The sequence below is a fragment of the Pipistrellus hanaki genome, assembly GCF_964339955.1.
Source record: "Pipistrellus hanaki genome assembly, chromosome: X".
In the NCBI taxonomy this organism is placed as follows: Eukaryota; Metazoa; Chordata; class Mammalia; order Chiroptera; family Vespertilionidae; genus Pipistrellus; species Pipistrellus hanaki.
The window spans coordinates 21,496,065-21,784,422 of NC_140524.1; the positions used below are offsets into that span (position 1 = coordinate 21,496,065).

The 288,358-nt window shown below is 39.6% G+C and overlaps 3 protein-coding genes and 3 pseudogenes across 9 annotated transcripts in view; 2 read left to right on the top strand and 4 right to left on the bottom strand.

Annotated features, from left to right (window-relative positions):
* Nucleotides 1-2,696, bottom strand: part of LOC311614777 (rho GTPase-activating protein 1-like) — a 13,210-nt pseudogene extending 10,514 nt beyond the window's left edge. Inside the window, exon 1 of the transcript in view lies at nucleotides 2,639-2,696. The product of the transcript in view is annotated as a rho GTPase-activating protein 1-like (transcript). The remainder of the gene's footprint in view (nucleotides 1-2,638) is intronic.
* Nucleotides 2,697-15,100: 12,404 nt separating this feature from the next.
* ARHGEF6 (Rac/Cdc42 guanine nucleotide exchange factor 6) lies at nucleotides 15,101-146,068 on the top strand. Of its 4 annotated transcripts, XM_084870206.1 has the most exons (22): nucleotides 15,102-15,542; nucleotides 16,784-16,867; nucleotides 50,461-50,545; nucleotides 54,421-54,545; nucleotides 55,782-55,983; nucleotides 79,560-79,630; nucleotides 98,031-98,125; nucleotides 102,927-103,022; nucleotides 104,744-104,866; nucleotides 118,935-119,073; nucleotides 122,106-122,165; nucleotides 124,249-124,395; nucleotides 127,306-127,392; nucleotides 128,158-128,236; nucleotides 129,705-129,850; nucleotides 130,902-131,027; nucleotides 132,783-132,803; nucleotides 134,154-134,247; nucleotides 135,386-135,475; nucleotides 137,650-137,749; nucleotides 142,548-142,602; nucleotides 143,744-146,068. In XM_084870206.1, the coding sequence occupies exons 1-22, from the start codon at nucleotides 15,378-15,380 to the stop codon at nucleotides 143,882-143,884; spliced, it is 2,331 nt and encodes a 776-aa protein (XP_084726332.1). In that variant the 5' UTR covers nucleotides 15,102-15,377; the 3' UTR covers nucleotides 143,885-146,068. The 4 variants fall into 4 exon arrangements, with proteins under 4 accessions (XP_084726333.1, XP_084726332.1, XP_084726335.1 ...); XM_084870207.1 differs by lacking the exon at nucleotides 132,783-132,803 and having other exon boundaries at nucleotides 15,101-15,542; XM_084870208.1 differs by lacking the exons at nucleotides 15,102-15,542; nucleotides 16,784-16,867 and adding an exon at nucleotides 29,155-29,775.
* Nucleotides 146,069-165,482: 19,414 nt separating this feature from the next.
* CD40LG (CD40 ligand) lies at nucleotides 165,483-179,814 on the bottom strand. Its single transcript, XM_084870029.1, has 5 exons — nucleotides 179,525-179,814; nucleotides 177,618-177,749; nucleotides 171,675-171,729; nucleotides 169,661-169,723; nucleotides 165,483-166,674 (listed from the first exon to the last, which is right to left on the bottom strand). The coding sequence occupies exons 1-5, from the start codon at nucleotides 179,678-179,680 to the stop codon at nucleotides 166,298-166,300; spliced, it is 783 nt and encodes a 260-aa protein (XP_084726155.1). The 5' UTR covers nucleotides 179,681-179,814; the 3' UTR covers nucleotides 165,483-166,297.
* Nucleotides 179,815-241,653: 61,839 nt separating this feature from the next.
* On the bottom strand, nucleotides 241,654-242,351 carry LOC311615597 (ATP synthase F(0) complex subunit C2, mitochondrial-like; annotated as a pseudogene). The gene has a single exon. The product of its transcript is annotated as an ATP synthase F(0) complex subunit C2, mitochondrial-like (transcript).
* A 14,481-nt stretch (nucleotides 242,352-256,832) lies between these two features.
* On the bottom strand, nucleotides 256,833-281,074 carry VGLL1 (vestigial like family member 1). The gene is made up of 5 exons (XM_084870245.1): nucleotides 280,963-281,074; nucleotides 276,359-276,577; nucleotides 265,848-266,267; nucleotides 263,496-263,576; nucleotides 256,833-258,085 (listed from the first exon to the last, which is right to left on the bottom strand). Exons 2-5 carry the CDS (start codon nucleotides 276,558-276,560, stop codon nucleotides 258,042-258,044), a joined length of 747 nt encoding a protein of 248 aa, XP_084726371.1. The 5' UTR covers nucleotides 276,561-276,577; nucleotides 280,963-281,074; the 3' UTR covers nucleotides 256,833-258,041.
* Nucleotides 261,631-261,909, top strand: LOC311614768 (peptidyl-prolyl cis-trans isomerase FKBP1A-like; annotated as a pseudogene). Its single transcript has one exon. The product of its transcript is annotated as a peptidyl-prolyl cis-trans isomerase FKBP1A-like (transcript).
* Nucleotides 281,075-288,358: the final 7,284 nt, after the last annotated feature.

Consider the following 288,358-nt stretch of genomic DNA (forward strand, 5'->3'; position numbering starts at 1 on the left):
CAAATTGGTAAAAATCGGGACTGTCCCTCCAAAAGCAGGACGTCTGGTCACCTTAAATTAGAGGGGATATTGAGGCAGAAAAAAACTGCAGCCTTTATAAACTGTGGAAAAAGGGACTCAGTGGGACGCTTTCCTCCTCCCCACGTTGGGAGTCTGTATTTGTTCTTCAATAAATTTCCACCTTTACTATATCATCTTAACCTGTTGTATCTAACACTATCTTTAGAGTGTCAGAATTGAGTTAAATTATAGGACACCTCGATGGTACTGCAGAATTGCTTGGTCTGGGAAAAACCCTTCACATATTTAGTAACCAGTATTGAGAGTAGTGAGTGTATAAGGGAGAACAGGAGTGTGTTTTTCTATATACTTCTGATCCCTTTAACAATTCCTGAGGGCCAGTTCCCCTGGAATTTCTGTATGTTTGCTTCTCAATGTATGCACCTGTCTCTTTAATTATATTGGAAGCCTGTTTAGGGGTTAATGGAGCTGCTTTCTTGCACATGTAGAGAGATGGCAATGTGTACAAGTTTACAGCCACCCTTACACAACCCCATTCCTCCCCACTTGCAAGCCATGGACCCAATGAAGGTGTGAAAATTTAGTTCCTTTGCTTCAAGCAGGGACAAACTCTGAGGCCAAATTTACACTTAGTGTTCCCCTGTTGCGGTGGTCGGAAAACTGTGGCTCATGAGCCACACGCGGCTCTTTGGCCCCTTGAGTGTGGCTCTTCCACAAAATACTACAGCCTGTGCAAGTCTATTTTGAAGAAGTGACATTAGAAAAAGTTTAAGTTTAAAATTTTGGCTCTCAAAAGAAATTTCAATTGTACTGTTGATATTTGGCTCTGTTGACTGTTGTGGGGTCAAACCCTAGCTTCAAAATAAGACCACCGGAGGCTGATGATTGATTTAAAAAAGCAGGCAAGGATTTATTGAAAAACTGGCCAGGACGGTCGCGAGAGCACCACACACATAGGTGGAATCCACAGGACCGCACTGCTCGAGGTGTAAGCAGTCTTTTTAAAGGTCCAAATCACAGGAATTTTCCTTTATACTAAATTCTAAAGACTGGGAACAACCCGCAGGGTCACTCTCAGCCACATCCTGCCTTGGAATGTGGCCCTATCTTGCAATAGCCAATAATATAGAAGCAGAGCTCAGTGGTTAATCTCTAAAGGTTATCTACAGTTTCTACCCCTGAAGCTACTGAGTCAGTAGGAATCAATCTCCTGTAGTTCTGGTCCCAGGCACAGGAAAATTGCCTTAACCTCCAGGTCTCCACCTAGAAGCTGAGGTAACTATCCTATGATTAAGCAAGTAAGCGAATGCCGAAGCCAGAATAGCAGTGTTAAAATTCAAACAGCAGTTTTTACCCAAGTATGGTTGCTACCATATTTCATTGACTAATGAGTTTGCCGACCACCGCCCTATTCGATCATGCTGAAGCAATCCTTCACAAGATGTTGCCAGAAATTACACAATTGTTGAGTTTCTTCCCTTTCCTGTCCTGCTTCCTCCAGTCTCTTATCAGGTTCTTCTTGGAGCACTTCCTTAAATTAACTGCACGTACACAAGGCCTTATCTCAGCAGCTGCTTACTTGCCCAGGCCGTGGTACTTTGTGGAAGAGCCACACTCAAGGGGCCAAAGAGCCGCATGTGGCTCATGAGCCACAGTTTGCGACCACCACAATAGAGGAACGCTAAGTGTAAATTCGGCCTCAGAGTTTGTCCCTGCTTGAAGCAAAGAAACTAAAAGACAAGGGGTGTTGCTTATTCCTTACTACCGTGTTTCCCAGAAAATAAGATATCCTCCAAAAATAAGACCTAGCGCATGGAAAAATAAGACATCCCCTGAAAATAAGACCTAGCGCATCTTTGGGAGCAAAAAATTAATATAAGACACTGTCTTTGACAGTCTACTTGTTGATATACTGTCTCTATATCTATCTTTTGGTTCATCAGTTTATATGCTATTTGTTATCCACAAATGAGTGAGGTCATGTGGTGTTTCTCTTTCATTGATTGGCTTATTTCACTCAGCATGATGTTCTCCAATTCCATCCAGTTTGAGTAGGGCTTGTAATCTGGAGGAGACAAATTTATAAATTTTAATGTTATTGTGGCAAAAGCTAGAACAAGAATTATGACAAATGATCCAGTGGAAGGAAAAAGTTTTAGTTCTCATTAATTCTAACTCAAAGGATGGGAGAAAAATGAAACATTAGTTTGGAGGGTTGTAATAAAATATTTAAGAACAATAGAAAAATTCAATATTCAGTTCAATTCATAGATGAAAAATAGAACTTTGAAAATAACTAATTGAATTAGAATCTAATATTCACAACTGTGTATTATACAGTCTGTTGAAATAATTTTCCACCCTAAAATCACCCTCATTTTTATTGAAGAGTGAAATTAAGACCAATCTATTTACTACATTAACTCTAATTAATTCAGGTTTGGTCCTGGGAGAGTGTCAATGTAGCTTTCACTTAATTGTCATCATTTTGGAACTTCAGTAAACTTTTTGAGAAACATTTTACTTCTGAATGGAACCTGTTTTTTATTTTCCTTTCTGATGATATGAAAACAATAGATTTGCCCAAATCTGTAGCCAACTACCACTTACCACCTACCAGAGGCTATGTTAATCTGCTCTGCTAAAGATACCACATTCAGCTCAGTCACCGTCATTGGGGCTATTACTGAGCAGGCGCAAGACTGATTAAATGGGTATATAATGGGGACTATGAGTCTTGCATCATTTAATGTTTTGAGGTTGACACTAATCGATCAGTTGCTTCCTGTACACCCCCCACCTGGGGATGTGCCTGCAACCAAGTTACATGCCCTTGACCAGAATCGAACCTGGGACCTTTCAGTCTGCAGGCCGATGCTCTATCCACTGAGCCAAATTGGTTAGGGCACCACTGGAGGTTTTTTTTTGGTGGGGGAAAAGAGTTTCAGGGGCTTCCATGGGGCCTTTTCTATTACAATAACTCTTACTCTATAGATCAAGAAACTGGTATAAGGATTCTGCTAACTGATAATATATTAATTCAAATTATTCATCTGGGAGCCATGGAGATGATTGCTGAACCTATTGTGAAACAGATATAAGTTAATTCTCCTTTTTTAAAATTTATTATTACCTGACCCCCATAAATCCCTCTCTTACAGGGCAGCCATAATTGAGCTCCTGGGTATCAGTGTCTGCTTACTTATTGGTTCCAATAGGCCTCAAAAGTTTTGTGTATCCCCCTTTCCCCAGCTATTTGAGTGAATAATCATAGATCCTTTTAGAGAAGGAATGGGGAAATCACTACTGGATATAATTGCCATATTGTTGTATGATCCTTCCTCATGAGAACCTGGCCTCTCCTTCATTTTATGGGTTCTGGGGTCTGAGAACTGGCTTACTTCTAGAAATTGGAAAAGGGTTGTGCCTTTCTTTTTCTTTCTTTCTTTCTTTCTTTCTTTCTTTCTTTCTAAACATTAAGCCTCTGTAAAAAATGTGTTTCTTATTCTAGGGTACAGGATTGAAGGGCAAGGTGATACAAGTAAGGAAAATTTACATGAAAAAAAGCTTGACAAATTTTTTTCAGTTAAGGTATTGTAACATTAAAACTTGATTTAAAACATAACAAAAGAAACAAAATTGCAAACTAAAATATGTTTATGTATTCCACCCCCCCAAACATAAATGAAATAGTATTTCAGCAATAGGGCTCATGTTGATAGCTATCAGGAAGTAATAAGTATAACCCACTTGGGAAATCATTAATGTACAATAACAAGCCCAAATTATGGACTGCAGTAGTTTAATCATCACTGTCATTTTTCTTACTTCCAAAATAAAGCCTTGATTAAACCATTCATATCCCTATATTATTCATATCTTTACTTCAGAGATTGAAGAACTATATACAACAAATGAATTTATTTTCACCAAAGGGATAACATATTGTACTTTTCTGCTAATGTTACCTGAAAACCTTCCATGTCAAAACAATTTGACAGCAAATATAACAATTCAATAGATGTGCAATGATTTTTCATTATAGTCCATTAAAGATGCATGTTAATTCATGCTGTTAACCTTAGGATAACAGTGCTGAGAATCCAAATAGGAATGAGTTGGGATGACTTTGAAAGTAATGTTGGATTTCTCAGTTTAATTGGTAACATTACAATTGGTAAGTTTATTTCATAGGCCCAATCATGAATTAATTATTGAGTCGCAGGAGAAAATTTTCCTGTTGTGATGTCCATTGCCAACAATAAACAACTCAAAACTGCCAAGGAAATTGTTCTTATTACATAAAACATGAGGACGTGGAACTTTCCCAAAATTTTAAAAAATAAAAAGTGGAATTACATGTTACATTTTTCTGACACTTGCAAATACTACATGATTAATAAAAGCATGTCAATTTCATGGACTGAACCAGCAATCAACATGTGCCCAGAATGCACACAAGTAATAATTCAGTAAAAGGGAGTAGTCTTCATTGCCTGCGAGTCACTTCCAGTCAAAGGTTAAAGTTCAAAGACTGAATGATCAAAGTGCTCATTTTTTCAGTAGGACTATCCTGCTCGGAGGATAACAGTGGCACCAACAAGTACCACCATTTTGTTTTCCTTTTATTCTTGTTACATGTTTGAACTTAAAAAGAATGATCTGCTGGTCATCTCTTTTCTTTGAAGCTGGAAAGCAGGTGAATAACACTAAGACAAACTGACTGACTGAGAGAACTAGGGACTGGTCTTTTGTTAGAATGAATAAACAGATATGACCATTGCTGTAAACATAAGGATGTACAAAGACATTTTCACCAGTAAACATGACCTGAGGAGAATTTTGAGAATATTGACTACTAAATGTACAAAAGAAGTTTACATTTCCCCCTTCGTATAAGGTAGCTGGTGCACCTTCCATGTCTACAATCCACTGTGTAATTGAGCTTCAAATTCTATTTTTTTAAAAATATATTTTTATTGATTTTTCACAGAGAGGAAGAGAGAGGGATAGAGAGTTAGAAACGTCGATGAGAGAGAATCATCAACCAGCTGCCTCCCTCACACCCCCCACTGGGGATGTGCCCGCAACCAAGGTACATGCCCTTGACCGGAATTGAACCCGGGACCTCTCAGCCCGCAGCCGACGCTCTATCCACTGAACCAAACCGGTGCCGGCCAAATTCTATTTTCATTTAAAGACATCCTGGGAGGTGGATCATTTTGCAAATACAACAGTTCTTCCTGAAGTAATTTCTGCATTGACACTATGATGAACCCTTCCCAAATGGGGTTGTGATTTTTCACTGGGGCAACTGACCTCTGTCTTAGGCTGTTTGGGCTGCTAAAACAAAACACCAGAGACTGTGGTGTGTACTTGTAAAAAATAAACATTTATTTATCACAGTTTTGGAGGCTGCAAAGTCCAAGGTCAAGGTGATGGCAGATTTGCTGTATGGTGAGAACATGCTTCATGGTTCATAGAAGGCCATCTTTCTGCTGTAACTTCACATGGCAGAATGGGTGAGGGAGCTCTCTGGGCTTCTTTTAAAATATATATTTTCTATTGATTTCAAAGAGGAAGGGAAAGGGAGAAAGAGATATAAACATCAATGATGAGAGGGAATAATTGATTGGCTTGCTCCTGCGCACCCCCTACTGGGGATCAAGCCCACAACCTGGCCATGTGCCCTGACCAGGAATCAAACCATGACCTCCATAGTTCATTGGTGGACATTCAATCACTGCAGTGATTCCCTCTGAATTTAATTAATTAATTAATTTAGTTTAGCAGGTCTATGAATTTGGGCCTGAGTCCATGTACTGTGCCTGATTTCACTGAATCCTCTCATAATCATGTTCAACACTTAAAAGGGCTTATCTCTTCTCTAGAAACCTTGAGACTTAAGGTAATAGTACCTGTAAGTACCTGCCTTAGTAAGTCTGCTACCCCTATCAACTGAGAAACTTTATTTACATAAAGGTATTCTGGAAGAAAGACAGCTGTCACCCACAGAGTTCAAAGGGACACTTTCAAGTGCTGCTGATCACCCATACAATTATCAAAGTAAAAGAGAAATTTAGCTGGATTCATGCTTTACATGTGAAGCCAGCTTCACATGTGAGCTGCACTGTGATTCCCACAAAGGATTTTTTTATAGAGTAATGAATATTGATACTGAACTCAACTGAAAAGAGATCCTAGAAAATTAATTTCTGTTCTCATAAGCTGCATGGCAGTCCTACTCATGGCAGTAGTTATTCCAATTACTTTTAAGAGTCGCATTTTTAAAGAAAACAAATGTTGTTATGATACTTTTCTATCTGTTCTCCAACCACATATTTTTGATCTGCTCTGAATTATGCTCCTGGCATGAACATGATCTAGATTTATAAATACAGCAATCTGATCATTTGCAGAGTACAAGTGGCACCATCTTTATTAGTAATTAAAAAAAATATATTTTATTGATTTTTTTACAGAGAGGAAGAGAGAGGGACAGAGAGTTAGGAACATCGATGAGAGAGAATCATTTCAGCTGCCTCCTGCACACCCCGTATTGGGGATGTGCCCGCAACCAAGGTACATGCCCTTGACCGCAATCGAACCTGGGACCTCTCAGTCTGCAGGCTTATGCTCTATCCACTGAGCCAAACCAGTTTCAACTATTAGTAATTTTTATTATAACAAAGTAAAAGTAGTTAGTATGCATCTATGTAATCAAGCTCTAAATTTAACACAGAAATGTTTTGATAACTGGTTTGATTGGAAGGTTGATATAGAAAAGAGGAACATTTAATTCCCATACACACAGAAAGATGGCATCTACAGATAGAAGCTGTAGAAGACAGGTTTGGTATCACTAGATTAACATGGGGAGGCAAGCTCTCTGCAATTACAGTATAGGTGAATAAACAAAGATGGATGATTATTATTTATAGAGATTCAGTTGACTGTTATAATAATACTAAAGGCCTGGTGCATGAAATTCGTGTTGGGGGGTGGGTTGTCCCTCAGCTCAGCCTGCACCCTCCCCTATCTGGGACCCCTCAAGGGATGCCCGTTGGGATCGGGCCTAAATGGGCGTCGGACATCCCTCTCACAATTCAGGACTGCTGGCTCCCAACTGTTCGCCTGCCTGCCTTCCTGATTGCCCCAAATTGATTCTGCCTACCAGCCTGATCACTCCCTAACCATTACCCTGCCAGCCTGATTGATGCCTAACTGCTATCCTGACAGCCTGATTGTCCCTAACTGCCCTCCCCTGCAGGACTGGTGCCTTTCAACTGCCCTCCCCTGCTGGCTATCTTGTGGTGGCCATCTTGTGTCCTCATGAATATTTCTTATTGTGCTTATTGGCTATTTGCATAACTTCATTGGAGAAATATCTATTCAGATAATTTCCCCACTTTAATTATTTCACAGAAAAGAAAATATAAGTGACCAATCAATATATGAAAAACTGCTCAACCTTGTTAGTAATCATAGAAAAGTAGACTCACACCCATGAAAACAACAAGATTTATATATTTTTAAAATATATATATATATTATTGATTTTTTACAGAGTGGAAGAGAGAGGGACAGAGAGTTAGAAACACTGATGAGAGAGGATCATTGATCAGCTGCCTCTTGCTCACCCCCCACCGGGGATGTCCCCACAACCAAGGTACATGCCCTTGACTGGAATCGAACCTGGGGCCTTTCAGTCAGCAGGCCGATGCTCTATCCACTGATCCAAATCAGTTTTGGCAAACAACAAGATTTAAAAATTTGAGCTACCAAGTATTACCTACGGTGTGGAGCAATGGGAAATCATACCCTGCTTGTGGGAATGCAAATTTATATAATAATTTTGGGAAACAATGCTTTGAACATCCTGATGAGGTTAAGGACTAGTAGTAGGAGTAATTGAACAAGCAAGGTGAAAAAAAAAAAAGATGGTAGGCTGTGGTTAAAAAAGTGTAGTGTTTGAATTCACTATTTAGGAAGCAGAGAAATTTGTATTATGACAAAAGTACAAGATGTGACCTTATAAGTGTTTGAATCATGTGGAGGAGTGTTCATTGAAGATAATGAGGCATGTCAGTCTGGGTACAATCAGGACAGAGAAATCACAGAGGGATTTGAACAGAAATAATTTAATGTAAAGAATTATTAATGATAACTGGATTGGAGTAATGAGGGGTTGGCTAATAATATGTAAAGGGAACTCTAAAAGGATTTAGAAATAACAGATATACCATCAAATGGCAGGCAATATAAAAATAATACATTATAGCCATTCTCTTAGAACTGATACTCCATATCTCCACCCATAGTTGAGACCCAGGCCTTGTTAGAGAAGTTGCTTTGGTGCTGAGTCAGTGGATATCCCCGGACATCTGCCCTCTTGAACTTGCTGAAAATGTTCCTCTCTAGGGTGTTGGTGCCTGTTACAGGGGATGTGTCTCACCAGAGACACTCACTACAGAACCACCAAAAGGTGGTGTCCAGAGAAGCTTCTATCCACTGTGCATTGAGGAAGCCAATGCCACAAAAGGTGAGCATCAGGAAAGCTGGGAGGTTGTCTGGAGCATGTGGAGTGAACACACAGGAAATAAAAAAATCTCTTTTTCCTGCAATGTCTTTCCACCACTATCTACTGATAAAACATCATGTCATGCCAACTGGCAAAATAAAAAAATATTTAAAGGACCAAATACATTTTTATAGAACAGGCATAAAGAGGGAAGATTCAGGTAGTCAAGGACCTAATATTGTAGTTCTAATCGTGGATTACTGTTCTTGTGGATGACCCAGGTATTGGCAGAAATAAAGTTATTTCTCCAAGTATGACCTTGGTCCACCTGTATCAGGATCAAGTGGGGCACTTTAATAATACAGATTCCTTTGTCCCATTGCAGATCCTTTGAACTAGGGCAGTGGTGGGTAAACTCATTAGTCAGCAGAGCCAAATATCAACAGTACGATTGAAATTTCTTTTGAGAGCCTAATTTTTTAAACTTAAACTTCTTCTAACACCACTTCTTCAAAACAGACTCACCCAGGCCATGGTATTTTGTGGAAGAGCCACACTTAAGGGGCCAAAGAGCCACATGTGGCTCGCAAGCTGCAGTTTGCCAACCACGGAACTAGGGTATTGGGGAGTAAGGCCCCCAAATCTTTCTAACATGTGCCCCAGTAGATTTAAAATTCAATTATGAATATTTCAAACACATAAAAGTAAATAAAATAGTATAATAGGTTCCAGTGTACCTGGCAACCAGTTTTAAGAAATGTTGACATTTACCTTAGTTCTTACAGATCTTTATATCCTATACAATAAAGAGGTGATATGCAAATTGACCATCACTCCAACATACAAAATGGCTGCCCCCATGTGGACAAAAGATGGCTGCCCCAAGATGGTTGGCAGGGGAGGCAGTTAGGGGTGACCTGGCTGGCAGGGGAGGGCAGTTAGGGGCAAACAGGCTTTCATGGGAGGGCAGTTGGAGGAACCAGGCCTGAAGGGGAGGGCAGTTGGGGGCAACCAGGCTGGCAAGGGAGGGCAGTTAGGGGCATTTGGGCTGGCAGGGGAGCAGTTAGGTGTTGATCAGGCTCGCAGGGATGTTGTTAGGGGGCAATCAGGCTGGCAGGCAGGCAAACAGTTGGGAGCCAGCTGTCCTGGATTGTGAGAGGGATGTCTGACTGCCCATTTAGGCCCAATCATTGGAATTGGGCTTAAACAGGCAGTCAGACATCCCTCTAGGAGCCCAAGATTGGAGGGGGTGCGGGCTGGGCTGAGGGACACTTCCCCCCTGCCATGCATGAATTTCATGCACTGGGCCTCTAATTATATATATATATATATATATATATATATATATATATATATATATATATATATATATATATAATCCTAAGCAACTGGAATGACTGGAACAACAGGTAGCTATGATGTGCACTGACCACTAGGGGAAGATGCTCAATGCAGGAGCTGCCCTCTGGTGTCAGTGTGCACCCACAGCCAACCTCCCGTGGTCCTTCCCTCTGACCCCTAGGCTGGGACGGGGAACCAGGGTTGGGTGGCAGCAGACGTGGCTCCTTTCCCAGGGGCCAGCTTCCTCCTTTGGGCTGGTGGCCAACCTCCCATGCCTTGCCCCTCCCCCCATCTGGCAGGCCCTGATCGGCCCACCTCCTGCCCACTGTGGTAGTAGCACAGCATTGAGGGAAGGAGGAGGGGGGAGATGGGGAAGTGTGCCATGGCAGGGTGCTGATGATGGTGGCGTCAGCATCCGGCATCCATTCCTTCCATGCCCAGCCTGGTGACTGTTGCCTCATCTCTGGCCCAGCCCTGATTGGCCTGGCCCCAATTAGTCCTGATCACTGGTCCGGCCTAGGGACTCCACCCATGCATGAAGTTGGTGCACCAGGCCTCTAGTTTTTGTTTTTTTTAAAATATATTTTATTGATTTTGTACAGAGAGGAAGGGAGAGAGATAGAGAGTTAGAAACATCGATGAGAGAGAGTCATCGATCTGCTGCCTCCTGCACACCCCCTACTGGGGATATGCCCGAAACCAAGGTACATACCCTTGACCGGAATCGAACCCGGGACCCTTCAGTCCTCAAGCCGATGCTCTATCCATTGAGCCAAACCGGTTTCGGTGGGGCCTCTAGTTTTTATTAAAATGTTTACCTAATTTGGCTCAAGTTCTATTCATTCCTTTCTCCTTCGCACACGAGGTGATTATTTTTGTACATTGCTGTTTATAAATCATTGCTTTAGGTGATGGAGAATCTTTGATAGTTATTGAGTAGGGATATTAAAGGGGAATTTTGGGAAAATCAACCAAACAGTTGTGCTAGAGAACTCTTTAGGACAAATAGGTGAAGGTAGGAAAGCCAGTGAGGACATAGGTTGTGGCTCATGGTATTAAGGATCTGAAGTAGAGTGAGAGACTTTTGCTTTTTTCACTCATGCCTTTATGTGAAATCTGCCCTTTGTGTTGCTGTGACCTCCAGTATTTCAACCCTCCTTTCTGATTCCCCAGCTCATCAGATTTTTTCTATCATCACTGGCTTCCTTACCCAGCCAGGGTTTCATGGTTACTCATTTTACCCATTTGCTTGCTACTGTCCCAGAATTCCTTGCTTTTTAATATATTTTCTATTGATTTTTTACAGAGAGGAAAGGAGAGGAATAGAGAGCTAGAAACATCAATGAGAGAGAAACATTGACCAGCTGCCTCCTGCCACCCCCTACCGGGGATGTGCCCGCTACCAATGTACATGCCCTTCACCAGAATTGAACCTGGGACCTTTCAGTCCGCAGACCAATGCTCTATCCACTGAGCGAAACTGGTTTCGGCTCCTTGCTTTTTTGACATTTAAACATACTAACCCTGACTGCTAATCTTTATACTAATAGAACTGTTTCTTCTGCCTTGAGGAGGAGGCTTTGCCTTTCTGATTTTACTTTATGACTTAGAGTAATTTGCTACATCCAGTGTCCAAAATGAGGCAGATTTTCATCTAGATGACCTCAGTGGACTCAAGTCTATTTTGAACTAGGCTGAGTTCCTGAAATTACTCAGGCTTCTTTCATCTTCATAAGTGATACCTTAATAATACTGCCAAATTTATTTGTCTCAAAAATACAATTTTGATGAACTATTGTAAAAATTGTCCATATGACATATAAAAATGTACGTAAGCAGGTCAGATTTGGAAGTTTCTTTTATCAACAATGTAGAGAGCATCCTGAGAAGGCACATGGACATTCCTTTAATTCTTATCAGCTTAGCCCGAGGGCACTGGCAGAATCCTGTTATCAGTACTGATTTCTTAATCCATGCGCTTGGAATGAGGAACAAATAGGACCTTGACTCACCCAGGTCTTGATATGCTAAATCTTGTGCCAAAAAATAAGGAGCTTACCCAGATTTTGATGAATAGGATCTGGGCACACCTGAAACTCCTTTTGACCTTAAACTCCCCTTTGGAAGCCAATAAATATGCTGTGTTGTCTGTGGTGAGTGTGACTGTCTCTCCATCAAAGAGATGGCACCCACCTAGCTCCCAGAAACACCACACAGCAAATGGATTTTTATTTTATTTCCATTACATGAACTTGGCATAAGCCAAAAGTCAATTAAAACTTTTGATTGATTATACCTATTTTGCTTATAAGTGTAATTACATCAAACCAAACATTTGGATGTCAAATCTTTGTTATAAAACTATAGATGCAACAACATGAATGAATCTAAAAAGAATGATGTTAATTGAAAAAAGCCTGACAAAAAAAGGTGCCAAGCTGTGTACTTTTATTTATATAAGATCTTAGAAAAGGCAAAATAATACTGTATATGGACACTGAAAATAGATTGGTGGTTGTCTGGGATTTTGGGAGAAGAGAAGGATGAAGGATTAAAAGATTACAAGGACACTTTTGGGGGTGATAGAAAGGTTTATCTGGATTTTGTGTGTGTGTGTGTGTGTGTGTGTGTGTGTGTGTGTCGTTGTATCACAGGTGTATACATGTGTTAAAATTATTGAATTGTACATATTAAATATATGTAGTTTATTATGTCAGTTATCCTATCTAATAAAAGAGTAATATGCAAATTAACCATCACTCTGCCACACCCACAAGCCATGCCCACCAGCCATGCCCACCAGCCAATCAGAGCAAGTGTGTAAATTAACCCCAACCAAAATGACTGTGGCCACAGAGAGCAGGGAGAAAGCTTGGGTTTCCCTGGCAATGGAGGAAGTCAAGCTTTCTACAAACCCTGATGGGCCCGGGCCTCCACTCAAGGGTACAAAGTTTCAATTATAAAAGGTAAATAAATTTCAACAGAAGTGGCAGCAGCCTCGAAACTGGAAGAGCAGGAGGCAAGGGGTGCCTCAGGCGATGGGGAAAGCCAAGCTTCTGCAGCCCTGGCCTGTCTTGGCCTCCGCTTCAGGCTATAAAGTTTCAATTATAGAAGATACATAAATTCCAACAGAAATGGCTGCCACCATGAAGCAAACAGGAGGCTTGGCTCTGCTCCAGGCTACAAAGTTTCAATTGTAGAAGATAAATAAACCCCAGATACCAGGGCCTCTGCTTGGGTTGCGAGTGGGGGGTGGGGTGGGGGTGGTGGTGGTGGTGGTGGCATAGCTGGCCTGCAAACCACCATAGGCTCCTCGCCCAGGCCACCCCACATCCCAAGGGAACCCCCCACCCTGATCCAAGACAACATTTAGGGCAAACCAGCTGGCCCCCACTACTTTCTAATAAAAGAGTAATATGTAGATTGACCATCACTCCAACTCTCAAGATGGCTGCCCCCAGGTGGTCAAAGATCCTTCCCCCATGTGGATACAAAATGGCCACCATAAGATGGCCAGCAGGGGCGGGCATTTGGGAGGGACCAGGCCTGCAAGGCAGGGCAGTTAAGAGGGACCAGGCCTGCAAGGGAGGGCAATTGGGGTCGATCAACCCTGCAGGGGAGGGCAGTTAGGGGTGACCAGGCAGGCAGAGGAGGGAAGTTGGGGGCAAACAGGCTGGTAGGGGAGCAATTATACATCAACCAGGCTGGCATGGGAGTGGTTAGGGGCAATTAGGAAGGCAGGCAGGCGAGCAGTTGGGAGCCAGCAGTTCTGGATTGTGAGAGGGCAGTCGGACATCCCTCAAAGGGTCCCAGATTGGAGAGAGTGCAGGCTGGGCTGAGGGACACCCACCCTGTGCACAAATTTCATACACCAGGCCTCTAGTACCTCAATATGAGTATAAAAATCATTAGCAAGGAAAAATGTTTTAAGACATTAAAACATAAAAAAAAAAAAAATCCTTGTTATAATCAGGTAGTGTCTATACCTGGACATTATATGAGTTCAATCATCCATTCATTCAGCATTTTTTAACATCTGCTGTGTACCAGGAACTCTGCTGGAAACAGTGTTAAACAAGATAGAGAAGACCCCTATGCCAGAGAGGTTACATTCTGACAGAGGAGACAGATCAAAAAGTAATAATAGTAAAGTGTGATGAGTGTTATGACAGGGCAAGAAGGGAAGCTTTGGGAAACATTTAGGAGACTAATATAAGATGATTATTTGGTAGTGTAGTATATGCCTAAAGCTGAGTTGAAAAGGAAGCTTAGGAGGATCCCACATGAGGATGGGTAGTGATGATGAGTTCTGTGCATTTACCAATAGGAGGAGGCTATACTGTACTGTTAAAGTTGGCCTTATAAATTTTTCAGTAGTATGACAATTTCGACTGGTCCTAAAAATGTTCCAGAATAGTTCAAGAATTTTTGTTATAGCCCAGTTTTTATCTTCAGAAAAGCATTTTTAATGTAAAGTGTTTATTGTTTGGAAAACATCAGATTAGTATAGACAGAGGACAAGTGCTTTTTTGTTCTAAAAAATTCTGTTTTCATGAGTCCCCCCCCACCCCACACACACACATTTATGTGACTGCTTGAGCCTCGGTTAAGGGTACTGCAGCTGGATTGTGTAGTGAAATCAGGTCTAGAAAAATAATTGCTCAAGAATGCAAGTAAACAGGATGTCAGATGTTATCCTTAGCCTATTTCCCTAAACATAACTTTTTGGCTGCAAAGTAAAATGCCGTTCCTTTAGCTTCTGACTATATACAGTGATGGCTGACAGCAGGCACAATCTTCATTTGCTTGGCACTGTGTCACCATGCAACTCAACATGTTTTGCAAGCAATGATCATAACACACCATCTCTGTGAGACAGTTTGTGGAGATTCAGCCATTTCGTGGAATAATTTTTATGAACCTACCTTCTTTGAGCCATTTTGTGCCAGCAGAGCTCCCTACGAGGCTCAGATCTGTCTGACCTAAGAGCCAGTTGGCATCTTCCTCCTGACAGAAGCCAGATTTTCACTGGGACTAGACTATTTATTGACAGCATTTTCCCAGACTGGCCCAAGAGTGTCTCATTTCCAAGGTCCCCTGAAGTGCTGGCTCACCTCCCTAGCATCCTCACTTCCTTCCCTTACAGCTTCTTGCACTGTTTTTTTTTTCTCCCCTTGGTGTGTGCTCGTGTGTGTATTTCTTCTTTTTTTTTAGTCTAATGAATTTGTTTTGCAGATTTTGAAAAAGAAAACCAGTGTTATCCAGGTTTTTCCATTAATTCTCTTCCCACATCTTTGAGTGTGATCTCTGTGGCTTTAAAATCCCAAAATTTGAGTGAGTTCCAACGTTGTCCAAGAAAGTTGTTTTAAAGCTTTGCTCTGCAAGCACCAGAAGAGAACTCATAAAAAGGAAGACAACAGCAGATGCAATCGCGGATGTGGCTTCGTCCTTGCAGCTGCCCCAGAGAGCTGTTCCGAGCGTACAGTTCTAAGGAATGAATCCAGAAGAGCAAATCGTGACATGGCTTATATCCCTGGGAGTTTTAGATTCCCCTAAAAAAACTATCTGCGATCCGGAGGAGTTCTTGAAGTCCTCGCTGAAAAATGGGGTAGTGCTGTGCAAACTGATCAACAGACTGAGGCCTGGCTCTGTAGAAAAGGTAAGAAACATTTACAGTATCTTTAGAAGTGCTAACTATGAGAGAGCAGCAATAATATTACGCTTGAGATTTTCTATTGTCCTGATCTTGGGACTCTCCTACTTTAATCTCTTTCTAAGAGTTGGATATTCTTTCTTACTGATTTTGTAGTTTGAAAACGTCAGAAAATGAAATGTTATCGTTTAGTAATTGGCCACCAAGAATAGTATTATTAAAAAAAAAAAAGAAAAAAGCCTGTTAAGCCACTAATACTAAGGGACCAGGAGAACACCCATATCACAAGCTTATTCTAAAAAAACCCAAACCTGACAAGTTTATTCTGTCACAGAGATATGTCCCTGTTTCCCGAGGACATGTTTTAAACATGGGGTACATAATAGTCTGGAACAATGGGGTGATTTCTAACAGATATTGATGGTGTTTAGTGACAGTTTGACTAAAATCAATGTAGATTTTCTTCCTAAAGAAATAAAATATCAATTGAGAGAGAGGCTATTTAGCAATTACAAGAAATAATCCCAATGGCACATAGGTTTGTTAAAACAACAAAAACCAAATATACGTTTCAAGTACAACGTGCGTTCAAAGTGAAACTACCTTATTCTCTTTTAAAAATCCAAAATTTTTAATGTTGGAAACCCATGGTCACGAGAATGGACAATTTTCAAAGCAGGCACTTTAAGTCAGTTTAAAGGTAGAGTGATGCAAGTATGTTCTTAAGGTTAGCAGGAAGTTTTGCCTTCTTGAACTAGTTTGTATTTTTATTGAAAAAGTTGACTTGCTTATAATTTCTTAAACTTAAAAAGCAGTGAGAAAATGGTGGTAAAATGTAGATTTTTGTGATCAGATGCAAAGAAAAACAAAGGGTAAAATATACTTGAATAAATCATCATGAAGAGGAGGGAGCGAGGTAGTAACTTGAAAGCAAAAACAAACTAAAAAAATAAAAATAAAAATCTGGGTTTCTCTGATTTGCTATTACCATATTCAGGCAAAAAGCATGAGAAAAAGTTTATAAGTAGAGATGGCTTGAGACTAAAGGTTTGGTGACATTTGAAACAAAGACCAACCGTTTAGATTTTTGCATCACTTCCTTTGGTGGTTATTTCTCTTCCTGGATTGACAGCAATGTTGTTCCCTGCCTTAAAAAGCCTGCATGTGCAGTTATTAGCAAATGGTGAATATGGCATGTTTGATCTGGGATGACAATCTCCAAGTGACATTTGACCATGTTTCTCTAGTACTGTCTGGATCCCCAAACAGAAGCTGACTGCATCAACAACATCAATGACTTCCTGAAAGGATGTGCAACCCTTCAAGTGGAGGTAAGCCAACCCAGATTGCCTTTCTTGTCATTGTTTTTTTTCACTCTGCAAGTGAAGATGGTATTGTAGTAAAAGTCCTTGGTTTATTTTCACTGTTAAATAGAGGAAGCATTTTACAGAAACCATGGTTAAGACTGGTGACTCCAGTGGTGGCTTGCTAGTTTGGCTTTTCCTGAAACCATTTTCAAAAGAAAAAAAAATTCTTTCAGATACCAAGCCCTGAAAGCAGGCTTCTGGTGACAAAGCTTGCATGGTGTGCTTCCCTACTAAGGGGAAATGGCTGCTATAAGGGTCACTGCATTCCCCCTGAATTGGGGAAAAAAAGTCTTTTGTTACTTTTTTCCATTAACACTTTAGGACAGAGGCTTTGAAACGCTGAGAGAACGTGACCCTGAGATAGAAATTGTATATTAAATTATGTTGCATTATTTTATATTACATGGATCCTTACTGTACTTATAGGGGGTTTACTGAAACTCAGTTGATACTTTTGACTGTGTGCCAAATTACTTCACTTCTCTGGGCCTCAGTATTTTTATTTGTAAAATGGACACAAATAATAGGTACTTCATGGGGTTGTTTTAAAGATCAAATGAGATGCTGCATCATAATTTAGAACTAAAACCTCCAACCTCAAAACATGTCTCTCTATATAAAAGCCTAAGTGACCGGCCGACTGGCTGACCAGTAGCTATGACATGCACTGACCATCAGGGGGTAGACGCTCAACACAGGAGCAGAAATCACAGGCATGGAAACATGGAACAAATTGATAAATATTAGAGGGAAGGGGGGGGGGGAAGGGTGGGAAGAGATCAACCAAAGATCTTATATGCATACTAGAGGCCCAGTGTACTAGTGGGGTCCCTTGGCCTGTGCTCTCTCACAATCCAGGACCCCTTGGGGGATGTTGGAGAGCTGTTTTTGGCCCAATCCCCACAGGCCAGGCTGAGGGACCCCACTGGTGCACAAATCCATGCACCGGGCCTCTAGTATGACACAATGTATGTAGAGTGCTTAGTATAAGACCAGGGATATAAGAAGTGTAGACAATCATTAGTAGTAGTATATCTGGGGAAGTATTAGTAGTTTGAACACGGACTCTGACACTAGAATGCTTGAGTTCAAATTTCAGTTCTTTCTCACCAGTAGCTTTGTGAACTTCAACATGTTGCTTAACAATGCCTTTATGCCTCATTCTTCTCAGCTGTAAAGTGGGAATAATATTAGTACCTATCTCATAGGATTGGTGTGAGATATCAATAAATTCATGTTCATTGCAGGGTTTCTCACACATAGTATTCTCTTAGTATTCTCCAAATGTTAGCTAGTATTATTAATAGCAATACAAGTAGCTTTTGCCCTATATAAACTTTGCTTGCTTTAAAATTTTTCCTAAAGTTACCCATAGCATCAGGCTATGCTTGTCTCAGAATATTTTATTCTAGGTTTCTCAATTGACAAATTTTATTTTATTTTTCTATTTGTTTCCATTGCCCAATTTTAGATCTATGTATGCGTGTGCACACACATGTCTATATGTGCACATGTATGTGCATGGGCACCTGTGTGTATGGCTTTTGAAGTAGTAGGTATGGCCTGAGATAACTCTATATCCCTTATCGAATGATGGCTACTAGGGAATAGGTAATAGTGTTTCCATTTTTATTTGGCAAATAAAAACATGATGAGGTTGCCAATGATTTCTGCATTCTGAAGCTGCCAGAAGGTGTATTAAGCTGCTTCGCAGTTCTAAGAATACTAGATAATACAGAAACACCTCATGGGCATTGTTGGAAAATGAGTTGTTTCATAAAAGTGGATTTGTCTGATAACTAATGTTTACTTCTTTAAGCACTAATGCTTAAAATATTTTTTATCCACTTTGAATAGAAGTATTTCTAAAAAGTATATCATAATTTTCATTTTTTAAATAAAAGGCACTTGGCATATTTTAAATCTCTTTTTGATAATTCAGGCTGGCCTGAACATTATAGGACTATTGTAATAAGGCAATATTGGCATCATAGTTAAGTACATACCTTCTCTAATTGGACAGATTTTGGCCAGTCTTGGCTTAGTCAGTTATTGACTACTAGAGGCCCGAGGCATGAATTTCATGCATGGGGGTGGGAGGGTTGGGGGAATGGGTGTCCCTCGCCCAGCCTGCATCCTCTCCAATCTGGGATGCCTTGAGGGATGTCTGACTGCCCGTTTAGGCCCGATCCTACTGGGATCCTACTGGGATCGGGCCTAAACGGGCAGTTGGACATCGCTCTCACAATCCAGGACTGCTGGCTCCCAACTGCTTGCCTGCCTGCCTTCCTAATTGCCCCTAACCACTTCTTCCTATCAGCCAGTAACCCCCTAAACACTCCCCTGCCAACCTGATTGATGCCTAACTGCTCCCCTGCCAGCCTGATTGCCCCTAACTGCCCTCCCCTGTAGGTCTAGTCACGCCTAACTGCCCTCCCCTACACGCTTGATCACCCCCAACTGCCCTCTCTTGCAGGACTGGTCCCTCCCAATTTCTCTCCCCTGCTGGCCATCTTGTGGTGGCCATCTTTTGTACACATGGGGGCAGCTATCTTGTGTGTTGGAGTGATGGTCAATTTGCATATTACTCTTTTATTAGATAGGATAGAGGCCTGGTACATGGGTGGGGGCCAGCTGGTTTGCCCTGAAGGGTTTCCTGGATCAGGGTGGAGGTTCCCTTGGGGCATGGGCCACCTGGGCGAACGGTGTGTGGTGGTTAGCAGGCTGGCCATGTCTCCTGACATGACAACACAAGCAGAGGCCTTTGTATCTAGGATTTATTTATCTTTATAATTGAAACTTTGTAGCCTTCAGCAGAGGCCAGGGCAGGCTAGGAACTTGGCTTCCTCCATTGCCAGGGAAACCCAAGCGTCCTGCTCACTCTGTGGCCGCAGCCATCTTGGTTAGGTTAATTTGCATACTTGCTCCTGATTGGCTGGTGGACGTGGCTTGGGATTGTAGTGGAGGTATGGTCAATTTGCATATTATTCTTTTATTAGATAGGATGTGTCTCTGAGAAAAGTTACTTGGCCTCTTTTTTTGGGGGGGTGGTGTGGGGAAGAGATGAGGTCTTACTGCCCACTTTGGCTTCTGCAAAGTGCTCTTGGAATGCATGCACTGCTTCCTGGCATGGGGTTGGGGAGTGTGGGGATTGGTAGCTGCTACAATGTAAAAGCTGAAATAGACTGAAATTAACTTTGAATAAACTCCAGACCTCTAAATGGTTACATCAGATTCTGCCAGTACAACTGCTATCTAGGTAGGAAGAAGGATCCAGGATGCTTTCCAATATCCACAGAATTCTCTTACTAAATCAATTATTTGTTTTATGGAGAGGTTGCTATTATGAACAAGGTACTGAAAATAGAGTAATGAATAAGACAGTTACTTGACCTCTTTAAGCTCCAGTTTCCTTATCTGTGTAACGGAGACATTAATCATGTATGACAGCCTGGACAGTGTGACTCAATTGGTTTGAGCATTGTCTTGAGTACTGAAGGGTTGAGGGTCAGGGCACATATCCAGGTTGTGGGTTTGCATAAGGGAGGCAACTGATGGATGTTTCTCTCTCACATCAATATTTCTATCTCTCCGTCTCCCTTCCTCTCTCTCTACAATCAATGAAGAACATATTCTTAGGTGAGGATTAAAAACAATACCAATAATACATATTGCATAGGATTGTTTTAACAATCAAATGAGAAAATCCATCTAAGGCACTTAATATATTACTGTACATAGGCATGCATACTATAATAGCTGTTCAATGTTACTGTTAATATAAGGTAATATTGTATGCAAAATTATGCCTGTGAGGGGTATATAGGAGATGGTTGAGGAACTCCTAGAACCCTGAGGGAAGTCTAATTAAATCAATACATGAGACTGAAAGTTGAGCAGGGATGCATCCAGCAGCCATGAATACTAACCATCAAGTTTTAAGATTCTATATAGCTAAGAGACATGCCTAAACACAAATCTTTGCAAAGTTTTAAACATTAACTTATTTTGCTTTTGTCTTTTCAAATTCAGTTTCTTTTTTTTAAATTTAATAAATCTTTATTATTCAGATTATTACAATTATTTTTCTTTTTTACCCCTATAACTCCCCTCCACCAAGTTTCCACCCCACCCTCTGCCCTTACCTCCATCCCCACTGACCTCATCCATAGGTATACGGTTTTTGTCCAGTCTCTTCCTGCACCCCCATAGAGAATTGTCCCCTGAAAATTGTCAGTCCACTCTCTTTCTATGCCCCTGATTCTATTATATTCACCAGGTTATTCTGTTCATCAGATTTTTAATTCACTTGATTTTTAGATTCACTTGTTGATAGATATGTATTTGTTGTTCATAATTTTTATCTTTACCTTTTTCTTCTTCTTCCTCTTCTTAAAGAATACCTTTCAGCATTTCATATAATACTGGTTTAGTGTTGATGAACTCCTTTAGCTTTTTCTTATCTGTGAAGCTTTTTATCTGACCTTCAATTCTAAATGATAGCTTTGCTGGGTGGAGTAATCCTGGCTGCAGGTTCTTGCTATTCATTACTTTGAATATTTCTTGCCATTCCCTTCTGGCCTGCATAGTTTCTGATGAGAAATCAGCTGACAATCGTATGGGTGCTCCCTTGTAGGTAGGTAACTGTTTTTCTCTTGCTGCTTTTAATACTCTCTCTTTGTATTCTGCCCTTGGCATTTTAATTATGATGTGTCTTGGTGTGGTTCTCTTTGGATTCCTTTTGTTTGGGGTTCTCTGCATTTCCTGGACTTGTAAGTCTATTTCTTTCACCAGGTGGGGGAAGTTTTCAGTCATTATTTCTTCAAATAGGTTTTCAGTATCTTGCTCTTTGTCTTCTTCTGGCACCCCCATAATTCTGAAGTTGGTATGCTTGAAGTTGTCCCAGAGGCTCCTTACACTATCTACAAATTTTTGGATTCTTTTTGCTTTTCCGATTGAGTGTTTTTTGCTTCTTTGTATTTCAAATCTTTGACTTGATTCTTGCATTCCTCTAGTCTGCTGTTGAGTCTCTGTATAATATTTTTTATTTCAATAAGTGTATGTTTAATTTCTAGTTGGTCCTTTTTCATATCCTCGAGAGTCTCGCTAAATTTATCAGCCTTTTCTAGAAAATTCTTGAAAAACCTTGTAACCGTGGTTTTGAACTCTATATCCCATCTTTTGATTTCCTCCATTTTTTCTGTTTGTGATCTGTTTCTTTGTCTCTGCATTTTCATTGCTTCCCTGGATTGGTAGAGTAGCTTTGTGTGATAGGTGTCCTATAGGGCCCAGTGTCTCAGCCTCCCCAGTTACCTGAGGTGGACACTCTTGGTGCACCCCTTAGTAGACTGTGTGCACAGCCTTGTTGTAGTTAAGTCTTGATTGTTGTTGGTGTCACTGGGAGGAATTGTCCTCCAGGCCAATTGGCTGTGAGGATCAGCTGTGTCTGCATTGGGAGAATTTCTGTGCTAGAGACACCTTTATGAGACCAGACTTGCAAAATTGCAAAAGCCTTGTGCTCAGCTTGGATGGGCGGAGTTTCAGGGCGGAGCAGACAGCCTTAGCTTCCCATTAACCCTGCCCTATGAGGCCCCTGAGTCTCAGTGTCCCTTGGTAATCACTGTGAGCACCTCTGAAAGAAAGCCGCCCTCAAGTTTTGCCCACTACCAGACAGTCCAGTTTCTTCCCAAACGAGTCTGGGTTCCTAGATTCTCGCCCGGAACTGGAGTTCAGAACAGTCAGGAGTTTCCGTCTACCTCCCACTAGAGAAAGTCAGCAGCACACTCAGGAGTCAGTCCATTCCATGCGCACTCTGCATGCATGCCTCCAGACCTCTGCCTTTTGTAGCTCCTCTGAGTCTCCATGTGCTTTTCTCTTTCTTTGTAGTTGTAGAATTTCCACTCAGCCAACATTCCTGTGGCTCTGAATGATGTCCGTTTTGTCTTTTAGTTGTAGTTTTGAGATTGTTGTGCGAGGCAGCAGTTTAGGTGTTTGCCTATGCCACCATTTAGGTTTCTCCTCAAAATTAACTTATTTTGAACTGATCATATTTGATATGTAACATTGTATAAATTTAAGGTGTACAATGATTTACTTTGATACATATATACATTGTAATATGCCCAAAGTAATAATTATAGTACAACTAGAGGCCCAGTGCATGAAATTTATGCATGGGGGGTGTGTGCCCCTCAGCCCAGCCTTTCCAAAATGAGACACCTCGAGGGATGTCTGACTGCCCACTTAGGCCTGATCCTGGTAGGACAGTCTCACATTCCTCTCACAATCTGGGACTGCTGCCTCCCAACTGCTCGCCTGTCTGCCTTTCTGATTTTCCCTAACCACTTCTGCCTGTGAGCCTGATCACCCCCTAACCACTCTCCTGCCAGCCTGATTGATGCCTAACTGCTCCCCTGCCAGCCTGATTGCCCATAACTGCCCTCCTCTGGTGGTCTGGTCACCCCTAACTGCCCTCTCCTGCAGGCCTGGTTACTCCTAACTGCCCTCCCCTGCAGTCCTGGTCCCCCCAAATGCCCTCCTCTGCCAACCTGGTCACCCCCCTCAACTGCTCTTCCCTACAGGCCTGCCCCCCCCCCCAACTGCCCTTCCCTGCAGGCCCAGTCGCCCCCAAATTCCTTCCTCTTCAGGCCTGGTCCCCCCCCCCCCAACTACCCTCCCCTTCAGACTTGATAGCCCCCAACTTCCCTCCCCTGTTGGCTATCTTGTGGTGACCAACCTGTTTCCACATGGAGGCAGGATCTTTGACAGCACAGGGGCAGCCATATTGTGTGTCAGAATTATGGTCAATTTTCATATTACTGTTTTATTAGATAGGATTGAAGCTGGGTGCATGGGTGGGATCTGGCTGGTTTGCCCTGAAGGATGTCCCGGATCAGGGTGGGAGTTCCCTTGGGGTATGGGGTCGCCTGAGTGAGGGGCCTGTGGTGGTATGCAGGCTAGCCACACCCCCGGTGTCCCAAGCAGAGACCCTAAGATCTGGGATTTATTTATCTTCTATAATTGAAACTTTGTAGCCTTAAGAGGAGGCCAAGCAGACCAGGGCTGTGGAAACCTTGGCTTTCTCGATCGCTGGAAGCAACTCAAGCTTCCTGCTCTCTCCAGCTCCCTGGCTGCTGCCATTTTTGTTAGGATTTATTTATCTTCTATAATTGAAATTTTTTAGCCTTGAGTGGAAGCCTGGGCCCGCTACAGCATGTGGAAAGCTTGGCTTCCTCCATTGCTAGAGAAATTCAAGCCTCCTGCTTGCTTCATGGCTGCAGCCATCTTGGTTAATTTACATACTCTCTCCTGATTGGCTGTTGTGCGTGGCTTGTGGGTGTAGCAGAGTGATGGTTATTTTGCATATTAATCTTTTATTATATAGGATATTGTTGTCTATATTTATTATACTGTGCATTAGATCACTATGACTCACTGTAAGTTTGTACCCTCAAACAACATCAATTTTTATCCCCTCACTTCATTCCCAGATAACCACCATTTTACTCTCTTTTTTTTAAAAGAATATTTTTTTATTGATTTTTTATTGAGAGGAAGGGAGAGAGATAGAGAGCTAGAAACATCTATGAGGGAGAAACATCGACCAGCTGCCTCCTGCATACCCCCAATTGGGGATGTGCCCGCAATGAATGTACATGCCCTTGACTGGAATCGAACCTGGGACCCTTCAGTTCGCAGACCAACGCTTTAGTCACTGAGCCAAACTGGTTTCGGCTGCTCTCTCTTTTTTTTAAGTTTCACTTTTTTTAGATTGCACATAAGTGATATCATACCCTACTTGTCTTTCTCTGACTTATCTCACTTAGAATAATGTGCTCAAGGTCCACTCATTTTGTTGCAAATGGTAGGATGTCCATCATTTTCATGGCTAAATAATATTCCACCATGTATACTAATATACACCATATCTTTTTTTATCCATTTATCCATTGATGGATACCTATGCCAGTTTAGATAGATTATTTCTCAGGCCTAAAGTACTTTGCATGGTGCTTAGTATAAGGCATGCTTATTAGATTTTTGTTGATGATATAGAACTGTTAATGTATAAAAAATACAAGAACAGGGCTTGAATATTATCCAGAACACACTATTACCTACAGAAAGAGTATCAGTTTGAAATGGTCAGTTTGGAAATGCAAAACAATGACGCTAGATATGCAATAAATAGCACACTGACAGTTTCAATATTGGCTGTGGGACATAGTAATCACTTTAAGGAGCTGCTGCCATGTGACCCTCTGGCTGGCCAGTTGGCCTTTTCAAATGACCTCCATCTTTGTGTTTTCATATGGCTATAGTGTCCTAGGGTCAATCAGGATGGCAGGGGAGTGAATCAGAGAATCACACAGGTAGCAGCTGGTCAGGCTAGTCTGCTGAGACACCTGGGAAACAAAGTACTATCTAAAGCACCTTCTCAAGGTTGACAGTATCCTTTGAAACACAATTTTGGTGAAGTGAAAATCATCTATTTTTGTTGTTGTTGCTTGTGTTTTGGGTATTATATCTAAGAAACAATTGTTTAATACAAGGTCATGAAGTTTTACTCCTATGTTTTTTTCTAAGAGTATTATAGTTTTTTCTCTTACAATTACGTTTTTTTAAATCTATTTTGAGTTAATTTTTTTTGTATGTGATGTGAGGTAAGGTTCCTAATTCATGCTTTTACTTGTGGGTATCCAGTTATATCAACACTATTTGTTCTCCCCATTGAATCGCTTAATGTAGCTTTGTAGGAAGTTTTCAAATCAGAAAGTGTGAGTTTACCAACTTTGTTCTTCATTTTCAAAATCATTCTGGCTATTTTAAATCCCTTTTGTGCCCATATGGATTTTAGGACCTGCCTGTCCATTTCTGCAAAACAAACAAACAAACAAAACAAAAACAGTTGGAATTTTTATAGTGATTGCATTCAATCTGTATATTGCTTTGGAAAGTGTTGCCATCTTAATAATATTAAGTTTTCTGACCCATAACACAGGATGTCTTTCCATTTATTTAGGTCTTTTAAAATTTCATTCAACAATGTTGTGCAGTTTTCAGTGCACATGCCTTGTACGTCCTTGGTGATATTTAATATCTTATCCTATCTAATAAAGAGGTAATATGAAAATTGACTGTCACTCCAACACACAAGATGGCCACCCCCATGTGGACACAAGATGGTCACCACAAGATGGCCTGCAGGGGAGGGCAGTTAGGGGCAACCAGGCCAGTAGGGGAGAGCAGTTAGGGGTGACTGGGCCAGTAGGACAGGGCAGTTAGGGGGGACCAGACCTGCAGGGTAGGGCAGTTGGGGGGGACCAGGCCAGCAGGGTAGGACAGTTAGGGGCAACCAGGCCAGCAGGGAAGGGCAGTTGAGGGAAATCAGGCCAGCAGGGGAGCAGTTAGGCATCAATCAGGCTAGCAGGGGAGTGGTTAGGGGGTGATCAGGCTGGTAGGCAGGCGAGCAGTTGAGAACCAGCTGTCCTGGGTTATGATAGGGATGTCCCAGATTGGAGAGGGTGCAGGCTGGGCTGAGGAACCCCCCCACCCCCCCGTACGAATTTTGTGCCCTGGGCCTCTAGTGTGGTATAATAAAATATTTTGATGGTATTTTGTTCCTTGGTGGTATTTTATTCCTTTTGATGCTACTGTAAGTTGAATTGTTTTATTAATTTTATTCTTCGATTATTCATTTTAAGTGTATAAAAATGCAATTGATTTTTGTATACTGATCTTGTATCCTTCAACTTAGCTGAACTTATTTATTAGTTTTAATAGTTTTTTTAGATTCTTTGTGTTTTTTTTTTTTGTCATCTATTCATAGAGATATTTTTACTTTTTCCTTTCAAATTTGAATGCCCTTTATTTAATTTTCTTCCTAATTTCCCTGGTTAGAACCTTCAGTACAATCTTGAATATAAGTAATGAGAGTGAACATCCTAATCTTGTTTTTATCTTAGGGGAAGTTTTCAGTCTTCCGTCATTAAGTATAGCATTAGCTGTGGGTTTTTCATAGATGCTTTTTATCAGGTTAAAGGAGTTCCCTTCTATTCCTACTTTTTTGTTTGTTTGTTTTTTAATCATGAAAGGATGCTAGATTTTTTCAAAGTTCTTTTCTGCTTCTGCTAAGATGACCATTGGTTTTTGTCTTTTATTATATTGATATGTGGTATTACATTGATTGATTTTGATATGTTAAGTCAATCTTGCATTCCCAGGATAAGTCCCAGTGTGTCATCTTGGATACCCATATAGAGATTTGTGTACATCTGTGATTATTCTTGAAGCATATTTGTTCATAGAATAAAATTACTGAATCAAAATTCTATAGGTACTCTCAAATTTCCCTACAAAAATGCTATATGAAATTCTACTCCCACCGATAGTGTAGAAAGTGCCTTCTTCTTCATGTTCCTGGCAGCCCTCGATATTATCTTTAACGTTTGTTAAACTGCTGTGTGAAAATGGTATTTTATTTATTATTATATTTTGTATTTCATGATTCTTACTGAGTTTGGACATCTTATCAGTCCTTCTTATCCATTTGTACTTCTTTTTCTGTGACCCAAATATGTATATCTGTCCTATTTGTTTACAGAATAGAGAAGGCAGGTGGACACATAAGCCTCAAGAGTAAATATTCCAAAACATATGAAAAAAGTCTTCATGTCTAGGTAGAATGTGATTAGGAAGTCCCTTGACAACAGGAGTCTAGCAATGGTAGTTTTGGTTTGGTTTTGCCTTTGAACTTGGTGGGAATCAGGGACATACACAGTTCTTCTGATCCTTCCGGAGTGGCCTGGATAGTTGGCACCTCTCTGATTGCATTGTTCTGTGGCTAGTTTTCCTTACAGCCAGGCTTCCCCCACCTCATTCCCAGCAGTCTCCTGCCACCCTTACTACCAATCCACTGCCAAGGACCTGCTACCATCTCCTATACTGCTCCTGGGCCATGCCTACTTTGTAAAAGATGTTTTATTCATGAAGCATTTAATTGAATATATATGAGGCTCATTTTGTGCTTCTTTCTCTCTTTCTTTCTCTCTCCCCCCCCCTTTTGTCTCTCTCTCTCTTACCAGCTGGTGTCAGTAAGGGTTTTTCTCTTGGCCCCCACCCCCTCACTGCCTCCTGTTTCCTTCTACTCACTCCCTCTGCCTTGTCACTGGAGCAGCATGGGTGCCCTACCCAAAGTGGGGCCTGTGGGATGGTTGATTTGCTATTTCACAGGGGCTGCTCTGCAGGGAAGAGTTTTGGAAGGAAAGCAGATTTATTAATGATCAGGAGTCAAGGTTAAATTCCGCATAGAAGAGCTCTAGCTCTAGAAGAGTAGGACCTCCCCCGAGGAGTGAGGTGTAAGGGCAGACAACTACTCAGTAACTGTAATGGCTATCAGCAGACCTTCCTTCAAGCCCGGAGCCTGCCACTTGTGTGAAGTCTGAGTACCCTTCTCTAGGCTTCTGTTGACTCATCTGTAAAATGAAGAGACTAGAGTAGAGATTGGTAATGTCTAACTGTTGGACACTATTTTTAATTGGCCCCTTTCCATCAATTTCCACTCTGCAAAACTTTGTATATTTAGCTGCTCAATTTGAACTAGTGGGAAGACTAAAGAGGATTAGGTAAATTTTTCTCTTCTGTTGAACAAATTGGACACTCTTAGTGAGTTTCATGAATTACATTCAATGGCACCCATGATTGGACTTCAACAATGTTGTAAGTATTTTCCATCTATCATGAACCTTTTGAATTATTCTCCCTCAAAAAGACTTTCGATTTGGGGCCTGTTATCAGAGATCCCAGGAAGGGCATCAAGGTTACTTTAGGGAAAGAGGCATCTGGAGGGCCCTTGGAGAATGCTTCCTTACTTGGGTGTCTCCGCTGCTCACCATAGAACCTGGGGTTCAGAGCGGAGTCGGGGGGGGGGGGGGGCGAGGGGGGGTGGAGGAGGACATGGGCCACTGGAACAGGCTAGTCTGTGAGGCCGGGATTCCCGCCTGAGATTCTGGCACTGACAGCCCTGAACTCGGGGCTGACGCGGGAGGCAGCAGCATGCGCAGTGTAGCAGTTGCCGCTACACCGGAGCTTCAGCAGCTGCCGCAGCTACTAGGCGGCTGCTGCTGCTGCTGCTCTGCCATCCGCCGCAGTCACTTCCAGTTCCTACTTGGGTGATCCAGGTCCGGGTCACTGCTTCCCCGCCGCTAGCCCGGCCTCTCGAGGCCTCCCTCCCTCCCAGGCAGGAAGGGGCCAGCGTTGACAGCTGAGCAGGGTCCTGAAGAGCCGCAAAGGCAGGTTCCCAGGCAGCCGATCCAGGCCCGCCGCCGCCGCCCCAGTGCTCTGGCCGGCTCGCCGCCAGCGCCCCCAGCCGGGCTCATCCCCCGCCACCCCCTTCCTCGCATTCGGCCCCTTGGTCCTCAGCCCACCGAGGGGCACCATTCTGGAAGCAAGAACTTGAGGGCAAGAGTCTGGCTTCCCTTTAGATTAAAAAAACAAAAAACAAAAACAAAAAAAACAGAAAGGGATAAAAAAAAATAAAAATCATTCCTGGACTGAGAGGTTCGGGGCGTGGCACAGAGTTTGGAGACTGGCGCCCCCTCCTCGCCGGCGTCTAAGAGCAAAGTTGCAGCCGCCCCTCCCCGCCCGGGGGAGCCGAGCCAAGCTTTCCAGTTTCGCCCTGGTGGCGGCTGCGCTTAGGGCAGGGTCCCAGCTCGGGCTCGGTTGAACGGTTCCCGCAGCCTTGGCACCGGGTAGCCCGCCCGCTCGCTCGCCGGCCGGGTGACTCCGGAGGACGAGCCGCTTCCCGGAGGCGGCGGCGGCGGCGGCTGGAGTCAGCGAGCAGCCGGAGGACAAGCGGGCAGTGGCCGAGCCAGGTGACCTGCCTGGGGGGCAGCGGGTTAGGGGAAAGGGACAGCTCAAGGGTTCGGGGTGGTGCCTAAGGACTGCCCCTTAGCGGGGAGCTGCCCTTCCACTGCCTTGGCTCCCAGCCCCAGTCTTGGGGTTCCTTCTCTGCCAAGGCCTCCCAGGGAACTGAGATCCGGGGTGCCCGGAGGGAGGGAGGGGGCTGAGGGCGCCGAGAGAGGACGCGCCAAACTTAGGGGCGAGTTGTCCGGCTCTGACCGCAAGGTTTGCATCAGACCGGATTCCTTCCCTACAACCCCCCACCAGGGCAAGGAGTCCACAGTACTGTTTGTTTTTTAAAATACGAATTTGATGCCTCCCCTTTCCATCCCCAGCATCCGTACATTTGGGGATATTTTTGGCGATGAGTATACAGGTCTGTCGCAGGAATGGTTTGTGTAAGGGGAAAGACCTATACTCTCTGCAAGATGTTCCAACCTGCCTGTAGTTATTTTCTAGTCATTAAAAAACCCAACAGGTATTTGAGCTATTCGTTTCTTATCTCTAGAGTAGAGAGCCCTTAAGTTTATCTCTGTCTCTTAAAAAAAATCTTATATTTGTGTTTTTGGCTTGTTACTGGCTTTGGATATAAAGGTAACTCACATGACTTTTTTTCCCCCTTTTCTTAATGTGTAATGGGAATAAAAATAGAGTAAAGGAATACATTTTTCTATGCAACTGTGTTTATTTTTGTCAATAAAATCTTTACATGAAACAAACAAATTGTAGACTAGGCTAAATTTCAGTTGATGTTTTGTAAAGTATTTAAAAAATTTGAAGCCACTGCTTTTCTAACTTGTATTTGCTTGGCAACCCCACAATTTGTCCTTGAACTTCCTATCTTAATTTTGACATTGACCACGGTAAGAGGAGCTTCAATGACATCATTTGCTCCAGCAACAGTTCTGGTGTTCCGTGACTGAAAGCACTTCTCTCCAAAATGTTAAGGCCTCGGCCTGCTCTTGTACTTCAGCTGAGGCATTCCCAGGGACTTCTCTTAAGGGAAATATTTTGCTACTTGATGGCGATGCTTCAGTCCCTTCTTACATAAACAGGCTTCGGGCTATTGTCGTCTCCTCCAGGTGTGCTTGAAGCAGTTAATATCAGAGAGTTCTCAGTCTTGAGGGGTGGTGCTGGTTAGAGTTTGGAACAAAGTAAATTTCTAGCTAGAGTTCTCATCTGGCATTTCTTTGCTGCTTAACGTTTTTGGGAATGTTGTCTTATTTCTCTGCAACTTACTGAGCATTTGTAAAGGATGCGGGAAAGATGGCATTGCATTGCTTTCATTTGACAGAGAAACAAAAGTTGAGTTCACCAAAGTCAGGCAGCTTACCAGTAGTAGTATTAAAATTCTGACCTGGATCTCCTGCTTTCAGCTCAAGGTTGTGCTTGTTTTTACTAAAACATGGCATTTTATACAAAAGTGTTTCATTTGGCACATGTTTTATGGATGGTATATCTTCTGAGCTACCAATTTTTTTCCTATTCTTTGTACCAACTCACATCTTGGCCTTGTCTTTGCATAAGGCTGGCTCTGTTCTTAGGAGTACAGGAGCAGAGCTTTCGAAAGGAGGGTCTGTGGTTTGCATTTCCCACGGATGGCCTCCTCTCCATTCATCTTCAGGGATAACAGGTGCTGAATAGAGTGAGTCACTAGGGCCCCAAAAATGTCTGATATTTGTCTGACATCACTAGTTCAAGTATAATATTACTCCAGTCTTTACAAAGAAACTCATTCAGGAGGAGAAATTGGAGAGTATGAGTTTTGTTCATTTAAAGCAATCTGCTCATCACTGTACATAGGGAACTTAGATGTGAAAGAAGAAAAGAAGTTGAGTACCCAGCATTTCTCTATCTCCTGTTTTAAGTACTGTGCTGGGAGATTTATGTTATTCTATTTAATCCTCACGACAATCCCAAGAGGGAGGTGGCATTGTGCTCATCACATAGTGCTGGTTTGTGGATGATCTAGACCAGTGGTCGACAAACTCATTAGTCAGCAGAGCCAAATATCAACAGTACAACGATTGAAATTTCTTTTGAGAGCCCAATTTTTTTAAACTTAAACTTCTTCTAACACCACTTCTTCAAAATAGACTCTCCCAGGCCGTGGTATTTTGTGGAAGAGCCACACTCAAGGGGTCAAAGAGCCGCATGTGGCTCATGATTCGCAGTTTGCCAAACACAGATCTAGACAAATGTCTCAACTGCCAGTCTCACGGTGCCAAAATGTAATCACTGATATACACCTTACTCCAGAAATCATTCTGTTTGCCATGTGTCAGGCTGTCTCTCCAAAGGAACTGATGATAAATACAGGAACACCTAGCCCCTTGGTTTTCAGATATGGCTGTAACTAGAGCATGTCTGGTGTGGTTCAGTAGTTGAGCATTGACCTATGAACCAGGAGGCCATGGTTCGATTCCCAGTCAGAGCACATGCCCAGGTTTTGGGCTTTATCCTCAATTGGGGGAGGAGGGGTAGGAGGAGGAGCAGTGCAGGAGGCAGCTGATCAAGGATTCTCACTCATCATTGATTTTTCTATATCTCTGTCCCTCTCCATTCCTCTCTGAAATCAATAAAAAATTATATATATATGTATATATCCATATCTATATATATATTAAAAATACAAATGTTGCCCTGGCCAGTGTCGCTCAGTTAGTTGGGCATAGTCCCATGCACCAAAAGATCGCTGGTTCAGTTGTTGGTCAAGGCACATGTGCAAGTTATGGGCTCAGTCCCATATGGGGGGGGTCATGTGGGAGGCAGTTGATCCATGTTTTGCTCTTACATGGATGTCTCTCTCTCTTTGTCTCTTTCTCTTCCTCTCTCTCTAAAAATCAATTTTAAAAAATCTTTAAAAAATGCAAATGTTGGGGAGGTTCCCTCCCATTGAGCTTCTGTGTGAATTGGTCTTCAGTGAGGGCCAGGCCTTGGTATTTCTTCTTATTTTAATGTTTAAGTGAACTTTATATTAAATATAACATGAATTCAGGAAATTGTACAAATCCTAAGTATACTAGTATAGTCTGATGAATCTTTACAAATTGAACATATCCATATAATAACCAGCACACCATTTTCAGCACCCATAAGCTACCCTTGTGCCCCTTTTAAGTCACTATCCCTCACCCACAGACACCACTGTCCTGACTTCTACAACACTCAATTCTTTTTTTCTGTTTTGATACTTTATATGAGTGGAATCATATAGTATGTACTTGTTTGTATGTTATCTTTCACTCAAGGTAGCATTTTACAAGTCAGCTATGCTTTTGCAGTAGTAGTAGTTTTTTTTTATTTTTTATTTTTTTGTTTGCTAGTAATATTCCATCATGTGGATGTACCATATTTTGTGTCTCCATTCAACTATTGATGGACATCTAGGTTGTTTCCAGTTTTTGGTTGCTATGAATGAAGCTACCGTGAATATCCTTGTGCATGTCTTCTGGTGCACATTTCTGTTGGAATTTATACATAGGAATGAACTGCTGGATCATAGGGTGTGTACAAGCTTAGCTTGAGTAGGTACTGCCCAACAGTTTTCCAAAGCGACCAGGTGTTATTATTTATTTCATTTTTTAAAGCTCCCCAAGTGATTTTAATGTGCAACCAGAGTTGAGAACCATTTAAAAAATATCTTATTGATTTTTTACAGAGAAGAAGGGAGAGGAATAGAGAGTTAGAAACATTGATCAGCTTCCTCCTGCACACCTCCCCACTGGGGATGTGCCCACAACCAAGGTACATGCCCTTGACCGGAATCGAACCTGGGACCTTTCAGTCCGCAGGCTGATACTCTTATCTACTGAGCCAAACCAGTTTCAGCCAGAGTTGAGAACCATTTTGATGGCTAATCTAGAGTTCAGCAATATAGCAACCTCTAGTGTCTGCTGCCTAAATGAGAACAATAAAGAGACACCAGCTTTCTTCTCAGCCTCAGATCTTCTAGAAAAATCTCTGTAGGATTTGGCAGCTGTTGTTCATTTTCTTATATTCCCTTGTGCCAAGGTACTTTTATTCTGTCTGCCCACTCTCACTATGGTAATCTGTGGACACATTTGTCTCTTTACCAGTCTTGGAACTTCTCAAAGGCAGGAACCAGAGCTTGATAATCCCAGCACTCAGTATTAGAATATGGCATATAGCAATGCTCAGTAAATGTTCATTAAATGAATGATTCATAGTATGACTGAAGGGTCAGAGAAGGTTTGGGCTGCCAAAGAGATGGCACACCTTTGCACTAAGACTTATGCACTTTATTCCTAGAAGACTGCCATGGACCCTTGCTCAGAGTCTAAATTACTTTTATTTACCTGAGCATGTTATAATTATGGGTACTCTCATTGCTCATCCCAAACTGATTAGATTAGACAAGATAAGTTATGTGGAAACACTTTGTAAAGTGGAAAACAGATGTGAATAGAAACTTGTGATAAAGGGAGAAGAGGGGATTCTATAGATTAGATGAATTAGCAATGGCAGAAAGAGTATATATCTAAATAAAACATGGAAGAAGTGAAATAAACAGCACATCAAGAAAAGAGACAAAAAACTATAAAAAACAGACACCCAAACATATAACCATCTGGGACCTTTTGGTGTAGGTTCAGGCAACCCAATACATGTATGGTTGATCTAGTGGCTAGAATTTGTGACTCTCCCTGTCTTGTTCTGAGTTTGATTCCTGTCAAGGAAACTTTGTTCTTGAGAAGTAGTATAGTACTGCGTTGGCTAAGAGCTTGAGCTTTGGATTTGAATTGACCTGGGCTAGCCAATTATTAGGTATACTAGGAGCCCAACGTGAAATTTGAAATCATGTGGCGCTGCTCACTCTTGAGTTGCTGGTCTGGTCCTACCTCCCTCTCCAGCCCTTGAAGTAGCCATGGCTGCTGATCAGGCCTTCCCCCAGCGTAAGCACGTGAAGGATCCTGCCCCCCATGCTTTGCGTGAAACCTCCTCCTGTCTGGTCAACCCGTTAGGGTGTCCTGGTTAATTAGTATATATATGCATATATATATAATTCTTTAAAAATTATATTTTATTGATTTTTTTACAGAGAGGAAGGGAGAGGGATAGAGAGCTAGAAACATTGATGAGAGAGAAACATCAACCAGCTGCCTCCTGCACATCCCCCACAGGGGATGTGCCCGCAACCAATGTACATGCCCTTGACCGGAATTGAACCTGGGACCCCTCAGTCCGCATACCGACGCTCTATCCACTGAGCCAAACCGGTTTTGGCTAAAATTCTTTTTTAATATTAGGTGTATTCTAACTTCCTTGGTGGTAGTGGTATTTATATTAGGTATATGCTACTTTATTGTTAGTTATATGCTTACTAGGTATATGCTACCTCTTAATATTAAATGAGAGAATGCAAGTAAAGCACTTAGCACAGTGCCTGGCACTGGGTAAAGCTAGTTACTAATTGGAATTTTAATATATTTCAGTAGACTAGTGTTCACAAATGATAACATTGCATTATGAAAAAAGTTCACTTAGTACAGTTACGTTATGCAAGCTCCATTTAAAAAGTGAGTTATGCTTTATCGAAAGACTTCCTTTTGAAATCTTAACATTAAAGAAAATTTGAACACAAGAAAGGGTAAATTGTGGACTTTGTGGAGAGATGGCTTCTCCAAGAGTTCTGAGGTTTTACACTAGTTACATTGAGAATTTAGACAGAGATGAAACAGGAAAATAAATCCAACCATATTATTTTTTAGTTCCATGCTTTATTTGGCAGAAACTGCTTCTTTTTGGAAAAACATTCTTAAAAAAATAAAGTTGAAGCTAAAATCCCCCACATATTTTCCAATACTTAATAACCCTCTTCTGAGAACAAAACAAAGTTGATTGTCTTGGGGAATTTTAGATGAATAGTGATGGCAGGCTCTGTTCTCATGTTAACAGCAGAAATTATTCTTTTCAACATTATTAACATCTTTCACTCACAAATGGAAGTGCTTTTTTTTTTTCCTGGACTTGAAATTCTTAGTGCTTCACATAATAGAAAATAATTTAAATTTAAATGAGAGGATGTTGAAATGTGTTTGAAATTATTTATATGTCATATTTAATTTGTTTATATCTTGTATTTGGAAGACTATGTAAACACAGTTTAAATTTCAGTGATATTGTAGCCCAGTGATATCCATGGAACAGAGATAGGAATTTTTAACTATAATTTCTGACAATAAGCATGTAGTCTTAAGAGTTTTATGAATTGGTTATAAAAGTTCATGCTAAGTCTCCAGATGTCTGTCTTGCTGCTGTTGTCAATGCTGAGCATTGCCAATTTTTAACTGCTGAAAACAATTTGTATAACAACTCAGGACTAGAAATACGTTTGGGGATCCAGTTCGAAAGAGGAACTAGAGAAGACAAAGCAACTGAATTCTTCAGAGGCTATGAATTATTCAGTTGTTAACCACAGTAACTTCTTTAGCTACCATTTTGTGATAATAATATAAACAATTTGATAGATTCCTCTTGAAATTGAAAAATCAGGAAAGCTTTCCACTTGTTCTTAGTCTATGCATAAACTAGAAGCATGTGAAAACTGAGTATTTTCAGTTTCTTATGTTTACCAAGATAGAGTGGTTTAATTTTTGTCTTTTAAAGCAAACCTGGTTATTTTATAGTCACAATAACTTGAAATTTGAAAATACACCCCAGAGCAAGATGCATGTTATTTTAAACAATTCAACAAATTGTTTTTGTTGTTGTTTTTTGATGATGACTGACAAAAAACATTCCCCTTTACCCTCGGAAAAAAGTAATAAATCTATTGAATTGGGCATAGTCGGGGGGGTGGAGGGAATAAAAATCAATTGCCTCTATACAAAAAAACCCATAGTATATAACACTTGAAAAGGAATCAGGTTGTTTCTTAATAGGTTGAATGCATACTGATAATACCAAAATAATGTGTTTTGTTAGAAAATTTGATCAAGGAATCTTCCTGACAGAAGATGTAAAAGTTACCTTGTTTTAAATCTAACTCACTCTAATTTTTAAAAAATTATTTTTATTGTTTTTAAATAGGTTTTTGTTGTTGTTGTTTTGTTTTTTGCTTTCAGAGAGTAAGGGAGAGGGGGAGAGACATAGAAACAAGAATGATGAGAGAGAATCATTGATTGGCTGTCTCCTGCATGCCCCTTACTGGGGATTGAGCCTGCCACCTGGGTTTGTGCCCTTGACTGGAATCGAACCCGGGACCCTTCAGTCTGCAGGCCAATGTTCTATCCACTGAGCCAAACTGGCTAGGGCAATAACTTTATTGTTGAAAGTGTTTCAAACATTTCCCTTTTTCCCCCCATTGACCCCCTCCACCTCATTCCCGCCCACCCTCAGGCCTTCATGTTGATTCTAATCCAGGCTGTTTCTGAGGGCAATGGAGCACAATATAGCTCTTATTAAAATCATACAATCTTTGCAAGCTACTCCAGCCACATTCCCCATTCTAATTTGGTCATTTGTTATTACTGAGTTTCCCCCCTCCCCCGCCAAGGATTTGTTGAAGAGGTAAAGAGTTGCCAACGCAGCATAAGGTATGCAAAACCATTGGTGATGACATTGGAGTTAACACCAAAAGGATGTCCAAGGTCTGGCCTTTGAATTGCAAACGAAGAAATATGAGGGACACTTGCCAGTTTTAGGGCCTTTGCTTACCAACTTTTTAGAGGAGATATATGTCCACTCAGTCCAGAAGCTGCTCTGGATTTCAACACTGACAGTGCCACTTCCTCTGCTGTCATCTGGGGGGGAAAAACTCATGACACCAGACATCTGCCTGATTAGCTCTAGGTTTTGTCATACCCTGGCACATTCGACCCTACCACATACAGGGCTGTGTGGGTTCCGAAATGTGGATCATCTAAAATAGCATACACTCACACATCGTTTCTATTTGACTTCTGGCAGAAGATTTACCTTCCTAATTAAGTTCTGCTTAGACAAATAGAGTAAAATCCCAATTTTATACTTTCCTGGGACTTGAATATTATTACAGAGATCAGACATGTCAGTTGAGGGATTGAATAGGGCAATGGGGAAAAGAAGGAATTAAATTAAACTGATACGTAATGCGGCAGTTTGCAAAGCAGTGAGTTATTAAGGACTTGTTTCACCAGAGACAATGACATACAGGTTTCCCTACCCCTTGGAAGCATGGACATTATTTTAAGAGGTGTCATTAAGGTGTCAAGCTCTTAATAACTTTTATGAAGAGCCCAGTCTGTGAAGCAGGCCTGTATGCTAAGGAACATTCTGTCTTGAAATGTGTCTGTTCTTGGCTAGGTCTCCAGCAAACTGGGGATATTTACCAATGATTGCTGAGAAATGTATGTAAATCAAGAGACTTATTTAGGTATAATTAATGTGCACTATCAATAGAATGTAGTATTTTACTAAAATAGAAAATTAACCACTACTTTTGAAAAACGTATGTTGTGAATGAATGTGTCAACAAGCATTTGTACTGTAGGATAACCAGTTTTCATTCTTTGAAGACATGCTGGTGTTTGAGAATGTGTTTTGAATTGAGAAATCTTGATTTGGGATTTAAAAAATCACCTTCAGGTGAACAAACTGTTAAACCATTGCTCCCCACTCTATTATTTAGTCCTCAAGTCACTTGTTATTTCTTATCTTACCAAAAGTCTCTCAATTTCATTGGGTTTTCAAGGTGACATTTGGACATTAGGACTCTGTGACTGTGATTCTAATAGGCAGTAACTTTGCTTCCTTTTGGTGAGGTGCTTTGACAGTGTTCTTAACTTCTCTCAATCATATTCTTCAAAAGGAAGAATGTATTTTACCAAGTGATGGAATATATATAAGCTCTGATTTATCAAGGTCTACCAGAAAAAAATGAGCCCTTTTCTGTCTTCTTTTTTGGGAAAGGCATGCCAAAAGGACAGGTATTTCTGTTGGAAGAAATATCTTTTTAAAAAATATATATTTTATTGATTTTTTTTACAAAGAGGAAGGGAGAGAGATAGTTAGAAACATCAATGAGAGAGAAACATCGATCAGTTGCCTCCTGCAAACCCCCTACTAGGGATGTGCCAGCAACCAAAGTATGTGCCCTTGACAGGAATTGAATCTGGGACCTTTCAGTCCGCAGGCCGACGCTCTATCCATTGAGGAAACCGGTTTCAGTGGAAGAAATATCTTTTTAAATTTTAGGTTGAAAGGAAAGACTGATGGCAAATACTTATTCACCATCTGTATGGTAAATGCTGTGCCTGGCATTGTGGAAAGAGGCAGATGTACATGGGAAATAGTACAATTTAACAGTGTATGGCTAGGTATCCAAGTTAGTGGCTCCAGCGTATAGAACATAATGCTGGTTCAGAAGAAGAGAAGCCCCCTGTTACTGAGGTGTGTTTAGGGAAGAACCCATGGAAAGGAGTGATGCAGGATGGACTCTGAAGGACATCTAGGATTCAAATAGTTGAGGGAACTTTTTCATATAACAGAGAGGCACAGTGAAGAAAGTGAAGGATTGTGGAGCAAACAAGAAGATGATGGTGAGAAATGATGGACTTGCTAAGGGTTGGACCAGGTTGAGAAGAAATAGGAATGCCAGCCTGAGAGTGTGGACTTGAATTTGTAAGTAGTTATCGGCTTGGTTCTATGAGGCTGAGAGACATGGGTAGTAACTAAAAGCACCATTCCTGATGTTATTGGCATCTGAACTCTCAGATACCCACCTTACTGTGTTTGTTTTGTTTGTTAGGTACAAATATTGTTTGTGATCAGATGGAGGAAAGTTAATTAACAAATTAATTAATTAACTAATGTCTGTTAGGCATTGATAAGCAATTCAGAAAATGACATAGTTTTGAAAACGTGAATCACATATAAACAAGGAGTGCCAAAAGTCATTGCCAGATGTATTATTGAAGGTAATCTCCAATTAAGAAAATGGTAGCGACTTTGGCACAACATCTTTCCTACCTGGATTAGCTGGTATAAGAGGGACTTTGTACATGTGGTTTATTGTCTCTTTCAAATTGCCTGTTACACCTTTCTTGCTTCTCATGAGTTAATTTGCCATATTTTCCTGTCCCATTCTGCTCTGGCTGCACCTTGAGCTTGTTTTAGAGCAGAGTATGAGCAGGTGAGTATGACTTAGAGTGTTTGTTATTTAAGCTATCTTACAGTAAAACAGTACAAAAAATATAGCCTGCCCAGCCAGCATGGGTTAGTGGTTGATCGTCAACCTATGAGCCAGTTCATGGTTCGATTCCCGGTCGGGGCATATGTCCAGGTTGTGGGCTTGATCCCCAATGTTGGGGGTGCAGGAGGCAGCCAATCAATGATTCTTTATAATCATCATTGATATTTCTATCTCTCCCCCTCTCCCTTCCTCTCTGAAAAAAAAAATGTAGCCTACTCTAGCAAAGCAATAAACCCCAAAATTCTTCTCTATAATGCTTAGGTCATGGTGCTTTGTGAGATTTAAAGGAGTCTGGGATAGGCCAGCAATTGCAGACTTTGCCCATACTCGCACACAATTCTATGAAATACAAAAGCATGGAGTTTGAAGCACCTTTGGTCACCTCATGGTCATAGGGCTTAATTTTGCTGATGAGTACAAGTGTATGTTATTTTTAGATAATACCTTTCCTGGAAACTTTCATGGAAATTTTTTATCCTTAATAATATATACATATATGTCTTTCAATTTATCTATTTAGGTATAATTGATATGCGATATTATATTAGTTTCAACTGTGCAACATAGTGATTTGGCACTTCTATAGATTGCAAAGTGGTCACCACAATGTCCAGTTACCATATGTCACCTCACAAAATTAATACAATATTATTGACTATATTCCCTATTCCATACATTACATCTCCATGACTTATTTTATAACTGAAAGTATGTACTTATTAATCTCTAAGATCTTATGATTTAATCACTCATTTCACCCCCCTAACCCTTTTCCTCTCTGGCATTCACCAAACTGTTTTGTGTATCTATTAATCTGGGTTTTGTTTTTATTTGTTTTGTGTTGTAGAATCCACATATAAGTGAAATCTGTGGTATTCATCTTTCTGTGTTTGACTTATTTTACTTAGCTCAATACCCTCAAGGTCCATCCATGTTGTCACAGAAGGAAAGATTATTCTTTTTTATTTTACTGTGGTTCCAGCAATACTTTTTCTTTAATTATGATTAATCATGTGTTGGTGAGAGCGTTTAAAGATTTATTAACCCATTAAATAGTTTATGAGCAACTATTATGTGACAAGCATTCTTCTAGTCATTAAGGATACAAAGGTAAAGAAGTTTTCTGAAAACTGGATTTATGGGGCTTATATTCTGGGCACAATTTAATTTTTTCTGACAATACATCCTATTGATCAACCAATAAATGGTTATTTATCAAATGCTTGATCTATCTTACCTAATAATATAAAAACATGCAAATTGACCATACCTCCATTACACCCACAGCCAATCAGAGTGAATATGCAAATTAACCTAACTATGATGGTGGGTTAATTTGTATATGCAGGCGTGGAGCAGCCAGGAGGGGTGGGACACCTGCTATGAGGGGGAGAGGGTGCAGAGGAGGGAGCTATAGAAGCGGTACTCTGGAAAGAAGTGAGGACTTGCTGGCTCCCAGGCGGCTGGGAGTGAAGCCAGGGGAAAGGAGGCATATTATTGCACGAATTTTGTGCAATGGGACTCTAGTGTTGAATATTGAGCCAGGGCTATGGGAGCAATTTGGACTTCAAAGAGTCTGCCTTATAATAGTAAATCCAGGGCTAATCTTAACACCTACAGAATAAATAGGGAATATTACAGTGGTGGATGATTGAGGGCTTAAAAGTGCAACTTCTGTAAAGACTATAAGTGTAACTCTTCAGAAGAAAAATATGTGAGGGTAAGTCAATAGAGGACTTAGGGAGGACTGCAGATGAAACTGCCAGACAAGCTTCTGCTTAAACTTTAAGCCTTAAAGCAACTGTGAGGGGTTCCTTTTTTCTTTATTATTTTTTAAAATATATTTTTATTGATTTCAGAGAGGAAGGAAGGAGAGAGAGAAACATCAATGATGAGAGAGAATAATTGATTGGCTGCCTCCTGCATGCCCTACACTGGGGTTTGAGCCTGCAACCCAGGTATGTGCCCTTGACCAGAATTGAGCCCAGGACCCTTCAACCCTTAGGCCGATGCTCTATCCACTGAGCAAAACTGGCTAGGGCGGGTTCCTTTTTCTCATTGCCCTCCTCCTGCCTTAATTTTGTGTGGAGTTCATTTAACACCAGTATCTCCTGTATGTGGATGTCACAGTGAAGCAGTTGCTTCTGCTAGACTTTCTGGCTCTTACCATAAATTATAGCAGGTTCCTAGGAAAGCACGGACTGCAGGAGCCTTCTTCACAGCTGAGTCTCCCCCTTGACTGCCTGAACTGTTACATATGCAGGGGCTGTCAACTATTATAATTTATGAGGATATTCTCATAATCCTCATATGTATTATTTGGTTCTCTCATCACAAGGAGTTCTAAAATAAATAGCACTTAGAATGTCTATTGTATTTGTTCATCCTTTATGTGATAGGACAAGGAAAAACTATGAAGGATCTGGACATTGATTTGGGACCACACATTCAGGCATTCTTCAATGTAAAAATGGATTATTTTCCAAAAGATCATTTGTAAGTTATTGTTGGGAATACAGAAAACACTTTTCGATAGAAACTAGGGTCTATACAATGATTATGTTTTCTGGCTGGCTCATAATAGCCTATTTAATAACTAATGTTGCTGACTTTAAAACTCTCAGAGACTAAGTAGCAGGTGTGATGCTATGTCTTTGGGAAAATGTGTTCTGCATTCCAATTTGGAACACTAGAAAATAAGTCCCTTTTTTTTGAAGGGGTAGGGTGAGGGGCTTGGGGAGGACATCCAAAGTCTGGCACACAGATGCTCCAGCAGCTGAAGCATCACTCAAAACTGGCAGCCAGTATGGCTCCTGCAAAGGCTCTAGTGACAGGAGCACAGGAGGAGGGGGCGTGGGCAGGCCATATTGACTGGCTGGCTGACAGGCAGCAGGGTCTAGGCCTCCCACTTTCTATCCTTGGCTTGGCAAGCATTATTGATAGGAGAGGTTTTATCTGTCCCTTTCCTTTACGTCTGTTCTCTTTTTGGTCAGATTATCCGAAGCCAATTGTTCTATCTCTTTATCCTTAATCCTGTGACTGTCCCCACCAAGATGCCTGTATCATTCCTCATTCATTCTTTTGAACACTTAATACTCAACTGAAGATGAATCTTTGTTGTGGAGAAAATGTTTTTCTCCTAAAGAACTGTAGCAAGGAAGGATGGAAGTAAAAGTGTGTGAAATATTGATGTTAGTGATGCTGAGGAAGTGGATTTGGTGAGTTTGCAATGAGGAGTGATCAGTGAGGGATTACCATTGGATCTTTGTTCCTGTCATAGGAACTCTATGGAGCTGGATTCTATGAGATTCAAGTAATCTAGAAGCCCATAATAATTATGTACTGATTCTATATAAAGCCACAGAGACAAAAGGACATAAATGGTTAAACCTGCCTACAATAACAGTCCAAGTCCCACCAGGCAGAACCAGCAAGATTGAGCCAGGATTTATAATTAGGTCATTTTAAAATGACATTTTAAAAAAGTAAACTTATAAACAAACAACAATTACGATAGGCTGTGCTACCCCAGACTGCCTTTGCTTTGATTATATACTATCCAACAAATTTCTAATTCTAATTTGGCTTTCCACATAGAATTCTCTATTGGGAGAGAGTGATCTGGTCATAAAATGGGAATGTTTAATATTCTTAATGCTTCATTTTAAAGTAAAAATTAGCACATTGGCATTTTGGTTTATGCATTGACCTTTCATGAACTTGGATGGTGTGAGCCCATTCTCAAGAGTCTTGAGGACTGAAGATCAGATTCTGGACCTTGGGCACACCACCAAGATGCTGCCTTTCAGAGTTCCTATTTAGATGATGGGCCAGCACATCTCTCACTCTCCACATGGGAAACAGAGCCACAAACAAACTGGCATTGCTTTCCTAAATCCTCACAACTACTCAGCAGTGACAAATCTCAGATTGGAGTTAAGGTCTTCTGACCCTCGCACCAGTGCTATCTTCAGTTCATCGATGTTTTTGCAACCACATGCATTCTCTCATTTAATATTAAGAGGTAGCGTATACCTAGTAAGCATATGACTAACAATAAAGTAGCATATAATATACCATTACCACCAAGGAAGTTAGAATACACCTAATATTAAAAAAGCATTATAAATTATTAAACAAGTCAGATCTTGTTTCCTAAATTGCTGAAATGGAGAGAAAGGAAGGAAATACGAGAGGAGTAGAGAGCAAGCAGGGTTTGCCCTCTTAACTTTGCTCCACATCAAATAGGAACAGTTATTATTTAAAACCAGGCAGGTGCAAATGCCATCCACTGCATTCTACGGTAGTAAGTGGAATATAAGTGCCTAGTTGAATCTAATTTCTGAGCTTAGAGCATTATTTGCTGCTGACTTTGTGACTACTTTTCATAGGAGCTATGTGGAAGCATCCAGGTTGCATTCACAGAGCCACGAGCAGTACCACCCAGTGAAATATGACTAAGCAGCTCAGATTTTCTTGCTCTGTTGCCCTATGTAATGGCATTTCCTCCAAAGTTCAGGGATTAACAGAAGCAGCTTGTTCAGTTGTGAGAATTCGAAAATGTGATTCAAGATGGGCTAAGTTAATTTAAGATTTTATTCAGTAAGAACAATAAGAACAAGTGAGAGTTGGAATGCTCCTAAAATATTTGGAATTTTTTTAACTGGCCTGAAACATAAGCTATGTCCATGTGGTTTCACTCAATCCCTTCCTTTTCGGTTGATTGGATTTAACAATTGAGTGATGGAGCCTATTGTGATCACTTCAAACCCTAAATTAACTTTATTTTTTTATTTTTTTTATTTTTTATTTTTAAAAAAATATATTTTATTGATTTTTTACAGAGAGGAAGGGAGAGAGATAGAGAGCCAGAAACATCGATGAGAGAGAAACATCGACCAGCTGCCTCTTGCACACTCCCCACCGGGGATGTGCCCGCAACCAACATACATGCCCTTGACCGGAATCGAACCTGGGACCTTTCAGTCCGCAGACCAACGCTCTACCACTGAGCCAAACCGGTTTCGGCCCTAAATTAACTTTAAATGGAAGTCGATTGAGTGGGACTGAAGCCTCATGACATTAGAGACATGACCTAGTTCTGAATCAGTATATAGTATGGCTTCTCTTAACATAGGTGTGGCTAGGGCTATGACTGTTAACTTAGGTGGTTAGAGCATGATGCCAAGGGAATGTTTAGCTTGGTCCTATAACCATGGGCTGGACCCCCACCCTACCAACAACTTCACAAATATGGATGGTGGCTTATAAGGTGAAACCCAATGAACAAATAAGAGTAGCTCAGTGCATCCCTTCCCCACTTCTGGCAAAAGTTAGCTGCTGGGTCAGGACCATCTTGAAATGAAAAGTATTGCACAGGAATTAGGGAAGACCTTGTGGAAAAAAAGTCTTGTCATTTGGGGTATTTTCTCTTTGCCATGGTTTATTGTATTAGTCATGTTAGAGGTTGTAACAAAGTTCCTGCAGATGGTACAGATGCAGCAAAGGATTTTTTTTTTTGTATGTACAAACCCATGGGTTTCTTTTTCATTTTTAAAAATAGTTCATGAAAACATAAGTATGCATGCAGGACTAAAACGTCCCTCACAACACTTTCTATGAATATTTATTGATTCCATCACTTTTTTGCTTTGTGACTTAAGTACTCTGAATCTCAATTTACTCATTCATAAAGTGAGGGAAATAATTGTACCTACAATACAGGTTTACTGGGAGAATCAAGTGCAATGATGAATATCTATCTATCTATCTATCTATCTATCTATCTATCTATCTATCTATCATCTCTATATCTATTCATCCTCATCAAACATGGTGTCAGCACATAACAAGTGCTCAGTAAATCAGTAAATTATAGCTATAAGATTAGTAAGGGAATGGAACAAGGGGTTGTGGAAGTTTTTCCTCATGTGTTTCCTTGTGTTTGTCAGTTCAGAAAAAAAATGTCCTAAAACAGCATACATGTTGAAAGTGAAAACTACTTCAAAAGGATCTATTTGTAAAGCATAAAAATAGTAACTTCTGTGCAGTTTATACTGGCAGATCCCAACAGTTCAGAATTAACACCTGCTGTTTAGTGGATAGAAAATAGGTTTTGCTGTCATTGTAGATGTTCAAAATGGAAAAATGTGAGGAAATATTGAAAAAGTTAATGCTTTGTCTGATATTAGATGCTGATGTAGGATTGGACCTTAGACAGGCTATATATAAATACTTTAAAAAATCTTCAGTGAAGTTTAATCCCTGTCTCTCCTACTGCTTACCCAGAGTAGAGTAAATGTTTTTGTTGTTTCTGCTGTTATACTTGAGCTTTGCCTCATCCCATTGCAGGAGCGGGACCTTGAAACCATCTAGCGATAGTCCAAGAAGCAGTCATTTTTTGCTGCATTACAGTTGTGGTAAATGGAAGAGAGAATCTTGCTGTTCATTTGACCTTCATAGATCCAACTGGAACTAACCACCTAATTTCTGAACCAAAATAAGTATAGATAAAGTTAGTTTCATATGATATTAAACATGCTATCAAAGTTTACACAATATACCAGAAGAATAGTATTAATATCATCACATGCAGCATAAATATGCAAATATGCATTACCTTTTTATTGGAAACCTTTTTTATTTTTTAAAATATTTTTATTGATATTAGAGAGGAAGGGAGAGGGAGAGAGAGAGATAGAAACATCAATGATAAGGGAGACTCATTGATGGGCTGCCTCCTACATGACCCCTGCTAGGATCAGATCCACAACCCAGGCATGTACCCTTGACTGGAATCGAACCTGAACTCTTCAGTCCACAGGCCAATGTTCTATCCACTTAGCCAAACCAGAAACCTTTTTGTAAATCCTCACCTGAAGATACAGTTTTGTTGACTTTAGAAAGAGAGTAGAAGGGAGAGGGAGAGAGAACATTGATCAGTTGTCTCTCATTGTGCCCCAACTGGTGATCAAACCTGCAACATGGGTATGTGCTCTGACTGAGAATGGGACCCATAACCCTTCAGTGCATGGGATGATGCCCCAATCAACAGAGCCACCTGGTCAGGGCTGAATTACCTTTTAACAAGTCCCAGAGTGCTTTGTCATTTGGAAAAGAGATTGGTTTTCCATTTTATATATATAAATTATTGCGCTTAGTCTTAGGCAAAGGGCCTGTACTATAACTTACTTTTCCTTGTTCTCCTTACACTCCTCTCCACATTGTGGGGTTCTCCCTTGATTTTTCCCAGTTGGACCATGGTGACCTTAGCTTTTCTCCACAGCATCATCTCTAAACTTGGTCTTATTCTCCACATTTCCAGTAAGGTATAAAAGACTGATAATTAAGTTGTTGTGTTCCCTCCAAATAATATTCCCATTTTAGCAGGGGCCAATCTCAAGTGCATAGAAGAATGATCTGGGGTGGAATTCCAATAGCATTCAATTTGAGGCTTGGACGGATATGGTACAGTGGGGAGTGTTCGTGGTTATATATAATCTTCTAACTGGTCTGGAATCATAACCCTTAGGCATTGCCTTCTCTACTAGTCCCTAGAGACCTCTTCCAACTTCTGTGTAGTTTCTAGTGCTACAGAATAGGCTTGCAGTGAGAAGAACAGTGTCTGTGGGTAAACTCTAGTTTTCTAAAAAGGAAACTGCATAGTCCAGGCAACTTCCCTCAAGAAGACACAATGACTTTTGTTGATGCATATTTTATTTTTCCATCAGTTTATTTTTTCCCCATTTATTCAAGTACCAGTACAAGTGAATAATGCCAGTGTTGCCACATATGGGCAGTCAATTAACCTAGATAAGGAGCAACATAAAAAAGGGAAGGTTTTTAAAAATATATATATTTCATTAATTTTTTACAAAGAGGAAGGGAGAGAGAGAGAGCTAGAAACATTGACGAGAGAGAAACATTGATCAGCTGCCTCATGCAACCCCCCCCCCCCCCCACCGGGGATGTGCCCGCAACCAAGGTACATGCCCTTGACCGGAATTGAACCTGGGACCATTCAGTCCGCAGGCCGATGCTCTATCCACTGAGCTAAACAGGTTTTGGAAAAAAAAAAAAAAAGGGAAGGTTTTTAAAATATATATATTTTTTTATTGATTTCAGAGAAGAAGGGAGAGAGAGAGAGAAACATCAATGATGAGAGAGAATCATTGATCAGTTGCCTCCTTCACACCCCCTGCTGGTGTTTGAGCCCATAATCCAGGAATGTGTCCTTGACAGGAATCAAACCTGGGAGCCTTCAGTCCACAGGCCAGCACTCTATCCACTAAGCCAAACCAGCTAGTGCGGGAAGAAGGTTTTTATCAGACCATTTGCTTTCATGCCTTATTCTTCGAATATTTACTTATTATTATTTTAGATTCTACCCATGTCCACTCAACCTACCCAACAAATGTATCCATATATACACACATATTTACATTCCTCTGAGGAATTCAGAGCTAAAAATAAATGACTTTTTTTTTCTTTGTTACTATTTTGGCAAACGTCATTATATTAAGCGAGAGTCAATAAGTCTGGAATCCCTTGGGTTACTAGATACTCTTACCAGCATCTACTGGAACTTCTTCACCTAAGCTTCGACAAACTAAAACAGAATGTCTATCAATTTATTCCTGGAAAACTTTGAAATACGTAGTAACACTCAGAAATATATTTGGATTGTAATATCATTTAACTATTTAGTAATATTGGCATTGGCCCTTTACTAAAAGTATATTAATGCCTCATTTTTTTATTAAATATATATTTATTGATTTCAGAGAGGAATGGAGAGGGAGAGAGAGATAGAAGCATCAATAATGAGAGAGAATCATTGATTGGCTGCCTCCTGCACTCCCCCTACTGGGGATCAAGCCCATAATCCAGGTTTATGCCCTTGATCAGAATTGAACCTGGGACCCTTCAGTCTGCAGGCTGATGCTCTGAGCAAAATTGGCTAGGGATTAATGTTTCATTTTTGATGTGAAAGGGTTCTTTAATCATTTTAAGTTTGAACGCAAAATATTTATTGACTAAGTGAATAGTTGAGCTGTGAATTCCAGAGTAGGCAGACTGCTATAAACTCATATTTGCCTATATTATCTACTGAATGTCCCTTCACTCAAAAAAAAAATCCATATATTTTTATTTTATAGATGATTTTACATCTTCAGTAATATGTATACAAACAAGATAGGGTTAGGGTTAGGGTTGGAAAATTTTCTTTAGATATGGCTCCCAGAAAACAGGCAGATTAGAAATGGAGCAAATGGCTTTACTTAATGGGAAGATAGATATCTCCTTCAAAATGTTAGATCCAGTCATGTTCCGCATGTAAAGGTACATTCTATTCTCATCACCACATTTGTGTGTGTGTGTGGGGGGGCGGGAGAGGCAAAGAGGGATGTAAACTCAGACATCTTGGAACAAAATGTTTTTAGTAGGTGCATTTCCATCCAGAAAGTGGGCATCTGGTTACTTACAGATGCACATATCTAGATCATTGACTGGCAGATTAATAGATTGTGCTTGTACTTGAGAATACTTCTAGTTTCAAATACACATATGTGAGACTAAAAGAAATTTTGATACATTTTAATATATTGAAGACATTTTAAAATTAGTAAATTTTCTTTAAAACAACAACTGACTGGTATCTTCACTAGGAACAGTTTGATATCAGAATTACAGTTAAGAATGGCAAAGTGAAATATTCTCTTTATTTAATGTTTTGTTGCTGACAGTTGAGTAGTATCAGAAAGGCCAAAAATCATATCCAGGAAAGTCACTTAAGGCCAGGAAGAATCTATAAGTTCAGGCAGGCAGGGGTTCAAATTCATGAAGAATGGTTAAGCAGCAGAAATCAGAAACAGGGGCTGGAAGAGAAATGCATATCTGGGTGAAACATTTAGGCAATGTGGAATTGGGATCACAGGCTTTGGGATCCAGTGGGTAGCAGTGGGTAGGACAAAGAGCAGAGAGGAAAACACATCTGACAGTGCTCCTACTGAGTATAATGAATAAACTTTACAAATGAAAAAGTGTCAAAAAGGCTCCACCCCCTTTTTTGTCTACTTTTATGGACATTATGTAGGTGATGTGCATTAACTGTAACCCATGCATACAAGTTTCCTGTAACTAGGTTAGAGTATTGATATGTTCAGATTACAAGAGTGGTCCTGAGTATGCACTGTGCATTTCCTGGTAGGCCCTGCATTCTCATCTGGGCTCTCATTTCCCATTACTGCTTTGTTCTAACTCACTGCTGGCCTGCCAAATGTCGTTAGGCGACTCAGCTGCTGCTTTCATTTCTCCAAAAGGTATACAGAGGTTTGGGTCTTGGGTTTTACTTTTTTTTTTCTTTCTTCTTCTTAGAGCTAAAGGAAATGGTCTTTTGATAGTTGTGTTTGTTGAGTTGAATACTTATGGTATCTTACAGTTTCAATTTCCTTTCTCATAGGTATTTGATCCTGATGACCTTTATTCAGGAGTCAATTTCTCCAAGGTTCTGAGCACTCTTTTAGCTGTTAACAAAGCAACAGAAGGTAAGTAATTTATGAGTTTCTGGTTGACATGTTTGGATCCACATGTTTCTGATTACCCAAGAAGCTAACTATGGCCAGGATTGTTTGATTGGTGCAAAGTTCTCCCCTTCCACCAAATAAACTTAATGGGTGTCAAATGCTTTAATTTTTAATGGTTTTAGGATTTATTATTAATTTTTATTGGAGTGACACTGGTTAAAAAAGTTATACAGGTTTCAGGTGCACAATTCCACAACCCATTGTCTGTATGCTGTATTGTGTGTTCACAAACCAAAGTCAAGTCTCCTTCCATTAGCACTTATCCCCATAGTCCATCCTCCAGCTCCTCCTCTCTCTCTCCCCCAACAATCATCACACTGCTGTTTGTCTACGAGTTCTTTTTCATTTTTCATTTTTTGTTCAATTCCTTCACTCCCCCACCCCAACATCTGTCAACCTAATTTATATCTGAGTCTGTCTCTATATTGCTTGTTAGTTCATTTTATCCATTAGAGTCCACACAAGAGTGAAATCATATGGTACTTCTTTCATTGACTGGCTTATTTCACTCCACATAATGTTCTCCAATTCCATGATCTCACTCATTTATGGATTATAAGGAACATTATAAACTGATGAACAAAAAGATAGATACAGAGACAGTAAAGCAACAAACAGACTGTCAAATTATAGTGGGGAGGGTAGTGAGATATGGGGGAGATAAGAGATCAACATAAGGACTTGTATGCATGCATATAAGCATAACCAATGGGTGAAAAGCTCTGGGGAGGGAGGGCATGTATGGGAGTGGGGGGAATTGGTAAGATATATATACCTTAATAAATATAATACCTTAATAAATAAGATATAATAACTTAATAAAAAAAAGAAAAAAATTATATGGTACTTGTCTTTCTCTGACTGGCTTATTTCACTTATCATAATGCTCTCCAGATCCATTATAGTTTAGAATTTAAACATACCTATCACAGATGTAATTTTAATACCCTTAATATAATGATAAGAATCAAGAAACTATTTCATTCAGCCGGGACCGGTTTGGCTCAGTGGATACAGTGTCGGCCTGCGGACTGAAAGGTCCCCAGTTCGATTCCGGTTGAGGGCATGTACCTTGGTTGTGGGCAATTCCCAGTAGGGGGTGTGCAAGAGGCAGCTGATCGATGATTCTCTCTCATTGATGTTTCTAACTCTCTATCCCTCTCTCTTCCTCTCTGTGAAAAATCAATAAAATATATTTTAAAAAAAGGAAAGTATTTCATTCAAAGTTATTGAATATGCAACTGAGTGTAACAAGACCAAAAAGAAAAAGAAAACAAGTTCCCTTTTCCATAAAGTTTACAAAACTATAGCTGTTACTTCCCTCTCTCCACTAGAGACATTTTTCTTATTTTTTTTTTTGTATGTCTTTGTCCATGTAAAGGAACCCCTTAAGAATCTTGCACTGGAAATGAAGCCTCAGATTCATAGTGAGTGAAAAGAGTATCTTTTATTTAGATCTTAATACCCACCACATTAGAGGCATTAAATATAAATCCTACTAATTGTGAAGAAAATGAAGATTACCTTAGAGCAGCAACTTTCAATCTTTTTTATCTCATGACACATATAAACTAACTACTAGCATTCTGTGGTACATCAAAAATCTATTATATTTTTGCCAATCTGACAAAAATAGGTATAATTTTTAAAAATATATATTTTATTGATTTTTTACAGAGAGGAAGAGAGAGGGATAGAGAGTTAGAAACATCGATGAAAGAGAATCATCAATCAGCTGCCTCTTGTACACCTCCTACTGGGGATGTGCCCACAACCAAGGTACATGCTCTTGACCGGAATCGAACCCGGGACCTTTCAGTCCACAGGCTGACACTCTATCCACTGAGCCAAACAGGTGTCGGCAAATAGGTATAATTTTTATTGATTTACAAAAAAAAAAAAAAAAAAAAAAAAGAAAAAATAGTAATTACATACACTTTTTGCTCCAAAGTGACTTTAAAAAAATCAGGTGCATGTATTTGTATATAAGGATTTCTGGTACCAAGAATTAACCAATCAGATGCAACCTTATTATGCAACATGACCAATAAGATGTAACTTCATTATATGACCTATATATTTATGGTTCAAGACAGAGCATTCACACTGGATGACTATTGTGTTGGCTGTTGTCAGTTTTTTATTTGACAATCTAAGGGAAAAGATGTTAGTAACCCTGACTAGCTTACTAGTTAGGTATTGCAGGTCTTAAAAATTCTTGCAGCACACTGATTGAAAATCACTGCCTTAGAGTATAATGTCACACTTTATGTGATATAGTATCTTACCTTCAAATGGGCAGTAACAATCATAAAGTGCTTTGAGCCCTTACCATGGATCTAGGCTGTCTTATGAGCCTTAAGTAGTCTCATTCAATCTTTGAAACAACCCTGCAAGTAGGTATTATTATTAGACCCATATTACAGATAAGGAAAGTCAGGCCACACTTGCCCCTCTAGAAAGTATGTGGCAGAGTTGGGATTCAAACCCACATCTGACTGATTCCAGAGCTCTTATGCCTAAACACCAAGTCCTGGTGCTCCAGCTATTGGAGAGTCAACAGAGTGTGCCCAGCACTGCCAGATACTACAAAGGAAGTGTAAGATATGGTCCCTGCTATTGAGAAAATTACCATCTATTTAGGGAGATTCAACTTACCCACGTGAGACAATTAGAGAAGAAGAGCAGACAATATAATCAAGTGCCAAATAGGATGGAGTATCTAGGAAGCTATCAAGTAATTATAGTTTTAGTCAATAGAGCTGCATATAATAGCAATAAATGTAAAAATACTTCTCCAAAGTTGTTCTTTTGCTATTTGGAAAAAATACTTTTGCGCTTATTGCAAGGCGTAGAGCAGAAAGTACAGCTAATTCAAGTAACTAAATTTAACACACATGACAACTCTCTAGTTCTGGGCAGGGAGAACCGTATAATTCTAACATATGCCATGAAAATTATATGTTCCTTTGCCAAACACTCCTAGCAAGTTTTATAGTCTCTTCCCTCACCACACAGATATTTATAAAATACAAGGAGCTGAAAGTTAAAACCCACAGTATCAAGAAAACTACTTGGATACTAAGCTTGTCGCCTAGGGAATGTTTGGGCTTTATACTTTTGCAGTTTATATCTTTTAAAAATAAATGGAGAGGAAAAGAACCGTCATTTGAATTTGTCAAGAAGCCAGCTCCTCTCTTTAGTACACTATCAGCATACTGAAAACATCTAGCTCAGCGCTGGTGGGATCAAATTTCATAAGGTCTCAAGGAAGGGAAGACTCGAGTTAGATTTAAAAAAAATTATTCTAGTGTTAAGATTGCATCTTTCCCAGACACACTCACTCATTCTTGTTCTCCCTCCCCGCACCAGGCAAAGGGAGATTTCACATTCTATATGCCACACATATTGTTATATGTGAGGAAGAAAAAAACCACTTAGTTATAGGCCAGAAAACAAAGATAGAAATTTGAAATATTTCAAAGTAATAAGAGCCACAAACAGCTGTCTGGTAACCAATATAGTTCTGCCTGGGCTAACAGGGCATACTGTTGCAATTGGCTCAGGAGGGAAGAGCTGTAGGGAAATGGGTTAAGAGAAAATGTGGCTCTGTCGCTGTTTTTCTTTCTACTGGAGAGCAATGGCCAGTAAGGTTAAGAAAAAGAAGTTGGCCACCAAAAAGGGAGGGGGGATGAAACACACTTGGCACATTCATAATGATGACAGAATTATAGTCAGGTTGCCTTTGATAGTGTTCCATGGAAGATAATGTTATGTTGTCGATGTTTTTCTGACATGAGTGGTTCCCTTTACCATGCCTTTTCCTCTTTTCACAGATCAGCTATCAGAAAGACCATGTGGACGTTCCTCTTCTCTTAGTGCTGCTAATAGTTCTCAGACAAATCCACAGGGAGCAGTTTCTAGCACAGCTCCAAGGCTGCAAAGGCAGTCAAAGGCAGTGGTAAGTATTGTTCCCAATTCCTCCTGCCTGTTTGAAAATCCAACCAATTTGATTGATAACTCGGTTGAATTTCCATATGTAGTAAGATAGCCATCCTGTTTGCTCGGGGCGTCTGGAGAAAACTAATTTTAAACCTAGCACAAATTCAGGCTGGCCCCTGGACAAATCAAAGGTATGCAGAAAATCGAGGTTGAAGCTCCCAAATTCTCTCTCTTCCTAAAATGGAGCAAGTTGTTTAACTATGTATATATGTCATTATGACTACTTCCTGATGGCAGTTTACTGTTATTTTTCCCATCCTTCAGTTTATTAGGGGAACTAAATAGTGCCTGTCATGTAGTAGTAATAATATTACTTGCTATTGTCATTTTATTTTTCTCTTTGTACGTATGTTGGGCCTATAATGAGCTCCTTGGCATTTAGTCTTAACGGGAACTTTTGTTTAGGAAGGAACACCCCATCTTTTGCTCTTTTGAGACATTATTTCTTGTCAAAGCCACCCACTTGCTTTAAGCTATCAAGAGCTATTACTTCCAAAACACTTTAATTACTTCCAAAGCACTTAACCTTTTGAGGTCACAGATCCCTTTGAGAAGTTCCTGAATACAATGGTTCTATATTTCTTGGACCCTCTCAAACTGTGTGCAAAATTTTCTGTGTGTGAACGTAGGGGAATATGTATTTTTGGAAAAGTTCAATTGTGCTCATCAGTTTCTCAAAGGGGCTTGTGATAGATTAAGAACTACTGACGGGGTATTTAATCTATGCCTATGACTAAGTCTCAGCCAATTTAAGATATTCTTAGTAATTGGGATGTGGGAGGCACATGCTATTAAAGTAGGTTAGTAACCTAATCTTGGTCATATAATCACATAAGATAGGTCTATGTATTGGGAAGGGGCAGGATGGACTACTGTACTACTCTCCTTTGTTTCCTGGATTATTTAAAATAAGTATCTTTAGATAATTGATAGGGAGAGAGGGAAATGAAAGCTATAACTCCCTCCAAAATACAAAGTCTCACAAATACAAAAGTTTGCATACAATTTTGAGGAGTTTATTATTTCCCACTGAGGCCTATCCATGTTAGGCCCACTCCTAAATTAAAAACACAAGACTGAGATGGCTCTGGGTTTTATCCTAGGTCACCCCACTCAATTTGCCTACGTTCATATAATTTCTGCCCCTGCCTCATTTAGATGGGTGCTTCATCTGGTATGGCTTTTGTTTCTTTAGGAGATGTCTGAAAATGGAAGTCACCAGTTGATAGTAAAGGCAAGATTCAACTTTAAGCAGACGAATGAAGATGAACTGTCAGTCTGTAAAGGGGACATCATTTATGTCACTAGAGTTGAAGAAGGAGGCTGGTGGGAAGGCACGCTAAATGGGAGAACAGGCTGGTTCCCTAGTAATTATGTACGAGAGATTAAATCCAGTGGTAAGTGAATCTTTTATAAGCCTTTTTGAATGTGACTCTTGTACTTTCTTGGCATTCTACTGAAAATAATTGTAGTTTTAATTGGTTAACAGAAACTGTAATTGTATGTATGTCAAAAAATAAGACTAGAACAGAACTGGGAAAAATCTGTGATTAGATATTTTGAAATGAAGTTGTATTTATATTACAGCAAGGAAGAAAAAACACACCCACAAAACTAAAAAAGCAATAGAATTCAAAGCTAAGACAACTGTTTCACCTTAACTATGAACCCTCTGTCTTCTAATTCTAGCCCATGTCACATTGTCCTTCCTGCTACTCTAAGAATCTGCATGGCAGAATACAATAAGAGAGACCATGTGTTAACTTCCTTTTTTTTAGCCCTAAACTCTTTAAGCAGGCCTAAGTCTGAATGCCTCAGAGATGTGTTCAAGAAATAATAATCATAGGATTGCAGAAAGCTATCTGGCCACTTTGATTCTGGATAAAATTACCCTTAACTCATTGCATACTGCTAACTGCTTACATTTTTCCTTTTCCTTTAAAAATATATATGTATTTTTATTGATTTCAGAGAGGAAGGGAGAGGGAGAGAGAGATAGAAACAGCAATGATGATAGAGAATCATTGATCGGCTGCCTCCTGCATGCCTCCTACTGGGGATTGAGCCAGCAACCCAGGCATATGCCCTTTACCAGAATCAAACCCTTCAGTCTGCCAATGCTCTATCCACCAAGCCAAACTGGATAAGGACATTTTCATAATAATATCCAGAAAGTGAAGTCTAATTGCTCTTCAGTAGTGTTGCTAGAGCTTTCTTAGGTAATTTGCTTTTTATTATTTAAGAAGGTAGGTCCTGCCTATATTATACCCCCTCCGATATATAGAAATATGTTACAATTTAGATAAAATAGTGTTCAGTCATTCACATTATTATATTTCTTCATTTTTCAAAAATATTTACCCAAGGGCTCCTTTGAATAATTCCTCAGTGCATTTTTGGGTATATATCTTTATTGCTTTTTAATGCCTCATAATTAATACTACTAATTAATAAAATTATAACTTCACTGTAAATAAATTAAAACATTACAGATATAGATAATTAAAATTTCTCTTCCTTTTACCCCTTCCCCAGATAACTATTTTTAGGAGCTTTTCCCTAAAGCATTTAAGATAAAATTTAGTTTGCACACTTTTCTGTGCAAATACACTTTCTGTATTGTATGTTGGGTTAAAGGAAGGAGTATCTCCTTTAATGGAATAAATGTTATTAACAGATTTATAATTATATAGGCATGTGTAGACTTCTTAGTATTTTTTATTACTGAGAGTGGAGAAATTTTTGTTGAGCCCTGGAGTAATTTCACAGGCCTTGCCTAGAATTTTCTTGGTTTAGATGATTTTCATAGCTGATTTTTACCTCTGTGCTACATCTTTCAATTGGTATCATTTGATTGTTAGGATATCTACATAACTTTCTAGATTAACTCTGACTTTATTTTCTGATTCAGTGTCATCATCTTCAAAAGGCACAGCACTTGCTGCCTTCCTTGGGAAGTGGGTAAACAGCATGCCCTCATTATAATGTCCATCACTAACAAGCCTCATAGCACATTCTGGCCACTCCCTTATGGATTGCTCTAGGGCCTAGGCTATTTGTCCTGGTTTTGGACCCTTTCCTTGAAGTTTCTCCTATTTTTCTCTTTGGTCTGGAACTCAGTTAAGGACTCACATGGCAAACTCTGGCTCTGATTTGAACACCTATGTAATCCCTAGAAGCATTTTACCCAACTGTTCAGGTTAGGTCTGAACAGCTGGGGCCAGGTAGCCAGTTAAAAAATAGTTAAGTCACCCAGCCAGCATGGCTCAGTGGTTGAGTGTTGACCTATGAACCAGGAGGTCATGATAACCCAACCTCGATCCCCAGTGTGGGGTATACAGGAGGCAGCCAATCAATGATTCTCTCTCATCATTGATGTTTCTATCTCTCTCCTTTTCCTTTCTTTTCTGGAATCAATAAAGATATATTTTTAAAAATAGTAAAGCCAAGGTCCTCCCAATAACCTACAGGGCCATACAGGATTTGGCTTCCCATTGTCCCTCTGATTTCCTCTCTGTGTTCTCTCCCTCTCACTCATTCCATTGCAGCCACTCCAGCCTTCAGCCTCCTGGTTGCCTATGCCAGACAGGTACCTGTCTTACTTGCTGTCTCTCTGCCTGGAACACTGTAATGGCAGAATCATCATGACTGATTCAGTCACTTTCTTTAGGTCTTTGCTTACTTATCAGCTCCACAGTAGGGTCTTCCCTGGCCACCTGAGAGAAGATTGAACTCTATCCTCACTGCCTCACACCCCTTCTCTGCTTTATATTTTTGTTTGCCATTTTATCTAACACAGAGTATACATTTACTTATTTCATGTCTGTATATTACCATTAAAATTTAAGTTCTGTGAGAGTAGAGTTTTTTGTTTAATTTATGCTCAGTAATCATTTGTAAAGTGAATGAATATTGTAGGGTAGTCATTAAGTTCTGTTCAGATTGTTTATTGAGCATCTCCTAAGTACTGGTTTGAAAGGGCTATAATAATCTGTTTTCATGAACCCTACCTTCAAGGACTTGCTACTCTAGTAGTCAAGATAGGTGTGTACAGAATCAACTATAACAAGATATGACAGCATAAGTAATACAGACAAAGCTATAAGTAAGATGCTGTGGAACCAGTAAAGAAATGGTTCAATTACCAATAACCTTAAGGGGTGGGGAAAATGTATTTGAATTGGGTCTTGAAGAATGGAATGAAGATTCTGACTAGTGGAAGATAGTTAGAGAGAGTTAGTAAGTTTAAGCATGAAAGTAGGAGATCATGGGGTGGGTGGTAGGATGATTTAAGAGTAAGGTGAACAAAGGGGAATGGGGCCTTGAGCTGGAGCAACACTAAGAGGGGTGTCAGTGCAGGGGATAATATGTGGTTTAGAAAGATCTTTCTAGTGATAGTGTGGGGGCTGGATTGCAGGGAAGTGGTGAGGATAACCAAGGAGGTTGTGGGGAAACCAGTAGAGATAACTGCTGAGGTCCAGGCAATCCAATAGTGGTGTGGGCTATTTCTGTGAGAGTGGAGAGGAAGAGAAAGTGGATGTATGCAGTAGATACTGTTAAAATGGAATCAAGAAAATGTGCTGATGATTAGTTATGAGAAAAAGGGAAGAGATGAGAATAATTGCAAGTCTAAGGGACCGCCTTGATGGTGAGTTCCTTAGGGACATGCAGTGTTAATCCACTTAGCCAGCCAGCAAAAGTTTTTTCCCTGTGACTTAGATCTTAGTCTTTCCTAGGCACTGGAGAGGCAGAGAAACATAAGACATGAATCTTGCCTTCATGGTGTTCATAATATAGTGAGGGGGAGAAATAAAAATGCAATATGAAAGATTAGTGATAGAGCTAAATACAGGGTGTTTTGAAGAATGGTGAGCAGAAGAGAGGTGACTAATTCATCCTGACAGGGAAGTCAAGGGAGACTAATTCATCTTTGTATACCTCTCTGTGTCCATAGTGCCCAACAGTGGTTTAGACATTGAAAATGTTTGATAAGTGCTGACCTCCATTAATAGAAAAGATAAGGAAAATAGGAGAAGTGTGTGTGTGTGTGTGTGTGTGTGTGTGTGTGTGTGTGTTGACCTCCATTAATAGAGAAAATATAGGGAAAATAGGAGGAGGAGGAGGTGTGTGTGTGTGTGTGTGTGTGTGTGTGTGTTGGGTGGGTTACTGGCACTGAAGATGATGAGTTATTATTTTGGGCATGTTGAGTGGAGGTGCCAGCAAATCATAGTTCTGAAGATTTTCTACAGATAGTTGGCAGTGTGGATTTAGAGCATGTGAGAGATAGAAGAGCTGGAGATGAAACTGACAACTGACAGTATAATGTGGTAGATGATGAAGCATAAAATATATAGCAGATCATCAATGGACAGAGAATGCACTGTGACTGGAGAGGATGGAGAAGGCTTCACAGAGAAGGTAGGGCTTGAGTTGAACCTCAGAGACATGTAAGCTGTGGGTAGGCCTAAAAGAGAGTGGGAGACAATCTAAGTCAGTGATTTATCAGAAAGAACAAAACCACAAAGGATCTGCAGTAGGATTGAGCAGAATGAGTTTGGGGAACAGTGGGAGAGATTAGCTTGATGTAATGAAAATGTCTTGTTAGGAAAGTAGGTATCAGGTCTTTGTTGACTTAAATTCTTCCCATCCCAACTCTTGATACTACAAGAGTGAGTAGAATACTGCTGAGGGACATTTTTATTTATTTATTTATTTATTTATTTATTTATTTATTTATTTTTAAAATTCTTTATTGATTAAGGTATTACATATGTGTCCTTATTCCCCCATTACCCCCACCCCTCATTCATGTTCCCACTCTCCTGTTGTCTGTGTCCATCGATTAGGCTTATATGCATGCATATAAGTCCTTTGGTTGATCTCTTCCCCTTACCTCCACCGTCCCCTACCTTCCCTGAGGTTTGACGTTCTGATTGATGTCTCTCTGTCTCTGGATCTTTTTTGTTCATCAGTTTATGTTGTTCATTATATTCCATAAATGAGTGAGATCATGTGATATTTATCTTTCTCTGCCTGGCTTATTTCACTTAGCATAATGGCTTCCATCCCCATTCATGTTGTTGCAAATGGTAAGAACTTCTTTTTTACTGCAGCATAGTATTCCATTGTGTAGATGTACTATAGTTTTTTATCATTTAATTTTTTAAATTTTGTGTTATTGTTTAAAGTATTAAAGTAGTACATATATCTATGTACTACTTTAAACACATTAAAGTTTAAAGTAGTACATATATCTCCTCCCCCCCTCCAATAGATCTTCCCCCAGCTTCCCCCACCCCCTGTCAAATACCCTCATCCCAACCTACAGTTTTTTAATCCACTCATCAGCTGATGGGCACTTAGGCTGTTTCCAAATCTTAGCTATGGTGAATTGTGCTGCTATGAACATAAGGGTGCATATATTCTTTCTGATTCGTGTTTCTAGTTACTTGGGATATATTCCTAGAAGTGGGATCACTCGGTTAAATGGGAGTTCCGTTTTTAGTATTTTGAGGAAACTCCATACTGTTCTCCACAATGGCTACACCAGTCTGCATTCCCACCAGGAGTGTATGAGGGTTCCTTTTTCTCAGAATCCTCACCAACACTTGTCGTTTGTTGATTTGTTGATCATAGCCATTCTGATAGGTGTGAGAAGATACCTCATTGTTGTTTTGATTTGCATCTCTCTGATGATTAGTGACTTTGAGCAGGTTTTCATATGTCTCTCTTTTTTATATTTTATTGATTTTTCACAGAGAGGAAGAGAGAGGGATAGAGAGTTAGAAACACCAATGAGAGAGAATCATCGATCAGCTGCCTCCTGCACACCCCCTACTGGGGATGTGCCCGCAACCAAGGTACATGCCCTTGACCAGAATCGAACCTGGGACATTTCAGTCCGCAGGCCGACGCTCTATCCACTGAGCCAAACCGGTTTTGGCAGGTTTTCATATGTCTCTTGACCTTCCTTCTGTCTTTCAAAAAGTGTCTCTGTAGATCAGTTGACCATTTTTTGATTGGGTTGTTTATCTTCTTTTTGTTAAGTTGTATGAGTTCCCTGTAAATGTTGGAGATTAAACCCTTATTGGCAAATATGTTTTTCCATGCAGTGGGCTTTCTTGTTGTAATATTGATGGTTTCCTTTGCTGTGCAAAAGCTTTTTATTTTGATGTAGTCCTATTTCTTTATTTTCTCTTTAGTTTCCATTGCCCTAGGACAGTGGTCGGCAAACTCATTAGTCAACAGAGCCAAATATCAACAGTACCATTGAAATTTCTTTTGAGAGCCAAATTTTTTAAACTTAAACTTCTTCTAATGCCACTTCTTCAAAATAGACTCGCCCAGGCCGTGGTATTTTGTGGAAGAGCCACACTCAAGGGACAAAAGAGCCACGAGCCACAATTTGCAGACCACGGCCCTAGGAGGAGTATCAGTGAAGAAATTGCTTCAGCATATGTCTGAAATTTCTCTGCCTGTGGATTCCTCTAGTATTTTTTATGGCTTCCCATTGTATGTTTAAGTCCTTGATCCATTTTGAGTTTATTTTTGTGTATGGTGTAAGTTGGTGGTCTAGATTCATTTTTTTGCATGTATCTGTCCAATTTTCCCAGCACCATTTATTAAAGAGACTGTCTTGATTCCATTGTATGTTCATGGCTCCTTGTCAAATATTGATCGAGCGTAGTGATTTGGGTCAATTTCTGGGCTCTCTATTCTATTTCATTGATCTATAAGTCTGTTCTTGTGCCAGTACCAGGTTGTTTTGAGAACAGTGGCTTTGTAATACAGCTTGATATCTGGTATTGAGATCTCACCTACTTTGTTCTTCTTTCACTGAGGGACATTTTAAACTCAATGCTATGCTTTTTTATGTTTGGTCTAGAAAATACTTATCAACTTTTATTTCTTTCCAGGAAGTTCATACCAATGTATAAGCTTAGGAAAGAAGATTTCTCTTTAATGAGTTTAAAAAAAGATTCATAGATTAAATGCACATCTCATTGAAATGAAACCTTCAATTTAGAGTTTTAAATCCCATGTCATACAACTGATTCAATTAAGGGGTCATTAAATCCTTCTTCTAAAACTTATTAGAAGGTAAATACAGATATCAAACGAGGGAATTAGGTATATGGCTAATTAAATTTGTATTAAGGCAGATTAAGAAATGATTATACTGATTATATACCAAAACTTGGATTGAGATTTATATTTAGACTTCCTGTTTTAATCCCCCAGGTATATCACCCAGATGTTTCATATCCAGAGAAACTGGTTGTCACTAGATTTCTTTTTGTCGTGTCACCACCAATAGGGGATGGACTCTGAATATCAGTAAGAGAAGGGAAAGAATAAAAAGTTAATTAGAAATAAATCTTTATATCAGTATTTGAAGTGCTCCATACATATCTACTAGAGGCCCAGTGCACAAAATTCATGCACAGGAGGGGGGAATCCCTTAGCCGGCCTGTACCTTCTCCAATCCAGGAACTCTTGAGGGATGGCCTATTGCTAGTTTAGGCCCAATTCCATGATCCGGGACCACTGGCTCCTAACTATTCGCTTGCCTGCCTGCCTAATCACCCCTAACTGCCTCTGCCTGCCATCCTGATCACCTCTACCTGCCTCTGCCCGCCAGACTGATTGCCCCCTAACTGCTCCCCTGACGGCCTGATCACCCCTAATGACCTCTACCTCGGCCCCTGCCACCGTGACTTTGTCCAGAAGATGTCTGGTCTAATTAGCATATTACCCTTTTATTAGAATAGATTAGTATAGATGTGACACTGTTGTTATTTGAGTTATATTATGCCAAATAACCCATTTGAATTCTACATTACACTGATGTTTTTTCAGTGATTAAATTTAATTGAGCAATCTTTTCATTGCCTTAGAATCACCACCTAAAATGTTTATGTTTTAATGTTAGTTCCAGTTAGGTTACATTGAAATACCCCCAGGAATTGAACATGTCTCCTCTGAACCTGCACATCTTTGCTCCTTCTCTGCAGGATGTTCAGTGTAGGTTTCATAGATAAATGCACATGGCAGGAGTAAGCAATGGTAGCAGTGGAGGTGGAAAGCAAAGAGGAATGAGAGGTAGGAAACTCACTGAGGCACAGTGCTGGTGATTTTCTTTTTGTAGCCACCCTTTGATTCCCTACCCCCAATAAGATAATCATTTACAAGGGCTATATGTTTTTAGACTTCCCAAGTCTGTACTGCCAAATTTGTCTTCCTTCCACCCCCCCCCCCCACATTTTTATTAAGGTATTTTTTTAAATAAATCTTTATTGTTCATATTATTACAAATGTTCCTCTTCCCCCCCCCCTCCATTGCTCTCCTCCACCAAGTTCCCACCCCACCCTTTGCCCTTTCCCCAACCCCCATTGTCCTCATCCATAGGTGCACAGTTTATGTTCAGTCTCTTCCCACACCCCCCTCTCCCCTTTTACCCGAGAATCATCAGTTCACTCCCCTTCCATACCTCTGATTCTATTATATTCACCAGTTAATATTGTTCATCAGATTTTTTTTAATCCTCCCTTGGTTTTTAGATTCACTTGTTGATAGTTACGTATTTGTTGTTCATAGTTTTTATCTTTATTTACTTTCTCTTCCGAAAGAACCCCCTTCAGCAATTCATATATTTCTGGTTTGGTGGTGATGAACTCCTTTAGCTTTTTTTTTTATTAGTGAAGCTCTTTATCTGGCCTTCAATTCTGAGTGATAGCTTTGCTGGGTAGATTATTTTTGGCTGTAGGTTCTTGCTATTCATCACCTTGAATATTTCTTGCCATTCCCATCTGGCCTGCATGGTTTCTGTTGAGAAATCAGCTGACAATCGTATGGGTGCTCCTTTATAGGTAACTACCTGCTTTGCTCTTGCTGCTTTTAATATTCTCTCTGTCTTTTGCTCTTGGAATTTTAATTATGATTTGTCTTGGTGTGGTATTCTTTGGATTCCTTTTGTTTGGAGTTCTGTGTGCTTCCTGGACTTGTAAGTCTAATTCTTTCACCAGGTGGGGGAAGTTTTCTGTCACTATTTCTTTCAATATGTTTTCGATATCTTGCTCTCTCTCATCTTCTGGGACCCCCATAATTCTGATGTTGGTTTGTTTGAAGTTGTCCCAGAGGTTTCTTACATTATCTTCAACTTTCTGGATTCTCTTGTCTTCTTGCTTCTGCAGAGGAGTGTCTTCTGGCTCTTTATGTTCCAAATCTTTGACTTGATTCTTGCGATCTTCCATTCTGTTTTTAGGACTCTGTATAATATCTTTTATTTCAGACAATGAATTATTTATTTCTTGTTGATCCCTTATTATTTCTTATTGATCCCTTATTATTTCTAGTTGATCCCTTTTCATATCCTCATAGGTCTTATCGGCCTTTTCTAGGAAATTCTTGAAAAACCTTATAAGTGTGGTTTTGAACTCTATATCCAGTCGCTTTTTGTCCTCCATTTCTTTCGTTTGTGATCTGTTTCCTTGTCTTGGCATTTTCGCAGCTTCCCTGAGTTGGTAGCCTTAAAAGTCTCTGTGTTCAGCTTGGATGGGGTGAAGTTTCAGGGTGGAGCCTACAGCCTTGGCTTCCGTCAGCCACGCCTTATGCGGCTCCTGAGTCTCAGTGTTCCTCAGGGTCCTTTGGTACTCGCTGCAAGCACCTCTGAGAGAAAGGTGCCCTTGAGTTTCGCCTGCTACCAAGCAGTCTAGGCTCTCCCCCAATGAGCCCGGAACTGGGGTTCAGTTCAGTTGGAAGTAGGGTTGGAAGTGGGGTTCAGAGCAGTCTGGAGCTTTTGTCTCCTTCCCGCCAGGGCAATCCAGCAGCACAGTCAACCGTCCGTTCTCTGTGCATAATGTGCGCGCCTCTGGGACCTCCTTTCGCCGCTCCCCCGGGGTTTCCCCCTTACAGCCCAGGCTCCCTCTGTATGGGCCTGGGTCCCCGGGGTCTGGCCTAGAACTGGGGTTCAGAGCAGTTGGAACTGGGGCTCAGCACAGTCCAGAGCTATTGTCTCCTTCCCACTAGGGCAATCTAGCAGCAGAGTCAACAGTCCGTCGTCTGCATGCAATGTGTGTGCCTCTGGGGCTCTGCCTTTCGCCGCTCCCCTGATATTCTGCCTTACAGCCCAGGCTACCTCTGTATGAGGGGTTCAGTGCTGTCGGGTTTGGGGTTCAGCACAGTTCAGAGCTTTTATCTCCTTCCCACTAGGGAACGCCAGCCAGGCACTCAACCTCCCCCTCCTCTCTGGCTCCGCCCTCTCCATGCGCACAACGTGTCTCCGTACCTTAGGCTTTTACAGCCCCTCTGATTTTCCTTCTGGTTTTCTCTTTTCTTCTCATTGAAGAATTTCCAGTCAGTCGACTTTACTGTAGTTCTGGGTAATGTCCATTTTGTAATTTAGTTGTATTTTATTGAAATTGTACAGCTGCGGTTAGGTGTTTACCTGTGCAGCCATCTTGGATCCTCCTTTATTAAGGTATTATATGTGTACATATCTTACCATTGTCCCCCCACCCCACTCCCGTACATGCCCTCACCCCCCATTGTTTTGCATCCATTGGTTATGCTTATATGCATGCATACAAGTCCTTCAGTTGATCTCTTATCTCCCCCACCTCTCCCTAAACTTCCCACTGTAATTTGACAGTCTGTTTGATGCTTTACTGCCTCTGTATCTATTTTTTTTTGTTCATCAGTTTATAATGTTCTTTATTATCCATAAATGAGTGAGATCTTATGGTATTTTTCTTTCATTGCCTGGCTTATTTCCCTTACCATAATGTTCTCCAGTTCCATCCAGGTTGCTGCAAATGGTAAGAATTCCTTCTTTTTTATGGCAGCATAGTATTCCATTGTGTAGATGTACCATAGTTTTCTGATCTAGTCATCTGCTGAATGGCACCTAAGCTGTTTCCAAATCTTAGCTATTGTAAATTGTGCTGCTATGAACATAGAGTTGCATATATCCTTTCTGATTGGTGTATTTAGTTTTTTAGGGTATATTCCCAGGAGTGGGATTACTGGGTCAAATGGGAGTTCCATTTTTAGTTTTTAGAGGAAACTCCATACTGTTCTGCACAGTGGCTGCACCAGTCAGTATTCCCACCAGCAGTTTCCTTTTTCTCCAAATACTTGCCAGCACTTTTTGTTTATTGATTTTTTTAATAGACCATAACATGATATGTTTATTTTTTTGTTTTTTTTTATTATTTTTAAATTATTTTTTAAATTAAATTATTGTCTTTGTACATATACCATTACCCCCCTCCCATACATGCCCCCCTCCCCAGAGTTTTGTGTCCATTGGCTGTACTTATATGCATGTATATAAGTCCTTCGGTTGATCTCTTATCTCCCCCAGATCTCCCTAACCTCCCCACTGTAATTTGACGGTCTACTTGTTGCTTTACTGTCTCTATATCTATCTTTTGGTTCTTCAGTTTGTAATGTTCTTTATCATCCATAAATAAGTGAGGTCATGTGGTGTTTCTCTTTCATTGACTGGCTTATTTCACTCAGCATGATGTTCTCTAATTCCATCCAGGTTGCTGCAAATGATGAGAATTTCTTCTTTTTTATGGCAGCATAATATTCCATTGTGTAGATGTACCATAGTTTTTGGATCCAATCATCTGCTGATGGGAACATAGGCTGTTTCCAAATCCTAGCTATTGTAAATTGTGCTGCTATGAACATAGGGGTGCATATATCCTTTCTGATTGGTGTTTCTAGCTTCTTGGGATATATTCCTAGGAGTGGGATTACTGGGTCGAATGGGAGTTCCATTTTCAGTTTTTTGAGGAAGCTCCATACTGTTCTCCACAGTGGTTGCACCAGTCTTCATTCCCACCAGCAGTGCACGAGGGTTCTTTTTTCTCCACAACCTCGCCAACACTTGTCCTTTGTTGATTTGTTGATGTTGGCCATTATGACAGGTGTGAGATGGTACCGCATTGTTGTTTTGATTTGCATCTCTCGGATAATTAGTGACTTTGCGCAGGTTTCCATGTGCCTCTTGGCCTTCCTTCGGTCTTCTTTTGAGAAGATTCTATTTAGGTCCATTGCCCATTTTTTAATTGGGTCATTTATCTTCCTTTTATTAAGTTGTATAAGCTGGGTATAGATGTTGGAGATTAAACCTTTATCAGTGATAAAATTTGCAAATATATTCTCCCATACAGTGGGCTTTCTTGTTGTTTTGTTGATGGTTTCTTTTGCTGTAAATAGCTTTTTATTTTGATGTAATCCCATTTGTTTATTTTCTCTTTAGCTTTCATTGCCATAGGAGCAGTATTAGTGAAGTTCTTTCTGCATATGTCTGAGATTTCTCTGCCCGTGGATTCCTCTAGTATTTTTATGGTTTCCCTTCTTATGTTTAAGTCCTGTATCCATTTTGAGTTTATTTTTGTGTATGGTGTAAGTTGGTGATCTAGTTTTATTTATTTATTTTTTGCATGTATCTATCCAATTTTCCCAGCACCATTTATTGAAGAGACTGTCTTGACTCCATTTTATGTTCATGCCTCCTTTGTCAAATATTAATTGAGCATAGTGGTTTGGGTCGATATCTGAATTCTCAATTTTATTCCATTGGACTATATATCTGTTCTTATGCCAGTACCAGGCTCTTTTGAGAACAGTGGCTTTGTAATACAGCTTGAAATCTGGTATGGAGATCCCTCCTACTTTGTTCTTCTTTCTTAGGATTACTGTGGCTAGTCAGGGTCTTTTTGTATTCCAGATGAATTTTTGGAGAGTTCTTTCTAGGTCAGTGAAATATGCAGTTGGTATTTTAATGGAGAGTGCATTGAATCTATAGATTGCTTTAGGTAGTATAGACATTTTAATGATGTTGATTCTACCAATCCATGAACATAGTATGTTCTTCCATCTGTTTACATCTTCCTCTATCTTTTTTTTCAGTGTCATGTAATTTTCCACATATAGGTCTTTTACCTCCTTAGTTAAGTTTATTCCTAGGTATCTTAATTTTTTTGGTGCAATGGTAAATGGGATTTTTTTTAAGTCTCTTTTTCTGTAAGTTCACTATTGGTGTATAGAAATGCCATAGATTTCTTGGTGTTAATTTTGTATCCTGCTACATTGCTGAATTCATTTATGAAATCTATCAGTTTCTTGATGGAGTCTTTCGGGTTTTTTATGTACAATATCATGTCATCTGCAAATAAGTATAGCTTTTCATCATCTTTTCCAATTTGGATGCTTTTTATTTCTTCCTCTTGTCTAATTGCAATGGCTAGTACTTCCAGTACTATGTCAAACAGGATTGGTGAGAGTGGGCATCCCTGTCGTGTTCCTGTTCTTAGAGGGAATGGTTTTAGTTTTTGCCCATTGAGTATGATGTTGGCTGTGGGTTTGTCATATATGGCTTTTATTATGTTGAGGTGTGATCCTTCTATTACCACCTTGTTGAGAGTTTTTATAAAGAAAGAATGTTGGATTTTGTCAAATGCTTTTTCTGTATCAATTGATATGTCTATGTGATTTTTATTTCTCAATTTGTTTATGTGATGTATCACATTTATTGATTTGCAGATATTGTACCATCCTTGCTTTCCTTGGGTAAATCCTACTTGGTCATGGTGTATGATCTTTCTGATGTACTGCTGAATCTGATTGGCTAGACTTTTGTTGAGGATTTTGGCCTCTTTGTTCATGAGGAATATTGGCCTGTAATTCTCTTTCAATGTGTTGTCTTTATCTGGTTTTGGTATTAAGGTGAGGCTGGCTTCATAGAAGGAGTTTGGAAGTGTTCCTTCCTCTTGAATTTTTTGGAATAGTCTGAGGATGATAGGTTTTAGTTCTTCCTTGAATGTTTGGTATAACTCTCCTGTGAAGCCATCTGGCTCTAGGCTTTTGTTTGCTGGAAGCTTTTTGATGACTGCTTCAATTTCTTCCATTGCTATTGGACTATTGAGATTTTTAGAATCTTCCTGATTGAGTTTTGGAAGGTTGTATTTTTCTAGGAATATGTCCATTTCTTCCAGGTTGTCCACTTTGTTGAAATAGAGTTGTTCATAATATTTTTTTTAATAATCCTTTGTATTTCAGTGGGGTCTGTTGTTATTTCACCTCTTTCATTTCTGATTTTGTTTATTTGGGTCCTCTCTCTTTGCTTCTTGGTGAGCCTGGCTAGAAGTTCATCAATCTTGTTGATTCTTTCAAAGAACCAGCTCTTGATTTAGTTGATCTTTTGTATTGATTTTTTTGTCTCTATGTCAATTATTTCTGCTCTAATATTTATTATCTCTTTCCTTCTGCTCACTCTGGGATTTTCTTGTTGCTCTCTTTTAATTCTTTGAGTTGTAGCATTAGATGATTTACTACCATTTTTTTTTTTTTTTTGAGTTAGGCCTGTAGAGCTATAATCTTGCCTCTCTTGACTGCTTTCATTGTGTCCCATAGGTTTTGGCTTGTGGTATTTTTATTGTCATTAGTTTCCAGAATGTTAATTACTCTTTTGATCTCATTGGTAACCCAATCAATATTTAATCACGTGCTATTAAGCTTCCAAGTATTTGAGTGTTTTGGATTGTTTTTTATTGTACTTTATTTATAATATTATGCCATTGTGGTCTGAGAAAATGCTTGATATGATTTCAATGTTCTTTAATTTGGGGAGACTTTGCTTGTGACCCAATATGTGATCTCTTTTTTAAAATGTCCCATGTGCACTTGAGAAGAATGTATATTCTGTGGCTTTGGAGTGAAATGTTCTGAAGATGTCAATTAACTCCATCTGATCTAGTGAGTCATTTAGGATTGATGGTTCTTTGCTGATTTTTTGTCTAAGAGGATTTATCCAGTGATGTCAGTGGTGTATTAAAATCCCTTATTATGATTGTATTGTTGTCAATCTCTCCCTTGATATATTCCAGGAGTTGTTTTAAAAAATGTATTTTGGTGCTCCTACATTGAGTGGACATATGTTTATAAGGGTTATACTTCTTGTTGTATCGATCCCTTTAGTATTATGAAGTGGCCTTCCTTATCTCTTGTTATGGCCTTCACTTTGAGGTCTATTTTGTCAGATATAAATACTGCTATCCCAGTTTTTTTTCCTTTCCATTTGCCTGGAAGATATTTTTCCATTCCCTCATCATCAGTCTGTGTGAGTCCCTTGTTCTGAGGTGGGTCTCTTATAGGCAGCATATGTATGGGTCATTATTTTTTATCCATTTAGCCACTTGATGTCTTTTGATTGGAGCATTTAGTCTATTTACATTTAAAGTTATTATTGAAAGTTACTTGTTTGTAGCCATTTCTATTTTTTTGAGGCTGTGTTCCTTCTTACCTTTTTGTTTCTTCTTTTTACAGCATTTCCTTTAGCATTTATTGCATTGCTGGCTTGGTAGTGATAAACTCCCTTAGCTTTTTATTTTCTTATTTTTCTGTGAAGCTCCTGATTTCTTCTTCAATTTTGATTAATAGTCTTGCTGGATAGAGTATTCTTGGATTCAGATCCTTATGTTGCATCACTTTGTATATCTACTTCCATTCCCTTCTAGCTTGATGTGTTTTTGTTGAAAAATCATTTGACAATTTGATGGGCGATCCTTTGTAGGTAACTCTCTGTTTCTCTCTTGTTGCTTTTAAGATTCTTTCTTTGTTGTTAACCTTTACCATTGTAATTATGACATTTCTGGTGTGGGTCTTTGGGATTGATCTTGCTCGGGACTCTCTGCACTTGTGTAACTTTTTTCTTCCCCATATCAGGGAAGTTTTCTGTCATTATTTCTTCAAATAAATTCTCCAATTCTTGCTGCTCATCTTGTCCTTCTGGCAGCCCTATTATACGTATGTTATTTCATTTTGCATCATCCCAAAGCTCCCTTAGGCTCTTCTCCTGCTTTTTAATTTTTTTCTCTAGTTGCTGTTCAGATTGGGCTTGTTTTCGTACCTAATCTTCTAACTCACTAATTCGGTCCTCTTCTTTTTCTAGTTTACTGTTGAAGCCTTCCATGGTGTTTTTGATGGTAGCTATATCATTTTTCATTTCTTCCTGATTTTTGCATAGGTTGTTGATTTTCTCATCCATCAGTGTCTGAACTGTATGATCATTACTCTGAATTCTTTTTCTGTCACGTTTTATGCTTCCGTTTCACTTATTTCCTTTCTTGGTGATCCTCCTTTTCTTTCCTCTGGGAATTGCTTTCTTGACTCCCCATTCTGACTACCACTAGAAGGTTCAAATGTCAAGTTGCAGGGCCTGGGACATGTGCAGTGGGAGATTTGCACCCGCCAAGTGTCACTGAATAGCTCTGACACGAAGACATGTGGTTGCTGTGGGTTGTTGAGAGCCACGCTCACCTTGGGTCAGAGTCACAGGCACTTAGTGTGGCCTCATGTGTATACCTAGAATCAGGGACTGAGTGTGGCCTGTGCTACACTGAAACAGAGAACCCACTGGCGTGTGCCAAAAATCAAAGTCCCCTATTGTGTGTCAGAAGTCAGAGGCTCCCTGTGTCCATGCTGACTATCGAGTATCAGAGTCTCTGTTGCTTGGTGCTACTTTGCACTGAGAATCAGGGTCCCTGTGTGCATATGCTCCAAGAATTGGAGTCACTGGCTCTATAGTGTGAATTTACTGGGGATCAGGGATCCCAGGCACACACAATGAGAAACAGAGTCTAGTCACTGGTGCTCATTGCTGACTCTTGCATGGAGATTCAGCGTCCCCAATCTGCTTGGCAGACTGGGTTGCTCAGTCACAGTGTGTTGGCAGGAAGTCTACTTCTCCCCTGTGGTAAACAGCCTTCTGTGTATGCTTGCCCTGAATCTAAGTCAGGTGGCACTGCCACTTAGTGTGTGTGTGGAATCTGGTCATGCAAATGTGTACTGTGGAAAACAAACTCCCCGTGTCCATGCACCCAGGCTCAAATTTAACGTTGTCTCCCTGTGCTGGCGCAGTGTCTGGTCTCAGAAAACTAGGTAGTGTGCCTATGCTCAAATTCAGGACTGCCTCCCTGCCTGGGTGTGGAAACTAGTCGTGGGAAACAAAATCCCCGAGTTCTCAACTCCAGCCTCAAATTCAGGGCTGTCTCCCTGCCCTGCGTGTGTGTGGGATCTGGTCGCAGAAAACAACCTCCCTGAGGATAAGCAGCTAAGTTCGAATTCAGCTCAGTCTCCCTGCCTGGGCACGGAGGCAAATCGCGGGAAACAAATTCCTTGAGTTTGCAAGTCCAGGCTCAGGTTCAGTGCTGTCTCCCTGTCCTGCGTGGGCACGGTATCTGGTCACAGAAAACTACCTCCCTAAGGATGAGAAGCTAGGCTCAAATTAATTCAGTCTTTCTGCCTAGGAATGGAGACGAATCGCAGGAAACAAATTTCTTGTGTCTGACACCAAGGCTCAACATCAGGCAGAGTCGCTAATGCTTTGTGTGTGCAGAAAGCCTTATTGTACAGCTGGGGTCTGGTAGTTTCAATGTCGCTGCCACTGGGGCAATAGGGAGGAGATTGGCTTTGTGACTCACAGAAATCTGCGGCTCTGGTTCCTGGAGTCTTGGTGTCCCTGGGTCTGCAATAGTGATTGCAGGCCTTTTACCAGAGTGTTTGTAGGGTCCTGGTTTGCTTCTGAAACCATACTAGGTGTTGGCAAGGCTAGGATTCTAGTCTCAAGCAGTTCTGTTCTTCAAGATGGGGTGGTCTCTGTGCTGCTGGTGTCCTCCCCAGAGTGTTTATGGCACCAGCAGGGTTTTGCTGTCTAAGACTGCCCAAATTGGCAACCCCTGAAGGACTGCAGGGTCTAACTGTCCCTATTTCACTCACACCCACACTCACACACGTCCACACACCTCTATCACTCCCTTACTCTCTCACACTCTTCCTACCTTCCTGCCAGTCGCCATCTTTCCTCCTCTCCACCTGCTTTTCTTCCCTGCAGGAAAAAAGGCTAACCCACTTATATTCTCTTAGAAAGCATTGAAAAGCTCTGGCTGGTGTCACTCAGTTGGTTGGGCATCATCCTGTGCACCAGATTGTTGCCAGTTTGATCCATAAATGCTCTTTATTGAGCTGCAAAAGTTGATGTTTATTCCTATTCTTTTCTGGAAGTTTTTTTCTTTATCTGTTTTGTTAATCCTCACCAGAGGACACATTTTTTTCCATTGATTTTTAGAGAGAATGGAAGGAAGCAAGAGGGGAAGGAGGGAGAGAGGGAGAGAGATTGACGCCAGAGAGACACATTGATTAGTTGCCTCCTACACACGCCCCAACAGGGACTGGGGCTCAAACCTGCAATGCAGGTATGTGGTCACTAAGGAAAACGAACCCAGGTGACACTCTACCCCTTGAGTCACACCGGCCAGGACTGGAAGTCTTATTTTCTTGAAGGGTGTTCAGTTTTTTCATGTATCATTATCATATGATTTTTCTGTTTAGATTATTATTGTGGGTTACACTGATTGATTCTTGAATATTTAACCAACCTTTCATCCCTGGAATGAATTACATAGTATACCATTTTTAAAAAATTGTTGAATTATATTTCTTCACTAGAGTCCCAGTGCATGAAAATTCATACACTGGAGGGGGGCGTCCCTCAGCCCGGCCTTCCCCCTCTCACAGTCTGAGAGCCCTCAGGGGTGGGAGGCAACCTGGTGATCAGGGGAAGGTGATGCCCCATCACACCTCTGCTGCTGCCACTGCTGGTAGTGCAAGCCTCAGGTGGCCCTGGTTACCTGAGCCTCAGGTGTCCCTGGGTGACTGGGCAGCCAACATCTGAGGCTTGCCTGTGCCTCAGGCTACCCCTGTGCGGCTGGGGGGGAGGGGGCTGAGGGGACTGGGGGACTTTGGAGGCAGGCCTTGTTGCATTCCTGCCACTCCAGTGGGGCTGAGGGGACTGGGCGCCACCATCTGGTGGCTATGGGCACTGTCATCTTTGAGGGCGTGACAGTCAATTAGCATATTCCCTAATTATTAGATAGGATACTTTGCTAAGATATTCATGAAGAATGTTGGCCTGATGATTTTTTTTTTGTGCTGTTTTTTGTTTCTCTATAAGAGTGACTTTATAAAATGATTTGGAAAGTGGTATTCTTTTATTTTATATGATAGATTGTGAAGAATTTGTATTGCTTCTTCTTGACATTTGATAGAATTCTCTGGTGAGAGGGTATGGCATGGACTTTTTTTTTTTAAAATCAGAGTTTTAAATTTACAAATTCAATTTCCTTAATAGTTATAAAGCTATTCAAATTGTCTCCTTCATTTGGGTGTGTTCAGATAGTTTTTATTTTCTGAGGAATTGATTCACTACACTCTAATTATCAGATTTATGTGTGTAGGGTTTTTCATAGTACTCTTTTATTATATTTTTTATATCTCTAGGGACTGTAGTTATATCTCCTGTTTCATTCCTCATATTGGTAATTTGTGTTTTCTCACCTTTTTTTCTATAAGTCTTGCTAGAGGTTTGACAATTTTATTGACCTATCAAAGCACCAGCTCTTTTACATCATTTTAATCCACCTAGTAATCTCCATAGCAGCCACTTCTTTCTTTTTAAGTCATGATTCTCAATTCTAAACCACTTAGTTAACATTTTGTTTCAATTACAAAGACCCATTCCTATGGCCTTTCCTTTCCTCTTCCATGTCTTAACAGGCTCTAATTACTGTTTACCCTTTCCTTTGGCCTTGCTTTTGAAAGGTGACTACATCTTGCTGTTATTTTTAGAAAGTTTTATTTATTTTTAAATATATATTTTTGATTGATTTTAGAGAGGAAGGGAAAGGGAGCGAGAGATAGAAACATCAATGATGAGAGAGAATCATTGATTGGCTGCCTCCTGCATGCCCTACACTGGGGATGGATCCCACAATTCTGGCATGTGCCCTGACCAGGAATTGAACTGTGATCTCCTGGTTTATAGGTTGACACTCAACCACTGAGCCATGCCGGGCAGGCTAGAAAATTTTATTTTTATTAAGACTAATTTACATTTTATTTCCACAGAACAACTAAATTCTAAGTAGAAGCATTAGAGCTATGTTGTAGAAAATTTGCCCAATACAAAACTAAAATAATTTGGTAATGGTCAATTTTTAATACGTCTAAGAGAGCAAAACCATGTGTATTGGAAAGAACACCAGATTTGGCCATGCAATACTTGGGTTTGAGTACTGTCTCTGCTACTTATAATCTCAAGTAATAGGCAAGATGGTTCCACATTGCTCAGGTTCACCCAGTAAAGCATTGTGAAGCCACCAAGTGGGTCCAGGCAGATCTTGAAATTCCATAAACTTTCCCCAAACTGGCCATACCCCATTTGTCATCACTGGGAAATGATCGAATTGGCCTTCATCATTGCCTTTTTACTGTTTCCACTCTGCTCAGCCTGGCACAACCGTGCAATTCTCCATCACAGGAACAGTTCTGCCTTGAGCATTGTCATTACTATAGCTGTGCTTCTGGAATCTTCCCTGACTACAAAACTCCTTACTGTCTTCTATGCTTGTTTGAATTTTAGCCACCTTCCAGAGAAAGATCACGTGTCCTCTGCCCAGCAAGATATTCTCTGACCATTCCAGGTCAAACTGATGGTCCTTCTGAATTCCAGTAGGAACCATTACCCATCAATTTAAACCTTCAATAAGTTTATTTCAGGACCTCATATTGGTTAGAAGCATAGCCCCTTATCAAGACACACTTGCACTTTTAGTCTTAGTTTTGCCATTTTTCAGATTCATACCATTAGGCAGCTGACACCACCTTTCTGAACCTTAGTGACCTCTGCAAAATGAGATCATTTCTACCTGACAGGGTTGTTGTAGAAGTTAAAAAAAATGTTTTAAAAGCTGTTATGAGTCAGAGAAGAGGATCCAAGATGGCTGCACAGGTAAACACCTAACCGCAGCAGCACACAACAATTTCAATAAAATACAACTAAAATACAAAATGGACATTACCCAGAACTACAGGAAAGTCGACTGACTGGAAATTCTACAACTAGAAAGAAAGAGAAAACCAGAAGGAAGAGCGGAGGAGCTGTAAAAGCCTAAGGTACGGAGACACGTTGCGCACGTGGAGAGGACGGAGCCGGAGAGGAGAGGGAGGCTGAGTGCCTGGCTGGCGTTCCCTAGTGGGAAGGAGATAAAAGCTCCGAACTGTGCTGAACCCCAGACCCGACAGCACTGATCCTTAGTTCTAGGCCAGACCCTGGGGACCCAGGCTCATACAGAGGGAGCCTGGGCTGTAAGGTGGAAACTCAGGGGAGCGGCGAAAGGAGGTCCCAGAGGCGCGCACATTACGCACAGAGAACAGACGGTTGACTGTGCCGCTGGATTGCCCTGGCGGGAAGGAGACAAAAGCTCCAGACTGCTCTGAACCCCACTTCCAACCCTACTTCCAACTGAAACTGAACCCCAGTTCCGGGCTCATTGGGGGAGAGCCTAGACTGCTTGATAGCAGGCGAAACTCAAGGGCACCTTTCTCTCAGAGGTGCTTGCAGCGAGTACCAAAGAACCCTGAGGAACACTGAGACTCAGGAGCCGCATAAGGCGTGGCTGACGGAAGCCAAGGCTGTAGGCTCCACCCTGAAACTTCACCCCATCCAAGCTGAACACAGAGACTTTTAAGGCTACCAACTCAGGGAAGCTGCGAAAATGCCAAGACAAGGAAACAGATCACAAACGAAAGAAATGGAGGACAAAAAGCGACTGGATATAGAGTTCAAAACCACACTTATAAGGTTTTTCAAGAATTTCCTAGAAAAGGCCGAAAAGACCTATGAGGATATGAAAAGGGATCAACTAGAAATAATAAGGGATCAATAAGAAATAATAAGGGATCAACAAGAAATAATAAGGGATCAACAAGAAATAAATAATACATTGTCTGAAATAAAAGATATTATACAGAGTCCTAAAAACAGAATGGAAGATCGCAAGAATCAAGTCAAAGATTTGGAACATAAAGAGCCAGAAGACACTCCTTCGCAGAAGCAAGAAGACAAGAGAATCCAGAAAGTTGAAGATAATGTAAGGAACCTCTGGGACAACTTCAAGCAAACCAACATCAGAATTATGGGGATCCCAGAAGATGAGAGAGAGCAAGATATCGAAAACATATTAAAAGAAATAATGACAGAAAACTTCCCCCACCTGGTGAAAGAATTAGACTTACAAGTCCAGGAAGCACACAGAACTCCAAACAAAAGGAATCCAAAGAAGACCACACCAAGACAAATCATAATTAAAATTCCAAGAGCAAAAGACAGAGAGAATATTAAAAGCAGCAAGAGCAAAGCAGGTAGTTACCTATAAAGGAGCACCCATACGATTGTCAGCTGATTTCTCAACAGAAACCATGCAGGCCAGACGGGAATGGCAAGAAATATTCAAAGTGATGAATAGCAAGAACCTACAGCCAAAAATAATCTACCCAGCAAAGCTATCACTCAGAATCGAAGGCCAGATAAAGAGCTTCACTAATAAAAAAAAAAAGCTAAAGGAGTTCATCACCACCAAACCAGAATTACATGAATTGCTGAAGGGGGTTCTTTCGAAAGAGAAAGTAAATAAAAACTATGAACAACAAATACATAACTATCAACAAGTGAATCTAAAAACCAAGGGAATTAAAAAAAATCTGATGAACAATATTAACTGGTGAATATAATAGAATCAGAAGTATGGAAGGGATTCTCGGGTAAAAGGGGAGAGGGGGGTGTGGGAAGAGACTGAACATAAACTGTGCACCTATGGATGAGGACAGTGGGGGGTGGGGAAAGGGCAGAGGGTGGGGTGGGAACTTGGTGGAGGGGAGCAATGGAGGGGGGGGAAATGAGGAACATTTGTAATAATATGAACAATAAAGATTTATTAAAAAAAATAAAAGTTGTTATGAGTCAAATAAACATAAGGGATATTTTAAATATAGTAATAATTAGAAATAAAGATTAAAGGGGAAATAATCCATGAAATAATGTTGTAGTAGTAGAATTATATATGTATATTTATAGGAAAACTGTAGGAAAAGTAAGAAAGATCCATTTGTATGTGTGTACATTTGAGAAGACACTTCAAATTCTTACTGTGGGTGATGGGCCAACCGTTGTTTTTCTTTTTAAAAAATTTTCTATGTTTTGCATTTTTAGGGTGGATATGTAATAGATTTAAAACTAGAAAATATAATTTTTAAAAAAGAAAAATTAAGATTTGATGTTATATTATTTTGTTATTTATAATTCCTCATAGTTCATAAAGAGGTTAAAACTGCATACAATGTAGCAAGATAAAAGTAGAATATGAAACAAAATGAAGCAAAGGAGAAAATGAGGGTAGGAAAGATAGTATGTAGTGACTGTTAAACATTTATCATCCATGTCTTGTATTTTTATTAACTACTTTTGTTTTCTAAAGAAAAAAGTTACTAGGATGTCTCTTATGAGTTTAATAGGTAAAATTAACTTTGTAAAAAAAAAAAAGGCAACATTTTACAGCATAATGTATTAATATTAAAATGATACATAAAAGAAAAGAGTTTTCTGCTTGTTTTTAGTGTATTATATATATTCTAATTATTTTGTTTTTGGCACAGTAGATAGCCCGAAGAAATTATGGTTCTTAGTATTTATGTTATACTTAAATTGTAAGTTGCAAGTTACAAATATGCATTTGGTTAGCATTGGCCTTGCTTATTTATCTGTTTTGATAAGTTGAATGGAACAAACTGAAGCTGGGAGTGAAGTTCTTGCCCCCATCCTGGCATTAAGTAGCTAGACCTTAACTCCTTGGGTTATTCTCCTCCTTAGAAATTGATGGACCTGAACAAGAAGATTTAACTTTGACCATATGTAGTTTGGTAAAATTATGGTTTCTTGTTTAGGAATATACACTTCCATTGATCTTTCCACTTGATAATATTCATGGTATTTTAGTTGGCCCATGTTATAAAATTTTCATCTTATACTTGTATGATATTAATATAATTAATTTTTTTTCACAGAAAGACCTCTCTCCCCCAAGGCTATCAAAGGATTTGAAACTACACCACTTACCAAGAATTATTATTCCGTGGTGAGTGATCAGATGATGAACAAAATTTTCTTGACTATATGGAAACTTTTCAGTTGTTGAATCATTGATGTTTTGAGCTGAAACAAATGAAAGACTAGATAAAGTTGCTAACAAGGGTATAATATCAGCTACATTACAATAGAGCTCTTGTACTTATAGGCCTTTTATATATGCCTGGAAGTTTTACATCCACTGTCCTGAAAAATTTATTTGTAGCCTATTAAACTATAGTGAAAGAGAAAGTACAGACATAATGGGGAAATTCAGCAGTTAGGTAGCCAATTTTGTCACTAAATAGCCTTACCAGATATTTAGAAGGTGAATTATCAAGTTCCTCTCATGTAGTAAGTTTTCAGTGATTACATACTGTGGTTTCATTTTAAAATCAATCAATCAATTAATTATGATATTCCTCTGAAATATTATCAACTTTGTTCTTGAGGAGAACCCAAAAGGAAGGTTGTCCTTTGGCACAGAAGGAGGAATTAAATGGTTCTGGCTTGAAAACAAATATGTCAAAATATATTAGGTATAGATAGAGCATGTGCAATACTCAAAATAAGTTTCTGTTTGAGAAAGAAATAATATCCTTTCCTTAATATTCTCTCTGCTTTCCTTCATGTCTCCTTTCCTGATTTGGCTCAGTCCCTGACTGGTAGCCACATTGTTCCCCCACACTCCTGCCCTGCTGAAATACAGTTTCACTTTTCTATGTGTTCTATGTGTGTTTATACTGCATATTCCTTTCATTTTGTGCATGGATGAACAGTTTTAAAACATCTCTATACATTTGGTTTAAAAAAAAATAAATTTCACTCTTCAGTGAATTTGCTCCATAATGATATCAGCAGTAGCTGGTATGAAAAATCAAGACAGAACTTCATAACATCAAGGACAATTTTGTCACTTTTTTTTTCTTATATTTCTGAGGTTAAAATGTATTACCCAACAGAGCTAGGCTCCCTTATTCCTTCCACTATTTCTTTTTAGCTTCTAGGTGATTCTCAATGATTTAATTTTTAAAGAAAGGCACATTCAAATGGTGGATAAATATGTTACCATAGCTTATTTTCCCTGTTATTTGGAGGATATCATCCATAGTTTTGCTTTATCTCTCTCTCTGCCTCTGTTGATTCTACCAATTTATTATATTGTTGGAATTATCCAAGGCAGACTAACCTCTGTGATTCTTTCTTTATTTTTTAAATATATTTTATTGATTTTTTACAGAGAGGAGGAGAGAGGGATAGAGAGCTAGAAACGTCGATGAGAGAGAAACATCTACCAGCTGCCTCTTGCACACCCCCTACCGGGGATGTGCCTGCAACCAATGTACATGCCCTTGACCGGAATCGAACCTGGGACCCTTCAGTCCGCAGACCGACGCTCCACCACTGAGCCAAACCGGTTTCGGCTCTTTCTTTTTTTTTTATTTAATAAATCTTTATTGTTCAGATTATTACAATTGTTCAGTGCATTTGGGAGCTTCCATCTCCCTCCTACTTTAGAAAGTGAGCTGCATACTCATCCTCTCCCAGTGCCCGTCTCCATGCCTCAGCCTTTTGCAGCTCCTCTGAGTCTCAATGTGCTTTCCTCTTTCCTTCTAGTTGTAGAATTTCCACTCAGCTAGCTTTCCTATGGTTCTGGATGGTGTTCGTTTTGTCTTTTAGTTGTAATTTTGATATTGTTGTGTGAGGCAGCAGTTTTGGTATTTACCTATGCCACCATCTTGGTTTCTCCTACACCTCTGTGATTCTTATGGGCCTTATGTAAATCTTACATATACAAAGTCTATTTTTATTATCTACCTCCTACTGGAGTCCATGTATGTTGTTTCTAGTTACTTGCTACTATAAACAATTAAGCAGTAAACATCTTCTATGTGTAACTTGGCAAAGTATATAAAGATTTGTAGGTTAAATTCACAGAAGTTAAATTGTTAGATCAAAAAATATATATAGGGTGGGCAAAAGTAGGTTTACAGTTCATATGGAAAATACAGTAATTAATACAAGAATAAACTGTGTTTCACAAAGAACTTAAACCTAATTTTTACCACTCCTGTATTTTTTTTTTAACTTTGATAGATTTTGTCTCAAAACCAAAGCATAATAAAGAAAATAGAATGCCTTGGGGGGCTCATGATGGCCTGTGAAAGAACTGTAGATCTTTCTTACAAATATTCCTGAATTGTGGAGACCAGTTAGATATAATGTTGCAACTAGATAGGTATATGAAGGGATTTTGGTTGGTTATTGTTTTTTATCCACATTTCTTTTGGTTTGAGTATTTAAGCAAAATTTTAGAGGCAATTAATTAAAAATATATTCTGAGTGTTCTGATCACCCTCCCAATCTGTGTTGATTGGCTTAGACAAATAAAAAAAATTCTAGCCCTCCCATAGTATTTGGAGCCCTGGAAAATCAAGTTTACCTGCATGCAAATTGTCCCTATATGATGTTATATGAACTCTTCTTCCTTCTAAGAGTCATTAATTGTAAATATTTTCTGTTTGGTAGTTCTATAAGAACACCAGTGAAGGATTTTTTCATCTATTTTTTTAAAAACAGATAGGACAGTTTTTTTTTTTTTCTGATTCCATAACACCATATAACTAAACACACACACACACACACACACACACACACACACTAAATAAATAAATAAATAAATAAATAAATAAAAATAAAGAAGAAAATAAATATCACTTGTAATTCCACAACTCATAGTCACTACTAGTATTAACATATTGGTGAATCTCATGCCAAATTTTCTTTGAAGTAGGGTATGTGTCTACTCATGTGCATATATCTAGCCTGGGATATATGTATGTATATAGGTATATACATATTTATAAATAAAAATGGGAACTGAAGCTACACTGGCCAAGTGGAACAATGCATTTTTTAAAATTATTATTTCTCCTTTATGGAGGTTCTTAAAAATTGGCTTTTGAGCCCTGACCAGTTTGGCTCAGTGGATAGAGTGTTGGCCCAGGGACTGAAGGGTCCCAAGTTCAGTTCCAGTCAAGGGCACATGCCTGGGTTGCAGGCTCAATCCATAGTAAGGGTTATGCAGGAGGCAGCCAATCAATGATTCTCTCTCATCATTGATGTTTCTATCTCTCTCTCCATCTCCCTTCATCTCTGAAATCAACAAATATATTTAAAAAATAAAAATTGACTTTTGAGAGAGAGAGAGAGAGAGAGAGAGAGAGAGAGAGAGAGAGAGAGAGAGGGGGAGCACAATTTGTTGTTTTACTTATTTATGCATTCATGTTGGTTGCTTCTTGTATGTACACTGACTAGAGATTAAATCTGCAACCTAGACATATTGGGACAATGCTCTAACCAACTAAGCAACTGGCTCGGGCCTATGGAGATTTTTCTATCGTCACACCCTGATAATACTTCTCTGACCAAACATTTTCTTAGACTCTTGCATTCAGTGAGTCCTTGAAGGTCCACATGTTCCCTTTACTTTGGTCCTGTGTATTATTAGTCAGGGTTCTCCAGAAAACAGAACCAATGATTTACTATAAGGAATTGGCTTACACAACTATGGTGACTGAGAAGTCCCACAATCTGTCATCTGCAAGCTGGAGACCCTGGAAAGATGTCCAAAGGCCTGAAAAGCATCAGAACCAATAGTTCCTTTCTGAGAACAGAAGAGTGATGTCCCAACTGAAGCAGTCAGACAGAGAATGTATTCTGCCTTCGTCCACCTTTTTGTTCTATTCAGGCCCTCAACAGATTAGATGATGCACACCCACACAAGCAAGACAATTTGCTTTTTTTAGTCTATTGATTCATCTCATCTGGAAAGACCCTCACAGACACACCCAGAAATAATGATTGATCTGGACACCTTGTGAACCAGTCAAGTTGATACTTAAGATTAACCATCACATCCAATAAACGTGGACAGGATAGAGAACTCTTAGAATTTGCAAGTGTTCAGACATTCTTCCCCTCTTTTCAAGTTTCCAAGAAATTATCCATATATTTCAAGCTCATTCAGGCCTTGGAGTGATTCTGGTGGCACATCAATTTTAAATGTTAAATTCTTCAGTGTGATCAAATGGCTTTAGGCACCCAGTTCATACTAGCATCTGCAATGAGGCATCTTTAATGTGTTTGACTGAGGCTTCGTCACTCCTGGCTCATTATTTTGAATGAGAGTTTAGCATCCTTTAGGGACATGGCAGGCCAGTGGAGGCTTTTGCTGTCACTGACCTTGATTCTTTCATTGTCCTCAAAATTCAATGTAATTTGTTAAACTTCTCTGACCATTGGGAAAAAAAAGCATTGTTTTTTTAGTAATTATTTTCCTAATTATGTTCTCCTCACTGTCCTTTTTTTGCCCATTTTAACTTGATGTTATACGCCAGGAGGGATTAAAAAATAAAGAACAACAACAAAAGAAAATGGTAACTATGTGAGGTGATGGGTGTGTTAATTAGCTTAATTGTAATCATTTTACAATGCATACATATATTAAAGCATCAATTATATATATTAAGTATATACATTTTTCTTTGTCAATTATATCTCAACAAAACTGAAAAAATAAAGGACAGAAAAAGGAATCTGTATTAGTTGTCAGGCTTAGTTTGTATGCAGCACTTAGCTCTTGCACCCATAATCTTATTGGAAAGACAGTACAAACATGATAGCACAAGCCATGTGGCAGAGAATGATATAAATTTATAAAAGGTCCTAAAATGAGTTTCTCCAAATGTGGTTGGGGATCCTTTGCATCAGAAGCCCCTGAGAGCTTGTTAAAACTGTAGAACTCTGGGCCTCGCACCACACTTGCTACATCAGAATCTCTGGCCACAGATCCCAGGAAAAGGCATTTTAACAACTCCCTCAGCCTCTTTCTCATCCTTCCCTCACCCCAGGTGATTTGGATGTTCACTGAACTAAAGTTTGAGAACCAATAAAGGGATAGATTGCATGGAAGAGATAGGATTCTAGGTGTATCAGGAGACAGATGAGCAAAGATAAGCTGAAAGAGAATTCAGGCAAGGGGAACTATATGAGCAGATTCACCTAGGCAGGAATGTACATGCCTATAATCCATCCCTACAATTCATAGTGTAGACTACAATCCATTTCTCCCCCATCCAGATGTCCCTCTGAAGGTGGAATTCTTTATTCATTGCAACTAGTGTAGCTCACTTTAAGATTGCTATTTTTTTGTGCTGCCACAAATAGGCTGGACTCACAGACTAATATTCAACTCTGGAAATGAGCATGTGTCTGAAGAATTAGAGGTGATATTTCCCTACATCCAGCAAGAAAAATATAATCAATAATGACTAGTATTATTTATTTTTTCTTACTTCTACTGTGTTATAACTTGTGACAGATGCCTAAGGGTATTTCTCACAGAACCTACATGAAATTGGAACAGTGGGAAGAAGTCTGTGGCATGCCAATCATATAAAAATCCCAGGAAACCTGGAATCCTTGCTTTTGCCACCCACATTCTGCTTATCCCCATTTTCTCTCTCACTCATTTATCTACCCACTTGCTTCTACCCAGAATTTTCCCTACCTTTTTAGTGTTTATCAGCACCCCCCTTTTTAAAAATACTTTATATTCTTTAGAGCAGTTTTAGGTTAACACCAAAATTAAGTGGAAGGTACAGAGATTTTTCATATGCCTCCTGCCAACACACATGCACAGCCTCCTCCACTATAAGCATCTCCCACCAGAGTGGTGCATTTGTTATAAATGAAAACTCTACATTGAAACATCATTATCACCCAGAGTGCATAGTTTACATTAGGGTTCACTCTTGGTGTTGCACATTCTATAGGTTTTGAACAAATGTATAAAGACATATATCTATCATTATAGTATCATACAGAGTATTTTCACTGCCCTGAAAATCCTCTGTGCATCCACTTTTAAAAAATCCAACAGCCTAAACTACCTCACATATCTACCCATTTATTTCTTAGCCATGTTCCCTCTTTGTTCTTATCTACCAATTTCCTGTCTTATTCTTCCATACATCTCTTTCATCTGAGGGATGGAAGTAGAAAGAAGAGATGATAGTATTTTGTAGAGTCTGTCTGTCAGTAATGGGGGATAGTGCTGCCTGTTTTGTGAGAGCAAGGATTTGGAGCTATGAAGTCAATAACTGCACTTGAATGTAAATGGGTGGTTCTACTGGAATATAAGTCAGATATAACGTAAGTACAATATATTAATATATTGCTTTTTTCAGTCTTATAAGATGTTACCGACATTGACTCATTCTTATAAATCCTATAATATGATGTTTTTTATTTGATTTAAGTTTTCCTGGGGCCATCATACTTTTCATATCTCTATCTTCAGCCTTTGTTTTTACATATTAGCCCGATAAAAGAATGTCTTTATTCTTATATGACTGTTTCTCTCAGAGTTATAAAAAAAAATGAACTCACTCCAAAGACTTTCCAGAAAATGTAGGAAATATATTTTAGTGTAAAATCAATAGCCTAGGATTGAGGTACAAAAGGCCTTCACCTCTTTTTCTATGGATTTTCACCATCTATTTTGTTCTGAATTTAGTCAAAGGTTAATTGAACAAAAGGATACTCTACTCCATTTTCCTTGTGAGGACAGAGTCAGGGAAGCAAAGGCAACGTCTGGACACGGTCTATTTTAGTAAATTTGAATGGATTTCATTTCGATCAAATTGTACTGCTCTGAAGTTGGTTGGCCTGCCAAACTCCTTGTCTTCTGACTCACCACTGAGGCCTTCTGTTTTGGAGCACATAGCCTTCTCTGTCTGCTTCCCTTTTTATCCTTTTACAGTAGATGCCCTGTGGTTTGAAAAATAAAGAACCAGTATCAGAAGTTAATCAGTTGGTCTTTTGAGATTGAGGAAAGCAATAAATGTCCAAGCAAATTTGGGAAAGAATCCCAAACATTCACTCTGATGAGCATGTCTACCTCTCAAACCAAAGAATGAACAGTATTGTTTAATGCATTACCATTCAAAACTTTTTTTGCATTATTTAATGAAGGAATCATTAATTACCCTTATCAATTTAGTTTTATAAATTCATCATTCAGCCACCCTCAAAACTGGTAACAGTATGAATTCAATGTATAGGTTCTGTTTAACTCTCCAGAACTCACTCAAAGGCACAGGAAATATCTCCTTGAATACCTCACCTTTGCCTTCTGTGTGTCCCATGCTAGTGGTTTCAACAGAGATCAAACTCCTCAAAAGTGTGCTGCCTCACCAAGCAAGTAAACCCACTGGAATAGGACAGTTGGTACCTTTCTTGCAAAGTCTTAGTGATTTCTTTTACAAGAGCCCCAGATAGTACACCTCAAACTAATACAAATAAGATTGAATGTCAACTGTAATCTATCTATGTATATAAAAGGCTAAGTGTCTGTCCATCCAACCCACAGCTATGACTCACACTGACCACCAGTAGCTGCCATGACACACACTGACCATTTAAAAATTAATGGCACCATGGACCTGGCTTTTTGATTTAAGAAAGAAACCAACACTCAGCTTCCCCCAAGTGGGACACAGGCCCCACCACCACCCTAAAGCGACATCCCACCAAATTGCAGCCAACACTGCCAAGACCCCATGGCTCAAAATGTGGCTCACAGCCCAGCCCAGCCTGGATACAGTGGCTGTGGGCACTAGGTAATGATGTCACATAGCAACACCTGGCTTCCTCTCCCTAGCAACTAGCATCCTTGGAGTTTCTTCAACTCAGGAACCCAACTTGATTTATAGCCAGGTGCCAAAATTTTAAAGTTTAACAAGTATTTGTGAAGTGTTTTCCCATGCCTCATCTCATTTTATCCTCACAGAATTCCTGGAGTAGGTAGATAGGAGACTGGGTAGAATCCTATTTTCTTTTCATTAGCAAGACGCAAGTAGCAATATTAAGATATTTCTTCTAATTAATTTACTTTCAATGTGCATGAATTCATGCACCAGGACACTAAGATTAAAAAAGAAATAAGTAAAGGAGCCACAGATAATAGCATTTTAAAGGAAGTTAAAATGATAAAGCTGTTTCAATGGGGAGAGGGAGGTTGAATTATAGCAACCATGGAATTAAGGTATCTCATATTATTTTACAAATTACAAAGTTGTTTAATTGTTTTAAAAATTACATTTTTAAATATGTCAATATGATTTTTAAATTTTCAATTACAGTTGGCATGCAATACTATATTACTTTCAGGTGAATAACTTAGTAATTAGACATTTATATGCCTTATGATGTGACCATCTTGATAAGTCTAGTACTCACCTGACACCATACCTAGTTATTACTATATACAAATCACATTTTATGATGTAAATAATATCTGAGATTTTTCTAATTTAAAAATTCCCTTCAGGCAAAGATAATTTGGTTTGTTTTTTTATTTTGCTTTTCTTTTTTCAACAGACATTATAATTTTGGTAGTGTGACAGTTATAGACAGCAGTGCTTAAAAGGAGGGGAAGCATGTGTATGGCTCATTACCAAACATGGTCTTTTTATTCATTTATTTATTTATTTAATATATTTTTATTTATTTCAGAGAGGAAGGGAGAGAAAGAAAGATAGAAACATCAATGATAAAAGGGAATCATTGATCTGCTGCCTTCTGCCCCCACTCCCCCCCCCCCCCCGACACACACACACACTGGGGACTGAGCTTGAAACCCAGGCATGTGCCCTGACTGGGAATCAAACCATCACCTCCTGGTTCATAGGTCAATGCTCAACCACTGGTTGGACAATCAAACACAGACTTTTTAGAAAAATGTGAACAAAAGGAGATGATTAGATAACTTTATTCCTTCCTGAATAAAAGTGAGAAAGTATGTCACCAGCTTTCCCACCTATACAAATAATATAGAAAAATAAATATTGTTAATACAGCAATATGGATGTAAGATTTACATTTTGCTTAGTATAATATGGTACCATTGAATTCTAGTGCAGTTCTTTCCATTCCTAAGAATATAAATATGAATACATGAGTGTAAGTAATTACTTGAGGTATTGCAGTGAACAACAGCACAGTTGGGCAGAGAGCTATAATGACAGACAAATTTGAGTTAGGGGTACATGATAATGTATAAAGACTTGAAGTCAGAAATGAACAGAATATTTTATTGACATAAGAAATTTGATTTTTTAAAATAGCAGCTTTATTGACATATAATACACATACCACTTTTTAAAAATTTAATAGATCTTTATTTTTCAGATTATTACAATTATTTCTCCTTCCCCCCCCACTTCACCCAGTTCCCAACCTACCTTCTGCCCTTATCTCCCCCCCCCCGACCTCATCCATAGGTATACAATTTTTGTCCAGTATCTTCTCATACCCCCACATCCTTTTCCCCCTGAGAATTACCAATCCACTCCCATTCTATGCCCTGATTCTGTTATATTCACCAGTTTATTCTGTTTATTAGATTTTTAATTCACTTGATTTTTAGATTCACTTGTTGATAGATATGTATTTGTTGTTCATAATTTTTATCTTTAACCTTTTCATCTTCTTCTTCATCTTCTTAAAGAATACCTTTCAGCATTTCATATAATGCTGATTTGGTGGTGATGAACTCCTTTAGCTTTTTCTTGTCTGTGAAGCTCTTTATCTGACCTTCAATTCTGAATGATAGCTTTGCTGGGTAGAGTAATCTTGGTTGTAGGTTTTTGCTATTCATCACTTTGAATATTTCTTGCCACTCCCATCTGGCCTGCATAGTTTCTGTTGAGAAATCAGCTGACAATCATATGGGTGCTCCCTTGTAGGTAATTAACTGTTTTTCTCTTGGTGCTTTTAATATTCTCTCTTTGTCTTTTGCCCTTGGCATTTTAATTATGATGTGTTTTGGTGTGGTCCTTTTTTGATTCCTTTTGTTTGGGTTTCTCTGCGCTTCCTGGACTTGTAAGTCTATTTCTTTCACCAGGTGGGGGAAGTTTTCAGTCATTATTTCTTCAAATAGGTTTTCAGTATCTTGCTGTCTCTCTTCTTCTGGCACCCCCATAATTCCGATGTTGGTACGCTTGAGGTTGTCCCAGAGGCTCCTTACACTATCTTCAAATTTTTGGATTCTTTTTTTTTGTGCTTTCCTGGTTGAGTGTTTTTTGCTTCTTTGTATTTCAAAGCTTTGACTTGATGCTTGCGTTCCTCTAGTCTGCTATTGGGTCTCTGTATAATATTTTTTTATTTCAGTCAGTGTATGTTTAATTTCTAGTTGGTCCTTTTTCATATCCTTGAGGGTCTCATTGAATTTATCAGCCTTTTCTAAGAAGTTCTTGAAAAACCTTATAACTGTGGTTTTGAACTCTATATCCAGTTGTTTGTTTTCCTCCATTTCTTTCATTTGTGATATGTTTCTTTGTCTCCGCATTTTTGCTGCTTCTCTGAGTTGGTAGAGTGGCTTTGTGTGCTAGGTGTCCTATATGGCCTAGTGGTTCGACCTCCCAGTTACCTGAGGTGGACACTCTTGTACACCTCAGGTAACTGGGAGTACAGCCTTGTTGTAGTTGACTCTAGATTGTTGTTGGTGTCACTGAGAGGAATTGACCTCCAGGCCAATTGGCTGTGAAGACCTGCTGTGTCTATAATGAAAGAACTGCTGTGCTGGAGACACACTTATGGGGTAGGACTTATTTTAGTGGGGCTTTGGTGCTCACTGAGTCTGCCTCTTGAATGTGTCACTTATGGTGTGAGTAGTTGAAATCTGGTGTTGTCTCACACTGACCACTAGTTACACATGCGTCTGGATCTCCAATGGGGTGCATGTCAGCTATTGTCTAAAGCCACCCAGCAGGAGCTACAGCGAGAACTACAGTTTTCTCCTCTTTGCTTGAGGTATGGAGGTTTTGGAGCTGTCTGACCAGAGTTCCCATTTGTTAGGTTAAGCTGCAATAAGGCAGGCCATTTATGTGCAAAAGCCACTGCATGGAGCTTGGGTGGGTTTGTAGATTGTGTGGGTTGGGGTCTCAGGGAGTCATTAGCCGAGGGCGTGGAAAACAGTGATGGCTGCCAATCAGCCATCTCTACATCTCTGTGTTTCCAAGTCCCCACGTCCCACGCCCCAGCATAGTAAACAATGATTGCTGGGTGCACCTCTTTAAAAAAGTCACCCTCACTTTCCTACCTGATGGCAGACAGTCCAGCTTCTCCCTGTAGGAGTTTGGGTCCCCTGTGTCTCCCCAGAAACTGGAGTTCAGAGTAATCGGGAGCTTTTCTCCCTTCAGGTTGAAAAAAGCAGTTCACTCAGTCGCCCGCTGCCAGCCTGATTCGCGCGTCTTTGTACCTCAGCTTTTCAGTGCTTGTGCATGTCTCAATGTTCTTTTCTCTTTCCTTCTAGTTGTAGAGCTTCCACTCAGCCAGCTTTCCCATGGTTCTGGGTAATAGACGTTTTGTCTTTTAGTTGTAGTTTTGAAATTGTTGTGCGAGGCAGCAGTTTAGGTGTTTACCTATGCTGCCCTCTTGGTTTCTCCCTCTCACATACCACTTTTATTTAAATATATTTTATTGATTCTTCTACAGAGAGGAAGGGAGAGGGAGAGAGGGTCAGAAATGTCGATGAGAGAGAAACATCGACCAGCTGCCTCTTGCACACCCCTCACTGGGGATGTGCCCGCAACCAATGCACATGCCCTTGACCAGAATCGAACCTGGGACACCCCAGTCACAGACCAATGCTCTACCACTGAGCCAAACCGGTTTCAGCTCACATACCACTTTTAAACTTACCATTTAAAAGTGTAAAATTCACTGATTTTTAAAATAAATTAACAGAGTTGTGTGATTACTACTAGCCTGTTTTATAACATTTTCACTATCCTAATAAGAAATTCTGTACCCTTTAGCAAGTACTTCCTCCAAGCCCTTGAGAACCACTAATCTTGTTGTTTCTATGGATTTTGCCTATTCTGGACATTTCACATAATAATTGTTCTTTTGTGTCTCACTTCTTTCACTTAGCATAATTGTATTAAAGGTTCATCCATGCTATAGAATGTGTCAGTACTTCCTTTCTTTTTATGGCTAAATAACCTTCCATCATATGGACATACCAGGTTTTGTATATCTATTCATGAGTTGATGGACCTTTGAATTATTTCTACTTGTTGGTTATTATAAACTAGTGGCCCGGTGCATAAAATTCATGCATGGGGGATGGGGGGGGGGGGTTCCCTTCAGTCCATCCTGCACCCTCTCCAATCTGGGACTCCTGGCTCTTAATCGCTCACCTGACTGCCTGCCAGATTGCCCCTAACTGCCTCTGCCTGCCTGCCTGATTGGCCCTAACTGCCTCTGCCTGATCACCTCTAACTGCCCTCCCCTGCCTGCCTGATCTTGCTCCCAACTGCCCTCCCCTGCCTGGCTGATCACCCCTACCTGCTCTCCTCTGCTGGCCTGATCTCGCCCCCAATGGCTCTCTCCTGCCGGCCTTATCTCGCTCCCAACTGCCCTCCCCTGCCTGCCTGATCTTGCTCCCAACTTCCCTCCCCTGCCTGGCTGATCACCTCTACCTGCTCTCCTCTGCTGGCCTGATCTCGCCCCCAATGGCCCTCCCCTGCCGGCCTGATCTTGCCCCTAACTGCCTTAAAACCCCTCCTCAGCCCCCACCTTAGGTTCTGCATTCACAGTTCACCAAGATTAGGTTCTGATTGGTTGGTTTCTATTCTAGTCAGCATCAAAAGCTCTGCCTCCTAGGCAGCCATGGCTCCTCGCAGTTTACCCAGATTTGGTTTTGATTAGTTGGTTTCTATGCCAGAGTCTCTAGGCCTATCTCCGGGTCTGATCAGAGAGGTGGGGCTGATCAGCAGCCCCCATGGAGGCCCAGAGAGAAAGAGGGGTGCACTGCTGGCCAGGCCCGGAGAGAAAAAGAGAGGCAACAGCTGATCAACAGCTGCCACAGAGGCTACAGATCAGACCCTGCTTCTCTCTGCAGGCCTCTTTCTGGGCCTTATCTGCAGCCCCCTCAACAGTCAGTGGTGGGTCATTGTGCCTGCAGCAGCAGCAGTCAGTGCTGGGTCACCTCGGTAACCCAGCACTGACTGCAAGACTAGCTTCCGGTGCTTAGTCAAGCCTTTGGTCATTATGGTCACTGCCTTTTTATATATATAGATAATGCTGCTGTGAAAATCATGTGCAAATTTGTGTGGACATATGTTTTCATTTCCCTAGGAGTGGAATTGCTGGGTCATTTGGTAACTTTGTGTCTAACTTTTTGAGGAACTGGTAAACTGTTTTCTACAGCAGCTATATCTTTTAACATTCCCACTAGCAATGTATGAGGGTTCTAGTTTCTCTGCCTTCTCAACAACACTTACTGTATATTTTCTTTTTCTTATAACCACTTTAATGAGTATGGAGTAGTATCTCATTGTGGTTTTGATAAGCATTTCCCTAGTGTTTAATTATTTTGAGCATGGTTTTGTGTGCTCATTGGCCACATGTATATCTTCTTTGGAGAAATGTCTATTCAAATATTTTCCCAACTTTTAATTATTTTTATTGTTGAGTTGTATGAGATTTTTATATATTCCTCATCAGATGTATAATTTGTAAATATTTCTCCCATTCTATGTGTTGTTTTATCACTTTAAAAAATATATTTTATTGATTTTTTATAGAGAAGAAGGGAGAGGGATAGAGATACAGTTCCTCATGTTGTGGTGACCCCTAACCATAAAATTATTTTTGTTGCTACTTTGTAACTGTAATTTTGCTACTGTTAATGAATAATAATGTAAATATCTGTGTTTTCTGATGGTCTTAGGCTCTACAGCAGTGGTTTTCAACCTGTGGGTCTCGACCTACAGGTTGAAAATCACTAGCAGGGTCACCTAAGACCATCGGAAAACAGATATTTACATTATGATTCATTAACAATAGCAAAATTATGGTTATGAAGTAGCAACAAAAATGATTTTATGTTTGGGGGTCACCACAACATGAGGAACTGTATTAAAGGGTTGAGGCATTAGAAAGGTTGAGAACCACTGCTCCATAGGTGAGCTGTTTTTTTTCCCTCTGGCTTCTTTTAAGAATTTTTCTTAATCTTTGATTTTTCTAGAGTTTGAAAATAATATGACTAGGTGATTTTTTTGGAGGGGAGAGAGGGGGAGCATTTATTCTGCTTTATGGATCTGTGGTTCTGTGTCTAACATTAATTTATGGAAATTCTATCATTGTTTCAAATGTTTCTTCTGTTCCCTTTTCTCTTTATTTTGGTATTCTTATCATACATTGTTAGGAATTGTCCCCCAGTTTTCAGGTATTTTGTTCCAATTTTTAAATTTTTTTTCTATTTGCTTTTACGTTTTAGAAGTTTCTATTGACATATCTTCAAGCTCAGAGATTCTTCAGTGGCTCAGACTATTAATGAACCCATCCAAGCCATTCTTCATTTCTTTTATAGTGTTTTTTCCCCCAGTATTTCATTTTTTTTATTATTTCTTAGTATTGTTCTCTGCTTACAATATCAATTTGTTCTTGTATGTTATCTTCTTTCACTATTATAGGTCTTCGCATATTAATCAGTTACATTAAAATTCTGGTCTGATAACGCCAACATTCCTGCCATATTTGACTCTTATTCTAATGTTTGCTCTGTCTCTTCAAGCTGTGTTTTTTTGCCTTTTAGTATGCTTTGTAATTTTTTTGTTGGAAACCAGACATGATGAACTAGGTAAAAGGAATTGTAGTAAATAGGCCTTTAGTAATGTGATGGTGAGATGTAAGGAAGTGTTTTAAGGTCCTATGATTAGTTCTCCATCTTTTGGTGAGCTTATGTCCCTAGATTGTAAGGCTCATCAGCATTTCTCAGTTTTTTTCTTTACCCTCCCTTAGGTGGGACTTCAAGACCAGAATTAGGTATTTCCCTTCTCCTAGATATGTTAGGCTCTGATAAAGCCCCAATAGATTAGGTTATGATAAAATTATTGCTCTCTTAAAAAGGAAACCTTGTTACAAAGAACAGAATTTACTGAAGCATGAGTGCGATTATCCTCCTATCTTCATTGTGAGAACTCTTTAGAGCAACTGGAAGTAAAACTCACAAAAGTGTGGGTATACTCCCCTGTAACTGGGCCCCTGGAGTTTTTAACTTTCATACTGTTTTGCATTCAGTCCCCAGCTATTCATAATTTCAGTTCATGTTTTCTTACCCAGGTACCAATTCCCATGAAGACTTCTGCTCCTGGGTTTCCTTTCTAGCAAGTTTTGATTCTTTGTATTTTTCTGTCTGTTTCTCCAATTTGGAGAGTAATGTTTTCCCCATGACCACAATTCACTGACAGATATAAGAGAAAATAAGTTTTCTTTCAGTTTGTTCAGCTATTTACTTGTTACTAGGATAGAGTAATGACTTACAAGCTTCTTAAAGGCAAGACTGGAAACCAGAAGTCCAAATTTATCTTTTTTTTTTGGCTTTTTAATTTAATTTTTAAGTCTTTATTGTTGAGAGTATTTCAGACATCCCCCTCTTCCCTCCATTGCCTCCCTCCACCTGGTTTCTGCCCCGCCCCAGGCCTTCACCATCTTACTGTCTGTGTCCATAGGTAAGATCTTTAGTTAATCTCATCCTGCCCTCCTCCCCACTTCCCTCTGAGATTTTCCAGTCTGTTCCATGCTTCCATGTCTCTGATTTTATTTTATTCATTAGTTTGTTTTGTTCATTAGATTCATTGTTTGTTTATTTTTGACTTTTAGATTCATTTTTTAAAATAGATATTTTATTGACTTTTCACAGAGAGGAAGAGAGAGGGATAGAGAGTTAGAAACATCGATGAGAGAGAATCATCGATCAGCTGCCTCTTGCACACTCCCCACTGGGGATGTGCCCGCAGCCAAGGTACATGCCCTTGCCCGGAATCGAACCCGGGACCGTTCAGTCCGCAGGCCAACGCTCTATCCACTGAGCCAAACCGGTCCCGGCTAGATTCATTTGTTGATAGACATATATTTATTGCCATTATTTGATGGCATTCACAGCTATATATTTATCTCCTAAGCACTGCTTTAACTGCTTTCCATATGTTTTTTTTATGTGTTTTTGAAAATTAATCTCAAGTTAGTTTCTAATTCCTTTTATTGTGCTAGACTTTTATAGGGGTGACATTTCTATTTCATTATTGGATTAGTTTCAGAGACCATTATTAGTTCTATCAGGCCCCTGGATTTACATTTATACCTTTAAGGAATAGTTTCTGAGGAAGAGAGGAACTGAGAGTAGACATTAGTGGCTGGGGAGGAAGGGATACCATTTAAGCCTCAGCTTTTTTCCCCTTTTTATTGTAGTGGCCAGATTATTATGCATTCAGAGATCATAACAATCTGGCTACTCAGTGTATATGTTCTTTGGTTAATCCCTTCACCTTCTTTCATCCAGTCCCCTCTCCCCTCTTCATTCTGACAGTTGTCAGTTTGTTCCATGTATCTATATACTTCTGGTTCTATTTTGTTTTTTACTTTATTTTGTTCATTAGATTCCACATATAAGTTAAATCATATGGTATTTGTCTTTCTCTGATTATAATCCCCAGTTTTTGAAGCCACCCTGTGTCCTGTGTTCTTCTAAACCAGTAGTTCTCAACTAGGGAGTGATATTACCCTTCAGGTTACATTTGACAATGTCTAGAGACATTTTTGGTTGTTATAACTGCAGTAGGGGATAGCATGCAACTGGCATCCAGTGGATATAGGATGCTACTCAACATCCTAAAGTGCACAGGGCATCCTCTCACAGCAAAGAATTATCTGGTCTGAAATGTCAACACTGCTGCAATTCAGAAACCCTTTTAACCCCTTAAATTGCTTGGATTGTTTCCCACTCACCCAGCACCTACCTATACAGTGTCTTACTATCGCTTCACAATGGTCACTGGAGGTAAATGAAATGTCATGATTTTGAGATGAGGTGAGCAAAGCCTTAAATTTGAAGCAACCTGTCAGTCAATAGCAAAGTGTGGATGACCACCCTCTAGACCAGTTGATTCCCAAAAAACCCACTTCTACCTGGGCTCCACTTGCATTGTTTATTTCATCTTTCAAAAGCAGGTTATCGAGCATTGTCTTGTGAGTATATGTCTGGCATATTGGTAGGCTCAGGGGCCTCTCCTAGCTAAGAATGCTTTACATTGTCTTGTGATCCCTCATTGTCTTGTTCAATATCTCCCTCTACAAATAGTGTGGAAACTCCCTGGGGACAACATAGAATTTGGCATTGACTAGACCAGGGTCGGCAACCTTTAAGACATAAAGAGCCACTTGGACCCGTTTTCGAAGGAAAAAAAAAACAACCTCGGAGCCGCAAAACCATTGCGACATAAGTGATACAGCTCCCCGCCCCGCCCTGCTATCTGCCCTGCTAGTGTCGGCCCTGCTGGGGGCCGCAGCAAAGGTTCAAAAGAGCCGCATGCGGCTCCGGAGCCGCAGGTTGCCAACCCCTGAACTAGACATTCAATGATTTTTGTTGTTGAACGAATTAGGCTACATAAGAGAAAATATATAAAAATGTAAGCTTGGTTATCCTTAGGAGCTCAAAGTGAAAGCTGTAGGTGCCTCCAGAGAGGCTAGGAAATGGGGTGTGACCCTAGAACTGATGGGGGAAGAGAAATTATGGGCCTGTACGTTGGTTGTTTTGCCTATAGGATTTAACTGGTTTGCCATTAATAATACTGGTAAGTATTATTTCTCTTGTTAAATTTGTCACATTTAAGCTTCCTTTTCTCTTCGAATTGTCCAGACTAGCACCTTTTATCTTTATTCAAAGACCAGTTTTAACCCTGTTTGAAAATTCAGAGACCCCAGATTTTGTTTCCTAAAGGTCTTATCAAAAACATAACTAAAAAAATCTTTTGTAATATTTGACATTAGTTATTGTTATATTATCTTGATATTAATTGAATCTCTACAATAAGTCCTCACAAAACTGTTGAGAGGTTCTATGACTTTAAGTGAAATGATGTATAACAAAACGAATTTTACCATAGACTATCAGCAGTCGCCAACCTTTTGGACCTCACGGACTAATTGATATAAACGAGAGTTAGATTCCTACAGCATCTCATTAACATAACGATGCTGAAGAAAATAACATTATTCAAGGACCTGCTCTATGGATTAAGGTAGCTGGTTTCAATTTTTCCATACATAAAATGGAAATAATGATCCTTTATTAGCTGAGACTTTTCTTGAGATGCAATTATAAAAGTAGTTTGCTAGAATAAAACAAAGTGCATTCAGACTTTGTGCTTTTTACTTACACTGCTAGCCTGAGTAAATGGGATGTTGATCTAGTAATTTGATTAAAAAATCGAAAGTTATTTTACTGCCCTGACTGTCCTGACAATGACAATGCCTTGATTTTTGTTTCTCCACAGGTGTTACAGAACATAATAGACACTGAAAAAGATTATGCTAAAGAACTTCAGTCTCTTCTTGTTACTTACTTAAGACCCCTGCAGTCCAATAACAAGTAAGATTTATATTTGAAAGCCCTCACTAAATAAAGCAAGATAACATCTGCATATGGAGTCATTGCTCTCATGTCACTGAATAATTTATATTGCCCTTTAGAAAAATTTCCACAGATCACAGGTTGCTGAGAACATGGTCAAGGCAACAGAAAAGAGCTTGGCTTTCTTTCTCTTCTGGCTGTGAAAGGGATCAGTAGATCTTCATTTCTGTCTCTCACAATTTTTATGTTATATGTTTCAAGTCATACATCTGGTTTTACCTCATAGAAAAAGAACTTGCTAGTGTTTTTATCCAGAAAGCACATAAACTGAAAATTATTTTGCTCACTCTGACCTTTGCTTGCAAGGGCAGAAACTCTTTCCCATGTGCTGTGAGTGGAAAAAGTACGGCATTTTATGAATGTTCATAAAAACAATTCAAAGCAGTATTTTACCCAGGCAAAAGTGAATGATAAAGAGATGCTAAAATATTTTTAAAATAAAATGTTCTAAACTTATTCTGGTCTTAGAAACGTGAGGTGATAATTTTTACAAATGAAAAATATTGACCATACATTTTTTTTGTGTGCTTGTAGGAATAGTATATTTAACAAATAGTGCCTCACTGCATTTGTTTCTGTTTTTATGTGAATTTATTAATCTTTACTACAGATTATGATCTATAAGTCAAATAGAAAACTTAGCAGTTGGTCCATATAATGGAAAACAAAAGCCTCCTCTTTTACTTTAGTAAGAGTTTATTTTTGTTAGATAGTTGCCTGAACTATTGACTTCAGGCTTAAATAAGTTTAATATATCACTACTTTTTCTCTCTCCCCCCCCCCCCCGCCTCCAAATCATGTTTGTTTAGGCATAATGTCTTGCTAAATTTTGCACTTGGTTATTTTCATGGTACTATGGGAATCTTACTTCATTATTCCTGTGTTTTGTAAGAGTTTAACCATATTCAACAAAATGTCTTTTGTCATTACTTATGTAAAACATGAAGTGTTCTATGAATCATGGTTCTTAGAGCTGAATGGAACCTCAGTGAATTATTTGGCCCAGTGCCTTGGAAGAAATGACTGTCCCCACTAAATAAATAAGAAAACTGAAGTCCATAAAGGCTTTCTACTGTACCCATCACACAACCAGTCAGTGGCCAGATTGGACCATTTTGTCTCCTGCCACCGAGTGAAATGTGCCTTTAATTTTTCTGGAGGTGACAGGCAGAGGAGGAGAGGGAACCCTAGGAGGGAAAATGGTAAGATTTCAAATGAAGGAGTGACTGATTAGTAATCAAGAAACAGTAGAGGAAAGGAAAGGAAGAGCCAGGTCAGAGGAGGTGAGAGACTTGAGTCAGAACTGAACTGTTCCCAACTAAATTCAAAATGTGGTTATAGTAAGTTTCCATTGGTTCTGTCTTAGAGACCCCAGAGTGATTTGAGCCAAACCAGATTGTTAATTGTCTGATCCTGGAGGGGCCAAATAAGTCCCCAGTCAAGTTCTTGGGGCTGTGATAGAGTAACAACCAGGGAAGCTGGCTGAAGGTTTCACTTTTGACACCCATAAGAGGGGTTTTCTAGCTTGTTTCAGGAAGACGCTAGAGTAGAGGAACTGGGAGTTTTTTATACTCTAGGGGTTATTGGTAACATTTCTCAGGGTCTTCCTTTTCTTTGTCAGCAAAAATTACTCTCTTGGAAATATTCCCTTAGTATAACTATACTAAGGAGAAAGGACATCTGGCCTTTTAAGGCAGATACTGACCTTGTAAGTAAACCTTTGGTCAAGTTTTCTCCCAAAAAGTGGTTAAGAGTGTGGCTCTGGAGTTAAAATGTTTTTTTTTTTTGTTTGTTTGTTTAAAATATATTTTTATTGATTTTTTACAGAGAGGAAGGGAGAGAGATAGAGAGTTAGAAACATCAATGAGAGAGAAACATCCATCAGCTGCCTCCTGCACACTGCCTACTGGGGAACCCGCAACCAAGGAACATGCCTTTGACCGGAATCGAACCTGGTACCTTTCAGTTTGCAGGCCGACACCCTATCCACTGAGCCACACTGGTTTCAGCTGGAATTAAAATGTTTTGACTCAAACGTTGACTTTGCTATTTACTAGCTTTTTGACTTGGGGTGATTTGCATAACCTTCTTGTACGTGGGTTTCCTTACAAGTAAGATAAAAACAATAGTACCTACATCATAAAGTTATTGTAAGGTTCAAATGAGTTATTATTTGTAAATACTTGTATAAGTGTTAAATGCTTATGAGTGTTGTTAGCTCTTGTTGTTATCACCTATTAGTATTTTTTTTCAATTACAGTTTACATTCAATATTATTTTGTATTAGTTTCAAATGTACAGCATGGTGGCTAGATATTTTCAGTACCCACCTGGCACCATACATAGTTATTACAATACTAGAGGCCCAGCGCACAAAATTTGTGCACAGGAGGGGGTTATCCCTCAGCCTGTCCTGTACCCTTTACAATTTGGGACCTCTCGGGGGATGTCTGACTGTTGGTTTAGGCCATATGCCTATGGGATTGAGCCTTACCCAGCAGTCAGACATCCCTCTCACAATCTGAGACTGCTGGCTCCTAACTGCTCACCTGCCTGCCTGCCTGATCGCCCCTAACCACTCTGCCTGCCTAATGCCCCTAACTGCTCCCTTGCCTGCCTCATTGCTCCTAACCGCCTCTGCTTGCTTGCCTTTAACCTCTCTGCCTGCCTGCCTAATCACTCCTAACTGCTCTACTCTGCTGGCCTGATCACCCTGACTGCTCTTCCCTGTAGCCTGATCCCCCTAATTGCTCTCCCCTGCCTGCCTGATCACCCCTAACCTCTCTTCCTGCATGCTTAATTGCCCCTATCTGCTCTCCCCTGCTGGCCTGGTCCCCCTACCTGCTCTCCCCTGCCGGCCTGATCACCCTAACTGCCTTTGCCTCAGCCCTGCCACCATGGCTTTGTCTGGAAAGACGTCCAGAAGGTCGCCTAGAAGATATCTGGTCTAATTGGCATGTTATCCTTTTATTAGTATAGATTATTTACTATATTTTATGCACTATGATTGACATCCCTGTGACTATTTTATAACTATCAATCTGTACTTCTCAATTCCTTCATCTTTTTCACCTAGTCCCCAACCACCCTCCCTTCTGACAACTATCAATCTGTTCTGTGTATCTATGAGCCTGTTTCTGTTTTGATAGAGGAAGACTGAATGAGAAAAAATTTTAATATAGAGGCCCTGGACAAAATTATTCAGTTTGCTTTTGTTTGACTCCATTCCATTTCAAAAACAAAGAAAGAAATTAGTACTACTTCTCCTACCTCCTTTCATAAAGAGTTCTTTTAGTTGATTTAGGAGAAACTGGAGTTTGCTATTTCCCCCCGTGCATTATATTAGCATATATACCTTTCAATTACTTTCCCAGCTCCTCTAGAAGAGAGTTCCCAAGATGTTTTACATTTATCTCCATCTATGATGTATTTTACATGTTTAGATGATAAGATGTTCTTATTGAGGTATAATTGACATATATCATTGTATTAGTTTCAGGTGTACAGCATAATTATTTGATAGATATATGTTTATATTGTGAAATGATTACCACAATAAGTCTAGTTAACAGCCATCACCCTATATAGTTACAGAAAATATTTTTTTCTTGTGATGAGAACTACTAAGATACACCCTCTTAACAGCTTTCAAATATGCAATGCAGTATCATTAACTACTAGAGGCCCAGTGCACAAAATTTGTGCAGGGGGGCGATGTTCTCTTCAGTCTGGCCTGCACCCTCTCCAATCCGAGACCCCTCAGGGGATGTCCAACTGCCTCTCGCAATATGGGGACTACTGGCTCCTAACTGCTCACTTGCCTGCCTGTCTGATCTCCCCTAACCACCTCTGTCTGCCTGATTGCCCTTAACCACCTCTGCCTACCTGCGTGATCACTCCTAACTGCTCCCCTGCTGGCCTGATTATCCCTAACAACCTCTGCCTCACTCTGCACCTAGGGCCCAGGATTCCCTCCTCTGGCTGGTTGCAGATACCTGGAAACTGGGCTGGCTTTGCCCAGGTCAGTCGCAGCCACAAGAGATTATGGGTGGGTGGCTTGTCCCTCTTCTGGGCTGGGCTAGGCTGCAGCTGCAGGCACAGCTGCTGGGACCACAGGGCGAGTGGCTTGTCCCTCTCCTGGGCTGCTGCCTGGCTTGTCCCTGTTCCTCTCTCCTGAGCTCATTTGTGCCTGGCTGGTCCCTATTCCGCTCTCCCTAGTGTGTTGAGTGTCTGAGCTGTTATGCCATTATGGTATGATGGTGTGAGGGCATGATGACCATTTGCATATTAGCTCTTTATTATATAGGATAGTCACTATTCTGTGCATTGCATCTCCATGACATTTATTTTATAACTGGAAATTTATACCTTTTGACTTCCTGCACCCATTTGTCAACCCCTGCCCTCCATATGTGACAAACACAATCTGTTCTCTCTAGATACTAAGATATTAAATATCTGTTATTAATTTACTTGTAAAATACCTGATAAATACATATAATACCTAATAAACACTTGTTTTCTTTAGGAACATTATTATAGAAAAGGTAAATCAAGGAAAGAAGCTTTAGAAAGTTGCTTAAAACTGGAGTTGGCATAAATTTAAAAAAAGTTAAAATATATGGATTGCTTCCCTTGATTTATATGCTACTTCCTAGCAAATTATCAGCTCACTGAGAGAGATAACTAGAGTCATCCTCACTAGTTCTATTCACTGACACCATATATATATATGTGTGTGTATGTTTTTTTTTTTCAGTCTAAGTACTGTGGAGTTTACATCTTTATTGGGGAACTTTGAGGAAGTATGCACATTTCAGCAAACACTCTGCCAAGCCTTGGAAGAATGTTCAAAGTAAGTGTCACATATTGCCATAAGGATAGCTAGCAATATTGTTTTTGTTTTATTTTCCTTTTAAGTTTTGTCTTAGACAGAGGCACTTTATATGTATGCATTTAGTACAACTTATGTAAATTGTCCCAGAGCAGAGAGGATGCACCAGGTGGTGGTACAGTGTCAAATCACTAGTTGTATTTTTGTCTTTATTTTAAAATCATATAAGTTTACTGCTTCTGGTCAGTATAAGAGACAAATAAGGTCTCAATTAACCATGGATGATGCCTTTGACATCGATTAGGTATTTTCTTTTGTACATTGTAAATTAGTTGAAAAAGTTATTCAGATTATTCATTCAGTTTCACAAGCTTGTTTTTTTCTTTTAATTACTCCTGGTATCATGTCTATTATACTAATATTTGAAAGACATGAAAAGTGGGGAAAGGAAACGTATCTTTCTATGAACCAAAACACATATTTCATGGCTAGCTAGTTTTTGTTGTTTTTTTAAATATGTTTTATTGATTTTTTACAGAGAGGAAGGGAGAGAGATAGAGAGCTAAAAACGCCAATGAGAGAGAAACATCGACCAGCTGCCTCTTGCACACCCCCTACTGGGGATGTGCCCGCAACCAATGTACATGCCCTTGACCGGAATCGAACCTGGGACCTTTCAGTCCGCAGACCGACGCTCTACCGCTGAGCCAAACCGGTTTCGGCTAGCTAGATTGTTGAGGTATTCAACTTCATACTACAAAATGAACTATAATGATCATCAGGCAATATATTTCTGTAGCAGGATTAATTTTCCAAGCAGTGTATTTTGGAGAAGTTGGTGACTTTCATCATCTATAGGGAAATTGATGTGATTACCTGTTTCTTTTTTTTTTTAAAAAAAAATATTTATTTAATAGTAATTTATTTCTTATTTTTTTAAAAATTCTTTATTGTTTAAAGTATTACATATAATATTACATATGTCTCCCTTTTGACCTCTCCTTGACCCCCCCCCACCTATTTATGGGACACAGATGGTTGTCTAGGGAAGGAGATGGTAAGAGTCCACACTAAAGAGATCTGAGGAGCCATTCCAAATGCTGATAAGGATACAGATTATTCATATGGAAAGACTAAGAGAGAAGAAGCAGATTACAAATTAGATTTGTGATCTTTACTTTCCATTTTATAGAGAAACATGTAGAAGAAAGGCCAATGAACATAACAAAATTGTTATAATAGGTATCTTTGAATGGTGGAATCCTGAGTACTTTCTTCCTGGTGTTTGTCTGATTTTTCCATAACTGAAAGCAGGTGATTTGTTATTTAAAAAATCTTAAGGCCACCCTGCCTATCAAACACCAGACCACCAAGACTATGTAATACATCTTTTTGGATTTTATTAGTTTTGTCTGTATTTGAAATTCATCTAAATTAGCCAAGAGTATTTTTAGTGTGGATAGTAAAATTTGAATATTATAATTTTAACAACCATTTTAGAAGAAAACCCTACCTTATGATTCCAAGTAAGTATCTGACTCTATGTATTGGCCTATGTTTAGTGACTAGAGTTAAAGCAATAGTCAAGAATTTATGTTTCATGGATAAAGTGGTTGTAATATAGTTTCTCTTTTAACTTTGGCAGAATTTGAAATGTATGCATGTTCCTGGCATAATTTGAATCATCTTCCTTTCTACTCTGTTTCCTGATCTACATTGTGCTCCACCTCTTTTACTTACAGATTTCCAGAAAACCAACACAAAGTAGGAGGTTGTCTACTGAACCTCATGCCTCATTTTAAATCCATGTATTTGGCTTACTGTGCAAATCATCCTTCGGCTGTAAACGTACTCACCCAACACAGGTAAATTGTTAACATTTCCCCAAATAAACTGTTTTACAATGAGACCCTTTCCTAGTACCATTTCATTTGGAAATTAAGTTCTCTGGTAGAACTTTTAGTTATTTCCGTTCATCATGCCAGGAATTGATTCAATGTTACATGGATTGAGTATTTATCAATTCAACAAATAATCTACTGAGCACCTAATATGTGCAAGATCCTGTACTAGCTGGTGGGGATACAGCAGTTAACAAAGAAGAGAAGGTCCCTCTCTTTATGGAACATAGAATCTTGAGGGAAAGGCAGGCATGAAATTAAATATTGTAAACATGTTGTATACTAAAGAGAAATTAAAAGAATGCAGTGAGAATTTGCAACATGGTATTGACTTAGTATGGAGTGAGGGGAAGATTGGAGAAGGTGTTCCTGAAGTAAAATTCTATTTAGATCCAATGGGTTAGCCTTTCCTTGCCCCAGTGAATGTTTTATCTGGGTTGCTGGCAAGTAGCTAAACCACTTAGATTAATCAATTTCAATTTTCTATTTTCTGGTAGGGGAAGTCTTAGACAGTGTTATGGCTAAAAGGCAGCTATTAACATGGAAAAGTGGAAGGAAACTAACACTGTGAATTTTGTGGCAGGTACTTTAAGCAAAGGGCTTATAATAATCGTATACTGGATATAAATTGTTTCTGATTCAATGGAGAGCAACAGAATAGTAGTGTCTCCTTTAAGAGTTCTTGCAAGGGACTAGGAGTAATCTTCTACCTTCCCTTACCCTCTGATTACCTATCGCTGACACATTTGCTGAGACATTTATCTGGGCCAGAGTACTGTATGATAGGCTTAAAGATGCAGTTTTAACTTTGAAATTATGTGCTAGAAATCTGGGTGGGACAGTAGCAAGAACAATACACACAGGCTCTTAGGACTTAACCTGGAGACTAGATTCATAATGGTCACAAATTCTGGAGACTGCTCAATATTGAAAAGAATATTTTTCTCTTAATCTGGCCCAAACGTGAACTCCTAGAGCAAGGCTAGAACACTAGTTGATACTGACCCTTAGAAGTGGCAGTAATTTTTGTATGTTGGGCACCAGATATACCGTGTTTCCCCGAAAATAAGACATCCTCTGAAAATAAGACCTACTTACAGGTTTCCTTCTGAGTGAAATATAAGGCATCCCCCTGAAAATAAGGCCCCCTCTAGGCTCTGTCTCAGAATGCGATTGCTAAACATAAGAGATTTGGTCCACTGATTCTGAAAGAAATGGAGTCACAAGAAATTCACCAGTAAATTCAGAAATTGGATTGTTATGATGATGTTCCAGAAGATGATGACATGATTGTCATTGAATAAATGAGTAAATTCCTGATACTGTAGGATTCAGTTTGTCTGGTTTGTGTTGACAACTACCGTACTACCGTATACAGGTAACAAATTTCCTTTATTTTCATTTAACAATAAATGTGTACCATATTCTTCTTCATGGAAAAATAAGACATCCCCTGAAAATAAGACCTAGCACATCTTTGGGAGCAAAAATTAATATAAGACACTGTCTTATTTTCAGGGAAACAGGGTAGGATTCTCTTTCACGTCCCGCGTGGAAAGTGTTCCAATTCAGGGTTTGAGTTCTGGAGAAGGGCCACACATGAAATGAAAGGAGACTTGAGACTTGAAGGAATTCAACTTGGCCATATGGGGGGCCAGGTGGTAGTCCAACTCTAGTGGGAGAACTACTCCCTGCTCTGGCCCTGCCATCCCCTTTTATTGAGGCTTTGGGGAAAGCATCTTAGGCAACATAAACAGAAATTTACATGTAGCCCTTAGGCAGGAAATAAAACCAGATGGAGGCTGCTTCAGCTAACAATGTCTCAACTAAAGGGTGAGTGGTTAGAGCAATTAAGGTTGTTGTCCAGCCTTCCTGGCTTCCTGTCAACATCTCTCTTTAGTGAAACTGATTTGTTTTCCAGCAAATTTTGTGTGTGTGTGTGGTTTTTTTTTTTTTTCCTGATTTGTAAGGAGCTTTATTGACTTCATAGAGCTGTTGTGTAAGGACATTTTTAATATATTTTATTGATTTTACACAGATAGGAATTGAGAGGGACAGAGAGTTAGAAACATCCATGAAAGAGAATCATCGATCAGCTGCCTCTTGCACACCTCCCACTGGGGATGTGCCTGCAACCAAGGTACATGCCCTTGACTGGAATCGAACCCGGGACCTTTCAGTCAGCAGGCTGACGCTCTATCCACTGAGCCAAACCAGTCCCGGCATGTAAGGACATTTTAAATGTAGAATTCAGCAGTTTCTATTTGAAGGTATATTTTATTCTCCCTATCAAAGTTATGAATTCTTATAGAATAGTAAATATGAAAGTTGAGTTTATAGAAAGAGAAGCCATGACTCTGGGTTATTTAGGCAAGTGGCCCAACTGCTTAAAGCTCATACTAGCTAATAATAACACTGACTATGTGCCAGGCACTTGATTTAAAAGTCTATACCAGATATCAAGTTATGCTACACTGCAATAATAATAATAAAAAGCCTGCTATTGGAACAAGAACAGGCATATAGATAAATGGAACAGAATAGAGAACCCAGAAATTGACTCAAGGCAATTAATATTTGACAAAGGGGGCAAGAGCATACAATGGAGTCAAGTGAGTCTCTTCAATAAATGGTATTGAGAAAATTGGACAGTTACATGAAAAAAAAAAAAGAAGAAGAAGAAAGAAAATAAACTAGACCATTAACTTACACCACACACAAAAATAAATTCAAAGTGGATAAATGACTTAAATGTAAGATGGGAAATCATGAAAATCTTAGAAAAAGTTACTAGTATAAGCAGCATAATAGCGGACATTGTTGTAGCAATATCTTTACCGATACAGCTTCTAGGGCAAAAGAAACCAAGTAGAAAATAAACAGATGGGACTACATCAAAATAAAAAGCTTCTAAACAGCAAAAGAAACCATCAACAAAGTTAAAGGGAGCCCACTGTATGTGGGAACATATTTGGAAAAGATACATTTGATAAGAAGTTAATATCCAAAATATATAAGGAATGCATACAACTTAAAAGGAACACAAACATCCCAGTTAAAAAATGGGCAAAGGACCTAGAGACTTCTCTAAAGTGGATATACAGATGGCCAGGAGATGTATGAAAAAATGGTCAGTCACTAATCATCAGAGAGATGCAAATTAAAACAACAATGAGGTATCAGCTCACGCCTGTCAGAATGGCTACCATCAACAAATCAAAAAATGACAAGTGCTGCCAAGGATGTGGAGGAAAGGGAACGCTAGTTCACTGCTGCTGGGAATGCAGACTGGTGCAGCCACTGTGAAGAACAGTATGGAGTTGTCTAAAAATATTAAATATGGAACTCCTACTTGACTAGTAATCCAACTTCTAGGAATATAGACAAAGAAACCCAAAGCATCAATCAGAAATAATGTATGCACCCCTACATTCATAGAAGTGTTATTTACCATAGCTAAGATCTGGATTACTTAGTGTTTTCTACATATAAAATCTTGTTATCTGTAAACAGAGATCATTTCACTTCCTTTTTTATTTGGATGACTTTTAATTATTTTTGTGTCTAATCGCTCTATCTAGGACTTCCAGTATAATGTTGAATTAAAGTAGCAAAAGTGGACATCCATACCTTGTTCTGAATCTTATAGGGAAAGCTTTCAGTTTTTCACAATTGAGTATGATGTTAACTGTATGCTTTTCATCTATGGCCTTTTAATGTTAATGTAATTTCTTTCTATTCCTAATTAGTTGTGTGTTTTTTTTAAATAAAAAAGAGTGTTAAATCTTGTCAAATGCCTTTTCTACATCTATTGGAATGATTGTGTGATTTTTATCCTTTGTCCTTTTAATGTGGTGTTGATTGATTTTCATGTATTGAACTATTCTTGCATCCTAGGGATAAATCTCACTTGGTCATGGTGTATAATCCTTTTAGTATGCTGTTGAATTTGGTTTGCTAGTGTTTTGTTGAGGATTTTTGCATCTATATTAATTGGGATATTGGCCTGTAACTTTTCTTTCTTTTTTTTTTTACAATTGAGATAACATTAATTGATAACATTATATGAGTTTCAGATGGACAATACTATATTTTTTTTCTTTTTTCTTATTGTTGAAACTATTACAGATGTCCCTTTGTTTGTTTTTCCCATTGACCTCTTCCACCCCGCACCAGCCTTTCCCAGGCCTTCACCACTCTATTATCTGTGAATACTGTAATTTGATATCTGTATACACTATAATGTGCTTACCACCAAAAGTCTAGTTTCCATCTATCACCATATACTAACCTTTACCCATTTTGCCCTATCCCACCTTCTTCAATTCTGGTAACCATCAATCTGTTGTCAGTATCTATGTGTTTGTTTTTGTGGTTTTTTTTTTTTGTTTTTTGTTTTTTGGCTTGTTTCTTTTTTAGTTTTATTTTCCAAATATGAGTGAATTTCACAGCTTTTGTTTTTTCTTTTTTAAAAATATATTTTATTGATTTTTTACAGAGAGGAAGGGAGAGGGATAGAGAGCTAGAAACCTCGATGAGAGAGAAACATCGACCAGCTGCCTCCTGCACACTCCCTACCGGGGATGTGCCCGCAACCAATGTACATGCCCTTGACCAGAATCGAACCTGGGACCTTTCAATCTGCAGACCAACGCTCTATCCACTGAGCCAAACTGGTTTCAGCTGTTTTTCCATTTGACTTATTTCACTTAACATAATACTCTCAAGATCCATCCATGTTGCAAATGCCAATGTTTCCTCTTTTTTATAGCTGAGTAGTATTTCACTCTATCTATCTATCTATCTATCTATCTATCTATCTATCTATCTATGTATCTATGTATCTATCTATCTATCATCTATCTAGTCACATGTTTTTTTACCCAATCATCTGTTGATGGACACTTTGGTTGCTCCCGTGTTTTGTGAAAAGTTATTGTAAATAATGGTGCTATAAACATGGGGATGCAGATATCTTTTCCAGATAGTGATTTTGTTTCCTTTGGATAAATACCCAGAAAAGGAATTACTAAATCATATGGTATAATTATCTTTAATATTTTGAAGAACTTCCATACTGTTTTCTGTAGTGGCTGCACCAATTTACATTCCCACCAACAATGCACAAGTGTTCCCTTTTCTCCACATCCTCCCCAATACTTGTTACCTCTTGTATTTTTTATGATAGCCATTCTAACATATGTGAGGCGATAGCTCATTGTGGGTTCGATTTGTATTTCCCTGCTGATTAGTGATATTGAACACCTCTTCATGTACCTGTTGGTGATTTGCATGTCTTCTTTGGAAAGATGTCTTTTCAGTTCCTTTGGCCATTTGCTAATCTGATTGTTTCTTTGCTATTGAGTTGTATGAATCAGATTTGTGATTTGCAAATATTTTTTCTCATTAATAGGCCATCTTTTCATTTTGTTGGTTTTTTTTGCTGTGCAGAAGCTTTTTAGTTTGAATAGTCTGATTTGTTTATTTATTTTTTTGTTACTTGTGCATTTTCTAAGTACTGGGCTTCAGTTTCTTTGAATTTCCAAGTTGTTTTTTCTCTATCTTTGTGTTTCTAAGTATTCTTTTTAAAATAGAGTCTGAGTCTTTAGCTCTCTCAACTGTAATCCTGATATTATACTGGAGTTCTATTGATGTGGTGGCAAGGTGTGCTGGAGGGGATGCAGTCTATAATGTTATAAATAAATTTAATTTTTAATGGACCTGTGTTCCTGAACTTTGACCTCTAGAAATATTTCTTAGCCTTTCTTTTTCTCCTTTCATTTATGACAGGAAGATGAGAGAGAGTTGGAGCTGGCCTCTTGTGCCTTCCCAAGTTAGGTAAAGCTCTGGCAAGCTAGATTCTCTTGGAGAGCAAGCCTTTGTTATGGTGAATGTTCTAGGAGCTTTTCACAGTTCTTTCTCTTCTCTGAACCACAAGGGAATTTTTCTCAGATTTTTACCATGAGAACCTGAGATGCAGAACCCACAAAAGTGTTGGGGTCCCCAAGGCTGGGTTCCTGGAAGTTTTTAATTGTCAAGCTAGTTAACATTCATACTCTTGCAATTCATCAAAATTACCATTTGTGTTTTCTTATCAATTATTGTCTCCAGTGGCTTCTTCTGAGGGAAACTGATCTCAGCTCTAATTATCAGTATTTGCCTGTCTTTGCAGATTTAAGGGTGGTGATTTTATTGTAATTTCAATTCTCATTGAATCTAAAAAAATAAATTTTCATTTTGCTGAGTGTTTTTTTTTTCTTATTACGAAGACAGCAAGGATGCCTTTTAAGCTCTTTACACGGCAGAGCTGGAAAAAAAACAACAAAACAAAACTGTTAATATTAAAAAAAAATTTTAGTGGTTATTTTGAGGCTTTCCATATGTATCTTAACTTGTTAATATCTACTTCATGTTTACACTAATGTAATTCTAATGAGATACACAGATGTTACTCCTAGTAGCTGTCTCCTCTTTCCCTTTTGTGGCATTGTTATATATGTTACAAGCACAATAATACATAGTTATACTGGTAATGATTGTTTAATATACTTTTATATCTACAAATGAAACTGGGAGAAGAAAGGAGAGCAAGGATATATTTATGTCATTTTAAAAATTAATATTCTTATTTGTTATTTGGTTATCATTTCTGTGGATTTGAGTTACTATCTGGTATCATATCGTTATTCCGATAGAACTTTGCTCCCAACCACCTCCATTGTACTTGCCTTTGAAAATATTTTACATTTCTATAATATATGCTATAGGTCCAACAGTACAATTACATAATATTACTTTATAATATCGTTTTTATATCAGTTAAGAGAAGGAGAAATATATATATATATATAAAATTGCATGATTACTTTTCATAATTGCATGATTATCTTTACTGGTATTCTATGTTTTTATATGTTGATTTGTATTAACATACGAATTTACTTGCTTTTATGCTGTAAGTTGAATATTTCTTGGAAAGTGGGTCTTCTAGCAAAGAATTCTCTCAATTTTTTATTATTTGAGATTGTTTTCATTCCATTTTTTTTGCAAGATACTTTGAATGGATACAGAATTATTGGTTAATAGCTTAGTTTTTTCATTACTCTGAGTATGTCATTCCACTGCTTTCTAACCCCCATTAATTCTGATAAAAATTAGTTATGAATTTTATTCAGTTTTCCTAGCCCATGATGAGTTGTTTTTCCTTTTTCTTTTTCTTTTTTTCAAGATTTTCTTTTTGTCTGTCCTTAAGCATTTTTACTATAATTTGTCTGTGGATTTCTTTGCATTTAATCCTAGTTGGCATTCATTGAGCTTCTTAAATGTGTATATTAATATTTTTCTCGAGTTTTGGAAATTTTTAATCATTTTTTCTATTTATCTGTTTCATCTCTTTTTGGTACTCTCATCATGCATATGTTGTACTTAAAGATGTCCCACATTTCTCTGAAGCTCATTCATTTTTCTTTATTTTTTTCTCCCCCCCCCCAGATTGTATTATCTCTGTCATTCTATCTTTAGGTTCATTGATTCTTTCTTATGCCAGTTGAGATATATCATGGAGAACCTCTAGTGAAAATTTAAAATTCAGTTATTGTACATTGTAACTCCAGAATTTCCATTTGGTGCTTTTAAATAATTTCTCGCTACTCTCTATTTGATAAGACACTATCATAGCTTTCTTTAATTCTTTAAGCATAGTTTCCTTTTTTCCTTAACACATTATAATTAATACTTTGAAGTTTTTATTAAATCTGACATTTTGTCACATTCACAAATCATTTCTGTTGTCTTTTCCATCCCAATCTGTGTATGGATCACACATTCCTGTTTATTTTTTAAAAATCCACACTTGCCAAGAATTTAGCTTCATCAACTCAGAATTGAAGCTGATGAGATGTGCTAGTGAGATCTTTTATCCTTGAATTGGGATCTGAGGGGAGAGAGAGGACTGTCTTGGCCACACTGGCCTGGAATGGAGCTTGTGTCAAGATGAGCTGGAAAGAAAGGAGAGTGGGAGATAGCAGGTCATGGCTCAATGCCTGAACTCTCCCTGTTCTGAGTTTCAAAATATTTTCTTCAATGTGTTTTTTCATTCATCATATGTCATTAAGACAATTTCCAGAGACTTAAAATTGTTTTTTTCTATGGTTTCCACCAGCTATGCTTGTTTCATTGGGAAACAGGTCTATGGAGCATCTCATGCCACCATACTAAAAGTAAAACTTCTTACCATTTCCTTTTAAGCTCCTTTGTGCCACTCCTTGATCTCAGTGTAATTTTTGTTTTACCACTTTAATATTGTTTCAGTTTACAATTCTTCCACCTAGAAGTTTTATTACCCAAAGTAATTCACTTACTTCTAATCTGTAGTTTCCTCACTTGTAAAATGAGCATAAAATCACCTACTTTGTAGGGTTGGTATGAGGATTAAATGAAATAATGTATACAAAGTCTATAGCATAAAGCACAAGGTAGTTGTTGTTACTCCCCGTTTCTACTTTATTCGCCTTCTATCAGCTTCTAATTATTTTTTTTTGAAAAAAATGGGATATTTCAAGTACACATTCAGCTTAATTATAGCTGCAATTGGAGTCATGTGTATATTTTCCAATATTTCCTGCTTCCCCCTCCCTCATCAGAGGGAACCACAGTCTTGAATTTGTTTTGATCATTTCCAAGAATGTTTTCATACATCACAACCTATCTTCAATAAAGAAAAAATGCTTTAAGGGCATTTTTCCTGTGATGGGTGCATAAACATCCTGTGTGTATAAGGACAGATTTCTTAATACCAATAAAAAGAGATACCCACAGTTCTTTTTTTCCTTTTAGTCCGAGAACAGCAATTTTGGATAAATATCAGGAAGAAATGGTGTACCTCAAACAACAGCCTTTTGTAGTATTTAGAGATCTTTCTGTGGTAACTCTGTGTGCTAAAATGTTACTGACCAAATTTATCCATATTATGAATTTAATTTTATAAATAACAATAGAGATTTCTTCTAACTTTATGATTTAAAGTGTGTTACATTTGTTAATTTTTGCTTAGTGATTTTTTTTTTTTAGATTTATAATATCCTTAGAAATGGAAGAAGATTCACTGGAATCTCTTAGAATTGAATTTTTTTTTCCATTTTTTAATTAAGGTATTATATGTGTACTTATAGAATTTAATTTTTATTTACTGGTTTATTTACATGTAATAGGTGAAAATTCAATGATAATATTGTACTTGGGATTTTCCTCAGATGTGCTTCTAATATTATCTCAGCTATTTTACAAGCATCTTTAATTTATGCTGGCATACTAGAGGAAAAGCATAGCTGAATAAAATTCACAGAAAATTCAGATGAAAATCCTGTGTTAGCGGAAGTTTGAAGATGAAATAAAGACATTGGTGGATTTCTGTTCCTTCCCTGACAAATTGTAAGCAGGAAAATCACTCCTGGCCTGAGCAGACCAGTCAGTTGAACTGAATCCTTTTGGCCTGCAGGTGGCAATATCATACCAGAAATTAGTGTGGCAGCTGGCAATGAGAAAGCATGTGCCTTAACACTGTATGATTACCTGTTGGTGCCTTATAAAAAAATGCAGTAATGTATCATCTGAATTTGGATATATAAGCAGACTCCAGTCGTGGTGTGTTCGCAGATTTACATATATTTGAATAGCTGCCCTGGTCTTTTACTATCCCTTGGGTGAGGTCTTTTGGGATTTCCCCCTTTTCTCCCCTTTGGCTTGCTGTTGTAGCTCATGTTTCTCTTTTTACAAAAATACCCACTTTCTTCCCATGCTTCAGTGTGGTGTCCATTCTTTGCATGAGGGAGAAGGACCTGGAGTTAATAGAGAGGAGGAGATATTTGGTGCTAAGACAGATCTGTGTCTATTGCAGCAACTACCATAAAAACCACAGTTGTATTTTTTTTTGTACTTTTCCTCTTCTTAGTTTTATTAACTCTCTGTTACTACTGTTGTCAGCAGTGAAGACTAGGAAAAACTCAAAGAATGGTGTCCTTGCTTTGGGAACAAGGAGCACAGGAAAAAAGCTGAGATTAGATTCTGTTCTGTTTCTGTCTTTGAGCATCCAAGGAAAGGAGAAAGTGAGACTGGACACAAACAAAATATGGTGGGGACAAAAAACAAACAAACAAAAAACCCCCCAAAAACAGCAGACAGCCTAGTCTCTGGGACTGGATAAATGAAAAAGGGCTAGTAGGTAACTACTCAACCCTATATCGCGGCCTTGGAATTTTCCACTGGCCAGAGGCCAGGGCCTCCCAGATCCTCATGTCTCACCTTACCTTTCCAGGCCACAGTGATTCCCATGAAAGGCTGGTATGGAGAGGAAATAAATATCTGATCCTTTTCTAGCTGTTCTAGGTAGAGTTATTATTATTCAAAGTAGCAATCTTATGCAGAGGTTCCACAAAAACACAGGTACATGATATGGTTAAGCTCTGTAGTTATATTACAATGTAAGATAGTTTTCTTGAGCTTTCAGCCCAACCCAGAACCTCATCCACCATGAATTTTATGAGATAAATATATGTGGAGTTTCAAACGAGGTTTATACATTGAGAAATGCTTCTGTTGTGTCATATCATACATATAGAACATGTTAAGCTTGACAAGAAAGTCTTAACTCACATTTCAAACAAGCTGTATAAAATTAAAACTGCATTTTAAAGACAGATTGTTCTTTGGGATGATATACAGGGTGGGCAGAAGTAGATTTACAGTTGTTCATATAGAAAATAATACAATAATTAATTAATATTAATACAAGAATAAACTCTGTGTGTCTCATACTCACAACTGTAAACCTACAGTAACCTGTATTGATTCTTGTGTATATTAATTTGTATATTAAATTTATTTGGCTAAATGAAAATGTACATTTTATAATCTATTTATCATAAAAGACAGTTGCTTTATGAGATAGCTTTGTTCTTTTGTTGTACTAGTATAATGTTCTTTTCTTTTTTAAATTTTATTTTTCAATTACCGTAGTAAAATATATTTTTTATTTCCAATAACCAGTGTTCTCATTATATTGAAAAATTTAAAAGCTTTTTATAATATTTAATAAGCCTAGAAGTTAAAATATGCATGGGAAGCAATAACAGCGAACACATTACATTTGCTTTTATTTTTTGTATCACTTATATTAGAGTAGAATGTTGAGGATATGCGCAGTTACTTAGTCATGGAAAGAAAAAAGTAAGACTTGTTTAGTAAATTGAAAAGAAATTAGGAAAGTGATTTTCTCTAAATTACATTTCTACTCAAATGCACTCTCCAAGTCCCAGTTATTTTCCTAATTATATTTTATATTCCATGAATTTGTAAACCTCTTTGTGCACTTTATGCTTTTGGTTGGAAATTAAACATTAATTGAATTTCAATTAAAAATGTAGTTTTTTAATTTTATGTATTAAAAATGTAGTTTTAAAAGATGCTATTTTTAGCAAGGCATTTGCCTTGAAATAATAATAACAATGCATCTAATGACTACTTTAAAATTTATAAAATACTTTCCTATACGGAGGCAGTTGGTGTCTTGGAAAGACCTGAGGCTTTGACTTCACATTTGGGTATGAACCCCAACTTAGCCATGTACATGCTGTTACTCATTCTTCTTGAGACTCAAATTTCTCATCTGTAAAATGAGGATAACACCTGTGTTGAAATGTTGTGAATTTATAATAATAGAAGCATAATATGCTAATTAGGCTAGACGACCTTTCAGATGAAGCCGAGGCTGCAAGGGGAGCCCGGGTCCTGGGTTCCAGAGGGAAGCCAGTGCTGGCAGCTGGGGGAAGGAAGGCCTACTCTCGAACGAATTTCGTGCATCAGGCCTCTAGTATTAAATAAGAACCAATGTATGCAAGGATCTTAGCATGAAATAGTAGCCTTACAAACCCCAAGTATTTAATCTTAATAATTGTAGTAGGAAGTAGGTTTTATTTTTATTTTACAGATGAGTCATCTGAGGCTAGGGCACTGATCCAGGGTCACCAGATCTATTGTGGTTTTGTTGTTGTTGTTTGGTTGTTTTAATTGAAAATCCATTATTATTATTTTTAAATTTTTATTATTAAATTTTCTAGGGTGACATTGGTTAATATGATCATATAGGCTTCAGGTGTAGGTTTCTATGTTACAAGATTTGTATCTTGCACTGTGTGCTCACAGCAAATCTGTTTTATGACTCCAAGTTTTGGGCACTTCTCTCCCTTCAGCTGCTTTTGGAGCAAGATTGCAAAAACTGCTAAAATAACATTAATTATTAAATATGACCACTCAGATGTGATTTACCTTTCCTTAAGGCAGCGATTCTTAGTCCTTTCCCCCCTCTGACACACATGTGATACTCAAGGACGCTGAGACATTAGCTGAAGCTCCATCCTTTTCTCTCCTGTTAAAAAGAAAACATAGAAGGAGAATGTCTGTTAATAGGGATAACCTGTAATCCACACCATTCTCAACCCTCCTAGTATTTAATAATGATAACAAGTTTCATTGAACACATTTCACAACTTATTGCAGTGCATCACAGTTGGGGACCACTGGATAAGATGTGTCCTAGGGACAATAAGTAGTTGAGGATTTCTCTTGGTGATGAAAAAGGTTGGTGGGGCCAGTAAAAGTCTAAAAAAAGTTAAGGCATGATCTCATAGGCAAGCAGAGGTTCTCGAGCAGAAAAGCAACGGGATTAAAATGATGGTATTCAGAATAGTTCAGAAGTGAAAAAGCCTAGAAGACCAGTTGGGTTATTGAAGTGAACCAGATAAGATAAGAATGCCTGAACTAAAGCCGTGGCAGTGGGAGTGGAAAGAAATAAACAGATACAAGAAGACTGAGAATATTCTTTATTCTTGTTGATGGTTTCTTTTGCTATAAAAAAGCCTTTTATTTTGATATAGTCCCATTTGTTTATATTCTCTTTAGCTTCCATTGTCCTAGGGGCAGTATCAGTGAAGAAGTTCTTTTGGCATATGTCTGAGATTTCTCTGCCTGTGGATGCCCCTAGTATTTTTATGGTTTCCCATCTTATGTTTAAGTCCTGTATCCATTTTGAGTTTATTTTTGTGTATGGTGTAAGTTGGTGATCTAGTTTCATTTTTTTGCATGTATCTGTCCAATTTTCCCTATACATTTTTATTTATTTTTTGAATATGTATGGGCAAGCAAAGAGGTAAAGGAATCAAGTGATATACAGAAGTTTCAAAATATGCTTTAGTTAGGCAGTAGGTGTTCTTTAATTATATTTTCTGTAAATGTATATTAAAATGATCTTGCAGCCTTGGGACTCAATATCTTGTTGGTGAAGACAACCCACAGGGTGCTTAAATGGCAGAGAAAGTACAAGCTGAGACTAAATCATTTACAGGACATAGTTAATAAACTGTTAATATACTCTCCTTTAGTTTTAACCAAGTTGTTTGGATCCTAGGCTAAGTGACTTTATAGTTAGGCATACAAACAGGCTGCTATCTGAATTTAGTTCTTGATTCTGGAACAATATAAGTGGGTGCTCCAGTAATAGGGAGCACTTGGTGAGTTGCTACGCTTGGCATCTGACCAGCCAATAGCTAGGATGTTTGAAGCAACAAGTAAATAGCTATTAAAACCTCATATTAAGGTCATCTGATAGACTGTATGCCCTATTCCCATGAATGCAATCTCCTTATAGGTAGGAATTTCTGTTTTGTTCATTGTGGTATTCCCAGCAGAGAATGGAGCCTGTTGCTTAGCAGATGCAATAATTGTTGGTTGAGTAAATGAAGCCAGGGTTCTTGAATGTCTGGCTCACCACTGTAGCCCCAGTGCTCCGTGCAATGCTGATTGCATAGAGGAACTGAATGAAGGTTTTTTGGATTAAGTTAAAATGAAAGGGACAGCATTTAGACTAGTGAAACAAAATTTTATTTGGTTTTATGTTATGTGAAATACATTAAATAATGTTCAGTTTTTTCCCCCCATGAAATATGAAGCAGTAACAAATTTGTATTTGTCCTTTTGGTAGTGATGAACTGGAGCAATTTATGGAAAATCAAGGTGCATCCAGCCCAGGTATCCTCATTTTAACAACAAGCCTCAGCAAACCATTCATGAGACTGGAGAAGTATGTTACTCTTTTGCAAGAGTTGGAACGGCATATGGAGGTAAGGGAAGGTGAGCTTTTTAAAGCTCATGTATAGATTATGGGGCTCTGCTCTTGGAGGAAATTGTCAGTCTGCTTTCAAACTTAGCCTGACTGCAGAATTCAGAAAAAGCCTTAGTTTCCAAATTTTCTTGACCCAATCTCCCCTCTTCCCAGACTTTTGGTTTTCCTTTTTGTGCAGCAAGATAAAGGGGCATTCTTTCAAACCCCCCCCCCGAATATTCTTTACTCTTTATGCATTTGTATTTATTTTTCCCCCCAGCTTTATTGAAGTATAATTGACAAACAAAAATTGTGTATATTAGGTTATACAACATGATTTTCTTAAGGTGTATAATGTGGTGATTCATTATACACAAATCTTGTGGAATGATTACCACAATCAAGTTAATGAACACATCCATCATTTCACATAGTTACCAATTTTTTTTTATACTGAGAACTCTTCAGATCTACCCTCTTAGCAAAAGTATACAATACAATGTTATAAACTATAATCACCATGAACTTATGATATCCACTCTTTACTATTAAATATTCATGATCATTTTCTTTCTCCTTTCCCCCTCCCAGCCTTGGTCCTGTTGCTTCCCTCAAGTCTCTGCTAACTTGTTGACTTAGGTTTTCTTCTGCCCTTTCATCTGTAGATGGTGGTTCAATCAAAATCGTCCAGGAAATCTTCTGTTCTGGTATATGAACAACCTTATTGTGAGGTACAGGCAGGAGTATTTATCTCTAGAGCTCTGTGGTCATTCAGCTGCCCGACTTTGGATTATAATGGAAGATTCTTGTATTTCCTTAAAGATTAATAAATGGGGTCAATATTGTTTATCTCTCTATGCATCCATACATCAAGATCCCCTCACATTTTTGTTTATAAACTTACAATGAACTTGCCACAGCTGTAACATAGCCATATGTTTTCTAAACAGTGAGATTTCAATGAGGCCTGATAATTGAATTTTTATTTATTTATTTTTTTTACCAAGAGCCAGGCACTCTTATTAAAAAAAACAAATAACGGGATAGCTTCTTAAGCTGCTCTTGAACATGGGGTTTTGAGGTGTGGGTGGAAAAGGAGGGCCTCCTAGGGGAGGCTGCACTCACCCTACTTGCTCTTCCTGTGTCTGGGGGAAAGGTTTGAGGTTTTAAAGGGTTTGATTATCTCTAAAAAAAAAAAAAAAAAAAAAGTTGCATACTGCTTGACTTGTCAGCATTTGTAAGGATTGAAAACATTTACTCTGAGCAAAACCACATTCTCAGGTTATTTGAACTGCCGGAAAGCTGGAGGCAGTGGGGAACTAGTAGTAAAGCCCACTGGAATGAAATTTCAGTTAGGGCTTGGAAAGGTGCTGACCTCCGGATGTCTTTCTAAAAGCTTAAACAATTTGATGAACGGTTTGAGGTTTGCCCCTCCTTGCTTATCACTAAAATCCAGAAACTAGTGGCCTCAGTTTCTGTTACTGCTCAGTGCTGAACTACGAATATACACTTAATTCAGAGAGAAAAATCCCTAGATCTCCTACTGCCTGGATCCTCTATCTTGGCCTTCCTTGTATCAGAGCCCATTTCGACTCCTGCCTCCATTTGCTGTCAGTTACCTGTCTTGGCTGCCTTCCATTTTCCACCATCAGATAATACACACCCTTAGCACTGATTCACCACCAGTAAGACACTTAATCCAGCTTTCTGATTGTTTAGTATGGCTGATGGCTAATGGAAGAGTAGAACCTGAACTTTACAGCTGATTTGGGTAAGGATAAATTTAAGTTAAAAAGAATACAACCTTTCCTTTCATTAAACAATGCTGGTTTGGGCTTGGGTCAGACCCCTAGTCTGTTCATCTCTCTATTTTATCACCCAAGGCTGGTCGTGCAGCAGATTGTCTTCCCATTACTCCAGCGGAATTGCAAAGGTTAGGTACATATATACCCCCAATGTTAGATACATATCTATACTTCATATAACCCCATATAGGTGTATATCTACCCGTAAATAGCTCTATTTTTTCTATATAGACAGTTATGGAGATGTGCAGTTTTCAAAGCAATTTTTGAAGCTGTCCACTTTTGGGGGTTGTAAATACTGTGGAATTGCAGACTATATGTAATAACCTTGCTTAAGACGGCATACATGGTATAAAACTTGGATACCCCCCATTTGCCATTTGAGTCTGCTGAAAGAAAAGAATAAGCATTTTAGGAGATGAGATTAGATTGATTTTTCTCTTAACCACCACTCTGTTTCCATTATTCCCTATCTATTGTCATTTACTAACAATGTGACTGATACCCCCAAACAATTATTACTTATTAACAGCAAAAAAGAAAATGTTAACTTTTGCTTTTATATTTGTGGTTTTCAAATATAATTATGTGTTACCAGCCATCTTCATATCTTTAAAAATTTTTTTAGTTTTATTTTAGAGAGTGGAAGGGGAGAGGAGAGAAAGAGAGAGCATAACATTGATGTGAGAGAAAAACATCTATTGGTTGCCTCCTCCATACACCCTGACTGGGGATTGAACACACAACCTTTTAGTGTTTTGGTGTACAGACAACACTCCACCAACTGAGCCACAGTGGCCAGAGCTTAAAAATTGATTTGTTGCTCCACCCATCCATGCATTCACTGGTTGCTTCCTGCATATGCCCTGACCAGAGATCAAACCCACAACCTTGGTACATCAGGACGATACTTTAACCAACTGAGCTCTCCTGTCAGGTTTTCATTTCTTAATCACCTAATAATTGGTGGTGCTGAGATTGCAAATGCTCAAATGTGTTTTTTTTTTTAATTTTTACATTAGCATACATTAAAATTGACTTTTTTCTTTTGATGTCAGTTTTATGACTTTTAACACATTCATAGATTTGTGTTACTACTGCCACTATTGAGATACAGAACAGTTCCATCACCCCCCAAATTTCTTCTTTTTATCTCTTTTCAGCCACACCTTTCTCTCACCTCTAACCCCTGCAACTGCTGATCTGTTCTCTTTTAATATTGTTTTAAAATGTATTCATTTAATAGGATACACATCCAGATCATCAAGATGTTCTGAAAGCCATCGTAGCATTCAAAACACTCATGGTAGGTGATGCTCTAAAATTATATTTCTCCATTTTTTTGTGCTGTGTTTCTAAACGAGTAATTTGTGTGTGACATTTCTTTCCTTACGAAAAGGTCTTTAGAGTGGAAACAATAAGCTTCAGTGACAGTATTGCTGGGATTGATTCATTTAAACTTGTCTTCCAAAAATCATGCTTACCTAAGAAAGGTTGCCAGTCTGAGGGTATAAAGCACTCACATTTGAAGTCTCTGCCACATTAAGCATTGCTGTGTAGGTGGGGGGTTTCCTTTAGTCTCTGTCTTTACCCCTGTGTTGCTCACCTTATGTTGGTGCAACTTGTTCACCGACTGACATCAATACTAGATTCATCTACGTATGCCAAAAGGTGTGAGTCTATTCTTTGCATATGAAAAAAAATTCTTCATCAAATCTAAAAGGTAAAAAACCTACTAAAATACAATTGCTTTATATAGATTGCTATCAAATGTACCTGTAATCTTATATCTTGAGCATGATAGCTAATGACTTCTTGATACTAACTGATGTAAAACCACTTAGTGGCATTTTAGGAGGAAATAAAACATTATTTTGGGCAACTGACTAAGTTAGCTTCAGTTGAGACATTTCTGTAGCATTCTAAGTGACTGAGATTAATGTTTAGTTATTGATTCTTGTTATAAGGTTGTGATGCAACATTCACTATCACCTCGTTTTTAATGCTTTTGAAAGATCAGTACCTGACATGTCCATGGTTAAACAGAAAATTGAAGACCAGAATAAGGAATTAGGTTAAAATTGCTGTTATGGATAAAAAACAATCTAATATTGGCAGCTTTACACAGTTCAACACATGTTGTAAAACTTGCTTTGATGGTGATACTATATTTATTTGCACTATAGATGGTTCAAAAATATATGTACAATGAATTTATTTCTTCAAGTTTCCAATTTGCTGAAAGGGACAGCATAATTTTATAGAAAACACATCCAAAAAAACTGACATTCATTTGCAAACCATGACATAACTAATCATATGCTTATTTTTACATTTAATTTATAATAAATACTGTTAAATTACTCTAAGATAATTTCACACTTTCTGAAAGAAATGGTGTGTGTGTGTGTGTGTGTGTGTGTGTGTGTGTGTGTGTGTGTTGTATTGTATTTATATCCCACCTATTGCTTCTTGGTTTGTATTTTTCATTTGTAATCATGAAATTCAGGTGTGTTTCTTTTTGTCCAATCCTTTTAGGATTAAAAATTTAGTATTTTTAATAGAATTTACTAGTAGTTCCTAAATATAATTTAGGGTAGTACATATGTTTTATTATAAAATTAGTTTGATTCACTGTGGCATAAAGAATTAAATTTTCTCTTTTTCTGTCACTTATTTTTATTTTTTAATATATTTTTTTTTTATTGATTTCAGAGAGGAAAGGAGAGGGAGAGATAGAAACATTAATCAATGATGAGAGAAAAATCATTGATTGGCTGCCTCCTGCACACCCTCCATTGTGGATCAAGCCCACAACCTGGGCATGTGCCCTGACTGGAAATTGAACCGTGGCCAGTAGGTTCATAGGTTGATGCTCAACCACTGAGCCATGCTAGCCATGCCTGGAGTCACTTTTTTTTTTTAAATTAAGATGTTACTTGATTGGAAACTGAGCATGTATTAGAAAAATAAAATTGCTTTGTAATTAAAGCACTATTTATGCAGGTAGACAAGATTGAGAGGAGCTAGAACAAGGACATCATCCAGAAGATCTGAATATACCAATTGGTCTCCTGGCTCTGTTTGATGTGATTCTGCTACTTGTCTTCCCATACTCCTTGCAGGGAAGGAGAAACAAGCTCCTTCCTCCATTGTATCTTCATATTTTGGCAAGATGAAAAGTAGCTCTTCTTCAAAAGACTTTTGGGGACTCAAGGCTAGAAATTTAGAGTAGTGGATTTTTCCATCTGTCAAGACATCGGTGATGGGATTCATGTGAGGAATAGGAACTCAGTGGAAGTCTATGAGACTCAAAAGCCACATCTTACTTTGGTCTTGTTTTAGGTGTGTTTCATAAAAATTTCTTTTCCTCTGCTTTCCTTCTATAGGGACAGTGCCAAGATCTAAGAAAACGAAAACAGCTGGAGTTGCAGATACTTTCTGAACCTATTCAGGCATGGGAAGGGGAGGATATTAAAACATTGGGAAATGTAATTTTTATGTCACAAGTAATGCTACAGTACGGAACATGTGAGGTAAGATATTTCAAATCTCAACACCATTCTTTACATCTTTCATATTTTTCTTCCTTTATTCTTCAATCAAGGTCAAATGCTCGAACATTCAAATAAACTGAGCACCTATTATTTGCCCAATACTGCTAGGTGCTATGGGAGAGAGGAAGACAGAACACACATTGTTCTCTGCCTTCAAAGAATTCCTTAAGAATAGATTAAAACACAAATTGCAAGTAGAAAACAAACCAAAATAGTCAATGGCAGTTTGTGCAACCTGAACAATAGATTCTATTGAAGTTCAGAGAAGGAAGAGAGTAAGAAGAATATTTTATGAAGATAAGATTTGAGGAGGAGGGTTACATAGAGGGAAGGAAAGGATTTTATAAGGTAGATGTCATTTTTATTGCAGAAGAGAACATGAAATGGTCTTTTTTTTTCTACAGCACAATGAGAAGCCAGTCTGTTAGGAGCAGAGGAAGCATGTTGGACAGAGTGAAGAAGTTGATTGAGTCAGAGTCAGGTTATGAAGAACCTTGGATGTCAGACAAGAATAGTTCACATTGACACAGCAGGCAATAGGAAACTATGAGACTTTGGTAGTAGAGAAACATAATGAAAGGGATATTTAATCTGACAACCGTATATGTCAGATAAGATGGAGGGGGTGGGGCTAGAAACAGAACGTGTAGCTGAGTTGGAAAGTGATAAGTAGCCCCGATGAAGGTAGTGGTGGAGAGAATGAAACGTAAGGGGCAAATCTCAGGCATGTTTAAAAGGGAGTCTATAGGAAGTTGTGACATATGGGCTAGAGGAGATAACAAATGTAATTTAGACATGTTAGCTTTCAAGTGACTGTAGGTATTCAGGTGGAAATGTCTTGTTGGTAGCTGTTAAAATAGTATAGAAATGTGGGTGGGAGATCAGAGTTAGAAGCAGAGACTTAGATGCCTCTGACAGATGGGCCTTTCAAGGAAGTAAATACCCAGAGAGAAGTACAGAGGACTGAAGATGTATTATGTCTTTTAGGAAGAGGGCAGAGTAAGGGGGGAAGGTTGATTATGTCAACTGGTATGATTTATCTGGTGTTAGAATTGCCTTCCCACTCTTAAAACATCTTCCTATGCTCCCTGACAGGTCTCTGTCAGAGATTCATTACATAGGGTTAATAAGCAATCTCATTTAAAATGTAGATACTCCTCTGGGGGGAGGTATATGCAGAGAGTTTATTAGAGTTTCACATCTTTGGATAAACATCTTCGATGAAGGAAGGAAGAATCACTGCTTGAACGAAAAGACAAAGAGGAAGATAGAGGAGAACTGGGAGAGTGTGAAGTCATGTAAATTCCAGGAAGAGAATTTGAAAATGGCCAAGCTGAGTGCTATAGAAGGTTCAGAGGTCAAGGAGCATGGAGACCAAGAAGAAGTGATTGGATTTTGCTAAAAGAAGTATTGATTACTTTAAGAGAACAAAGCAAGTAGGTAGGGATCAATAGGGAGAACATGAAGGCAGCAAAACTCAACCCAGTTTTCCCCCTTTCTTATCTGATTAAAATTTAATGCAGGGAAACATTATCTATTTGTAGACCAGTGAAATATAACAAGAAGTATTTTATATAAGTAGTCACAGGGGCAAGTGAAAGCCCATTATGATAAGAAATGTGCATATGTTACAAACAAAAAGAAAAAGCTGATTAAATAGGCGAGGCTGCTGGAAGAAGGAGATGAGATATCTTTAGAAGGAAGCCAGGCAAGAGAAAGATGTGGAAGGATGGAAAGCCCTTTTTAGAAGAGTTAGCTTCAAAAGGTTGCTCTTTTCAAGTGGGAAGAAGGTGATGGAGATAGGTATAAGAATAATTGAAGCTAAGATGAATGGACATGTAAGCTGAATGTAATTACTTGCATCTACTAATTGCATATCTGTTTAAAGGAATTCAGAGAAATCCTGTGTAAAATTTCCTTTAGTGCCATTAAAAAGTATTTACTTCTTTTTGTGTATGCAAAAACTATCTTGTTCTTACTAATTAAAAGTAATTTTATAAATAAGAATTTAACATACAAGTTAGAACATAATAAATTTCCTATAAACTGAAAACCTCTTTATTTTGCTACTTTTCAAAATAGAATTGTTCTCTTTTTTTCTTTCTTTTTAAAAAATATATTTTATTGATTTTTTACAGAAAGGAAGAGAGAGGGATAGAGAGTTAGAAATATCGATGAGAGAGAATCATTGATCAGCTGCCTCTTGCACACCCCCTACTGGAGATGTGCCCGCAACCAAGGTACATGCCCTTGACCAGAATCGAACCCAGGATCTTTCAGTCCACAGGCCGACACTCTATCCACTGAGCCAAACCGGTTTCGGCTAGAATTATTTTCTTTTTGTGAACCTAGATAGTTATCTTGTGCTCTGAATGCAGCTTGGACAGGAAGGCATTGTGTGACTTCTCAAGCTTTACATACTTGGGAAACAACCAGGGTTATTTGTATTTAATTGTTATATATGGGAAGGAGAGAGACTCGGTTTATATCCATTTCAAAATAAAATTCAACTAGCTCTGTGCTTTTAAGTTGAGTATCTTTCTTTTAAATTTGTTGTTCATGTTTCATTGCCTTATGTAAGATCTATGTTACAAAATAGTGATTCCAGGGGAGATGTTTATTGATTTTAGAGAGAGGAATGGGGAGAGAGGGAGAGAGAGAGAGAGAGAGAAATATCTATTGAGAAACATCGATCAGTTGCCTCCCCGTACATGTACCAACTGGGGACAGAACCTAGATATGTGCCCTGACCGAGAATCAAACCCATGATCTTTTGGTGTATGGGATGATGCTCCAACTAACTGAGCCACACTGGCTAGGGCCAGAAATTCTTAACAAACAAAATGTCCAATTTCTTTTCTTCATTTAATATTTTTCATCCCACTTTAGGAAAAAGAGGAGCGGTACTTCATGTTATTTTCAAATGTCTTGATAATGTTATCTGCAAGTCCTCGGATGAGTGGCTTTATCTATCAGGTTAGTAGATTTCGTATAGAACAAATAGTAGGACCCATAATTAAAAGAGGTTTCCATCCAGGTGCAATATTTCTATTATAGTTTTAAAAGCTCCATCCAAAAAAGGCAGAATGTTCTGAACATTCATTGTAATTACGTATATAGCTTGTAAGAGCAGATGTTCCTTAGATCCTTTGTATTACTATAATGGGTTTATCCAGAAAGTCCACTGCTCTGGTTATAAATGTATAAACAGAAATATAAGTCTGCAACTAGATCAATTAGCAAAAGCATTTTACAGGTCCATATTATATCATTACTGTTAAAAAACTATAAAGCTGAAACCTCATCCTAACAGTCTCATCATATGGTTTGAATTTCTGAGATGCAAATCATTACACTCCTTAAGAAATTAAACTTCCTTCAGTCTGTTACCTAAATATGGAGTATTATAAATTGCTGTTGCCTCTTATCTTGGCCTAGCAATTACTAATTTTCACAAAATTTGTGTCTTTGTTTACTGATTTTTCATGAAAATGTGTTTGAAAAGTGAGCTCTTTATAAATCTCGACCTTATGATTTAGGATGTGCTAGCAAAACACAACCCAGTTTTACCTCTTAACTTATTGAAATTTAAAACAGGAAAACATTATCTATTGACAGACCAGAGAAATATATCTATCCATAATCTGGCAGTGATTCCTGAGAGGGTCAGAAATATAATAGAACTAAGCAGAGACATTTACAACCACAGAATTAATGGGAAATGTTCTTTTTTTCTGGTAGGGAAAAATACCAATAGCAGGAATGGTGGTGACTAGATTAGATGAAATTGAAGGGAATGACTACACATTTGAAATCACAGGTAGGTAATTTTCTCTTTTTAATGTAGCTACTTTAAATTCTTTTTGGAAAGAAGTGGAGTTTAAATAAATAAATGCTATTATTTTCTGTTATATAGTCCACGAGTAACTTTTGCATGGGCATGACAAAGTATATATCATTTCCTGGGATAATTAGGGTACAGCTATAGAACAGAGAAGTCTCCTGGTCATTCAAAAGCCTCAGCTTTGTCATTAGTTTCAATTTTCTCTTGAATAAGAGCTACTTGTTAGAGCTAAGAAATAACAAAATGGACTTAGGTTAATGCAATTTTCTCTCCTTTCTGCCATCTATTCCCTGGTGGCAGAGAAGCCCAAGATGTGGAATTTTATCAGCAATTTTATCATCAGCCTATGAATTAGCAAGATTTTATTATGTTTATAAAAAGTGCTGAAAAGCCATAAAACTTTTTTTCACAAGTTGAGAAAATGCCTGGTTCTCTGACATTTTAGCCTGTTGTCCCTTCTGCCAGGTCAATGGTTTGTACTTTATGTACTGATATGGTGCAATGGTGAACACTGGGATAATGGCCCTAGGCCTTAGCCCCTTTTCCCCCCAATAGGGAGTAAAAGATTTGATGTTAGGTGTAACTATCGATAGTCTTAGTTGGATTTTGTTTCAACTTTGATATTGGGTAAAACTACAATATTATCACTTTAGATTATGAATTAAATGGACTCTATACTTAAATTTTTGGATTGTGAGTTTGTCTAGAGTGAAGTTTTATACTACTTCTAAGATTCTGTAAGCAGTAGAAATCAAGGACAGATTTATAAATCAGATATAACTATTTCTTTATTATCACAAGATATATGTACTTTTTTTTAAAAAGTGTCTTTTTTCATTTTTTATTATTTGAAGGATTACAAATAGTAGTACATATGTCTCCTTTTTTACCCCCTTGACCTCCCCCAGCCTCCCCTACCTCCCCCGCCCGCATATGCCTTCACCACCCCCTTCCCTCCATGTCTTATATCCATTGGTTATGTTTATATGCATACATACAAGTCCTTCTATTGATTTCCTACAGCCCCCCGCCCCCAACCTCCCTTGCCTTCCCGCTATAGTTTGACAGTCTGTTCATTGCTTCTTTATCTCTACAACTATTTCCCCCCATTTCTTTTCTTTGAAAAATCTTGCAACTGCAGACTGGAAATAAACATATAATAACAAAAAACATTTGAGTCCCAATTTCAGTGTCCAAAGTTCTGAGACCCAGTTTCAATGTCAAATAGTTCCTTGTATGTACATGCCAGCAATGATATCTGGATGATGGAAAGATGGTGGCACTGCAGCATATATGTTCTTTATATTGTAGTTTCAAAAGGGTTCTCCCATAGGTATAAAAACTCCTGAAAATATACACTTAATTCCAAGTTGTGTGATGTGGATTTGAATGAGGCAAGCTCAAGGTTCTCCTTGCCATTTGTTTCCAAATGCGGGTGATGCAGGTCACATATTGGAGAGAATTGTGGTCCACTGCAGCAACAACCAGGACTTCCAGGAATGGCTGGAACAGCTGTATAGACTGATTAGAGGACCTGCCTCCTGCAGTTCATTATCCAAGACATCATCATCATCTTGTAGTGCTCATTCTGTAAGTAGTCCATTTGTTCTGTCCAGGGATTACTGAGTTGTCAAATCTTGTCTGCTGAGGACTTATAAGAAACAGTGAGCATGCCCTTAATCTTTGGGTAGTCTATATCTGTAGGTTTTGAAGTACAGTTAAACCTCACTAATTCAGATTTCTTGTTGTAGAGAGAGGTCCACCTAAATTAATACAAAGTTTTACTTAAATGTGTGCAGTTTAGTTTGACCTTAACTTAGAGTACCAACTAACTGCTAGCAATGTTTTTCTAACCAGAAGTCCTGCTAAAATATTTTAATGACAGTCAAGATTTATTTTTAGTTAGCAACTGTTGTTCTCATAATAATAATGTGCTAAGTCAAAACCAATAGTTTACCTTCATAAGTATTGAAGCATATCCACGTAATCTCATTTATATTATCATATTCACTCAGTAACCTTCAAGGGTAAACCCTTAGTATTGCTTTCTTCCAAGTTATCATAAATTTAGCTATTCATGGAATTTGAATTGAGATTTTACTGTACTTGCTTAGTGATACCAAATATACGCTGTTGTCTATTAACGCTCAAACCTGTGATATCAAAATTCTAGTTTGGGGAACTGTGTGTTGTGGTAGGAAGAACAAGGGCTTTGGCATAAGATCTGAGTTCAAATATTAGCTTCACCAATTGCTGGCTACTTACTTCACTTTGTTACAGTTTGTCTTATGTTTGTTCTGATGAAATGACCAATTTAAGTATCTAAACATATAACGGAAATCATTAAATTTTGACTGTTCTCCCTTATCAATGAAAAAATAATTCTGACGTTAATGAAATTGCTGAAGAGAGAGGAAGAACAGGATTATGGGATATTGAGATCATTTAGTACTTTTCCACAGAGACCTCATAATCTTGACTGGAAAGTGCAAGTTCTCAAACTGGAGATTTTTGGGTTTTGTTCCTTCCTTTCTGTGGCTGGCACTGCTGGTCCATTGACACTATTGATGTTCTCTTACTGCGGGGCATAAGGTTGGGTTCCAATGGCAGACTGCCAACATCTCATCAGATATTTTTCCAGTCTTTTAGCTCTACTGGACAGCCCCGAGGACCGTTGGAGCCTCCTCAAATTATAAAACCATGGAGTTTAAGTTGTCTACGACCTGCTCCTCCACTTAGACCATCAGCAGCACTAGGTTATAAAGAGGTAATTTTACTACATATGATATAAAATGCTTCTGACAAGCTAATTCTGTAGCTTATTACCAATGATTCTGAGGGAATGTGCTTAGAATTTATGATAGGTGAACATGGCAGTCAATCTTGAATTGCATGATTCACTGATTTTTTTTTATTTTGTTTTTAAAAAATATTTTCATTGATTTCAGAGGGGAACGTAGAGGGAAAGAGAGAGAGAAACATCAATGATGAGAGAGAATCATTAATTGGCTGCCTCCTACATGCCTCCTGCTGGGGATCACACAACCTGGGCATGTGCTCTTGACCAGAATAAAACCTGGGGCCCTTCAGTGTACAGGCTGATGCTCTATTCACTGAGCCAAACCAGCTAGGGTGATTTATTTTTAGTTCTTAATTTTCATTTTCCTCATTGTTTATCTACAAATATTTATTGAATTTCCACAGGGTTTATGTGTACTGAGTTTCCCCAACTTCCTCTTGAAGTGCCTTTGGTTTACCTTTATGATGATATGATAATTTTTAGATTGGTGGTGATGTATACACATCTCAAACAAGAGCCACTTCATTAGAGTTGAATTTCCAACCAAGCATTTTGTTTTTTGGATCATTTCGATCTATTGAACCAAATCAGTAGAGTCTTATGGGAATAAGCCATGTGTCTGAAGTATGAAAGTCTGAACTCTTTGCTGCAGTTGAAAAAAGAAAAGAATTTAACAAAAGGAATGTCTTTTTAAAAGAGTCTTCTAAGTCAACTGTAAAGAACATTTGGTATTCGGGTAGGGTGACGATTTCAAGGCTTTTTTTTCTCTCGAAGTTGCAATCAGGAAATGTCAGTCACTAGCTTCCATAGCTGTGTGGAGTTTACATTTTCCATCCAAATAGTCGTTTTTTTCCTTAACCTGTTGCTCATCATTTTAGCTTTTAGAAAAGATCATCATTTAAATGTAACTGTTGCTTAAAATGGTCTTAGTAAGTGAAGATTTAGGTTTATGACAGTTGTGAGAGACAGCATATATTTGTCTATCATAGGTGTTTTGATAAATGATGAAGACTTAGCTGAATTTTGAGTTTGTTTTTATTTGAAACACATGCTACTGTTTCAATTGTTGCCTCAACTCTTAGTGTAGTATAAATGGAACAATATTTGGACACTGGAGAACTATTTTATCCGTTTAACCCAACATGTTAGGAAAAATAACTCTTGAGCTGAATTTTCATTATGTACCTTTTTTCAGAATTTGGCCAGAAAACAGTCCGATAGGTTTGCGTTGAAAATTGACCTGTGATACTTGCAATCAGCCAATTTTTTTCTGATTATCTAAACCAGGAGTACTACTTCATAGTTATGTAGGTCCCCTCTTTGATGATGGATATTTTGTAATTGTCAGTTACTAAATTCAAATTAAGGTGAGCTTTGAAGGGTAAAATTGACTTAATCCTTCACAGAACTAATCCATTAAAACTAAGGCATGATTATTTTTTCGGCTGGGAGAAGAGAGTTATTAATAAATTCTTACTAAGCACTGTGTATTTTAGTTATTTTCAACATTTGTTATTCTGCACAGAACTGTATTCCTTGGGCTTTTGCATGATGGTATTGCATCTAAAACTAATGTGGGAAACGTGATGATATTCTCTCTGTGTAATTTATGATAACACTAACATTTCAAATGTTGTTTTAGAATTATTGATAAATGGATTTGTTCATTGTAACCATCGATCTCTCACGCTCATCTTCTCTTTCTTTACATATTCACTTTAGAGGATGTCTTATATCTTGAAGGTAAGGGTAGAACACTATCTTTGGCTTACAGTGACATCATATTGTGCTGTAACCTTTTATGAATGAAGCTTTCCTTTGTGCTTGTTTTGTCCCTTGTTATTATTGGTAGCTAAAATATGAAGATGCAATTCTGGCATGTAAGTATTTTCTTCAAAAAGCAGGCTCTTGTGAAATATATATGAAACTGTCATTTTATAATGCTTTAAAATGTCTGTGTTCCTGTATTTTAAAGCGATTGTTTCTGTTATTTTTGTCACATATGAGTTTTTCATGTCTGTCGTTTTATGCATATGGCAAAACAAATTCAATAATTGATATAATTTATATATTTTAAAATCTACTATTAAAAATATAGCTTTATATATGTACTAGAGGCCCAATGCATGAAATTCGTGTGAGGGAGAGGGGGTTCCTCAGCCCGGTCTGCACCCTCTTGCAATCCGGGACCCCTTGCTCCTAACTGCCCACATGCTCACTCCTTACCGCTTGGCTTGCTGCTGCTCCTTAGTGCTGCTGCAAAAGTGGGAGAGGCTCCCGCCACCACTGCTGTGCTCGCCAGCCATGAGCCCAGCTTCTGGCTGAGCAGCACTCCAGCTGTGGAAGCGCACTGACCACCAGTGGGCAGCTCCTGCATTGGGTGTCTGCCCCCTGGTGGTCAGTGTGCACCATAGCGACCAATCCTTCTACCTTTAGATTGATTTACATATCACCCTTTTATTATATAGGATATTGAGCTTGATTGTAAGAACGTTACTCCTAACCCAAAATTATCAAGAAGTCCTTCAGTTGGCTCTTCTCTCTGACCACGGGGAAATTAGTCTCTTTGTCTTAATTTTCCCATTGGACAAATAGAAATTAATATTCTTCATTGTGGGACTATTGCACAGGAAGATTTTTTTAAAAATCATTTCAAGCTCTTTTAAAAGAGGTATATACTACAGTAGTAGTTATAATTTAATTAATATTTAATTCCCTTAATATTCTATCAGTGGGGAATATAAACCAAGTTAATAATACTGTATTTCTCTAGGATTGACATTCATTACTTTCTCTGCAGATGATACCCCAAAGGCATTTGGTTTCCTGGAGAATCTGCTGCATCTTTAGTAGGCATGCTCCAGTCTTACTCCCATCCTTATAGCAATTGAGAGGACAATGTCATTGCCTCTGTTTTACTTAACCTTTCAGAGATTATTGGAACCATTTTTTAAATTGTGCATAGTATTACATTTTGATGCACTCCTGAGACTGTCAAAATAAGAGAGAGCCATTTTATTTAAATTTATTTGCTCTTTTAAATTTTTTTGGGGGGGATAAATTTAATTCATAAAGAAACCTCTATTTTTACAGGAATCTAGTAAAAGCCCCAAAACCATGAAGAAGTTTCTTCATAAAAGAAAGACTGAAAGAAAGCCATCAGAAGAGGAATATGTAATTCGGAAAAGTATGTGTTTTGTATTTTCTGAAAATTGGTAATGGATAAAATAACAGACAATTTTTATAAAAAAAGCAGATGATTAGAGCAACCCCCTCTCCCAGCATCATCTGTTACATAACAACAAATGCATGGAAAGGTTTATTTACCAATAAAATTTTAATTTTTAATTTTTTTGTTTGTTTTTTAAATATATTTTATTGATTTTTTTAAAGAGAGGAAGGGAGAGGGATAGTGAGTTAGAAACATCGATGAGAGTGAAACATCAATCAGCTGCCTCCTGCACACTCCCCACAACCAAGGTACATGCCCTTGACCGGAATTGAACCTGGGACCCCGACACTCTATCCACTGAGCCAAACCGGTTTCAGCGACCACTACATTTTTTAAATAAATTGTCTCCTGCTGCACTTCTTGTCATCGGAGGCAGACACCATCTATACGGTTTTCATGTTGAATATTTTGCCCACCAGGTTTAGAACCATTAAAATGAGCATTTGCGCTGGATACATTTTCCCCTCTTAGTTTCTTACCAGGGGTGACAAAACTGTGTGTATTAGTTGAAAATATAATCTGGATAAATTGTTAACTCTAGCTTCTGCATTCCCCTCCCTCACTGTCACCACACACTTGGGTATGCACATCAGCATATTAACAGGGTTTTGCCATCTAGTCATGTCAAGAATGAGTTGGAAGAGGAGGAAGGAAGAGGGAGAATCAGTGACTATGCTGGTTGGTTGGGAAAATGTCTAGGCCTAATGGAGATAGCTTCCTAGAGAAGTGTGCCTTGGAATTTGAAAGAGAGGAAGGATGCATTGTATTGGATGAGAGCTGAGGCTGGTCTCAAGCCCAGTGCTGTAACTGTGGCCTTGAAGAAGAGACTGACAGGACTCCCCAGTTTAGAGCTCTGGATGGGCTTCAGGAGCATGCCACCCTTGGTGCTGAACTCACTGACGCTGGTCCCAGTTCTCCTTGGGAATAGTGTCACTCTCATTCTATTATGAGAACTGAATAAGCTTTTGCTCCTGTATTTCTGAAACACCACTGGTCAGAGAGGCAAGTCCATAGCAGTGGAGTTCACTATATAATTTTGAGGCTCCCGAGGCATATATCACTATGAAGAGTAATTATGAATTACATTTGACAGGTACCGCTGCTCTGGAAGAGGACGCTCAGATTCTGAAAGTGATTGAAGCCTACTGTACCAGCACAAATATTCAACAAGGCCATGGCTCAAGTAGGTTCCCCCAAACCACCATTTCTTTTTCACTGCTCACTGCCTCTTAAAAGAAGAGAAAAGCAACCCACATTGGTGCAGGGTATTTAAAGCAGGTGACTGGGTGCAGAGGAGCAGTGCAGAGAGGAGCGGTATAGGACTGCATCTTTCAGATAAGGTGGTTTTACCTACCAAGTGGTTTGTTTACCCAGTTTCTTTTCACCCAGAGAGAAAGAGAGATGCAAGAGTAAAAAATTGGAGGTGATAGAAATGAAAAAAAATTTTTTTTAAAGTCATTCTCCTTTGAAGTACACAGATACCTTCATCAACACTAGTTAGGAATTAAAGAGCCCAGAGAGTTCCTGTGTCTGTGAACTGATGCTAATCTCTTCTTATAGGCAGATTTGGAAAGGAAGTCAAAATACTATCTTTGATCAGCTGCATATTTAAGCAGACAGAGCTTCACCAAACTCAAGTTTCAAAGTTGCTCTAAAAATCTGGAAATAGAGCTGCTTAGCAGGGGGCTGTTGGAATGTATACAATTTATCAGGGAATTATTAGGTGAGGATAATTCCCTGAACAACTTTCAGGTTACAAAATGAAAGCAAGATAATGTTTTCTGATTCATCTTTGTGCTTTTTAAAAAGCCAGGTCACATAATCATGTCTCAGGATAGGTTATATTGGGATTTGGTATCTGGGTAAGAAATGAATTCTCTATCATGCTCCATTTGGGGCAGCCATTGACACATCTCAAGCGTGGGAGGGGATCACTTAGGTGGACTGCCTTGACATATGCTTTTGCAGTGACTGTCTCTAAGACTGTCATAAAGAAAATGTTCAATGTGGAAGTTGGCACATTTGACCATGAAGAGGGGACTGTCACAACTTCTGCTTCACAGGCAAAACCTGGCTGTGGCTTTGGGCATACCAAGTTCTGCTAACAGGGTTTGAAGAGCAGAAACGGGAAGTGAGAGCAGTTTTTATTGTGAAAAGTAGAAATGAGAAGGGTACAAGGAGACACCAGAAGCAACATCCTTCATACAAAATCTGACCTCATCTCCTCTTCCCACCACCTCTCTTCACATCAAGAGTTGATAGATGTATTTGGAGGTGCTGGCAGGCGCTCTGAATAAAAGAATCACAATTATCCCCATCCACAGCCTATCTTTTACATGTGGAAAGTGTATAGTGCAGTTCCTAGCACATAATAAGCCTTTTAGCATCATGGTGACTACTACCCTTTAAATCTCTCTGGCATGTTTCTCTAAAACTGATTGTTATTATTTCTTGCTGCATTCAGTCTGTTGGTTGGTCAGTCTGCTATTCCATTTATTAAGTATCTATGAAGTGCTATGAGGTAGAAACTTATCCACCTCAGGAAAGGGGAGGTGGTCAAGTGAAGGCAGTGAGTGTTCAGTTCACTACACGAAGGAGCATGGTTTAGAAGATAGGAAACTAGTGGCTCAGGACACCCAAGATTAAGGGCTTGAGCTTCAGGAGGAAGGATCCAGAAATGAGGAGGAGATTGGATGTGCAAGAGAGCTGTTTGCTTAGGTCCTATGTCTGTTCTGCCACCTCTTCTATCCCAAATCTTATAGACAGTCTGAGCAGAAAGAAGGATGCCTGCATCTTTGCTGCTGAAATGATAATCTCCCAACTCTGGCTCTACACTTGATCAAAAATGGTCTTTCCTGACCCTACCCTACTTTACAGGACTTCAAAGAGAAGAAATGGGAGTGACTGATATTTCTGATGCCCTATAAGCATGTTGTGTCACAGTCTAGTGTTATTTGTAAATTTACTCAAATTATATAATGCCATAGTATAAGATGTGGTGTGCTGTTCTCTGGAGATGTGCACAGACAAATGATCACTGGTCAAATTTTTGCTGTGGAAGAGGCAAAACAGGAAAAGATGGGGTCGTGAATACAGGTATCACAGTGGCCCTTTCACATAATTTTTCGGACTATAAAATTCTCTCCTTCCCAAGATTTAATCAATATATTTGGTCATTTAGAATTTTCTCAGGTCAGGAAGATTTAGTCATTAATATTGGGTGCAATATGGGTGCAAGGTTATAACATGCTATTAATAAAGACCCTTCAATAACAATAGGCAAAAGGAACTGACACTTCAAAATAGTTCTCACTAAGAACTCTTCCCTCTCCACCTTCTTGCAACCCTTAATTGTAGGTTCTCGCAAAGATTCAGTCCCACAAGTCTTACTTCCTGAGGAAGAAAAACTCATCATTGAAGAAACCAGAAGCAACGGTCAGACCATCATCGAAGAAAAGTGAGTAGAGTAGACCAAACCTTTTCTGATTTGTCTAGGGGCTGGAAAGACGGTTCTGGCAGGGCAATGTGGCTCTTGCAAAGCCTACACTGAAGGACTGTCCCTTCTTGTCTGAGACTGTGACCCTCTTTGCTGATCATGCAGTTGGGAGCCTTGGGAGGGTTGTCTCCCAACAAAGGGAAGGGGGAAGGAGAGAGACATGGGGCAGAATTCTCTTCATGGTGGCTGTCCCTGGAGCCTTCTCCCCCATACGGTAAGGTGCTTCAGGATACATATAAATATCACTCTACATGGATGTAGGAGGCACCTGAGAAGGCCATGGCATCAATTTCCCTGCCTAGAGGGATGCTTCTCACATTTATTGAGTCTAGCACTGGACTTTCACCAACATGACCTCATTTAAAATCCTATAGCAATGAGTGAGATGAGCATTTTTTCTCCACTTTTACAGATGAGGAAATTGAGATTCAGGGTGATTATTTCCCTGGCCTACCTTTGCACAGCAGTGGGGGAAAATCAGCTTAAATAACTGATGGCTCATAAAATAAACACAAAGTAGCAAAATAATTCATTTGTTTAAACTTGAGTCATTTCTGAAATCAAGCCAAAATTTGCAGCAGACAGCATATTTCAAAGTGCTGGGTGTCATCAGTGTACAACACTTTTCCATCTGGTGTACAGGGTGAATCGGCCAAGTGGTAAAGCACTTGGGCTTATGAAAAGAACAACCCTGGTTCAACTCCAAATTCTACTACTTGCTTGCTGTGTGACCTGGGCAAGTTCCTTCATCTATCTGTGCCTCAGCTTCCTCATCTTTAAAATGGGTATGGTAGTAATACTTTCCAGGTTGTTGTGAGCTTAATTGGAATAATAAGTGTGTATAATAAATGCACATGGTAATCACTCAATATAAATGATTATACTATAATAATGTTATTTAAATTTTATAAATTATTACAGCTAACATTCAATATTATATTAGTTTTATGAGTATAGCATAATGGTTAGATGTATATAATTTATGAAATGATTCTCAATAAGTCTAGTACCCACCTGGCACCACACATAGTTATTACAATATGATTGACTATATTCCCTATGCTGTGTTTTACGGAATATAAAAATTCAATTTTTTGTACCTGCCAATTTGTGCTTCTTAACCTTTTCACCTTTTTCACCCAGCCCCCAACATCCCTTCTATCTATCAACTATAAGTTTATTCTCTGTATTTGTGAATTTGTTTCTATTTTGTTTGTTTATTTTGTATTTCATATATAATTGAAATTATATGGTATTTCTCTTTATCTGACTTATTTCATTTAGCATAATACCCCGTAAGTCCATCTATGTTGTCACAAATGAGAAGATTTTATTTGTTTTATGGCCAAGTAATATTTCATTGTTTATGTACCACTTCTTTATTCAGTCGTCTATTGATGGATACTTAGATTGCTTCCATGCCTTGGTATTTTAAATAATGCTTCTGTGAGATTAGAAATGCATATCTCCTTTCATAATAGTGTTTTGGATTTCCTTAGATAAATACTCAGAAATGGGATTGCTGAGCCATATGGTAGTTCTAGTTTTAATTTTTCAAAGAACCTCCACACTGTTTTCCATACTGGTTGTACCAATTTGCAATCCCATCAACACTTGTTTATTGACTTATTGGTGATAGCCCTTCTGACAGGTGTGAGGTGATATCTCATAATGTTTTTTAAATTTAATTTTTCAATTCTAGTTTATATTCAATATTATTTACTGTTAGTTTCAGATATATCTCATTGTGGTTTTAATTTGTATTTCTCTGGTGATTAGTGACATTCAGCATCTTTTCATATATCTATTGGCCATTTGTATGCTGCCTTTGGAGAAATGTCTATTCATGTCCTCTGCTCATTTTTTAATTGGTTTGTTAGTTTTTTTGGTGTTGTCATATGAGTTATTTATAGTTTGAGTATGTCAACTGATGGTTGTTGGCATCAATTCAACACCAACAGGAATTTCCAACTTGAGGTACAATGAAGAAGGAAACTTTATTCAGTGCAAACAGATCAAATGTGTTATAGCTCAGTTATGAAGCAGCACAGCTGTAAAACAGCCCAGCTGTGAAGCAGTAGGGTAAGTCAGCAATGGGGCCAGGCAGCCTGGAGCCAAGCCTCTCTCCAGATAGACAGTTGTGCTCTGCTCCAGTAAGACACCTTTTATGTTTCATCTTTGGTGGAAAGGGAAAGTGCACTCTCTGAGCCAGAGGGGAGCTGATTCATATAGACAGAATCCCTGCCTCTGGTCCCTGATTGGTTTGTCCTCATGCAAATGAGGACTCCAAATCCTCACAGTTTGGTTGGTCTAAAAGGCACTATTCTGGTTGGTCAGAATGGAGACACACTGTTTTTTTGGTTTTTTTTTAGTGAAGATACTGATGGAAATATAGCTGCATAACTCCTATTATACGGGGAAAGCCTCAGTCCTATTGGTTGAAATAGGATTCCAGGAACTACTTCATAAGGACTGGCTCAGATTGAAGAAACACCATGAAGGAAGGCAGTTCAATGCAGAAGCAGACAACTTACTTAGTGCAGGTTTCTCCCTGAATAGCATTTGTGTGAAACACACCTTATATAGAAACTAGAGGCCCAGAACACAAATTTGTGCATGGGTGGAGTCCGGCCAGCCTGGCCCCAATGAGGGTAGATCGGGGATGGGCTTATCAGGAGGAGATGGTGGGAGGCTGGCCAGCGTGTCCCACCCCTGATTTGGGTTGGAGGGGCCAATGCAGATGGGGAGGGGCTGTGGGTGGTGGGCTGGCTGGCCCCACCCCCAATTGTGGGGGGCGATCAGGGGCAGAGCTGGCTGGGGGAGGGACTGTGGGCTGATCAGGGTGGTGGGGGCTGATCGAGGGTGGGGCTGGCCATGGGGAAGGGCTGTGGGTGGTGGGCCAGATGGTCCTATCCCAGAATAGGGTGGGGGGCTGGTCAGAGGCCAATAGAATAGCCTGAGGGAGTGGCCATGGGTGGTTAGCTGGCCAGCCCTGCCCTTGATCAGAGTGGGGAGACCTATTTTGGGTAGAGGTGGCTGGGGAGGGGCCACAGGTGGTTGGCTGGCCAGCCCTGCCCCAGATCAAGGTGTGGGGGCCGATGAGAGGTGGGGCCTGGTGGGGGAGGGGCTGTAAGAGGTTGGCCAGCCAACCCTGCCCCCTATTAAAATGGGGGGGGCAATCAGGAGTGGGGCCTGTTGGAGGGAAGTGTTGTGGGGGGTTGCCTAACCAGCCCCACCCCAAGATCTGGCTGGTTCACTCGCCACAGTGTGCATAATAGCGAATGGTCATTCTGGTCATTCCAGCCGCTCTGCCAGTTGGATTCTGGGATTTTATATATATAGACTAGAGGCCCAGTACATGAAATTTGTGCCTGCACCCTCTTCAATCCATGATCCCTCTCATAATACAGGACCGCTGGCTCTTAACTGCTCACCTGCCTGCCTGCCTGATCACCCCTAACTGCCCTCCCTGCCAGTCTGGTTGCCCCTAACTGACCCCCTCTGCAATCCTGGTCACCTCCAACTGCCCTCTCTGCCAGCCTAGTTGCTCCTTACTGCCCCCTTGCCGGCCTGGTCACCCTCAATTGTCCCCCCTGCCAGCCTGGCCCCTCCTGCCCTGGCCTCCCAGCCCCTGTCTGACGGCAGCCCCACTCTTGCTGCCACTGCTCCCACACACTGATGGCACCAGTCCTGCTCACACCCACTGAAGGCGCAGAGAAATTGGAGCCAGTGCTGGCAGTGGGTGCGAGTGGGGCCAATGTTGTCAGTGGGTACGAGTGGTGGCTGCTGCCCTGATTGCCCCTCAGGAGCAGAGAGAGGTGGAGAATCCCTCAGGGATAATTGGGGCTGGCAACCACTGCTTGCACCTGCTGATGGTGCTGAGTAATTGGGGCCAGCAACAGCAGCAGGTGTGAGCAGCAGCTCTGGCACCAGCAGAGGGTGTGAGCAGGGCCAGCAGCAGCAGCAGGTGCAAGCGGCAACTTTTGGCCCTGATCACCCCTCCAGTGCAGAAGGAGGTAGAGAAGCCCTGAGAGGTGATCAAGGCCAATAGCTGTCACTTGCACTCGCTAATGGTGCTGAGTGATCGGTGCCGGCGCCAGCAGCAGTGAGAGTGGTGGCTTCAGCACTGGCAGTGGGTTCATCTGATACCCACTCACCTGTTCTACCATCCTGTCATGGCAGACACCGCCATGTTCCATGCATGCACCCTGGTGGTCAGCACATGTAATAGCAACTGGTTGTTCGGTTATTTCACCGTTCAGTCTATTTGCATATTAGGGTTTTATATAGGTAGATGAAATATAGAAATAATGCTTCTGCTTTTGTGTCTTGTAGGGTCGTGTTGGGTCAGATAGGTAACAAAAACAATGCTATAACACAGATATTGTAGGATTGGTAGGGCCCTGTGATACTTAGCATATGTTAGGTGATGTTTATTCCTGTGCCCAAAGAGAAATAAAAAACCTGATGATAATCCCTAGGTTCTTTTTTTGTAAATACTCAAGCTGGGAGGTGAGTGGCAAAGGAGGAGAGAAGCATAGGAAAGGTGCAATGACATGGAGTTTGCATGAGCATGTGTGGTGATGGTGGTTAGCCCATAACAATGAGGAACACAAGGACAATTAATAGCAGTATCTTCTCCGATCAGGTAGAAAATCCACTGTTTTTCAGGATCTGCATTTCTATAAAGCTGCTTTTCTTGTTAAATATTACTTAACAATACAGGGCCAGCTATTAATCTCTGAACTTTATGTTCTAGGAGCCTCGTTGACACTGTTTATGCCTTGAAGGATGAGGTGAAAGAACTGAAACAGGTAATGAAATATGTCTTTTTTCTCAGATCATAACTCCGTCTTCCTTGTCACACACTAGTTGATGCTCTCAGGAAAGGTCCAGGAACAAAATGGTGAGGTGGGAATTTCTATTTTCCTTGTGTCATCATGGTGGGTTTTGTTGATTTTACCATGTGGTCTTGGGTAGAAACTCCTGAGGCTTGCTTCTATACCTATTTAGTGATTTACAATAGGGTTCAAAACTTGCTTAAAATTTTCATGCTTCCTGCTATTTGTTAACAGAATTTAAGAAAAGATAAGTAATTTGTGACCATGTAATCGGAATTATAAATCATAATTTGTGAGCTCCAGTGCAGATGTGATCCAGTGCTCCATGATGTTCACACTTCCTTATGTTGGAGGATTGACTATACCTCGTGACAGGTTAAAGGATGGATTGAAAGGAAGAGGGACCAGACTCTGAAAGATCAGTTAGAGCTTATTACAAAACTCAGGGTGAGACATGAAGTTCTGACCTGAGGTAGTGCTACCAAGGCTACAGTGGAGGAAAACAAATGTAAAGGATGGCACATTGCAAAGTTAGAGCCTGTGGAAAATGATGGTGTGATTTTGGGATTAAAAAAGAGCCAGGGATTGAAGATGAAGCTTATTACCTTGGTATCTAGTTTGATATGGTGATTCCCTTTATGGAGATCAGCAACCACAAAAGGAAGAGAAGTTTGGGGTGATGGAGATAGAGTTCACTTTTGGACATAATGAGTTTAAGGGGCTTGAAACATATCTAGGGGAAATACCAAGTTGGCATTAGGGACTGTTGACCTAGTGCTTATGAAATGAGATGAAAAAAGTACCAGAGAGATTTTGGAGGCCTCTTAAAAGATAGTTGAGTTGAAAGAAAATAGACACCAAGTGAAAAGAGTATTGAATTAGCAGAGTGCCAGGGACAGAGTCTTAGAGAATGCTTGTATTTCAAGGAAGAAGAATGCAAAAGGTTTGTCAGAGAGAGCTAGGAGAATCAAGAAGCTGCCTTGTGTTAGAAGCTGAGAGAAAGGATTTTGAGGAAGAAAAGTGTAGTCAGTAGTGAAGGCCACCAAGAGGATGAGCAGGAGGAGCCCTGAGAAGGGGTCCCTTTGTTTAGTAATAAAGTCTTTTCCCATCATAGGAGAATAAAAGAATGAAGCAATGCCTGGAAGAAGAATTGAAATCAAGAAGGGATCTAGAAAAGCTGGTTCGGAGGCTGTTGAAGCAAACTGATGAGTGTATTCGGGCTGACTCCAGTAACAAGACCTCCATTCTTCCATAACCATCACTGTGTACCTGGGCAGAGTGTGCCTTCAGTGTATCTTGAAATGTCCATCTGAATGATTTGGCTCAGTTTGCTCACATCCTTGGTTTTTATTTTGTATTTGAGCCAGCCCCCTTTTCTCTTTTTGTTTGTTTGTTTGTTTGTTTGTTTGTTTGTTATTGGTTGGTTGGTTACATTTTTCCAGACAGGGATAAAAGCAAGAGGTGGTGGTAGAAGTCTCCCCAGTGTCGTTTCTATTCAATAACAAAAGAAAAGCTAATGTAAGCAAATGACTTAATTGATCTACTTATGGCCTTGAAGTGCCTCTTTAACAACCATTAATTACCCTTTGGGGGCTGGCTACTATCACAAAGCTATTACCCATGGATTATTAAAGGTGAATTTGACTTTCCCCCCAATGCTTTCCTGTACCTGGAAGCCCCTCAGTACCAAATTTACTGACAACAAAGCTTTTTGAGTTATGCCTAGAGTGAAAGACAAACACATTAGCCTAATGATCCAGCTGCCTTTCCTGGACCATCATTTGCCACCCCTCAATGCATTTTTTTTATTACTACCTGATTTTGTCTATAAGACCAAGAAGACAGTAGCACCCTATTTCTTTTGTGTTGGTTAACATTTTAACTCTGTGGATCAAAAGCTCTATGGGGCATTCATGCCAACACCAAATCCATTAGCAAATTGCACTGGACAGTCCTCCCTTCAGCAGTGGAGTTGACCACCACCTCTTCTCCAATACATAATAGAATTTTTCCCTACCCTTATGCCTCACTGTAAGTTTCGTATTTTCTCAGTGCTTTAAGCCAACCATACCAAGTGGTGTGTAAAGTAGTATGCTTGTACTTTGCTTACCTTTAAAAAATATCAACTGTGAGCAGGTATCTACATTGCATATTAAAATTGCAACTTCTCATCTTTAAACAATTTGACATTGAGGAGATATTGTATCCCAGCAGACAGCTTTAATTCACTTTATTGCTCTCCCATATATGTTATGAGAAACTTAATATTCATCAGCCTCTAAGCATTGTTTGTAGAAATGTGCTGTTAGTCCAGTTTGTGTATTCGAGGGGGGCGGGAAGTGCCCTCTAGTAGCTGTGTGTTGGTTACTAGTGAAGCAGATTATTTGGAACCTGTTTACTCAAGTTTCTCTTGGAATCAAACAATTGCCTTAGTAAGTATCTCAGAAATTAGATCTGTGACATACGAGATTTAGAAGATGGTCACAGAAGAGTAGCTAGCATATATCCAAAGTACTCCCAATTGAAAATCACTTCTCCCAAGGAGGTGAAATTTGGTCAGGTGGGGAAGATCACTAGAAAAAGAGGCAAAGGGATGTCTTCCAGATACATTTGAAAGGTGCCTATAAATATGGATTTTGCAAATATTGTTTAAAAACCAAACTTGAAGCTTGAACTTCTCAGCTTGCTAAACCCTTTTTCTTTCTAGTACTGTAGGTATCAAGTTCTGATAGCTGCATGGTATGGGACTGTTGACTGCTTTCTGCACAGCAGAAATTAACCATTCACAGGATATAGACTATTCCTGTTGTCAAACATCAGCCAACCACACACAGCTATCTTTGGAAGCTGAAGAGTGAAGATGTCTAAGAATTGACTGTTGTTCCGTTTTTAAGTTCAGCAGTTTAGATATGCCACCCTTCACCTAAAAATTAAAAACAACACAGATCTTAGCATTTGCTCTGTCTGTGGTTAGTCAATGGCTTGCAATAAGTGTGCAAACTATATCCATAGGAAACATTTTTGTGATTACAAAATATTTTAGCTGATAAGGTATAGCTTAAAATATTGAAAGGTTTTTATTTTAGAGCGACATATATAAATGCATGTTTTGGGGACTTGGCCCTTCTGATGAGAGGCCCTCAGTTGTCTGGATAATGAAGCTTGTGCAGAGTGGTGTCCATGCTCACACACTAAACAATAATATAAAGGAAATGAAGCCATGTTAACCTGAGAGCAGTATCTCCATAGTTGTGTTGTTTACAATACTCTATAAATGGGTTCCTGTTACCCTGTAATTAAACTGTTGCCCTTGGAGGCCTTTCAGTTCCTCTTGTCATGTCCCTTATTACACAGGCTCAGATTTTCTAACTTGTTTTTATTTTGAACTTTTAAAATTGACATTTTCAATAAATAAGAATAACAATGCTTTATAAAATAAGTGCTGTGTTTTATCAATTTTATTCATTCATTCATTCATTCATTTATTTAGCTCGATGGTGTGCAGAAAGATTTCTCATGCTATGTCAACTTTATTTCCTATTTCATTATCATCAGGCCCTCCCAGGGCATATGATATTTGCTTCCCACTTTATACAAATAATAAATGCCTTGAGACAGGTTCTTCCTTAACTTCACCCTCTCCTTTTGGCCTGAACCTATAAACTGTCTGTATTTCTTACTATTTGCATTCCAATACTAGAAAAATATCCATTTTCCTTATCAAGCTTATTCCTTGGTCTTTATTCTTATCCCTATCCCTCTTTGTATTTTGGAGGATTTTACCAATCAGTGATATCGTATATTTTGATCATAGTTGGAATGTTGGTATCAAGAGTCAGGAAGGATATATTTATCTAAAGATAGATGCTTTGGATATTATGTTTCTGCTCAGCATCCATTTTTACCTTTTTATGTCACTTGCCCCCAAGGTTAAAAAAAATACACACCCCAGACTCCCCTGGAGCTAGGATTCTGAATACAATGTGGGTTCTGATCAACATTTTCAGTTCTGGCAATGAGATGCTTTTGCACAATATTTGGAAGCTTTCAGTTAAGCAGAGGATATCTTCCTAGGTCTTGCTAGCTGGCAGGCAGTTGCAAGGATATGTTGGTGGCTTATGTACTCTACATTCCAGTGTGTGTATCCACAGTTTTTGGGTAAGGAACCAATGGCAACAGTGCTGATGACAGAAGTGGCAGCAGCTTCCTAAACTAAATTTGGATCACAACTGCAATGGTATGACCTCAAAGCCGTTAATCTAAAGGCAGGCCCCTGACTTCTACTTCTATAGCCAATAGTTTTGTAGATACCTCATATTACTTTTATGCTTGAGATATCTTCATAGACTTATTTTTTTATTCTGAGGCAATAGATAAATATTGCACCTCCTCTGTGTTAGGCCCCATAATTTTTTACATAGTTTTAAGCTCATGTAATCCACATGACCCTATGATTTACTATTTTTAAAATATATATATTTGTTTTTTAAAATTCTAAAATTATTTAAAGTATAGTGGCCTGGTGCATGAATTCATACACATTGAAAGAAAATTAATTAGAAGAAATATTTTAATATCTCTATTAGCCCTTTCTCTATAATAGAAGTGTTAAACAAATTCATGATCAACAATGACAGATTGAAACATGTGCAATTGGCACCAGTGAGAGCTTTATATGTATGATGCATACACAAGTCTAGCCTTCTATATATATATATATATATATATATATATATATATATATATATATATATATATAATAGACTTGCTTAATTAGAACTGCTTTCTGCTTTAGCTAAACTTTTTCATATTCCAGCTAATGAAAAGACAATAGGATTTCACTGAGTCTCCTATCTACCTACTCCAAGACTTGTTTGAGGATCAAATGAGATAAGGCACAGCAAAATGCTTCACAGATATTTGGTAAAAGGTTCCTCAGCCTGGCCCGTGGGATCAGGCTAAAACTGACTTTCCAACATCCCCCCAGGGGTCCTGGATTGTGAGAGGGTGGCAGGCCAGGCCAAGGGACCCCACTGGTGCACAATCGGGGCCAGGGAGTGACACAGGAGGTTTGCCAGCCTGGGAGAGACTGTGGGAGAGCTCCAGGGTGTGTGCAGCCTGTCTTAGTCCCAATCAGCAGGAACCCAGCAGAAAGATAATCTATTGGTTGGAGTGTTTGCCTCCTGGTGATCAGTGCATGTTATAGTGAGTGGCTGAGTGGCCTTAGCATGTCCTATCTAATAAAAGAGTAATATGCAAATTGACCACCACTCCAGCACACAAGATGGCTGCCCCATTGTGGTCAAAGATGGCTGCCCCCATGTGGATGCAATATGGCCACCACAAAATGGCCAGCAGGAGAGGGAAGTTGGGAGCAACCAGGCCAGCAGGGGAGGACAGTTAGGGGTGATCAAGCCTGCAGTTAGGGGTGACCAAGCCTGATCCTGGTTGGGCCTAAATGGGCAGTAGAACATCCCTAGAGGGATCCCATATTGGAGAGGGTACAAGCTGGGATGGGAACACAACCTCGTGCCCCCTGTGCATGAATTTTGTGCACTGGGCCTCTAGTCATTAACATATTACTCTTTGATTGGTTGAACAGACTACTGAACAACTGGACACTTAGCATATTAGGCTTATATTATATAGGACATATAGATTACATATATTTCCTTTTCCCCCCATTCACCTCTCCCCAGCCCCACCCACCCCCAGCACATGCCCTCATCCTCCTTGTTTCTATGTCCATTTGTTATGCTCATACACATGCATACAAGTCCTTTGGTTGCTGTCTTAATCCTCACCACCACCCTCTCCCGCCTTACATCTGAGATTTGCTTGTCTGTTAAATGCTTCTGACTTTGGATTTATTTTTTCCCACCCCCCAGCACATGCCCTTATACCCCAACTGTCTTTGTCCATTGGTTATGCTTATATGCATGCATACAAGTTCTCTGGTTTATTTTTCACCCCATTTCCCACCCTCTTCTGCCTTCCTTCCGAGGTTTGATGGTCTGTTTGATGGCTTCTCTGACTCTGGGTCTACTTTTGTTCATCAGTTTATGTTGTTCATTATATTCCATAAATGAGTGAGATAATGTGATGTTTATCTTTCTATGACTGGCTTATTTCACTTAGCATAATGCTCTCCAGGTCCATCTATGCTGTTGCAAATGGTAAGAGTTCTTTCTTTTTTATAGCAGCACTAGAGGCCTGGTGCACAAAATTCGTGCACAGGGGGGCGTGTCCCTCAGCCAGGCCTGCACCCTCTTCAATCTGGGACCCCTTGTTGGATGTCTGACTGCCCTTTTAGGTCCAATCCCGGTGGGGCCTAAACCGGCAGTCAAACACCCCTCTCACAATCCAGGACTGCTGGCTCCCAACTGCTTGCCTGCCTGCCTTTCTGATTGCCCCTAACCACTTCTGCCTACCAGCCTGATCACCCCCTAATCACTTCCCTGCCATCTTGATTGATGCCTAACTGCTCCCCTGACAGCCTGTTTGCTCCTAACTGCCCTCCTCTGCAGGCCTGGTCACCCCTAACTGCCCTCCCCTGCAAGCCAGGTTCCCCTCAACTGCTCTCCCCTGCAGGTCTGGGTCCCTCCCAACTGCCCTTCCCTGGAGGCCTGGTCGGCCCCAACTTCCCTTCTCTGCCAGGTTGGTCACCCCTAACTGCCCTCCCCTGCAGGCTTGATCGCCCCCAAATTCCCTCCCTTGCAGGCCTGTTCCCTCCCAACTGCCCTCCCCTCTGGCCATCTTGTGGTGACCATCTTGTGTCCACATGGGAGCAGCCATCTTGTGTGTTGGAGTGATGGTCAATCTGCATATTACTCTTTTATTAGATAGGATAGAGGCTTGTTGCATGGGTGGGGGCCAGCTGGTTTGCCCTGAAGGGTTTCCCGGATCAGGGTGGGGGTACCCTTGGGGTGTGGGGCATCCTGAGTAAGGGGCCTGTGGTGGTTTGCAGGCCAGCCACGCCCCCTGGCAACCCAAGCAGAGACCCTGGTATCTGGGGTTTATTTATCTTCTATAATTGAAACTTTGTAGCCTGGAGCAGAGCCAAACCTTCTGCTTGCTCCATGGTGGCAGCCATTTCTGTTAGGATTTATGTATTTTCTATAATTGAAACTGATTGTCTGGTGGGCGTGGCTTGTGGGCGTGGCTTGTGGGTGTAGTGGAGTGATGGTTAATTTACATTACTCTTTTATTAGATAGGATGGTATTCTATTATGTAGATGTACCATAGTTTTCTATTCCACTCATCTGCTGATGGGCACTTAGGATGTTTCCAAATCTTAGCTATGGTAAATTGTGTTGCTATGAACATAGGGGTGCATATATCCTTTCTGATTGGTGTTTCAGGTTTCTGGGCATATATTCCTAGAAGTGGAATCACTGGGTCAGATGGGAATTCCATTTTTAAATTTTTGAGCAAACTCCATACTGTTTTCCACAATGGCTGCACCAGTTTACATTCCTACCAGCAGTGCATGAGGATTTCTCTTTCTCAACATACTCTCCAGCACTTTCTTTTTATTGATTTGTTGATGATAGCTGTTCTGACAGGTGTGAGATGGAACCTCCCTGTCATTTTGATTTGCATCTCTCAAATGATTAGTGACTTTGAGCATGTTTTCATATGTCTCTTGGTCTTCTGTATGTCCTCTTTCAAAAAGTGTCTAAATGGGTCCTTTACCCATTTTTAAATTGGATTGTTTATCTTTCTTTTGTTGAATTGTATGAGTTCCCTATAAATTTTGGAGATTAAGCCCTTATCCTAATACTAGAGGAATGTTTCATGAAAATTCATGCACTGGAGGGGGTGGTCACTCAGCCTGGCCTGACCCCTTTCACAGTCTGGGAGCCCTCAGGGGCGGGAGGTGACCTGGCAATCAGGGGAAGACGATGCCTTATCACATTTCTGCCGCTTCCACTGCTGGCAGCATAAGCCTTGGTCAGCCCTCGTTACCTGAGCCTCAGGCGGTCCTGTGCATCTGGGAAGCCAACAGTTGAGACTTGCCTATGCCTCAAGCAGCCCTGGGTGGCTGGGCAGTTGACATACGAGGCTTGCCTGCACCTTGGACCAGCCCTGAGAAGCTTGGGGACTGAAGAGACTGGGGGACTCTGCAGGCAGGTGTGTGGAGTGGCCAGACCTGCCTGGGAGTGGGCCCAGCCATTTCGTGTGCCTGCCGCCCTGGCAGGGCTGAGGGGACTGGGCACCGCCATCTTGTGGCTGTGGGTGCTGCAATCTATGAGGGCATGGCAGACAATTAGAATATTCCTTCCTTATTGGTTGTGGGTGCTGCCATCTTTGTGAGGGCACGATGGTCAATTAGCATATTCCCTCTTTATTAAATAGAATATAAAAGCTCAGGGTCTGTAACATCCAAAATGACCAAAGGCCCAACTGATTGAAAATCAGTGCTGGGTTGCTATGGTGACCCAACACTGACTGCCCACCGCTGTGGGCACTGTGACCCACCACTGACTACTGAGGAGGCTATGGATCATGCCCAAAGAAAGGCCTGGAGAGAGAAGCAGTGTCTGAACCACAGTCTCTGTGGCAGCTGTTGACCAGCCCTTGCTGCTCTCTTTCTCTCAGGGTCTGGCCATCAGCCATGCCTCTCTTTCTCTCAAGCGTCTGCTGGGGCTGCTGATCAGCTCCACCTCTTTTATCAGGCCCATTGATAGGCCGGGAGATGCTGACTGGCACAGAAACTGACCAATCAAAACCAAATCTTGGTGAAGGCAAGGAGGCAATGGCTGCCTAGGAGGTGGAGCATTTGATGCTAACTGGCATAGAAACCGACCAATCAGAACTAAATCTGGGTGAACTGTGAGGAACCAATGGCTACCAAGGAGGCAGAGCTTTTGATGCTGACTGGCAGAGAAACTGATCAATTAGAACCAAATTGGCCGAAACCGGTTTGGCTCAGTGGATAGAGCATCGCCCTGTGGACTGAAAGGTCCTGGGTTCGATTCCGGTCGGGGACATGTACCTTGGTTGCAGGCACATCCCCAGTGGGGGGTGTGCAAGAGGCAGCTGATCGATGATTCTCTCTCATCGATGTTTCTAACTCTCTGTCCCTCTCTATTCCTCTCTGTAAAAAATCAATAAAATATATATATAAAAAAAAAGAACCAAATTGGCTGGTAGGGGAGGGCACTTGGGGGCGAGATCAGGCCAACAGGGGAGGGCAGTTAGGGGAAAGATCAGGCCTGTAGTTGATGGGGCGAAATTAGGCCAGCAGGGTAGGTGGGTTGGGGGCAACCAGGCAAGCAGGGGATGGAACTTGGGGGCAAGATCAGGCAGGCAGGCAGAGGCAGTTAGGGGTAATCAGGAAGGCATACAAAATGGTTAGGAGTGATCAGGCAGGCAGGCAGAGGGGTTAGGGGCAATCAGGCAGGCAGACAGTTGAGCGGTTAGGAGCCAGCGTTCCCCAATTGCGAAAGGATGCAGGCTGGGCTGAGGGAAACCCCCCCCCCCCTGCACAAATTTTGTGCTCTGGGCCACTAATTGTATATAACATTGGCAAATATGTTCTCCCATGCAGTGGGCTCATTTGTTGTTTTGCTGGTGGTTTCTTTTGCTGTGCAGAAGTTTTTTATCTTGATACATTTTTTTATTTTCTCCTTAGTTTACATTGTTCTAGAAGCTGTATTGGTAAAGATATTGCTACAGTGTACATCTGATATTTTGCTATCTATGGATTCTTCTAAGATTTTTATGCCATATGAATTTTTGGAGGTTTTTTTTTTTTTTTTTTTGTCTGTGAAATATGCTATTGGTATTTTTCCTTTCCTTCTCCCCGTCACTGTGTGTGTGGTGTTTTTTGTTTGTCTGTTTGTTTTAATTTAATTTTTTCCATTTTTTATTAAGGTATTATATGTGTACATATCTTACCATTGCCCTCCCCACTCCAATACATGCCCTCACCCCCCAGTGTTTTGCGTCCATTGATTATGCTTATATGCATGCATACAAGTCCTTCAGTTGATCTCTTATCTCCCCCACCTCTCCCTAACCTGCCTGCTGTAATTTGACAGTCTGTGAAGCTTTACTGCCTCTGTATCTATCTTTTTGTTAATCAGGTTATAATATTCTTTATTATCCACAAATGAGTGAGACCATGTGGAATTTTTCTTTCATTGACTGGCTTATTTCACTTAGCATAATGTTACCCAATTCCATCCAGGTTGCTGGAAATGGTAAGAATTCCTTCTTTTTATGGCAGCATAGTATTCCACTGTGTAGATGTACCACATTTTTCTAACCCACTCATCTGCTGATGGGCATTTAGGCTGTTTCCAAATTCTAGCTATTGTAGATGTGCTACTATGAACATAGGGGTGCATATATCCTTTCTGATTTGTGTTTCTAGTTTCTTAAGATATATTCCTAGGAGTGGGATTAATGGGTCAAAAGGGAGTTCCATTTTTAGTTTTTTGAGGAAATTCCATACTGTTCTCCATAGTGGCTGCACCATTCTGCATTCCCACCAGCAGTGCATGAGGGTTCCTTTTTCTCCGCATCCTTGCCAACACTTCTTGTTGATTTGTTGATGATAGCCATTCTGACATGTGTGAGATGATACTGCATTGTCATTTTTATTTGCATCTCTCGGATAATTGGTGACTTTGAGCAAGTTTTCATGAGTTTCTTGGCCTTCTATTTTCTTTTGAAAAGATTCTATTTAGGTCCATTGCCCATTTTTTTATTGGATCATTTATCTTCCTATTATTAAGTTGTATAAGTTGCCTATAGATGTTGGAGATTAAACCTTTATCAGTGATAACATTTGCAAATATGCTCTCCCATACAGTGGGCTTTCTTGTTGTTTTGTTGATGGTTTCTCTTGCGTGAAAAAGCTTTTTATTTTGATGTAGTCTCATTTATTTATTTTCTCTTTAGCTTCCATTACCCTAAGAACAGTATCAGTAGAGAAGTTCTTTCGGCATATGTCTGAAATTTTATTGCCTGTGGATTCCACTAGTGTTTTCATGGTTTCCCATCTTATGTTTAAGTACTGTATCCATTTTGAGTTTATTTTTGTGTATGCTGTAAGTTGGTGATCTAGTTTCATTTTTTTTGCATTTGTCTGTCCAATTTTCCCAGCACCATTTATTGAAGAGACTGTCTTGACTCCATTGTATGTTCATGCCTTCTTTGTCAAATATTGACTGAGCATAGTGGTTTGGGTCAATATCTGGATTCTCTATTCCATTCCATTGTTCTACCCTGTTTCACCAAAAATAAGACAGTGTCTTATATTAATTTTTGCTCCCAAAAATGCGCTAGGTCTTATTTTCAGGAGATGTCCTATTTTTCCATGAAGAAGAATACGGTACACATTTATTGTTAAATGAAAATAAAGGAAATTTATTACCTGTATATGGTACAGTAGTACGGTAGTTGTCAACACAAACCAGACAAAATGTGAATCCTACAGTATCAAGAATTTACTCATTTATTCAATGACAATCATGTCATCATCTTCTGGAACATCATCATAACAATCCAATTCCTGAGTTTCCTGGTGAATTTCTTGTGACTCCATTTATTTCAGAATCAGTGGACCAAATCTCTCATGTTTAGCCTAGGGGGCCTTATTTTTGGGGGGATGCCTTATATTTCACTCAGAAGGAAACCTGTAAGTAGGTCTTATTTTCGGAGGATGTCTTATTTTCGGGGAAACACGGTATATGTCTGTTCTTGTGCCAGGACCAGGCTGTTTTGAGAACAGTGGCTTTGTAATACAGCTTGATATTTGGTATTGAGATCCCACCTACTTTATTCTTCTTTGTCAGGATCGCTGTGGCTATTCTGGGTTTGGGTTTTTTTTTTTTGTTTGTTTGTTTTATTCCAGGTGACTTTTTGAAGAATTTTTCTAGGTCTGTGAAACATGCCATTGGTATTTTAATGGGGAATGCATTGAATCTATAGATTGCTTTGGGTAGTATGGACATTTTAATGATGTTGATTCTACCAATCCATGTACATGTTATTTTCTTCCATCTGTTTATGTCTTCCTCTATCTCTTTTTCAGTGTCCTGTAGTTTTCTACATATAGGTCTTTACCTCCTTAGTTAAGTTTATTCCTAGGTATCTTTTATCTCTTTTTTTTTTTTTTTTTGGTGCAATGGTAAATGGGATTGCTTTTTTTAGTCTCTCTTTCTGTAAGTTCACAATTGGTGTATAGAAATGCCATAGATTTCTTAGCATTAATTTTGTATTCTGCCACATTGCCAAATTCATTTATTAAGTCTGTTAGTTTTTTGATGGAGTCTTTCAGGTTTTTTATGTACAATATCATGTCATCTGCAAATAAGGACAGCTTCTTCTTTTCCAATTTGGATGCCTTTTATTTCTTCTTCTTGTCTAATTGCAATGGCTAATACTTCCAGTACTATGTCAAACAGGAGTGGTGGGAATGGGCATCCCTGTATTGTTCCTGTTCTTAGGGAAAATGGTTTTAGTTTTTGCCTATTGAATATGATGGTAGATGTGGGTTTATCATATATAGCTTTTATAACGTTGAGGTATGATCCTTCTATTCCTACCTTGTTGAGAATTCTTATCAAGAATGGGTGTTGGGTTTTGTCAAATGCTTTTTCTGCATCAATTCATATGACTATGTGAATTTTAGCTCAATTTGTTCATGTGATGTATCACGTTTATGGATTTGTGAATATTGTACCATTCTTGCATCCCTGGGAAAAATCCTACTTGGTCATGGTGTGTGATCTTTCTGATGTATTGCTGGATCTGATTTGCTAGAATTTTGTTGAGGATTTTGGCATCTATGTTCATGAGGAATATTGGCCTGTAATTCTCTTTCCTTCTGTTGTCTTTATCTGGTTTTGGTATTAGGGTGATGCTGGCTTCATAGAATGAGCTTGGAAGTGCTCCTTCCTCTTGAATTTTTTCAAATAGTCTGAGGAGGATAAGTTTTAGTTCTTCCTTGAATGTTTGGTAAAACTTCCCTGTGAAGCCGTCTGGCCCCAGGCTTCTGTTTGCCAGAAACTTTTTGATGACTGCTTAAAATTCTTCCATAGTTATTGACCTATTGAGCTGTTTAGAGTATTCCTGATTGAGTTTTCAAAGGTTGTATTTTTTTAGGAAGGTTTCCATTTTTTCCAGGTCATCCAGTTTGTTAGAATAAAGTTTTTCATAATATTTTTTAACAAGCCATTGTATTTCTATGTGGCCTGTTGTTATTTCACCTTTCATTTCTGATTTTGTTTATTTGGGTCCTCTTTCTTTGCTTCTTGGTGAGCCTGGTTAGATGTTCATCTAACTTGTTTATCCTTTCAAATAACCAGCTCTTGGTTTTGTCAATCTTTTGTATTGTTTCTTTGGTCTCTGTGTTGTTTATCTCTGCTCTGATCTTTATTATTTCTTTTCTTCTGCTTACACTCCGCTTTTCTTGTTTCTCTCTTTCTAACTCTTTGAGTTGTAGGATTAGGTAATTTATTATTATTGTTTCTTGTTTTTGTTTGTTTGTTTTTGTAGTAGGCTTGTAGAGTTATAAACTTCCCTCTCAAGGCTGCTTTTTTTGTGTGTCCCATAGATTTTGGATTGTTGTGTTTTCATTGTCATTTGTTGCCATAATATTTTTTATTTTTTCCTTGATCTCTCTGGTAACCAAGTCATTGTTTAATAACATGCTGTTTAGTCTCCATGTGTTTGTTTTTTTTGGATTGTTTTTATTGTAGTTGATTCCAGTTTTATGCCACTGTGATCTGAGAAGATGCTTGATATGATTTCTATCTTCTTAAATTTGGACAGACTTTGCCTATGTCCCAACATATGGTCTATCTTTGAAAATGAGCCATGTGCACTTGAGAAGAATGTATATTCTGTGGCTTTGGGGTGAAATGATCTGAAGATGTCAATTAATTCCATCTGGTCTAGTGAGTCATTTAGGATTAATGTTTCTTTGCTGATGAGAGGATTTGTTCAATGGTAGCAGTGGGGTACTAAAGTCTCCTACAAGGCAGATCATTTCACCCCCCCCCCTATTCCTTTGTGCATCTCGCTTTCTGAAGCTCTGGCCTCACCCTCCCCACCACTTATTCTCCACTTGCTCACTCATTGGCCACAGAGCCTCTGACCCCGTCCTCCTGGGGGCCAGTTTCCATCCTCCTGTAATGAAAGACCACACACATGGGCTGACAGCAGTGCATGCTGATGGACTTGCAGTTCTTTCTGTAGGAACACAGTGGCAGCACTGGGTGTGGCAGGTGTGTCTCTGCCCAGAGGCTTGGGAGAACCACTGGCTCCAACAACAGCCTCTTCCTTCAGCAATAACGGCTGAGTCCCTCACACTGCCTCAGGCCCTCCTTCTGCCTCCCTCGGCCCTGTGTGAGGACTCCCGTGATCACAGAGGCCCAAGGATTCAGGGCACTCTCCCACCTCAGTCATTTGAGGTGCCATTGCAATTCCACCTGTTTAGCTTTGCGTGCTGCCCTGTAACACCTGGGGACAGGATGCAAATTTTACGGCTGGTTTTCCTGTAAGTTCAAACAATGGTCTGAGGCCTCCCTGAAGCCTGGGGTTCACCTTCCAGGGGATATACACCCTCAGGAGACCCTGAAATGCACAGAATGCTTAAATCTAAGGGCTCTGCTCTCCGTGGGCTCCCTGGCACTGGGCATACCCTGAAAATATATTTTAAGGGGGGACATTTAATAGTTCACAAACCACATCATATAAATGATGGCAAGGTCCATCTTCTTGTGAAAACATCTCCCAGTTTGGCCTTCACTGTTCATACCCTCTTATTCTCCTCTCACAACCTGAAGGGGTTGGATGTGCAGCTGTGATGATGAGATGAGCAGTGAGAGTGCTAGAGCCCCAAGAGTCCATGGCAAGCATCCAGGGTGGGGGACAAGGGGACAGCCACTGAGTCATAGCCCCCAGCAGCAGTCATATCAGGGGTTCCACTGGGTGACTCCCTAGCATTCATCAATGGTTTCAATGGGAATTCCAAATTTTCCAATAAATCTCCAAACAAAATTAATTTTAATGGCTTTAATTAGCCTTAATGGATTATTCCTATTAGTATCTGCTCATTTGGTGAGGTTGTTGAGGAAATACTTAGAGAGGAACAAACCAACAGGCCAATGAAGGAAATGGTTGGTCCAAAATCTTTTGAAATTAATTGCCTGTGTGCTATCTACTCACATCACCTTCCACATTTCATCTGGAGTGGGGCACGTGACCTTGAGGAGACACAGGGAGAGCAGTAACTGCTGGTGCTATAGAACAGTAACAGCACTAGATGGCACTGCTGGCGATATCCTTTCTTCCTTGTGGATTGTCTAGGTAGGGGAAGCGGCTGCAGTGCCTGAGGCAGAGTTCCAGAAGGCCAACAGAGCTGTCAGGATCTTGCTGGCAGCACTGGTCCATTGGTGCCTGGCCTATCCTCTTCATATTGAACCTACAGGACTACTAAGAGAGCCAGTCCAAGGGAGGGGAAGCAGTTGCAATGCCTGAGGCCAAGTTTCAGGAGTCTGGCAGCACTGTTAGGATTGTGCCAGTGGTGCTGGTCTGTTGGTGCCTGTTCTGACCTCTGGAGATTGTACCTGAAGGACTACTAAGGAAGCCAGTCCCCAGTTCTCCCCTTCCTCTGCCACCGATTGATTGGAGGGCCAGAGGGAGGGTCCAAGAGGCCTGCCTTCCAGCTGCTTGCCAGTCTCTGTTGTGCCTCTCACTCTGCCACTCACTGTGGTTCCCTGTTAGCCATCCCCTGATCAATAGGAGACTGCAGGCTGGGGGAGGTACCAAGTGGTCTGCCTTCCACCCACCCACAAGTTCGCTCACAAGTTGCTGCTGCCATGGATTCATTGGAGCCTGAAGGGTCCAGTTCCCCCATTAGTCATCACCTGATCAATGGATCCTGAGGGCCAGGGGATGGACTGGTCATCCATTTCTTCATGATGGACCCAGAGATTTTATATATTAGGAGATATATAAGGGCCCGGTGCATGAAAATTCATGTACTGAAGGGGGGGGGGGGTGTCTCTTAGCCCAGTCTGCCTTCTCTCACAGTCTGGGAGCCCTCAGGGATGGTAGGTGACCCAGCAATCAGGGGAAGGCAATGCCCCATTACACCTCTACTGCTGCCACTGCCAGCAGCACAAGCCTCCAGCTGTCCCTGGTTACCTGAGTCTCAGACGGCCCTGGGCACTTGGGCAGCCACCACCCGAGGTTTACCTGTGCCTCAGGCCAGCCCTGTGTGGCTGGGGGCTGAGGGAACTGAGGGACTCCGGAGGCAGATGTGGTGAGGCTAAAGGAATTGGGCACCGCCATCTTGTGGCTGTGGGTGCTGCCATCTTTGAGGGTGTGACAGTCAATTAGCATATTCCCTCCTTACTGGCTGTGGGTGCCATCATATTTGTGATGGTGTAAGGGTCAATTAGCATATTCCCTCTTTATTAGATAGGATATTCACAAACTTTTCCTAGGAACAATGGCATCCTAATAGCAATGAACAGAGCTAGTGCTCAGAACTTGGTTTCTAAACACTCTTTGCTGAAAGAAATCAAGTCTCCTTAGAGAAATGGCTGATTCTATAGCTGAGACAGGAAAGGTAAGAGTTGAGCCTGGAACATCTTTTTGTTCCAGAAAGTAACAAAATAATAAAAAATGATAGGGGCATGTTATAAGGATATAGATACCCACTGGTCAAAATAGAAAAATTGAACATCAAAATAAGTAAAGCAATGAATTAGAAAACATTTAAATAATAAATTTGTGAGTCCATACCAATAAGTAAATGGGGAGAAAGGAAAGACCCTTGTTTACAGTACCATGATGAGTGTCTATTGGTAAATGTGGAAGGAATACTGAAGTTGGAAAACCGTTATTTTTAAAACTTCATAGTAAAGATTGATTTAGGCAAAATTTATCACTGCAGGAGGCAGCTGATTGATGTTTCTCTCTCATCGATGTTTCTAACTCTCTATCCCTCTCTCTTCCTCTCTGTAAAAAAATCAATAAAATATAAAAAAGATATACTTGCTACTGATACTATTCTTATTGTGCAACTTGATATATCACCTTACACCTGTCAGACAACTATCATTAATAAATCAACAAACAAGTACTGGCTAAGATGTGGAGAAAAGGGAACCCTCCTGCACTATAGGTGGGAATGCAGATTGGTGCAGCCACTGTGAAAAACAATATGGAGGTTTGACATAATTTTTAAACAAAACATTTTAAAAGTTAGCTCAAGCATTGCCTCCTCAGGGAATCCAGACTCTGAAAGCCCCCTTTGATCAGTCATCACATTGCACTTTATATGTTTGTATCTTTTTCCACACTAAATGTCAAGTACTTTAAAAAGGATTGACACCTTTAATCCATGTAAATTCAGGGCCTGATACAGGTTGATCCCATAGTCGGGACTCCATAATTATTTATTGAATGAGCAAATGTTCCAAATAATTTCAGGCCTCTGCTATTTGTATCAAAAAAGTGTGAAAACTTGCCTTAGTTCCAATAGCAGAAGTCAGCTAGGTTTCTAAGTTTTCTGTAACGTCAAAACCCATAGGGTCCAGTTTGTAACCTAACCTCCTCATCACCTTTCCCAGGACATGCACTGCAAGCCGCCTTACCCACATTGTAATGCAAGATGCTGTGGAGCAAGCCCCTCTTGGAAAGCAGGCTAGAGGACAGTTTATCTCTGCCACGAGAGCACAAAGCCTCTTCCTAGATTGGGCTGCAGCATGTGGTATTTGGCCTATACACTAAGATTTGTTCTAACACAAGGCTCTCTGTGAGTTTACTACTCCTGCGTACTCCTCTAAATCCTTTATCCATTTTCACACCTCTATGTTTTTATATATTTTGCTCTCTCCCTCTGGGACTCCTTTCCTCCTTATGGCCCCTCCTCCCTGAAATATCCTTCGACACTCAGTCTGTGCCACCTCTCCTGGAAAGCCTTTCTTTACACCTGCCTTCCCCTGCTTGGCTGAGTTACATGTCCTTCCTGTGTGTTCCCTCTAACACTGATCCTGACCCCTGCTGCAGCATTGACATTGGGCTTTAAACATTTGCAGACCTGCTATACAAAGGACTGTAAGCTACTTGAGGGCAGGGACTGGATCAGATTCATCTCGTGTCTAGCACAGAACCTATAACCTCAATTGATGTTGTATGTGTGGGTGAAGGGAGATAGAAAGGGTATGGGGGGAATAAATGGTAATGGAAGGAGAATTGACGTGGAGTGGTAAACACACAATACAATATACAGATGATGTATTATAGAATTGCATATATCCGTGGTCAGCAAACTGTGGCTCACGAGATATACGTGGCTCTTTAGCCCGTTGTGTGTGGCTCTTCCACAAAATACCATGGCCTTTGCAAGTCTATTTTGAAGAAGTGGCATTAGAAAAAGTTTGTTTAAAAATTTGGCCCTCAAAAGAAATTTCAATCATTGTACTGTTGATATTTGGCTAACGAGTTTGCCAACCACTGGCATACCTGAAGCCTGTATAATTTTATTAACCAATATATCCCCAGTGAAGTTAATTACATTTTTAAAATCTTTTAACTCCTACTAACAGGAAGTGTGAATGAATCTAAGCTGTATTAAAAGTTGTACATTGGACTCCAAAGATGTTGATAGTCAGAGAAGTACCTGAGATAGGAATATAGTTTGTGACCAAAAACTATTTAACTTTAGGTAAGGTTACATTAACAGGAAAAAAAATTTTAAAATATATTTTATTGATTTTTTTACAGAGAAGAAGAGAGAGGGATAGAGAGTTAGAAACGTCGATGAGAGAGAATCATCTATCAGCTGCCTCTTGCACACCCCCTACTGGGGATATGCCCACAACTAAGGTACATCCCTTGACTGGAATCGAACCTGGGACCTTTCAGTCCGCAGGCCGATGCTCTATCCACTGAGCCAAACCAGTTTCAGCAACAGGAAAATTTTTAACTATAACTCAGTGGAAATTCAAGAATGCAGAATGGAATACAACTATATATTTAACTAGTTGTGGTTTTTATTTATTTTATTTTTTTATTTTTATTTTTTTTGAGAGTTGTTGAATTGCCTATTGGCATTGTTCAGAGGACTATGCTATGGAAGGGGTAAGTTTGTGTGTGCATGTCTTTAGATTAGGAATCAATGATTATAGATTTTTAAAAGAAATCTCCCTAAATATAGAACTACTGAAACTTACTGTGAAATTTGGCAACCCTAAGCCTCCAATGGTTAAATTTTTTCAACAATGAAACTATAAGAAGGAGTTTTCACTACCCACAGATCTACTCTAACGTTAGGTATGTTTTAATCTTCTCTCTCTCTCTCTCTCTCTCTCTCTCTCTCTCTCTCTCTCTCTCTCTCTCTATCTCTCTCTTTGCTTTCACTTTGCTTCAGATTGGATGTGGTCTTTGGTCTGCTACATAGGCAAGGCCTTTTATGTGTACCTGGGCTGCCAGGCATTCTCCTTGGTCATAGAAGTTTCAACCATTTCAAGATGCCACTCTATCTACATGCACCCTGAGTATAGACTGTTGTGCTGGGACCACCTTAATGCTCTTTATAGATCACTATATAGATGACTCCAGAGAGCAGACTTTCTATAAGTGATCATCATATTCCTTGCAAAGCAAGTATTCTTATCATCCCCATTTTACATATGAGGGCACTGAGGCCCAGAGGAGATAAAATGACTTACCTGTGGTTATAAAATTGTTAAATAGTGAATCATAAATTAAGACTCTTTCTGAATCCAGATTTAACCACTATACTACAATTAACATTTCTGATTTTGTTTTTTTTAAATTGAGATATGATTCACAGAGAAAAAGAACATAATAAAAATATTAGTTCCATTTTCCATGTTTCCATGTCTTAGAATACTTCAGACTGCTCTAAAGGACTATGGCAGTTCTACTTCTAACACAGTGGTATCAGGCCCTATGAATATAGTCCAATTCAACACATAAAGTGTTCTCCTGGAGCCCAGGAGTCTATATGCTGTTTCCCTTTAACTTGGGTGCCCTGTACTGGCAGCTTTCTAGGGAACAGTTTACATTTTTAAAAATGTATTTTTATTGATTTTAGAGAGAAAGGGAGAGGGAGAGAGAGATAGAAACATCAATGATGAAAGAGAATTATTAAAAAAAAAAAAAAGAAAAAAAAGAAAGAAAGAAAGGAAAAAAGAAAGAAAGAAAGAATTATTGACTGGCTGTCTCCTGCAAGCCTCACACTGGGGATCAAGCCCACAACCTAAGCATGTGTCCTGACTGGGAATCAAACTGTGACTACTTGGTTCACAGGTTGATGCTCAACCACTGAGCCATGCCGACCAGGTGGGAACAGTTTACATTTTGTAGACATTTATGTCCTATCAAGTAACAAAGATAGCAATGCTTTGTACTTTTTTATCTTTATCTGGAAATAAAATTATTGGTCATTTTAAGTATTTCTCCCCATTTTGATAGAATGCAGAAGTGACATGTTTATAAAAATGGAGTTAAATTAGATAATTTATGATCAGAATAGTATAGGTAGATCAGAAATGTACTCAAGTTCTCAGCATTTATTGGAACAATTTTGAAAATGTTCAAGAATAGATGAGGTCATCATTCACCAGAATAGGAAGCACTGAAAGTAGATCACATCGTATAGGGGAAAAGATCAAGAGTTCCATTTGGATGTGTTGGGTTTGAGGGCCTGGGCCCATGATTTGGAGATTTAGATGGTCAGGGTTAATGGAGTAACATTAGTAGCATAAAGATGGCAGTTAAACACATAAAGGGTTAGGGAGAGACAGCCCACCATGATCTTGTAGCACAGGAAGAGAAGAGGATCAAGGATGGGACCTGGAGTTCTTGCGAAGCACAAAGTGACCTCATAAAGAAGCAGTCTGAGAGGCTGAAGGCAGTTGGCTATCGGAAGCTGAAGCTTAGGGGGAAACTCTGGGTTGTAGCTATAGCAGGCGGCATTTAGAGGGTGGTAGAAAGCATGGGAACAGAGGAGATAACCTAGAAAATGTAGTTTTTGTATCAATAGCATTCCTTCTAATAACTGATACTGTTACCAACTTGTTAGAGGTAGAGATAGTCTGATGATAATGATTTCCAAATTCATTGGAATGGGGTAAAGTGCAGGGGCAATAATTAAATTAGAGCATGTGAGTATATAAAGACTATAAAAGATATGTTCAGGCTGTACCTGTATTCCCTTCCTATGAACCATACTAAAGAGGTAATGCCTTTGTCCATCTCTACTGTGAACATATTGATAACTGAGACCCTGTATCAATAAATGTCACCCCTGCTCATACCAAAGTTTTCTTGTTGGAAAAAGTTTGTCTAGCATGATTTTGGCCTTATGGTAGAAAGTCATGTTCTAAGGTGTTCAAAGTCACTCAGCCAAGAAAGAACTGTGTGTGGCCCATGGGACTGAAGAGCAGGGGCAGTGGCCAAGAGCTGACCCCACCTCTTCTCACTCTCCTTTATTTTTTTTCTACAGTAAATCTTTTCTGCTTGAACATGTGGTGTTTGTCTTAAACAATGCACTCTGTCAATAAAGACAAAAGTTACTCTGGGTTTCTTACATGAAAATCCCTCAATTGGAGGTGACAAGGAATAGCCCCCTTGACTTCAGTGGAAGACTGAGGACTGATATTTCCCCTCAGCTGACTCTGCTCTATTTCTTCTTGCCTAAGCTGGAACCACCTAGACAGCTATTAAAAAGACTAGAGGCCTGGTGCATGAAATTCATGCACTCAAAGAGGGGGATCCCTCAGCCCGGACTGCACCCTCTCACAGTCCAGGAACCATCAGTTGGACATTCTTCATGCTGCCAGGAGTGAGAGAAGCTCCACCACCACTGCTGTGCTAGCCAGCCATGGACCTGGCTTCTGGCTGAGCAGCATTCCCCCTGTGGGAGCACAATGACCACCGGGGAATAACTCCTGAACTGAGCATCTGCTCCGTGATGGTCAGTGCATGTCATAATGACCAATTGTTTTGCTGTTCAGTCAATTTGCATATTGGCCTTATATTATGCTAGTGGCCTGGTGCACGAAATTCGTACATGGGGAGGGGAGTGTCCCTCAGCCCAGCCTGCACCCTCTTCTATCTGGGACCCCTCTCACAATCCAGGAATGCTGGCTCCCAACTGCTTGCCTGCCAGCCTTCCTCATTGCCCCTAACTGATTCGGCCTGCCAGCCTGATCACCCCCTAACTACTCCCCTGCCAGCCTGATTGATGCTCAGCTGCTCCCCTGCCAGCCTGATTGCCCCTAACTGCCATCCTCTGCAGGCCTGGTCACACCTAACAACTGCCCTCCCCTGCAGGACTTGTCCTCCCCAACTGCCCTCCCCTGCAGGCTTGATCACCCCCAACTGCCCTCCCTTGCAAGCCTGGTCCCTCCAACTGCCCTCCCCTGCTGGCCATCTTGTGTCCACATGGGGACAGGATCTTTGACCACATGGGCTCAGCCGTCTTGTGTGTTGGAGCGATGGTCAATCTGCATATTACTCTTTTATTAGATAGGATAAGCAACTGTTTCTCATTTAAGGCCCTCCCTCTAGCATCACTTAGCTGTGATTTTAAAAAGTTTCTCTTCAATCCCTGAAACCGTTCCAGAGCAAGCTGGAAATAAAAACCCAGATTGTTTTTCACTGAGTAAGCTTCCATGACATTTATCATAGGCTCTCACAGACTTTCAGGGAGTGATATTTTGTGGTGCAACAAGCTTGAGAACCAAGTTTATCTAGTTTATGAACACAACACAAAAGTTAGGAAAATTCCCTCCAAATGATTCCTCCTCCCCAAACCTGGCCTAAGCTTCAGGTGCTTAATAACAACAATAATGTTAAGGGATTTTTATTATTATAAAATAAATAACAGGATAAAGACAAGTTCACCCTGGAAACAGTGGAGACTGCAGGTAGATACAATAGATTTCCTTTAAATACACTCATTTCTTGAGAAGGATTGGGCAGGTTCAGAGCTGTTCTCTCTGCTCCCCCTCCCATCTACAGTGGTGGAGATAGGAACAAGGTTGATTAGCAACAGTCTCACACTGTGAGGGAGGGAGGGAGAGTGGGAGGAAGGGGGAGAAGGAGAGAGAATAAATGAGTGTCAGGGAGGCTAGTGGGGGGACAGAGTTTTTTAGTTCTCCACTGCGTTAGACTTTCTAGAGCCTGTTCCCTTCATCAGTGACACAGGGGCCAGAATCAACCATAACTAAATGTGAACCAAGCCTCCTTGTTTCCCTTATGTAGTTTCACTGATAAATCAAATACATTATCCACTGAAAGACACTTCAGGCAACAAAACAAAACAACTAAAAAACTAAACTTGGCTAATAATTTGCTATTTACTCAGAATTCAATCTGTGCTTAATGGCCTTGTCTTTTCATTGGCATCTCTGGATGTCTGTATCAGTTGGGTTACTGCTTCAGAATATAAGCTCATAGGGAATGGGGGCCTCTTTGGTTTCACCCCACCCATAATTCACTTATTGCAGCCCTATATGCCTTGGGGTGTATAATAAATAGTTCTCCATGGGGAGGATCCTAGAGTTATAAATAGGCAGTTCAACAGGGGGTTGTCTTAACTGCTTTGCTGTATTATGAAGACTACCAGCATCTGCTCAGCGGCAGCCTGCGAGGTTACAGTGTTCAGAGTTTGAGTAAGCCAAAATATGTGAAGCCAGTCCCATGGCTCACTTGGCTTGGATCAGTCACATTGACAAACACTGAAGCACCTGGTTGCAATTCAAATACTCCTCCCAAGTGAATGGATTGTTGCCCGCAAGGTTTGGAGGAACTGTGGGTATTTGCCGCTCTAAGTAAGATTCTCTCAGATCCACTCGGGGACTTCAGGCAGAGGCTGGCTATAAATGGAGCTTGACTTGCAGCTTCCCGATTGGAACAGAAGGTGACTTGGGCATAGATATAATAGAGTCCTTGTCTTTTAACAGCCAGCTGTTTCCCATTTTCGAGGGTTACCAAGTTGTTGCTCATAGTGTAATATCCTTTTTGGGCCCACTGTAGAACTGTAATGGAGAGGAGAAAAATTTGTGGTGAGATGAAGCATAGCATGATTCACATTCTAACAAAACATAGTTTAATGTTGACACTAACTTCATATATGAATGGAAGTTTGGGGCAATAGGGACTTTTAAGGACCCTTCCATTAACTCTATGGCTGACAAATTAGCATAGGCTTTATAGTCAAATGAAGCTCGGTTCCAATCCAAACTTTATTCAAGCACCGGTAAATTAATCTCTGAGTTGCAGTTTCTCATCTGCAACACTGGGCTGATATTAACAGCACATTTTAGAGACTTGTGAAAATTAAATAAACAGAGCATAGCGAGTTTCCTTCTCCCTTTAGAGTTCTTAAAGCTAATTTGTCCTTGAACTTCAGAAAGTGTGAATGATTTCAAAATTACACATAATAAATTATGCATTCCAAAATATTCAAGCAAAATCCTTGCTAATATTAACATTTATTTATTCCTTTTATTAAATTTTATAAAGTCAAAGAATTGCTGATCTTCCTAGCTCAGCCTCTGCACAGAGAGAAGATCCCATTTCTTCCTACCTGATCAAGCTGTCGCAAACCTGACCTGCCTCCCACAGCAAGAACTAAAATTAGGCAAGGAAGTATGAAAATAAACCTGTCATTTCACTATGTGTTTTGATCTCCCCTTGTAGTGGGCGCCACCAACTTGAAAGTGCATGTATTCTTGTGGCTAAACCAGAGTACCCACCACGGTGTGCCATTTTCTCAGCTGAGATGTTGAGTGGGTTCAAAGTAGTGTGTGCACCTGATTTCAAATCTCAGCTCCCACAGAGAGTTAGATTGCTGGGGTGGGGGTTGGGGAGAAGTAAAAATATTGATGCATTTGCTTCCTTGAGCTTTAAAAATAATCCTATTTGGTGGTCTTAAGCCTATCGGAGTGCAAGATCCAACCTGTTAGGACTCATCCTTTAGTATAAAAAAGGCATCCAAAATGTCCGACTTTGCCGAAACCAGTTTGGCTCAATGGATAGAGCATCGGCTTGGGGACTGAAAGGTCCCGGGTTCGATTCTGGTCAAGGGCATGTACCTTGGTTGCGTGCATATTCCCAGTAGGGGGTGTGCAAGAGGCAGCTGATCGATGACTCTCTCTCATCGATGTTTCTAACTATCTCTCTCTCTCCCTTCCTCTCTGTACAAAATCAATAAAATATATATTTTTTAAAAATGTCCGACTTTTTGGCCCTCCAGATCACTTCAAAAATGGTACTTTATTATGATGTTTGCACTTTTAGACCAATTGAGAAAACAAGTGCAGGTTCCATATATTTTAGTCCACTAAATTTATTTTTATAAGTCAATGTAATTTTCAGCCTTGCTGTGGGATGTAGGTCAAGTCTGCAGCAGCATGAGCAAGAAAGAACTAGAGGTTTGGGACTGGGTTAGGGTGAGAAATGTTACATTTTCTCACCTGGTCCCCTGAGAACCTACTGTGATGCAGAGCATAAAATATATAATACTAGGACCAATATCAATAACGGTCCTTTTAGCAGAATCTGAACATCATGAAATATATCCAAGGGCAAAGATTTATATACAAATGACCAATGGGAAGCTATTTTTGAGGAGGTATCTCTGTTGCTATTATCTGGATAAGAAGGTGTCATGTGGATGGCCTCTCTGGATATGCCAATATAGTTGTGATATTCTCTTATTTATAAGTGTATTTTCTAAGGAAGGGGTACTTTGTGGAATTAATCAAATATTGTGGGAATGCTGGTATAAATGAAGGACTTTATGTCACTCTTGTGACAGCTAAATTACAGTGAAAAAAGCTAAGTACAGAAATGTAATTTGTATAGCACTTGACGGTACAATGTCCTTCCACATTAGCTGATTTGATGCTTAGAGTCACTCTGTGAAGTGGGGCAGGAAATTGCTGTGTAGATAAAGAGACTTGCTCAAGGTCATCCAGCAAGTAGTAGTCATGGTTCTTGAGCCTCGGTGTTCAAAACTCCTTATCTACTGCTCTTACTCCCATACCATGTTCCATGATAATCATTTATAACCACTAAGAAACCAAAATCCTACCTTAGAGATAAGGTTGTCTCTCCTCCCCTCCCCTCCTCTCCCCTCCCCTCCCCTCCCCTCCCCTCCCCTCTCTTCTCCTCTCCTCTCCTCTCCTCTCCTCTCCTCTCCTCTCCTCTCCTCTCCTCTTCTCTCCTCTCCTCTCTTCTCCCCTCTTCTCCTCTTTCTCAATCACACACTCTTTAAGACTCCATTCCAGAGCACTTCAAAGACTTCTCTCATGCTCTCAGACTGCATTTATGTAAATGGGGGATTTTATGCTAGCGTGTGTGTTTCCATCCATTTATCAGATGTGACACATTCTCCAGCACCAGCTATCAGGAGGTACAGATTTGGGAAAAAGATCTAAGGGCTAGAACAATGGCAGAACGTATATGGAAATAAAGTCACTCAGAGTTGAAAAGATTACAATATGTTTTCTGTTGTTACTTCATTGGAAAATCTAACATCCTGGCACCTACTGATCTTTGCAGAATGATTTCACCTTTTAATTTCCTTGAGGTTGGCCCCCATGTGAGGCTGAGGTAATCATACATCAATTGACAGATGGCAGGAAGTGCCCCCTGAGGCCCATTTACACATAGTGAAGAAGGGTTAGTTAAGAGTTCGCAGTTAAGTCACTACCTGCCATCTCTTCTATGTTGTCAGAATAATGATCTCTTCACCCAGTAATTCATGATTTAGAATCAGCCATTGAACAAGAACATAATGAGAACATCAGTATTATTTCCCACCTCCTTTTGTTCCTTCAAGTCCCATTTTTACATTTGAACTCACTTTGAAGACAAAGGAGAACATGTGAGAGGTACATGAGTAGGTTTATAGATTAGGCCCCAGAGGAAGAGAGGAACCTAATCATTAGGCTGTATTGCATCAGTATCCCAGCCTTCTCCCTTGGATGGCTGATGCTCAGATGCTTTTGGACTTACCAGATGCTGTTTTACTACTGGCCTCACTTATGACATGCGCTGCAATTTGAGGATCCTGATCACCTAAAATGAAACAAAAACCAAACTGTCAGGCCAAAGTAATGCAAAACTGCCCATGGAACTATTTAATTCAGTTCGACATCTGTGTAATAGAGACTGTGTTTAAACAGGTTATGTAAAAGTAAGGGTAGAATGGTTTTTAATCCTCACCATGGGAAAAGTTGGTTTCTAAAAAATCTGAATGATTGAATTGATTAATTCCACTGATCCTATTTTTCTTATAGTTGTTAAGTACTCAATTCAACTTCACATAGATTGACACAGGCTAAAAGTACTGGTCTGCATTAAAACATACTTTGAATCTTGCTTTTAGGAACAACATCCATCCATTGGGAATCCCCAAAGTCATGTCTACACAGTTAGCTAGTAAGATGCTCATGGTGTCTGATTTGGTCAAATAACTGGCTAACCTACTGTATCTACCTCTAATTGTTTCTTATGTAAAAGGCTTGCTTCTTAATTTGATGTGCTAAATTGCATAAGTGCAAAGATTGTGTGGAAGTTTCTTTTTGTCCACTAATGAGGCTGGTGTCAGATACTTTGTAGATGCCCTATAAATATTTAGTCAAATTTCATGACCTAAATTATAAGTTTTGTTAAGTTTATCATTTTTTTTCTGAAGACTGTTAGGCAGCCTGTATGATTAACTTCAGCCTCCACATGAACAGTTTCCTCAAAGTTTACTGTACTTAATAGATAACATGGTTCTACTCAACATAGAGTCATTCTAAAGACAAAACCTTCATGGAAACCAGATCACCCTTTGCATCTAGACCAATAGTTAAAGCAAGGTCTGAGTATGCTCTTTGCTTCAGAAAACAGTATCTGTATTTCTGTATGCACAGGGTAGCGGCAAAAGTAAATTTACAGTTAGACATATGGAAAATAATATAATAATAAATAAATAATAATATAAGAATAAACTGTATGCTCACAACTATAAACCTACTTTTGCCCTACCCTGTATGTGCATATGTATTTGTGTGTATTAAATTTACAAAACCCATACCATCATTTTCACTGACTTTGTGATATAATAGTCTCTCTAAAAACACCCATCAACCAACTTTTCATCTTTCTGATATGCAGGTCACTCCAGGAGTTATTATGTTACAGTCTAAGAGGAACAGGGAAAATTAGGAGTCATCCAGAAAAGGAGGTAACTAGGAAAGGAAAGGGTCTGGAAAGGATCACAAGAACAAGAGTGGAAGGTATTGGGGAGGTTTAATCTGGAGAATGAAAGGTTTCCATGATATCTGGACAGCTGCTATATAGAAGAGGAATTATACTTTGTTTCATATGGCCCCATAGAGCAGAATTGGTTCCAGTGAGTGGAAATTACAAGAACAAAATTTAACTCCAGAGGAGAAAAGACTTCTCTCATGTAATATAGTGAACTTATTATAATTATTAGACCCATTCAAAGATGGGCCAGGCTGCTGTATGAGATAGAAGGTGCCTCGGCATATTTTACCAGAGGCCAGACCAGATGGTCATTGCTGTTGTGAAGGAGATTTGTGCCCTGGGTGTGGTGTTGGATTTGAGAACAATCAAGACCCCTTCAAACCAAGAGATGTTCCAGATACTTCATCAAAAACAAGGCAAAGAATAGAATATTGTCACATTGACTCATTCCTTGATTCCAGAGGCTCCACTGGCCATGGTTCCCCATGGAAAAATTATTGAACAATGAATGCCACTGAAACAAATGATGGTTTTCTTATCATCTTATCCCATGTAGGTGTTATGGTTATTTGATCATGGTACTGAAAATAATGGAATTTCTTCATACTTGGTAATGTCAAAATTAAAAGAAGCCATCCAATTGTATTCCAGTTTTACTTCCAAGGCTAAAAGTTCCCTAATACAACACTGGGTTACTCAATATAATCAGCCATATAAAGCTTCCTTTCAGTTTTTAAGTATGCATAGAAATTGGTAAACAGCAACCTACCTTTTTGATGTTGAAAGTTTTTTTCTTTCTCCTTCACTTCATATCCCGTTATATCCTGAAATAAAAATCATTGCAAAAGATTTTGACAGGGACTCTTCTGTGGGGTTTTAGAGGTATCATTCATTTGGTATCAAGCCTTACTCTGCTGCCTGTTTCTAGTAAGGTTTATAATATATGCTTATATCCTATATTAATATCATACTGATTGGGAGCCCATGGCTCTGACAGATGAACTAACAGCCCAGAAAACTGAGGTGTATACCTAGAAGCAGAGTCTGGTCTTCATTATCTTCATTCCAGCGTTCTCTCTAGATGAGAGGCAATTATACTGACTCTTCCTGTGATCCCAACTTCCCTGGTTTTGTTATATATTTGCAAATAATGTTGAATGGGGAAATGATTCTACCCTGGGAACTGGTATATAGAATGTTAGTAAACATAAAGCCTAGTGTATATCTATTAGAATAAAATTTGTCTGAACTCTTCCAGAAAATGGTAACAATACGTTTGATTGTGGGAAGAAATCTCAACATTTTTTATTTTGTTGTTTCAGTGGGCTGAGGAGGTTCTCTTGTTGCTGGTAGTGTGCCCTTGTGTGGCCTGCATTTACATGGGTGGGCAAAAGTAGGTTTATAGTTGTAATACAAATAAATAATATAATAATTAATAAATAACAATACAAGATAATAATACAAGAATAAACTATTTAAACTACTCACAACTGTAAACCTACTTTTGCCAACCCCTGTATTTAGAATAATCAGCATGTATATAGGAAACACAGGCCATCTCCCAATGCTTCTGATGTTCAAAGGCAAATGCAACTCTTCAGGGGTTTCTTCTCACTTGGCAACTGAAGGAAAGTTAGAGGTACTTAAAGAGTTTAACGGGGACAGCAATCAACATGGGTAAGAAGATAATAAAGGCTACTTGCTACCATTTTAAAGATACTGAATAAAAATCCTCAAGGGCATAACTGGCTGGCATGAGGTCACCCGAGGCGTCTGAAGTGAAGAGAGTCAAAACTGTGAGATCATATTCATAGGCCAGGTTGAACTCACACCATCACCCTATGCTCTAAACACAAGAAAGGAAGACAATAGTATTTCCACATCTTGTAATAATCAGAATCAAAACTGTGAGATCAGGCAAAACCGGTTTGGCTCAGTGGATAGAGCGTTGGTCAGCCGACTGAAGGGTCCCAGGTTTAATTCCGGTCAAGGGCATGTGCATTGGTTGCGGGGACATCCCCAGTAGGGGGTGTGCAGGAGGCAGCTGGTTGATGTTTCTCTCTCATCAATGTTTCTAACTCTCTATCCCTCTCCCTTCCTCTCAGTAAAAAATCAATAAAATATATTTTTAAAAAACCTGTGAGATCATATTCATAGGCCAGGTTGAACTCACACCATCACTCTATGCTCTAAACACAAGAAAGAAAGACAATAGTATTTCCACATCTTGTAATAATCAGTCTTGAGCTCCTTCCCATTACTAGAATCAATTTTCTACAGGGTTCTTCCTTTTCATTCCTCCACTAGAAGGAATTAGTGTTGTAACTATTATCTTCTTGTAGACTCAGCTCAGTTGCCAGATGTGAGGGTATAAATTAAAAGAACCTGTATCTCTCCCTGGCCAGTGTGGCTCAGTTGGTTGGAGCATAATCCCATGTACTGAAAGGTCTCAAGTTTGATTCCTCGTCAGGACACATACCTATATTTCAGATCCTATACCTGATCTAGAGACAACTGATCTCTCTCTCTCTCTCTCTCTCTCTCTCTCTCTCTCTCTCTCTCTCTCTCTCTCTCTCCTTCCATCTCTAAAAAAAAACTTTATTTATTTTTTAAATATATTTTATTGATTTTTTTACAGAGAGGAAGGGAGAGAGAGAGTTAGAAACATCAATGAGGGAGAATCATCAATCAGTTGCCTCTTGCACACCCCTACTGGGGATGTGTCCGCAACCAAGGTACATGCCCTTGACCGGAATCGAACCCAGGACCTTTCAGTCCACAGGCTGACGCTCTATCCACTGAGCCAAACCGGTCTCGGTTCTAAAATAAACTTTAAAAAAATTAAAAGAAAAGAAGAACTTGCACCTCAGAAAGCTCACATAGGCCACAGAGCCTCAACTTTCCACTTGAGGTGAAGCGTCGCACTGTGAAAGTGTGGCAACAGGAAAATGTTTGTGAGATAACAAGTAAACAAATGAGTATTTAGTGTCTTTTCAAAAAAATGGAGTGTGATGATGGAGGTTGAGATAGTTTCAAGCTAGGTGGCTGCATTGGTGTCAGGGCCTAGCCAAGATGAGAATGTGAAGTCAGCAAAGTTTGCCTTTTATGCACCCAACCTTGCCTTTCCGAGAACTTTCCCCCAGTCACATGCCCCAGTCTTTTTTCTTCCTTTACACCCCACCTCAACTGAAAGACTTTTAAAAGATGACTTTCAGAAAATCTGGGATTAGTTATTTCTCTCTCAGTGTGAACTCTTGTGGCAGGTATGGACAGATTGACGTTTAGCTTAAAAAGGGAATGCTTTGGCCCCAACTGGTTTGGCTCAGTGGATAGAGCGTTGGCCTGCAGACTGAAAGGTCCCAGATTCGATTCCAGTCAAGGGCATGTACCTTGGTTGTGGACACATCCCCAGTAGGAGGTGTGCAAGAGGTAGCTGATCCATGTTTCTCTCTTAGCAATGTTTCTAACTCTCTATCCCTCTTCCTTCCTCTCTGTAAAAAATCAAATATATATATTAGAAGTCTGATGCACGAAATTCATGCAAGGGGCTTGGTTGTTCCACTGTTCGGCTGTCTGATCTAATTAGCATATTATGCTTTTACACACACACACACACACACACACACACACACACATATATATATATATATATATATATATATATATATATATATATGTAAAAGGTTGACCCTATTAAAGACATCTCGGGAATGGGTGGGCAGACAATCATGCAACTAATCATTCTAAAGCAGTGTAGGGTGGGTAGTAAGTTGTTGGTTTTTAATCCTCACCTAAGGATATTTTTTTCCATTGATTTTTTTTAGAAAGAGTGAAAGGGAGAGAGAGAGAAGAGAGAGAGAGAGAGAGAGAGAGAGAGAGAGAGAGAGAGAGAGAGAGAGAGAGAAGAGACACATCGATTAGTTGCCTTCTGCCTTCTGCTTAAACCCGGACCGGGGCCAGGGATCAAACCTGAAACCAAGGTATGTGCTCTTGACGGGCAATCAAACCTGTGACCCTTCAGTATACCAGCTGGCACTCTTAATCACTGAGAAAACTGGCCAGGGAGTAAGTAAAAAGTTTTTAAGAAATATTTTTATTAATTTAATTTCAGAGAGGAAGGGAGAGGGAGAAAGAGTTAGAAACATCAATGAAAGAGAATCATTGTTTGGCTGCCTCCTGCATACCCCCTACTGGGGATTGATCCTACAACCCTGGCAAATGCCCTTGACCAGAATTTAACCTGGGACCCTTCTATCTGCTGAGCCAAACTGGGAAGGTGTGAGTAGCAAGTTTTAATGTGAAATTACACTATTCACAATGCTGCCTCCACTACTTTAACATAATCCCATTGTCCCACCAAAGTGACAGTTTGGTGCTACCTGCCTCTAATAACTTCTAAAAGTTATTAGAGGCAGAAATTGGGGGACAACTTGGCAGAGACTGTGAGGAGAAAATTAAAGTTCTGTATTAATAAGTGCATCTGATGATTTCTAAGACCTTTTTAAGTTTTATGATTCAGTAACCAAAAAATTCAAACCCTAGGTTGCTCTGGACCATTCAGATTCTCACCCCAGAAAGTGCTAATGTTAGATAAGACTATAAAAATTTAATTTGGGGTAATTATGTAGCTGACCTGTTAGGTTAAAAAAAAAGTCCAAAATATTGTTCTATAATGAGAAATTTGGGTGGATGGATTATTGGAGCGATGTTCAATCATTGGAGGAGGATTGGGTTTGTGGATGACTTTGTGTCTCACCATCATGCGTATCATAGGTACAGATGACATTGACTCAGATTCCACCTCTAATGCAGTGGAGGCATTGGGCTTTCTCTGTCATATGTCAGGAGCCCCAGTTGACATGCCTGAGAGGTTCTGCCTTTTTAGAATATGAAACTTTGGAGCTGTTGTGTATGGGATCTTTTCTGTTTTTTGCTTGTTTTTTTTTTTTTTTGGTTTGGTTTGGGGTGTGTGTGTGTGTGTGTGTGTGTGTGTGTGTGTGTGTGTTTTATGTAAGCATAAGCAGAGAGACCAAATCAGCTGTTTTCCTTACTTCTATCCTGGGAAGCTGATTTGGGAAGCTTTACATATCTAACTTGAAATAAAGCCATGAGGAATTGGCAATTCAACTGTAAAACTCCCAGTAAGGAAGAGAGCAGAAATAAAGCAAGAGCGCATCTCACTGCCTTTGGAGGGACTGTGAGGAGAAAACTATGTAAAACTGATCACATAATTACAGAATGTCAAAGTTGGTAGTGCCCTTACAGATAATCTTAGCCCTCTCATTTTATAGATGAGAAAACTGAGGTCTAAAGAGGTGAAGTCATTTGCACAAGATCATGCAATGAGCACATTATACACGTTACTGGGTTTATTAACCATTGTTCTGAAAGTGGCTTTATTTACATTTGAATTTGCAACACATCCTCAATACTGGCCAGAAGCCCCAAAGAACCAGAAAATAAATTCATTTCTACACCTTACAAATAAAAATTTATGAGTCTTCAACGAAAACATAGATTAACATAAAGAACCTAAAAGCCAGCAAAAGAGTTGATCTCTTTCTAATTCCCTTAGGTGGCTCAGGAATAAGGAAGGTATTAGAGTCTTCACTACTGGGTTAAATTACAAATCTGGGACAAAATAGGTGGAAAAGAATAAGCTCAGGAATAAGATCTTAAACCCTTCAATTCTGGGTTAATAACACATCATCCATATATAAAAACTAATTTCTCCCAATACCCACCCACCTGGCACAGAGCTGCCTTCAATGTGGAGTGCTGCCTCTGATTCATGACCCATGAGGGCCAAAGGTATATGACTCAGTGTTCTGAGTGAGAAACAGGTAAAAAGAATCCGTGATGTTCTGCTTTAAGAGAAAAAGCCCTTAGGTATTTTGTCTATGAGGATGGAATCAATGTTGTAGGTACATCCTCAATGAATGTTCTAAAGTTTCTTGTTTTAGGTACCCATTATATGACTTCATGCTCGGCACCAACCTGTTGATCTAGAAAGCTTCAAATTCTCTCTACCTCAGGTCTTGATTGGCCCTAGAGTGAACTGGTTTCATGAGCAAGTGGTATCATATGGTGTTTGGTTTGAGCAGCACTGAGAAGGTCCATCATCCATTCCCCACACCTTTCCTCACAATAAAAGGAAAATATCTGACTTTCACAGCACTTGGAATTCCTTCATAAGAAAAGCATTCCTTAATGTCATGTTAGAATATATCCATCTTTAGAAGTCTCTATGAACTCCAGTAAAGGCAATACCTTAGCCTGTGGCCTGCCAACAATGAAGCAGCAAATGGTTATCGCATCTCTGGAAAATGGGTGCACAATGAGAAGGCATCAAGATTTGTATGGGAAGATAAGAAAATGCAAAAAACAAGCTTGGTGTACTTCAAAAATTTCCTAGAGACAGCTGCAAATATAAACTTATGTGTATGTGTGAATGTGCCCATGAAAGTATGTTTTCCCCTTAGAAAGTCTTTTTTGTCCTTCTCAAGAACATTTCTATGAATGAACACTTCTAACTTACCATACCCTTTTAACATAGGATTTTTGCTTCATTTTTTCTTTTCTTTTTTAATAATCATACTATGTATGTATAAATAACAAATGTTTAAATGTTTAAACTTTTATCTTGTCATGTTCCCAGCAGAAGTACTAAAACTTTTCAATGACACTTTTTACCAACAACTGAGCTCCTTACCTTGACGAGGGCTTCAAACTGGCTTCTAATTTCCTCACAGTTCAGTAAGGATAAGGACTTCTCTCCTTTGTTGCACCTCTGTATCATTTTCATGAACACAAAATCTTCATGAAGATTCCTTTCATCTTCTATCTATTTGTAAAATAACACATAAGAAATGAAATTCTGAAGAATGGCATCAACAACAGGAGGAGGATTTTTACAGATATGCATGGGGAATAAAAATGTACACTGAATTATTGGTATTTGGTATTAACAGTTCAAAAAAATCTACAAAAACCAGCAACTAAAATGTCAGAGTATCTGTAACTCTAAGTGGAAATCAGAGTTATTCTAATGCAATTTAATCACAAAGTATACATTTTAAAATGTATTATAGCAGCAACATTCTATAACTGTCATATTTCCCCTTGCTCCAGTAATGATTGCTCATTGTAAATAGTCTTGCAAACTAGTTCTCTACTGAGCAAATTTTCCCACTTCATTTTAGTGTTTGTGATGAAAAAGTTAATTTGCAATGTGTGTCAATTAACTCAAGTTCTAATTACATCTCTCTTTTTTAACTTAAGTATTTGCAGAAAACATTTGAATTTTTAAAGAATCATCTTTCATTTCCAAAGTTAACAAGTTATTTTTATTTTCCGGTGTCTTAGAATGTATGGAATTCACTTGTATAATCAATTAATTCTCTGCCGTTTTCCTGTTTTAAGATTAAATATTTGAATTCAAAACAAGATGCAATTAGTCAGTGGCTTTCACTGATATTAAGAGCACACCTAAATACTACATTAAAATTGAGTCTACCCTGTAGAGTCTAGGCTTATGTCCAGACTTTGATTGGCAGAGCCCATTAGGCCAAACACAATCAGACCAAAACCACCCCCCTTTTATTCTCAGCAGTGAGAAACTCAATAAATTACCTCAAACATCACTGCCCCACTTTATTCTGATAGAAAACCACATTAGTCTTAATTCTAGGTTGGCATTCCAATAAGAGACACTTAAATAATCCTGAGAAAATATAGTCTCCAGATACTCTACATCCACAATTCCCATATCCAAAATTTTTAGGAATGGCCAGATAATTGATCAAATTTCTTCTTTTCATTTATGATTGATATTTTGTCAACACAGCCAATGATTCCCCTCAATGAAAGTGGGTAGATGCATCAAAACAGGATAAATGCTAATGGTTATCTTTTCCTAAGAATGCAAAACAACTTCCTAAGTTACTCTACTCTTGTTTCTATAAGTCTAACCAAAGAATGTAAACCATCTTCGAAAGAAACTGGGAAGCTTGCAACTACAATCAGAATTTGACCAATTATCCAGAGAATGCCACTTTTACTAAAAGACAATTTCTGGGATTTATCCATAACTATGTTAATCTGAAGCACTTTGGAATTTGAGATCAAATTGATATTCTCCTTCTGTAGTTGGAAATTTAAAAATTTTAAAAATGTTTTCATGATTAAAAAAATAGTTTACTTTTTAAACAAAACTTTAGCAAACAATTATATGCAATGCCTACATAATGCTTACTTTGTGCCAGGCTTTGTTCTAAGCTTGTTACAAGGCTACATTCATTTAATCAATGAAGTGGGTACCATTATCATTCACATTTCTCCCGTGTGGAAACTGAGGGATAGAAATGTAAAATGACTTGCTTAGGATCACAGAGCTTGTAAAGGGTAGAGTCAATATTTGAACACAGGCAGTTTGACTCCAGAGCCCAAGCTCTTGACCACAGACAAAAATATGAGATTTCACTCACTAGGCACAAACATTATGCCACAAGACTATTTATCGGTTTTGGTTCCTACCATTGTTCATCATTTGAGTAGAGCTAAACCAACCAACCCAGAAACTGAAGACCCCAAATTTCGTTAATAAAGATTTCATCTTACCTTGTCCAATCTTCTGTGAAGATACACAGCAAAAAGTGCGGACCCAATCATCTGCGTGATAAGAAAAACAGTAAGTAAATACATGAAAATTTTCATACTGATGGGTGGTCCACTATTCACAGGTCGCGGAGAAGGTTGGCTGTATGTTTCGATCATGCTGCCTTAGAGTTGAAATATCTTCTGCTGGAGAAGGTGACAGCGGCAGCATGAGAAGACTGTCAAAGTGGCCACCTTACTCAGAATTAGTTAAGAGCATACAATCATCGCAGCCCACACTTCCTGGAAAATGTGCTTCGTAGTCTTCTCTCCCAGCAAAAACGTTACGTAAAGGTTTTTTTCTTTCTTAAATTATACCCATATCATTCACTTCCAGGCTTTCCCTTTTGTTAGTAAAGAAGAAACTCTTCCATACATTCATTCTTGCCTTAAAATGTCATAGACTTCTCAACAGACAATGGCAGTATTTTCCAATTGCTGTCTAACATTTGGGGTTCACCAGTTTCAAGGAAAGTGATAAATTAATCCACCAGCAACAGACACATTTCATTTTCATTCTTACTAATGTAAAGCGGGAACTTGGTATCTAAGGAAAGAAACAAATGAAGACAAAAGTTTGGATTGATTTTATGACAGTGTGTCACTAGCTAATTGCTTCTCAAGACTTATTTAATATTTAAACCCAACAAAATCCCAGCAGGTATTCAAGTTGAGACTATATGGCATAAAGCAAAAAAAGAGTGATAAAATTTATTAAATAAAATTTAGCTAGAGAGATAATTCAAGAAAAATACATTTCTCAAAGGTCAAGAGAAGTAAGGGCTTGAGAGAAATCAGGCCAAAACTCTACGATTGATGTTAAAGTAGGAATATTAGTTTGACTTAGCCAAATTGCCTGTTTATGCCGTTCCAATCCATCAGATCATTGTTGATGCCTATGTAACTGTTCAGAAAAGGTGAAATAGGATGCACCTAAGATAACTAAATTATACTCCTTGCTCTACCAATAAATTTCTATGGACCACAGGCAAATAACTTCATCTCTCTAGACCTCAGTTTCTTCATATTCAAAGAGGTCAAGAATATGATTTCACTCACTAGGCACAAACATTATGCCACTTTGCCTATACTATAGGTTGTTGTGAAGTACAAAAAAGAGGTGTATGGAAGATCTTTCAAATGTATTAAGCAATAGACAATTTTCATTCTGAGTTTTTTTAAAAAAATTGTTTAGCCTAAGATATGAGTTTTCCAAATAATTGTCAATTCCTTACATACTAATAAAAAAAAGAAAAAACAGCAACAACATTTAAAAACCCAAAGTTTTGTTAACGAATTGAATCACTGAGGTGTGTAAGATTACATATTTCTGAATGGCTTTTGCATGGTCTTATCAGATTGCCTTCAAAATTAAAGCAGCTGTGGAAATCCCTACCCACATCCCAACCTGGTCTAGAAACCATGACAAGTTGGCTTTGGCGATTCCTATAAAATTGTTTTAAGAGACAAATAGGAAATGCAACAAAATGCTCCGATAGGCATGCTATCTGTAGAGTTAGCACCTGCTCTCTTCCCCTCCCACGCCCCAGCATCCTGTCCTGGACCCAGATCTGCGCAGCTTTTCACTATATCTGACAAGTAGGTGACTTCAATGCATGTGATAAACTTTGATCAGTCAAGTAAGAGGCTTCAGTTCTTAGACAAGCCTTTGTTCCACTAAAGGAAAATTATCACAAGAGGCAAAATAGGCTCGAGGACTTCTCCAAGGCCAGCTTCATATAATTACAGAATGCCAGAGCTGCAAGGACCCTGCAAAGATAAGCTGAAGGGACCATAGAGATGCAGACAATGTAAGGATTTGTTCATGTGACCAAAAAAAGTTGTCCAACCTCCTTGCCTCCATTTCCTGATTTCCCACTTCCTACAGTGTGACTTCTGCCCACAATATTCCCCTGAAATTGCTCCCACCATTATTAGTTCAATAATTTTGGTCAAATTATTTCTAGAGTTTATTTTTAGTGACTTTCTTATTAGTCTGTTGACCTATTATTCTGTTGTCATCCTGCTGAAAACTCGCCTTCCTTGCCTCTCAAAAAGCTTCTTCATGGATCCCTTTATTTCTTTGTATCCTTTAAAACTTAGGTATTCCCTATCCTCATTCATCTGTTCTCAACTCTCCTCCCTTTTCCCTCTTCTCATTCTACATATTTACCTTGTGAGAGTCCCATTATATTTCTCAATATCACCTTCATTGTGACAAATCCCAAATCTATAACTGTAGTCCTGAACTTCAGATTTTTAAGTATGGCTACCTCTAAATATTTCTACTTGGATATCTCAAAGTCACCTCACATTTGGCATGCTCAAAACTTAACTCAACTGCCCACTTCACTTCCAATCTAGACCTGTTCTCTCTCTAATGTGTCCTTATCTCAGTGAATGGTACTACAACACCCACTAATTGTTCAAGTCAGAGTCCTGGTAGTTATCTATAATCCCTCCCTTTCCCTTGCCCAAATTACTTGCCAATCCCAGTAGTTCCTTCTCCCCAAAGCTTCTTTGCCACCACTTCTTTCCATTTCCCCTGTCAACATCCTAGTCCAGGCCCACATCCTCTCTCTGTTAGATTACTGGACTATACTCTCCTAATTTATCTCCTTATTTCCTTTCTGTCCCACTCATCTAACCTCCATATTTCCAGCAGAATGCTAATTCTAATTATTATAATTAACCAATCATCTTATCTAATTTGAGCCCTCAGACTCTGCACTAGACCCAGGGAAGCAGATTGACAGAGTGCTCTGAAATGTTTAATGTGAATGGAATTAGCTCCAGAATCACCTTCTTGTACTTCAATTCTTGAAACTTCCCCCTGCCCCTGATTCTTCTTCTGCCTGGTCCTAGGCACAACTGGCTACCTAACCAGTTTCTAAACTTCATTTTCTAATTCTGTATCTGATGTCCTTTGTATTAGACTCCCAATACCTGCCTCTGCCGCAGCAAGGAATGGATTGGTTCTGGTTTTGGTCCCCTTTTAAATATCTTCAGCTGCTTAATGCATCCAGAAATTATTTTTAAACTTTGTTACAAAGAAATGTATAGCTCTATAAAGTACATGAAAGTGCCTGAAGCCAAAGTAAAATATTGGCCATCTTTTCCTTAGCTCACAAAAAGAATTAAATTAATAGATTAAATTGTTTCAATTTTCAGTTTTTCTTATACAAAATTATCTGAAATGTCTGTCACCCTTTTCTACTACTGCATTTCTTGTAGATAGTGCTGATTTAAAGCAAATTAGTATCAAGGGAAAACTAAAAAAACACAATGGATTATACTTCAACAGCTTGTTTTTTATGTTAATGAATCTGCTTGTGGTTGTGATTTTATATTGATAACCTAGAACACAGTCATAGTTTCTGTTAGGAAAATTATTTCCAGTACATATAAAGAGTTAAATAGATCAGTGTTTTGTTTGTTCTACAAAGGGCCTCACAATGATTCTTTTCCCTGAACATGTCTGGAAAATCCTTGTCTAGAGGACAACATCTCCATCATTAGTGCAGCACATGATCTGACCCCCCACCCACATTTCTGTCTTCATCTCTGCAACTCACTCATGCTCAGCCCTGGGAATCAACCATATCAAGTGAGGCTTATTTCTCAAAATGTGCTGTGCTTGTTCAAGCTGTTTCTTATGAGCACACTGACTCCCTCCTCTCTTATCCATTAATGTTGAAAAGGTACTCTGTGAAACATCCTCTCTCAGCTGACAGTGTCCTCTTCTGTGCTTAATCTATCATAGCATCATAATATCATGTCATGATTGACTTGTCTGGACATTTCCATACCATTAGTTTCTAGAGGAAAAAGACAATTAAAAAATTCAAAATCCTTGCTTCCTGACACACTGTAAGGAATTCATAAATCCTTTACAAATAACAAAATTTTCTTTTAAAGAGATAGAAAGGGAAGTTGTAAAAACAATCTAACCTAGTAGAATAGCACTGGCTAGCCTCTCTAATGATACAAATCAGAATATATTTAAGTTTTCCTTTATTCCTTTAATTATCTCTTTTATTCTGGGGTCAATCCCATTTGTTTATTTTGGTCCTTCCCTTTCATGTTGATAGTTTCCCCTCAAATGTGTGGTGACCCTTATGAATGAAAAAATGATGTTAGGTTTTATGGGTAGATGGCATGAGTTTCCTCTACTGTAATGTTGTTCTGTTTCCCCCACAAACCTCTCTCCGGAATGGGAGGGCTAACTGTGGGTTCTATTTAGTTGGGTAGGGCCTGTCAACAGGCACACTTCCTTTTATGTCATGTGGGTGGAGAGGCAGGAAGGCCAGGGACCCCCACAACTGATAAAATAAGGAGGGCTTTCCTTTGGGGGTGGAGCCCTGTAGAGGTTTTCACTTTTGACTGATGCTGGTTTTCCTTTTGTTTTCTTTTTCATTTCTGTTGTGGAAGTTGCAGGATCCTCCTTAGAGCCCTCTCCAAGCAATTTTAGCCTGAGAGCAAAAGTAAAATATTGCTGCTGACAAAGAATCTATGGGGAAAGGGAGAGAGTGAGAAAAACATCCATCTTTCTCAGTTTTTCCCACCAGAGATCTATAATAAGAGTTACCATAATGATTGCCTCTCAGCCTACCCTGCTCTTTGCATTTATTGACATTGAGATTCGTGCCTCTTTGGGAAAACCCATTCTTACGTCTGTTTTCTTGAGTTGCCATATTTTCTGTTCTTATTTCTCTGTTAGTCAAAATTCAATGGCTTTCTTGCTTTGCCATAGTCCTCAAAATTTATTTCACATTGATGTCACCTTTTTGGTTTCCCATGGTGGTTGTAGTATTATTATTTTTACATTTAATTTTGACTAAGTACATTCACATAGTTTAAAATGTAAGTGGTACAAAAGATTGTTCAATGTACAGTCTTTCTTCCACCTCTTCCTACCAGTCCTCCATTGTCAACCAGTTGTCAGTTTTATGTATCTCTCAGAGATGCTTTTTTAATTTTATTTTTATTGTTTGAACTATTACCTGTAATAATACATATAGCTCCCTTTTTTCTGCCCATGACCTTCCCCCAGCCTCCCTTATCCCCTGTCGCATGTTCTCATCCCACACCCCAAGTGTCTTGTGACCATTTGTTGTACTTGCATGCATATAAGTCCTTTGATTGATCTCTTCCCCAGTGCCCCTCCCCAACTCTCCTGCTTTCCCGCTGTAATTTGACAGTCTCTTTGGTTCTTATTTCACTTAGCATAATGCTCTTCAGTTCCATCCAGGTTGCTGCAAATGGTAAGAATCCATTCTTTTTTATGGCAGCATAGTATTCCATTGTGTAGATGTACCATAGTTTTTTGATCCAATCATAGGCTGATGGGCACCTAGGCTGTTTCCAAATCTTAGCTATTGTAGATGTGCTGCTATGAACATAGGGATGCATATATCCTTTCTGATTGGTGTTTCTAGTTTCTTGGGATATATTCCTAGGTGTGGGATTACTGGACCCTTTGACCTTTTCCACCCATTGCCCACCCCCTTCCTTTCTGGCAACCAACAATTGGTTCTCTACTATGAATTTATTTCTGTTTTGTTTGTTCTTTTGTTTAGTTTTTTTTTGTTTTTTTGTTTTTTAGATTCCACAAAAAGTGAAATCATACCAAATTTGTCTGTCTGACTTATTTCATTTATCATAATACCCTCTAAGTCCATTTATGTTGTCTCAAATAGCAAGAGGTCATTCTTTTTATGCATATATCACATCTTCTTTAGCCATTTATCTATTGGTGGACATCTTAGTTGTTTTCATACATTGGCTATTATAAATAATGCTGCAATAAACATAGGGGTACATATATCTTTTCAAATTAGTGTTTTTGTTTTGTTTGGATAAATCCCCAGAAATGGAATTGCTAGATCATATGGTAGTTCTGTTTTTAATTTTGGGGAAATCTTCCAACTCTTTTTCATAGTGGTTACACCAATTCACATCCCACCAAGAGTGCATAAGGGTTTCCCTTTTCCTACATCCCCACCAACACCTGTTATTTTTTGACTATTGATAATAGGCATCTGACAAGTGAAGTATATCTCATTATGGTTTTTATTAGAATTTCCCTCATAATTAGTGATGCTGAGCATCTTTTTATATATTGGCCATCTGTATGTCTTCTCTGGAGAAATATTTAATCATGTCCTCTACCCATTTTTAAATAAGATTGTTTATTTTATTTTATATATTAGTTCTGATAGTGTTACTAGAATCCTAAATTTCTATTTAGCTGCTTACCTCCATCCCAAGTCTCCTAGGCAAATATTTTTAGGCAAATGCCCACTCTTTGTTTTTGATTTGGTGGCACTATGACTCCACTCTCCAGTTGTTCAAGAAAGAATGTTGTGTATGTTTGTATTTTGATAGACAAGAAATACAAGTTACAGTAGTTACCACTTAAAAGTAGAACTGGGTTGGAGGCAAGTTTTACTTTTTGATGTACACTCTCCGCACTATTTGCATTATTTTTACAATGAGCGTATTTTATTTTTGTGATAATTTATTTTCAATAAACTTTTTATTAAAGTAAACCTTTATGTACAAGAAGTGCACAAATAATAAGCTTGATGAATTTTCATAAAGCAAACACACACATTGTAATCATCAGATCAGAGACTTCTGCAGCTCCCTCTTGTCTTCTTCCAAACACTTCTACTTCTCACAGAAGTAACCACCATTCTGCTTTCTATCACCAAAAACTAGTTTTGACTTAGAGTTCTAGTTGCTCCTTATCCTTGATAGCACTTGGTACCACCAGTATTATTTATCTCAGCTATTCTAACAGGTCTGTAATATTAACTCATTGTGGTTTTGTTTTTGCATTTCCCTAATTATATTGAACATCTTTATATGTGCTCATTTGTCACCCATATGTCCTCTTTGGTGCTAACATCTTCCATAAATATAGAACATAATCATTTTCATTGCTTGAAAATAATAATGACATAATAATGACATTAACCTGATTAAGAAATAGTCCTTTGAGTGAAACAATCCTTCTGAGAGGCAGATTGTGTGTGTGTGTGTGTGTGTGTGTGTGTGTGTGTGTGTGTAAGCGGTTGGGGGAATAGCCAGAATTTAATAGCAGACATTCCAGACTACTCTATTTACTGTGGGATCTTAAGCAAATTATGTAACCTATTTCTGCCTGGGTTGCTATGTCTTTAAAGAGGGATTATAATAGCTCCTGCTTCATAGGGTTGTCCTGAGGATTATTAGATAAGAAAATATGTAAGGCTCTCTGTTGCATGGCTGACAAGGTAAATGTTTATTAGAGTCTCTCTAGCCTTCTGATAAAGTCTGGAAAGAAGGCAAGTAAAGGTGACTTAGTATTTTAGGGAGATTTGGTGAGTGATTCCTTATTTTCTGGCTCTAAGGGGGAAAAAACCCACTCCAGAGTTGTGTTCTGAAGGCAGGATTCTGTCCCCTCATTCCCTGCTTGCCGTCCTCCTTCCCTACACCAAATACAGCAGAAACAGCCTACTTCTAAGGAAATTTTAGAAGAAATTTCTAGCCATAACTGGGATCTTGGGTTCTGCTTCACCCTTTATATGGTTTTTAACACCTACTGCTAAGCTCCACAACATCTTTCTGTATAATTTCCAAAGGTTTTCCACTGATGTTTCAAGCAGGAGTGGATGAGGGCCCTGTGCCTACCATCAAGTAGTCAATATCACATCAGCAAATATTTGCCTATCACGTAGCAAATACTAGGCTCTCTGATAGATATGGGGAATCAAACTGAAGGGGAAAAAAAGGATTTCTATTTTAGGATTTCACCACAGTGCACTAGGGAAGCACCGCAAGAGAGCAAGAGCAGCGGGTTGTGGGAGCATACAGGAGAAGCGAGGTGAATGTGTGAGAGAGTTAGGGAAGATTTCTGCAAGAGGCAAAATCAGAGACCTGAGGGAATGTTCTGTGGGAGGGAAGAATTTATTCCAGGTATGGAGAATAGCATGTGCAAGGATCCAGAGGTTGGAGACCAGGGGTTCTTTCTCTTCTTGAGCTGTGTAATTGGGACCAAAACCTTGCTTTGGGTTCTGCACAACACTCCAAGTTCTTCCAGTTGTTCATTAATTGATATTGGAGCAAAGTATATCAAGTAGATCCAGGGAAAAGGATCTCAGAGATCAAGTGCTTTATAAATGGGTACATTTTTGGAACCCATTTTCAGCCCCTGAGCTCCAGAGCTCTGGTAGGCTGGGTCTTAGCTCCTATGCCCCCAAACCCTTCCACATAAACTGTCCCTGGGCCACCTTATGTCACCCCTACTCTAATCTTTCTTTTTGACTTAATTTTTTTCAGGGGTTTCTCCTCTTTCTTTGTCTTTCTCCAACTTCTAACTGCTATCCTCCAAGCTGCCCTCCTTAGTTCCAGCAGTCCTTGTCTGATCCCTCTTGTGTCCATTCCTGATAAAGCCTTGTGTATTTCTGAAATGAGCGATTCTGTTCCTAACTCATCTACATCTCTTCATAGGACACTGTCTTCTTATTGGGGACCTGACTCAGGAGACCTCTAGTTATCCTAGAGTGTCTTCTGGGGCCAACCTAATGGTTTCATAAATGAAGAAATAGAGGCTCAGAGAAAGGGGGTGGCTTACCAGGGTCATGCAGCAAGTTAGTTGCAGAGCAGAAACTAGCCCAGACCTTCAGACTTCTAGCCAATGCTCTTTCCCAGGAACCAGGCTGCCTCTCACAAGGCTTAGGTCTTCTAGCCAACATTAGCTCCCACTCACTGATGGCATAGTGCAACCATCTCTATTAGCACTTCTTTACTTAGCATGTTCATTAAAAATGAAGCTGGCCTATCCAGGTTTCTGACTCAGCAGTCTAGCAAAGAACATCCAGCCATGTCTGCATATAATTAAAAAAACACTAGGAGCAGAAAGCTCTTTCCACCCCTGCTGCCCACCCAGCAGAGTAAGGGTTGCAAAAGGAAGTAGAGAGATTCAACTAAATGGTAAGATGTTGGGGACCATGGGGGTGGAGTGGGGAGTGGGAGGACCTATCAAAAGATTTAGGATTATTAGGTAAATACATTTTGATACAGAAGTATATTTACTAATGTAGAAGGACCCCTATGATATACTGTTTAAATATCATGCCAAAAGTAGTATGTTCCCATAGTTCCACTTGTGTCAAGATAAGTTGAGAGTGTCCCCAAAGTACCTATAAGTGGTAGTTAAAAATTAGTTGTATGTTCCCTTCCATTCTCTGTAATCATGTTCATTTTTGCCATTAGGTTAATAGTTGAAAATGATTAGTAAAAACTTCCAGAGCTCTTGTGGCACAGGAGTCCACCTGAAAATAGAGTTGAGAAATCTCCTTCACAATGTCCTGCAGTGAACAGGGCCATCTTTCTAAGTGTGCACTTAGAACAGCTTCCACTGCAGCACATTTACTTCTAATCCAATTGGAGATTTTGACACTAAGATTTTTTTTTTTACTAGAAAAAGCAGGAAGCCCTGGTACCCGCTATTATTACAGGGTCACTGATGCCTGGATGCCGCTTTCCTGATATGGGGGAACCAACCATATCTGAAGCATATTCAAATAAGCAATCAGATTGACAATTATACTGAGTTGAATATTGTCCCCCAGAATTCTTCTTCACCTTGAACCCTTATTGTGACCTTATTTGCATCTATTAGTTAAATTGAGATAAGGCCACACTGAATAAGGGTGGGCCCTCATACAATGACTGAGGTCCTTACAAGAAGAAGAAAATTTAGACACAGACACACACCAAGGGAAAATGGCAATGTGAAGACAGAAGCAGAGATTGGAGTGATATTGTCACAAGCCAAGAAAAATATCAAAGATTTCTGGCAACCACCATAAGCTAGGGAGAGTCAAGGAAGGATTCTCCCTCAGAGCCTTCAGAGATCTCAGACTTCTGGCTTCCAGAACTGTGAGAAAATAAATTTATATTGTTTTAAGCAACCCAGTATGTGGTACTATGTTATAGCAGCCCTAGGAAACAAATATAACACTTCTATAGACAAAATTGTTCCCATCTTATGAAATACTGTTCCAATTGTGGCATGACGAGAAAGATGCTTATCAACAGAGGACACACTCTCAAGCATAGGGACAATATGGTCTCTTTATATTCTATTCTGGTCTATACAGTACATTCATAAAGAAATATATTATGCCTCAAGTCTTGTTTCTGGGTGATAAGTTATGGGAAATTTCTATCCTTTTGCTTTAACTTGTCTATATTTTCTAAGTTTTCCACAATGAATATATATTACTTGTATAAAAATATATATCTATATCTATCTGTCATATAATAATCCACCTATTTATCTTAATTACTAGTACTCTCATGCACTTACAAAATCCTTCCAAGTGAAACAGTCCCATGGTATTTTGTTTCTTGTAGGCCCAAGGTTAGGAACTACTCCCTAAATGTCCTGGCAATGATGAGGGTACACAATAATAAAATCACATACAGTGGTGCCTCGCATAACGAACGCCTCGCACAGCGAACTTTGGACAGGTTTTTCATGAAACCATCGGCCAAAAAGCAGAAAATGGATGAAGATGTGCAAGATTCGGTAGACTCTACTTAGTCTGTCTTAAAATTAAAAAAATGTGTTTTTTTTAAAAAAAATTATGTTTTTAGATGTATCTAAATAAAAATATGTCATCTTAGCATATTTTTTTTATGTCATCTTAGCATATTTTATGCTATAGAACGAATTATTTTTTTTAACATGTATTGTTATGGGAAAACACGTTTCACATAACGAACTCTTCGCATAACAAGCTTGCTCCTGGAACGAATTAAGTTCGTTGTGTGAGGCACCACTGTATTTTGTGTTTGATACTCTTCAAAGAACATACTTCAATATCCATTGGCAAATTCAACCTCATGCCCCTCTAATAGATAATAAACCCAAGTTTAGTAAGGAACTTATCCAAGGTCTCATAACTAATAATTCATGGGGCTATGACTAGCACTCGTGGTCCTGACACCTAGTTCAGTAGCAGTTTATAGAATGTAAGATTCATGAGTACAGTACTTATTTTGTCTTATTCTCCAAGCATTTATATCTCCAGCACATAGAATGATGTATGGCATATAGTAAAATATCAGTAAATTTTCATTCAATGAATGTGACAAAAGCAAGCACCTCCCTTGAAGCATTTTCTGCTACCAGGAAAAATTTTTTGTTTAAGCCAAGCTGTTGTACTCCTCACAAGGACTCCTTGTTCAAAAATAATGACACCCAGCAAAAAATTCCAGGGTCAAGAGGAGGGTAGGTTATGCCAATGAGTGTGCTTGTCAACTTCAGAATGATTTATTTGGTTCTGGGAAAGGGAACAGGACACATCAAGAAATATTGACAGATGGAGAAGATGGCAGCAAGGTGGATGGAGAAGGGTCTCAGTTTAGGAATGGAACAAGAGAAATTAAAAAAATATCCAAAAGTAAGTCAAGAAGGAAAACTTGTTGAAACAAATGAGAAAAAAAAATGGGGTGGGGCAGGCAGAGACATTTCCACTCCTGCCTGTCACCCTAGCCCAACTTCTAGATCTCACACCACATCCTCAACTCAGGCGTCATGTTCCCATCAGGCCTTGCAGGGCATGGGTTCTAAGAAAGCAGGTTTTGTACAGGCTGCCACCCCAGTTCTTTTCAAGTACATGTTCCTAAGAAACATTAAATATGCTCCCTTATCTGGTTGGCAGGGTAGGTGCAGGGCTACTCTTAGTTCTGGAGATCCAGGAAGCCAGCTGAGCAGTTGGAGAAGGGGAGGGAGTGCCAGGAGCCTCTGAGCACTGGGGTTGAGGAACAGAGTTCTGGGGACACTGTAGGATTTCACAATTCTCTCCTTCCTTGGCAATTTCCACATAAGCAGGAGAGGAAATGGAAACTTAAAGAGGATTATGGACCAATAAATAGTATGCAAGGAAATTGCTTCCTGAAAAAAGTTCTCACGGTAAATGTTATTTTAGAACTATCCATATTTGGATAAGAAGAAAAGAGAAAGTTTACCAAGTAAAAAGGAAAGTTCATATCAGTGTCTTAATTTCTGGACATTCCTGGCCAATTTACTAGACAAGGAGAGGGGTGCAGTTTTAATAACAAAAGATTTCAAAAAATCATGCATGTATGTGTCCAGGCAGAGCCACATGTATTCTGTGAAAGAAAGTCTTCCAGACCTTTGAGTTGAATGGGAGGAGAGATGCAAAAGTATTTTTCTTCTTTTCCAACATTGTATAATTCTGCCCCTAGCATTCTAGGTTTCACAGCATTAATAGACACTAGGTACAAAATGCCAATTTAGGACATCACTCATGTGACTGAACCTAGGAATTAATGCATTTGTCAATTGTCAATGCTCATATTCATGCTTCTTAAAAAAGACCTATCACAAAATCTACTCTCATCTGGAAGCAAAATGTTAATTTACAGTTTAGGACACATAAGAATTTTCTATCGGTGAGATGGGTTTGGGGAGTATCTTTCACAAATTTAGTGAACAATGAAAATTATTGCATTTTCAGAGTTAGTTCCCCTGCAACTGAAAATGTGAACAGAGCTGAGTTAGTGCTAATACCTTCTCTTACTCCTGTAAGAAAGAGGAAAGACTTTTTTTTTAAATATATATTTTATTGATTTTTTACAGAGAGGAATAGAGAGCTAAAAACATCGATAAGAGAGAAACATCGACCAGCTGCCTCCTGCAAACCCCCTACAGGGGATGTGCCCGCAACCAATGTACATGCCCTTGACCAGAATCGAACCGGGGACCTTTCAGTCCGCAGGCCAATGCTCTATCCACTGAGGTTTCGGCTGAAAGAGGAAAGACTTTGCTCAAGGTAGCAATGATGTGCGAAAACCACAGTAGGAGTTTTGAGAAGAGCAACTGTGGCTTTTGCACAAGTTATTCCTAAAACGAGGTTGGGGACAGCATATGACATTTTTCAAAGTAGCTTCTGGACTGGTATTTCACTGAAATAAAGACTATCTTTGAGCAAGACTGGAAAGCCAAAAATCTATGTTTCATGACCTCTGCAGGAAAGTAATGGTTGCATTGTGGAACATTCTAGAATGGCTGCTCAAATCATGGCCAGGAAAAATAGAGATCTTTTTGAGTTGGAGTGGGGGAGACAGGGAAAATCTAATTCCCAATAATGATTTGGATAGTTTTCCACTCTGTCTCCCCACCCCTCACTTAGTTCTCTGTCTCTTCTTTAACTACTTTCTCTAGTACAGGGGATCTGATTCAATAGCTAGGACAAAGGAAATAGAGAAAACAGAGAAGAAACATTAATGCCAATCACAGGAATCTAGAACATTTTTAATTCAAAAATTGCTTGCAAATGTCAAGAATCTATATCATGTATCCATTATATTAGTAGTGCATCTAAGTATGTTATGTATCTAAATGTGCCCTGAAAAAAGTTCTCACAGTAAATTTTATTTTAGAACTATCCAGATTTGGATAAGAAGAAAACAGATGGTTTACCAAAAAGAAGGATATCACTAATGAGTAAATAAGTGAACAAGAAGAGCAAATAAATGGCCTGATAGCATGCACTGAATTTCTTCGGTCCCTTATGAGGTTCCTTGAATTTGTTAAATACTCTATAGAATAAGCTAGGAAGCTTTTAAATAGCTAACTCTACTAAACAGCATTAAGCCCAGGCAGCTTCATGAATGAATTCTTTAAAATTTTTAAGGAACAGATTCTTTTGATAAAAAGATTTAAAAAATTGATAAACCCTTAACTAGACTTAGGAAAAGAGAGAAAAGTCAATTAAAGTTAAAAAAAAATGAAAGAAGGGGCATTAAAACTGATACCACAGAAATACAAAGGTTCAGAAGGGACTACTATGAAGAATTATACACCCACAAACCTAGAAAATGAAAAATTTCTAAAAAATAATTTCTAGAAAATGAAAAATTTTCTAGAAATATATAACCTGCTAACACTGAATCATGAAGAAATAGAAAATTTGAACACGCCAATTTAAGTAAGGAAACTGAATCAACAACCAAAACCTCCCAACAAAAGCAAAGCCCAAAAGTAGACAGCTATATTGGTAAATTTCACCCATCATTTAAAAGAAGAATTAACACTATTAAGTGTAAAACTCTTCCAAAAAATTGAAGTGAAGGTAACACTTCCAAATTTGTTTTATGAAGCTAGTATAATAATACCTGATACCAAAGCAAGACAAAGACACCACAAGAAAAGAAAACTACAGGCCAATATCCCTACAGGATGTAAATGCAAAACTTTCAAGAAAACACTAGCAAGCGCAATCCAACAGCACAATAAAAGAATCTTACATCATAATCAATTGAGAGTTAGTCCTAGGATGCATTGGATGGTTGAATCTCAGAGGGAAGGTAAGGGAGGGTGGTGGTAAGGGCATCAACCAAAGGACTTGTATGCATGCATATAAGCCTAACCAATGGATACAGACAACGGGAAGATGAGGGCATGAGTAGGGGGGAGATGATTACGGGATGGGGGGATAATGGGGAGAATAAGGACACATATGTAACACCTTAATCAATAAAGAAATTAAAAATTAATTAATTAATTTTTAAAAGAATATATGAAAATCAACCAATGTGATACGCCATACACCACATTAACAGAACAAAGGATAAAAATCACATGATCACCTGACTGGATTCAGAAAAAGCATTTGACAAAATTCAACAGCTTTTGATGATAAAAACTCTCAACAAACTAGGAATGAAGTACCTAAACAAAATACCATATGTGATGCTCTACAGCTAATATATTTAATGGTGAAAAGCTGAAAGGGTTTCCTCTAAGATCAGGAACAAGGAAAGAATGGCCACTTATGCTACTTCTATTTAACATAGAACTGGAAGTTTTAGCCAGAAAACTAATGAGTAAGTAAGTGAACAGGATGAGCAAAGAAATGGCCTGATAGCATACACTGAATTTCAAAGAAATAAGTGTATTTAAATTTAAAAAAAGACAAAGAAATAAGGGTATTCAAATAAAAAAGAAGTAAAATTGTCCTTGTTTACAGATGACATAATCTTAAATATTGAAAACTCTTAATGAGTCCATTTTTAAAAAAAACTGTCAGAACTAATAAACAAATTCAGTGAAGTTGCAGGACAACATGCAAAATCAACATTCAAAAATCAGTTGTATTTCTATACACTAAAATCAAGCTATCTAAAAATTAGTAAAATTATCCCATTTATAATAACACCAAAAAATAATAAAATACTTAGGAATAAATTTAACTAAGGAGGTAAAAGTCCTGTTTACTGAACACTACAAACTATTGATGAAAAAAATTAAAACACAAAGACTTAATAATGTTAAAATGTCCATACTACCCAAAGTGTCGTATAGATTGAATGAATCGCTATCAAAATTCCAGTGGAATTATTTAGAGAAATAAAAAAACATCCTAAATATCACATGGAACCAGAAAGGAGCCTGAATAGTGAAAACAATCTTAAGAAAGAAGAACAAAGCTGGAGATCTCACACTTCCTGATTTCAAAATATATCACAAAGCGACAGTAATCAAAACAGAATGGCACTGCATAAGTACAGACATATAGATCAATGAAACTGAATGGAGAGCTCAGAAATAAAACCACATATATACTATCAACTGATCCTTGACAAGGATGTCAAGAATACACAACAGGGAAAGGATAGTCTCTTCAACAAAAGATGCTGGGAAAACTGGATATCGACATGAAAAATAAAATTGAATCCTTATATTACTCCATTTACAAAGATCAACTCAAAATGGATTTGAGGCTTAAATATAAGATCTGAAACTATAAACCTAGAAGAACATATGGGGGAAAGTTTCATGAAATATTGGTAATGATTTCATGGATATGACACCAAAATCAGAGTCAACAAAAACAACAAGCCATAGTTGGTTTGGCTAAATGGATAGAGTGTCCATCTGCAGACTGAAGGGTCCAGGTTTGATTCTGGTAAAGGACATTTGTCCTGGTTGTGGGTTCAATCCCTAGTTGGGGGCGTGCAGGAGGCAGCTGATCAATGATTCTCTCTCATCATTGATTCTATCTCTCTCCCTCTCCCTCCCTCTCTGAAATAAAAAATATATATTTAAGGAAGAACAGAACTGCTTGAGACTAGGATCCTAGCCTTGCCACCACCCAATCTGGTCTCAGTAGCAAACTGGGACCTACAGCTACTCAGGGAAAAGACCTGCAATCACAGCTGCAGACCTAGGGACACCAAGACTTCAGGCACCCCGGCCACAGATTTCTGTGAGTCACAGAGCAAATCCCCCTTCCCAACAGCCCTGTGGCAGTGGCATAGAAACTGCCAGACCCTCTACACACAAACAGGCTTTCTGCCCACACAAAACAGCGGCAGCTTTACCTGAATTTGAGCCTTGGTGTGTGGGCATGGGAAGTTAGTTTCCCACAACCAGGCTCAGTGCCTAGGCAGGGAGGCTGCGCTGAATTTGAGCCTAGGTGCGCGACCTTGGGGAGATTGTTTTCCGTGACCAGATCCCATGCCCACTCAGGGAGATAGCACTAAACTTGACCTTGGGAGCGCAAACCCAGGGAGTTTGTATTCCATGACCAGACCCAGCACCCAAACAGGGAGGCTGTGCTGAATTTGAACCTGGATGTGCGAACTCGGGGAATTTGTTACCCACAACCAGACCCCCTGCCCACACAGTGGGGAAGCACTGAATGAGACTGGGTGCATGGACACGGGGAATTTGTTTCCTCCAGTGCACACCCGTGTGACCAGACCCCACACACACACTGGGCAGCAGTGCTATCTGACTTTGATTCAGGGCAAGCGCACATGGAAGGCTATTTTCTGCAGGGCAGGGGTGGACCTCCTGCCAACACAGTGCTACCGAGAGAAAGGAACCCTTTTGCACTGTTGGTGGGAATGCAGACTGGTGCAGCCACTGTGGAGAACAGTATGGAATTTCCTCAAAAACTAAAAATGGAACTCCCATTTGACCCAGTGGTCCCACTTCTAGGAATATATCCCAAGAAACTAGAAACACCAATCAGAAAGGATATATATGTTCATAGCAGCACAGTGTACAATTGCTAAGATTTGGAAACAGCCTAAGTACCATCAGCAATGAGTGGATTAGAAAACCATGGTACATCTACACAATATAGTACTATGTTGCATTAAAAAAGAAGGAATTGCTACCATTTGCAACAACATGGATGGAACTGGAGAGCATTATGCTAAGTGAAATGAATCAGTCAGAGAAAGATAAATATCACATGATCTTACTCGTCTTTGGGAAATAATGAACAACATAAAGTGATGAACAAAAACAGATCCAGAGATAGAGAAGAATCAATCAAACTGTCAAACCTCAAAGGGAAGGAAGGGGAGGGGCGGGATAAGGAGGAGAAATCAACCAAATGGCTTGTATGCATGCATGTAAGCCCAACCAATGGACACAGACAACAAGGGCTTGAGGGCATAATTGGAGGGGTTTGGGAAGGTAATGGTGGAATGAGGATACATATGTAATACCTTAATCATTAAAGAAATTTTAAAAATTAAAAAATATATATTTAGAAAAAACAAACAATAAACAAGTAGGACTATATCAACTTAAAAAGCTTCTACAGAGCAAAGGAAACACTAAGCAGAAAGAAAAGCCATCTTGCAGAATGGGAGAAAATATTTGCAAACCATAAGTCTGATAAGGAGCTAGTCTCCGAAACATGTAAGGAACTTCTACAATTCAATAATAAAAACAAACAACAACAACAAAACAACCCTAACAAAACAAAGCAAAAACCTAGCCAACTACCCAATTAAAAATGGGCTTAGGATTTAAGTAGACAATGCCTCAAAGAACTCATACAAATGGCTGGCAAGTATATAAAATATTTAATCTTCATAAAAATGCAAATCAAAACCACAATGATACATCACCTCACAGCTGTCATGGTTGCTATTGTCAAAAAATCAGAAGGTAACCAGTGTTGATGAGGATCGGGAGGAACTGAAACTCTCACACATGTAGATAGGAATGCAAAAATGGTGTAGCCTTTATGGAAAAGAATATGGAAGTTCCCACCAAAATAAAAAAAAAATAGAACTACTATATGATCCAGCAGTCCCCCATCTGGGTATTTATTTATCCAGGAGAATTGAAATCAGAATCTCAAAAATACATTAGTACTTTTTATGTTTATTGCAGCAATGGCCAAGATATGGAAACAACTTAAATGTCTATTGACAGATGGTTAGATAAAGAAAATGTGCTGTATATATACAATGGAACACTATGCATCCTTAAAAATGAATTTCTGCAATATCAAACAACAAGGATTGACCAGGACCCCATGGTTGGGACCTGGCACTGCCCATCTTGCCTTTTCGGTCCCATGGACCTGGACCCCTCAGACAGGCCCTGGCACAGCCTGCCCTGCCTGGGTATGCAAATTTACCCAACATCTTAGTTGGGTTAATTTGCATATCACTCCTGATTGGCTGGTGGCATATCAGAGGTATGATCAATTTACATATTTGTCTATTATTAGGTAAGATACAATATGTATATGTGTATATATATGTATATGTAGTCATTTGTTTTTTAAATCAACTTTAAAAAAATATTTTACAATTTTTTATTATTTACATTTTTTTCAACTAGAGTTTACATTTAATATTGTTTTGCACAAAATTAATGCAAGGGGCTCAGCCTTCACAGTCAAAGCAGCTTGCCTAGGCCATCACAGTCCTGGCTTCGTCCAGAAGGTCATCCAGAAAGACATCCAAAAGGTTGTTCAGCTGTCCAGTCTATTTAGCATATTATGCTTTTATAATTATAGATTAATTTCGTGTATATAGCATAGTGGTTAGACAATCATATAACTTACAAAGTGTCCCCCCTTGTACCATACACAATTATTTTAATACTATTTAATACGAAATTCATGCACTGGGGTGGGGAGGGTGCCTCTCAACCCAGCCTGCACCCTCTCCAATCTGGGACCCCTTGAAGCAGGGGTCTTCAAACTTTTTAAAGTGGGGGCCAGATCACGGTCCCTCAGAGAGCTGGAGGGCTGGACTATATGAACTACTAATTCCTACTGTAACACCTCAGCTGCGCTCACTGCCCAAAAAACCTGGCGGGCCGGATCAGACTCCTCTGCGGGCCACATGTGGCCCGCGGGCCGTAGTTTGAAGACCCCTGCCTTGAAGGATGTCCTACAGCTGTTTTACAGGGATCAGGCCTAAATCGGCAGTTGGACACCTCTCTCGAAATCTGGGACTGCTGGCTCCTAACCACTCATCTGCCTGCCTGCCTGCCTTATTGCCCCTAACCACTCTGCCTGCTGGTTTTTTCACCCGCAACTGCCCCCCCACAACTGCTTACCCCCAAATGCCCCCTGCCAGCCTGATCACCCTCAACTGCCCCCTGTGCCAGTGTGCTTGCCCCCAACTGCCCCCCTGATGGCCTGCTCACTCCAAACTGCCACCCCTAGCTGTCCTGATCACTTCCAGCTGACCCCCACTGATGGCCTGCTTGCTCCCAACTGGCCTCCCTGCTGGTCTGCTTACCTCCAATGGCCCCACTCCCACCAGCCTGATCACCCGCAACTACCCTCCCCTCTTGGCCTCTAGCCCCCTCTGCCTTGGCCCCACCACCATGGCTTTGTCCAGAAAAACATCTGGAAGTTTTTCCTGGAAGATCTCCCGGTCTAATTAGCACATTACTCTTTTATTAGTATAGATAGTGGCCTGGTTAATGGCTGGGAGCCAGCTGGTTTGACCTGAAGGGTGTCCCAGATCAGAGTGGGGTTTCCATTGGGGTGTGGGGCAACCTGGGCGAGGAGCGCTTGTGGTGGTTTGCAGATCAGCCACGTCCCCTGGTGACCCAAGCGGAGGCCCTGGTTTCTGGAATTTATTAACCTTCTACAGTTGAAACTTTGTAGCCTTGAGTGGAGGCTTAGGCTGGCAAGGGCAGGTGGAAAGCTTGGCTTCTTCCATTGCCAGAGAAAACCAGGTCTCCCTTCCTGCTTTCTGTGGCCGCAGCCATCTTCGTTGGGGTTAATTTGCATACTCTCTCTGATTGGCTGGTGGGCATGGCTGATGGACATGGGTGTGGTGGATGTATGGCCAATTTACATATTACTCTTTTATTAAATAAGATTCCTTATGCCATACTTCATTCACTGTGACAATTTGTATAACTATCAATTTGTACTTCTTAATCTCTTTCACCATTTTTATACATTCCTAGAACCTCCCTCCCATCTGGTGACCATCAATTTGTTCTCTATATCTATAACTAAGTCCACAATTGTTTAAGCATACAGTATTAGACACGTTATTAAACTCGCTGTGCCTTCATCTTATCACCCACAAAATGTAGACAAGTGTCTGCTCCTAGGGCTAGTGTAAGATCTAAACAAGGCACCAGGAACAGCTTGTGGAAAATGTTGAGTGTTAGCTATTATTTCAAATATCCCTGTTGCAGTCCTTCATAGCAGTATGCATTTCCCTTCTGTAGTATTTGTCCCAATTGTCATCTTAACAATTTCTTTCAGTGAATGATTAATACAGGTCCATTAGGATCATCTCCCTTTTGAATAACTCAAAACCAACTGATTTGGGACCTTATTTCCATCTGCAAAATTCTTTTTACCTTTACAGTATAATATAACCTAATCATGGGAGTGAGAGTCCAATATAATCACAGATTCTGCCCACATGCCAGGGGAAGGGATTATATAAGCCATGAACACCAGGGTGTAGGAATCTTGAAGACCATCTTAGAATTCTGTCCACAGTGATTATTTGATTAGTCTCTCTTCCACTTTATTAGAAAGTCCACATGGGCAGGGGCCACTTCTATTTTGTGGAATGAATGAACAGATGAATGAATGAATTAATTAATTAATGAAAAAGAATTAAGGAAAAATAATTTCATATTTTGATTAGCAAAATGCTTCACCACTATGTTCAAGAAGCTAAGGGAGCTCTAACAACTTCACAAAAGGTTCTGAAAAATTGTAAAGAATATAACCCAGGTAAGCCTCTGCTGGTCCAAACAGTTCCCAAACCACAGGGTCTCTACACACCCACCTAGCTCCTTGCCAACACCCAGAACCTAACACCTGGTACTTCTAACAAAGGAGAACCATCTGATCTCAACTGTTTATGAAGAGATCAAGGGCATCCTGAGTGAGAAAAGGAGGGGGAGAAATTGCATCTAAGGCCAAACTTAAGAACTTCAGAGAATAAATTTGAGACCTCAGTTCAAAAGCACCCAGGCTTTTTTGTTTGATGTTTATGAAGTTTTGTAGTTGCTAAATGGTCTGAACTGCATATCACTCTATTGTCCTGACATTCACCTGCCCCATTTCTCTCCCAGCAATTGAGCCTATATTCTGGGCCAGGACTCAGGATTAGCTTTCGGGATTCAGCTCCAGTTTTTCTATAATACCTTTCTTGAAATATAATACCCATACAACATAATTCATCCATTAAGGTGTATAGTTCAATGGTTTTTAGTATATTTACAGAATTGTGCAACCATCACCACCTTTAATTCAAAACATCCCCTTTAGTAGTCATGATCCAAATCTGTCACTCCTACCCAGTTTTGACTAAGGCAGGATACCTTAAGTCCTTAAGGCTCTCCCAATCTTGTGCCACATCATTGGAGGCTGGGGGTCAGAAGACCAAGGTTCGATTTCTGGCTGTGTTTCTGGCCAGCTGTGTGACCATGTGACCTTCTTGTTGGGTCTCAGTTTTTTCTAGATGGAACTGAGGGGTTTGAACCATAAAATTTTCTCTGAGGGACTTTGATGTTCTTATGTTCTACCCAGAAACTACTGCTGTAAGCAAGGTACTAATTTAGGCCAAGAGCCCAACATCTTTATTGCCTCCATTAAGCCTTCCTTTTCATTCACCTCACCTGTAATACCTTTCTCTCCCTCCACACCCCCTTCACACTCCTTCCTTCAAGACCAAACCCAGCTGTACTTTCTCTAGGGAGGCCCATAGGGCTCTCTTATCTAAATTTCTATGGCAACTAAATTGTCTACCACACAATTTTGGCCCTTCCTTAATACATACACAAATCTGTGTTTCTTGTGTATTGCTAAGAAATAGCAAAAAATATTTTCACTGTATTCCACATTGCCATTCCCTTTATCCATCCAATGCCTTGTATAAATATATTTTTGCAATTTTTTCCTGTTTGACACATGGTAAACTATTGCAATAGTTCAGAATTTTGGGTGAGACTGGGCAGGAAACAGGATTGGACTAATGTGGCTTGGGTACTTATTATAAGCCTATTTCATGTTAAAGATTTTATATACTTTATGTCATTGGAGGCTTCCAGCAGAAGCTTGTGAGGTAGATTTGAATCTGGGAGGGGTTAAGTAACTTGACCAAGCTAATAAGAAGCACGAAACAGATGAAAATATAAATCTGTTTGACTCCTGTGTTTGTGCTTTTAACCTCTATGCTATGATGACTCTTGCTACAGTAGGAGATGCTGGAGGGAACATGATCAGATAAAAATCCAAATTTCTACTATAACTAATGGGTGTTGAGCTCACTCAAAACAAAGAAGAGAGAACTGTGCAGCCTTATTACACCCAGTGCAATGCTGGGCACACAACAGTTATTCAGTTCCTGCTTGCTCAGACCCTGGGAGACATATCATGATACTGAGATACTAAGGCAGGTGTGTGGGAATGTATGACTGCCCCCCTGGATGTCAGTGGAAATAAATTTATATCACAGAGACTTAATTTCTATTAAGAACTCACTTTCTATCATCTAAGGTTTTCTTTTAAGTTGTTCTTAAACCTGTTTTATTATTTTCACGGAGAGCTCTACATTTTAGAATACTTCACCCACCAGTGCCTGATAGAGCTCCGGTTTTCTGATGAGAAGAGTGATAAGTGTTCATTGTGGGAAACTTTAAAATGCAGAAAAATATAAAGAAGGAAACAAAAAGCACCCACAACTCAAAGATAACCACTGATAACATTTTTGGAGTATTTCCTTCTAGGCTTACTGGCTTGCATGCTCTTTCTGTTAATAAAGAAATATATGTGCATACATTATGCATCACTGGATTCATAATGAGTATATCACCCACCTTTCCCCTGAACATTGTGTGTGGGGTGAACATTTTCCCATTTAAATTATTTCCAAATTGTCCCTATTAGGAACTGATTTTACAAATAAAATGATGTTAACAATGGCTCTCAGAGGCAGATTCCATAACTATCAAATACCAAACCTAATAAACAAATGAAAACAGCTCCAGAGCCCAGAGAATGGCAGAGAAATTTGGATGTTGTTCTGATAGCCTTGGCTTTCTCTCTCATTCATGTGGTGCTTAATTATGTAGCACCAGGCATGGTACTTAACTGATTCTTGTCTGCTCAACAAGCAATAAGTATTAAGCTTTTTTGGTGCCCTGTCTCTCCACTTCCCATTTTCTAATAAACAATTGCTGGGTTAATTCAAATATATATATTTATAAGATTTTTTTGGTCATTTTAGTAAGCAGCCCCCACAAAAATATTTTGGTGAGCCTGGTGATTCAGTTGATGATCTGTGAGGACCAAGGAAAACTCTAAGTGGCAAATCCTAGCCAGCTTGCTCCCTTTCCCTTTTCCCTACTTCAGGCCCATCCACATCAAGCTCAAAACAGGGCCTTCCAGCTGTTACTTGTCCTCTTTCTTGAGGCTCAGTTTTATGAAACTATGCTGGCAGGCACACATAAGAATGGGGTGCACCATGTTCTCAATTTAGACTCTGCCTCTTCAATTGTCTGTGATCCTTGTTTCTTTCACATCCTTAGCGAAATTAACACTCTTGATGGCCACTTTATGCTTTAAAATTGTGTTAATTAAGGTACATCCACACAATGGAATACTATGCTGTGGTAAAAAAGAAGGAACTCTTACCATTTGCAACAGCATGGATGGAACTGGAGACCCACAGGTTGAGAACCGCTGCTTTAGAGCTTAAGACCATTGGAAAACACAGATATCTACATTATGATTCAGAACAGTAACAAAATTACAGTTATGAAGTAGCAATGAAAATCATCTTATGGTTAGGGGTCACCACAACATGAGGAACTGCATTAAAGAGTTTACAGCATTAGAAAGGTTGAGAACCACTGATTTAGAGTAACAGATAGGAATGAATTTGATGTCTCTTGTCCTGAGGTGACTCAGAATTTCTCCAGGTGTACTCATTCAGAGCCAAAAGCCCAACTGAGCCTCTCTCCTAGGCAAACTTTTTAGATCAAAGAATTGCTCACCCCATTGAGATTCTCAGTTTCTAGAAGATTGGGTTCCATAAGGGAAAAAAATCAACTCATGCTTTCAACCTAGGAACTTAACTTTATTATAACTTGACAGAAATCCTCTTTTAAATTAAATTCTGAAAAAGTATTATTTAATGATATTGCAAAAAAAAGAAAGATGAAAGGAATAAAAGTACTCATTAATCTAACTTTCTAGTATATCCATTGTTGTTATATTTCCTTCTAGTCTTTTCTTTATATAAAGTTTTTCATAGTTGTAATTACAGTATCTACATGTTTGTAACCTGCTTTTTTACTTACCCTTTTCAGCTTTATTGAGGTACAATTGACAAATAAAATAGTAAGAAATTTAAAATGTACATCATGATGATATACATATACAGTCAAACCTCATTTCTTGAACATCTCAAATAATTCTGTCCTTGACAAAATTGTTTGCAGAAAAAATGTCTTGGTTGTCTAACCAAATTTTGGTTTTTAACCTGAGAACCCTTTCATAGTGGTACCTCAGCATGACAAAAAACTTCTCTCAGGCAACAAACAAAGGAGAGACTTTTGTTACTGGTGAAATCTTTTGTTTGTTTGTTTGTTTGTTTTGTTGTTACTTCCTTCTTAGAGGATACATTTTTTAAAATTTCTTTATTGATTAAGGTATTAAATATGTTTCCTCATCCCCCCATCCACCACCTCCCTCATGCCCTAACCCCCACTGTTGCCTGTGCCCATTGGTTAGGCTTATATGCATGCATATAAGTCCTTTGGTTGATCTCTCCTCCTTACTCCTCCACTCCCCTACCTTCCTGCTGAGGTTTGAGCATCTGATCGATGCTTCTCTCTCTCTGGATCTGTTTTTGTTCATCAGTACATGTTGTTCATTATATTCCATAAATGAGAGAGATCATGTGATATTTATCTTTCTCTTACTGGCTTATTTCACTTAGCATAATGATCTCCAGTTTCATCCGTTCTGTTGCAAACGGTAAGAATTCCTTCTTTTTTACCGAAGCATAGTATTCCACTGTGTGGATGTACCTTAATTAACACAATTTTAAAGCATAAAGTGGCAATCAAGAGTACTAATGTTGCTAAGGATGTGGAAGAAACAAGGATCACAGACAATTGAAGAAGTAGAAAAATTATTGTTGATTTGGATAAGGAAAAGTAGTTAGCCAGTGACAGATATTTCAGAGACAGATGCTGCATCTGACCTGAAAGACACCCCTGTGAAGAGTGCTGAAAGTGATTTGTTTAAGGTTAGTAGGGGGTGGTTCAACAAATTTAAGAAAATAAATATTTATTTATACATTAATCTGTGCATTATATACATACTGTATATAATAAAGGTTAAAACGGAATCATTTGGGGGACTGGAAAAAATGAATTCAATTTACACTATGTCTACTGGGGAAAAATGATTCATTTTTTAAAAGAGCTTCTTCAATAGCATTCCAGAACACATTAAGTTTGAGACCGAGGTTCCACTGTACCTTGTGAAAGGATTTCCTCATCTAGTTAACACATCCATCCCCTCATATATACTGTATATCTTCACTTAGTCTTTCCTAACAAGCATTTTTCTATGTTGCTCCACATTTTAATAACCACATTTAAAAAGGCAACATAATAGAATGCTTCTTTTTAATAGCATTGCATCGCTGGGAGTTGTGGGTTTTCTCCTATTTCTCTGCAATGGGCACAAGATAAAGAGTCTTATGACATGGCTACTGCCCTCAAAGAGCTTTTATTTTTTTCTAGTGGAGATAGTAATTTCTTCAAAGATCCTTAAGTTGGAGCCATAAAGCATGAGTGGTGTGAAGTTTAGGACTGTCTAAACAGGTACACCTCCATGAGTACTGAAGTACGTATGGTTGCAAATGAATGAGTCATTTTCAGTGATACAAGTCTACCACCCTCAAAATCATATTCTATATCAGCACTTATATGACCTACTCCTAGCTAAAGAGGTGTTTCAGTGGCCTTGATGTGGGGGTTGTATATCTAGAGGCCTCTCCCACATCCTTTAAATCTGGTTGGTTGGTTTGATTGAGAGTGTGCCCTGATGGGTTTGCACCCTACTTCCGTGGTAACCAAGTGAGAAGATTCTAGCACCTTAAAGGATATCAAATTAAATCCTCTGATGAAAAGCAGAATCTTTCTTTCTTTTTAATTTAATTTTTTTTCCATCACCATTTATTCTTTCTATACCTGCTTCCACTTTCACCTATCCCTCTATCCCCTCTCCCTGGCAATCACCACACTGTTGTCCATGTCCATGATTTCTCTCTCTTTTTTATTTTTATTTTTTGCTCAACCCCTCCACCCTCGGGGTGACACCCCAACACCACCATTAGAGCTGTCTTCGAGAAGCAGAATCTTTCTGACTATAAGTGGTTTAGCTGATGGAGGTGTCACCTAGACTCTATAGTCCTGATAAAGGTTATAGCATATTGTTTTTATTGCTAAAAACTTCCAAGCCTAAGTTTTACTTAGACACCAGTAAATGTTTAGAAATGTTTCTACTTATAATTTGTGTTTGTTGATCTACAGAGTATTATCAATCCAAATAATTTGCATTGTGAACCTCTTTTATAACTATGGGCCCTCATTATCCTGGATTCCATGAAAAGAGTATTATCTTAATACAAGGAAATTTTTATCACTGGCTGCCAATGCTCAGGAAATAAAAGGCTACCAACATCAATGTATTCTCAAGTGAAAAGAACCATTTGAACATTTAGAGCAGTGGTTCTCAACCTTTCTAATGCCGCGACCCTTTAATACAGTTCCTCATGTTGTGGTGACCCACAACCATAAAATTATTTTCGTTGCTAGTTCATAACTGTAATTTTGCTACTGTTATGAATTGTAATGTAAATCCGTGTTTTCCGATGGTCTTAGGCGACCCTGCTATTGTGACCCACAGATTGAGGACCACTAGCAGGGTCGCCTAAGATCATAAGAAAACACAGATATTTTATTAAAGAGTCATGGCATTAGAACCACTGCTGTAGAGCCTAAGACCATTGGAAAACAGATATTTATTAAAGGGTCGTGGCATTAGAAAGGTTGAGAACCACTGATTTAGAGGCTTTAGTTATTTTGACTTCTAAATAGAGTACCCTCTTTTAATCAACACTCAGCTTTGTAAAAATGACTTTTCTACCTAACTCTACAGTATGTTTTTACATTGAGCCCAAGATCACATGTGCTTGTGATCTTACTTTTGTCTTTGATAAATAGTATCCTAGACTGGTTAAAATAAACTTGTTTCCCTGACACACCAAACCAGGCACTGGAATGTGGGCAATGCCAGATCACCTGGAAATCAAGGTTTAAATTTTGAGTTATGGAAAGATTGTGGAAAACAAATGTTATAGAAGGGCACTTCAATATCATTCCTCACAGTCTGTGAGAGGGGGTCTTTCATAATGATATTTTCTCCTCTTTTTAAGAATATATTTTGGATGTGCCTCACCATTGTAAAAGGACATTTTCCCATTCAAATTAACTATTTGCTTCCTCAATAAAACATTTCAGTACTTTTGTCCACAGTCATTAGGCTTCTTCTAATTGCTCTGACTCAAATGGAGATTGACTTTGTGGTTGGAAATTTTGTGACATTACCAAGAAAGCTCAGTCAGTACCAGGACTCTTCTCAAACTCCTGTTTGCAAACCCAAGGAAAGATCTTTAGCAGGAAAGACCAAAATACTGATATGCAAGATAATTATGCAATTGGGTAGAACTCAAATGATTAGTGAATCTACCCTTCTTTCTATTGTTTTATTTGGTCAATGGAATCAGTTCAAGGAAATTTTTAATGAAGCTACCTACAGATTATTTGTGTTCATGAGGGATAAACAAGTTCTGGAAAATTAAAAGCTATACAATAACAAAAGTTGATGGTAAGCTAGTAGTTTCAAAATTATTTCTCACTAAACCTTTATTTTTGCTTTTCCCCTTGCTATAGGTCATCCTTTACTGGAAGAAGAACTATGGCTTCTATAGCTACACTAAGGATCAAACCAGAAGCTAATAGCAAGGGGATCAGGTGAGAATGTGATTCTATTTTTTATTGTTGACACTATTATAGATGTCCCCTATTTTCTCCTCTTTGTACCCCTGTACCCAACCCCCACCCCAGGCTTTCACCATACTATTGTCTGTGTCCATGAGCTATGCATATATTCATATATGTTCTTTGATTAATCTCTTTCAGTGTCCTCCACTCCCTTCCACTCTAAGATCTATCAGTCTGTTCCTATTTCTAAATAGGTGATGGGGATAAGGCAAAGTGTATAACAGGTTACTGATTCGTGAATGTTGAGTTTAAAGAGACCTTGGAACTATGAAATTTGTTAAAATGCAATTTTCAGTCCAGCTGATATGGCTCAGTGGTTGAGGATTGATCTATGAACTGTTCAATTCCTGGTCAGGACACATGTCTGGTTTACAGGCTCAATCCTCAGTAGGAGGGTGCAGGAGGAAGCCGATCAATGATTCTCTCTCATCATTCAAGACCCCAACACAGAGAATTCTGATTCAGTGGGTCTGGGTTAGGGCCCAGGATTCTATCGGTAACAGGTGTCCCAGATGATTGTGCTGCAGCTGGTTCATGCTGATCCAAACTTAAGAAACACTTCCTGCTAAGGTACAGACCATTTATTTTAGAGATAAAGAAAAACTGGCCATGAGTGGTTAGATAATTTGCTCAAGGTCCTTGGGAACAAGATTAAGAAGCAAGGTTTCTCAGTCATATTGGATTAAGACCCGCCATAATGATCTCTTACAACTTAATTACTCCTATTAAGGCTATATCTCCAAATACAATTATATTACGAGTACTGGGGGTTAGGGCTTTAAAATATGAATTTTGAGGGATGTAATTCAGCCCATGAAAAGTTTATTTCTATGATAAATAAGGATGAACAACTGATGGTGAACAATAAAGAGTAGAGAGGAACAGAAGAGTGGAAACAAGCCTAAGTAAAGGACTACCTAGTGAAGAGAAAAATGTTTGTTAAGTAACAGAACTCAGATATCAGGAAGAAAATTCCATCAATTCAATAATAAAATCATGTGTCATATACTTTTATTTGAGTGAATTGTGACATTTCATAAGGATAGATAAATATTTAATTAAAACTGCACATGAATGAATTGATGTTATATTTTATTGATAAAAATGTGTTTTGAATCAAGAAAAAAGACAAACATGCCCTTTTTAATTTTTTGGAGCTTTCTAATATAAACTTTCCCAAATCTTTGAACTGTAAGAGGCAAAGTAGCAACAAATTATCTCAGAAATTGAAAGGATATAAAAGCATCAAGCATTTCACCAGTGAGAGCATAGAGATGTTATAGACTTCCTATTCAAATGTTCCTATAATGTGGTTTGCTATGGTTGACTTTGAAAAAATAGAGGTCATCTATTTTTTTAAGGGTGGCCTAACAAGAGGAGAGAGGACATCATGAGGAGGATGGAAAAAAATAATTTAGTGATTACAAAATTGTCCTGGGTCAGTCTTGCAGATCACTAACAAAGACTAGGAAGCTATTTTAGTTGGAGTTTCTTTGTTTTATGAGTGATGGATGGGCTGTTTTAATCTAGCTATGGGGGATATAGGTTTTGCTCAATTGGAATCCCATTTGGGGAAGGTCTGGAGCCTTAGGCTAGTTTAAGGGAACCCTGCCCAGCCAGGGTCAGTTTAAGGATACCAAGTATCTGGGAGAATTGGAGAAGAGAGCCGCTGAAGGGAAGAGTGAGTGCAGCCACCCAATATAACACTGCCAATGTCACCCATTGTTGTGGTTCAGGGTAGTCGTGGGTTTAGAATACTAAGGGGGGAATCAGGAAGTGAGTGCTTAGTCACCTATGCAGAGTTACTAGAAGACAGAGGTGGGCAATTTTGAGTTTTGGTGGTCACAGAATGTGGCTTCGGTGGATCACAATCTGACTGTTTTCATAAACAGTGAAAAGAGGAACAAGAAATATTTGGTGCACAGAATTTTTAACTTGCAGGCTTAACCTCTTAACTTGTTGCTTCTATTTTGTCTATTTGATGACCTATTCACAAGCCTATTTTTCCTCACAGGATTTCTTACTTGAAGCAGCATAATAACTTTGTTATTTACTACATGCCAGCTTTAAATGCTTTAACAATAATAACTTACATAATCCACGCAATAGATGAAGAAATGGAGCTACACAAAAATGAAGTAATTTGCCTAAGATTAGTGTTAACAAGTGGTAGAGAAAAGATTAGAACCCATGCAGTCTAACTTCAGAGTCTATGCTCATCATGACTGCAACTTACTACTGCCTAGTCTCTGTGTATGAAAGAAGGATAGTATTAGCAAGTAAACCCAGCTATTGAGAACCAACAGAGGAAAACTTTTTAGAGAAGCCCATTTTCCATATATGTGTAAAAACTTACAAATTATAGTGTTGTTGGATATAAATATTTCTATAATGTTACTTCCCAACAGAAGAAACATGTGGACACGTTTTTTTGCAACATTAAATGGCTCGATTACCAGCATTATTTATGCATTCACTCCACATTTACTTAGTGCTTGCACTGTTGATGTAGCCATGGATGCCAATGGCAATTGTGTGGGGCTCTAGCGGAATGAGTTTTCTGGCCTGTGTAGGATAATAGATTCCCAATGCTCTACCCAAATGCTATAAAATAGTGGTTGGCATGACTGGCTGGAAACACCGATGGCTTAAGATTGCCTTCAAAATCAGGTGATTCGTGTTCAAGTGTTTCTGTTACTTACTAGTTTTGTGACCTTGGGCATGCCTGTGAGCTTCAGTTTCATCTGTAAAAGGGGATAAAGATACTTCCTACCTCAAGGGTTGTGAAAACCCACAGAGATAATTCTGGGGAAGCACAGTTCCTGGCCCCAGAATGAGCCTTGTGATCATGAATCAATCTTATATTCTGCACAGAAAACCCACCATTCTTAAGCACTGGGTGTCACCTCATGGGCTCTTGTGGTCCCGATTTTATTTGTGGTTGTATGCTCAAGTGCAGCTTTTAGGCTATCATAGAAGCCTCTCTCAGTCTTGAACTAAGCAAGCCCAGGCCTATTTGAATGGGAGAAATAACATGGGCTATTGGTTGATATGGCTCAAGAATTAGGCCTGGAACAAAGTAAGCATTCAATGAATGGTGGCTTAAATGGAGTAAACAATAGTCTAGGTAATTGATTCACCTCACCCCGTCTTGGCTGTGCCTCACTTTCTCCACCCGAACATGAGCCTAATAATACTTGCCTCCTACACACCTCATTACTGTTGTGAAGGTTATTGTAGGCAAAGGCCATAGAGAGCGGGGGATCACTCACTAGAAGATGTACATCTAATGAAGTGGAAACCTTTGAACTTTCAGAACTGTGGGGTTGTCAGGTGGAGACATGTTATTTTCATCTTTCAAACTTTTCTTCAGCATTTCAATTACATTAGAAGCAAAATGTTTCCTTCTGGCCCTAAGCTGGTGTATACATATCCAGGAGAATGCTCCAGTCTCTGTCAGCCCATACTCTAGCTTACCTCTCGCCAAAAGTCCCTTGAGTGATGACTATGATGAAATAACTGGCATTCCTTATCACTGCCACAGTCCTATGCTATTTAGTTTACAGAAAGAACAGAGGGTAGTCTTGTTTGCCCCATCAAATATTTATGAGAGCTAAGTTATCAAAACCTATGGAGAAGTGAACAATTTATTTTCAGGGGAACTTAAAAATCATTTCAGTTCATGATTCTTTTATTTACTTCACAAATATTTACTGAGCACCCACTATGTGGCAGACACTATTTGGGGCCCTAAAGGATAAGGGAGTGAAAAAAAAAAACAGACAAGTTCCTCTCCTCATGTATGGTACATTCTTTTTTTCCTTAATCCTCACCCAAGGATATATTTTTATTGATTTTGTGGAGAGAGAGAAACATCAATGTAAGAGAGAAACATTGATCAGTTGCCTCCGTTACAAGCCCCAACTGGGGATTGAAACCCAACCTAGCTATGTGCCCTGATTGGAAATTAAACTCACAACCTTGTGGTGCATTGTATAGTGCTCCAATCAACTGAGCCCACCCAGCCAGGGCTATATTACATTTTTGATAGGATAAATAGACAATTGTCAAATAAAGATATAAATTAACAAGAGAACTTCAGATAGTAATAAGGGTTATGAAAAAAAAAATGGAAAGTAGTAGTTGGTTAATGATCAGAGTGAGAAAAATGGTTTAATTGGGATAACTAAGAAAGGTTTCCTCCAAACTAACTCATCTCATTCACAAGGCTTGGGTGTCTACCACTAGAGATTTTTTTTTTTTTTTTACCTTTGCTGTGATTCCCTTCAAATTGTAAGCACTACCTAAACAGGTCACATCCATAACTACTAACACCATAATGTGAATTTGGTGTCAAGTTCTTCTCCATCCAGAGGGATGAAAAACATGTGGGCCCAGGGACTGAGTGGGGCATAGGATAAAGGGAGGAAGAGAGAAAGCCCTTTACAGCCTCTGTGTCATCATTTCCACCTTCACATCAAGGTGCTTTACCCCTCAGGAACAATCTTTAGATGACGAATGACTAGAAATTGGTTTGAGAGGTTTCCAAAGCCGTAGATGTTGTGATTATTGTTGCCATACCTGCATTCTTCCCTTCCTATTAACAAACACTGGAAAAGCTCTGATTCATGGAGTTGGGCTTGCCGTATGGGCTTCTTGTTTTGAGTCAGAGTGGAAGAGCTCAGAGGCCTTTGGTTGGTAGGGCTTAGTAATGAGGAAGGAAACGGTTACTAGGAAATGAAGGGTTGCACTCATCAAAGTTATCGGTTACCAAAGAACGGTGACTTGGTTCTTTGTTACATGGTGGAATAGAAAAGAGTAGGTGTGTGACAGAACCAGACCCAGATGACCCTGCACTAATCAAAGGGCCAGTACCAGCTTCATAAGAAGTAGGTGGGGACCGTCCCAATTGTGTCTCCATATTGTTTATTTTTTTGCTTTTCCTGAAATAAGCAATTTAATCTTTAATTTCCATGTGGAAACACTCCCCACTCTCCCCTGCCCCCAAAATGTGGGTGTGTGGAAGAACAAGTCTTGTGGGTGGCAATCAGTGACCTGAATTTTGAAGCTTTACTCATAGCAGCTTTCCCTTCACCTGCCTTTGAATTGCTGTCTATAATGGCTGCTCACTAAACTGGCATAGTAGCCAAAGTGGGCTGAACATTCTAGAAACATTTAGAACTCAGAAACTATAATATACAGCACTTATCATGTGTTTTGTTGGAGTCATTTTTTATATAATAACACATTTAAGTTTACAATAACTCCATAAAGTAGTCCTGTTTTTATGCCCATTTTACAGATTAGGAAAGTGAGGCCCAAAGAGGTTAATTAACTTGTCCATTATTGAATGTCATGGCAAGTTCTAAATCTAGGCAGCCTTGCTTCCTCTGCCTGTCTCTTAATCATTATGTTATTCCTGTTTCTCCCACTATCTGTGACAAGTGTTACCCAGCTCTCAGTGTTTCTAGCTGCTTTTGTGTGTTTGCTTAAACTCTGCCTCTGTCACTCATTTTATGTACTATTTATCTCCTCCCCACCTACTTCCAGAAAATATCACTTAACCTCTAAGGATTCAACCTACCAAGAACAATAGTTCATCAAATGTTTACCAGCTGGTTTATAATTAATTGTTACCCACCCATACATTTTCCACAAGTGTTTTTCATACCTACTCCTTTCGCAAAGAACCAGGGCTGTGAATTTCTGAAGCCCAAATGAGCACCTTAGTTTTATCTGGAAACTGTGAGTTGGGTGGGCACCATGCCAAGATATGGTCCTGACAGACACTCTGATTTCATTTTTTAGAGATGACTGATTTCATTTTTAGAAATTCTAAGCCAAAGCAAATTTTTGCTAAATACTGGGATGAGAGCCTAGAGTTTGGTTATTATATATAGCAAACAATTCTGCCTGGTGCTCTTAGGGAGAGTAATGTGTCAATTACTTGGCTGGCTTAGTTGCACCTGGTTAATTGATAATTATAATAATTATAGAGTCTTAAGTTTGCTATAGGGGCAAACTCAAGAGTATAGTGGTTGGGTGTGATTTTAGCCTTGCCCCTAGGGACACATGCTGAGGAAGAGAATCTGAAATCTTCAAACCAAAGATCCATGCACATTCCCAGAGTAACAGATCAAAAGTGAAAATAGAAAGTATAGAAGCACATCCTAACCAACACTTGTAGCATAATGGGACAAAATCATCTCAGGGAGCTAGATGCCAAATCTGTACTTACTTACCATAGCCCACAGGTCAATTTCAAGATATCTATTAAAGAAAACACAAGAACACTGCAATCTCAGATTCCATTTCCCCTTCTTCCACAGAGATATCTTACCACTCAGGTCATCTGGCACAGTTTTCTTTCCCCCTTTGACCACAATTTTATTCTCAAATTCCTTGAAATTCATTGAGTTATGAATAACTCATAAAAACAGTTTTACCTAGGGGAGGATTAAACATTTGCCTTCTATTCTACCACAAGAACAAGAGGAAATAAACTTAAATTTAAGAAAAGGGCATTTGTCTGATTATCACAGATTCAATTCTTAATTTTGTGTCATTTCAGCACTTGAAAAATTAATTTCCACTTGGCACATGGCCACTTGTTGCTTCTAGATGTCAGTGTCTGCTTTTTGTTTGCCTCAGTGTTTTGTTTGTTTGTTTGTTTGTTTTCTTTCTTTCTTTTTTTTTTTTTTTCTAACAAAGTCCTTTGGGGCTTCTCACAAACCCAAATCAGGTTTGAAACATGCAAAAACAGAATGATGTGAAATAAAAATTTAGAGGAGTTGTTTTGAAGTTTAAGTTAGAAAATGTTACATAGTCCCATCGGGGATGAAGTTGTATGCCTTATTTATGGTAGCAGTGATTCTCCAAGCACATGGTGGCTTTTGCAGTAAACCTTTTATACACCGCTTTAAAGCACTGATAAAAGTCTAGAAAGCCTCAGCTGCCTGAGGGTGGCACTATCTAAAGATGCTCACTTTCACTGCATAAGAACCACCCTCTTCACTGAACACTGAGGGGGAAGGCTGCTCATCTAAACACACCAGGAAGTCAAATGAAAATGGTCTCCATTCACGGAGCACTTGCTGTGTTCAAGGAACTCCACATGGACTATCTCTTTTTATCATCACAGCAGCTTTGTGAGGTGGAAAATGTTATGATCATCCTCATTTCATAGGAAACTGAGAATCAGAGTGATTTAAACACTCCCCCAAGCTCACTCAGTTTATAAGTGACATAGCGGGGCCTCAAATGCAGGTGGTGAAAGACCACTGCCTATATACTTTGCCACTACCCTTGAGGTCCCCAATGCATGAAGGCTGGCTGGAATTAGACTATAGGTACTATTTAATCACCACTTGGATTTATTCAATTCTAAGATACCATTAGGTATCTTAAGAGGCATCATATGTTTAGAAATAGTTTTAAAAAAACTTAATACCATGTTTTAGGTAAATTGTGTGACAGAGTCATAATTTGGGTCATGACTGTATACCCCAGCCACTTCAGTGGGGCTTTGGTGCTCACTAGTTTGCCCCCTGAGTGTGTCCCTTATGGATCTGAGGAGTTGTTATCTGGATGGTCCCACTTTGACCACTGAGTACACTGGCTCTTGGATCTCCAAGGAGGTGCAAATTTAGCTTCTGCCTGAGGCCACCCAGCAGGAGCTACAGAAAGACCTGCAGATTCCTCTTCTTTATTTGGGGTTTGGAGCTGCCCAGATGAGGCCCAGCTGTGAAGCAATGCAAGCTGCTGTGGAGCGTTGGGCCTTCTTTTGGAAGTTCTGGGACTCTCTGATCCAGCTGCAGTTTGTTAGGTAATTTTAGATTGCAAAGGGCCAGGCCATTCATATGCAAAAGCCTCTGCACACAGCTCAGGTTGGGTTGTAAATTGGGTGGGGCAGAGTTTCAGGGAATCAACAGGGCAGAGCAAACAGCAATGGCTGACCCTCACTCGTGCCCTAAGAGGCCCCTGAGTCTCAGTGTCCAGCGGTAATTGCTGTAAGCACCTCTGAGAGAAAGCAACCTGATAACTATAGTTATTGTGTTCCAGCCCAATGCCAGACAATCCAGTCCCCCCTCCCCACCCCGTATGAGTCTGTGTCCCCAGAGTCTCACCCGGAACTGAAGTTCAGAGCAGTTGAGAGCTTGTATCTCCCTTCTTATTGAAAAAGACAACCACATCCTCAGTTGCCAGCCCCTTTCTGCACATGCACCTCCTCTGAGTCTCAGTGTGCTTTTCTCTTTCCTTTTAGTTGTAGAATTTCCACTCAAAGAGCCTTCCTTTGGTTCTGGATGATTTCCATTTGTCATTTAGTTGTAGTTCTGAAGTGGTTTGTGAGAGGCAGCAAGTTCAGGTGTTTACCTATGCCGCCATCCTGGTTTCTCCAAGATTTTTTTAAATAGGAAAGGAGCAAAGGAAGGCCAGACATTATAGGCATGCCATTCAGGCTGCTTCACCAGGAAGCTGAACTTTGCACTCCCCAGGAACTACCAGCCTATTTCCTGCAAAACACTAAAGGAAGGGATTCAACAAAGGGAAGATAGAAGCATGCTCAATAAAGCTGGGTGACTAGGGAAGGTACCTGGCAGTCAAACCTGGGGACAAAGATGATTGGCCAGTAAGGATGGCCATTGCAAGCCCTGGAAAATTTAGGAATACATAGTCCCATAAACAAATAAATTCTCTTTCTTGTTGTGCTTGCCTCTTGGCTTGTGAGATTCCTTTGCTCCTGCTTCCTTGCATTCCCACATATAACCCATGGCCATGCAGACACCGCACACAATGGACTAATAGACTACAGTGGAAAACATAAGCTAAGCTAGCCTGATGCTGGACTGGACCAAGCTTCAATATAGAAAGAGAACTCTGGGCACTGGGAACTCTGATTTTAGCTCTATTGAAGCCCCAGATATACTTCTTTTAGGGTAGGACAAAGGGAAATGGGATTTTGAAAACCCAGGGATGTAATTCTATGGGATTAAAGTTTTCTATCTCATCCTCCCATGCAAGTCTCAGAAAATTCCTTTTCTTGGGATATCGCAAAAAATCCAGCAAATGGGGAAAAACAAAGCCCTCTCTATTCCATTAACAGTTAAATACATTTAAAAACTTCTAACAGAGATATTGAACTTTTAAATTGGGCTCTGAGTAATATAATTTCACCTCTCGGAAGGTCAAACTTGAAAAAGTTTGTCTTACATTTGGTTCTTTCCTACATGATACACACCATCTTTTCCCTGTATTTCTTTTCTTTTCTTTTTTTTTAAAACAAGATATATATTTTTTAAATCCTAACAGAGGATATATTTATTTATTGTTGATAGTATTACAGATGTCCCCGATCCCCGTTTAGCCCCCCCATCCACTCAGCCTCTCCCCCACCCCAGGCCTTCACCACACTATTGTCTGTGTCCATGGGCTATGCATATATGCATACAAGTTCTTTGATTAATCTTTTCCTTACATTTATTTTTTTCTGTTCAAAAAGAAAGATCATTTATTATTTCCTCTGGCATGTTTGGTTAAATTTTTTTTTTCATTGAAAGTTTAGAAAAGTTGTTTTCCATTTATTTTTAGGATTGGTGAAAATTTTAAAACGTGTCATCAAGTTTCTCTCCAATTTGAACTATGAGGTTTCAGGGTATTTTCAATTTTCTTGTGTAGGGATTAATCCTATATAACCTGTAAAGTTATGACACTCAAAGACCAGCATATAGGATACCTCGTGGGTTCCCCACCCTGTCAGCCCACCTTTTGCCCCCAGCTGCTGCTGTCAGTAGCGATCTGGAAGTACAGCCACTGTGTATCACTTGTTTTCTGTTGGGCCTTCTCTGCCTGGACTGGATCTGCTGCAGGAAATTGTTCAACCATCTGCCTCACACCAAACCCTAGAATGTTTAAGGAAGTTATAGCTCAAGGAGCAACCTTTGACCATGGGTTGGGGATGCTAGATATACCATCTCCACCTATGTGTCTCAGTAGACAATTCTCCATTAAATACATGTCTTCACACACAGGCTTCTCAAGTTATACCCTTCCAGCACAGGGATTCTGATAAACTCTGCTTTAAACTTCCTATATTGGGCTCCACAGTGCACCTTCACAGGTGGGAAGAACGTCTGGCCCTGCAGCTGTAAACTGATGGTCCTGAGAGTGATGACCTCAGAGTGTTGAGGATTTGGTGATTGGCACATCGAGGGAGTATCCGTAAATATCCTGTTGTCTCTCTCAATGGTAGAGAGCAAAGGGCAGCATTAGTCTTCCATTCGGAAGGGACCACAGTGCTGATTAGCATGGAAGGCATGCCCAGTTTGTATCCAAGCCCCTCATCTACCCACTAAAATCCAGGACCTCTCCATAAGCAATCCTCACCTTCAGAGAACAGTAGCTAAAGAGCTTCCCAAAAATCCAGGGTCCTCTCACCAGTGTATTTTCCAAGGTATTGCAAAGGGAGGGTCCTGGTGACACACTACCCATGATCAGATCCCTGAAAGATGTCTTGCTCTTGGAATTCATCCTGTACCTGCTTACAAAAGATGTTTGTTTGTTTGTTTGTTTGTTTGTTTATTTTTGAATTTTATTTTATTTTTTATTTTATTTTTCATTTTTAAATTAAGGTATTATATGTGTACATATCTTCTTTTATGCTATTAGTTTTAGAAACACAGCACTGCTCTGCTTACCTTTAAAAATACTTTGAGACAATATCCTGTGATGTGGAAAATGCAGCTGTGCTGTGGAAAATAAGAAGCTGGGAATGGTGATAGGGGAATGTTGGGGAAGCAGAAGTTCAACGGGATGATGCACATTGGCCAGGCAGCAGTAGGATTATCTGGCAGCATAAATCAAGTAAAGAAAGAGGTGCTTAGTAGCAGGGTAAAATACAGAGGGCCAGAGTTACATCATGAACTTCCTGTGGAGACCTAGATGTTTGTGTATGCACCTGTGCATACACGTGTGCATGTCTGTGGATAGTAGGTGTCGGGGGCACTAACAGCAACATCTTAACCCAAAAATGCGATGTGGATGTAGGTCCTGGAAATGAAGTGGCACAAGGGATGTTCATATTCATCTGGCAACATGAACACTGCCTGGCCTTTCTGCCTTTCTGCTGCCTACATCATTCAGTCACGTGGAGCTGCACTGTAGTTATGAACCTCATAAGGCTTCAAACAATAACTCCAAAGTCCACGAGAAATTTTTAGTAAACTAAAGCAGAGGTGACTCAATCTAATTGACATTGCTTAATTTTGAATGTCTATTTTATTGTCCTGAAGTTACTTGGAAGCATTTCCTTGGGACTCTCATAGGCAGGGTAATGCAATAGAAGTCTTCTAAAATCTGGGTCTGAGGCAGCCTCCTGCTTGGGGAGGCAGGACTTGATACCATTTAATTTTTTTTATTTTAAAAGGTAAAATCCCCCCCCCCCCCCATTTCACAAGTACTACCTGTTCATCTTGAAGTAAATTAAAATGTATATAAAAGCAGAAAGAAGATTTTAAAAAACAAATCTGTGGTAACCCCACGCCCAGGTGTAGCTACTGGTCGTATCATGCTGTATGTTAATAGCATGCTTCCTTTTATACATTCGTCACTCTTCCTGGCATTCTGCCAGTGAGAGGCTCACATGCCTGTGGACTCTGGTGCACACCAGCCTGGCAGAGAGAATCAAAAGTTAAAACAACCCTGCCATCTGCTGTCCAACCCTCTCTCTTAAGCAGTTTGGTTGTTGTTTTATTGTGTTTTGGGGTGTTTTGTTTTTGCTCTTTAAAATTATTTTTCTATTTAAAATCACTATTGTTTATATTTTTCTAATCACAAAAATAATGTGTGTTTGCTATAAAATTTCAAAAATAGACCTTTAATTATACTGTCAGAGCATCAAGCATTTATTCTCCATTGAGAAGCCTCCTGTTTAGGCAGCTTTATTTTGAAATTACTATCTGTTCTAGAATTGTTTAGGGTTCCTCGTGATTTCTTCTTTCAAGGATTCCAAGGTCACACTCCCTTGATGACCTGGTTGCCATATGTATACAGGGCAAAGAAATAGTATGATTCAAGAAAACCTGCAAAGGAACTTTCTGTTCTTGCATTAATACTGCTGAAATTGGAGTCACCGTCACATGATTTACAATGTGCTTTCTCCAGAAATAAAACAGGTTTTCTGGAGAATATGGGATGGCTATTAAATTGCTGTTGTGTGTTTTTTCTACTTTATTACATTTTGAAAAGGGCATCAATGAAGACTTGCATCCAAGCAAAAATATGAAAGGGATTGAATTTAAGAAATACCAATGGGGGATGCAACATTGAATTTAATAGATGAATTTGAGGGTAGCATGATCAGGCTTTGCTGATTAATTGGTTAGTAGATATTGTCAAAAAATGAAGGGGGAAGAGTATTTTGTTTTTATAAAAAAAATTACTTTTGAGGTTCTGTAGAGAGTGCCTGAGAATAGACTGATACTATCATCAGACATAAGCTTTACATGAGTAAAGTCAAGTTGTTAGGAAGGACTGGGTACATTATTAGACATATCCTGCTTTAAGATTGAGCATATATTTTAGAATAGTGTTTATTGCTCCCATAATTTTTTTTTAACACAATATAAATGTGTTAGAAAAATTTCTATTGTAATTAGGAGAGACTTGAGGTCAAATATAATTCACCTAGAAATCTAACAGAAAACACATTTGTTTTGGATCTATTAACTCTATAGCAGTGGGCTGTTTCCACTGTATCTTGTTTCTTTTTATGAGCAGCATGGGACAAAATAATTTTCTAAACCCAGATTGATTGAGATCAGATGTTAAATAATGGAGTGAAAGGGGGAAGGAGGCTGGAGAAGGACAAGACCCTATCTATCCCCTCCCATCCCTAGAACCACCATCAATAAAATTAGATTAAAAGTAATATCAAGGTCAGTTTTGATGGGGGAGAGAATTTACAAAAGACTAGTGTAGTTTGAGGAATAGGGAAGGAGCTGTGCTTAGGGGCTTGGGTTGACAGTGCATATGTTGATTAGGTATATTTATCTGTCTTAGGTATTTTGTTTTGTTTCATTTTATTTTTTATTTGCTAGAACCTTCTCCATCTCACTGAGAAGTGGTGCAGAACAATTTGCTCATTTGTTGATAAGGAAATGGAGATCCAAGTCAGTTGCTGTTAGGTGCCACACAACTCAGTTTCTACATGTGTGTCTTTGCCACACACCCCAGACACACACACACACACACACACACACACACACACACACACACTCACACACAGGCATGACTGGAATTCCTGGAGTTAGTTAGTTTGTTTGTTTGTTTGTTTGTTTTGTGTTGTTGTTGTTTTTTAAGAAAGACTGCAATGCAGGCCCAGACTTGTGTGGTTGAATCTCAGATTGTGTCTGAGTTGGGTAGGACAAGACCTGTTGGAGTCATCAGGGTGGAACTAGTGTAGCTCACCAGGCTAATGCTGTGGCAGGAAGGGCCCAACCCAGGAAAGATGGCATCAGTGGGCCATGTAGGAGGAGAACTCAACACAGTGACTTTGGTGGCTGATCTCTAGTCCTTATCCCAAAGCCACACAACTCAGTTTGCCCCTGTATCCACCAAACTCGGAACCCAGGGTAAGTGCCTATTAGCAAGAATTTTGTGAACTGTCCCTCTAAGAGGACACTTGCCATTTGACCCAGCAATCCCACTTCTGGGAATATATCATAAAAATCCTGAAATACCAGTCAGAAAGAATATATGCACCCCTATGTTTATGTTTATTTACAATATCTAAGATTTGCAAACAGCTCAAGTGACCATCCATAGATGAATAGATAAAAAACCTGTGATACATTTACACAATGGAATATTCTGCAGCTGTAAAAATGAAGGATCTCTTACCTTTTGAGAGAGCATGGGGGGGGGGGGGGGAGACATGGAGAGTATTATACTAAGTGAAATAAAGCCAGTCAGAAGGAGACAAGTAGTACATAATCTCGCTTATATGTGGAATTTAATGAACAAAATAAACTAACAAAATAAGTATGGAGGTATGAAGGCATGGAACATACTGATATCTCAGAAATGGGGGTGAGAGGGACAAGAATAGAAAAAACAATAACTATATAAATAGCCAATGGACACAGACAATAGTGTGGTGAAGGTGTAAGGGAGGGTAGGGGCTGAGCAGACAGTGGAGAAATGGGGACATCTATAATACTATCAACAATAAAAAACGTATTTTTAAAGGAAAAAAGGGGGATGCCTGGGTTTCCACCAGTCTTCCATTTCACCAGGGTAGACAGAATTCTCACAGATTTTCACTGCCAGAGGTTATGTGGGCTCCTCTTTCCAGGACTGGTGTTCTGATCTGGGAAGCCTGGCATGGGGCTGATAGTTCATGCTCCTCAGGGTGTCCTCTGCAGCTGAGATATTCCTCTGGATTCTCAACCAGCACATGTGGGTGCTGGGCTAGTTCTTTTTGGATCTCCACCCCACCTACCAGTCTCAATGTGGGTTCTTCTATATATTCTTAGTTATAGGACTTCTGTTCAGCTAGTCTTCAGATGGCTATACAGGTTGATTGTTCTATAATTTAGTTGTAATTTTAAAAAAATATATTTTATTGATTTTATACAGAGAAGAAGGGAGAGGGACAGAGAGCTAGAAACATCAATGAGAGAGAAATATCGATCAGCTGCCTCCTGCACCCCCCACCACACACACACACCGGGGATGTGCCTGCAACCAAGGTACATGCCCTTGACCAGAATCAAACCTGGGATCTTTTAGTCCACAGGCCGACGCTCTATCCACTGAGCCAAACCGGTTTTGGCTAGTTGTAATTTTGATGTGGTCACGGGAATAGGTAAGTGCAGCTTCCACCCACTCTAACATTTTGACCAAAATTTCTAAATGGTTTTTTAAAAGTAATCCTGAAATCTTTGTTTTTTATGTTATTTTTAGACATCATGACATAAAAAAAGATGAAAAACAAAGTGGCTGAGTTATTTCTATCTATGAGTACTTGAAAGAAAAATTATGTCTAAATAATAGTAATTTATAAAGTGACCACAGCACAGATGCTAACATACTCAAATGTGAGTAAGTTATTTCCAATCATTATCTCATTCATTTGTGTCAACAACCCTACATGGTTGATTCTGTTACACCCATTGGAAAGATAAAAAACCTAGACTTGAGAAGTTCAGTAATCTGTTCAAAGTCATATAATTAGTTAAAGTGGTACAGCTGGGATTGAACCCAAATTCTGTCAGACTTGAGAATTCATGCTTTTAATTCCTACACTATACCATTGCCTAAAATGCCTGCTAAACTTTTCAAGTTATACCTTCTTAAACAACTGTACCTATACATATGTCAGTTATTCGTCATAATACTAGCTAGCATTTGTTGAGCACATACTATATGCCAATTAAATTATACAATTTCATAATAATAACAACCTTGAAAGGTATGTAGTATTGCTATAATTATAATAACTATTTGTTGCAAACATATTAGTATCAATACTTATATCAGATGAACAGGATAAAATTAATGATAATTGTATAACCAGTGGTGATATAAAGCATTAAAGTTAATATTGATTATTAATTATCAATAGTATCTAATATTATCATGTTATTAATTTGCCACAAATGGTTAATCATTATGTAATAATACCCACATTACTTATTAATATTTTATTAGTAAATATACTATTTATGATAATTTTGCAGATGAGGAAAGTGAAGGACAGTGGGCATTCAATTCCACCACAGCCTGATTCCAAAGCTTGTGCTCTTTTCACTCTACATGTAGCTTCCTATTGCAACAGGTGTAAAATGCCATTAGGAAGCTGCTGAAGCTTTATATTGGAAAATATATCTATAGTAATTTATTTTCAGTGTTTCAGAGGCCTTATATTTCTTTTGTTCTGCAAACAACTAGAATATTGCTGGGTACCTACTAGGCACTCAATAATTGATTGATTGAGCAATTGACTGGTTGGTAACAAGCAATAATATCTTACTTGCACACATTTTTTTTCTGAAGAAATAATTATGGACCTGACAATGACATGAATCTCATCATGATTTCCAAAATACATGTTATACAGCCCAAGATAGAGGTGGAGTAGGTGGAAGTTACACTTACTTCCTCCAAGGACCAGACTGAAATTATAAGTAAAATATAGAACAATCAACCTGAATAACTAGCTGAACACAAGTCTTATAACCAAATATGTACAGAAGAAGCCACATCAAGTCTAGTAGGAAGGGCAGATACATAAAAAGGGCTGGCCCCACTCCTATGTAGGGTGGCTGAAGTTCTGGAGGGATATCTCAGCTGCAAAGGTTCTCCTTGAAAAGTGTGGGGTCTCAACACTATACCAAAATCCCCAGCCCAGAGCACCAGAGCTGGGAAGAGGTGCCCACATAACATTTGGCTGTGAAAATCAGCAGGGATTCTATCTGCTAGGGAGATATGAGAGTCTGTTAGAGACATAGGCACTCTTAAAGGGCCAATACATACAATTTCATTCTCAGCCACTTACCCTGGGTTCTGGCAGAGGGAGAGTACAGCAGAATAGAATCATTTGGAGAGATGGGTTTTGTGGCTCTGCAGAGAGAGCTGAAGAGACATCCACCAGGATCCCTGTGCTGAGACCTATTCCTACAGTGCAGACACTATCTTTCTTGGCTGCAGCAATTCCTTCCATACAACATAAACTTGGAGGAAGGCAATAGTCCTATCTTTTGGACTCACTGTCATTGACTCTGTTGATCTCACACCCTGAGGAGGAGTCAGCTGCCTATCCTGAACTGTAGAGGTCCAGGTAGACTCAGGGGGTGTCAGTGACTGAGTTGGGTGCCTTTGGGGTGGGAACCATTCCCCCCACTTTCCCTTGAACCTGACCAGTGCCTCCTTGTCAGAGGAGATCCACTATCCCCACCCTCCAGGCTCCTGGGGTTCCACCTTCTTGATTCCTCATGACCTCAGCCTGTTGAGCACATGACCCTCAGGAGATCTGGGTAGAATCCAAGACAGACTGAGTTGTGTGGCTCTGGGGCAGGGGACACTACACCTGCCTTCCTTCAAGCCTGACTGACACTTCTCCCTCAAAGGAGACCTACTAGCCCCACTGTCCTGACTACTGGCAGCCCCATCCTGCTGAGCCCAGGCTTCTGGCAGAATATGGGATAAACTGATTTAGTTTTGTAGCTCTAGGATAAGGGCCATTTTCCCCTCACATACCAGAATAGTGCTGAACTCTCCCTTCACATGCTCAAATCTTGGTCTGTTTGACCATGACAAATTCTACTGGCTTCACCCTGATAACTCCCCGAGACCCTATCCAACTACAAAGGTCTTGGTGCACCCTGGGACTTTTACTGAATAGCCTCAGACCCAGGACTGGCACCGAGTTTGAACTTGTATCAATAAGATGAACACCTCTCATCCACTCATGGTGATTTACTAAGAACCTACCTTATGAAACTCGTGTACTGCCGGGAGCTCTTTCAGTGACTGAGAATGACAGGCAGCCAGCTGACAAAGGCAGGAGGAGGCAGACCTCAGGATGCCTTGGGCCTTTGTCTGACCTGCCCCCAGGATCAGGGCTTGTAGAAGCCAGCCTTGGTACACAGCTTAGTCCTTTGCATGCACACCAAGTTCAAGCAGAGGCAGCTACAAACTGTGGATAGCTTTGTAGTTCCAAACAGGTTGCTCAGGGGAAGTCACAGGCAACATCTGACATTGACCTGCAATAGAGTTCCTCTGAAGAAGCCCCAGAAAACTGCCTAATACTTGCTAATTGTGTGTTCTAAGATCCTTTGATGAAAATGGCCCCTCAAAATCCATATGTTGAAATCCTAACCATCAATATGATAGCATTAGGAGGTGGGGCTTTTGGGATGTGATTAGTTCAAGAGGGTGGAATGACACTAGACTAGCTCCTTATGAAAGATACCCCAGAGAGATTTCTTGCCTCCTTCAGCCATGTGAGGACATAGCTAGAAGTGTGCTCTCACTAGACACCAAATTTGCCAGTGCCTTGATTTCCAGATTTTCCAGTCTCCATAATTGTGAGCAATAAATTTCTGCTGTTTATAAGCCACCCAGTCCATGGTAATTTGTTGTAGCATCCTGAATAGACAGCAGAGTTTTGGAAAAGCAAATATATTGCTATGTTGAATCCAAATGACTGAGAGGTTGAATATGTTTTACCAGCCTCTTTTCTGCAATGAAGATATGACCTGTGATTTTGCAAAAGACATCCATTTTCTATAATTTCACTCAAGGAGTAAGCAACAGAAACTTCATCCATTTTTATTATTCATAGCAATACTTCATACTTACATACAATGGCATTTTCATCAAAGGATCTCAGAACACACAATTAGCAAATATTAGTCAGATTTCAGATGGGAAATCAGAGGTGCTGAGAAGGCAAACCCAGGTACAATGAGTCTGCCTGGGATGGTAAACTTCTGGAAAGTACCTTTTCTAACTCTAGCCTACTCAGCCAGTTCAAAGTTGACATGACCTCCAGTCCAAACACCCCATTCCAGTTAGAAGTAAAGAATAGAGGAGTTCATGCTTTCATGGAATCAGAGACTCTCAGATTTGGAAGAGGACTTGGGGGTCAGATGAAGCCTAGCCTCCCACCTGTGCATAATCTCTTTGGAGATTATCATCCATCATGAGTAGTCATGCAATGTCTAAAGGCTTAACACAATTTATGTCACTAAACAGCACATTTTATTGTTGGAATCAGAAGGTTATGCTTCGTTGGAATACATCTTCTCCAGGGAAGTCATTCTTTTTTTATTCACTCTCAAAGGCCTTTTATGTGACTGATACCCCTCTAGTATAGGGATTCAGAATGACTAAGAACTAGTCCCTGTCCTCCAGGATCTCAGTGTCTAGTGGAGGAAGCATATATGTCTGTCTATGGTAGGTGCTTTAGTGAAGGTGTAAATATGGGAGCTCAGAAGTGAAAATCCTTACCTTTCTCCAGAGAGGTCAGAGAAGTTCCACTGGAGGGGCTAGCCCCATAGCTGATTTTTTTAAAAGATGAGTAGGAATCTGTCAGATAAACAGGATAAGAGAGGTGAGAAAAAGCATGATGATTCATTCCAGGAATAAAAAGAAGGTCACTATGACTGGAGCCTAATGTGTAAGGAAAAGAGAGCTCAAAGATGTGGATATAGATTTGGAGTCAGATCTTAAAGTCTTGTAGGCCAACTTAAGGAGCTCAGACTATATTATAAGACCAATCGAGAGTTTTAAGCAGGCAAATAAAGATCAGATTAATATTTTAGGAAGATCATTTTAGCTGCAGGGTAAATAATGGATTTGAGAGCACCAACAGTGGCAACAAAGAAAAGAAGTTGGTAAGCTATTACAACAATCCACTGAGATAATGATGGCTTAGACCAAGGTGGTAGTGGTGGAGGTGGAGAGAACTAGATGGATTTTGGATATAATTTTGAGTTAGAACCAATAAGAACTCCAGGTGGAGCTATCCTGATGGTAGTTGGAAATAACTGCGGGTATTACCTCTCTTCCCTGCACCACCATTTTTTTTTATTTTTTATTTTTTTTTGCTCCCATTGCATCAAGGCCATCAATATTCAAACACACTTTAGTAATTCCTATCTTAAAACAAATTATCTTTTGATTCTATGTACTCTAGCTATTCCTTCTCAAAGCAAAATTTTAGCAAAAAAATTTGACTATACTCTCACTCATTAAAAAAATAACTTTATTGAATATATAATTCACATATTATACATTGCATTCATTTTAAGTTTATAAGTTAATGGTTGTTAGTGTAATCATAGAGTTGGAATGTTTTCATCCTCAAAAAGGAAGTCTGTATCCTTTTGCTATTACTCTCCCAACCCCTCATCTTACCAAGCCCTAAGCAACCAACAATCTATTTTCTGTCTTTACTAGTACATAATTGCCTACTCTGGACATTTCATATAAGTTGAATCATATAATTTTTTTGTAAATTATTTATTGCTGAAAGTATTACACATGTCCTCCTTAACCCCCTCATTGTCCTCTCCCAGCCTGCCCCACCCTCCAGACCTTCACACACACCCTCGCATTGTCTGTGTCCATTGGTTATGCTTATATGCATACACGTTCTTTGGTTGATCTCTTACCCCCCAAACTCCACCCACCCACCCTCCCCTGCCTTTCCTCTGAGGCTTGACAGTCTGTTTGATAATTCTATATCTTTGGATCTATTTTTGTTCATCAGTTTAGGATGTTCATTATATTTCACAAATGAGTGAAATCATATGTACTTGTCTTTCTCTGACTGGCTTATTTCACTCAGCATAATGCTTTCCAGGTCAATCCATGCTGTTGTAAATGGTAAACATTCTTTTTTTTACAATAGCGCAATTTTATACAAAGTATGTTCTTTGACAAAAATCAAACTATAAATCAATAACAGAAAGGTAAAGGTGATTATCCAAACACTTGAAAACTAAGCAACAAACTTAATAATCTTTGAGTCAAAGAGGCAGTCTTAAAAGAAAATTTAAAAATATTAGAACTGAATAAAACTGGAAATATATCAACATATATTGGGTGCATGTAAAGCAGTGTTGAGACAGAAATTGACAGCACTAAAAGCTTACATGAGAAAAGGAAAAAAGTCTCAAATTAATAATCTGATCATCTTAATAACATAGAAAATGAAGAGCAAGATAAATCCAAAGAAAGCAGGGGTAAGGAAGTAATGATAGCAGAAATCAATGACATTGAAAATAGGGAATCAATAGAGAAAATTGATGAAACAAAAACTGGTTCTGCAAAACAAAAACAAACAAACAAACAAACAAAACCCTCAATAAAATTGATAAATCTCAAGGAATTTTGGAAAAGACAGAAAAAGAAAAGGTGTAAATCACCAACATCAGAAATAAAATAAGGATATCACAGCAGATCCTGTAGCCATTAAAAAAATAATATGGGAATACTACAACAACTTTATTGTCCCAAATTCACCTGCAGAAAGTTGTACACAAAAGTTTTTAGTATCTTTAATTGTAATAGCCCCAAATTGGAAACTATACAAATTTCCTTCAATAGGTGAATCATTAAACTATGGTACATCCATACTATAGAATACTGCTCAACAGTAAAAAGGAATGTACTACTGAGAAATGCAACAACTTGGATGAGTCTCAAGGGAATTATACTGAAGGAGAAAAAGCTGATTTCAAAAGAATATATTCTGTATAAATTCATTTATAGAACACTAGAGGTCCCATGCATGAAATTCATGCACTGGGTGTGGGGGAGTGTCCCTCAGCCCAGCATGCACACTCTCCAATCTGGGACTCCTCAAGGGATGTTAAACTGCCCGTTTAGACCCGATCCTGGGCAGTCGGACATCCCTTTCACAATCCAGGACTGCTGGCTCCCAACTGCTTGCCTGCCTGCCTTCCTGATTGCCCCTAACCTCTTCTGCCTGCCAGCCTGATCACCCCCTAACCACTCCCATGCCAGCCTGATTGATGTCTAATTGCTCCCCTGCCAGCCTGTTTGGCCCAAACTTCCCTCCTCTGCCAGCCTGGTCACCCCTAACTGCCCTCCCCTGCAGGGTTGATCACCTCCAACTGCCCTCCCTTGCAGGTCTGGTCCCTCCCATCTACCCTCCCCTGCTGGACATCTTGTAGTGGCCCTCTTGTGTCCACATGGGGATAGGACATTTGACCACATGGGGGCAGCTATCTTGATCTTGTGTGTTGGAGTGATGGTCAATCTGCATATTACTCTTTTATTAGGTAGGATAGAGGCCTCGTGAATGGGTGGGAGCCAGCTAGTTTGCCCTGATGGGTGTCCTGGATCAGGGTGGGGGTTCCCTTAGGGCATGGAGCAGCCTGGGTGAGGGGCCTGTGGTGGTTTGCAGGTCAGCCACAATCCCCGGCAACCCAAGCAGAGGCCCTGGTATCTGGAATATATTCACCTTCTACAATTGAAACTTTGTATCTTTGAGTGGAGACCTAGGCCAGCCAGGGCAGGTGGAAAGCTTAGCTTCCTCCATTGCCAGGGGCAACCCTAGCTTGTTCTCTCCAGCACCGTGGCTGCTGCCATTTTTCTTGGGATTTATCTTCTATAATTAAAACTTTGTATCCTTGAGTTGAGGCTTAGACTGGCCAGGGTGTGTGGAAAGCTTGGTTTCCTCTATTGCCAGGGAAACCCAAGTCTCTCAACTGCTCTCTGTGGCTGCAGCCATCTTAGTTGGGGTTAATTTGCACACTTGCTCTAATTGGCTGGTGGGCGTGGCTTGTGGGTGTAGCAGAGTGATGGTTAATTTGCATATTACTCTTTTATTAGGTAGAATTCTCAGAATGGCAAAACTATGATAGAGAACAGACTAGTGTTTGCCGGGTGGGTGTGGCAGGGATGTGTGTGGCTGTAAAGAGGTAACACAAGAGAGTTTTGTGGTAATGATACAATTGAGTATCTTTATTATGGTAGTGCTCATACAAATCTTCACATGTAATAAAAATATTTTGTACTAGAGGCCCAGTGCACAAATTTTATGCACAGAGTGGGGTCCCCTCAGCCCAGCCTGCACCATTTCACACTCCGGGACCACTGGCTTCTAATAATTACTCACCTGCCTGCCTGCCTGACCACCCCTAACTTCCCCCCCCCACTCGCTGGCCTGGTCACCCCCAAATTCCTCCCTTGCTGGTGTAGTTGCCCCTAACTGCCACCCCCCGCCCCCGCCAGCCTGGTTGCCACCCACTTCCCTCCCCCCCCCCCCCAGCCGTTCTGGTTGCCCCCAACTGCCACACTTGTGGCCTAGTAGCCCCATGCAGCCTGCTGCTCAGTTGTTTGGTAGCCCTTAACTAACCCCCTGCCAGCCTGGTCACCTCATACAGCCTGCTTTTCAGTCATTTGGTGGCAGCTCACTGTCCCCAGCCAGTCTAGTCATCCCCAACTGCTCTCCCTGCAGTCCTGGTCACCCCACACAGCCTATTCAGTCATCTGTTTGGTTGTTTCAGATGTGACAGTCACTTAGCCTTTTATATATATAGATAGAGCCCCTCCCAGACACACACACACACACACACACACACACACACACACGAGTACCTGTATTTCACTGGTAGAATTTGAATAAGTTCTATGGATTTTACTAATATCAAATTCTTGACTTTGATATTGTATTATGGTTGAATAAGATGTCAACATCAGTGGGAGCTACAAGGCTGCTCAAGACTTCCCTGTGTATTTCTTGGCAACTGCTGGTGAATTTATAATTATTTCAACATAAAACATTACTACAAACATCTGGAAACAAAGTAAGAAACTTCAAATATGAAGTCCTTTGTCAACTGAGAAGGACTGTATACATGCCCATTTTTAGTGCTATTACTTCTTACCTACCCTCCTAATCCAAACTTTCCCCATGTATAATAGGCTGAAATAGTATTGTCAAAGTAAGCAGCTTTGTCCATTGTGATCACTCCAAGGACAACCAAAATTCTGTTTTGAACCTTGCTAAAGTCAGGCTGCCTCCTCTTAGGCCTTTTTCTTTTCTTCAAGACAGCAACATTTCTGGTCAGTTAATAAAGCATATTTTTATTGACATACTAACAAGCACTTATATAAGTGTGTCACATCTAGTCAAAACAATAATTATCAAGAGTACCAGTACCCTGAACTTTACAGAGTATCTATGTATACAATTGTATATATAATAGGTGTGATGTTTGTCATTAATTTACAGGAATCCAGACATAATAACAACACTTTGCTCTTTTGTTTTGGAAATTAGCTTATTATTAATTCAAGTATTTCCCACTCTCCAAGGCCTGAGTTAAAAACATGGGCACTGCAAAAGAACTTCTTCACTGATACTGCCCCTAGGGCAATGGAAGCTAAAGAGAAAATAAACAAATGGGACTACATCAAAATAAAAAGCTTTTTTACAGCAAAAGAAACCATCAACAAAACAACAAGAAAGCCCACTGTATGGGAGAACATATTTGCAAATGTTTTCACTGATAAAGGTTTAATCCCCAACATCTACAGACAGCTTATACAACTAAATAAAAGAAAAATGAATGATCCAAATAAAAAATGGGCAATGGACCTAAATAGAATATTTTCAAAAGAAGACAGAAGGAAGGCCAAGAGGCACATGAAAACATGCTCAAAGTCACAATTATCCGAGAAATGCAAATCAAAACAACAATGCGGTACCATCTCACACCTGTCAGAATGGCCAACATTAACAAATCAACAAAGGACAAGTGTTGGCGAGGTTGAGGAGAAAAAGGAACTCTCGTGCACTGCTGGTGGGAATGCAGACTGGTGCAACCACTGTGGAGAACAGTATGGAGCTTCCTCAAAAAACTGAAAATGGAACTCCCATTTGACCCAGTAATCCCACTCCTAGGAATATATCCCAAGAAGCTAGAAACACCAATCAGAAAGGATATATGTACCCCTATGTTCATAGCAGCACAATCTACAATAGCTAGGATTTGGAAACAGCCTAGGTGCCCGTCAGCAGATGATTGGATCCAAAAACTTTGGTATATCTACACAATGGAATACTATGCTGCTATAAAAAAGAAGGAATTCTCATCATTTGCAGCATTGATGCAACCTGGATGGAATTGGAGAACATCATGCTGAGTGAAATAAGCCAGTCAATGAAAGAGAAACACCACATGACCTCACTCATTTATGGATAATAAAGAACATTATAAACTGATGAACCAAAAGATAGATATAGAGACAGTAAAGCAACAAGCAGACTGTCAAATTACAGTGGGGAGGGGAGGGAGATCTGGGGAAGATAAGGGATCAACCGAAGGACTTGTATACATGCATATAAGTACAACCAATGGACACAAAACTCTGGGAAGGGTGGGTATGTATGGGAGGGGGGGGCAATGGTAAAATATGTACACAGATAATAATTTAATTAAAAATTAAATTAAAAAAATAAATTAAATTAAATTAAATTAAATTGAAATTAAAAACAAAACAACAACAACAACAAAAAACATCGGCACTGGCATAAAGTAAATGTGTGCCCAAATTAAGCTCGGCCATTTATGGGGTATGAAAATGCGGGCCATTTGTGTTGACTTCCATAAACCTTGTTTATTCGTCTATAAAGTGGAGACATAATTACAACTACCCCAGAGGTTTGCTGGCATGAGCCAATGAGATTTTATTTTTTTAATTTTTTTAAAGGAATTTTTCTTTTCTTTTTTTAAAAAATATATATTTTATTGATTTTGTACAGAGAGGAAGAGAGAGAGATAGAGAGTTAGAAACATCGATGAGAGAGAGTCATCCATCAGCTGCCTCTTGCACACCCCCTACTGGGGATATGCCCGCAACCAAGGTATATGCCCTTGACCAGAATCGAACCCGGGACCTTTCAGTCCCCAAGCCGATGCTCTATCCATTGAGCCAAACCGGTTTCGGCTGAGCCAATGAGATTTAAAAAAAAATACTTAGCATGGTATCTCCTGGTATATAATAAAAGCTTTATACACAATGAAACTACTTGTAGTAGTTATTATTATAATAATTATTAATTCACCATCCACCTCTAGTGGTAGCAAATGTCTAGAACCCATGGTTTAGATTTCATTCCTTGTAAATCTGAGTGAGGCTGCTCTTTCTATCTGTACCCTCTCAATAACTTTGAGAAATTCTTCAGGTTTCAAATAAATCTTCACTTCTTTGGGATATACATTATGGTTTTGATTAAATTTCACTCTGATATTTGAGTTCAGTCAAAGGTAGAGTTCAAAGTGAAAATTAAAGGTTCTTTTATGCAACTGTAACTGAAAAAAAGTTTCTGCAAAATGTTAAGTGTTGAGTTTTGCACAATTCTTAGGTCAGTTTGTTTTCTTAGGTCATACAAATCTATCTATACTGGTGGAGCCATAAGTCTAGAAGAGAGATATGGCTATGGGAAGAGAAGAGGCCTCTTCCTCTACTCAGTAGTTATTCTGGGTGTGACAGGGAAATGATTGGAAGAAAGCTAAAAATATAATCTTGCTCAGTGGCTCAGTTTCTGCTGGATATATCAAGTCACGTTTAGGCAGTTGCTTTTAGTCAGAAACATGTTTGATGGGCATGGGGTTAATGCAAATGCTTTCTCTCCAATTTCTCAGAAGGGAAGTCATTGTTGACACATGATGGAACTGTCAAAATCAAATATCTGCTATGTAAAGAACAAAATACAATTCAACAATGCTATTAATTCTACAGCACTGTAAAAAATAGTTGTTGCAATAGACTGAATGTTTGTGCACCCTCCCAATTCATCTGTTGAAACCTTATTCCCAATATGATGGTATTTGGAGGTGGGCCTTTGGGAGGTGTTTAGGTCATAAGGTTATATAAAGCACTAAACCCACATCAATGGGTTTAGTGCTTTATAGAATGGGCCCCAGAGAGATCCCTCAACCCTACTGTTATATACAGATACAGTGAGAAGTCTGAAGCCTGGAGGAGGGCCTTCACAAGAGCCCAACCATGCTGGTACACTGATCTTAGACTTCCAGCCTCCAGAACTGTGAGAAATAAATGCCTATTATTCATAAGCCACCCAGTATATTTTATTCTGTTATAGCAGCTCAAACAGATTAAGTCAGTTGTTTGTGACGATAGAGATTACAACTTTAAAATTCAATAATGTCATGTTTACAGAGAAAGACAAATTCCATATGAGTTCATTTATATTCCAAACCTAGTTCAAAATAAATGAATGAACAAAATAGAAATAGGCTCATAGATAACAGAGAATAAACAGATGGTTATCAGAGGGAAGAGAGGTTGGGTGACTGGGTGAAAGTGTGAAGGAAGAAGTACAGATTGGTAGGTACAGAATAGTCAAGAGGTTGTAAAGTACAGCATAGGGAATATAGTCAACAATATTGTAATTCCTATGTATGATGCCAGATGGGTACTAGAAACATCTGGGAATCATGTAAGTTATACAAATGTCTAAACTATACTGATTCCTAAAATTAATACAAAATAATATTGAACATAAACTGTAATTAAAAAATTAAAAATAATGTTATGTTAAAATAATCAGCACTCCCACAGCCTTTTAGACATATCATTCCCATGACTAAGGCCATACATTTACCAATGAAAATTCCTTCCTGAAATGCCTTTTGGGTATAATGCTGTAGATACACATTTAAATGATATACTAAATAGTATTTTGTCAGTAGTAGCCAAGAAATAAATCCATGAGTGAATGGAAGATTCTGAAACATAACTGAGCTATTATTAGTATAAATAACAAATTCTGTAATTATGAGTTTAGTGTTTTTTTTCCCTGCTATATGGTATGCTCTATGAGTAAATAGACTGTGTCTATCTTAGTCACTGCTTATCAGAAACTCCTACCTCAGAACTTGGCTCATAGTGGATGCTCAGTAAATACTGTATTTCTGAGTTAATTCAGTTTCTCCACCTATCCTTTATCTGAATTAGCCAGATGGGTTTCTCTTTCTTGCAAGCAAGAAACTTGAGTAGAATGCAAATGAATTAATGAAAACAGCAAAGTCTCTGAGAAAGCTTAGCCCAGGATTCTTTTCAAGAGTTTAATTTGCAAAGGGATTAATTCTGTTTGTAACAGGAATGGCCTATATTTCACACGAAGTACTGAAATAGCTAGATCTGCTTTCTCTTTTCAGCAGGGGGGTAGAATGTTACACTACTTCTTTTCTTACCTCCATTCTAGTTTCATTTTTAAGTTGCTAATCTGACCTTTAATTTTCTTTTTTTTTTTAAGGCACCAAATGCAAAGAGAGAATATGTATTTTCTCCAAATATTATTATCAAAGTGAGACAACATCATTTCCTAAATTATCATAGTTGGGAACATGGTCACAGTTCCTCACACATATGTCAGAATGTAATCCATCCTTATCTCAAGGCAAATTTTACTTGGAAAAATTAGGCTGTGGTGTTCATATGAATGTATATTATTAAGAAGAGAATGGTGTGGTTTGTGCTTTGTGCATGAAACCCAAGGGCTTAGCCAACACCAGCCTTTTGAATACAGGATGTAGTAATTACTCCCCCAAATGAGGGACTCCGTCCCATTTAGTTCAGAATTTAACAAATGCACCCAATTTACTCCACCTTCCCATTCCTATATTATTTAGGCAGAACTTAGAAGCCCTTACCCATTGGGAGGCTGTCCTGGAAACTAACGACATCCATCCACCCACAGGGCAACATATCAAGTATTATATCAACTAAAAAAAAAGAGTGTGGCACTTAAGAATTATTTTTAAAACAGTTATTACTCTTTTTCTCTTAAGCATAATGTAGCTAACATACCTATAGATATATATAAGGCTAATATGCAAAGTGTGCTGAGTTCAATTGCTCGCTGTAACATGCACTGACCACCAGGGTGGCGGCATGGAGCAAAGAAAGACCCTGGCTGGCAGCTGGCAACCAGAAAGTCCCAATCAGCCCTGATCGCCAGCCAGGCCTACGGACCCTAACCATGCATGAATTTTGTGCACCAGGCCTCTAGTTTTAATATATAAGAAGACATTAGTTTTCTGCCTCAGTTTCCAAAAGAGATGGAAACTCCTAATTATCTTTTTAAAATGTCTATTCTTTTTTTAAAAACTTCATTTTTATTATTGACATTATTATGGATATCTCCATTTCTCCTCCTCCCTTTGCCCACCTCCACCCATCCCCTACCACTCCTTCTCTAGGCTATCACAACACTGATGTCTATGTCTATGGGTTATGTTCTTTAGCTAATCCCTTCACCTTCTTTCACCCAATCCTCCCTCCCCGCTCCATATTTTCTTTTTATCTCAGCTTAAGATGCCACATCACCTCCTCTATGAAGCTTCCCTGTACCCCAACCAACAGAGTGACCTTCTCTATGCTTCCAAGCAGGCCCAGCAGAGCACTTGAACCTGTATCTCCTTCATCCTATTTCTCATTTTTGTCTTCCATTAAACTGAGAGTCTTGAAGGTAAGGAACTCAACCTTTTCATTCATTCAATCCTGTCCTATCTTGCTTCTGGACCTTCACTCCTAATCATCCTTTATGGCTTTGGTTAAGCATTGCCTCCTATGTGAAGCCTTCCTTAATACTTTCCACACTCCTCCATCCTAGACCAAAATCCTATCGTCTTGTGACCCACTGGATTTACTGTCATCACCTATTTGCTAGTTTGTGTCCAGTGGTGTGTTGGTAAATGTTTAATAACTTGTTTTCTGAAAAACTTTTCTAATTTATAGTGATTGCTGATTTCCATGGTATAAGTACTCCTACCACAGTCAATGTAGGAGTACATTGCTATTAATGTGAAGTCAGTCACTCAGCACTGTGTTGGGAAGAAATGCTCAGCAACACAACATTATATAGTATTTCCATTATACAGATACAGTAGATGTAGGTAATCTCAAAAGTATAGATAGTAATGAAAGTCAGAGCAATAATTAAAAAGCAATAAGCTTAGAGTTTGGTATTACCTTTGTTTTAACTATATTTGTATTTAATTGAGAGTTTATATACAATAATTTAACTCTTAATAACAGTGTGTTTAACAATTGTTTTTGAAAATTTTCTGAAAATTTATCAGTACTCATGAGCCAGTAGGACCTGACTTCAGCACATCACTGTCTCCCTGACTGCAAGTTCTTTGTACACAAAATACTATATACTGATTTAAGAGTAACTCTCTTGTTACTCATTCTACCTACAGCATCTAGCATAGAGAAGTCACTCACAAATGTTCACTAGTGCAGTGTTTCCCAACCTTCTCTCATGATGAGAATCACCTGGTGGAGTTGTTAAAACACAGATTCCTGAATCCCAACTAAGAAGTGCTAAACTAGAATTTTTGGGAACATATAGGTAAAATTGTATACTTAACTAGTGCTCTAACACAGATGTTATATACAGAGCACTAAGTTAGGTATGAAATTTTACCTATATGTTCTCAAAAATTCTAGTTTAGCACTTCTTAATAGGGATTCAGGAATCTGTGTTTTAACAACTCCACCAGGTGATTCTCATCATGAGAGAAGGTTGGGAAACACTGCACTAGTGGCAACCAGGCAAATCCATCCTTTTGTCTTCTCAATACTACTTGGACTTAGAAAAGGTCCATTTTACCATTTGCAACAGCCTGGATGGACTGGACTTGGATATTATTATGCTAAGTGAAATAAGCCAGTGAGAGAAAGACAAATACCATATAATCTCACTTATATGTGCAATCTAATTAAATAAACTGACAAACAAAATAGAAACAGAGGCAGGTTGGGGTACTGGATGAAAGAAGGTGTAGGGATTAACAAAAACATATACACATTAACACATAGACACAGACAACAGTGTGGTGATAGCCAGAGGAAAAGAGGAACAGGGGTAGGTGGAGGTGGGCAAAGTTGGGGAAAATGGGGATGGGAAGAGACTTTGCTTTGGGTGGTGGGCACACATGCAGTGTAAAGATGATGTTTTGTTGAAGTGTGCCCTTGAAACCTGTATGGTTTTGTGAACCAATGTCAGCCCAATAAATTCAACTTTTAAAAAAGAAGTTAAGAGAGAGCTCAGTGTGTTATTTAACCACAAAGGCCACTTGGCAAACTCTCTAGAGGAAGCCAACCAACCTCAGCTAGGAACAAGGTCAGACCTCTGTTACATATAGCACCTATGACCAACTTCCTATACACTGAACTAATGTGCCACTCCTTGTTGAGAAATTGAACAAGTGTTTTATCCTTTCCTTGAAGGGGTTAGCTCCAGCTTTCTTACTAAGGAATCAAGCAAGGATAGTACAGGTCTACTCTTAATGCCAAATTCACACCAAATCTCAATTAACAAATGAGAATTTTTGCTGTTCCAAACCTCAGACACTGATTTAATTATTTCAAAACCCATTAGAGTTCACCAAATTTCAACTTAGCAGAAGAATTTAGACATTTTCCTAAGGTTTCTTTTAATGGTTTTGAGAGCACTAGGCTGGCCACCAGCAGGACAGAACCACAGCAAGTGTGTTTAAAGTAAGGTGACCAGACATACCACTTTGGGCGGGACAGTCCTGATTTTTAACATTTTGTCCCGTCCCTTGGTGGACCCCACCAGTGCACAAATCTGTGCACCAGGCCTCTAATATCATGATAAATATCTATGGGGCCAGATGGGTACTTGAAGTAGCAGGGGGAACCACTCCATAAAGCACATGATTTTTCTAACCACTTTGCTGTACATCTGAAACTAATACAGAATGATATTGAATGTAAACTATAATAAAAAAAACTTAAAAAATAATAAAAATTATGCTGTAGGTATCTGAGAAATCAGATAGAGGAAAAGTGTCTCAGAGACTATTTACTTTGTTGCCAAGATGGTACTATTCAAACTGGCAGGAGACATGACTTCCTCAATAAGTGTGCTCAAATGAATCGCTCCATGGAGAAGCATGGCAGGAAGAAATCCTATGGGCTGAGCTTTGCGCCTCTCTGACATCCATTCAGAGTTGAAATCCATTGCTTTTTCAGGGCAGTGGGTGACACTACCCACATTCCCCTATAGCTCTTCAAAAGGTTGACATTTCAAGTCATTTGAATAAATCAAAGTGACAAAGGTGCATTAAGTTGCTGAGTTAGGAGAATGATCATAGAGAACTGAACAAGACATTTTTATTTCTTGCTGATAAGCAAAATAAGTAAATTTTGAAAAGGAAGTGGGATGTTTTGTGGTAGGAACCTTCTCAAGGAGAGAGTTCCAGTGGTACTTCTGTGTTGGCCAGTAATGAACCCTGAAAATCCAATATGTAGAATCCACACTTTCCCTTAAAACAAGAGAGTTCTGACTTAGTAAACCCTGACCTTGGAATAAAAACTCAATGTCACATGGAAAATTGGGTCCAGTTTCCTTTATGTGAATCTTGAGCCTTGGTCCACAATGGCTGTTGATCTTTATCTTTTCATACAATAGGAAAAAGTCATTTTTCTACCACTCTTGGAAACTGCATGTAAAAAGGGAGTCATGCTAACCTGACTAGCTCAGGGAATGCCTGCATGGCAGCCTTGCAAACTCAGAGACCTGAAGTAATCACAAAGGATGGTCTGAAATTAAAACTTGTAAAACCAAAAGCAGTTGTGGTGGATAGTCATGTCCTAGGCTGGTATCTTCCCTGACAAAAGTCAATATTTACCTTAACTGAGCCCTGTCTATTGTCTTTTTTGCATCTACGATAACATATCGTTGGCTAACAAAGTAATTTTCCTTTTTCCAGACCCCTCAAAGTACAGGCACCACTCTGCAGAGAGCACAAGTCCCTCTCATTGTCATTGAGTTGTTGACTGTTCACTATCCAACACCCACTTAATGTAAAAGAAGTATGTGTTTATCTAATTTTACTTTTTATCCAATCCCAGAGTATCCCTGCTTTGCTTACTTTCACCCCTAATCTATTACCAATGGATTTCATGTAATTTACATATCTCCTCCTTTGATTGTAAAGTATAAAATAAGTTGCAAAACTGCCATTCTCTGGAGCATTATCTCAATCCTTTGAGACTTTGCTTCCTGGCCATTGTCAAGTTTGGCTCAAATAAACTCTTCATAGGTTTGAATGTTTTTTACATTGACAAAACACAAGCTTAAAAAGGTGCTCTTTTATTTGTACGCAGAAACAGCCTAACACTGTTTTCAAGCTACTTTGTTCAAAATGAGTTTGAGTAAAAACAAAAAGCAAGCAAGCAAGCAAACCAAAACCCTAAATTGTTCTGCAATTTAGGTAAGAAGATGAAAAGCAGAATTGTGAGGCCTCATTCAGGAAGGAAGATCTTTTTTATGCTAATCAACTACTAATTATAAAATCGGTGATAGCAGGCACTGTGAGGAACTAAAAAGGGGCGGGGGGGGGTGGGGTTGTGCTACTTCATAGTTTAGTCACTCTTGATTGGAAAGTGGGCGTTTAGACTTTGGCACCAAACCCCAGCAACTCACTCCGTAGTGTGGGTTTCTCTCATTTTGAGTTTTCAGTTTGGACACAGAAAGAGCAAGCCAAAAATTAAAGCCAGAAGGGGTGATTTTTATTTTATTTATTTTTAAAACATATTTTATTGATTTTTTTTACAAAGAGGAAGAGAGAGGGATAGAGAGTTACGGTAGAAACATGGATGAGAGAGAAACATCGATCAGCTGCCTCCTGCACACCCCCTACTGGGGATGTGCCCGCAACCAAGGTACATACCCTTGATTAGAATCGAACCTGGAACCCCTCAGTCCTCAGGCCGAGGATCCATCCACTGAGCCAAACCGGTTTCTACTGAAAGGGGTGATTTTTAAAAGGCCAAGTTGCAAAGAAGAGTGGGCTTCAGAATCCTTGCAAATACAGGTGGAATAATAGGAATAAACTCTCAAAGGCTGGGGGGAAGGAAACTCCTAGAGGTGGTCAGCTATCATTCCAAAATAATGCCCTTAGAATAGCCTAAGTGGAAGTCCTGACTGGGGGACTAAAGCCATTATAAGATACCAAGTCATAGCATTGCCAATGTCAACTGCCCAGAACCAAGTCAGGGGAAGTGAATTTGGTATCTAGGAAGTAAACCTAAGGCAAGTGGTCTCAATTTTGCCTGCATATTAGAATCATCTGCAGAGATTTAAAAACTCTTAATGTCCAGGCTATGCTATAAATGGGTGAAATAAAAATCTCTGGGAAATGAATATATTTTATTTTATTTTATTTTATTATTATTAATACAGTATTTATTTATTTGTCTTCCTTTTGTCAAACCCTGAGCCAACCACTTTCTCCAGGCTGCCAAGGGAGGTATAGGAAAAGGAACATACAGGGCAGACAAGACATGGGAAAAAGAACTATGGGAGGTGGAGACAGCTCCTTCACATGGCGAAGAGGATGAGAAAGGCCACCATCAGGCAGAAGAGCCCCATGGCTTCTGAGAGGGCAAAGCCCAGAATGGCTTAGGAGAGCTGTTGGTTCAGAGAAGGGTTCCTGGCATAACCAATGATGAGGCTCCCAAACACAGTCCCAATTCCAGCCCCAGAGCCTGCCACTCCTACTGTGGCAGCCCCAGCCCCAATGATCTTGGCTGCTATGTCGATGTCCCTTTAAATGGCACTGGTTTGGAAGCTGCGGCTAGAAACAATCGAAGTTAGAGGACATGGGGCTGCCAAGCTGCTGCGGCTCTCATCTGTCAGTGTCTCTGGTCATTTCAGCACCACTGCAGACATTGACCGGCTCAGCTGAGGCGCTCCTGACCAAGGAGGGGGTGGAGACAAACTTGGTGCAGGCACACATTTTCAGGGGATGAGGGGAGCTGCTCCCAATGCAGAGAAGACAGTGAGCAGGAATATTTATTTATTTATTTATTTATTAATATATTTTATTGAGAGAGATAGAGAGCCAGAAACGTCGATGAGAGAGAAACATCGACCAGCTGCCTCCTGCACACCCCCCACTGGGGATGTGCCTGCAACCAACGTACATGCCCCTGACCGGAATCGAACCCGGGACCTTTGAGTCCGCAGACCGACGCTCTACCACTGAGCCAAACTGGTTTCGGCAAGCAGGAATATTTTAAAATGTATTTATTTAAATAAGTAACTTTTCTGATTGATTGATTGATTGATTGGTTTACTTATAGGTATCGGTATTTTTAACTCCCTAGGTATTTTCAACTTATAGCCAAGGTTGAGTGAAAATTATGAATTAAACAACAATAAAGCATTATTAAAATAATAAAATATTCTATTACTTATATAGTCTTGTGTTTTTCCAAATGCTGCATACTTTTATAGCTGGCATGCAATATAGAAAATTACTGTTAGTGTTGGTATTTCATTTTATTTAATTAATTAATTTTTATTACATAAGTTTCACATGTACAACATTATTAATTTGATATCTTATACACTAGAAAATGATCACCCCCAAAAGTCTAGTTATTTTTTTTAGGTAAAATAAATATTTTTATTTTTTATATATATTTTTATTATTTATTATTTATTTTATTATTATTTTTTATTGTTTAAAGTATTACATATTTTTTGTTTTTATTGTTTAAAGTATTAGATATTTTAGAATTACAACAGCATATTGTATAATTATCCCAAACAAACTTACAAACCAATCCTTTGAATGTCTGGCAGCAATTTAAAAACGACATGAAAGGACTTCATCCCTTCCATTGTGCAGAGGGCCCCCTGGGAAGGCACCTGAACATTCTGTATTGGCCGGTCTTGCCTTTTTGGCCAAAAATGACCCTCTTCTCGTGGTCCAGGTGCCCACAACTGTTGCCTGACCTTTCAGTTCATGCTGAGGCTGAAGCACCATGGTGGCTGGTACCATGGATCTCTCTCCCGTCCAGTGTGGGGAGCTGGGCCCTCTCTGGAGACGAAACATGGGTTGCCAAAAATATGACATCAGCACCTGGGCCCCGCCAGCAGGTGAGGGGTTCCCGAGGCAGGTGCTCGGCGTGGAGCCCATGGGGGCATAGGCTACCAAGGAGACAGAACTAAACCTCACATCACCCTGCTTGGCCCCGGAGGATGGCTGGTTAGCCAGATACGGGTAAGATTCCCCAGGGAAGGAACAACCTAAGACAGGCACAGTCACAGAGGGGCCATCAGGAGAGAACTTGGGGGTCAACAGAGGTGGAGCACAGACCCTTACCACCACCACCCCTGCGATGTGGCAGGCACCTGAACCTTCTCCCATTCTGAGGGAGGTCTCCTGCCCCCATGGCTACTTCGCTTCCCATGCACAGCTCAAATTGGGACCCAGGTGACAGACAGAGACTTGGCTGACAGCAGCTGCCCTCTCACTGCAACAAGACTTGTTTGAGAAGTCTTGTGCCTATGGTGTGGGCAAGAGGGTTTTTAATATCTAAATCCAGCCTAGTAGCAGGAATGCTCAGGCCCTTCTCAAGAAGGCAAATAATCAATTCCACTAATACACACATGGTAAATAAGATTGTTGCTAGGGTGTTGAATTTGACAATTGAATAGTAGCCAATTTCTCCTAGGAAATTAATGTGGCTAATGGAAATAAATGAATATTCTAGAAAAACTGATTGTACTGTACAAAAAGCTGTTCCTGAAGTGTTAACAAAAATTCTTATTGGCAGAGCGTCTTATGGTAAAATTGCATAACATGTTATGAACCTACAGCGGTCATAGTTTAGCGCAAATAATTAAAATGTAAAAGCTATCAAGACCACATTATAAAATTTCCAAAAGTATCCTATTATTTAAATTTAAAAAGGGGGTGACAGTGGAAGAATATCATGTAAGGAAAAATATCCTGCAATTATTTACATCTATGTACTTCAGAAAATTAACCTTCATTCGAAACGCTAACAGCAAGATACCCATGAGCATACACACATGGTGTCAAAACAAGCCAGAGGAAAAATCATTTTTTGGTGGGAGGGGGGATGAAAAAGGATCCCAAGTCAAATTTATAGAAAATATCTCTTTATTAACTTTTGGTCGAGAATATGTTTGTATATTTTCAGAAAACAACTCCGAGACCATGTGGAATCCCGTAACAGAGAGGAATAGACAGAAGTGCTCCAGCCATGAAGGCAGAAGAGAAACAATTCAGAGATGGAAGATGCTGACAAGGCCTCACCATACCAGCAGACAGCAGCTGTCTGAAGGATGCCCAGGACCAAACCAGAGATAGTCGGACCTGCATCACCACCATTTGTCCACCAACCAGATCTGAAATACCATGGCTGACATGTACACATAAGGAACTATTTGACATTGAAATTGGGACTCAAAAGAACTGTTGGCCCAGAAAGGAACTCAGTACAGACTTATTCATTTTGCCTCTCAGCATAACCATTATGGCTTGTCTCAGTTTAGGTTCTTAAAAGGGTATTTCTTAGATCACATGATCTCACACATCTAGAGGAAATAATGAACAACATACACTGATGAACAAAAACAGACCCAGAGACAGAGAAGCAGCGATCAGACTCTCAAACCTCAGAGGAAAGTAGGGGAGGGCGGGGGTAAAGGGAAGAGATCAACCAAAAGACTTGTGTGCATGCATTTGGGCCTAGCCAGTGGCCATGGACAACAGGGGGGTGAGGGCATATGTAGGGAAGGGTTTGGGATGGGAATGTGGGGATGAGGACAATTATGTGATACTATAATCAATAAAAAAATAAATAATAATAAAAATAAAGTATTACATATAGTAGTACATATATCTCCTTTTCCCTGCATTGACCTTCCCCCAGCCTCACCCACCCCTCATCCCATTCCCTCAGTATGTTGTTTCCATTGGTGTGTTTATATACATGCATACAAATCCTTTGGTTGATCACTTTCTACCCTCCCCAACACTCCCCATCCTTCCCACTGTAATTTGAGTCTTTTCGGTGCTTTACTACCTCTGTATCTATGTTTTTGTTCATCAGGTTATAATGTTCTTTATTTTCCATAAATGAGTGAAATTGTGTAGTATTTTTTTTCATTGCCTGACTTATTTCACTTAACATAATACACTCCAGGTCCATCAATGCTGTTGCAAATGGTAAGAATTCATTCTTTTTTATAGCAGTGTAGTGTTCCATTGTGTAGATATACTATAGTTTTCTAATCCACTCATCTGCTGATGGGCATTTAGACTGTTTCTAAATCTTAGCTATGACGAATTGTGCTGCTATGAACATAGGGGTGCATATATCCTTTATGATTGGTGTTTCTAGTTTTTTGGGATATATTCCTAAAAGTGGGATTACTGGGTCAAATGGGAGTTCCATTCTTAGTGGGGAGTTTTTTCCCTCCATTTTTTCCCATTTTTTATTAAGGTATTATATGTGTACATATAGGCCCTTTCTCCATGGTTGAAGTCATTATTTATTCTGTCCAGTTGCCTTCACTGTCTGACTGTTAAGATGTCAAACAATAAATATTATATTTTTGAGGATATTAATTAATTTATTCACCCAACAACTCTTTATAGAGGGCATAATAAGTTTCAGGTGCTGATGAGAGATGACTGAATCAGCTAAGCAGAGGGTGGGGATGGGGGGGTGTCCCAGTCTTCTGGGGAAGATGATTCCAATAGGGATCAAGGATTGAAACCTTGCATAAGAAGAGTTCTTAGAGGTGATGAATCCTTTTATTAAATTTTATTTTATTTGCATCATTTATCCTCCTATACCCTCTCCCACCTCCATCCACACTCTCCTCTCCACACAGTCACCACACTGTTGTCTGTGTCCATGAATTCTTTCTCTTATTTTTCCTTTATTGTTCAATCCCCTAACACCCCCAGTCTCTCCCCCCCTCTCACTAGAGAGCTGTTCTCTATGAGTCTGTCTCTATTTTGCTTGTTAGTTCAGTTTGTTCCTTAGATTCCAGATATGAGTGAAATCATATGTCTTTCTCTGACTGGCTTATTTCACTTAGCACAATGTTCACCCAAAACACTAATTCAAAAGAACATATGCACCCTACATTCATTGCAGTGTTATTTACAACTAAAGGCCTGGTGCATGATATTTGTGCACTGGGAAGGGGCATGTCCCTCACCCTGGCCTGAACCCTCTCCAATCTGGAACCCCTTAGGCAATCAGGCTTAAACTGGCAGTCGGACATCCCTCTCAAAATCTGGGACTGCTGGCTCCTAACCATTCACCTGCCTACCTGCCTGATTGTCCCTAACCACTCTGCCTGCCTGTCTGCCTGCCTGATCACCCCCTAACTGCTCCCCTGAAGGCTAGATCACTCCCAACTGCATTATCCTGCAGGCCTGGTCACCCCTAACTACCCTCCCTGCTGGCCATCTTGTGACGATGTGGGGGCTGCCATCTTGTTGCAGCCATCTTGTGATGACATGGGGCGGCCATCTTGTAACAATGTGGGGGCAGCCATCCTGTGGTGACCATTTTGTGATGATGTAGAGATGGCCATCTTTGTGAGGGCGTGAGGGTCAATTTGCATATTACCTCTTTATTATATAGGATACCCAAGATTTGGAAACAGCCCATCAGTAGATGAGTGGATAAAATAGGTATGGTACACTTACATGATGGGTTACTAAAAAGATAAAATTTTACCCTTTGTGACATGGATGGACCTGGGGGTGCTGAATCTTAAAGAATGAGTAGAAGCTCCCTAAGGGAAGAGACCTGGGTAGGAGGATCCAGGCAGAAGAGACAGGGAAGAAAAACATGTTTCTGCAGGATACCATGTGCAGATCAGTGTGGCTGGCGTATTTAGTGTGAGGAAGGGAGGGACAAGAGATGCAGATAAACAGGTATAAGGGGGCTGATGATGGACCTCTGGGCCATTAAGAAGCTTAAACTGTATCCTAGGAGCAATAGGAAGCCACTAAAAAGCAGTGTTTCTCCGTTTTGGCTTCATATTGAAATCACCTGGAAAGATTTAACATTATTGATTCCTGGATCCCACCCCAGAAATTCTGACTTAATAGGTCTTGGGTGCAACCTGAGCATCAGGATATTTTAAATCTGTCTTGGTGATTCTAATGCATAGCCAGAATTGAGAGCCACTGCTTTAAAGGACTTCATGATGTTGTCAGATGCCTGTTTTAGAAATCTCTTTCTGACAGCAAGTAGAGGAGCAGTCAGAGGCAAGAGCCGATTAAGAGACTATTGCAATATTCAAATGAGAGATGACATAGGACTGATCAAAACAGTAGTACTAGGACTGGACAGCTACGGACAGTTTTGAGAGATCCTTAGGATGTTAAATTGCAAGACTTGGGTGATTGATTAAACATGTGAACTAAGGAAAAGGGAGGAATCAAGAATGACGCCAAAAGAATTTTGACCATCATATATTACTTGTGGGGTGGTAAATTGGCATATTAATTTTGGAAAATTGTTTAGCTGTTCCTCAAAATCTTAAACCCGCCATAGGCCCACAGTCCCTCCCCCCAGGCAGCCCACCCCTGATTGCACCCCCCACCCCAGTAGGGAGCAGGGCTGAGCGGCCAACAGCCTGCAGTCCTTCCCCCTGGCCAGCCTATCCCTTATTACATCCCCCACCGCAATAGGGAGTGGGACTGGTGAGCCAACTTTCTGCAGCACCTCCCCACAGCTGGCCATGCCCCAATATGCCCCCTCCACCTTGATCAGGGACAGGGCCCGCCAGCCAACCACCCATGGCCCCTCCCCCAGGCCACTGGCCCCTAATCGGCATTCCCCACCCCCACCCCATTTGGGGGTGGGACCAGTCAGCCCACCACCCACATCCCCTTCCCATGGCCAGTCTTGCTCCCAATCAGCCTCCCAACACCCCACTGGTCAATTGCCTGCAGCCCCTTCCCCCAGCTGGCCTGGTCCTGATTGGGGGCCCTGATTGGGCCCTGATCCAGGCAGGATGGCTGGCCAACCTCCCGCCATCTCCTCCTCCTGACAGGCCCAGCCCTGATCTGCCCAAATTGGGGCCAGAATGGCTGGACTCCATCCATGAATGAATTCATGCACTGGGCCTCTAGTACTATTATTTAATTCTTTATCCACATTCTCGGTATCAGCCCTTGTTTTGCAGATATGGGTAAGATGAATTTTGTCCAATGATAAATTCTCTATAATTTTTAAATTCTCTTTAACAAGGTAATTTCTTCAATAAAAACATTTTAAAACTATATTTCATTGATTTCAGATAGTGAGAGGGAAAGAGAGAAATAGAAACATCAATGATAAGAGAGAACTTTTCATCAGCTGCCCCCTGCACTTCCCACACTTGGGATTGAGCCCACAACCCAGGCATGTGTCCTGACTGGGAATTGCACTGTGACCTCTTGGTTCATAGGTCGATACTCAACCATTGAGCCACACTGGCTGGGCTCATTAAAAACACTTCTTAATTCTTTTGTTTTTTCTGCTACAAAATTCACTTATTTTCAGCCAGATAAAATTTTTCAATTGCATACATGGATACATATTGTAACTTCCTTTATTGATAAATGTCCTGTTAACAAAAGCCATTTCTAATTATTAAAATGCATACCAAACATCTCGTCTCTTAAAATACAACTTAATTAATTTGCCCTGGCCAGTTCTGCTTAGTGGATAGAGCATTGGCTTTCAGACTGAAGGGTCCCAGGTTTGATTCAGGTCAAGGACACATACCCGGGTTGCAGGCTTGATTCCCAGTGTGGGACATGCAGGAGGCAGCCAATTGACGATTCCCTTTCTTCATTGATGTTTCTTTCTCTCTCCCTCTCCCTTCCTCTCTGAAATCAATAAAAATATATTTTTAAAAATATGACTTAATTAAACTGCTGATGTATACTAATAAGCTATAATCTGGTCATTGACATGAGTGTCATGTGATTTTTCACTGATGAGTCTACTCTAGAGCAATATTGACATATTACCTCTCAATGACATTGCGTTTAACATGAACATTTTAAAATTCTATTTTACAAGTCCTGGTCCCTCTGGCAGTTTCCTCCTTATCTTTAGAAAGACAGAGGTCACCTCACTAGGGCAAAATTTGTTCCTCTATCCTCTGTAGCCCTGTGATTTCTACAATACTCTTAGAGACAAGAGGAAGAGGTATTGTCTCTGAAAGATTGAAAAATGAGCTATCAGAGTGTACTCTTCACACCTTGCCAAAGTTATCTGCTTCATGTATTGAGAGTGATATTAAGACCTAATGTTTATTAAGTGTTTACTATTTTACTGATATAAGCATTTACTCATTTAGTCCTCATAATAACCTTATAAGTTAAGTACTGCTATCATTCCCATTTAAAAGATGGGGGACCAGTTTGGCTCAGTGGATAGGGCGTGGGCCTGTGGACTGAAAGGTCCCGGATTCAATTCCGGTCAAGGGCATGTACCTTGGTTGCGGGCACATCCCCAGTAGGGAGTGTTCAAGAGGCAGCTGATTGATGATTCTCTCTCATCGATGTTTCTAACTCTCTATCCCTCTCTCTTCCTCTCTGTAAAAAATCAATAAAATATATTAAAAAAATAAAAAATAAATAAAAGATGGGGAACATGAAGCAAAGAGAAATAATTTGCCTGGCACTGTCTATAGAGAGTGGTTGGATGCTAGGAGCACTTGGCCTCAATCATTACTCTATTTACATCTCAGTAAGCAGTACAGGGCAGTGTGGTGCAATAGTCATGGGAATGGATTTGAAATCAGGCCGTCAAGTCCAAGCTCTGTAACCTAACAGCCAACTCTATATCATATAGCACCTCATGCAATCCATCTGAGCCTCATTTTCCTAATCTAAATAATGGGGGTATTAATATTTGGTCTGCATTTCTCACAGGTTTGTTGTGATAACCAAATGAGATGTGTACTAAGTGAATGTTTAAAACATCAAGCTCTGTGAAAATGCAAATAGGTGGTATTATTGTTTTCACAGAACCTCACTTGGAAGTTGACACAGAATAAGAGCTCAGTACTGCTGATTGAAGGAACACACATATCCTGTTCCTTGCTCTATTGTGACAATAACTGCACTTTATTATAATTCTGTGACTGGGAGTCTGTCTTCCCCACCATATTGAGTTTGTCAAGAACACTGACCAGAGCTTGTCCCATCTGTCTCCACCCCACCTAGTTCAGTACCTGGCATTGGAAGGGCACTTTATATGTGCTACTAGTTTGTGATAGTAATCATGGTAGTAGCAAGAGGAAGAGGAGCCCCAGCAGCAGCACTTTGAATGAGTCACTTTTTCAGCGGCTGTAGCACCAGCCTGTGGCCAGCAGAGAGCAGCAGAGACTCCCCATCCCCTACCCCAAGCATAGACCTCTCTCCATGCACGCCCCCGTATCCGGGCCAGGTTTCCTTTTATCTCTAACTTTGCACAGCTTTTGGCCTCTCTCCAAAGAAGTGGAAATCACACTCAGTTAGACTAAAATGTTTCCCCGAACCTAAGCAGTTTGCAAATTTTGGCCTGAAACTAGGGCAACAGGAGCAATTTTAGTCACCAAGGCCATTCCCAATGTTAACTAAGCCAAAGCATCCATGAGGTTGAAACTCCCTACAGAAGGACTGAACTTACCACTTCCATCACACAAAGCTCAATGAATTTGACAAATTTGAGAACTGGAGACTTCTACTTTTTTTTAAAGTAGTGTTTTTAAAGGTCCTATCTACATATTATTCTGATGTTCTACAATTAAGTAGAAAATCAAATGAAAGATCCACAAGTCCAGGTTGAGAATCATTCAAGTGATTAAATAGATGGTAATTATTTTAGCTAGCAATGGGAAGAAGGGCCCAGCTTATTGGTAGAGTGGCCTTCTCTGCTTGTACTGATGGGCCAACCTTATTATTTTTCCATTTGATGCCAAAAGGCTGCTGAAACTAATGGCCTCTTAAGAGAAATCAAAAGCTTTCTATTTATTTATATGGCTTTTACAAGGTTCCATTTTAATATCCCTTAATTATTCTACAGCAGAATGAAGTCAGACAAAATCAGGCTTGAATCTTGGCTCTACAATTTACCAGCTACCCCAGGGACTGGCCACTTACTTCACTACTCCAAGCTTTAATTTTCTTATCTATAAAATAGCAACACAAATCCTTATCTTTAAGGGTTATTGTGAAGATTCAATGAGATGATGCATCTAAAGCACTTAGGCCAGAGCTTGACACATGATGAGTGCTCAGTAAATCATAGTCTTTATTACTCAAATATTGTAAGAATTCTAAACATACAAGCAATTAGGAATTCACCTTGAGCATAGTCAATGGCAATGATAAGATATTCAAAACAAGCCCTGTTAAAGAAATGGGGCTTTAGAGCAAGCATGTCAAATTCGTGGCTGGCCATGAGTTTGCTTGCTTAAGACAGTGGTTCTCAACCTTTCTAATGTCGCGACCCTTTAATACAATTCCTCATGTTGTGGTGACCCCCAACCATAAAATTATCTTCATTGCTACTTCATAACTGTAATTTTGCTACTGTTACAAAATTACTAGTCACCCTAAGTCACTTTACATGTATTTTTTACATATAAAAATTTTTACATATAAAATTTACATGAGAACCGTTAGCAGGTGACCCTGCGAGCGGTTCTCAACAGAACTGCTGCTGTAGAGCCTAAGACCATCGGAAAACACAGATATTTACATTACTATTCATTAACAGTAGCAAAATTAGTTATGAAGTAGCAAGAAAAATAATTTTATGGTTGGGGGTCACTACAAGATGAGGAACTGTATTAAAGGGTCGCGGCATTAGAAAGGTTGAGAACCACTGCTTTAGAGGGATGAGGTAATTGTCTAAAGTTAGAATATACTAGAGATTGACCTTAAGCCCTGTCTGAGGCCAAAGGCCCTGCTTCTAATCACAAGATCTAAGCCTCCCCTGTCAACTTTGTCTGAAGGGACAATCTATTTTTCCCTCCGACCTTAGATCACTCAGAGTACTAGTGTAAGAAAATGCCTTGTGCCCCCTTGAAAGTCTGTCACTGAGTCCACTGCTCTAACTGAAGCTGGCTCCCAGGAAGCCAAGTTATTTGTCTAAGTTCACAGATTTGGCTGAGCAAGGAAACCTGGAGAAAGAGTGGCAAATATAGTATTCCATAGCCTTGTACTTCTTGAACATAGAGTATAATTAATATTCTATACATTCAACCATTCATAAAAATGGCACTGGGGTGCAGTAATGATCAGGGCAGACATAGCTCACAGTCTAGTGGGAAAGACAGATGATGAAATAGTCCATTGGGATAAACATGTGTGACCAGCACTATGATAGGGGAAGCCCAAGGAGCCAGGGGAGTTTAGAAGAAGGCAGCTAATCCAGGAATGATCCATACAGTTTATTTGTTACATTTGTTGGCCAAAAGTAATATCAATTTACTGAATGAGATTTCCCTGTGCAAAGCACTGTAGTAGACAGAGATGGGTATTGCCCTTCTGAAAGTTACCTCTTTTTTTTTAAGTAGGTGGCAATTATGCTTTTTCGGTTTATTTAGAATTATCAACTTCATCAGCTTCAGGTAACAAGTTGCAATAATTAAGTCTGAAGAACTCATTGGTTGGATTTTTGTCTGGTTAAAACATCTGTTGATTGTTCTTTTTGTCTCACAAAATGTGTTGGCTCATGAGCAAGAAAGTGTACTCGAATTTCTGGAACCTCCTGGCATGGTTATATGTATGGTATTAGCTAATGGAGTCTTGAAAGACCTACCTTCAATTTTTGAGGATGAAATCAAACTCGACGTCAGTGATATGAGCAGACATGTTAACACTGAGGTTTGTTCCACCTACCATGGTGCAGAACCCTTGGGTGGTATGTATTAAATTTGCTTTGATGGGATGTTGACACAAACTCCTACCTAAGCTTTTTGAGAAATGTTTAAATGGTGTGCTTATTATTGATTCCAGAATGTTCCTCGTGGCACCTCTTAAGTATACAGTTTCCTACACTCTTACAGTGGTTTGGAAGGCATTGCTAGTTCTTTCTGATACATCCTGTTTACTTGTTTCCATGTACTTCTTTTGCTATTTCTGCCCATATGTCTACTGAAAGTTCCATCCTGGAGCTTCCAACCTTGCATTTCCTAAGACTTTGAGTCTGTAATAGGATCCTGGCCTTATATACCTTAAATATAAGAAAATAGTCATGATGTTGATTTTCCAATGAAAGGCAACAGTGCTACCTGCTAGGTCTTTGTGGGTCATTTGGAAAAAACAACAGTAACTAGCTCAAACTGTGACTGTGATTCTGAATTTCCACTCTGGGTGGAGTTCGGCCATACTACTTGGTAGGTTATCTAGATATTGTTGTCAGAGGAAATTCTTTCAGCCTTCTGGGAATTTTGCCCTTTGCTAATGAATTTAACAGGTTCTGGAGTAACTCTGCAAAGCTTACTCCCTTTGAAAGGCTTTAACAGACACCTTGACCAGAATGACTGTGCTGAACCAGAGTTTTCAGCTCCAGGCCATGAAAGTTATCCCAATTTGCACTTCTTCCAGTTATCTTAAATTCTCTGTTGTTCTCTGAGCAAGTCAAAGAATGTCTTTTGTAACAGGAGGACTTCAGTAATTCAGTCCTCATGTAACTTTGGAGTCAGTCCCATTAGGACTAGAGTTGAAACTTCACTAAATCCTCGCTGTGACACTAGACATGTGACTTAACCCCTCTGAACCTACATTTATCATTGGTAAAATGACAATAATAATAGTACCTCCTATATAGTGTTACTGTGAAGGTTAATGAGATAATACATGCAAAGTGATCTAGGGAGACTAGCTTTCCTGGTTTGCCTGGGAATGAGGGGTTTCATGGGACACTGGACTTTCAGTGCTAAAACCAGGGCAGTCCTGGGCAAACCTGGATGGTTAGTCACCACATAAGAGTATGAGGTAGATGTTTCCTTTCTTTGTTATCACTAAATAGCCACCATCTTCAGGTTAGGGGACTCTCTCTTGACAAATATCTCATCTACAACCCCTGTCTGATCCAGGCAATCTATTGTACATACATGAAAGTCAGGAATTGAGAGCGTCAAACTGTTAAGTGCTATAAGTGTTTAAATTATTATTACTCCTTATGTATGTCACATTCTAATAATGGCAGGTTCAATAGAATACAGAGCCATTAAAAAAGTTTCAATATTTATTGAGTCCCTACTCTGTGAAAGATACTATATGCTAAGCATCAGGGGAAGAATAATGTGCTGGGGAAAACTGAATAATAAAATTATAACTTCTCTTTTGATAAACTTATTTTTAATAAGTTTTTATTGATTTCAAAGATGAAGGGAGGGGTGAGAGATAGAAACATCAATGATAAGAATCATTGATTGGCTGCCTCCTGCACGCCCCCTACTGGGGATCGAGCCTGCAACCCAGGCATGTGCCCTGACCAGGAATAGAACCCTGACCTCCCGGTTCATAGTTCGATGCTAAACCATTGAGGCAAGCCAGCTGGGCTTGAAGGTAAATAACTTTGAAAGAAAATGTACTGGGTAATTAAAAAAAAAAAAACTAATCTAGGAAACATGTAACACACTGGAAAAACTGTTCTTGAGACAGGAGGATTACTGCATTATTACCCAAGTCAATGATTCACACACACAAGATCTGTGGTCAATAAATATATAGCAGATGGAAGAAAAATTATCTAAGAGTCATTGATGTTGATAAGTATTATGTTGGAGAGAAAAGAGCTCTAAGGTCACATATCTTCAGCACTGGCTCTACTCCTGGCTATGTGACCTTAGCAGACCATCTATCAACTCTGACTCTCAGTATCCACATGGACTATGTGAAGATAATAATACCAATCCCAGGGTCATTGGAAACTTTGCATGAGACCACGGATGTGAAAGAATTTAGAATTAAAAATAGTGTAATCCAGCTCAGTGGTTGAGCTTTGACCTATGAACCAAGAGATCATGGTTTGATTCCCTGTCAGGGCACATACCCCAGTACAGGCCAAGCAGGAGGAAGCCAATCAATGATCCTCTCTTATCATTGATATTTGTGTGTGTGTGTGTGTGTGAGGTTTTTTGTTTGTTTTTTAAGATTTTTACATATTGAGCTTTTTAATAAAGCGGGGCACATCTTTATGCTTTTTAAATTTATCTTTATTGTTGAAAAGATTACAGATGCCTCCCCTTTTTCCATTGACCCCCTGCACCCACCCCTCCTAGGCCTTTAACAGTATTGTCCGTGTCCACGGCCTATGCATATATGCATATAAGTTCCCCCATTAATCTCCCACCATACTCCCAACCCCTCTCTGAAATTCGTCAGTCTGTTCCATGTTTCTATGTCTCTGGATCTATTTTGTTCATCAGTTTCTATTTTTCTTTCCCTCTCTGAAATAAAAAAAAAAAAACACATATATTTTTAAAAAGAATAAATAAAAAACATATTTTTTTAAAAAAATAAATCACATTGGTGAGGATGTGGAGAAAAAGAAACCCTTTTGCATTGCTGGTGAGAATGCAGACTGGTGCAGCCACTGTGGAGAATAGTATGGAGTTTCCTCAAAAAACTAAAAATGGAATTTCCGTTTGACCCTGTGATCCCACTTCTAGGAATATATGCCAAGAAGCTAGAGACACCAATCAGAAAGGATATATGCAACCCTATGTTCATAGCAGCACAATTCACTATAGCTAAGATTTGGAAACAGCCTAAGTGCCCATCAGCAGATGAGTGGATTAAAAAACAATGGTACATCTACACAATGGAATACTATGCTGCTATAAAAAAGAAGGAATTCTTACCATTTGCAGCACCATGGATGGAATTGGAGAGCATTATGCTAAGTGAAATAAGCCAGTCAGAGAAAGATAGATACCATATGATCTTATTTATGGAATATAATGAACAACATAAACTGATGAACAAAAACATATCCAGAAACAGAGAAGCATGATCAGACCATCAAAGGTAAGGGAGGGTGGGGGTAAGGGGGAGAGATCAACCAAAGGACTTGTATGCATGCATATAAGCCCAACCAATGGACACAGACAACAGGGGGTGAGAGCATGAATGGGGAGGTGGGGGATTAATGGGGGGATGAGAACACATATGTAATACCTTAATCAATAAAGAAATTAGCCGGGACCAGTTTGGCTCAATGGATAGAGCGTCGGCTTGGGGACTGAAGGGTCCCGGGTTCGATTCTGATCAAGGGCATGTACCTTGGTTGCGGGCATATCCCCAGTAGGGGGTGTGCAAGAGGCAGCTGATCAATGACTCTCTCTCATCGATGTTTCTAACTCTCTATCCCTTTCTCTTCCTCTCTGTACAAAATCAATAAAATATATATTTTTAAAAAATAAAGAAATTAAAGATTGGGGGGGAAAAAGAATAGCACAATCCAGAAAAGTGAAGTTTTATTACTCATCCTTTAAGCAGTACACAGGAACAAGTGGAGTGTGGTTGGGGAACATTGACAGCAGGAGCTTCCAGTGTTGTCACATGGTAAGTACCAAGCTCACGGTGGACGCAAGGTTGTCTAATACGTTAGAGAAATTAATGAGTTTGGAGAAATTTGTCATTTTATTAGGAACAATCTGCAGGGAGGTCTTGCCTCTGTTTTAGACCAACCCTTTCCTTTCACCTCTAGTTCATCTAAGATACGGTGTGTTATCTCCATGGGCAGCCCCAAAGGTTCTGTGCTAAAAAAAAAAAAAAAGTTAATTTTCCCAGATGCCACTAACAGTGAAAGAGTTAAAGGAAATTTTATGGAAGTTAGGTTGGCCCCTGTAGAAAGCTTCAAGGTGCTTCCAAGGTCCAAATAAATACGCCAGAGTCCTCACCCTCAGACTTAGGGCAAACAGGAACTCATGGAATTGTGGCTAAGAAATGCTTGGGATACAAAACTTACTCCAGGCCCAACTTCGAATGAGGCAGTTTGCTAACTAACTTCCAATAAGTTAATCCTCGGATTTCTCAGTAATTCAGTTGGAATCACTTTTTTAGAACTGAGGAATCCAAATTTCCAAGTGAAGCTATTTCATTCATCAGGGTCATCCTGAGACCTTCTTGGTTCTCTTCCAGACTTTGAGGATGAGGGGAATGGCCAACCTCAATCCACTACCTTGCCTACCCCATTTTTTTGTTTTGATTTTGGTAAAGGCAGGAGTGAAGTTGATCAGTCTGGTTAAACTTGGGAAGCTTAATGCTGATCCTGGTATCTCTATTCAATTGGAAAAGTAGGACAACCTCATAGAATACCCCACAGTCAGTCTTGGTTTGAAAGACCCTGTTGGTAGAGAGTAAAAGGACTATTATTTCTAAGTAGGAGAGCAATGGTGCAGTGTCAGGTGGGATGAGCTAGCAGGTGGACCTCCATGCTCTCCATCTAATGATTTCATGTACTGGGGATCACTTAACAAATATTAAAACCCCTGCCATAGGGTATAGGTGCCAAGGAAGAGAAGTGTGCAATTTTAGGGAGAATGAAAACTTGTTCCAGACTCAGTGCTCTTTAGTGACAAAAAGAGAAAAAGACCGTGCTGTATTTATACCCTCTGGTTTCACAGAGCAGGTTTGGAAAAAGGAATTCTTTTCTTTAAACTGAAGTTCAGTAAAAGAACAAATCCTTTCTTCTCTCTGGAGACTGGCTTTCTGAAAAACAAGATAAGCATGATGAGGAAGAAGCTGGTTCTGGGGTTTAAATGAATACAGGTTTGAACCTTGACCTCCCCACTGCCTAGCTGTGTGACCTTGGGCAAGTTAACCTAGGCTATCTGAATTCCACTTCCCCCATTTGTTAAATGTGATTGCTAGTGATACCTGCCTCTTAAGATCCTGGAAGGATTAAGTGAGTTAAACACATGTAAGGCCCTTAGAACAGTGCCTGGCATATATGTGCTCAGTAAATGTTAAGCTATTATTTTGTTAAAGAGGCAGTGACTTTATTTGTAGTAAAATAGAATTTGTGGTCACACTGCAGCTTAAGCTTATTGGATAAGACCAAGACTTTTGAAATCAGAAAAAAATTGACTCTGGCACTTATTCACCTTAACTTTGGGTAAGTTACTTAACCTATGTAAATCTCAATTTTTCTGTTAACTGTATAGTAATAGCACTTCTATTACAGGTAGATATTGGTTATTATTTTGCATCACTTCTGTGATTCTTGCCATTCTCCTCATTCCTGATGACCTTTTACTTCATTCTACCTCAATCAGACATTCCTATAGTCACATACTAGACTTTGTCATCATCTATACAGGTGGTACCCTTGTCATTTTAATTTCAAACCTCTGCTCTCCAACCACCACTTCCCATTTCATTGGCTTAGTCTTATTACTGCATTTTTACATACTCTAATCCTCCATTCCATCAATCTCCACTACCCATCACCCTCCATCTGTCTGTTTCCATCTTTGTGCAGCTTAGACACCAGGGACCCTTGTGATAATCACTCACTTGCAATACCCTAAACTCTTTTTCCTCTTTCTTGATTCATCACACTCACTTGCCAAAACCTCAACCCTGACTGAGCCTCACCATTTGCCTTCTCTGTACATTACACTAATGTAATAACACTGGTGAAAATCACACAACCCAGCTAACTATCTATATATATAAATCTTAAGCGACCAAATGACTGAACATCCAAAAGACGTATGGACTGGTCGCTATTATGTGCACTGACCATCAGGGGGCAGACGCTCAATGCAGGAGCTGCCCCCTAGTGGTCAATGCGCTCCAACAGTAGGAGCGCTCCAACAGGAGCCCTGTTCAGATGACCAACAGGCACCAGAAGCAGGGCTCAGGCTGGCCACAGCAGCCTGGAGACTACATTGGAGCGGCAGTGAGCCTACTGAGCGGTGATGATGACAGGTGCAGTGGGGCCAGGATGAGCAGGAGTGGCAGTCAGGAGGAGTAGGCAGTGTTGGACTGCCAGTTTCCACCCAATCCCTGCAGACCATATGGAGGGACCCCACCAGTGCACGAATCCGTGCCCTGGGCCTCTAGTTTCCACATAAAGCTCATGATCTGAGACTTGAGATTAGCACTCAGAAATCCTGCTCATATTTGTCTATTGAAGGCTTGCTTTCCCAGTGCCCAATATCACACATTCTCAATCTCAGCTAATGATCTTGTCCCATATTTGAATGAGAAAATATAAATCATTTGATTAGTACCTTATAACTCCCCACAAAAAAAGCCTCTAAATATATTTGTACCTGTATCCAGGCAATCTTACCAGTTGCTAATTTTCACTATTGTACATATTTTATTTAAGTTGGAATTCTTTTTTATTATTGTAATTTATGATTTTGATCATATTTTGACACTGTGAAAGCAGAGATACCTCTGCTGCTTGCTGTGATCTTAAAGCAAGTCTTTTCACCTGTTTGAAACTCAGTCTTTTCATCTATAAAATAGGAATATCTATTCATTTGTTCAATCCCTATTTACTGAAAATCTAATGTGTAAAGTGCCTAAGATACACTCATATGAGTATCATAAGGTTATTGTGAGGATTGAGCAGGATAATATGTGGGGTATCTGGCTCATAGTCACTACCCATACATGTTGCTATTATTAAACATTTCAAGTTTTCAATAATTTTGAGGCTTATAATTTAAAAATGCATAAATTATTAACAAGTATTTAGGAGACTTTATAATCCTGACTGATTAATTAGAAGCTCAGCAGAGCTTACTCACTTGGGCAGAGACTGATACAAAATTAGACTCAGCTATGCTAAGGCTCTTGAACCAGGCTTAAATCCATCTCCTCACTTGGGCATGTACAATTAATCACTCAGGGTGATTTGTGGCTGGTTTATTGTTACTCTCAAACAAGGGCTTCAAACAAAATAATCTGTACTATATTGGCAGATATATTTGTACCATTTCAATTATCATTGTTTTTGTTGTTTCTAGCATTCACTCATTCCTAAAATATGCATTAACCTCTGTGCCAGGCACTATTGCAGGTGCTGGCTATGTGGATGTGGCAGCATGCCACTCAAAGTCTCTGCCCTCAAGGAACTGACATTCTAATAAGGTCTATATGTTGTCCCCACACTCACCTACTTCACATTAGAATGTAAAGAGCCTGAGATCAGGTGCCACGGTGGTAGCTGTTCCTTTTGTTCCTCTCAAACACAGCATGGAGCACAGCTTTTGGCACACAAGATGCCGTGTGTGTGTGTGTGTGTGTGTGTGTGTGTGTGTGTGTGTGTTTGGTGGCTTACTGTGGCTAATTTACATTAGGATATAAGTTCAAAGTGTTTACATATACACTGAATGGCCAGATTATTATGTTCTCTGAATACATAATAATCTGGTCACTCAGTGTATATCCTATATAATAAAAGGCTAATATGCAAATTGTCCCCTTGACCAGGAGTTTGACCAGCAGGCAGACTGACCAACCACCCATGTCCCCTCCCCCAGGCCAGGCTGGCCAGACCTCACACATGCACAAATGTATGCTACATATAATGAGTGGCCAGATTAGTATGCATTCAGAGATCATAATAATCTGGCAACTCAGTGTATTATCCTATCTAATAAAAGAGAAACATGCAAAGACTGTACCTCTGCTACGACCTACAAGCCAATCAGGAGAAAATATGCAAATTAACCCAAGATGGTGGTTAAGTTACATATCCAGATGCAAAGTGAAGACTGAGGGCAGGTAGAAGGAAGCCAAGTGCTGCAGAAGGGAGAAAAGTTGCAGAGAAGCAAACAAGTGGGGCAGCAGAGACTGGAGGAAAGCAGGCAAGGCAGTGGAGACTAGGGAAGCAGGCGGGGCTGCAGAGAAGGGAGGGAAGCAGGGGGGTGGAATGCTACAGGAAGCCCTATTGCAGGAATCTTCCTGCAACAGGCCTCTAGTCATTTAACATTCACAGAAACACTGAAGTGGGCACTATTTTAATCCTCATTTTACAAAGGAGGCAACTGAGGTATGGAGAGATTAAGAAATGGAACCAACTTCTTGAAATAGTAAGTAATGAAGCCACATTTGAGCCCAGGCCATGAAGATCCTCATGTCGAGGCATGGCCCAAGGAAGGAGGCAAAGCCTCACAGTCTCCAGGTCTGCTCTCAGTCCAGCTGCCGCCATTTATTGCACAGCCCACCCAACCCGCTCCTGCCACAGCTGCTACGGGAGTGCAGGTGGAGATCTCTCCACTGGAGAGGGGCGCACCTTACTAAAGTGTGGTCAGATCTGCCTCGTGCACTACATGGGGATGCTTGAAGATGGAAAGAAATTTGATTCATCCTGGGACAGAAACAAGCCCTTTAAGTTTATGCTAAGCAAGCAGGAGGTGATCTGAGGCTGGGAAGGGATTGCACACATGAGTGTGGATCAGAGAGCCAAACTATGCCTCCCAGACTATGCCTATAGTGCCCCTGGGCACCCAGGCCTCATCCCACCCAATGACACTCTCTCCTTAGACGTGGAATTTATAAAACTGGAATGACAAGAATGGCTACTGCCTGAGATCCCTGTGTTTGGCTGTGCCATGGAGGGATCTGGCGCCCCCAACGCGCACACGGGAATCTGTGTGGAGCTTTTCCTGATGTTCCACTATACTCTGTATAAACATCTGCTCTGACTGAATGTGTTCTGTCACCCAGCTTTGCTCTTCCCCTTTCTCCTAGTATGTGTATTGACCTAAACTACTTGCCATAAACCTCAAGTTACTCTTTATTTTGGGGTGAAGATTCAATTTGTCTTTTGTATCTAGATTTCCAATTACCTATTAATCAAGTATTGAAAGCACAAGTAATGGGTTGACTTTAGACCAGATTGGTGTGGGGGGGTGTGCAAGAATCTTTTTTTTTTAATGAAGTTTATTTCTATTATATATTAAACATTATTGCTGTTGCCCTGCAAAGCCATAGCAGACTTGAAGCATTGTTGAGGGCCAAATTATCTCCAAGTTGAGATATGTCTTTGGATTGAATTAAGAGCCCTACCCAAAACTAAAGTGGGGAGGGGAGAGCCCATGCCTCCTCTGCCCCATCCCACTCTCCCTAAACCCTCTGCCTTTTAAAAGCAAATTGTTTTCACTGTGATGTTGGACATTACAAGTATCCAACCCCAGGCCAGCAGAGACCTCTGAAGCCTTCTTCATGGCCTGGCTTCCCCTCATACCCCCATTCCTGTGGGGGGTTTTCCAATAGATATTCACAACTTTTACAATGTCATAGCTATCCAGATTCCACTCTCTAAATTTTAAGAACTTTAATAGAAAGTTTAAATTGAAGGTGCTGTTTATAGACACTTAAAACCCAATAAAAGTCCAGCCATTATGACAAATCCTTCAGTGTTGTCTTAAGAAAATGATGTTGGTCGTCACAGCTTCAGCATTTCCTGTGTTTTGATGCTCACCTCTTCCTGCTGAGCTCAAAGTTTCCTGTTTTTCCCCCCTCCTCTTACCCCTTTGCTGTCCTGTGTAGTGATTTGGTGAAAGAAATTATTGCTGCCTACTTCCCACCCCCCTCCCCTGCACTATATACGAGTTTCAAGTTTTATTATTGCAATAAAAGTTCTTTACACTGGCTTTTCTAAAAAGAAAGAAAGAAAGAGAGAAAGAAAGAAAGAAAGAAAGAAAGAAAGAAAGAAAGAAAGAAAGAAAGAAAGGAAGGAAGGAAGGAAGGAAGGAAGGAAGGAAGGAAGGAAGGAAGGAAGGAAGGAGAAAAGAAAGAAGGAAAGAAAAAAAGATGCTGACTGTAGAGTTCTGGGGTGGCCCTGTGTTCTTGGCTGAACACTGGACATCTGGGACAGAGTATTTTTCTGGGTCACCTCAGTAGCCTCAGTTAAATGCAGCTCAGATTTCTACAAAAACTCAATAGAGTTGCATCTATGTCCAAATAAGAAAATGGTCAAGAATTTTATAAGATTCCAAGTGCATGGAATCTTTGAGATTCTGATGAAACAAGTTCTAACTATGAAAATACTAAGTAATACAAATGAGAGTCTTTTCAGTTGTTAAAAATCTTGGCTTTTTCACTACAAGCTTCTCAAGTTTGTTCTCAGGACACAGCAGAACCATATACTTACTTCCAAGGCTGGCACTGGCAAGGCTGGCACTGGCAAGGCTGGCACTGGCAGATGCACGATCTGGACGCAAATATTTCCTACCTAGTAAAGAAAAGAAATGATTGAAAATGAAATTCGTAGGGCTGAGTTAGTAAGTGCTCAGTTGTACCCCAGCACCTCCAAATCAGCTGCTCTTCGGTTTATGGACACCTGGCATATTTCTCTTAGATGCTACAAAAACAGAAAAGCATCTGTTTTTAAGGTCTCGTGGGCCTTGTCCCCATCTTCTAGGCAATGTTTCTGTGTAAGGGTCACGAACTTCCTCAACAGATATGGAAGCATCAGTCACTAATTAATATGACTAATGTCAACATTATCAGAAAAGTGCTAAGAGTTTGCAGTAGTAAAGACTGTAGTGACAAATATTTGAGAATGTGCCTGCCTTATAGTTTTGCCTATAGTAGAAACTCACAAAGTATTTGGTGAATTGGATTTAAACTATATAGAGTTATGATTGGGAGGCAATAAATTAAGCCATATGTGTTCTAACCAACTGTTGAAACAGGGCTCTTCTGTGTATATACACAGACATATACACAAACACAATTGGCCTAATCTTCCCTCTGAATATAGTAGAAACAGATTTTTGACAGAGTATATGGTGGGAATTTTCATAGGTTTCCCAATCATGACATTTTTATAACTTACTTTTTAAAAATATTTATATTTTTAATCAAACTCTGGAAATGATGGACTGGTATCTTAATGGGAAATTTTTTCAACATTAGGATAGAACACAAGGTCTGACTTAGGAAGACTATGCTGAACAGACCCTTTGTGTATTATATACTTAGTTCAGAGTAAAGGCAGCTTTTAGTAATTTATTTCAGGCATGGGACACTAGAACCACAGATATGTATGGATTTGGGAACTATAAAAGAAAATTCACCCAGAGTGCAGACTTGGCCCGGTGAAACTATTATAAACTTCTCTACATCATATATATATATATATATATATATATATATATATATATATATATATATATATATATAAAAGATTTAAAAATGTAGAAAAGATTAAAAAATAACATCGTAATATCCAGAGACCACCATTGTCCACCTTTAGGTATATTTCATACTAGGGTTTGTTTGTATTATATATTAGAGGCCTGGTGCATCAATTCATGCATGGATGGGGGCTGGCCTGCCTGCTGGTTGAACTCCTAGTCAAGGGGACAAAAACAGATGCAGAACATATACAAAGGTCTTCATCACAATGTTGATGGCCAGATTATTATGCATTGAGAGATCATAATAATCTGGCCACTCATTGTATAGCTCCAGTATTTCATGTGAAAGACAAATCTTACAGCAAGAGTGGGTTGCTCTTTTGGTGAAAATGTACTCCGGGACCAATTCTTTCCCACATTTTTACAAAGAAAGGAATCTTTTTTTATGGGTCTTTTTCATCTACTAGGCACTAATTAAATATTTGTTGAATGAGTGAGTAAGTGAAGAAGTATTTTAGCTCAGTGGGATGGGTGATGATCAGGGAATAGGACTCCAAGGAAAATCAAGCAGGAGGAGCCAAGTGCACAGGTACTGTCATGGTCTCCAGGAAGCAATAGGATGCTTCTATAGTTGCTTTGAATTTTAATGTGTGGAGCAGATGGCTGGTATATATTGCCCTTGTTTTTGCCTGAGCCTGACATCATTGCAAGTTGCCAACCTGTTTGGAGAATAGAGTTTTAGCTTAGAGTTATTAGCACTGAGTCCTGTTTTTTGTTTGCTTGTTTGTTGTGTGTGTGTGTGTGTGTGTGTGTGTGTGTGTGTGTGTGTGTAAAATATATTTTATTGATTTTTTACAGAGAGGAAGAGAGAGGGATAGAGAGTTAGAAACATCTATCAGCTAGCTCCTGCACACCGCCTATTGGGGATGTGCCCGCAACTAAGGTACATGCCCTTGACTGGAATCAAACCTGGGACCCTTCAGTCTGTAGGCCAATGCTCTATCCACTGAGCCAAACTGGTCAGGGCAGGAGTCCTGTTTTACAAATGTAGGTGGCTCACAGTGAGGTGCATACAGACCCCTACAATTTTAGGCAGCAACCCATCATTTTTCTAGGATAAGTCCAAGTCAACAGAATGGATGAATATTTCAGGTCAAGTCAATCTGACCATCTCTCTATATAAACCTTTATTCATTAAACTGTGAATATCATTGAAGCCTAGTGAAGATATATGGAGCATTTAGGCAGAACATTCTGTCCCTCAGAACCTCCATGTCCAGAGTGACAGCAATTAATCTTGACAACCCACCTCATGCCAACTCACTCTCAACCCCAACCACCAGAGGCAAGCATTTACTTACAGTGAACTGAGCTGGAAGGCAGGTTGAAGGGCAATCCCGTGCTTCTGGCTACCTGGGCGGAGTTGCAATTCTCCCACATGGCAGCTTGCTGAGGATAGGCTACACATCTCTCTTGCTGGAGGAAATTTAGGAGGGACTCATATTTCCCATTAGGCTGGACCTCTGGAACCAGGTGCCCAGCAGAGAAGGCATGAGGATATTCTGGCTCTGGAGAGATTGGGCTTGTTAGGGAGGAGAAATGCCACAGCTCACTAGACTGAACAGAGGGACCCCCAGTCAGGGGCAGTGGGTACTGATCCATAGGCATGGGACCAAACCCATTCGTGATGCAGTTGACGGTGCCATTTGCAAAAGGTACTTCTGGCTGTGGCTTTGTCCACTGAGAAGAGAAACGCCAATGATTTGGAGGCATGTCACTATCTGGGAAGGAAAGATTTAGAAGATATGTTAGGTGTGTATTTATTGTTTGCAAAATGGAAGTAACTTAATTTTTCTGGTTAATACATAATATATTATATTTTTTAATGTGAAGAATTGTAGAAAAGATTAAAAAAACAACTCATAATATTCAAAGACCACCACTGTCCACCTTTAGGTGTATTTCTTACTAGGGTTTGTTTGTATTCATGTATGCATTGTATTATGTTTATTTTTATTTATTGATTTGAGAGAGAGGAGAAAAATTTGAGAGAGAGAGAGAGAGAGAGAGAGAGAGAGAGAGAGAGAGGAAGGGAGGAGAGAAACATCAATTTGTTGACCCACCCATTCATGCATTAATTGGTTGATTCTTATATGGGCCCTGACTAGGGATCGAACTACAACCTTGGCATATTGGGTTGGCATTCTAACTAACTGAGCTACCCAGCCAGGGCTTCATTGTTTTCACATCACATATTGTTTTTTAGGGCTGCTTTCACATCATTAAAATACCACAAATATCCCCCATAGAGATGAATGGTGCCAACATCAGCTTTTTAAATGGCTGCACAGTATTTTATTATTAGGTAGTAACATGACTAGCAAACATTATATTTGTGAGCAAGTCAGTTATTTGCAATTTTGTTATATTAACAACATTGTGATGAACACCTTTGTTATATATATTTCTGCATCCTTGTCCAGCTAGCCCCTCAGGGAAACTTCTAGAAGGATTGTTTGATTAAAGGTGATTTGTGTGTGGTTGTTGCTGATGTTTGGCTTTATTTTATAGCTGATCTTTTAAGTACACAGACTATGAAGTCTTCACAGAACTTTATAAGGGGTGTAACACTTGCCTATGTCCATAACTTACACAAATCTAGGGGTTGAAACCCCGTTTTCAAGAGGAATGTGGGGAATAGGAATGTTGGGAGGTTGGACCAAGTTAGCAAAGCAGATTAGCCAAGTAGGAATCTAAACTGGAGTGATAAGTGATGGAGTAGGGAAATGGTTGTTTGGACCTCTTCCTACATAAGCAAAGCATTCAAGGTCAAGCAGTAACTTAGTTTCTTTTTGCCGACTAACTAATAAGGATAGAGGCACCTTTGGTCTCAGAAACACTAATTCTAATTGTACCTATAAATAGCAGCAGAATATAGATGGGGGGGGTGTGCAGGGAGGAGGTAAGGGCAGAAGGTTGAGTGGGAACCAGGTGGAGGGGAGCTATGGGGGTGGGGGCAAGGAGAAACAATTGTAATAATCTGAACAATAAAGATTTATTTTTTAAAAAAAGATGTCTAGTATAATTCATGACATGGATATTTTCTCTATTCTCAATACCCACTTAAGCAAAAGGGGAAGAGGGAGAAAGTTTTGGCAGATACTTAAAGCTTGGAACCTCTCAACTATCCAAGATAATGAAGGGGACATGGGTGTAGAGACAGAAGAAGATTGGAAAGGTGGAGAGGCTGTCTGGTCTCTTTTCCCTCCACATGTGCCTCTCTCAGCTCTTCTGGGTGTTCAGTTTGCCTGGATTCTGTACAAAAAAAAAAAAAAAAAAACACCTGTGAGGTCTACCCAGTAATATAAAATGCTCCCACCCACCACCAGAGCTTTTCGATGTCATAGAGATAAGAGCAAAAAAGCCCTAACCTATGTGGCACAGACATTCTGCCCAACATTTCACATCAGTTACAATGGTTGGCCTCTTACACTGAAATCAAGGGCAGGGAAACATATAATAATATTTATTCCTGGAGATGGATGCTACTTTCGAAAACTGATATCTGCAGGCCAATAGTAATGCAAGGCACTGTATAGCACAAATAGAGTGATTAAGCTAACTAAGTATAATCATTGTCCGTTCTTTGTATTCAATGAGGGTATCTCATGTCTTAAGAACAAATTAAAAACAATGTATACCCTCTGACAACTGGATAGTCTCCATCTGAACTGGCCTTCCTGATCTCATACATATGACTTAGGCACTGAACGCACTCTCTCAGAAAGGATCTCCCTGTTTTTTATCCTGCTATTGACCGTGACTATGTTCTGTTTATTTTCTTCATAGCATTAATCCTAACCTGTAATTTCTTCATTTCATCATTTACTCACTATTGGCCTTCTCTGTTAGCTAGTAAACTTTGAGGATTGAGATAATTTTTCTTTTGTTCACCATATTCTCTGGACCTTGCACAGTGCCTGGCACTTAGTAGGCCCTGACTATTATTCTAATGAAAGTACACATATGCTTACACACACATGTACCCATTCTCAAACATATGCACACACACACATACTTCCCCATTAAATCTTTCTACACTGACGATAACAGCATGCAAAGAGGTTAAGAGCACAGACTTTGATGTCAGATGTCAGGCAGGCTTGGAGTCTAATCCCAGTTCTGCTCCTTCCAAGCTGTGTGACACTGAGCATGTCCCCTCCCACCTCTGAGCCTCTGGGATTGTTGCGAAATTAAATGAGACAATCCATATAAAGACATGGCACAGTTCCTGGTACATAAGGGGCCCTCAATAGTGATAGCTGCTGCTATTATTGTTAGTCATTATTTTGGTTTATAAACCCAATTTGGGCTCATATTCAGAGGTTTCTTCCCTAGTTTGCAACACTCATGTAATCAACCTAGGAAAAATCAAAATGGTAATGTATGAGGCCTGAGTGTCCTTCTGCCCACAGTGCCAAAAAGAGAAGAGAGGAAAGGACTAAACTAAAAAGCCCGCAGCAGCAGCAGCAGCACTTCAGGGATGATGTGGAGAGTCGAATAAATACTGGCTCTAAAAGAGATTTCAGAAGCCTATGCTCAGTATTTGTCCATTCCCAGGGAAGATTATGTCAGAGATGGGCAGGAATGACTATAAATCTAGAAAAGCTTTTCTTTATTGAGCACTTACTATGGAGCAGACACTTTGCTTAACACTCTGCATACATGGTCTTACGTAGCAACCCAGATAAGAAAATAGAGACTCAGAGAGGTTAAACTAATTTGCCTAAGTTCACACAGTTAGCAAGTGATAAATCTGTATGATTCCAAACCTCATGCTCTTACTGGCTATGCCGCTCCAACATTGCAAAGAGTACTGTGAGATGGGCATTTCCCCACACTACTAGGGTTGGATGGGTGGCAGATGGGCATAACACTTCTGGGGAGCACTTTGTCAGTACATGTCAAAACCCTAAAATTAGTGTGTACTCTTTGACCCAATCATTGCACTGATAGCAATTTATTTTAAGGATATAATCAATGATGCATGTAAAAATTTAGCTACCGTACAATGGTTCAAAGTGACATTTATAATACAGTTAAAGATTGGCAATAACCTAAATGTCTAAAACTTTTAATAGATTTGGTATGTCTGTAAGGAAGATATTCTTGATGTTGTAGTAGAACATATAATGGCATATATATATATATATATATATATATATATATATATATAAAGTTACAACCCATTTTGTGCAAAATAATGTTATGTTGCAAAACTTAGTATTAGTGCACAGATGCACATGTGGTTTTGTGCCTTGATTGCTTCCTGTATTTTCTAAATTCTTCAAAAATCAACACATTATTTTTGTGGTTAGAAAAAGTCATTTTAAAGTAAAAACTTAATAAAACCTCTTGACTTATTGACTCTGGGTCACAATTATGATAAGACCAACACATAAATGCCTGATTCTCTTCCATCCATCCTTGCTTCTTTCCTTCCTTCTCTCTCTCTGTGACTGCCTTTAATACAAATCCTGCTTTGTGATTAAATTGAAATTGAGATACCTCAGAACACACACACACATTTTGCACCATCAAAGTCCAAACTTTGGCCTGCCCAATCTACACACATTGACTCTCTCCTCAATGCCTTCTTTGCATTATATTGTTTGTATTAGCTAAGGTAAAAATAATATCAGAGACAGAGGGACAGCTTTTAAGAGATTGTCCTGTTCTTATGCACCGGGAGTAGAGGTTGGTACTGTTCAGTCCCTCACCATACTTCACAACCACTTCCCTGAGATACCTAGTGTTTTGGTGATTTATCCAGATTTCTTTTCCCAACTGAAAATTGAGATGAAATACAGAACATGTGAAATACAGAAAGTGGCTAAGAGCTCAAAATCTCAAGTCAAACTGATTTGCTTACCAATGACTGCCCCTTTCTAGCTATGGGATCCTGGACAAGTCACTAGACTCTTTGAACCTTAGTTTCTTTACCACGAAATGGACACAGTGAGAGTTAACCAGTAGGTTGGTATGAGGATTCAATGAGATCATCCATGTGACACCCCCTAACAAGAGGTCTCACTCACGGAAAGTATGTGCTCAATAAAGGTTAGCCATTGTAACCAGTATGAGGTATAGTTCTCATGGGCATTATTAACTCTCTTGCCAGGGTGTTGTCAGAGTCTACAAAGGCAGGACAGTGAAGTAGACTGGCTCTGGAGTCTGTCTCAATCACTCACTTGTGAAATGTACTATGTCATTTACCCTCTCTGGGTTGCAGTTTCCTATTCTGTGAGGATATAGAAATCTACTGTAAAGTGGTTTTGTGAAGTACAACACCCATGCAGAAAAACATACAAATATAATGTGTACAGCTGGGGAATTTTCACAAACTGAGCAATAAGCACCCAAATCAAGAAACAGAACATGACCGCCATCCCAGAAGCCCCCCTCATGCCCACATCCAGTCACTAATCCCCATCCCCCAAAGTAACCCATCTTCTATCTTCTAACAACATTAATTCAGTTTGTCCATCTTTGACCTTTATAAACCACTGAAGTGGATTCAGTAATTGTAGCCTGGTGCCTGGCATCCAATAGAAGTTCAATATACATTGGCAGTTTCCTCTCCCTGGCTAAAAAAGAAGACACCAAGTTGACAGTGTTCACAAGGGTCATAAAAAACTAGGATGACTCTGTCTCATAGAGGTATTCATACTAAAAAAGAAACCCAAGATTTATTTCTCACCCTCACTATATCATGGAGCAAGGGAAGGAGGGTTTTGGGACCCTTTTAGGAAGGCTATAAAAGGTCCCTAGGCACTCAGGTGCGCACCATCATCTTCTTAGCAGCCCTCAAGCAATGATGCCAAGCCTGGAGCTGGAATCAGGGGTGCAACAGGAAGAATGTGGGGTGGGATGTGCAGCAGGACTGTGCCTTCCATAATGGTAACTACTGAAGCTTCTTGAGTTATCTATTCTGAAATCATCAATGTCCTTTTTTTAAAGGGAAAAGTATGGCCAGTATAAATTATATTTATGTAAACTTACTTAAACAACAACAACAACAATTTTGATTTGTGAAAAGCAGCCAGGAAATTCTATGGCATTTTCTAGCCACAGAGATCTATGTTTGGGATTTGCATATTTGGCTTGACAGAGCACCCTTAGAATGTAGGCCAGTCAGTGCTGGGAGCCTGTGAATGGAAGCTTGTTCTAGGCATGGCTCAGGATCTCAGAGGATGCTAATGGGCAGTCAGGAATGGCCACCTTACAGATTTCTTATTCTTTTTGAAGCTACAGGTATCTCATATAACATCAACAGTGAGAACCACGTGGCCCTCTTCTGAGGCAGAGCTTATGAGAACCATGACTCCTAGCTGCAATAAGAGAAGCCTTGACTGGCTTTCTCCTTCCTTTGCACAACTAGCTGTACAAACATTTGCCTAGTACACACTACACTCTATGAGGGACATCTTCACAGACAAAGGATCTGAGATTCACTTCAGGGAAAATGCAACAACCAAGAAGTTAGGTGGAGATGAAAACTGCCTCTCTGTTTGGCTTGGGAAGGCTGGCTTGGGCAACCAATGGCCATGAGCCAGAGCTTTAGTGGACCAGGGCTTTATGGAATAGAGTGAAGTCAAAATACACGAGAAACAGTACAGCTGCCACACAGCAGAAGCCCCAGGACAACTTGGAGACTTACAGCAGGGCCTGCTGCTCTGTGATTCTAATGTTTTGAACACAGGCACTCATATCCACTCTAGACAATCAAAAACACATGTCTAGCTTTGGTGCCACCACCACTAACTAACACCTGCATGACACTTATTATATGCCATTTGACATGAATTATCTTATTGACTCTTAGAGTTAAATAATACTCAATTTTAGAGATAAGGAAACTGAGGCACAGAGAGATGAAGTGATGTACATGAGATCACATTGTTAATAAATGTTGAAGCTAGCTTGGCCCCAGACTGCCTAGTACTAAAGCTGTATACCACATGATACTCCCTCTCTATAGTGATTCTATCTGTGGCAGACACGAATACCCTGTGATCCAAATCACAATCTCATTAATCCAAGCAATACTTCTTGAGCACCTTTCATGTGTCAGGCAGGCATTGGGCTAGGTCATTGGAAAGTAGCAGTTAGCAGGTTGAGTCCCTGCTGCCATGAAATTTAGAGTATAGGATGTGGGGAGAGATAAGATGCACATAAATATATAATACTAGAGGCCCAATGCATGAAGATTCATGCAAGAATGGGCCTTCCTTCCCCTGGCTGCCGGCACCACCTTTGCTCCAGCCTGGAGCTGCCTTTCTGCCTTCTCTCTGGCTCAGAGCTGGCCTCTGGGCACCTGTGTATGCAAATTAATCCACCCTATTTGTTGGGTTAATTTGCATATTCACTCTTGATTAGCTGGTAGGCATCATGAAGGTATGGTCATTTTGCATACTTCTCTTTTATTAGTGTAGATGCCTGATGGTGACAAATGCTAAAAAGGTAAGGCACAGGGTTTGGGGTTCTATTTTGTAATAGATTGTTCAGAGAAGGATTGCATGATGAGAAGACATTCGGATGGAAACTTGAATGAAGAAAGGATAAATCATGTAGTTTTATGGAGAAGGAGCATTTCAGGAGAGGGGAGAGAAGTTGCAAAGGGTTTGAGGCAGGATTGTACTTGGCATATTCTACAAATAACAAGGAAGATAGACCAGAGTGAATAAGAAGGGAAGTGGCAGGATATGAGATCAGAAAAATAATGGGCCCAGATGAGGTAGGGCCCCATTAAAAACTTTGGATTTGATTTCAAGTGAGATGGGAAGCTGTTGGAGGGTTTTGAACAGGAGAGTGCTATGATATGGTTTTTACTTAATGGTATATTCTGTTTTCTATCATGAGAATAGACTGAAGGAGAGCAAGGGCAGAGGCTACTGCAAAAATCCAGGGGAGAGATGATTGCTTCTTGGACCAAGGCGATAGCAGTGAAGATGGGGTGAAGTAGAAAGACCTTGGAGATATTTTGAAGGTAGAACTTACAGAATTTTTTTAATAATTGGATATGGGATGTGAGATAAAGAGAGAAGTTAAACAGGACTCCAGTTAATTAGAAAGATGCAGCTACCATTTACTGAGATGGAGGGACTATGAATGAAGCAGATTAAGAAGATTAAGAGTTCAGCTTGGGACTTTTTTTGTGTGTGTGTATTGTTGGTTTTTTTGAGATTTCTATTAGATGCATAAAGTGAAAGTATCAAGTAGGCAGCTAAATAAGTGGGTCTGAAATCCATCTTTGACTGGAGATATACATTTGAAATTTATTAGCATACAGATGGCATTTAAAACCAAGAGAAGAAAGAGATCCCGTAGGGAATGGATGTAGAGAGAGAATTTGTCTGAGACCTGAGTCCTGGAGCATCAAACATTTAGAAGTTGAAGAGAAAAGAACATCCAGCAAAGGAGATTGAGGAGTAGTAAACAGGGAAGTAAGAGGAAAATGAGGAGTATGATTTTATAGAATCCAAGTGAAGGAGGTATTTCCAAAAGGAGGGAGTAATAAACTGCAGCAAATGTTGTTCATAGGTCAAATAAGATGAGGATAGAGGACTATTGGAGTTGGAAAGTGGAGGTCACTGGCTCACGTTGATAAAAGTAATTTCAAGGAGTGATGAGGATGACACTTGAGGAGTGGATTCTAGAGAGCAGGAGAGGAGAGGAAGAGGACAGAGTGTGCATGGACACTACTTTTGAGTCTTACTACAAAATGAAGCACAGAAATGGATCAATAGGCTAAGAATTGGTTTTATCTCAGGTTGGGTTTTACCAGGCAAGCAGGATAAAGGAAGTGAGGAACTATGGATGGATGGTACTTACAAAGGAATGACTGTAATGAATTCAAGCCAATGTATTTAGACCTAAATCAAAGAATCAAAATTAGTAATACCTTCTCTGTGCATAAAGAGCCTGGGGTTTTGTCCCTTCTTTGGAGCCAGATAGATGAATCCCAGTTTCCACCTAGCAATTCCCCAAATGACTCAAGATCAAGCATTCCCTCTCCTACTCTGAAGTACTCAGCACACTCTTGAACATCACCTCTTCACCTCTTCATCTACCTCCTTGCTCCCATTTTAACAAGATCTATAGCATTTCATTTATTATATGCTATTACCACTTCACCTTCCATATGTTTACTTAATTGACAAGAGTCTCTAAGAAAATCACATCTCCTGAGTGGAAAATAAATTTCTTTTAAAAAAAATATATTTTATTTATTTTTTTACAGAGAGGAAGGGAGAGGGATAGAGAGCTAGAAACATCAATGAGAGAGAAACATCGGCCACCTGCCTCCTGCAAACTCCTATTGGGTATGTGCCCTCAACTAATGTACATGTCCTTGACAACAATTGAACCCTGGACCTTTCAGTCCGCAGACAGACGCTCTACCACTGAGCCAAACTGGTTTCGGCGGAAAATAAATTTCTTAAAGAAAAGTAAATTCTGTAAATGTTAGTAAATACATCAGATGTATACCAACACCTTGTTCAAACCCAAAGAACAAAGCCAGAGTGATGGCATCTAAAAACAGAGGAACTCTTTCTATGGGAGCCGAGGCCCTGCATGTCTGCTTTGCACAAAATGTTCAATTTTGAGGCATGTACATTTTCCAGTGGAAGCAAGGCATTCAGTGTGTGTTCAGCAACTGCAATGAAGAGCTCTTAAATCAATCAGACTTGTCCTGGCTGGCGTAGCTCAGTTGGTTGAGCATCATCCCATGCACCGAAAGGTCACAGGTCATAGGGCCAGATGTTTTTCTCTCTCTCCCTCTTTCTTCCTCTCTCTCTAAAAATCTATAAAAACAGATTTTTAAAAAAATCAATCAGACCCTGGTCTATTTGCACATTTCAAAAAGGTGGTAAAGAGCCCTATCAAATCACATCCATCTGGCAAGGTGACTTCTCCATTAAGCATAGCAGGTAAAGTGTCTTGGGCCCATGAATACTTTTAGGAGCCCATGAAAATAAATATTTTAATTGCTTTTAAAATTGGAAGAAAAAATAAATATAATTATAATGGATATATAAAATGAATGCAGCCTGGATTATATCTGTTTTTATGCCATTTTAGGACAAAATGTCCTTTTTCATATCTTTATGGAGGAATGGGCCTATGAAGCAAAGTGTCTAGGGTCCATAAAAGCCATACTGCAGGCATTGCCAGCTTATTTATGGCTTTCTCCAAACTTATATATTTTGATGAACACATTTTTACATAGCTCTTGAAATAATTGTTTTGAGATATAAGAATGTATATTTCAAAATAATTACTAAATAGTTAATGCAATAGCCACCCCTGATACTGCTAAGGGTGCAAAGAGGGTTGTGGTAAGGCTCCATCTACCTCTCTCTGGCCCCATCAGATCAGCCACAATTAGTAGAGAGGAATTTGGGTGTAGTTATATGGGACATGATTTTTTATATCATGAATATTTTGGTCTCCCTGCCCCTGTGAGGCCAGTAGTAGTAGTAGTAGTAGTAATATAATGATAATAATAATAATACTGATAAAGGTAATAATAGCAAACAGGTATGGTGCTCTTATTGTATACTGAGTAGTTAATCCAGTCAGCATTTGGCACAATTGAGAAAAAAATGAAATAGGTGAACTAATTTAATTAAACAGTGTCCATTATCATATTAAACTTCTAAGAAAAGGATGCAAACATCTTTCTGACAATGTGGCTTGTCTTCAACAAATATAATATATGTCTATGTGCATTAAAAGAATCAGAGAACTATCTTTCAGTGATAGCCTTGATTGGAAATTCCAGCCTCTTTCCCCACAACACGCTCACCGTTCTTCAGGATCACATCTCCATTCTGGCTCACGGGGCTCAATTCCTGGGGGCTCTTGACATTGCTCAGAGCTCTGGAGAAGTGTTCATCCACTACACTGCCGATGTCCCCTTGAAAATAGGTGAAAATGACACACCGAGAATTCCACTCAGTCTTTATAGGCTTCTGCAATGGGGTGGCACACATACTTGTTTCTTCCATTGTGACACAGGTGATAGCTGCAGATCAAATATGAAATATTACTGGGACAATTTTTCCAAGTGGCTTGGCTATAGTATGGATGAGCAGCAGGCTCAGGAGACAAGCAATTAGCTCTTACCAAGTAAAAGTTCAACCATGCTGTGCTGCTCTGAGGACCAGCTGAGGAGCCTGATCTGATCAGTGTTTAGGCAACAACTCAAGAGGCCCTTTCTTACAAATTAGAAGAATTTTCTGGCAACATGACTAGAAGAGCATTAGGAAATTAAAGAAAAATAATAATAATAAGGCCAAATCATAAGGTTACTTGCTTTCTGGGGAGGTGCCTTCCTTCTCCCAGAGTTCTATTGTAGTTCTAGTACATGATCCCCCTGTAAAAAGGGGGTGAGGTTCCTTGTCTAAGCAATCCAGTGTGTATTGACAATTTCAATTGTCATAGTCATAGTAAGCATTGCTTTCCATCTTGACCACTTCCATGCAAGAGAATAAAACACATCAAATTCTCCCACTCCCCCTTAAAAATCTATGTATGATAGTGGTCTTCACCCACCCACCCCATCCCAATCTTAGAAACTAGCATTTACAACTAGCATTACTACTCCAGTCATAAGGCCTCCATAGAGATATATTCTGAACCAAATGCAAATCTCAAAAAACACACACACAGACATACACATTTCTTGCAAATGTGAAAGATTGTCAGCTCTGCTCACTACCATATCCTCTGCACCTAGATCAGAGCCTGAAATAGAGCAGATGTTCATTACTGTTTACAGAATTGTCTTAAGCGTGGCCTCTATCCTTGTATTCTACCTTGAACTTCCTGAGGGCAGAAGCTATCCTTTTGTACCCAGTCCAATAAATGGCACACAACAGGCAATCAAGTCATGCTGTGGCCTTCCTTTAACTGGTGAAGTAGCCCATTGATTGCTTCTTTACCATTGGCCACCCCTGTGCTCAGACTAAAGATCCCTTTAATACATTCATTCTGGTGAATATAATAAAATGAGGGGAGTTGAATAGTACTTTCTACAAGATCTTTTAGGATGGGACTTTTTCTTACTCATTTCTTTAACCCTAACACCTAGCACAATATAGGTATTCCTTAAACAATGGCTGAATAGCTGAATGCCATTACATGCAGAGACAGCACAATGCAAGGAAATAATATCAATTAGAGGAGTCAATCTGGGGTTGACTTTTGGGAAATCACATGATTTCTTCTTGGGTAAAATGAAGAGATTGTAATATTTGGATTCTTCAGACTATTCTTTTATGGTTTTGCTAGAAGTGTTAACAGAGTATGATGGGGACATTGGGAAGGAATCTGGCAGTTAGCAGGAGATGCTTTCTAAAGAATTCTCCTTTCAGAATCACTGTAGCCCCAATCATAACTGGACTATATTGTCTACAGAAGCCTTTGATTGAGTACATCAATCTGTTCCCCCTGGTTGATGGACATACCAAGTATAATCAGACACTATTGAAATATGTATCCATTATATCATTATTTCAAAAAACATGTGAACAACTGCTTTGAAAAAATGTTTGGTAGTTTTGTTTTGTTTTTTATAAAAAGTTAAACATATCCATACCACATGACCCAGCAATCCCACTTCTAGGTACATATAACCAAAAGAAGTGCAAATATATGCCCACACAAAGACTTGTACATGAATGTTCATAGCAACTTTATTTAAATTGCCCCAGCCCTGGCTGGCTTGGCTCAGTGGATAAAGCGTCAGCCTGGTCCCAGGTTTGATTCCCAGTCAAGAGTACATGCCTGGGTTGCTGGCTCGATCCCCAGTAGGGATTGTGCAGGAGGCAGTCTATCAATGATTCTCTCTCATCATTGATGTTTCTCTCTTTCTCTCCTTCTCCTTTCCTCTCTGAAATCAAGAAAATATTTTTTTAAATAGCCCCAAAGTGAAAACAACCCAGTCTCTGTCACCAGGAGAACAAATAAACTAGCAGTGGCATTTTCACACAATTGAATGTTATTCAACAATAAAAAAAGCAAATCCACACATCATGGAATAATCACAAAAACATGTTGAGTGAAATAAAGTTGAACACAAAGAAACACATTATATGATTCCACTTACATGGAATAGGCACAATCTCTAGTTATAGAGGTCAGAAAAGTGATTGCTTGTAAGGTAGAGATTGGGAAACGACAGGAGGAAACTCTCATGGGTGCTGGGAAGGTTCTACATCTTGTCGAGGGTGAAAATTATACATGGGTGTATACATTCGTCAAAAATCATCAGATTGAGCACTTAAGATTTGTGAATTTTGCTATAGAGAAATTATTCCTCAATGACAAAGCAAATGATATATTCACATGCCCAGAGTTGTAGAAATGAAGCAAAGGTATTATCTTCGAGCACATCATGAGATAAGTCAGACAAAGACAAGTACTGCATGTTATCACTTAGATGTGAACTTTTAAAAAGCCAAACTTGTAAAAACAGAAAATAAGATGTTGGTGATCAGAGAATAGGAACAGATGTTGTTTGAGAGTATAAATCTACAAGTTGTATATAAGCCCTTGAGATCTAGTGTACAATACAATGAATATAGACAACAATGCTGTATTATCATAATCAAAACTGCTAGATACTAGAGCTTAATTATTCTAACTACTAAAAAAGATAATTATATAACAGGAGAAGTGTTAATGTGGTTACCATGGTAATCATATTATAATACATAAATTTACCAAATTAACATGTTGTACACCATAAAGTCACATAATATAATGTCAACTTTATTTCAAAAAATAAAGCAAAGGTGTTATGAATTAAAAAGTAATTATAAATGTGGAGGCAGCACTTTTTCTAAAGCTACAGTTTACAGAATACCCACTTTGTGACAGAAACAGACATATTTCCTCCAAACTTTACAACCCTCATAGTTGGTATCATTATCCCCATTTTATAGATGAGCAAATGGGGGCTTAGAGAATGTGAATAAGCTGCCCAGCCACACAGCTAGGTGGTGGCAGAGCTGGATGTAAACCCAGGTAGCTTCAATGTCTGTCCATTGTCCCTTAGTGTCTACCTGGTGGAACGAATAACCCTTTGCCCTCTGTGGGCCTCAGTTTCCCCATCTACCAAATGTGAGGACATGGCCTCTAATTTCTAGAGGACTTTGAGCTAGGACCTTAACCTAGCCATCGGGTTTCTTTTACAGAATGAGGGCAGAACATTCATGAACCCCCTCGGGGCTTCTTTTTGAAGCCTCTCCCTTCAAGAGCCGCTTAGCACCTTTGTAAGACTCTTAATCTCCGAACTGCCGGTGGCCATGGCTCCAGGCTAAGGCTTGACACAGCTTGCTTCCTATCTTTGCCAAGTCTCCCTGAAACCACTAGAGAAACTGCTAGCTAGACCTTTGGGACCTCAAGGCTCTAAAGCATGTCCTCTCCTCTCCTTGGGAAGAGACCACAGGCTACCTGGCCACAGGCAGGAAAGGGTAGAGATAGAGAAAATCAGAGTCAGCATTTCAGCCTCATCATCTTGAAGGGCTCAGACCCTAGAACTGAGGATCTTAAGTAAACCACAAGTACACCTCTGTCCCTCTGTTCCTCCCCCAAAACACTGACATGCTTTCAAAGAAATGCCATGAGTGACTTTTCTCTATCCAGCTCACAAACAGTTGTCTGGGGTGTACTTGGGTCTCAATGGACAGGATCTGTATTCTAGAGATGTTGAAATTCAGAGAACTGCTACGTGACTTATCTTTGGAAGATCTGCATCTCACTGCACCTTTGGAGAAACTCGAGTAGTTTCGTTCTCCACTGAGCCTTCTGTGAGGGATCTCTATTAGTGAGTGAATTGGTCGGGATGGGTCTTGCTTAGAAATTGATGCTGCGAAGCGGGAACTGAGGGGATATCAGTGAAGCAGGAGAAAGGATGGGGGCTTTCCTAGAGAAGATGTTTCTGTGTAAGTACCGGCTTGTAGTAAAAATCCTCTTGCAAATAAAGCCCCAAGGCCAAACTCTGATAGCTATGCAGTGAGAAGAGCAAAGTTACAAAAGTACACCGAGCTTACAATTTCCCCAGCACACAAAATACAGTGTTTAAATAGATCTCAAAAATATTGCCCAATCCTCTGCACAAATATTTTAACATGGAATCCCCATACCAGCTGTTTGGCCCCTCTACCACAGTCCGCGTGCACAGACACATTTACCCCCCTTCTGCAAACTGGTACCCAGCACCCGGAGGGGAAGGGTGGAGTGAGGCGTCAGAGACTGTCACAAGGATCACTTGGAATAAAAGCCCCAAAGGGGCTAGATTGTATCTCTCTGAGCAAAGCATATGATGCTCATGGCTCCCTACCCTCCTAGCCCTGGGTCCATTACTTTCCATTTGAATTTCCATCACTCCCCAGCTTCTCCTACCTTAATTCCAGACCATGAGCTGAGCCAGAGCAAGATGCAGATGTGGAACTATGGCTGGTCAAAAGTGCGTTTTGATGCCTGGCGCCTTTTATAGTAACTCAGCGCTTGCGGAAGCAGGGGCTGGGGATTTTGTACCCTCCCCTTGCTGCTCTCTGCCACTCTAGTAGGGCTATAAAAGGCATTTCCTGCTAGCTATCTATTAAGAATGCAGAAAATGCACTCCAACAAGTCAATCGGGTTGGGCACCTGCAGGAATGAGGAAAATAGGTAGCTCTTTTTTATTTCTTTCTTTTGCATTAAAAAAAAGCACTTAGCAACATTGTCTCTTAAAGTAGGCAGCCAATTGTTTGCCAGGAAACCACACACAGAGTCAATAACGTCTGAAGCATCAGTAGGGGGGCTTTGGATCAAACTGATGTCATTTTGAGTCTCAGAAATTGAGAGAGTCCGTTTAATTTATCACTATTTTCTCCCTCTTTCCCTCTGCTAAGAGAAGAGCCCAGACCCCCGGGATTCTAAAGATTTGTCACAGGTTTCAATGGGCCCAAGAGGAAGTCATTACTTTGCTGAACCTGCATAGATAAAGCAGTTCAGGGACTCCAGCTGGAAGTTTGGAGCAGGGGGTCCCAATACTCATTTTGAAAAATCCTTAATATTACTTCAGGAAGTGGCACCATCATTCAGGCTCCAAACCCTGAAGTTACGCTTTGCTCCTCTCATTCTCTGTTTCAACAATATTAATTTAACAAATGTTCATTAAATACCTGTGTGCCAGGCACTATTTTGGGAGTTCTGTTCTAGAGTGATCAAAACAGACCACATCTCTGCCTTCATGTAATAAATACAGACACGGTACATGTTTGTATGTACATATACATATGTATATTAAATGTATATGTGGGGTGGCAATAAGTATTACAAAGAGAAATTAACCAGGAAAATTCAGAATGTAGGGGTGAGGTGATAACTTATATAGGGTGGTCAAGGACTTTTTGATAAGAAGAAATTTGAGCAGAACCCTGAGGCAGCAGGGGGATGTGGGGGGGATGTGGGGGGGGGCAGGAAACCATGTTGATACCTGCTTTCTGACATTTGAGGGAACATCAAATGCAAAAGGTAGGATCATGCTTGGTCTCTTCACAGAAGAGTGAGAAGACAAATATTGCTGGAGAGGAGGGAGCTAAGGGGGCAGTGGGTGGGGGGAGGGCAGATCATACCCTTGTGAGATAGATGTTTTAAAATTGAGATAAAATTAAAATATAACATTATATTAGTTTCAGGTGTACCACATAATTATTCAGTATTTGTATATATTGCAAAATGATCACCACAGTAAGTCAACGTCTGTCACCATACATAATTATAATTTTTTTCTTCTGATGAGAAGAATTGTTAAGATCTACTCTCTTAGCAGCTTTCAAATATACAGTACAATATTATTATTATTATTATTATTATTATTATATATTTTATTGATTTTTTACAGAGAGGAAGAGAGAGGGATAGAGAGTTAGAAACATCAATGAGAGAGAATCATGGACCAGCTGCCTCTTGCACACCCCCTACTGGGGATGTGCCCGCAACCAAGGTACATGCCCTTGACTGGAATCGAACCCAGGACCTTTCAGTCCGCAGGCCAACACTCTAGCCATTGAGCCAAACCGGTTTCGGCTACAATACAATATTATTAACTACTAGTTAATTTTGGCCAGTGCTCAAAATTCGTACATGGAAGGGGGGTGTCCCTCAGCTCGGCCTGCCCCCTCTCCAATCTGGGACCCCTCAGGGGATGTCACACATCCTTCTTACAATCTGGGACCACTGGCTCCTTACCACTCACCTGCCTGCCTGCTTGATTGCCCCTAACCACTCTGCTGGCCTGCTCACCCCCAACTGTCCCCCACCAGCCTTCTGGCCCCCAACAAGCCCCACTGTCAGCCTGCTTGCCCCAATTGCCCCTCCACCTGCCGGCCTGATCACCCCCAACTGCCCTCCCCTCCTGGCTTGATCACCCCTAACTGCCTGGGCCCTGCCACCATGGCTTTGTCCAGAAGGTCTCTTGGTCTAATTAGCATATTACCCTTTTATTAGTATAAATAGCTCAGGCACTTCTTGTTTAAAAGCTTTCAATGACATCTCTCCCTGTCTCATGGCTACACTGCCCTGAGTGACCTGGCCCCTCACTGGCTTAATCGCTTACCACTCTCCCCTTTGCTCCACTCCAGCCCCACTGAATTCCTGGCTGTTCCTCAAACAGGTTAAATTCCCTCTTGTCTTTACCCTCTCTATTTTCTCTCCCTGAAATTCTCACCACCACCACCCCAGACATCCTCAGGACTTGCTCTTTCGCTTCAGTCAAATCTTTTTACCTCTTTTTACTTCTTCATAGCACTTTTCACCTCTTGACATCATATTGCTTATTTTTTACAGTTTGTCAACCTTTCTAAAATAATGCCTGGAACATAGTAAGGGGTTTAGTAAATATTTGTTGAGTGAGTGAATGAGTAGTGATGAAGAGAAAAAAAATTACTGAAATATTCACACAAATGTGCAACTGCAATGGTAATAAATCAATATCTGGTACTAGTAGAGCTCTGATAAGGATACTTGACTTCATCCGAAATCTTCCCTGTGGAAATAATGCTTGGGCTGATATCTAAGAAGCCTAGAAGGAGTTAACCAAGAAAAGAAGAAAGAGATGAGTGTTCCCAGCTGAGGAAACCACCTGTGCAAAAGCCCTGTGGTAGGAAATGTCTGATAATTATGCTCAAAGAGAAAAAAATAAAGCCATGTGCATTTAAAATGACAACTGTGGGAGGGAACATGGTACAAAATGAGCTGAAGAAGTAGGCAGAGACCAGAGCAATCAGGGATTTGCAGGCTATATGAAGGAATTTTGTCTTTTTCTTAAGAAGAACAAGAAGCTTTTACAGTGTTTTAGAGATATGTGTTGAGGAGTGTGGGGAAGGGGACAGATGTGAATTTTGAAAACATCAATCTGGCTACAGTATAGACCAATGATTGAGAGAGAAATAGATGTCAATAGACCAGTTAAAGGGGTGTTCGCTTAGTGGGGAGACGATGGCAGCAGCATGTAGGGATTAGAGGAAGAAGGTGAAAGTAGAGGGAAGTGGATGGATTTAAGATGTAATAAGAAAATAAAATAATAGATTTGGTATGGAATTGATATAAGAAATGAGGAATAGCCGAAACTGGTTTGGCTCAGTGGATAGGGCGTCAGCCTGCGGACTGAAAGGTCCCAGGTTCGGTTCCGGTCAAGGGCATGTACCTTGATTGCGGGCACATCCCCAGTGAGGGGTGTGCAGGAGGCAGCTGGTCGGTGATTCTCTCTCATAGATGTTTCTAACTCTCTATCCCTCTCTCTTCCTCTCTGTAAAAAATCAATTATATATATATATATATATATATATATATATATATATATATATATATATATATTTTTTTTTTTTTTAAGAAATGAGGAATACCAAGGATTAGTTCTAGGTTTGGAGGTTGTATAACCTGATTGATGAGTGTGACTTTCACTGAGCTATGAAACTTTTAATAGTGTCATCTTCAGTAAAGAAAATAAAGACTTCTGTTTGGACATGTTGATTTTGAGGAGTCTTTGAGCCATCTCAGAAGAGATGAGCCTTAGCCAGTTTGGTTCATTGGATAGAGTGCTGGCCGGTGGACTGAAAAGTCCCGGGTTTGATTTCAGTCAAGGGCACAAACTTCGATTGCAGGCTCTCCCAGGCCTAGTCTGGGCCCTGGTCCTGACTCGTGCAGTAGGCAACCAATTGGTGTGTTTCTCTCACATCTATATTTCTCTCTGTCTTTCCCTCTTTCTTCTACTCTCTCTAAAAATCAATGGGAAAATATCCTCGGTTGAGATTTAAAAAAGAGAGAGATGACATTTTTCAGGGGGGGAGAGAGCTCTGAGTTGGAGATATTAATCTGGGGCCTGATGGTACATAGATAGTTATTGAAGCCTTGTGCTCTAACTCACTCAAGGAGAGTAGAGAGTGAGACATAAAGAACTAATATCAAGTCTTGTGTAACCACAGCATTCACTGGCTAGGTGGAATTGATGAGCCAGCAAACATTACTGAGGGGAAAAAATGGGCAAAGAGGTGGGATAAAAATCAGGAGAGTGATTGTACACTAATCCCCAAAGAAGAACATGTTTCAAGATGGTAGAGCTGGTCACACAGGACAAATGCTGCTGAGAAGTGGGAGAATCTGATGCCTGAAAAATTTCTGTTGGATTTAGTATTATGGAGGTCATAAGTGACCTTAGAGAGAAATGTTTGCTGGAATGTGAGGTCAGAGACAGAGTCAAGTGGGATGAAAGAAGAGGAAAACAACTGACAGTATGGAAAGTACTTTGCAAGTGTTTGGAGGTGAAAGACTTTGAAAAAATAGAGCAGAATCTGGTAGCTGGAGTATGAAGGGTCAAATGAGTTTGCTCTTCCTTTTTCTTTTTTTAAATATTTTATTGATTTTTTACAGTGAAGAAGAGAGAGGGATAGAGAGTTAGAAACATTGATGAGAGAGAAACATCGATCAGCTGCCTCTTGTACACCCCCTGGGGATGTGCCCACAAGGAAGGTACATGCCCTTGACCAGAATCGAACCTGGGACCTTTCAGTCCGCAGGCCAGCACTCTATCCACTGAGCCAAACCGGTTTTGGCTGCCCTTCCTTTTTCTTTTTTTAATATATATATTTTACTTTTGATAGTATTACAGATACATTTCCTTTTACCCCCTTTACCTCCCTCTTCCCAGCCCCTACAGACCCACCTTCAAATCGTCATTATTTTTTTCTTAAAGTAATAGATTTGGACATGATTAAAGGCCAATGGAAATAATCCAGTTAAGAACAAGAGGTTGAATATACTACAAAAAAACTATTAATAATATAAAACTCTGGAGAAAGTAAGAGGAGAGTATAGGATCAACATACAGGTGGAAGTCTTGGCTTTAAATAGGAGAAGGAAATGAGCATGGGGTGGGCACATACATATAAAATGTATAACCTTGGCACCTATGGTAGATATTTATTAACTTATTTTTAGTGGTAGAAGAATTGGACTAGGAGGCAAGAGATCTTGTATAAGATCTTTCCCTAGAAAGATTTACTCCCTTAGGGAAGTTATTTCTCATTTTTTTTTTGCTCAGTTTTAAAGTGAGAGTGCTCTATTAGATGATCTCTAAGATTTCTTATATCTGTGCCACTCTAAACAAATCAAAAGAATGTAAAATTCAAAATGGCAGAAAATTAACAACCTAGCATGTTCATTTTTATTATTTTCAAATGCAAGTGCTCACTTTCAGTTCAAGGTGATGAACTAAACCAGTGTGTTTAATCTCATCTTCCTTTTAAAACACCACCTGTCTTACTTGGTTTGCCTCAGTGAATTGAGTGTTAGTCTGGGAACTAAAGGGTCTCCAGTTCGATTCCAATAACATATGCTCAGGTTGCAGGCTTAATCCCCATTAGGAAGTGTCAGGAGGCAGCTGATCAGTGATTCTCTCTCCTCATTGATGTTTCTATCTCTCATTCTCTGTTCCTCTTTGAAATCAATAAAAATATATTTAAAAAAACACACAAAATAAAATCCCATTAAAATGCCTAAAGAAATATAAAAATAATAAGAAAAATCTAGAACAATGCTACAAAGCCAGAAAAGATATTCAGACCAGAGAAACAAAATTACTGATAGTTATTCATTACTTTCAATGGGGTAGATACTGCACTAAATAGTCTACATGTATTAAACCACATAAATAACTTTACAAAATAAGTACTATTATTATCAAAGTTTAAAAATTAGTAAACAGAGCTACAATGAAGTGAAGAGCTTGTCCAAGCCAGGCAGTCTGATTCTGGAGTCTGTATTGTAAACCACTGTTATGTAATCTTTCAGCAACAATAAGTATTTATGCAAGTTATAATGTGGAATCTACACTCTGCTAACACAGGAATAAGAGAAAGATATTAGAGAAATGATTATAAGTCTTTCAAATAAAGCCCCAGAAATACCTCAAAATAGGGGCTAGCTAGTAGCTAGAGTGAGTCATGGAGCAAAAAGCAGAGAGAAGTTAGTTAAAGATCTGCCAAAGCAACTGGGCCACTCTCCAACTCTGTACACTGTGAGAACCTCTTTCTCAATAAACTACTTCTTGTGCACAGAGACAGAGCCTGCTGTGGACTTTGTCATTGGATAGAGAAGTTGGGAGAGCCCAGGTAATTTGGGGACCACTATAAGGATATGGACACAAATGGCATCTTGGCACAGCAGTTCAATCCTCTAAAGGACTATATATCTAATAAGACATTTTCCCAACCTCTGACTAAACCTGTTCCCTATCCATGCTTCATAAATGGGAATCCTCCTATTGGCACACCCCTAGCCATTCATCTGCACAGCTCTGTAGTATTTAGAGAAAAAGCCTCTCAGGTGAATAGTGACCTTCACAATGGCTGAGTGCTCCAAATTAGTCACCAAAATGTAGCAATGTAATCCTTCATATGAATGGGAAATCACAAGACATTTAAGAAAAACCAAAAACATAAAAGAAAAACACTAGGATGAACAAGCAAAGTACAAATAGGAATTTCATATTTTTAAAGATTTCAAATTGGTAGAGAACAGATGGATTAATCAACTGATGGGTATTGAGAAAATTGGCTATTTCTTTTGAAACAAATCAAATTAGAGGCCTATCTTAATCCTGTTATCCCATTTCTCTCTCACTTCAATTTCTCCATCTCTACTGAATTATTTCTATCATCATTCAAATATACCCATGTATTTCCCATTTTTAACAACCCAAACATCTTTATTTCCTCTGTTCCCCTTCACAGCAACACTTTCTTGAACTTGTTGTCCATGGTTGGTCACCATCTCTACTTCTCACCTTTTCTTGTGATCCTAGACCTACTTCAGTGGGGTTTCCATTTTTACCACTCCAATGTATTGATCTTATAAAAGTCACCAATCCCATCAATGTTACTAAACCCAATGACATCTCTATGTGCTCATCCTATTCAACCTCTTAGAGGCATTTAGCAGGATTGATAACTCCTTTTGTTCTTCACACATTCTCTTGGCTTCTTCCATGGCGTCACTCTCTTCTGTGTTTTTTTTCCCCCCTAACTTCATTGGCTTCTTTCCAATCTTCTTTGCTCAATTTTGAAACATTGGATTGCCTCAAGGAGTTACTAGTTCTGAACTCTCTCTTTTGATTCTATTATCTCTCCTTTGATGATTTCAGCCCCAGAAGAATTTTACATATCTTCTATGTTACTATGGCAAACAGATTCACATCTCTTCCCTGACCTCTTCTCTACCTTTAGGCATCTCAAATGTAATATGTCTAAAACTGAGT

Coding starts and splice junctions, on each gene's coding strand:
- VGLL1 (XM_084870245.1), bottom strand. CDS start 276,560: ATGGAAGAAACAAGTATGTGTGCCACCCCATTGCAGAAGCCTATAAAG. Junction 263,577..265,847: donor GCCTTCCAGCTCAGTTCACT/GTAAGTAAATGC, acceptor TTTCTTTACTAG/GTAGGAAATATTTGCGTCCA. Junction 258,086..263,495: donor TGCCAGTGCCAGCCTTGGAA/GTAAGTATATGG, acceptor CTTGTTTTTCAG/AAAGCCAGTCTCCAGAGAGA.
- CD40LG (XM_084870029.1), bottom strand. CDS start 179,680: ATGATCGAAACATACAGCCAACCTTCTCCGCGACCTGTGAATAGTGGA. Junction 177,750..179,524: donor TTCACAGAAGATTGGACAAG/GTAAGATGAAAT, acceptor TTTTACAAATAG/ATAGAAGATGAAAGGAATCT. Junction 169,724..171,674: donor AAACTTTCAACATCAAAAAG/GTAGGTTGCTGT, acceptor GTTTCATTTTAG/GTGATCAGGATCCTCAAATT.
- ARHGEF6 (XM_084870206.1), top strand. CDS start 15,378: ATGAATCCAGAAGAGCAAATCGTGACATGGCTTATATCCCTGGGAGTT. Junction 79,631..98,030: donor CCAAGAATTATTATTCCGTG/GTGAGTGATCAG, acceptor GTTTCTCCACAG/GTGTTACAGAACATAATAGA. Junction 128,237..129,704: donor CTACACATTTGAAATCACAG/GTAGGTAATTTT, acceptor CGGGTGATGCAG/GTCACATATTGGAGAGAATT.